Below are 277,260 nucleotides of genomic sequence, written 5' to 3'. Positions count from 1 at the left end.
TTTCATCAAATTCAAAAATCTAATGTACTATTAAATTAAACAAATTAATTCACCACGTTATTCCAATTCATCACATAAATCCATAAATGTAAACGAATAATTGGGCCAACTAATTAGAAAGTTCATTACCAATAAACGATTCATCGATTCATCAGGTATAATTTAGAATGGGAAATTTTGCAATATGTACATGCCTTTCAAAATTTAGGATTAAATTCACTGATTCTTTTTGAATTTAAGTTCGAGGCACGCAAATTTTTCTAAATAAGGATTTTTGGATTTTTTTATCTTCCAATATGCCTCCATCTCATTTTTCCCCCAACCGCTTCTGCTCGCCTCGATCTATTCTTCGATACCTTTCTGTAAAGATCATCGTCTTCTGCACTTTTCTTGTCCTGCACTGTGATCTCGATGATTATTAACCGATAAAATAATTATTTAGATATTTCAAATAGGGTTGATTGATTAAATAAAAAGATTAGTAACTGTGAAACGCCACTCCATAAGAGAGACGGAAATAAAGACTATGATAATTACAAATTCATTAATAAAAATCAAGTTAATTAATTTAAAATTTAAAATGGCAGTTTTATGAATAATTCCAAAGCTCCCCTCTTATGGATGTATAGATATAGAATTTAATGGTGTGATTTTCGATTAGATATGCCTTTTTTTTTAACTATCTATAGACGTTAAAGTTTTCAAAGTCAAAGCACTCGTGTTTCTTCTGCATTCTTGTAGTATTAAATCGTTCCATCGCGTGTCTCTATATTTCTTTTTCTCATTCATCACTACAAAAATAGATGCGACCAAAGTTTGCTGTGTGCTCGCAAATTATGAAAAATTTACCACCTACTTACAAATATATATATTTTTTGTTTTGTATTTTGATGATGGATTCTGACATACAAAACCATCTTAATCCATTTGTTTACAATGGGCCGATGCCCATTAATAACTTTACTCATTATTGCTATCATTCTTGCTCTCATTTTGGTCTTACACGCATTCATTTTTCATTAATATTTAAAACAAAAAAAATAATAATAACTTTTAATTTTTTTCAATTGAAATTTATCAAAAAAAATAGTCAAAAATAAAAATAAAAATTCAACGACAATATTTTAATTAGTTAATTACTTTTTGCCCTTCCTATTTTTGAATGCATTATCGATGCTCAGCTACTCAAAATTTCATCCTCCATTACTTTTTAGCATATTCCAACATAAAAGATCCATTTATATTTTTGATAAAAATAAATAAATAAATAAAATACTTGAAATTGTAAATATAGGTGAGTGCCATGTCATAACATAAAAAAAAGTTTTGAAGTTCAAGATTGCGCGTGAGAGGAAACCAGCATCCTTTAGAACATAAAGTCTTACACATGAAATTAAATAAAAGTTGGACACAATCACGAATGAAACCACTAATTAAAGCAACAACAAAGCAGACTTTGTTTATTATCTTCATACGCCATTAACGTCCTTCTTGGGATATCATCCTGCAAAAAAAATGTTTGGATTAGTTGATGTGGTGTGTGAGCTCGACCAAGACCTGGGGTGACCTGGTGACCTGTAACATGGGGGCACAGACATGTGGTCTTGGTCTGAGGGGAGGATTGTGTTAAATTGTGGTGAAGCAAACCATATCCACATCGGAGAATGGACAAGAGTTGTAAGCATATAAATGAGCTTCCCCAACTCCATTAGTCTGAGGCCTTTTGGGGAGTACCCCAAGAGCAAAACCATGAGGGCTTTGCCCAAAGCGGACAATATCATACTAATGTGGAGTTCGGGTGTGCACCACCGGGACCCAACAGTGGTATCAGGCCCTGGTTCAGGGGCTGGGCCTGTGTGGCTCGGGGTTCGGTGGGTTGCGCTTGCAAGTTCTCCGATGTGGTGTGAGAGCTCGACCAAGACCTGGGGTGACCTGTGTGACCTGTGTGTGATCTTGGTCCGGTGGCCTTGGGTTGGGCTTGTGACCTGTGTGAGATCTTGGTCTTGGTCTGGTGGTCTTGGTTTGAGGGGAGGATTGTGGTGAATTGCGGTGAAGCAAACCATAAGGTAAGCATATAAATGGGCTTCCCAACTCCATTAGCATGAGGTCGTGAGGACTTTTGCCCAAAGCGGACAATATCATACTAATGTGGAGTTCGGGTATGGTTTTGAGAAACCTATATTATCTATCTATGATCTATCGACAAATTCACAAAAAAATGAAGAGTTAGATATAAAGTTTAACTTACATCCAGCCATTTCATTTCTCCTCCACCTCCTCCTTATCCTTATCCTTTCCACCGTCTTCCCCCCATCCCATCAAGCGCAAGTGTTTTGCAAGTTCACTTTCCTCGTCTTCCTTGGGGAGGGGGCATTGGGGAAGTGGCTCGAGAGGGGGGCAGCGGGGAAGATGTCGTCGAGGTGGACATTAGGGTGACTAGGTGAATCAAACACCGGGCGATTAGGGTGCCAAGGTTGCGTGCCCGGGCGTGGGCTGCGCTGCTGCCGGAAGTGATCGGTTTGTCGCCTGGGTGTATCCCCACAACTCGGCAGACACGGTGGTGGCTGATCATAATCCGAGTATCCTTGCGATGCATGGTGAGGCGGTGGTTCCCAACTAGAGGGCCGCCATGACCGTGGTGGGTCGTAGGGCTGGAAGCTCGGTATTGGTCGGTTACCGGGAGGATCCCAACAGGAGGGCCGGTTGATGGGGGGTCCCACGATGTAGGTTGCCGGTACCACCGAAAGCCCCTATCAAACTCCCGAGTGTACCGATCGGGCTGCCTATCCCAACTAGAACGCTGCAGAGTGTCCTGGCGCGAGAGATAGGGGGCAGCCGCCGTGCCGAACTGCGGAAAACGGCCCCCTCGGCTGCTTATATCGTGGGCAGCTCCACGCCGGCGTCGGATATCCCCACCACGGTCATGCCGGCCGTGGTTGAAGGTCAAGGGAACATTCTCGTCGGCAGTCCACCCGTGGAGCTGGGAGCGCTGCCCGTCCAAGTCCGCGTCATCCGAGAAATAAGGTGGTTCTGGATCAATTATTCGCGGAGCCTCTAACTTATTGATTCTGAACTCCAATTGATCGAATCGTGCCATAATCTTGTCCAGCCCTGAGGAAGTAGGATCGAACGCCCCCGTAACATCGCGAGGTGGGCAGCTTGATTCAGGGTCGTCACGCCGCGCCCTCAGCTGTCCATCACCGCGGCGACCGCTCGCCATGAAACGCCGGGTCTGATCGCCCCCCAACTCCTGGGCGTTGCCTCCGGTTAGGAGGCCAGTCGGCGGCATGCAGATTTGAACCCTCCGTCCAACTCCGGGGTTCGTTCGAGGAGGCATGAGATCAAGATGAAAAAAGAAGGGTGTATAAATAGGAATTTTTTGGTGCTGCTGTTCGATGGTTTTTTCTTTTTTTTTTCTTTTTTGTTGAAGAGTTGTTGAAGAAGGGCTCTTCCTTGATTGGTGAGTTTACGAATGAAAGAAAAAATGGAGGGTTGATGAGATTTGTGGTGTCGGACAGAGGTGGTTGATAAGGGGATATGGATGAACGCAGAAGGAGGATGCTGAGCTCTGGATGAAAGCACCAGTTGTTAAGGACCTAAATCCTTAACGTCGATTTCCACACAAAATCAAGAAACGAGATGTCGTCGTTGTCGAGCGCCCAATCGTTGGGTCGTGACTTGGACGGCAAAAAGGGGCGGTTGAGCGCGAGATCAGCCTCGTCGGCAACCTTAGGAGATATTTCTTGTTTGCTACTCAATTGAGCCAAAAGAATGATAATTTCATATATTGATTGAATGAATAAAATGATAACAACCTATCCCTATCTGCCATTGTTGTGGAATGTGGGAGATGGTATACCTTATGCGACAACAAGTGATGCTTATAATGAAACTAAGAATGTACAACTATGGTTAAAATAAAATTATAGCAATATAACTATGGTTAAAACATAAATTGAAAATGATACCTGGTAGAATTGTTACCTCTCTTTCTATTTTGATGTCTATGATAGCAAAGATGAAATGAAATAGTATGCAAATATGGAATGAAATAGATGTGCGTCACTTCCCCTCCGTAAAAAAGCAATCTAAATTTAGTAGTATATGCTATTTACCCATCAATTTTAATAATAATTGTATCATTTTTATTGCACACTTGCAATTGCATTGTAATACTATCTTTTTAATAGTTTTACTTTCATTAACTTTGTAGTATCTTTTTTATTATTATGTACTCGAAATTTTATTTTTCTAATCAAATTCATTTTCTTATGTAGTACTCCAATGCTTATAATTTTCCATTACTAACAAAGAAATTTTAAGAAAGTAGCCGGTTTGCAACAAAGTAAAAAAAGAAGAAGAAGCATAGAGCTCTATAAGTTGACCATAGAAATCTAGGGCATTTCTTTAGAAAATCTATGTTTATGATTTTGGAAATTAACAAGTGAAATATACATAGAGGCACAAATCATTTAGAAAATTAAGAAACAAAGTATCTTGAGGCATAATTAAAATTTGAACACGGATATATAAAGAAGCCCACTTCACCGGTGGTTTGGGTTGGGTTAGGTCTGAATTTACACAAAGAAGCCCATTTCACCGGTCGTTTCAGAATGGGACGTTTTCTTTTCTTACGCATTGAAAATTATCAAGGAAATTCATAAAAAATAAAGTTTGATATAAAGTTTGCTAAGTCTGCTAATTCCATAAAACTTTTCGCCTTAACTTGCTTCAGAGCTTGCTCAAATCGGGATCAGCTTCTCCCTCGGAAAGCTAGGGTGGAAACTAGAACCCTTGTTGTCGGCCATTGTTGTGAAACGTGGGAGATTGTTATGCAACTGATGGTTATAATGAAATTAAGAATGTAACTGTGGTTAAAATGAAACTATAAAAATATAACTATGGTTAAAAGATAACTGAAAATGATACCTGATACCTGATAGTATCGCAATGAAAGATGAAATATTGTATAAATGAAATAGTTGTGCTTTACCAATCTAAATTTATAGAAGTATATGCTATTTACCCATCAATTTTAATCATCCATACTCATTTCGTACAAAAGTTACTGCCCACAAAAAGGTTACCTCCAAAAAAAATTAGGGCTGACAATTTTTGATCAGACACGAATCCGCACGAAGTTAACCCGACACGAACACGCATGTTTAGGATTTAGGTCCTTATACGGCCGACCCAATAAGACCCCGAAAATTTTGGGTTGGGTTGGGTTGGGTCGGATTTGGGTCGGGTGTTGAGTTATCCGTTAAGAAATAAAATAATTATTTTGATTAATTAAAATAATATATTAAAATTTAATTTCAATTAGTTTTATTAATTAAAAATATTATACTTTAATTCTATTAGTAAAAATATGATTAATACTATTATTAATTATTTTTTGTAATAAAAAATATTATTCCATACTTAAATTTTATTTAAAAATAATTATTTTAATTATTTTAACTTTATTATTTAGATTTAATTTCATATACTTTAATTAATTATTTGGATTTAAAAAATATTTTAATTATTTATTTTAATTTTGTAAAATCTTATTTTATCGTGTAATATCAAATTTTAATTATATAATATCATGTTTCGGTCATTATCGTGTAGCGTCTAGCTATATTGTATAGTAACTTACTATCATTTAAAGAGGACCGGTATTTTTTTGGACGACACGAAATCCGCACGAATCCGACACGAATCTGTTGGATTGGACCATATAAGAACACGATGATTTCGAGTTGGGTTGGGTTTGACCTTATTGGGTTGGGTTGATATTCGGTTGACCCGTGCCAACCCTAAAAAAAACTAATGCTAATAGTAATTTCATTTATTGTTTTTGTTTTGATGATATGGAGAAAAAGTAGGAAAAGTATGAGTGAGAAACTCTCCATTTTTATAAATTATACTATTTTTTATGGACATTCTAAAATGACAAAATGAGATTATTTGTTGTGGACAGAGAGAATATTAATAAATGAATAAAAATTTGCAAAAGTTGTGTCTTGGTGGCCTCGAATCCGAGACCTTTGTATGGTCCGGGCATTAACTACTCCTCCGCTTGGCCAATAGCCCAACACACACATACGCCACTCACTTCAATGCAAACGAGGCATATTAATTAGTACTATATTCGTTCTATTATAAGCTATTCGTTTAATTTTTTGCGACTTCTCATATTCCTTCCATCCACGAAAAATTGTCTCATTTTGTCATTTTGAAATATTCACAAAAATAGTATAATTTCTAAAAATAGAAAGTTTATCTCTCATACTTTACCTACTTTTTCTTTCTCATTCTTTCTTATTTTATCAAATTTTTCATTAAAACCCGTATCATCAGCTAATGGGACTATTTTTTTAACGGATGGAATATTAAAATAGACGAGGAAAATGGGATATACACATAAATAAATCTTTAGCTTTAATTTTAAACTTATCATCTTGATTTTACATAACAATAAATCTATGTGACCAAATTTTGTATAACCAAAAACTAGTTTATTTAAGAAAAAATAGATTTATTTATGTATTTAATTAAAATATACGGGCATACATGGAACGTGCATAATATTGTGATCAAATATAAGTAATGCATACTTTAATTTAAATTTGAAAAATAATATAGAGATAATTCAAATATAAAAAAATCTGAAAATGAGGCTAAAGACTAATCTAAGCCTTTTTAACTTATCCACTAACTACATTTATTATTTTAATATATAATTAATATATCAAATTACTAATAGTATAAACCTTTTTAGTTGTACAAAATTTGGTTATTTATCGTTACTCCTTACTTTAACGTATGCAATTAATCTCAAACACTGTATATCCTCAAATTCAAAACCGACCCTTACGCTACTAAAGCAAATTCAAAACTGAAGCTCATACAGCAACCATTAAATTGAAGTTTAATTCAACTAATTGCATCATTATATAAACACATCACCATTACTAGCAAAATCATAAGCCAAAAAATGGTTTCTTATCTGCAAAAGCTGCTCTTCATCGCTCTCACCATCGCGACCGCAGTTCCTTTCTCAACAAGCCACCGGAAAAGATCGAGAAAATCACACGGCTCCAATTCCGGCGACAACACTGAAAAATACCTGAGAGATCTCTGCTCCGAAACCGATAGATCGGACGTGTGCTGGAACATCCTCAGATCGGAGGTGCGCCGCTTCGATTCCGGCGGCGACAGAGACATCGCCGGCGGAGTGATCGATCTGGCGATAGCGAAATCAAAGGAGATTCACGGCAAGCTCAGGAAGTGGCACAAGGATTCCGACGACAAGAAGTTGAAGGAGAAGTACCATTTGTGCTCGGAGAATTACAACGATGTGTTTCGCGATCTGAAAGAGGCGGTGAAGAAGTTAGGTTCCGATGATTATCGTGAAATTTTGGATGAGATTGATGACGCGGAGGATGAATTGGATGAGTGCAGGCAGCTATTCGGGTCGGGCTCGTTTGATCCGGGTCATGTTGAGGACCGGAACGATGAGCTCGGGGTTTACTTGGACGTCGTTAGAGCTGCGGCCGACCGTTTGGGAGATCAATAAATATATATTGATTTGGTGAATTATTTGGAGAATTATGAATTGTAAAAATAATAAAATGTTTGGAAAATAAGCTAAGTAAATAGAGACATCGATCCATGCAAAATTACGAATTAAAATAATACAACTACTATATCTATGTATTTTAATACTACTATTGTAATTTATATAGAGAGAGGACGGACAGAAAAAAAATAGTTTTGGTTTGAAAAGCTAAATTGAAAATAATTTATGATAATGGATACTCAAAATCTCAAATATATATAAAAAAAATGCGATGAAATATTAGTAATGATTAATTAAGGTATGTAAAGGAAAAAATAATAATAATAATTAAGGTATGTAAAGGTTTTTTTTTGCAAACGAGAGGGTTCTGTATTTATGTGTATAAGGGAAGCAATTAACTGTTTTAGGTAATTATATGAATATTTTACAGCAAATTGGAATAGTTGGAATTCAAACACTAATACTGAAAGACTAAATACAAAAATCACGGCTAGTTAAGTAATTAAATACAAAACTTATTTATTAAAATGTATGCTGGTAAAAATAAAAAACAATTGAATTTAAAAACATACTGCATGTGATGACAAAATGTTACTCCGTCCGTTCCACCACAAGTGATGGATTTTTTTTGGGCACGAGATTTAAGAAAATGATATATGTTGAGTTAAAGTGGAGAGAGTAAAGTATGAGAGAGGAAAAAGTAAGAGAGATAAAGAGAGGATAAAGTAAGAAAGATGGAATAAAGTAAGGGAGAGTTAAAATTTAAATTCAAAATTAACTATAAACAAAATGAAATAGAAGTAAAAAAAAAATTCAAACCACCGCCTAATTAACAATAAGAGCATCCACAACCGTGCTCTTGCCAGCGGCACGGTTGTGGGTCCGGGCGGTACTATTCATGCCTACTCTCTGGCAAGAGCACAACACTCACAACTGTGCTCTTCCACAAGGACGAGCACAATTAATTTAAAATTCAATTAAACAATAACATTTTCATAATATTAAAATTCATTTAAAAACCACAATAAATATTACAAATGACAAATAAAATTAAACATTACATAATTAAAATCCTAAAAATGAAAAATTACATAATTAAAATCCTAAAAATTAAAAATTACATAATTAAAATCCTAAAAATTAAAAAAACCACTACTCGTTGCCGAATTTCGCCCACATGTGGTTGATTAGGTCTTCTTGTAGTTGATTGTGGATTCGAGTATCGCGCATTGTGTGTCTTGTCTCGATCCTCTGGTCAACCGTCGTATGCTCGCCTCGGCGTGGGGGAGACCTCGCTGTTGAGCTTCCGGCTTCGTCCTCGTCGTAGAAGCTAGCTGCCCTCGGCCCTTCGTCGGCTATAATCATGTTGTGTAATATAATACACGTGAACATGATGTCGGCGATGAATGAGAGATGAATTGATGTGATAAATGAGTGATGAATGTGTGTATTTATAGATGATTTTGGGAAAAAAAAATAAAAAGAATCAAAAAAATTCAGAAAAAACGGGGAAAAACGGCCATATTTTTGGAATTTGGAAAATATTTTTTTTTATTTTTTAGCATTATTTATATTTAAATACCGATTTTTTTAAAAAAATAAAAAATGTTTAAACACAACGGCTATGCCGTTGACGAATGGGAGCGCGCCACGTGTGCGTCCGCTGGCACGGACGTGCTCGATACATCGAGCAGCGCCGTGCCAGCGGCGCGGACGGCGGTGGCGACGGACGCCACCGCTGCGCATGCTCTAACATTATAACTTAAAGCAAACACACTTAATTATGAATTTGGAAACCGCACTAAATTTGACATGCCATTACTATCAAATTAATAACGCCTATTCAAATTAATAACAACCAAATAGTAATTCATAACATAAAATCCGAAAAAAATTAAAAAAAATGGCTTCCCATTCTCAAAAGATAATCTTACTCGCTCTAATCCTCGCGATCGCAGTTCCAATTTCAAAATGTGGCGAAGAAGAAAGTTCTAGAAGATTAGAAGACCTCTGCTCCGAAACCAACCGATCAAGCGATTGCCGGAATATCCTCAAATCCAATTGGAACCGATTCAACCTCTCCGACGACCGAGCCGTCGTTGAGCTAGCGATAGCGAAATCGAAAGAGATCTACGACGGAATCTACCGGCATCACTTGGATTCCGGCGACGAGAGGTTGAAATCGAAGTACCTTTCCTGCGCGATCAATTACTACGATGCTAATTGCAATCTCGAAATGGCGCGAAGGACTTTAGATTTTGATGAATTTCCGGATATTACCGGTGATGTTGACGACGTTGAGGAGAAGGTGATGAGTTGCTGGCGGGAGTTTAGGGAGGAATCGTTGGATCCGGGCCGGGCCAGGGACTCGGGCGAGGAGATCGGGCTTTACTTGGAAATGATTCGGGCCGCGGCGGGTCGTGTGCCACTGGAAGAAGTGGAAGCTTTGATATAGTTATACTACTAAAACCAATTTTTTAGGGATATAATTTAATTTGTTTTAGTTTCAAATGAAGAAGGAATTGAATTGGAAGGAGGGATTTGGTAAATTATAAATGGATAGAAATAATTAAATTAGTATAAAGAATTAAAACATAGAGTTAATTTTAGTGCACTTTATATAAGTTCAGATTAGATTGTCTGTCTTTTGAATTGCGATTTGAATTAAAAAAACTGATCCAATTATAACTATTTTTGTTTAAATCTACTTTGATTCACTACTGAGTCGGGCCTTGGTTGTATTGGACTAACTTAATTCGATCCACTTTACAAATCTAGACATGGCCGTGATTTAACTATAGCAACATTCAAGTGATTAAACGACAATCTCAATTAATGGCACTAACTCAAATTGAATAAAATCATACAATTGGACTAGAGACCCCTAAACTCACAAGTCACATGGATACATATATGTTAATTAAAATTTGAAAATAAGTGAAGAAGTTTTGCACCAATCATAAAAAAACGTCCATAATTTGACTTTTGCAATTCATGTCTTTCATATAGTTTAATTTTACCCTTTAGTTTATTGGACAACACATCATCTCGACATTCACAACACGAGATTTGCCACCGATTTCATAAAATTATATTCACCAACCATACATACTTCATACTTCATAAAATTAAAGAAACAGTTTAAATAACTTAGGATAAATGGAGTATTGATTACTGCATGCGTTACGTTGATATCCATCATAAAGCAATCTTTAAAAATTTATTATTCATCCACTAGTGTTTATTAATTATTTAGCCATGCTTCCAAGAATTTCCAAAGCATAAAGAGAGTGTGGGGACTATCATGTCTAGTGATATTTATTTGCAGTCTTTTTTTCTAAAAGAAATAAGGTAACAAAATTAATCTTAAAGCACAAGAATGTACTAGTGAAAGACAAAAAAGAAGGATTACTAATTGATGACTTTAATTTGATGGTGCTTTATCACTTCACTATGTAACCCTTTCGATTGCTAATTACTACTACTATTATATACTCGCGGAATCTGCTATAATTAAATATGTACTCCTATTATTGATTTGTTGTGAAAAAAAATTGAATTTAAGAGTGAATCTACAGCAATTAAAAGGGGATACGTATTGATAAGTAATTGAATTAATGTTTAATTTATTGGCATTTATTTATGTTCTAATAAGTGAGGTGTTTCAACTGCTCTAGCTAGAAGTAATTAAATTTTATCGTCACCTCTAAATAAATTAATTGCGAGCAGCTAAAAATTCATGTATTAGGTAAATAGGAAGTGGAAATTTTTAGCTTATTTTTAACATGTAGTTTCAACGTTGCGATTTCAACGTATCTTATCTTCATAGAAGATAAACTTTTTTAAAAGTGAATACATTTGTGTTTGTCTCTTTTTCTTTTTTGTTTGTTTTTTTATTTTGTATGCATTTTATAATGGAGAGTGGGTGATGAATAATGATGCAAGACTATATCAGATTTCAAATTTTGATACTATGAATATTTAGATAGGAATATGTAATCTATAATATATAGTGTTACGTAAGCATGTGACATACTATTAGCTAATTAAATGCTGTGATATATCTCAGTGTTTATACTACTCTGTAGACTACATAGTTGTTATAGTACTTTAATAGTGGCCTTTAAGTCTACATTGTGTTTATCTGTATTTGAATTTTTAATATATTAACTAACAAAAAAAATTACAGAAATCAGATTCTTTTATCACCACTTTAGATTAATTATAAGTATTAATTTATAAAAGTGATTGAAATCAATTATGGGGCACTGCAATTAGTCAATTCATTATAATCAAATTCTTTCCGGCAAGAGCTAGGCAGACATTCTGTCTACATCGTACAAAAAGAAAAATTAATCGAATAGACAGCTGAATATAATTTGCGAATCATAGACAACAAAATTTCCATGACATCACTAATACATTAACTAAATACAACTTTCATTTATATGCGTTTTAATTAATAATCAATTCGTGCACATTATTTCTAAATTATACCTGCACATTTGAGTGTGATGATTTAGCAATAAAATGTGGTAGATACTATAGGAATATAGAGCTTATTGATCAAATGTACACATGCCTTTGTTTATTCTATAAAGCAACCAAATATAGTATAATTAAGAATCAAGTTCAATAAGTAATCCCCAAATGTCAATTCTCAAACCTTTACTAGTTTGAGTTAGGTCAAATTTAGTGTTATTTATTTTACCAAAACAAAGCTACCACTTTGGCATTTAAGATGGATCAATAATCAATCGATCAAATATCTTTTAGACAGAATTGTTGAAATTGGTCACCTTTTCTACATTGTGGAATAATTGAAAAATTTAACCATCTTGAAAATGGACACATCATCTACCCATTATCACATTTTCTTAAAAAAAAAAACTATTTTAAGGCGTGCTTGTGTTAGCACACAAAGTTGAGATGTTTCTAAAACTTTCTTTTGCATGCCTAGGATCTATAACCCCCCAAAAGAAGTTAGTATTGATATTATCCAAATCAAGTTTGAAAATAAGTTATGTATCTCTAGTTATCTCATTTTGTGGATTTAAAATATTCAAGATAGAATGACTTTTTGAGGACTAGTATTAACACTCGTGCTGAATGATATGATTTTCACTTATTGAATATAAATTTGATATAAGCAAGAAGTAAGATCATTATTTTCATTTATTAGAAGCCAGTGCCTCAATTTTTCACCACACGCACTTCATTGATGAATGAATTGACATCAACATCTAATGCCTTTATGCAATATATTGGTTGCTTGATTTGTCTTAGTAGTATTTGTTATTTTTAGAGCTAAACATCTTGATTAGGAACTTTAGTGTTGCTATTTTGGTTAGTGGCTTTTGCTAATCATACTTTTGCTATCTACAAATATGAAGTTAAATGTGAATTTTATTTGGAAGACACTTTTATATCCCCCAATATGCTATGAATGTGATTTGATTTACTCCAACTATGTGCATTCAAATATAATCAAAACCAAAGTAAATAAAGGAGATGTGATGTTCAATGATTGATCTCTCTTATCCCCTCCCTATAAAAGAAAAGAAGACGAGAAAAAAAAGATATATGAACAAAGATGATACTCCTAGTATATAATATTATCAACCTCTAATTAATACTGATCCTATGCTACTTGTTCTTTCAATTATAGGAGTAACTTTTTCTACTAAGTTTCACATGCTCTCCACATACTCATAATGTCTATGAAAACAAACATATTATATCTCATATTTTCTTATTTTAAATCACACCTAACGTTTAAAAAGAAGTCCAACATTAGTTGCATTTAAATACCAACAAACTTAACGATCATTTTTACGTTGTAAAATCTGTCCAAAGACACACACACGTGCCATCAAATCGGCCTAAATCTTTTGAATAGACCCAATCATAAAATTATTCATTAACTTATTAGTAGTTGCACATGCCATGTAGCAAATTAAATTTAACAATTAAATATAACCAACCTCTCAATTATCATAGTTAATTAATCAAGAACTTCTGCAGACCTCTATTATTATATTAAAAGAAATCTCAACAAAAAATCGAAGTGGTGGAATTGGAATTCCACAAATTTGGCCCCACAAAATTGCAAGTCCCATTATAAAAAGTACTATCTCTGCCCCTTCAAATAAACCTACTCTCTTAATCTCTTTCCCACTTTCACAAATTCTTAATATTTTCCTTTTCTTCTTTAATCCCTTTTAGAGCATCTCCAATGGTCGGCGTCACCACCGGAGCGCCGATTTTTCGCCCACGCCGGTTTGACGCCGAACCATTGGAACCGGCGTGGGCGAAATCGGCGTCAAAATCGGCGTCGCCATGCCGATTCCCGCGCTGACGCCGGTTCCCACGCCGATCCTCACGGGCGCCATTGTGGCTCCCGGATCGGCGCCAAACCGGCGTCGGATTTAAATATTTTTTTTTTTTTTTTCGCAAAACACAATATATACGCGCGTTGAACCTCATTTTCATTCGCACCACTTGTTTTAACGAGTACTCTCTCTCTACCTTACTTTCTGTACAAGATCAATAACGAGCAATGGAGAACAACTACGAAGGTACTCCAGTTAATCCCGGGGGATGGTCTCAGACTCCCCCGGCTCCCGGTGTAGGGTCTCAGACGCCCCCGACTCCCGGGGCAGGGTCCCATACTTCCCCGGCTCCTGGGGGAGGTGGTTGGCCTCCAATGAGCGGGTACTACAACGTGTACCCGTGGCAGCAGATGATTCCGGGGTGGGCACCCGGCATGCAGCCCCCTATGCAGATGATGCCGGGGTGGGCACCCGGCATGCAGCCACCGGCGCAGCAGATGATGCCACCGGCGCAACATATGATTCCACAGTCGCAGGCGACGCACGGGGGGGACAACGCCTATCGGCCGACTTTTGATTTTTCCACCGGTTCTTCGCACACATCGACCCCAACGGATGCACAGTATTCGGAGACCTTCTCCTTAGCGGACTTGGGTTTTGATATTAACGACGTTTCTGAAACTCTCATTCAAAGCCAGGGAGTAGGGCGGGGTAAGAAGAAGGGCAAGGCGAAGAAGGTCGGCGAGTCGTCGCAGCCCCGCGCCGAAATCCGGGGCCGGAGGAAGTGGACGGACGCGGAGAACGTTGCGGTTGCCAAGGCGTGGGTGAGTGTTTGCGACGATCCTCTCGTTTCAAACAACCAGAGGATCGTCAACTTGTGGGCGAAGATAGCTGCAGCCTACAGGGCATTTTGCCCTGAAGGGAGACCGTGCACCGGGGAGGAGGTCCGGAAGTGCTGGGACCGAATCAGGGCTGGCGTCTCTCGATTTTCGGGTTTGTACGCCAACGCCCTCCGCATGCAGACCAGTGGCCAAACAGAGGAAGACTGCAGGAGGATTGCGGAAAGAGCCTACCCCGATCCGGATAAGAAGTACTATGAGTTCACCTACTGGAACTGCTACGTTGTGCTCAACGAGTCGGAGAAATTCCGGGCAGGCGTCGACGCTGGCTGGCCGAAGAGGCAGAGACTGAACTATACCGGAGATTATAGCGGCAGCAGCGGTGGTTCGTCAGACCTCCCCGAGACGGCCCAGGAGGTCCCGACTCCTCGGTCGTTCGGTCGCCGACCTCGCCCGGTTGGGCAAAGGCGGGCGCAGCAGGTTGCGAGGGGGGGCACACCGAGTTCCCAGGATGTCCATTCGGCATCCCCCCTCGGCAGGTCTACCGAGGAGCTCAAATTCTTCGCGCGCCAACAAACGCGCGCTCAAATGGTGAAGACCTTAGCCGACTTCCAAGCGGCGGTGGACCCCGAGGTGAAGGATTTTCTTCGCGTATTGCTCCAGAGCCAGCGTGAAGAACTGGAGGCGATGAGGAGGGACACCGGCGGGAATAGCCGCGGCGTAGGTGGCGACGGAGGCGGCGGCGACGGCAGTGAAGAAGCGTTGGGCGACGACGGAGACGAGGACGGCGGCGATGAGTGATTTTGTTTTACTTTTTTAAATTAATGTACTTTTTACTTTTTGTAATTTTTTTAAATTGTTGTACTTTTTTTTAAAAGTAATGTACTTTTTAAATTTTAATATTATTATTCGAATTTTCCGTATTTGTCTCGTAAATTAAATTATGTATGTTGATACAATTGTAAATTAAATTATATAATTGTTATTAGTGATGTGGATAGGTAGTGTGAAGGCTATTTGATGGCTATTTGATGTCCAGTTGATGTGGCAAGCTGATGTGGCAGGAGAATTGTAGTGCTGATGATGTGGCAGTGTGAAGGCTATTTGACGGCTATTTGACGGCTATTTGACGTCCGCCAGCATTGGAGATGCTCTTAGGTGAACGTTAACACCAACTATCTGTTTGTCTCAATTTCTCCATGTAGATTTATATTAAACCCAATTAGTGCTTTTAATCACACAACCAAACTTTTTCTTGATTGATTTTGATAGAAAAAAAATAAATTTGATCATGTAATTTGGAAAATAGATGGAAGTGAGCAGAAAACAAAATGCCTCCTCGCCGTGCGCCGCCTGCAAGCTCCTCCGCCGGAGGTGCTCGCGGGACTGCGTCTTCGCGCCATATTTCCCGGCCGAGGAGCCGGGGAAATTCGCCGGCGTGCACAAGGTGTTCGGAGCTAGCAACGTCAGCAAGATGCTGCAGGTAAGTTAGTTTGGAATTGATCAAATTTTTATTTGTTTCATCTTCTATATACTCATACTGGCCCGGCCCGGCCCGGCCCGCAGGAGTTGGCGGAGGAGCACCGAGGAGACGCCGTGAGCAGCATGGTGTACGAGGCGAATGCGAGGATGCGGGACCCGGTCTACGGCTGCGTAGGAGCCATATCCTATCTGCAGCAGCAGATAGACGGGCTTAGGCAGCAGCTCGCCCTGACTCAGGCCGAGATGCTGTACCTCAGGGTGCAGCAGGCCACGTCGGACCAAGCCACGAGCCCTAATTATAGCGGCTCGCAGCTCTCCTATACGTTCATGTCCCACTCCAAGCCGTCGAGTTACGACATGGAGGCGGGAGCGGTCGAACACTCGACCTTCAGAGAGTCCATGTGGTCATCCACTTAGATACCAGAGCTAGAAATGCTATTCATATTCATATATACAAAAATATTATGCTACACACCCGACATAGGTGCTATGAGAGCCTATGACTACTTTTTTTCAATCTGGGCTTGTTCATATTGTTATTAATTATGATTATCATTATCATTATATAGACTCACTGTATAGTGTAGTTTCATATTTATGCAAATTCAAATGTTGTGCCTTATCCATTTAAAAATATTTCATTTCGGATTGTCCCGTTTTAATTTTACGACAAAAAATTTCACACAATATATGCGACGAGACGCCACGTAATCATCCAATTAACCTTCACTTCTAGATAACACAAACAAATAAGCAAACACATTCCTCATGATTTCCTTGGTTAATTAATGATTCCAAATACAAGTCCAAATACACAACAAAGTTTACATGTATAAATACAAGACTTTCTCCACGCCACACAACCCCTTAACCTCAACCATCTTCACCTACAACAAAACAAACAATCAATAGCATTAGCCATTGCTCCAAAGCAAGATCAACCCAAACAAATCCAACAAAAAAAGTACCCGAAAACAGAGGTCTAAACGTTGGGATCGATGAGTTCTCCGGTCACGAACGCTCTGTAGGCAGCAACGGGCCAGATGAAGCCTCTCCAGGCGAGGCTGTTTGCCAAGGGAACGTCGATGATGATCTCCTTCATGGTCGGCTTCTTCTCGTCTCTGATGGCGATCAAGTAGCTTCGCCCCACCCACCCGATCCACCCGGCAATGTACAAGAAGAGGATGCCTGGGGTGATGAACTCACCCCAGTGCCTCTGGTCACCGCTCACGATCAAGTGGGGCAGCCCATCCGCGCCGCACAAGAGCCCTTGCTTCCCGTAGTTGTCGAACCTACGCCCACAACTCGAGCCGTTAATGATACAAACTATGATACAAAATATAATGTTTAAATACTAACGAATTAGTTTGTTTAAAATGTTTACTAGGATTGGAAAACCATTAGAAAAGAAAATTAATATACAAATAAAATTCCTTACTTTTTCATATTCATTTTCATGATTTATTAATACTAGATGATCAGTCAAAAAGTTATACTACTACATAAGAATATATTGACAGATGAGATCAAATTCATTGTCTTTTATTAAAACAAAGGTATACATTTGACACATCTAAGAGTGCACATGGAGTATAATATTAAGGAGGGTGCACTAAAAATAACAAATTATAGTACAATTATATTTGCAAATTAATTACTTCTAGTACTACTTTTTTACAAGATTATGGAGTAAAAAACTTATGATTGACTAACGTGCAACATCTATCTTATTTAAATCTCCAATATTTTTATTTATTACGGGAGGTTCTCAAACTCATTTCGCTTTTATTATTTTTGGTAAATGCAAATATATGTTTGTGATACACAAAATTAAGAACCACATTCTACAGCCTTCTTTTCATTCATTTTCTTTATGCTTTTTTAAAATTTGTGCCGGATCAAAGTGGGACGTCTAGTTTATAAATCAGTTTACCTGCGCTTGGTTTTCTCGATGGTGGCGTTGATGGCAAGAGCCGGGGCGCTGTCGGGGGCGTAGAGCTTGAGGGACGACTCGAGCTTCTTGATCTCGCTCTTCTCGCGCTTGGCGAACTGTTTGGATTCCTTGCAAGGGGTGAGTCCGGCGATGTCAGCGGAGGCGGGGAGCACCGGGGCGGAGAAGATCACGGAGGAGAGGGCCAGCGCGGCTGAGAACGCTTTGAGCTGAGACGCCGTGGTGGAGGAGTCTTCTTGGTTGGGGGCGTTAGCTTGGCATATTATGGCGGCGCTTCTCGGCTTTGAGGATCCCAATTTAGGGGTGGAGATGGATTTGGAGAGGGTGGTGGGGATTGTGAGTGACATTTTTTTTTCTAGATTAGAATTGAAAATGTGTGTGTGTGAGTTTGTGTTGCAGATTATGAAGGGAAGGAGATGAATTTTTAGATTTTGGGAGAAGTGGTTCGGAGAGGATAAGGTGGGTTAGATTGTGTTAGGAAGGGGATGCTGACATGGACAGTTGTGATTGGGTGTGGGAGTTGTGATTCCATCTATCCGAACTGGCGTCGTGCTGCCACCACAAGTTTAAAGATCCCAAAATCTGATGTAGGATTACTTACATCCAAGCATAGTATGTACTCCATAAAATTATACATTTAATCGAATTTATTCCATAAATCAATCTGCATTAGTTATTGACAAAAACAAAAGGAAGAAAAGAATTAAATGCTTGCAACAACAAGAGAATAAAATAATTGAATATGATCTTTTTCAGCTTAAGTAAGAAAATTTGCTAATTTTACAAGATTATATACAATCACCGACTATAACAAAAAAAAATCTAATAATGCAAATTTTAGTAGTAGTAAATTTTCAGCATTATTACTTTGAATCAACTCAAATGGAGTATTACACATGAAGAAGGACGAATACTTCATCCTTTTAACTAATTAATTGATTTCGAGCAGCAGATGGGGTGACGGCTAACACGATGAAGTCCCGAAGTCTGAGTGAGTGAAACTAACCGAGCAAGATAATGACTGAAAGATGAATGCGACTCATCTAGTTATTCAGCATTACATCGAGTGACCAGCCATCCGGGCTTGAGTAAGATATCACCTTGACGACGGTAGCACTGGCAAGAAAGGTGTCCATCAATTAGGAAACAAGGTAAAATCCAAATTGAAACATATATAATAGAAAGGAGGAAACAACAAACCTTGTAACAAACAACAGCATCATCTGGGTACGTTGCAAACAGCTTGGTACCAAGCCGAGCATGGCAAGAATCGCAAGTGGTTTCATCATTTATCTGCACAAGGCGGGACCTCCTACAAATGCCCAGAGTCATTCAGCAGTGCTTCTAGCTCCTCCTACACTGCCCATTGAATTCCCACGGTCATTGTTTAGGTAAGATGGTAACTTGAATTTATATAAATTTATGCATTATTAACACAAAGCATGATTAGTTGAATAACAAAACTTTGCAGCAATAGGAACTAGTTGCCATTCAAGCTTGCGGACACCAAACACTAAGCAGCCTTGATGATCAATCTTCCCTTATTATTTACCATATAAGGACATAACAAATCAGTCCATGATTGATATCTCATTCAACCGAGGGAGAATTAAAAGGTAATCATTACCACAGCAGTTCTCTGAAGAAGCAAGCCTTTTCATACTATCACCACAATTTCGAGCTCTATAAAGATACATCAGAAGAGTGTCAACCCCTTCCTTCACAGAAATGGCTAGATCTCTTTTGCGACATGTGTACAAATATCTGCAGCAAATCAGTGAAAGTTGGACAAACAAAATTAGCCAGATCTAGAGTAGCTCACAATACAATAAGAAACCAAAATATCTCATATACTCATAAACAGAACTCTGGCCCTCGAACGAAATTGCATATAGTGAACATCAAATAACAACTAACAGAAATTTAGATACACCTTATCATTTTCTCTATGGCAGACTCTAACAGATCAACTCTTGTGAGTGGATGTAGAAGAAACTCATCATCAACAGCAGAATCTGCACCGGCCTTCTTAAGAAAAGAGCTCTTTGAATAGCTTTCAATCCATCATCTATTACGTTTTCAAGATGTGTTGGAGGAGGATGCAAACCCCAATACCAGTTTCTTTGGGACCTGGATCCAAACAAATTATTATATGTAAAGTAATCACCGTCTCAAATAGCATGACAAACACAACAAAAGAAACAGATGTTTACATGGACACAAGTGGTAAGTTTTTGAGTAATACTAGGATCGAGGTATGACATTCAAACGGACAAAAAAGAAACATGTTGAGCTGTGCGATAAACACAAATAGAAAGAAATTTAGACATACCAGCAGGGTCCAGCGGTTTGAGTCTGGCATGATGAATGGAAAAAGTTCAGAAGGATGCATGTTTTATGAAAGCAAAAAATGATCTACTGCTTCCTTGAAATGCAAATCAAATAGCAACTCAAATCCCACCTGTGCATGGACAAACGAGAGCATCTCCTTTGTTATTTCACCATCATTCTCTAGATCTTCAACCAAGGAGATGGCTTCCTTGAAGCTTTTTCCTGAGCAGATCTTTGATTTGTTCTTCTCCAGAAACTCTCCAGTAGAAGATCAGCTTCAATACAAAAATAAGAAACAATACAACAAAATAAGCATCCGGAATAAAGCAATCGACAATCAATTGTCAGTTAAAATTGACAATCACGTGAAACTCGCTCCCAAATCCATCACTTTTCAACCGTCAGTAACAAATTACCTACAAGATCAAGCAATCTACTGTATACAGCTGATGCAATTATCTAAACGGAATAACATGATATGAAAAACAATAAACGTACAAACAAATCAAAATTGAGCATCGTCTATGATTCACAGTGGCATATTATGCATTCAACTCAAGGTTCAATCACTATTTCAAGCTTTAAATCTACCTTTAAGCTTGTTGTAACTGCAACAAGATTCCCGTTCTCGCTGTCCTCGTCTGCCAGCATGCACGGTCCTGCACCTCCATTCCCAAATGTAAGCCTCTGAACACAGAATCCCGTTTTCTTGTGATACACTTCCAACGTCAAATTCCTCACAGCAATCACATAACTTCCTAGTTCCTTAATCGAATTGGGAGCCTCCTTAAATACCAAGCTGCCTCCCACTGGCTGCCCCGCCACATCCACAACAATCCCTACATTTTCAACCATTAACATCACCCTTGAGTCCTTCACCAGCAACTTCAGTCTCGGCAAACTAGATGAATCCGGCAGTGAGAAGATCAACTCGCATCGCCCGTTTACAAGATCATACAACCAGTTTTAGTACCAACAAACACAGAATCGTCAATCCACAGCACAGTCGCAATAATCCATCAAACACCACTTGAATCTCCTTCAGTATCACCAGAGAGAACCACCCAAAATCAACTCTGCCAATACCCACTTTTTAACAATCCCAACCGCGAAAAAACTCTTCAGATCGTTTCTATCGCCATTTCTATGCACATAATTAGCTTGACCACTGCCATTACTATGAAGAGCCGAGTCATAGCTTCTACTTCGGAATTTCCGAGAAAACGCAGTGACTCCTTCGAAAAGAGCAATTCCCTTTCAAGGTTCGGCTAAATCAGAGTCAATCAGATACAAGTATCCATCAACGAGGACAATGACTTCACTGATGTGAACGAGCGGGAGGATCAAACTCAACAAGCCGGTGTCAGGCAGCGCGAGGCGTCTCACGAAAGCTATTTGCGTAGGGGAAGCCTGCGAAGTTCGCAGCGAGTAGAGTAACAGGACGCCGGAGATATTGCCGATGTAAATCAGAGTTAGGTCGTCGGATAGCTTGGAAAGGGCGGCGTTTTTTATCGGAGAGCTGCCGAAGTCGACGGTGGAGGGTGCGAGAATCGTGCGAGATTTGGGCTTTACAGCCATTGTTGATACTTAGGGTTTAGTGGATCGATAATTGTGAAATTGAATGTATAAGAAACAGAACTTTCGCATACGACGTCAGAAATCGGCCGCCGCCAGATCGGCTTTTGGTTGATCAGGCCGCCACCAACTGCCGTGTGTATGCTCTATGCTGTGTACCGAAGCTTGCTGAAGTAAAGTCGCACTTTAATGCGTTTCTTTGTGTTTATTACTACTATATTTTATTTTCTTTGGGTCGAAATCGGTGAATAATCTATTATGGTTGTAAGAATTATAGAGGCAAAATCACATTAATAGAATCGATACCCTGTTTCGGATTAACTATGCATCCCCAACATGGAGTGAATGTGCATTACAAAATTCCAATCTATATTCGTGTTTTTCGAATTATACTATGATAAGTTATAGTAGTATTTGTACAATATTATGAATTTATTTATGAACTGTGATTAAATAGAGGACTACATATCCATTTGAAGCCATTCAACGACAAATGTGATTATTTGAACAAACAATTATAAAAATAATATTTCATCATACAAGATGTACAAAAAAATTTAATTTCGCCACAAATCAACATATATGTATAGTACTACCAGTTTTTTCACACAGAAGAAAGCTCTCTCAAGTCTCGTCGCAGAAAAAAGTAGCACTAAACATTAGCAGATTTGTCGGGCTTGAAGATGGGTTGTAGTGGCTGATGAGGAGCTTTGTAATCGGCGGCGGCGACGCTTCCCGGCGGGGGAGCTGGTGCGGTGAAAATTTGTGCGGTGGCGTATGCTTCTTTCCTGCCCTTTGCTCTTCCGAAAAGATAACACCCAAATCCTAGAAGTAATGAAAACAGAATCAAAGGCAAAGACAACACTATCACCATCCCCATCGCAGAGAGAAAGAGAGAGAATGAATCGTGTGTGATTTATTGAGCTTGGATTATATATTTAGAAGAGAGTGTTTGAGCTGAACTGAACTATTTCATGGATATAAAGGGGAGTGGAAATTTCCAAAGCTCAACGTTCAGCTTTTAACGGTCACATTTTTATTACTATTGTTCATGGCAATTTGAGTGTGTTGTCACTTATGATTAACTGGCATTAATAGTTTTAAGTTACAAATGAAAAGTACACCACAAAATATAAAATTGCCAATAATAAGATTTCTGATTTTTGTGGGTTTGGAAGATAATTTAACCAAGTCACTCCATTTCATAGTTATCAAAATCACTCTCCACCACGAAAAATAATCATGATAGTAAATGATACTCGTGATATTAGGAGTAATACAAATCGGTAAAAACTAAAAAGAAATAGACAGAACAAAATGGTTAGAAGCACGATTTAGTGAAAAATATGATTCACTTATAAAAGAAACATACCCTACAAATAAATAGGGACTAATTATGATAAACTGACGAAAATGAAAAAAAAGACCATTTTACATAGTATAAACTAATGTCCTTTTATATTTTTATATGCATTAGCTACTTCATCTACATGGGTTTAATATTTGTAAGTATTCCAAATCAATATGTGAAGGTTTCATTCTATAGTGACATGTGAATTTTGGATTGATAAACTAAGCTAAAACAGAACATAAAAGAACCTCATAATGAAATTTAGGCCTGTAAATTTATTTAAGACCGACAATTCAAAGTAAAGAAAGTAAACCAATTTCCTGTAATAAATTAGGTGAGAGTAACATCACAGGATGGAATAATAGGAGAGGGATAGTGCACAGCACTTCTTCCAACTTCAAATCAAAGTCTACAGAGTTAAACTTAGCAAACTACAGATCTCAATACATAAAGCAAAAACCGATAACTCAGAGAAAAGGCCAGGGAAATAACACAATCCTACTCGAATTTCATCATCAACAACAGCCAGCATTCGCAGTGTTTTTTTAATCGGCCTCAGCATCAGGCGCTTCGCAGATGGCCTGCTCAGCTTCCTGAACCTCCTTCTCCGTCTTCCTGCCCTTCTTTGATTTATAGTACAGGCTCATGAAGGTGCCCACAGCTCTGTACTTCCTCCTGGCATGCTCGTAGAGGCCAGCATCGAACATTCTCCAGAAGTTCTTCTCGCTGAGCTCGGACACAGCATACTGTGGCTGGTAACCGTGGTTCTCAATCAACCAGCTCTCCATCCTGCGGACTGCCTCAGACCCGTCAAATTCCTCACCTCTCAGGACTGGCCCAGGGGCGTAATAGATTCCAACATCAGTGTACATTTGTGCATACTGGGTGTCACCCTGTCTGCGCTGTAGCTCGAATCCTGGCTCGGGATACACCATTGTTTTCACTGGGAGTTTGTACAGCCTGTGTGGGCAGAGCCAGATTGGATATACCTATACAGCATTCACTTGTTAGTATAAATACAAAACTAACAACATCGAAATTGTAAGACTAAGATAGGAAAAAACTAATATATATACCTCCATCTCTCTGTGGACCCATTCCAGAGCATCTCCCACCTTGTACAGTGGGACGAGCATATCCTGAATGACATGCATCTCGTGGTAATAGTTTCTAATAGCGTCACCCTGAGTAGCCTTGAGGAGAGAGACCTTAGGGGGCATCAACCAACCAAAGAGAAACCTGAACCACCACTGGTCAGCAAAGGGAAGAATGAGTTTCCCCTCCCAATACAAGCACCTAGTATGCCGGTGGTAGTATTCTCTCGTTGGGATATACTCGACAAATTCGCCTTTCTTCAATGCAGTCTGAGCATGCTGGTAGAACCACGGTTTGAACCACCAGCAAACACTGTTGGTCTTGTTTCCCTTCTTCTTGGCCTCTTCCTTTGAAGCATATCTACCCGTCATGAAGACAGCTTCAGTTGGAGAGTAGATCATGGTCTCAACAAAGTCTGGCACCTTGTCGGGATTGTCCTGATCCCCGTCCCTTGGTGCGAATGAATCAATATAACCTTGGGCGAGCTCCTTAAGATTACCCACTAAAGGCTTGTATGTTAGCTTCATATATTCCTTGATAGGGATGAGCTTAATCTCAGCTGCAACAAGGAGTCCTAGTGTCCCCTGAGACCATGGGATAGCATAGAAGAGGTCGGAGTATTCATTGTCTTTTGTTGCTCTAACCAACCGGCCGTCTGCCAAAACAATTTCATAAGCCACGACAGTATCGGAGAACAGGCCATAAATATGGGAGCTTCCTTCAATGCCATAGCCATTGATCAGACCTCCAACGGTAAGATCATCGAGCTCTGCAACAACTGCAAGAGACAGATTCATCGGGACAGTGACCCTCGAAATCTGACCCATATTGACCAAAGGCTCAACTCTGGCTACCATTCTCTCCTTGTCAATCTCCAGAACATTTCTGAAGGCAGAAAGATCGACCTCAAAATGGCGAGCACGCTTATAGTCCACATTGCGCATTCCAACAGCAATCCATGGCTTACGAGCTGTGCAGACTAGACCATCCTTCTTTGGGTTCCTCTCCTTGAGTCGCTTCACAACTCTCTCGACATTTTCGTCATGTTCCTGTTGACGCTTCTTGAACGATTTGGACTCAGACCACACATCCCCAAGATATGTGAGGAAGTATAGCGTGAATGAAATCGGAAGGACAACAAAGATCACTATTATCCATCGGAATTGGACAAAGTAGTCCACCCAAACCTTCTTCCGCTTGGGGCGTAGAGGGGCCTCTAGATCTGACATTGTGGTAAAGTAGAGGCCTACAGATATTCAAAAAAGTATTAGTGAGCAAAATGACAAACAATGCTGTAACAGGAAATGAACAAGCATAAGTTCCAATCCAGCATTTATAAAGATTTCATGACGCACATCAATCAGAATCAGAATATATCAATAGATTGTAAGCAGCAAAAAAATTGAGGTGTAAGATCAAGGAAATAAGGTCATTTATGTGGGATATAGATACACAGCTAAATTAACAGGAATATCTAATCCAATTTAGTTCAGTTCAAAGCCACAACAATTTTGTAAATAGTGAGTCTGAAAAAAGCCGAGTCATCCTAACAAAATCAAAGCATATTTTTAACAAAATCAAAGAAGTCAGGTTTGGATGCAGAAAGGTTCATCTCTTTAACAAAAAAAAAAGATTTTCCAAATTCAGCAGCTCGAGAAATGCACTTATTGTAACCATAATGTAAAATCATGCATTAACTCGCTTGATCTGCAAATGAAGTATAGATGCAGCTCAGTATTCGCAATCAAGCGCATAAACACAAGGAACACACCAAATCAACACCGTAAACCCCAAATTTGACAAGATTGCAATAGAGGAAAAGAATCAAATGCAGTTTCTAAAAAATATTCCAAACAATCACAACATTATTATTCTCTTAAGCACCATCGCAATTTCTCAGTGAAGCAAAGTTATTGAAATTGAAGCTCTAAACCTGCATTGACTAGAGAGAGAAAGTACCTCAGTAGTGAGATGAGAGTGTGGAGATTGAAATGAGTGGGTACTTAAATGTGAAATACTATAAGCTTTAAAACTGAAAATATAATGTATTGAAAGGGTATTTTAGGAAATGCAGTTAAATATTGTGCTGGCAAAAAATTAAAGGTGCACTAAGGCATTTTATAATGTAATTAACTGGTCCTATGACACCTTCTGCCCCGTTCAGGTGATTAATTCTTTTTTTAATGTTGTTTTGCAAAAACTATAAATAGTTAGAGTGAAAAAAAAATAAAGTGCGAGAGAAAATAGTATAAAAGAGAATTGTATTTATATTATTTTTTTATTTATTTTATTTTCTCTATACTATAATTATTTATTACCATTTTCTCGCATAGCTACTCAAAAATAATTAATCATTTTAGATGGAAAAGATAGATTATAAAAATAAAAAAATCAATAATAAATCAGGTTCTATAGTGTTTGAAATGATGATCGTGTATCGTGACAGACTGTTATTATGTGGTAAAAGAAGTAAAAATGATTATTTAAAAAAACAAACAAGCCATGTGTATTTAACGGCTACCTTGCTTATTTTTTATTTCTTCCACGGAAATCAATTTCAATTTCTTCCACAGCACCAATAATTCTTAATTTTATATGAATGAATTACAATTATTGTCAATTTTAAATTTTAAAGTAAATTACATCCATTTATGTGACAAATGAGCTGTAAAGATAGCACTGAAAATGAAACATTCCCCAATTTGTCTGGTGATAAGTTTTTCTAGCCATCTAGTTTCTTATGGTATATGCTTTAAATTATGCAATTTCTTTAGTATTATACTTGGCATTTATTTTTAAATTAGGTGAAGATGCCTATGCTGCTATGCACACTCACTAGCAATAATCACAATATAAAAAGGAGTAGCCATATGTATTATTTTTATACCACCACGATTGGAGCACTTTTGTTTAGTAGTGTATAGTGGCTAGCTGTGTCACAGACTTAAATACATAAATTAGCTAGCAATGCCGATCGATTCAATTAAATTATTAAATATATGATATTGTAAGATTATGGACAGTTTTACAATTAAATAATTTTAAAACACGACATATAATAATGATACAGGGAATAGACAAAATGAGGCGAAAATCTCGAAATTGGATCCCACCACGATTGGCGGATTGCTGGCGGTCACGTTCCGTTCAAGACGTATGCACGTGACCTTGATTCCAATTCGCCATGATTGATTAATTTTTTATTATCTCAGTTTATTTTTGTTTTATATATAATGGAGTTGTAAAGTTGCAAAGTACTACAGTATAATAATGGAATTAAAATACTGTAGATAGGTTTTTTTATCATTCGTTTTATAAAACTAGTCTATTTTTATTTTTAGTAAATTTTTCTTTCTTGTGAACCTTATTCAGCTAATAAATTACTACTACTATTAACTATGTTTTCTCTATCTACTTTACCAATATATAGGAAATAGAGAGATTATAATAATTTTCGGTGTTACCACTTACCACCGAAGGGGGCTTAGATTTTCACCCATTGGAAAAAAAAGGTATACTGCCGCCATGACTCAATTGTACTCCTACAAAATTATTTTAGTAATAAATATTTAAACAAATAATAATAATAATAAATTATTAATATAATCAATGTATAAATAATTTTAGTATATTTACTTTCTTCCATTAACTTTGAGTCTATCTGTATATGAATAGAGATTAATATTATGATTATTAATTTGTTTTTTCTTATTTTAAGAATTTGTAGTATATAATTTTGAAACATTATTCCAAACAGTTAAAATCTAAAATAATATGCTAGTAACTGTATAGCTGCAAAAACATTACTCCTTTAAAAAACAATGATCGAATACATTACTAATATGGAGTTGTGCATAAATTAAAGAAATTATACAAATCTATTACTCTTTGATTGTTTATAGAAAAATATGATTAAATTCAAAACTTATGTCGCAGTTGAAAATTAAAATTGACTCTCAGACAACTTATATGACAATATAAGTTGACTAACAAATTATACATTCGTACAAAAATTTGAAATATTGCATTCGATAAATTGACTAAATATCGGATTAACAACAAACATCACTTGTTTATGCGTGGCTTAAAACGTACTTAGTATAATTGATTTTGAACATATATGAGGAAAGTAGGTAATTCAGCGGTAGGTGTGTGAAGTACATAGATTCGATATCTGATGGATTTGTCATGTACATACATTACAAAGTATGATGTCTCACAATATTTATTTTATTTTCAAATAATTCACAATAATATTTGCCAATAAATCAAATCCTCACTATGTTCCACTAGAGTACGCACTCTTGGTTGGGACATGAGTTTTAATCCACAATTAAACTCTTGGTTGAGACATGAGTTTTAATTCATAATTGATAAAGTAAGATAAAAATAGAAAGAAAAAGTAATTGAAGTATTGTGGGTGAAGAATGGATCTTAACTTATTAGATTGAACTTTTAAAAAAAATTAGAAAGTACATATTCTCATGAGACGAATGGAATAATTTAGACGTAGACACCCGCCAATTCAGGAAATCAAAAGGTTTCATAACGACATTATTTACACTAACTAATTCTCTTATATCGAATTATTTCTAATATATCTAAGTACGAGTATTATTAATAGGTCTATTATGATACTTCGATTTATATGGATGTGATTAAATGCTAACTATCTTAATGTGTTATTTGCTAATCAAATCAAATAAAAATGTAATATCAACAAATTTGTGTTGACATATTATGAATACCGACAGATTTGTATTGGCATATATATTCAAGTTTTTGACATTTTTAATTGAAATATTGATTTAGTTAACAATGAAGTAGCACTTTAATTAGTTAGCAAACTAATACCACCTCAATTAGTCAATTTATATGTGCAAATAAAATGAAGTTAGGTTGTAATAGGGCCGAACAAAAGCCCATTTATCTCGGCCCGTTCAACCATCTATTCCACAAACATGATGATTTTTGTAGATGACCACCGAGACAGGTGTAAGATGTTTCCTCGTAGCCGTTACAATTTCAATATCTCCAAAATGTCCTCCCGCAATCATATCCATTGCAGCAGTCACCGGAAATTACCTAAGGGCACTTTTGTCATTCCCATCCCTTCTCCTTGCTCTGTAGAATTTCTCATTCGGTGCAAAAATATCACAGACCTCTCTTCTCACTATCCACACTCTAAATCTCTCTCCCCTCTCCAGCGATTACTAGCTAATTTCTCTCTCCCACCGCAACAAGGATCGCCGTGATCGTCATGGCTTCCTCCTCGTCGGAGCACGCCGCCAAGCCAGAGGAGACTGGCGGCGGAGAAAGCTCCGAAGCGCGCCCGCCGCCCGATCATCTTCTGCTTTACAGAGGTCTGAAGAAAGCGAAGAAGGAGAGAGGTTGCACGGCGAAAGAGCGAATCAGCAGAATGCCTCCTTGCACGGCCGGCAAACGCAGCTCCATATATCGAGGAGTCACAAGGTATTTATAATTCGTCGAACATGTGGTGTGCACTTAGCTTCGTTGCTTGTACTGGATGTTGTTGTGGTGGATTGAGTTAATTTGATGCATTTTCTGAAATTCGGCGAGTAGGAGAGTTGTTTATGATTGCTGTTTAGAGCGAGGTACAGGTTTTGAAGCTGATGAAGTGAAGCGTTAGTTATCTGCATTTTAATTCGTTGTTTTTTCGTTGATTCAGCTTTTGATTGCGGTTTTGCTTTTTAGTGTTATGAGATTAGGCATCGTTTGAAGCTGATGGCTAATGCATTTTCTTGCTTAAATTCTTGCATTTTTAATCATTATTTTGTCGTTGATTTAGATTTTGATTGCGGTTTTATTGTTACCAAATTAGGCATCGGTGGACTGGTCGTTATGAAGCACATCTATGGGATAAAAGTACCTGGAATCAAAACCAAAATAAGAAAGGAAAACAAGGTGAATTCATGCGTGTAAATTGATGTGTCTGTTTTTTGAACTGATAATCTTATCTGTTTGTTTTTGCTCTTTGCATCATTGCTGGGAAACTGAATGCTGTTGCATGGTTGATTGTGCAGTTTACTTGGGTAAGCAATCTGGTCATTTTTTGTATTGAAGCAGAAAAGTACTTAGACCTGTGTTGATATTTTCCATCCGAAACTGCTATAGGTGCATATGATGATGAGGAAGCTGCAGCAAGAGCTTATGATCTAGCTGCTCTTAAATACTGGGGCCCTGGAACGCTTATTAATTTTCCGGTAAGAACTTTCTGACTCAGGATATAATTTGGTATGGCAATGGAGTAGATGGTTTCGTTTATCACATGTAATAATGTTTATGGGTAGACGAACTACTAACTTTGTGGCAATTGCATTTTGTTTTCCTTAAAAACTGATGTGGCTGCACAGGTCACAGATTATACAAGGGACCTTGAGGAAATGCAAAACCTCTCTCGAGAGGATTATCTAGCATCACTTAGGAGGTCAATATTGGATTTTTGCTGTTTCCGTTCTTAAATGAATTCAGGTTCTTACATGCCAAATCTTTTGCAGGAAGAGTAGTGGTTTCTCCAGGGGTGTCTCCAAATATCGTCCCCTTTCCAGGTACATTTTACACGTTTTTGACAAGATTAGCTGGTATTGGGTCTATCTATCATTCTTTACTTTGTGATTCTTTTCTGTAAATTCTTTTCTCAGTAGTCGATGGGATTCACAATTTGGCCGCACTCCTGGAGCTGATTACAATAATGCACTTTATGGTGAGACTGGCTTTGAATAGGATACAATTGTCTTATTGCTGAGTTCAAATCCGAAATTATGCCTTAAGATGCTTTGTTTATTAATTTTCCAAATGATTTGTGTGCCGGTCTAAGTGTGCTGCTGTTAAAGGTGCAGGTGATGAGGCAGCCACAGGAAGTGAAAATGCAGGTGTTTATAGTGTTGAGAGGAAGATTGATTTAACAAATTACATCAAATGGTGGGGCACAAGTAAATCTAGTCTGACTGATTTCCAGTCAAAAGCAGTAGATGAGACAAATCCTGGGGGTTCCGATGCTGTCGCTAGTGAACTGAAAGCCCTAGAACAGTCTACCCAACCCACAGAACCCTATGAAATGCCACGACTTGGTGTCCCTCCAGAAAGATTGAACCATAAAAAGATATCTGCCATGAATAGCTTGTTGAACTCAGCAGCATACAAGAGCCTTCAGGAGAGAATCACAAAAAATAAAGGGAAAGAGGAGAATGATGAGAATGAAAACAAAAGCAATATTGATAAAATTGAACTTGGGAAAACTGTTGAGAAATCATGCCATGATGTTGGAAGTGAGAGACATGATGTTGCATATGGGATAGCCGGAGGATTACCTATTCACAGATATCAGCTGTCCCCTCTTCTGTCTGCTCCCCTTCTGACCAACTACAACAGTATCGACCCATTAACTGACCCCCTTCTCTGGAGCTCTCTTGTCCCAGTTCTTCCTGCTGGATCATCACGTATGAATGAGGTGTGATTTTCTTTTACTGAGCCTCTAATGTATATGTTCTCCTTTGAGAAGTTTTGTAAGTTGACAATCTTGGCTCGCAATGCCGTTGATATGCTTAAACACCATGTTTCTGGACTATATAGCTTAGCCTTCTTAATTAGGTAACTACAGAGTGCTCAGAGATACATATTATGTAGTTTATGTTTTGCTTCAGAGAATATCAGTTTAGATCACAATAAACCATTATGTAAAGAGTAACAATAGTAACACCATTTGGTCGTGCCTTTCAACTTATGGAACTGGTTAGTGGTTACTGAAGGTATAACACTACGTGCAGGTAACAAAAAACGAGTCTGGCTCGGGTTATACCTTCTTCCAGCAAGGAGAGTAACCACAACACTCGCGTCTATCCGGACTCAAGGTAGAATCTGATCCCTGACATGCATGTGCCATACAAGCAGCCCCTTGTCGTGTTACCCGTTGAGAAGCAGAAACTTGTATCAGCATATTATGGAGTTGTGTGTATTCCAAAGGTGTAAATTATTTAAGTTTTATACTTAAAAGCTTCGCCTATTTTGATGGCGACTTTGTTTGGCATGTATACAAAGGTAGGCAGAGAGTTATACAGGCCTGCTCAGTTTTCCTTTTTACTATAGTGCATTTTTGCACATTTCTTGGTTCTCCCTTACTTCTTGTAGACATCAGAGCAATCTACGTCGAACAATGTCATGTCGTGTGTATAGTTAAAGCAATATACCATCTTTCATGTCGATGGACGCTGTGTCAATCTTTCTTCGCTACTTCTGTGTTTATTAGTGTTATGCTTGGTCTCCGCAGCAAACGACGTCATTTTAGTGATGCAAGTCGGACTATGGCTTGACTGAGAGTGTTGTTATAATCGAAACGTTTTTAAAACCGTACTGTATGTAAACTGTAACTAAGCATAAATGCAAAAGCTGTGTTGTTTTGCAACAATGAACCGTAAAACCACATGATTATTCCATAAGGCATAAACCCAAGCACAGTAGAGGAAATAAAAATGAGAAGAGGATGATAATGTAAAAAGACTAGTATCAAGTTTCATTTATGTTAATCTCGATTAAAATTCAACTCAATTAATGAAATTAATTTCAAATACTAGAATTTTTGAATGAACTGCGATAATAATTTTGAAGGACAAAGAAAGGAATTAAAAAAATTATGGTAAGTTTTTGTGCTTTAAAGTGAACAACAGATAGGAGTATTAAGTAATAAAGCATCAATGCCAAATACAGATTTTCATGGCATGATCCATTGATGATCTTGTTGTGGATGCTTCTGCCTACTACTGTAACCAAGAACGAGATAGAGAGTTGTTTGTTTCAAGCTCGAATGAAAAATAAGATAGGCGTTTGGAATTTGACAAGCTACTATATTCCCACATCGAAAAGAAGAGAGTAGTAGTAGTATTGGTGAGAGGACTATAAAACGAGAAGGGCCTAAGCTTTAAAACTCATACCTTTCTCGGCCTTTTGGCTAAGATCAAGTGTAGTATCTGTTCTTATCAGTTTAATATCTGATATGTGGACTATTGGTCCACACGATATTAAATTTATTTTTTGAGGGGAAGGCTCATTAAAGTAGCTTGCTACTTGGGCTTTCGCGTGTCGCCCGTGCGTTGCACTACTGCTTGGGCCTGGCACACCCCACCAATTCCAGTTCAAGCTTTAATTCTTATTAAATTTGTGAGCTGTGAAAATTTTCTGTATTAATTTGTAGTAAATGTTAGTGTCGTGTTAATTGCTTGTGATTATCAGATTATGTCTACTGTATACAATTAAGTCACTTAGCAATTTTCAATTTTAATGAGGAGTTGAAATCATAAACAAGGGAGCTAATGGATCTTTTTAACTATAGAGCATCACTAATCATGAAATAACAACTCTTCTTCCAAACAACGAATCATAACCGCTTGGATGAGGACACGATTACCGATTACAGATTTTACTGCAACTGCGAAAATCTTCATCAAAACCTCATCTTTTAATCCATTAAAATTATTTCTTCTCCAAACCTCAGTGAATAAATATTGGCCAAGATTAGCTCACAATCTACATTGTCATGTCCAATTGAAGAAATCGAGATGCTTGGTGGTTTGTCAGTGTCTGAATCCGCCGCCGAAGTTCTTGTATTGGGCCGGAATTCGTTGCTCCCTTGTGGATTTCCGGCATTGCGGAGGCCTGTTTCTGTTGCTTCTCCGAGGAGGGAGAAGCAGAGAACAGTTTCGGCGAGAAGCGCTTTGAATGATGGCGTTGTTTTTGGTAAGGAATTTGAGTTCACGCCGTCGTTCAGCGAGTATTTAAAGGCGATGGAATTTCTCAAGAATGAGAAATACCAAACCCTGAAAGGAAGTGACGGTAGCAGTGTTGGTGATGATACACCGAGGGGAAAGAAGAGTGTGAAGAGAATTGTGCGGGAAGAGGATAAGAGCGGTGATGAGCTGACTGCAGCTGAAGAGAATTCGAGAAAGGGGAAGAAAGGGGCGTGGTATAAAGATGATACGAAAAGGGATGATAAGCAGAATATAGATAGGGATTTGAAGATTCGAAATAGGAAGATAAGTGATGGCAGTGAGAGTGAGTCCTTGAGTGTGGAACGAGATGCGTTTAAGCCGTTGGAATTGGGTGATGATGCTTTAGGGAAGCCAAGAGTGACAAGGGTAGACATGGAGGAGAGAATACAGAAGCTTGCTAAATGGTGAGGATAGTGAGTTTGATCAACTGGTTATGTACAAATATATATGCTTAGTGTCATTTCTTTTCTTATTGCTAGTCTTGCTTTGATTCTTTAGTAATTAGTTAGGTGTTTCTACTATGCTAGTTGTGAACCAGGTCTGTTTTTGATCTGTTGCTTTAGCGGGAGCTAGACAGAAATGTAGTATTGTTGCATAATTGGATGATGCTATGAAATTCTGCAGGGTGCCACTTATATGATAACTTTGTTCTGTTTATTGGTTTTCCTCAGGGAAGTGGTGGTTTATATGGAATCTATAGTTATGTAGCAGATGGTACCTTAAGGATTAAGAATATATATTGAGTCAATAGACTGTGAATTGTAACGACTAGGCACAACTTAGTTTTGGGAAGTAGAACTTGCAATTACTGTGTTTGCAGATGGCGCATGGTAAGAATTGTATGTTTAGGAACTTAGTGCCACCTTTGAAGACTTAGATCAGTGTGTGCTTAACATTCTATTCTGATTTTGTTTCTATGTGCTGGACCTTAGGGTAAGACATCATTTTGCAGTTAAGAGGTCTGCGTTCTCTCGAGTGTGCCAAATTGTGTTGAGTGTTGTATACCGGCAACTTTTGTTCCGCTCATAATAAAGTAGTTTACTTTTACAGTCTGAATGGTGCAGACATTGACATCCCCGAGTGGAAGTTCTCTGAAATGATGCGAAGTGCACAAATTTGATTCTCGGATCATTCTATTTTGAGGCTGGTTCAGATATTAGGTAAGTTGGGAAATTGGAAGCGGGTGCTCCAACTCATTGAATGGCTCCAATCTCGCGACCGCTTCAAATGTCACAGGCCAAGGTACTTTGTCCATGATCACAAGTTGTTGCACGTTCAATTTACAGCCCATTGTGATACAATCTTTTTCGTTGTTTGATGGATTCTTGGTTAACAAGTTGTATTCATGTAGATTTAACTAGATTGTGCCTAATATCATATCCATAGGAAATGCAACTATATTGAAGAAATTATTTTGTTCCTTTGTGGATATAAGATGGTTAAGAAAGAGAAGCCATTAGTGCTTCACTGAAGTCTAAAGGGAATACCTTGATCAACGTGATAGTGAGGTATCTTTTGGTATAGAGGAATTCCGTTTGAAATGCTTAATTCTAGCTTGTGATGTTTTCGAGAGAAACCAAATGCAATGCAGAAAACCAGTTTTAGTTGAATGAGATTCCGGAGTTACACTGTTTTGGTTTCGTATTGACATTTTCGTGGATCGTTTGTTATTTTGATTCTTCTAATGAAGTTCTTATTTTCTAGATATATTTGTACTGCTGCACTGGATGCTCTTGGAAAGGCAAGGAGGCCAGTAGAGGCTCTCAATCTCTTCTATAGGATGCAGGTAAAGATATTGTATTATGCATGCTTGTATCAGTACCTAATATATACGGATAGCTACATCGTCATCTGATTTCTATCTGATCACTGTGTAGGGGAAAATGGCTACCTATCCGGACATAGCAGCTTATCATTGTATAGCTGTCACTCTTGGACAAGCTGGGTATATGAAGGAACTATTTGACGTGATTGATACCATGAGGTTCCCTCCCACAAAGAAGTTCAAAACCGAATTGCTTGCAAAGTGGGATCCACGGCTTGAACCGGATGTCATTGTCTATAACGCTGTAAGGGGCATCTAGGAACTACGCGTCTTTATGCTCTCCATATTTGTTTATATTGCATCAAACGTGTTTTCTGTTTAATTTGTAGCATTGCTATTTTGTTATATAGGTACTTAATGCTTGTGTTCGGCGCCAGAAATGGGAAGGGGCTTTTTGGGTTCTGCAGCAACTAAGCGAACAGAACCAACAACCTTCAAGCACAACGTATGGAGTAGTTATGGAGGTAAGCCGGACATAGTTATTTCTGGCTTGGCTCTGCAGAGATGTTGCCTAAAAATGTCTACTTTTTTTTTCTCTTTTGCAATTAAAATGAAAATTCTAGGAAAATGCAAACATTCAATTCTGAGCTACTAAAATGCCTCTGTTGGAGCAGGTCATGTTGGCCTGCGGCAAGTATAACTTAGTTTATGATTTCTTCAAAAAGGTGCAGAAATCGTATATACCGAACGCTCTAATTTATAAAGGTAACTGACTGAAAAACCCTTACCGTGCACTGCTGCATCATATGTATCAGCTTGTAAACCTTTTCCCTGTTGTCTGTAGTTCTCGTAAATGCTCTATGGAAGGAAGGAAAAGTCGATGAGGCCATAATGGCTGTTGATGAAATGGAGAGAAGAGGGATAGTCGGTACCGCTGGTCTCTATTATGACCTTGCTCGCTGCCTTTGTAGTGCAGGAAGGTGTCGTGAAGCACTAAAACAAGTACGTATAACTTTGATTTGCAACTTGGTGAGTTTAGCACGAGCGATCATTTTACGCAATTATTCTGTGGGACATTTTCGTTTCATTTCTGCAGATTGACAAGATCTGCAGAATCGCAAATAAACCACTTGTGGTAACTTACACTGGTTTAATGCAAGCATGTGTGAGTCTGGCAACGTTGAAAACGCAGCATATATCTTCGATCATATGCAGAAGTTTTGTTCACCAAATTTAGTCACTTGCAACATAATGATCAAAGCCTTTCTTGATCATAGAAAGTTTGAAGATGCTAAAAAGTTGTTTCTAACACTATTGGACAACGACAACTTTATTCGCCGCGAAGAAGATTACAAAGTTAGGGTGATTCCCGATATTTACACGTTCAACACGATGCTAGACGCATGCGCCACAGAGAAAAGGTGGGAAGATCTTGAGTTTGTCTACGCGCAGATGCTGAGATACGGCCACCACTTCAACGCAAAACGCCACCTTCGACTAATATTGGAAGCACGCCGTGCTGGGAAGGTATTCACTACATCAGCCAAAGTGTATTTTATTTCACTGCTTATTTGATGTGAGACTGTATGATCTTTTCCAGGAATCGATTCTGGAGATGACGTGGAAGCGCCTGGTGGAAACCGGACGGCCTCCCCCTCGTCCGCTCGTCACAGAAATGTTCTGCACGAGGCTGGAGCAGGGCGACTACGCGGCTGCTCTGTCTTATGTTGTGAACTTCGCCTCCATCGAATCACAGGGTTTGTCCAGAAAGTCCTGGTCGAAACTCTTAATCGAGAACGCCCACCGGTTCCCGGACCGCGCCCTCCACGAGCTCGTCCGCGATGGAAGCATTCTTCTTCACCGGTCCGAAAACCCTGTTCTTGAACATCTGTTAGATTCTTGCAAAGATTTTTTAAGGAAACAAACATTAATAGATGTGAAGCAAATACAAGTAGGAACTAGGTTTCAAGATAATGCTGCTTTAGTATGCTAAATTTTGAAATACTCCATCCGTCTCATTGAAGATGACTCATTTTCCTTTTTAGTTTGTCCCAATCAAGACGACCTAATACTAAAAATGGAAACACATTTATCTCTATTTTATTCTCTCCACTTAACCCACAAAATAAAGTTGCATAAAATCTCGTGCCGCTCAAGAAAGTGGTCATCTTTTTTGGGACGGAGGGAGTACTATTTATTTTGTTTATTCATCTTATAATGTTGGATTTCGTCAATTTTTTAGGTCACGCTAATAAAGAAGAAGTGAATGTTACATGTAACTATTTATTTAGAATATAATTTAAAAAATGTACGATGTGTCAAAAGCTGTAACAAATGATTGCCCAAATTCTCTGCATTTTCTCTGCAGCCTGGCAATATTTTTAAAATTTTGATATTGAAATAAATAAATGTATTAGGTTAGGACTTAGGACCATCTCTTTATATTATTAGGGATAATTAACAACTGCTGACTTACGAAATGAATTGTATAAATAATTAATCGTGTAGGTTACTTGTACCCATAATTGAACTTGCATGTGCAAACTTGTTCCTTTTATTAAATTTTCTTCTTTTCTCCTTACAAATCATTATCTTTTAAAAATTATCAATATTTATGAATACAAGAATAAAATCAAAATTAAATACATAATAATAACAATAATAACATTGGCATGAAAATATCTTTTGAACATATTAATTTTATTTGAAAGTAGTAGTATATGATTTTGTGGATACTCAACAATAAAACCGTCATAGCTTTGGCAATTTTGTTTTTCAACGGTTGAATAGATGAATTATGTGTAGTATTAAATAAAAGAAGATGACATATATTATTATGTGGGTCAATAAATTTGAAATTTCTAATATAGTAGTATGAAAAAGAAAACAGTTGTTAGTGCTTCACAGTAAGACAAATAACTATTGACTCATTTCGTCCTATCTATTTAACTTGTTGCATTGATAATTGATTTGCTAATATATTTATTTTAAACAAGATTTGCTATTCTTTTCTTAATTGCCTTCAAAATGTTACACCTAATATTTGGCATATTATAATTAGGTGCAGAGCATCTTTTACGTGAGTTATACCACACAAATGAATTAATCGGACAATTTAATCCACGTAGTGTCATGAATAAAAAGAAGTAATAGTAATAAATTATTGGACGACATAAAAAAGATTATCATGGCTGTAATGAGGGTTTCATTAAGATTTAAGGGAGTAGCCTCATTTATTCGATAAAATTAATTAGTTTTACCTTGTTATTTTCTTTTAAAATTAATTATTGCTATTAAGTTTGTTGATTTATATTTTTTTAATTACCAAAGATATCCACCGACGAATTTAATGACTAATCTCCGCGCTAATTTTGCACTAATTTGTAAGCACTTTAATAAATGAGATAACTGATCCAAAGATTTAAAACTTATATCCTTTCATTAACTACGATTATGGAGTATGAAAATAGGGAGACTATTATTACAAGTATATAGGGAAACTCGTAATTGATGAATCTAAAATATTAGAGCACAATTCCTTAATAGAGTATATTATAATCATACATATAATATGATTGATCATTCAATTTTTTATTTTATTTTTCATGTAGCAAAACAGCCCTACAGTATCAAGGCCTAATGATTGTGTCTTTCATAGTAATAATGCAGCGGTCAACCTTTCTAAATATCGGTCCATATATTTCGTTTTCGAATAAGTTGTTGGACATTAAAAATCTGTATATTATTAAAAAAGTGGATGCTTTTTCATTATTATTATTATTGCATGAAAATTTAGAAAAAAGAAAAGCTCGGTATTATCGCTTTCAATGAAGTTTACCAATTACAATCATGGTTATCATAATCTCTCAGTCACAAAATCACATTACTAAGAGCATCCGCAGCGGTGGCGGTTGGCGCCACCGCCGTCCGTGCCAGCGGCAAGGCGAAGGACCGCCACCGCTGCAACCGCGCCGCTGGCACGGCGCTGCTCGATGTATCGAGCACGTCCGTGCCAGCGGACGCACACGTGGCGGTCTCCGATTCGCCAACGGCATAGCCGTTGGTTTCAAACATTTTTTTATTTTTTTTTAAAAAAAATCGGATTTTTATTAAAAAAATCGAAAAAAAATTAAAAAAAAAAATTTTCACTTCCCCAAAAAATTATATCCGTTTATAACCGTTTTTCCCCACTTTTTAATTTTTTTTTATTTTTTTTACCCCAAAAATACACACTTTCATCTATAAATACCCCCAATTTCACTCCAAAAAATTCACACTTTCACTACACAATTCTCATCATCAATCTCTCATATCCATTTTCATCTTCCTCTCACACCCTACAACACCACTATGTCCGGTAACGACGACAACCCAAGCGGCTCTCACGGTTGGAACCCCGAATGGTTCGGTTCGCAACCGTTTCATAGTCCGGAAACGGAATATTCGGCCCCTCCTCTCACCCAAGATTCGGGCGTTCCGAGTGGCTACCGGCCATACCCAATCGACGATCAAGGTGCCTCCGATGGGCGCTACGGGTGGACACCGGAGCCTAGGCCTCGCGCCCCTTCCCAAATGCCGAATCCTCCATCTCGCGCCGGTGTCCGCACACCGTACTCACCGGCGGAGATGGAAAGATTGTTCAAGGCGTACTTGGAAATCTCCGAAGATGCGGTGGTTGGAACGAACCAATCCGGCGATCACTTTTGGTGGCGCGTCTCTAGCCGGTACAATGCACACCGGCCGCCGGGAACGATCGAGCGCAACGAGAGTATGGTGCGCAACTGCATCGGCCGAGCCAACGAAGAAATTGGCAAGTTCAACGGCTATTTCATCCAGGAGTCCCGGAATGCCGGGAGCGGCCGAAGCGAGGTCGACATCATCACCGCCTCGCTGAGCACCTACCAATCCATGAACGGTAAGTCGTTCAAATATCTTAACGTTTGGCAGGAGACGCGGACGCACCCGAAGTATAAGGGAGGCATAACATCCTCCTCTAGCGGCTCCTCCAAACGCTCACGGTCGGCATCCCTATCCGACGCCGGCGAAGAAGTGGCTAGCCAACTCGCCGAAGCTAACTTGGGTAGCCCCGATGCCCAACCAAGCGGTTCCCGACGCCGACCGCAAGGTAGGAAGAAGGCGGCGGCCGAACGACGTCGCGCCGCGACTCCATCTGCCCCTGCTCCCGAACCCGCACCCTATGTTCCACCTCCACCCCCGAACAACTCGTTGTGGGCCCTTTTGGCCCAACTCAATATGGCCGATAGGTCAACTATGACCCCCACGCAACTTCAAACGCACGAGTCCATGATATTGGGTCTCCAAAAACAATTGGGGTTGGTGCCGCCGGATGCGTAGTCTTCCTCGGGTTATATTAGCCAATAATTATGTAATTTTTAATTTTTAGGAGTTTAATTATGTAATTTTTTATTTTTAGTATTTTAATTATGTAATTTTTAATTTTTAGGATTTTAATTATGTCTTTTTATTTTATTTGTAATTTGTTATTTTTATTGTGGTTTTTTTAATGAATTTTAGTATTATGAAAATGTTTTTGTGTAATTGAATTTTATATTAATTGTGCTCGTCCTTGCGGAAGAGCACAGTTGTGGGTGTTGTGCTCTTGCCAGAGAGCAGGCATGAATAGTACCGCCCGGGCCCACAACCGTGCCGCTGGCAAGAGCACGGTTGTGGATGCTCTAAACTCGCCCTAGAACACAACATAATAAACAAACTTGTCTAAATTACACCACAAAACAGGAAAACAATTTGTCAGACTTAAGACAAATAATAAACCATAATTAATATACACAAACGCAACCGAAGAAAATGGCCTAACTTGGTCGTATATTTAAATTTGAACACGAAATTAACTTCTTGTGTTTAATTTCGGACATGACTCACACACACACACACAAAATCATTATTGATACAATCATATTCACGCGGCCAAGACACGATAGATAAACACGTGATAACGACTCAAAACAATTTAGCCGTTTAGCAAAGAGATATGACTCAGGCTATAACGTGGTGATAGTAACAATAAGGCGGCACAGATTTGTTGAATTGTTCATGAAGACATGATATGGAATGAAATCCGTATATGAAATGTGAGAAAATAAAAATTTTAGTTTAATTATAATATTTTAATAAAAAAGTTAAAAGGAATATAAATAGTGGAGGAGTTATACTAATAATATTAATATGTATGATATGAACCCAATCATATCCAACGTTATATGCAATCATTTTTAATGCTCATATTTATTGAAATTGTTATATTCCAACACTTGGTCTATCCTCATTTGTTCATCGCCTCTTCCTAAATTTATTATATCTTGGGTCCACAAAATTGAAAGTTTTAAAACGTTTAGATCGAGACGCTAAATAATCGTGTGACGCTGTTTTTATCGTGAAATACCCCGTCCCAAATTAGAGTATTATTTAATTATGACACTATTTTTGAAAATATAAAGAAAACTAAGTTCAATAAGCTAATAGAATATGAATCTTATTTATATATAAATTAGTTTTATAATAAAATATGAGTAGAATAAGTTGATGAATATGGAGTCTATTTATTATTTATAGTAAAAATGAAATAAGACTCTTATTGTGTGATGGACTGAAATGACAAAACAAGATTCTTATTGTGGGATGGATGGAGTGCGTACTAGTACTAGTAACTAATTTACTACTTCCATCCTCTAAAAATAGAAATTTGTGAAATGATACAAGTTTTAAGTACAAAATTAGTAAAGTAAAAAAGAGATAAAAAGAAAAGTATGTTAGTAAAAAATAGATCTCACATTATTAAAGAGTTTTTTGTTAAATAGAAAGTTTCTATTTTCAAGACAAATAAGTGAAATGTTCATGTGAGACTTAAATGGAATACTACACGGAATATTCTTAATTTTGCCAATTGATAATCAGGAGAAAATGAAGAGTACTTAATGTTTTGGGATTGAGTTTTTATGTTTTAGTCATATTTGATTAGACACGACTAATTTGATAAACACATGGTACAAAATTCCGAATCAAATTGATAATTGCTAGAGTTTGAGAGCCCTGAAATAGAAAGTTTATTGAAAAAACTGCAAATACTTATCGTAATTAATTGAACAACAATATAGACAAATAAAGAAATACAATAAGTAATTTAGCATCAATTATTATCAAAAGGAGGAAAAAACAGAGCATATGCAACAAGGGAAACCATACACGATCGAAGTCATCTACTTTTAACTTCAAATGGAAAATTGGGGAGTGGCAGCAAATAGAAATAAAGTATAAAAATTATTTTTATATTTGTTTTTTGTATATTTATTTCCTTATTCATTTTTGGATTAAGGAAATATCTGATTTTTTGTCACAAATTGGACCACATTTTCTTACTTTGAACAAAATCACATATCTGATATTGAGCAATAATCCAAGTTAACTATCCAACGCCTTGAAAAGCTCATCCAGATTTTGTTGGAAAAAATTACAGTTTTTTTAGATTCGTTTCCATACATATAAAATTCATCTCAAACATGAGAATATATTATCAAAAATTAAATTACTCGAACTTAATAAAGACTTTTAAATGCTAGGAAAATTTTGGTGTAAATAATAAATGCAGATATGACTCGTGGGATAACGACAACGAAAGGAGTGGAAAACGGTAGTATTTCACCAAATTTAATTTTCAATCTTATTTGTATCCAATTTTAAATATTTGATGTATTTTTTTCAGAAATTTTTTTGGAGGAGGATATACATAAGAAAAAAAATTTAAATTCAATAAAAAGAAATTAATTAGGTCATATAATTTGGACTTTTTCCTCTCACGTCAAAATCAAAGTGGAGTTTTTTGATTTTTCTCTAGTCTTCCCCGCGTCACCTATTTTCTAACAGTAATTGATGCATATCACTCTTTATTGATTTCGATTAGTCAAATTTTGGTTAGTAATTAAATGCAGCTACTAATATTAGGCTATTTTCATTTGCCACCTTTGCTTATTATACATATAAAACAAACAATTTAAAAAATTCAAGTTAGAGAAGGTCAATGACATAGTGTATATAAATTAGAAAAAATAAATATTTTATTAAACAAATTGGATTGTATATTAGTATTTTATTATATTTCGATGGCTTTATAAGATTTATTTTTTCTCTTTGCAGCATTTCAAAACGTACACGCTCAGACCCAAGCAGGAACACCGCCACCTGCTCTCTCTGCTTTCTTGTATGCTACTCTCTTTCTCTCTCCATTTTATTTTTCTTCTTTCATTTGATAAGAAAATAAAATTCTGGGTTTCTTCGAAATCCGTGTTTCGCGTCGAGGGTGTGTGCCAAAATTTGATCTTGTTTACGATTTCTTGAGGGGTTTTCGATTGAATGCACATGAGTCGTCGTCGTTTGTGTCTTTTTCTGTTAATCGATTTTATTGATTATTCAGATCTTGTGATCACTCAGATACATGCATACATGTGCCGAGAGATTTGTGGGATGAATAAGTCAAAGTCTTCTCTCTGATCATTGCTGTTTTTACAACGCTTGGAATGCTAAATTGGGTCTTCACTTTCGTCGAATATAAGTTTGGGGATTCATATTTTTTAGGGTTTTATGCCATGGTTTTCATATTTATTTATTACTTGGTCTAAATCAGAAGTGTTTTTTCTCTCTTTTTTCTGGGATTTGGTAATTCAAGAATGCTCTGCTTGGTTTATTGGCTGCGAAGTTTCAGTTTTTATTCTAGTTTTTTGTCAGCTCAAGTTGGGAATTTTGATTGGAAGGGGATCTTGAGAGCTTTCAGTCCAGTTTTGGTGTTTGAATCCGAAATGCATGTTTTTATGTTTCTGATATTCCTAAGATGTTTTGCAATTCTTTTGTTCTATCACTCTCATCAATTGCTGGAAATTGCTAATTCAGATAGGTTTATGCGGTTTTCGTTTCGATTTGTTGGTTGAATTGTCCCTATTTGTGACTATCTCCATCCTTTTCAATAGGGCCCAGCTCAGTTTCAGTTCCTATTTCTTGTATCCAAACAAGATATATGATTTAACAGTGAGTTTCCATTTAAAATTATGGTGGTAACATTTTGAACTTTTATGCAGGACATCCGAGGATACGGTGTTTTGGTTGGTGATTGATGTGAATATTTGAATATAGAAAACATTATTTTTTACGAATAAAAGAAGAGATTTTTCAATGCTGAGTTTCAATAGGATCAGAGCTCAGCCGAGGTCCAATAGATCTATGTCTCTAGGAGGTGGAGTTCTCCATCTCTGAAGCGTCTTTGCTTGTCTTTCCCCGTCTCTCTAGTAGTTTCTGCATCGATTGTGTTCTTATTTCTTCTTTTTTGCAGGCATGGATTATGCGGATCCAAAGAAGAAGAACAATTTTTGTGGTAAAATCTTGATGGTTTCCACTCTTACAGCTTTGTGCATTCTTATGCTCAAGCACTCCCCAACTTTCAACACCCCAAGCCAAGTATTGATTCGATTTCCTGCCTGCCATTGCTTTATTTGCATGTTTACGAGTCTCTGAGGATTAAATGTGCAAACTTTTTTGTGAATTCATACAGTTCTCCAGTCATGAACCTGGTGTGACTCATGTATTGGTAACCGGAGGTGCTGGATACATTGGTTCACATGCAGCGTTGCGACTTCTGAAGGATTTTTACCGTGTAACCATAGTGGTATCTTTCTGATATTCATAGTTCTCTGCACTTCACAATTGCCACAATTGGTTCCTGTGACCGATCTGAGGTGCATTTTTTATTGACAGGACAATCTCTCACGAGGGAACCTTGGTGCCATTCATGTCCTCCAACAATTATTTCCTGAGCCGGGGAGGCTTCAGTTTATTTATGCTGATCTAGGAGATGCTAAATCGGTATCGTCACTGTACTATTTGTTTTATGATTCTTTTCTAGGTGATTGAGTTCACAAAGGTGTTTACCTTTGTTTATTCCTTGGTTAACTTACAGGTCCGGAAAATTTTCTCTGAGAATGCATTTGATGCAGTGATGCATTTTGCTGCCGTGGCATATGTTGGAGAGAGTACTATGGATCCTCTCAAGTGAGTATCTTTTGATATTGCTTCACAACGTCCATTAGATTATGTCCTCACTGTTGCGTAGAGCTTAGAAATGATTTTAGATAATCTGTAATTGGTTAGTGATCGTTGATAATTTTGTGTATAAGAAAATTGATAGGGTAACTGCTGGTCCAGACTTGCCAGAATAAACTAAAAAGAAGGCCTCGTCTTGAAATCCACTGTTCCAAAAGTTCGTATCTGTGTTTTGAACTTTTGAAATCTCAAACTTCATTGGGTGGCAAACTTGACTCTTTGTTAAATTCTTCTTCTGAATCCTGATGAAGCCAATTCTTTTAGTGTATCTTATATTAGTTCTCGTTGCGATTAAGAACAACGGAACCTAGCAATAGCAATATGTGCATTTCTTCCTTGTATAAATTCCTGACCTAACTATTTTTGCAAAACAGGTATTATCACAATATTACATCAAACACTCTTGTTGTATTAGAAGCCATGGCGGCTCATGAAGTGAAGACATTAATTTATTCTAGCACGTGTGCAACATACGGGGAACCTGACCAGATGCCAATTACAGAAGAAACCCCACAGGTTAGGACTTAGGAGGGTTGATGAAGTTTACACTTCTAGTCTAGTGCTTTTGCTTTGTTAGGTGAGATCTGTCGACTAAGAAGTCCATTTTTTTTTTGACATTTTGCAGGTTCCCATAAATCCATACGGAAAAGCCAAGAAAATGGCAGAGGATATCATTCTTGATTTTCATAAGAACTCTGATATGGCTGTCATGATTTTAAGGTAGAGTTTTTTTACTGTGAATACCTTCTAACATCAGATTGCAACAATAATCGAGCAAACTACTTGTACTATCCCAGTTTTATTCACCGAGTAGCTGAAACTCGTTTATGCTTGCATTTTGTACCTCAATTCTCTTACTTTGTTAATCTATCAGATACTTCAATGTGATTGGTTCGGATCCTGAGGGAAGGCTCGGTGAAGCTCCCCGGCCTGAACTACGTGAACATGGACGGATATCTGGTGCGTGTTTCGATGCTGCTCGTGGAATAATACCGGGTCTCAAGGTCAGTGTTGCTACTCGACTCAACACCAACCAAATGCCTTGAAAACTTCGAGAACTGTTCTTGTACACAAGCTGTCTCTTGCATACATCTTTCTTGTAAAAATATCGAATATCTTCCAAACACAGGTTCGTGGAACAGATTACAAGACTTCAGACGGCACCTGCATCCGGGACTACATTGATGTCACTGATCTAGTGGACGCTCATGCCAAAGCCCTCGAGAAAGCCAAGCCCGGGCATGTAGGCATCTACAACGTTGGTACAGGAAAAGGTAAAGCCACCTTTCGATGTTCACGCTTACAGGTTAAAACGTCAGGCTTGTAACTGAAACGGTTTGTTTCACCCCATCTCAGGCAGTTCAGTGAATGAGTTCGTGGCAGCCTGCAAGAAGGCGACGGGGGTGCCCATAAAAGTCGAATTCCTTCCCCGCAGGCCCGGTGATTATGCAGAAGTGTACAGCGACCCGTCCAAGATCAAGAATGAGCTGAACTGGACAGCGAGACACACCAACCTCGAAGAGAGCTTGCAGGTCGCGTGGAGATGGCAGAAGGCACACCAGAATGGGTACGGCGCTCCTCTGATGATGTCTGCGTAAATAGAAGCTCGAGATATTTGGATTCGGAGGACTAACATGAACGGAACCCCACGTCCGAGCCTTGGTTTCGGGAAGTTTTTCGTAGAGTTGGAGTGAGAAAGAGAGAGAGATGTATTCTTTTACATCTCTATTCAGATACATTTGATAGAATGGTAGGGATGACAATATATAATGATTATGATTTGGAGACATTTTTAGTTGAATAATAGTTTATGAGAGGTATAGATTATTCTTGTATTATAGCATAGCTTATAATTATTGTAGCAATTCTTGAATGAAAAATCCTTTGGTTATTCTTCAACAGGTTCTTGCCCCCTGGTAAAAGAAGATAATAAAAATAATAAATAAATGGTTAAAAAAGAATGGAAAAAATATATATAAAAATGTCAAAAAATGAAAATATTGAAAGGTAAAAGAAGTTAAAATTAAAAGAAAAAAGAAATGGAGATGCGGGGTATCGATCCCCGTACCTCTCGCATGCTAAGCGAGCGCTCTACCATCTGAGCTACATCCCCAATACAGTATATTATTCAGTAATAAAACTTTATTATTACCCATTTGCTCATTTAGCCATTTGTAGAAGACTGATTATTTTACTTGCAACTTTTGGTTGAATGAATAGTTGATCAAAGAGTTCAATTTTTAATAATTTCAGAATTCATGTATTAATTTGCTCATTTGAATAGAATGGATAAAATCTTGGGAAAACTACTTGAACGAGAAGAAGAAGGAGATGAAAAGTTCAACTCAAGAAACAAGAGATGTATCCCAGAAGTTTATAACAATAGTGTTTCTCTAGCAATAGAATTGTAAGCGTAGGCAACTCGAGGCTCAAATGTATCCGTCGTGATATCCAATATAGTGTACTTAGCCGAACGAACATCAAATAGTTATGTTGGACCTTTTCAAAATAAAAAAAGAAGCCATTCAACAAATGACGACATCCACACACAAATTTCTTTGCAAGGTGTTACGCCAAAAATATACTTTTGACGGACAGACTAATGCAATTGCATTGAAGCTGCTCCACTGCTCACGCGACTGTTTGGGCTGCTCTGTCGAAACCTTCTTCTGCTGCAGATGCACGTACGACGAGAGTGTGGTTTGGGTGTGACAGTTTCAATTGGCTACAAAGACACAAGGAAGACACAAAATATTGTCACAGGTCTTTACAGGCAAACTATGGGCAAACTAGAGAGAGAAAAAAATGCAGAGAGAATAGTTGCAAAGAAATCCAAAACAAACAACACTGACGGGTAGCACGATGAACCCTGATTAACTAAAGCAGCTCGCATTCATTTAATGAACCGTTATGTAAATTTCTAATCAGCACAGGATGGTAAGGATCCAGAGGCCCTTAGATTATGGTATAAAACTATAAATCAGACCTGAGGTAGCGCGATGATGATTTACCAAGGTGAAGACTACAAACAACCAGATTGGCAAGGGTCTCTGGATCCTTGGCATCCTGTGAAGACCAGAAAACTACAAGTTAGTATGTTCAATAGGCAAGAAATTACAGCATGTCTCTGACTAACTTAGTGTGCTACAAATCATTGGAGGATTTGGCACAGAAAAATAAGAGAGGAAAAGTAAATATGAAGCAAAAGGCACAAAGTACATACATAAGGGAAGGAAAATCTAATGGGAAAGCAGCTGTGCATGCTTCGTGTGAAATAGGTGTAGAGAAAATAGCAACTATTCGAATCTTCAAAATTACTCTCATGCTAGAGAAAAGCATTGGGGACATTAAGAAAATAAATGTCTAGCAAATCAAACTTACTCTGTTAAGGGCCTCAAGCAGGAGGGTCTCTGCCTCGTCAAATTCCCCCTTGTGCATGCAGCAAACAGCCTTCCCATTCAGGACCAAGCTAGTCATTGCGTACCTCTCTGAGAAATCTTGGAAAATAAGATATGCCTCCTGGATCTTTGAACCACCCTGATTCAAACAGCAATATATGTAAGTCGCCAGACGGGCAGACACAATTTGGAATTTACTGCATATATCTCATAAAACGGCCCTTACTTACCACAGCCAAGTTAAGCCATGCATTAGCAAGTTGGGTAAGTGGGTGGTCTTCATCTAATCCTTGCATGACTCGCAATTGTTTCTCAGCATAATCTGAACGGTGCATCTTAAGAAAAATTTGGACATTTAAAGCATGCCTGCAGAAGTATAATATAGTTACGCGTTAAGTAAATGTGTGCGCGTTGACTACACTCTCTCAAACAAGCACAGGGAAAACTCATAGCCAACTTAGTAAGATATAACTGATCAAAAAATTTGCAAGCAACACATGAATCTGCCTACCAAAAGTCTCACTGAATCAATTCATGAGATTATTGAGCGAAAATATCTATAGTACTCAGCACGAACTAAGGGGACTTACAACTCCATAGTTCCTCCCGCATGTGTATGCTTCAAAGCTTCATTATAATCTTGTTCGTGCATGAATATAGTCCCGGCAATAAGACGTAAGATGGGGTTGCTTCCAACTGCAGGATCGGCCAACCACTCATGGAGACTTGAAATTACTGTTTCCTACACATGTATGAACAGAAATTAGCTGGGACAAAAATCTGGGATAGGCAGTCAGCAAATGAATTACTAGTCCTCCAACAATGATCGTCAAACCACTTTTTGGCACAAAATTGCTAACCATCTATCAGATTAACCACTCAAGTCTGGAGGGGAACCCCCACCCACAAAATTCCTTCAGGTACAAACAACCCTAAGTAATATCTTCATTCAAATTGAGAGTAATGCAGATCAACAGCCAAAAACAATATTTCTTCATTACATAATTTACTGACAAACTCGAAAAAATGTCAGTAACTTTGCAAGCAGAATTCCACGTTACAAGATCAGGCCAATGACACATCAATTGCAACAGAAGGAAACAAACGCTTTCTCTTAGAGCTGCGGATATTATGTAGCTAAAAAACTCGGATTATGATTAGGACTGGACAAATATATAGAGCAAAAAAAATTACCTTGTTGTCAGGGCTGGAGAGATATAGAGCCAATAATTTCACCGCCTGAAGTGGTGTTGCCGCAGAGGAATCAATCTCACTTATCACCAACTACACATCATCATAAAATAAAAGCAGAAACCAACACAAAAATCAATCACTAATCTCGAGACAATAAAATCACCAACAAACTTAGAATCTGATCGATAGCGAATTCCAGCTCAAACACTGCTCAAATTCAAAGCAGATCCCCAAAGAGAATGCGTAATCCAACCGCACCTGATAACTTCCGAGAGCAATGTAAGATCGGTGGACGAGGCAGTCCCTCTCAACGGCGTCGTCGGGCGAGAGATTAGGGATTTCGCTGGTGTTGATTGCGCCTTGGTACGCCCCCAAGTAAAAGTTGTTCCTCAATCCGAACAACGGGTCGGGTCCTCCAACCGCCGCCATTTTCTGATTCTCTGAAGCTTGAATCTGGGGGGAGAAGATCAGATCTTGAGAAGGAAGGGAATTTCGATAGCGATCGAAAGAAACGCGCTAGATCAAATGCGATTGATTTTACACAGTTGAGAAATGAGAAGAAAGAGAAGCGTTGGTTACTTGTTAGCGATTTTTTACTTAACGTTTTCAGCTAAAGTCGCTGATTTCTGAATTTGAACTGAATTTTAGTGCGCCTCAAAATCGGGCCAGCACTTATTTTTTCAAGTTTTGAGCCCATTTATGTTGATAATATTATTAATTTTGAATGAAAGTCTAGAGGAAATTTGAGTGTTTTGGATGACACAAATATTTGAAAGACTTATGTATTCGTAAACTATACTCTTGTGTAGCCTTTGGAAATGTCACAAAACTCATGACATTTTACAACTTAATGGAGTAATATTTACTTACATTTAGGTGTCACATTAGTATATAGTTGTATATAATGTGAATACAGGTAAATTTTGTTACATCTTTGAGGTTGAGGTTGTAACACATATCTTGTACTACTAGTATACTTTATAAAATATCATCAATTATTGCTATTAGCGAGTGGAATCGTTGAAAGTTCTCATTTGTGACATCCATTGGACGTAGGATTGTAGCATTTATTTTATTTAAATAAAAATGACATTATTTGGTACCATTAAATAATTCTACACTATCAAACGCTATAGCAAGAAATAAATAAAACCATTAATATTATAGGTTAACTCGTGTGAATTTCGATTGCTTCTTTAGCATCTAGTCATAAAAGAGAAATTATTGGCCACATAATTTTTGCTAAAAAAGATTGGCTGTTTATGCAAGGGATTGGAAGAGAAAACTTTGAGACTTATTTACATATTTTATTTGTTTTTTAAAATTTTTAAATATTTTCTGTTTGAAAAAATTGAACAATTTGACTAATGATAGAAATATTCAGCGTATATGTATCTATTTACTGTGATCAACACTAACACAAAACTTGTATTCTATCTCTCATTGATATATCATATAGTATATGAGAAACATATTTACTCTTAATAATTAAATAAATAGGTATACGTAAACATAGTACTAAAATTAGAAAATGCATGTATACCTTTTTTATACAGCTTATAGAGTAATAATTTCTTTTCAGCAACACTCCTTGAAAATATGATTAAACTCTACTTTCTTCAATCTTGCGAATGTTATCAACAATTCGCAGCCCATCTTCGGCGGCGATGACTGCCGTGCATCTGCCATTTTCAGCTGGATCAATGCTATTAAATACTTATTGAAAAGAAAATGGATGTGGCAAATTATGACATGAATAAGCAAATTACAATATAGTAATAGAGAAAATATATACTCCTATCAGAATTGAGCAACAACACACAGAGAAGCAGAAAGAGGGAGGAACTGACGGGATTCGAGAGATGACACCATGCTCAACGACACCAGCTAGTTGGTCAAGACTATCGGCCACTTCAGCTGCATGAAATTGATGCAATTCCATTGAAAAATATTTTTTATAGATATAATTGATCAGACAAGATGAAGAGGTGTACCAAGGTTTTGAATTGGAGATGTAAAGATTACGTCTAGAACGTTATGCCCTTCTTTAGTGACAATCGGAAAGTCGCCTCCCAATGGACCTGCATACCCCACCGATGATCTTCTCCAGACCTTAACAGTATATTCTTAGGTTACAATGGTGAGTGGAAGTATTCATAATTGGAGTATTAAAGGAGTAATGCATTGAGGAGTACCTCAGCATCACCGAGAAATAGGTCATCTATTTCTTCAGCAGTCTCCAGCCAGTTGACCTAGCATGTAATATACATCAATTGTAAGGTTCGACAAAAATATTTATCAACGTCACTTGCACTTAAACCTTACAGATTCAATTAGGACTGGAATGGATCCATCGACAGCACCTTGATATTGCTTTGCTGTAACGATGAGGACCAGTTTCCCAGCCGTTTTCAGTATGGTCTGTAAAGCAGATTTAACCAATGTATCTGAACAAGAAATGCCAATGAGAAAAGGAAGCCATGCTTAAATATGATATGACCAAGATGGCACATCATAGCCATATCACAATGAGAGATGCGACAAAAGATCTATTACAAAGCACTGGATTTCATCAAGACCAAGCAAGACATATTGAAACAATGGCTAAAGCGATGATAGTTCGTATTAGTTCTTTCTCTTGCTCCCATAGATGACATTACAGAAGTAAGAATGAGTGTTTTTGACTGACCTTCTCCTCAATTATCGACTCACCACCCTGCATCTTCTGGCGTCCGATGACTGCAGCAAGAGACTCTTCTTCCATAACATCAGCATCATCGAACGCCAAATCAATCTACATGTAAGAATATAGTAGTATGATTTAACTATTGGACCTATTAAGTAGATACTCCACCATATAAACTAACTATGTATATATCCATTTCTACCTACAATCATGCATTTGCTCCCATAAAACAAAAGGATAGAAAAACTTGCTTACTTTGAAGCTGTCTCTGTACTGGTCCAAAGGGACTCCTGCTTTTGCTGCTTCACTTGCACTATCAACAGATCTGCATTGTACTTTGCCAATCATTCCTAGTGGAAAATAAGGAGGAAACAATAACTACTAGATAATTTATAACTAACATCCGAAGCTGAAAATGCCCTACTTGGTCCTTTTTTTCGTGGCATTGTTGTGTAGCTTCTAAGAAAAAGGAATCCAATTTCTCCATAACAATAGTAGTAGTATATTTTCATCATAAATGATGACCAAGAATAAAGTCCTCCTATCACTGGCTTCCATAACATCATTAATCCCCAAAATGTGCAGGCGATCACACACATATCCAATCAGGAAATTGAGATCACATCAACCAAGAGACCAAATTCAGCAACAACATTCAAAACTGCAACAATTTAACCCTAAAATCAAGTAGTCCTGCTTACGTAGGAACGCCAGTAATATGTTTAATGGCTCCGGACCGAATCTGCCTCCCCAAATACTGAATAGCGAAGCCCGAAGCTCGACCGGAACCCAGCCCTATCACCATCCCATTCTCCACAAACGAATCAACCTTTTCAACACACACAAAAACCAAATTTCATCTTTCCAATTATACAACTTTAAATTCCACTTCATCGCTCATGATAATGAATAGAAATGATGAATTCGAATACAGCAATCCAAAATTAGGGAAAAATTAAACACATTATTTCTAGAATCTTATAAAATTAGTAGAGAGAAATCACAGTGTATTTGGCAGCTTTAAGGAGGAGTGCGGAGTCGTCGGAGTAGCTCGAACGAACCACCATTGATAACGCATTACTGCTTCTATTTATTTTACTCGGATTGCGATTTGCTACGAAATTAGCGAATGGGAGAATTGGCGAAGGTGATGATAACGCCATTGTCGCCTTCAACTGTCGCTCTGTTTTCAACTGTAATTCAATGGAGATTTAAGTCCACATTTTTAGATAACGGAATTAGTTGTAGTGGGCTGAGATATAAGCCCAATCCATTTCTTTAAAGCTAGTTTAATTTTTTGGGCCCAATAGTAATCTGGGCCGATAAACCATTGACGATGAATTAAAAAAGTACACTAATTATACGCAATAATATGTTTGAGATAAACAATAATGTAGTAATGTGGTGTTAGCAAAAAAAACAGTCCAAAACTAACACAAAAGAAAAGTGAGCAATAAAACAAAAGGTTAAAGCAAGAGTGATGGCAGCCCACACCTCACCGTTAAATAGTGCTAGCAATGTGCCTTTTTAAAGTTCAAATTATCACTACAAAAGAAGAAGAAAACGTGAAAGTAATCATTTTAAGAATCGGATTCTCTTCTTTAATCTTTTCAAATGAAACCAAAATTAAAAAAAAAAATCAAACGTCTCTCGTAAAATTGGCCTTTTTACTTTAGATATTTTTAGTCATAATTGATAATCTAAATGACCCTTTTTATTGTGGGGAGGCATGAAGAGATGGAATCATTATAATCCACTTACTATTGGAACAATGCTAATATCGATTACACATGCATTAATTTATTTTTAATTAATCTCCAAATACTAGTATATAGCATAATCGTGTGATCGATACATAATTAATTCACCATTGATAATTGGTGAATTAATTGAAGTACGTGTCCATGTTCGATTCTTGACATTATAATTGATGGAAATAATTGGTTGATGAGAAAACACAATATATAAATAAATTAGGTATCTTTAACTTTTTGAGATCAAGAATTTGTTCTTTTATTTAATTATTATTTGGAATTACACGTGTTGTTGTCTCGTCGAATACCTCCAAAAGTGTAGAATTAATGCAATTATTTGTTGTCACTTAATTAATAAATAATTATATACGTGCATATACTTCATTGTGGTATCCTACCCATCCATTTTGACTTCATATTAATATATACCTTTAATTTGAGATTCTTCTTTTCCCTTTATATCTTTAATGGAGTATATTTTATTATACACAAGTACAAAAACAATCTAATAAATTTTCGAACTTATATAAATATGAGTTATCTTATGGAGTATAAATATACGAGTTGTAAAGTAGAGCATTATTTTAAGCAATAAATAAAATACTACTCCATAACTATAAAATGTTTTCTGGGGGAAATCGAAAGAAAATGAACATGCAATGCTAAATAAAAGCTGTGTGCATAATTTTATGATAAAAATGATTCCATTTGTAGTGCTACCCATTTGAGTGCCAGAAAATGAGGGTATGATATATGCTTTAATAATGGCCCCATTTTTTTTAATGCTGACCACATCTAAACTTTACAATTCACAATTACCAACCATGCAATACTCTTTTCACACTCTTATAATCTTATTCACTACAATTTAAGCTTATATACTTATTACCGTATTACTGTATTAGAAAAATAAAATTTATAGCCTATTATAGGAGTAGTTATTATTCTATTCCTCTAAACTAACAATATTTTTATCATTTTTTCTCTTTTCATTTTTTTTTGGATCTTGTTGAAACTTGAATGGCGTTTTAAAAGCATCTTCAGGAAAGAAATGTATATAAAAAATTGTATATCATCTATTTACATTCTTAAAAGAAAAATTATCTTTCTAAAAAGTAACAAACTCTAAAAGAAACAAAAAGTATAAGATAAATTATTTTCTAAACTAAAAAAATAGTAGAAAATGCATTCCAAAACATAAAAATATAATATCTTCTCAAATAACTTCACTTGAGAATGATTTTTATGATATAAAATTTTATCTCTCTATTAATGGATGGTAATGTACCTCTTTTAAATGGAAAAAAAATATAATACCTTCTCAAATAACTTCTTTTGAAGAGTGATTTTTTTTTTATTTTTCATGAAAAAAAGACAAATATGATAGTTATAATCATTTACCTCTTCATTTACCTCAAGTGCTCTAAGAACATCTCCAAGAGGAGAGGTAAATGGAGAGGTAAACTAATATAACTATCATAATTACCTTTTTTTATGAATAATTATTCTCCAATGGGAGAGGTATTTGAGAATGTATTATACATTTTCACATTTTGAAGATGTATCTTTACCTCCCCATCAATTGAATGGTAAAATCTTACAAATACCATATTTGACTTCTTTTTATGAAAAACACTTCTCCAAGGGAAAATGTATTTGAGAATGTATTACAATTTATATTTTTTAATGCATTTTGTATTACTATTTTATTTTTTAACTTTCTTCATACCTTTTTCCTTTGGACGTGTTACTTTTTAAAAGGGTATATTTCACTTTATAAGAAGGTAAATACATCATATATCTTTTTTATATACCTTATTCCCTCATAGATGCTCTAATAGTTCTCCTAGATGGATCCTTTAACCGTCAATAAGTAAAAACTAGAGTAGTAATTTCTTATCAAACATTTTGGCCGGTTTTCATCACAATCAAAGGGCAAGATTGAAGAAACAGACAAACAAAAACCTAGTTGAAAGGAAACAAATAACACCAAAAGATAAAAGATCCAATTTTTTTCAATATACCCGTTGATGATTCTTGTTTACTTACAAAAACGTTTATCTTCACGCCGCCCAAGTCTAGGTGGCAGATTAACTCCTGTCTTTATCTTTCTTAAATTACATTTATAAATTCACATCAAAGTAATAGAAGCAAAATAAGGATGGAAATAAATGCCACAATATTTATTACATTAATGAACAGAGACAGCAGTCAATAGCATCATACTCCTGCCTAACATTTGTGTGTACCTATTAAATTAATTTGATACTAATAAATGCAGATATTTAAGTTAGTAGTGGAGTGTGTGAAAAAGGGTTAATCTTTTCTTCTTCTTCTACTGTAAAAAGGAGAAGCTTGTGCTGGAAAACCATTACAGGGCTGTGAGTCTGCACATCTTGGAATTGGAGCAAGGGTTATACCTCTGCATTACAAGAAAGTGGGAAAGATTGAATCTTTGCGAAATGAGAGGTTGTACTTCTTGAAGAAAGCGACGTACCTTCCCACCTTCCCATTCAAGGAAGAATTCTGTGTTTCTTAGGTTTTGGGTCATTGCTAAAAAGGAGAAGCTTTTGCAATGCTGATAGAGGGCAGGTGGGGAGTTGGGTTTTTGGGTGTAATGCTGTGTTTGGCTGTGTTTGTGGGGTGCAGCTGTGCTCAGAGTGATGCAGATAATGTTACTGCTGTGTATATTGTCACTCTCAAACAAGTCCCAGCTTCTCATTACTATGATGAGCTTAGAGTTAAGAAGGGGCACCATGTTAAAGGCAATGGGTCTGAGGGAATGAGTAGATTTGATAAACCTGCAAGGTACAATTTTTATTGAGAATTTTGTTTTAATTGTTTTCAAGGCTATGGTGAGATTGAATTTTTTTCCCCTGATGTTCTGTGTTTTGTTTTGTATTTTTTTGAGTTATTTTTAGTTTTTCTTGAATCAAATGTTGTTTCTAATCTAGTGGCAAGTTTGAGTAATTTTGTCCGTTTTTGATGTTGTGGGGTTTTGTTTACTTTGGGAATCTAATTTGTACTATTTTATTGCACTTGAGATGCATTTGATTCTGGCATTCAGGCTCAATCAAGGAATTGTTTTGTTTCCTTTATTGGAAAACATTGTTATTAATGTCTATAAAGCTCTTATCTTTGTATGAAGCATTACTGTAGACTGTAGTGAATTAGCCTCTTGTAAGAAAATGTTAAGTAATTGATATTGTTCGAAATTGTCATTTGCATTTGGCTATTAGGGCTATAGATTTCCTATTTATTGACTGTGTTCTTATTATCACTGATAAAATCATGGTAGTTAATGTGCTTCAACTGTGGTGAAATCAGAAATATGTCAAGGACGGATAGGGGCCATAAGCCATACGTAGACCGTGTGCATGATTCTCTGTTAAAACGAGCATTGAGGGGTGAAAACTATCTAAAGCTCTACAGCTACCGTTACTTAATCAATGGATTTGCTGTGCTTGTCACTCAACAGCAGGTTAGTATTGTCCCGAGTTTGGTCATTGTCTCGTTGCCTAATACATCAAGCAGCAAGTGTGTGTGTGTGTGTGCTGTGCTTCCTGTGTTATGTTGTCTGTGCTCATTGTGTGTTTTGATGATGTTTTTGAAGGCTTACAAGCTGTCAACGAGGTGGGAGGTGTCGAATGTGGTGTTGGATTTCTCAGTCAGGACTGCTACTACTCATACACCGCAGTTTCTTGGTCTTCCTCAAGGAGCATGGGCACAAGAAGGAGGATTTGATACAGCGGGAGAAGGGATTGTTATCGGATTTATCGACACTGGGATAGATCCCACGCACCCTAGCTTCTCTGATAATACGCCTGACAAGCCATACCCCGTTCCACAGCACTTCTCAGGAATCTGTGAGGTCACACGAGACTTTTCATCCGGATCCTGCAACAGAAAGCTCGTTGGGGCTCGCCATTTTGCAGCCTCTGCGATCACTAGAGGGATTTTTAATGCCACACAGGACTATGCTTCGCCATTTGATGGTGATGGCCATGGGACGTACGTGTCCTCCCTCTTGGATATTAGCTCGGATATGGAAATTACTATTATTACATTTCTATATTCATTTTATACGGAAAATATTGCAGGCACACAGCTGCTATTGCAGCAGGAAATCATGGAATTGAAGTTGTGGTAGCTGGACATTCCTTTGGAAATGCCAGTGGAATGGCTCCTCGTTCGCAGTAAGAATCTTGCTTCGACTTTCTATTTGTTATCCGTATGCTGACTTATGAATTGACCTGATTCTGATATGTTACAGCGTTGCTGTTTATAAGGCGTTATACAAGAGCTTTGGAGGCTTCGCTGCAGATGTGGTTGCTGCCATAGATCAAGTAAGAGTGTCTTTCATATGTACCCATTCTTCATCAAAATTAGTCTTTCTTCTTCTTATGAGCGATTTTTGTTATTCGATATCGCATTGGATTTCCGTTATCATGTTTTTGCTTTCGTAGGCTGCACAGGATGGAGTGGACATAATAAGCTTGTCGATAACACCAAACAGGCGACCTCCCGGCATTGCCACTTTCTTTAATCCCATAGACATGGCTTTGCTATCGGCCGTCAAGGCAGGGATTTTTGTTGTGCAGGCAGCAGGAAACACGGGGCCGTCTCCCAAGAGCGTCTCTTCCTTTAGCCCTTGGATCTTCACCGTTGGGGCTGCAACTCACGACCGGACCTATAGTAACTCTATAGTCCTTGGCAACAACATCACAATCTCTGGAGTCGGACTCGCTCGTAAGCCTCATAGTTCAAATACTTGATCAACTGCTACATATGGTGTCGATTGAATAGCATGCGATTTACTCGTTTTTTTATCTGTGTTCTCCAGCTGGGACCGATGAAGGCTCAATGTACACGTTAGTTTCTGCTATCCACGCCTTAAACACAACAACAGCAGCCGCGAATGACTTGTATGTTAGCGAATGCCAAGACGCCAGCAACTTCAATCAGAGTGTTGTCAAAGGGAATCTTCTGATCTGCAGCTACTCTATTCGGTTTGTTCTCGGCCTCTCCACCATCAAACAAGCCCTAGAGACTGCAGACAACCTCAGCGCAGCTGGCGTCGTGTTCTACATGGATCCCTATGTTATCGGCTTCCAGCTCAACCCAGTTCCAATGAGGATCCCGGGTATTATAATCCCATCACCGGACGATTCAAAAGTGAGTATGCTTGCTTCCGACTTCCTAGCACAAAAATGATCGTTCCATAACGCGTATACACTGATATATTGATGCAGATCTTTCTACATTATTACAATTCTTCTTTGGAGAGAGATGATAGCTCAAAAAAAATAGTTAGATTTGGGGGATTAGCAAGTGTTTCTGGTGGAATAAAAGCAAATTTCAGCCACTCTGCTCCTAAGGTTATGTATTATTCTGCTAGGGGGCCAGATCCAGAAGACAATTCTCTTGATAACGCCGACATACTAAAACCAAACGTCGTTGCACCCGGGAACTTCATATGGTCTGCGTGGAGCTCGCGTGGCCAGGAGTCTATCGAGTTTCGAGGTATAACTTCGTTTAAGAGGATCAATTATAGTTGCACATTTAACCCGTGGCCAAGATAACTTTGCCAATTAAGTTGCGCTTCATCAGTGAGCTCACTGTTTTCTTGACTTGTGTAGGTGAGAGCTTTGCAATGATGTCTGGAACAAGCATGGCAGCTCCTCACATTGCTGGACTTGCAGCCTTGATCAAGCAGAAGTTCCCTTCTTTCTCTCCATCCGCGATCGGATCTGCCCTCTCGACAACGGCATCCCTCAACGACAAAAAGGGTGGACCGATCATGGCCCAGCGCGCCTACACCAACCCTGACCTGAACCAGTCTCCGGCCACTCCCTTCGACATGGGGAGCGGATTCGTCAATGCCACCGGAGCATTGGATCCCGGCCTCATTCTTGATTCGGGTACGTCCCCCTCTTTCGCTCTACGCCCATTAAATTACTAAACTACCCTTAGAAACTAAAGTACGTGGGTTACTGCACAGGCTATGATGATTACATCTCGTTCCTGTGCGGAATCAATGGCTCGTCTCCTGTAGTCCTGAACTACACAGGAGCGAGCTGCGGGGGTCCGACCTTGAACGCCACCGACCTCAACCTGCCCTCGATCACAGTATCGAAGCTGAACCAGTCCGTGACCGTGCAGCGAGTTGTGACCAACGTCGGTGGCAACGAGACATACAGCGTCGGGTGGACCGCGCCTTATGGAGCCTCGGTGAAGGTGACGCCGGCGCACTTCTCAATCGGCGGTGGAGAGAAGCAGGTGTTGAGTGTGTTCATTAGCGCCACCATGAACAGCTCAGTGGCAAGCTATGGGAGGATAGGGTTGTTTGGGAATCAAGGCCATTTGGTTAATATTCCTATCTCTGTTATTATAAAAATTTCATACAATAACACTGCTGGCTGATTACACCACCTTATGTAACTCTAAACAACATTTTGATTTTTTGATTGGTTACTCTGTAAATTCTTTGAGATGCAGAAATAGTAGTAGCCTGTTGACTGTCATCAGCCTTTGTTATTTTATTCTTCAAGTGTGCTACCAAAATCTTTCTTTTTTTAACCAAAGATTCTGCTTTAATAAAATGCCACAAACAGAAATATTACAAAAAAAAAGACATCATTCAACGATGGTTAATTCTTTAAGGAGTTCATTCTTTTTCTATTCCAAGATAGCAATGCAATTCCATAAGAAAAAACAAAAGACAAAGATGTTACAAAAGAAAAAGGCCAAATTCAAAGATAAAGAGAAAAACAATGGATGCAGCACCAATGGATGCGAGTATTCAAATCTATTACACGAAGATTGTGCAGAGATGGCGAGAGAGATACGACTTCCATTGCACGACCCTCGACACATACTCATATGAAAGAGTTGTTTTACGATGTCTGTCACTATCGTATGAAAGAGTTGTTTTACGCTTGTGGAAAGTGCAGCTTCAAAGTAGATATCGAGTGCACTTCTATGCCGGATACCATACATCACGCAGCTCACCCGCAACATCTCCTCGAGCATGTGTCTCCGTCGGATCTAAAAAGCGATGCCAACTCATGGCGCTTGCTGGTTGTAGCTACATCTAAGACGATTATGATTGTTACATGTGTTGCACCAACTCATGTGATTTCATTGTGCACGTTAGATGCGCTGTGTTGCCGCCGTCAGTCAGCAGCCGTAGATGGGACGAGCACCACATGTACTTCCATCCTAAAACGCCGTTGCGACATTTGTCACTTTCATAAATTTGAATGTGATGGATTTTACCGTGCATCGTGCAACTTCTTCATTTGTCTCGACGACTGCGGTGCAAAAATGTTCTGCAATGGAGACATGAAGGCCGTTGATTGATTGAGAGAAATTATTTATTTCAGATATCATTTGTTCAGTCCTGTCTAGAATGATGATACACATGTACTACTCATGTTGATGTTATTTACCTCTTTCCTCTTGTATTCCTTATGTCTATTCTCTGTGTAATTATTTCATTTGTTTTCCATTCAACATTGGAAAAAAAGGACATTTCAATGAAGTAGTAGTAATTTGTTTTGCAAGTCAATACATCTTCGAATGAGAACAATCTCCAGTAAATAAAAAGTCTCAAAGAGTATGCCCACATCTAATTTCCCAAGAATTTCAACTATTGCCTCTTTGTCCTAACAACCAGGACGTTATGCAGAATATATGATTAAATATAACAATACTCTCTTACTTATCACTAATCACCATCAAGAAAAGCTTAATAGAAACAACACAACATCCAAAATAACAGCACACCCAGAAATTTGAATGTTCATCCATTTGTCTATTTCTCAAATAGACTACTTCTTGATGTATTTTCACAACAAAAGAAATTGTAAGCCATATTTCAATGCTTTGTGATTTTGATAATAAAATCTATGTCTAGATTTGAACTAATTCAATCATAACATAATGTGAGAGTGAAGGAGTGTATAACGTAGTTATGACATAGTAGTACTATATTTGATTCTGGTGTAAATTGTTTGAAAATAATAAAAATTTTAATCTAATATTAGTTCGTTCCACAATTTAAAAAAAAGAAAAAAAAAAGACATAGTGAAATTGTATTTGATGTGACAAGAAAAAATTCTAACGTTGTTTGTTAAAACTATGAATAATATATTATTCGTAAGCTACTATAAATTTCCATTGTGAAATGATTAAGGATGAATCCAAATTTGTGATTTTTGACCACAATTTATTACTATTCTTTTGGCGATTACATAAAATTCTATTCAACTATCCGCATATACTACAAAAGAAATTTTCATGATTCTTTTGTCATTTTACCTGAAATTCTTATCCGACTATCCTCATATAAGTAAATGGATCAATTGAAAGGAAAAACAGATAATACGACAATTTTATTTACTACATTTAATAATATATCCGGATCTCTATTACGGGATTGGTGTAAGCATCAGCAATGGCGTCCGTCCCGGCGGAATTCCGACCGGCGTGCCGGAAGTCCGCGCAGGACGTCCGCCATTGTGCGAGGGAGGCACGGATGCGACATCCGCAGCGGACACCGGAGTTCCGCGTCGTTCTGCGGATATCCGTCGAGACGTCCGTGCGGACGTCCGCCATTGCGTTGACTCCCACGGACGTCCGCGCGGACGTCCCGATTATTGCATTAATTTTTTTTTATTGTGGGAAGTCCATCGGGATGTCCGCCATTGTGCAGTGAGATATCCGTATGACGTGGCATCCGCAATGGGACGTCGGTATGACGTGGCAGGATGTGTTTTTGGGATGTCCGCCGGGACATATGCACCACTGCTAATGCTCTAAATAAAAAAAGAAAAGAAAAGGGGGAAATCGTTAAAGAAACATGAACGCGTTCAAAACCACGATATTAATGCACTCGACAATAGTAATTAATTTAAGGCGTCGATATAGCTAAGTCGAACTCAATCATTTTCACACCCCACATTGGAAAAAATATCACGACTCTATTTATTACTGCATTATTGGTTGATACACATTCGCTCTATCCACTCATACAGAGGATACTGATTCATTCCGCAATTTCAGTACAAAAATGGTTGACTCAAAAATCAAAATCTCCCTTTTCGTCATTCTCGTCGCCTTCTTCAACCCGTCGCCATTTTCAGCTGCAGCAGAACCAGTCGGCTATGGCTACCGTCTCCGATCAGTAAAGGCTGATTCGTCGCAAAAATCTCTCGACGCACTTCTTCAGCTCATCAATCCCTCCGCCGTTTACGGCGCTGATATTCCGCTCCTCTCTCTCACCGCCAGGTAACAATCGTTATTCAATTCGAGGCGTTGTGAATTCTGCATTTGTTCGATTAATTTAGCATCCGTCGCTTTTTTTCCTTTTCAAAATCGTCTTAGTTTGCATAGGATTCACTTAATTTAATTGATTTTACTTCATTTTTTGTGTTAATTTAGTATTCGTCGTTAATTAAACGAGCCATTTTGTTAATACTTGTTTGATTAATTTAGAAGTCGCTGCTTAATCTACTTTTATCCGTTTATGTACTGTATCACTTTATTTTAGCTCTAATTCGAGGATAAATTTGTTTGAAATTATTGAGTAAAGGTCTTTGTGTAATTATATGAATCTCAAATTTTTAAAATTATTTTTACTAGTTAGAATTTACTCCATAACTTGAATAATATAGATTATTTGATAGGCAATAAATATTGTTTTTGTCAAATTGGAACATTTATTTGATTCATTTTAGCAGTATGGCTAATTTTCCGTGCAATTTTTCACAGCTTAGAAACAAAAGACCGTCTAAGAGTGACGATTACCGACGCCAACAAAACTCGTTGGGAAATCCCCAACGAAATCCTCCCCCGTCCCCCACGGCCGCACCTCATTTCCCGTTCTCTCCTCTCCTCCCCTCCCTCCGACCTCGTCTTCACTCTCCAAAACACCACCCCCTTCGGCTTCTCCGTCCGCCGCCGCGATGGCTCCACCCTCTTCAACACCGCCCCGATCCAAAACCAGCCCTCGACGTACCTCGTCTTCAAGGACCAATACCTCCAGCTCTCATCGTCGCTGCCGCGGCCCCCAAAGTCCAACCTCTACGGCATTGGAGAGCACACCAAGAGCTCGTTCAGGCTCCAGCCTCACCAGACGCTGACGCTGTGGAACGCCGACATCGGCAGCGCCAACATCGATTTGAACTTGTACGGATCGCACCCTTTTTACATGGATGTGCGGCCTAATGGGGTCACTCACGGCGTGCTGCTGCTCAATAGTAACGGCATGGATGTCGAGTATTCTGGCGACCGGATCACGTATAAGGTGATCGGAGGAGTTCTTGATGTGTACTTCTTCGCCGGGCCGACGCCGGAGCTTGTGATGGAGCAGTACACCGAACTCATCGGCCGCCCTGCTCCCATGCCTTACTGGTCTTTCGGTTAGGCCAAACTGAAATTTTACTACCAAATTTCATACTCCTTTTAATGACGAGTTAAGGCTTGATTTGTTTCTAACTATAGGGTTTCACCAGTGCAAGTATGGGTACAAAGATGTGTACGAGGTTGAGAATGTGGTGGCTAACTATGCAAAAGCTAAAATTCCATTAGAAGTGATGTGGACCGACATTGATTACATGGATGCTTACAAAGACTTCACTCTCGATCCTCTCAACTTCCCTGTTGATGAGATGAAGAAATTGGTTCATCAACTCCACAAAAACAGCCAAAAATACGTCGTCATTGTCGATCCCGGTAATGATCCTAACACACAAATCATTAATTACATCAAAAAATCCTAGCTTCGTCACTGATTATTCGCTGACTGTAGGCATCAGTGTCAACGAGTCCTACCCGACTTACAAGAGGGGAATGCAGGCCGACGTGTTCATCAAGCGCGACGGCGTGCCTTACCTCGGCGAAGTCTGGCCCGGAAAGACTTACTTCCCGGACTTTCTCAACCCGGCCACCGGAGAGTTCTGGACCAACGAGATCAAGATTTTCCGTGACATTCTTCCGGTGGATGGGCTCTGGATCGACATGAACGAGCTTTCGAACTTCATCAGCTCGCCCCCGACTCCGTCTTCCTCCCTGGACAACCCTCCGTACAAGATCAACAACTCCGGCACTAACCGCCCCATCAACGAGAGGACTGTGCCGGCGACGTCTCTGCATTATGGGAATCTAACGGAGTACAATGTGCATAATCTGTATGGTTTTTTGGAGGCCAGAGCTACTCATGCGGCTCTAGTTAAGTCTACTGGGAAACGACCGTTTGTTTTGAGCAGGTCTACTTTCGTCGGCTCCGGTAAGTACACGGCCCATTGGACAGGCGACAATGCCGCGACGTGGAAGGACTTGGCGTACACTATCCCGAGCGTGTTGAGTTCGGGATTGTTCGGGATTCCGATGGTTGGAGCGGATATATGTGGGTTTTCGCGTAACACGACAGAGGAACTCTGCCGGAGATGGATTCAGGTATGTCTGTTACTCTCTCTATGTCCATAAAAAACAGTCTCATCGATGGACGACATAAGTTTTAATTTTTAAATTGGTAAAGCACGAGAGAGAAGTAAATAAAGTGGAGAAAGTACGAGAGAGAAAAATAAAAAGTAAATACTAATAAATTGGGAGTAGCTTTCCATTTTTAATAGTAGTTTGTATGAGACTAATTTTGGTGGACGAACCGGTTGCAGTTGGGGGCATTCTATCCCTTTGCTAGAGACCACTCCGACAAAGGCAGCATCCCCCAGGAGCTGTACGTCTGGGAGTCCGTGGCTGCCTCGGCCCGCGAAGTCTTGGGACTTCGCTATAGGCTGTTGCCGTACATGTACACCCAGATGTACGAGGCGAGCACGAAGGGCGTGCCTATCGCTAGGCCGCTCTTCTTCTCCTTCCCGACCGACCCCAACACCTACGGAAACAGCATGCAGTTCCTCCTCGGGCGGAGCATCCTCGTCTCGCCCGTGCTTGAACAGGGCGCGGTCACGGTGAACGCCTACTTCCCGGCCGGAAACTGGTTCAACATGTTCAACCACTCGAGCGTGGTGAGCGCGAAGCAGGGGAGGTACGTGGAGCTAGACGCGCCGGCTGACAAGATCAACGTGCACGTGGCGGGCGGGAGCATTGTGGCCATGCAGGGCGAGGCTATGACGACGGGGGAGGCGAGGGCGACGGCTTTCCGCCTCGTTGTGGTGTTGGGGGACAGTGGGAATAGCTCAGGGGAAGTGTTCTTGGATGATGGGGAGGGTTTGGAGTTTGCAAGTGAAGGGGGGAAATGGAGCTTAGTGAAGTTTAACGGTGGTTTTGTGGAGGAGGGTGAAGTGGTTGTTGTTGAATCTAAGGTTTTGAATGGGGATTTTGCTTTGGGGAAGAAGTGGGTGATTGATGAGGTGACCGTTCTTGGGGTGAAGAGGGAGTTTACAAAGGTTTGTGGGATGGGATTGGGAGAGAGGAAGTTTGGTCTAAGAGTTGAAGATGACATGAATGGATTTCTTAGGGTGGAGTTGTCCAAATTGGGGTTATCTTTGGGGAAAGAGTTTAGGATGCAAATCTTACCGTGGAATGTGTCGATTGAGTGACAAAAATACTACTCATGTAATGGGAATAAAATTGTTGAAAACAAGAAAGAAATAAAGTTGCAACATGTACTAATATTAAAAAGTGTTGTTTTTGGATTTCACTATTGGAGTTATGGCACTTGAGATAAAATAAACGGATGATGGTTATAAGTTGGGTAAAAAAATTTGGTAAATTTTGAAATTGAAATATTAAATTATGAAATTTTATATTTATTTAATTGTCTCATTCGTACATAAATTGATTACGGATAAGTATTTTTTTGACAAAAACAAGAAAAATTGGCTAAATACTGATTTATGTTGGTGACTAACTAATGATTGTAACTACTCATATTGACTATTCAGGATTTCGCCTCATTTCATAATTCGATACTCTACTATAAATTTTGGATATAGGTCACACAAGTTTAGTAGAAAATTGAAGACTTCAAATTAAACTACAATAGAAATATATTTAAGTATACTAAATTTTGTATTCAAAATTCCAATCATCATTTTTAATTTTTTTCTATATGAATGAAGCTGTGTATAAATGAAATTTACTCATAATATCTAGATATTTTAGTAGAAAAATCTAGATACTGAATAATATTTAGATATTTTAGTAGAAAAATCTAGATACAGAATTTCCTAAACGCAGTAAAATAGAGAAAAACCTATATATAAAATATTAAATAATCTAATAGAGAATTCTAGAATATGAAAGGAATGACAATAAATATGAGATAGTTGTACCATTTTGTATGAATTGAGAAGTTTGAGAAATAAAGAGTTTCTTAGTTTCTCCAACGCCATCCGGCCAACAACAGCCCCTCGACTTACCTCGTCTTCAAGGATCAATACCTCCAGCTCTCGTCGTCGCTCCCGCCGCAAAATGGCTCGAACCTCTATGGCATCGGAGAGCACATGAAGGGCTCCTTCAAGCTCCCCGACCAGACGCTCACGCCCTGGAACACCGACATCGGTAGCGTGAACACCGACGTGAACTTGTACGGAGCCCACCCTTTCTACATGGACGTGAGGCCTAACGGCACCACTCACGGCGTTTCAAAGGCGTCGTTGCCGGCTACAAAAACACAAGCATTCCGTTAGAAGCAATCTGGATAGACATCGATTACATGGATAAATACAAAGATTTCACTATGGATCCAATCAATTTTCCCGGCGATTTGATAAAGAATTTCATCGATGAGCTTTACAAAAATAGTCAGAAATACAATGACTTAAAATTAAGTTTAATTGAATAAATCATGCTTCAGAATCGATGAATGCGAGCTGAAATTTCACTCAAATCTGCAGGAATTGGCATGAATCGCATGAGACTTACCAAAGAGGATTGAAAGCCGATATTTACATCAAGCGCGATGGCCTTCCATACGAAGGCCAGGTCTGGCCGGCGAAGACTTACTTCCCCGACTTCCTCAACTAGGCCGACGAAGAATTCTGGACTAACGAGATCAAAATTTTTCCGTGATCTTCTCCTTGTTGATGAACTCAGGATTGACATGAACGAGCTTTCAAACTTCATAACCTCATCCACTTCATATTCGAGTTTAGACAATCCGCCTTACAAGATCCACAACAGCGGCGGCCAGCGGCCCATCGGCAACCGGATGATTCCGGCGACCATGCTCCATTTCGGGAACGTGACCGAGTACAATGTGCTTATAATATGTATGGATTTCTCCAGTCGAAAGCGACGCATTCTGCCCTAGCGAACATGACCAGGAAGAGGCTGTTCGTGCTGACACGGACCTTTATGGGCACGGGCAAGTACGCTGCGCATTGGACTGGTGACAATGCCGCCAGCTGGAACGACTATACAATCCTGAGCATTTTGATTCTGATGGTCGGAGCTGATATTTGTGGCTTTATGAGAGACACAAATTAGGAACTCTACAGAAGATGGACTCAGGTACCCTTCCGCTTTAAACGAACATAATCTAATGCTTAGTAGTAATTTCATATATTGTGGGATGTTTTCTTATTGACAAATAAATATAAATTTTTTAAGGTAAATTTGTTCTCAAAAATTTTTTTATTGACAAATAAACATAAATTGTGTGTCTTATTATTGCAGTTGGGAGCATTCTATCCCTTTTCTAGGGACCACTTTGACAAAAACAGTAGCCGCCAAGAACTCTACCTCCGGGAGTTTGTGGCGGCCTCCGCCCTGCCGATGCCAACACCTACGGAAACAACGGGCAGTTCCTACTTGGGAGGAGCGTGCTCGTCTCCCCTGTACTAGAACAGGGAGCGGTCACGGTGAACGCCTACTTCCCAGCAGGGAACTGGTTCAACTTGTTCAACTACTCGAGCTCATTGAGCCTCAACCAAGGGGCGTACGTGCAGCTGGACGCGCCGGCTGAAACGATCGACGTGCACGTTAGCGGCGGGAGCATCATAGCAATGCAGGGCGAGGCTATGACGACGGAGGCGGCAAGGGCGACGGCATTCCATTTGCTTGTTGTGATTGGTGAGAGTGGGAATAGCTCTGGGCAAGTGTTCTTGGATGATGGTGGTGAGGATTTGGAGTTTGCAACTGAGGGAGGGAATTGGAGCAGCTTAGTGACATTTAATGGTGGTTTGGTGGGAATGAAGTGATTGTTGAATCAAAGGTTTTGAATGGGGATTTTGCTTTGTGTCAAAATTGGATAGTTGATAGTGCCACCATTCTTGGATTGAGGAAGAACAGCACACAAGGATGTGATCAGTTGCCTGCTGACAGCAAAGGAGTTTTAAAAGGTTAAGGGGTTAAGATTTGCTTATTTTTTGATTTATTCATTTCCAGATGGAATAAGCGGAATTGTACCTCTTATTTGTGAAGTTGGAGCTGTCCAATTTTGCTTATGTTTTACTCATGTGTGAAATAAAATCAAATACATGAAATTTCGCTTAAACCGAGTTTTGTATACTTTTATTCTATCATCCAAGGAAATAAATATGAAAATTTATTATTTGATGGAAATTTTTAATATATTGAGCCAGCCAATACATGTTCACTTAAATGTGTATGGTTATATAGTAAGCCCACAATTGAAGATCCACTAATGTTAAGTTATGGGCCTAAGAATATTAAAATAATTGCGAGTTAAAAAAATGTACTCCCTCCGTCCCACAAAGATTGTCTCACTTTGACCGGGCACGAGTTTTAAGAAATGTAAGGAAAAGTGGGTTGAGAAAGTTAATGGAATGTGCGTCCTACTTTTATGTATTAGTTTTATAATAAATGTGAGTAGTAATAAGTTAGTGGAATATGAGGTCCACTCCCAAAAATGGTAAAAAGTGAAATAAAACAAATTTTGTGGGACGGATGAAAATGGAAAAATTGGACAATCTTTATGGGACGAAGGGAGTAGATACTAAATGCTGATTTTCTATTGGTTGAGCGAACAAATTGAAAATAAAATGAACTCATCGGATGGATTCTAATAGTTGTAACTAATCGATTGGAAGGTCATACCCATTTTCACAATGATTGTAATGAATTCACATACACTTATAATTTAGGATAATCACATTACATATCTCGGTTACTACAGTAGAGAATATCTTGTTGTGAGAATGGAAACTAGTAGTAACATATATTAGTACTTATAATCATAGTAACATATAGTAATAGTACTACTTATCATGTAAAGTTGAGGGTAGGGACATAGTTGTTAGTTCACTAATATGTTAATTGCTGGATGTTTTGGATATTCAACCAAGATTTAAAGTATGATGATTATAATGAAATACATATTCAAGATCTCATACAAGAAAGCAATATAAAGTGCCCACAATATTTGAAAACTATGTGCCAATTCCCATTATTTGGATTTTATGCAAACAAAGTTATCTCGTACCTAGAATATCCAATAATTAAATTTACGCATGAAGAAAAATATGTTGCTGCTCTGTCCTATTGTAATAAATTTCATTAGTATCTCATCAAGTGTGATAGGGATGGGATCTCTTGCGGTGCAAAATGCCATAGCAGGGATGTTGTGGTGAATCTAACTATTAATTTTTTAAATAAAAAATAATAATACAAGTAGGGGAAATTAATTTGTGGTGTAGATCACCACAGTACCCTGCTGTGGCATTTTGCACATCACGGATCCCATCCTAGTGTGATATGAAGAGATAAGTTATAATATACTCAACTGCTAATCACATCTCTGATGTCACATCAAGTATAGAGTAATGAATGATTTTCATGAATTTGAAAATATCACAAGGCTTCATTTATACTAGATCTCTCTTAAACAAGCTTTATTAATTCAAATCATACGAAAACTAGACTTGAGATGAATCAAGTTATTAGTTTCGGATTACTAGCTCAAGCATTACCTGCAAGCCTTCAAATTCGAGATATAAGATAAGCATAAAAATATAAAGGTGCTTTAATTATTTGGGATCACTGCCTAATTTATGATTGTAAAGCATTTTAGTTGTGAAGTGAATCGATCTATTTTGCCTATAATCCACTAGCACAAAGCTTCTTAATTGCGAAGTAAGTTTAGTTTGCATAAATTAAGAGCAAAATAGCCCTTGAAGCCACAATATTATATTTAGCGACTTCATATCCGTCATAAAATAGTGTACACTAGGGGGCCGTTTGGTAGCTATGTTACGGCTAGATAAGGGGATTAATCCGGGTTTATTTGTGCATTTGGTAGCTATGTTAGTAAACTTAATAGCCCGTGTTTTGTATCCGGCCCGCACAAAGCCCATTGAAAAATCTATGTTTCAATGATATATGTAACCAACCATTTTGCCATGTTACATATCAAGAATACCTAGTTAATTTTACAAAATACATTTTTACCCATAATTTAAAATTTTCTAAACCTAATCCAAAATAAACGCCTCACTACACAAAAAATAATCCCCACTTCAAAAAAATTGGGACAAGAAGTTCTTCCACAATACTCTCATTCTGCCTCCCTCCATTTCTTCCGGCAACTCAAACATCCGGTGAATCCATTTCTTCCGGCGACTCTATTTCTGAATCAAGGTTAGGACTTTTGCAAGTATTCTTCAAGATTTACCTGAAATACCTTGAAAAGGTTATAAATAAATGAAGAAAGTATGAATAAAAGACAAGAATATATATTGGTACAACATTGACAAAGAAATAAGTGTGCATTAATTTGTGGATTCTCAAAACTAATGAATGTTTTTTGATAACTACCTTTGTATAATTCTCCATAGCAAAATAGATATCTTGATAAGCAGATTCAATAATATAGAGTTATACAAAGCCAAGTAGAGTATACAATATGAATTTTCCGTTCTACTAAAATTAATTGATTAATTAACACTTAATCATCCCTCAAAATATATATATATATATATAGAGGGATGTATTATATACCACTCACAATCATCTTAAACTCTACCCACAGAGAGAGATGATGAAGCTGCCATTTATTATACTCACACTTCTCCAAATGCATGAGATCACACAAACAAGGAGCAAACCCAAATCGAAACCGCATGCTCAAACACCCCCAATTTCGACCTCTGCGTCACCACGCTCCGCGATTTTCAGCTCAGCGCCACCGCCGACGTGGCGGGGCTCGGGCTGATTCTGGTCGACGCCGTCAAGTCCAAGGCGGAGGCGGCGATGTCGGCCGTCGAGGAGCTGAGGCGGCGCAGCGATCCGGAGATGAGGAAGGCGCTGGACCAGTGCTGGATCTCGTACAAGGCGGTGATCGCCGCGGACGTTCCCGAAGCCGTGGCGGCGCTGACGAAAGGCGTGCCGAAATTCGCCAAGTTCGGGATGAGCGACGCCGCGTGGGAGGCGGAGATTTGCGAGGGCAGCTTCGGGAATACGGCGGCGGCGTGAATAAGGAGGTTCATGACTTAGCTGAGGTGGCGGTTGGTGTTATTAGGTCATCCACAACGTTGTTCCGTTCCTAAACCGTTCCTTAAACTACTATTTGCAGGCCCACTGTACTTTTTTACTCCATTCCTTAACTAAGGAACGGAACCTGCAACCCTCCGTTCTTTAACTGTTCCTTAAATTGCTATTAATTCAATTTCATTTTTTTTTATTTCCAACTCAGTTCAATTAAAAAACACACTTTAATAAAAAACAAACACACTTTATTAAAAAACACACAACATTAAAACAAAGTTACAACTCAATCGTCGATTTTCTTGAAGTGATTGTTCCAATATTTGACGCATTTGTTCAAAAGTCCATTAGTTTGATTAAATTTGAGAGAAGAAAAACAGAGTTGATTTGAGATGAAAATTAGGGTGGAAATAGAGAGGATTTGAGAGGAATAGATGTGTGTTTGTGAGTGAAATGAATATGAAATAGGAGTATTTATAGAGTAAATAAATTAAAAAAAAAACAAAGCGGATAAAAAAACGGTCACAATACCGTTGCAAATTTTTTTTTTAAATTCGAATTAAAAAAATGAATTATTGCGTCACCGTGACGAAACCCACTCGCGGGGCAGCGAGTGGGCGTCACGCGTGCGCTGAGAGCCCGCCACGTTGCCTCGGCTCGTGGCGGAACGTGTCGTGCCGCGTGCCGCGGCAACGACACCCGGCACGGCATAAGCACGGAATGGCGACGACACGGCGGCTGCAACGCGTGCCGCCGCAGAACCGTCCCTCCGGAACGGCATAGGCACCCGCAACGCACAGCTCTTAGAATTTTGCTGAGAGTTTTTTTTTCTTTTGCTTTTTTTTTTAATCTATGTACATATGATAATGATAAATGTGTATTGTTTATAGTATTTTATATTATCAGATTATAAGGTATATGTTTATTTCAAATAATATGCCTGGGAGTATATGTTTTTGCTATTTATTTCTGCTCTGATAGTATATTGATATTAGCTTTTTTGTTTTTCCAAAATAACTATGGAAAATTATTCTTTCACCCCTCCAAAGTGTAACAATTCGCTATGACATTCAGAATAATAGTACTAATTACACCAATGGTTGTCTCATTTAAAGATTAATTGAAACTCTACAACAATTAATAAAACTTAGATACAGTTATTTAATATTCCCTACCTAAAAGACTTGACATATCATTTACTTAGGAAGATCGTCATTTTCTTTTGGATATCGACGTAAATGGATAAAATTGATTTTTATTGTGAGTTTATGATGAAATTAAAATCATCAAAATTAAGTTAGTCGCATTAGAACAGAGATTAAATCTTAAAATACATCATTTTGTTATTGTTTAGTGAAATTTATGTGCAATTTATAAATTAGCTGAAAAATTCTCCGTATAATAGGATAGGTTGATATTAATTTTCTTTTATTAAAATAGAAAAGGTTTGAATACTCTAATTGAGAGTTGTGAAATGATTAAAAAGTTTAGCTGTACATTTTTTTTGTAAAGAATTTCGATATATTTCGATAAAGTAAATGAAAGAAAAGATGATTAACAAGCGTATAATTACTTCATTAAGGTTTACACATAATCTACAGTAGTTAGATGCTTATCATGTAGATTATGTGTAAAAATAGTAGAATGAAGTAATTATACATTCTTAGTCACATATATGTCCAAAAATAAAATAAAATCGTATAATTATCAATTAAACTGTATCCTTCTAGATTACTAGAATGTGTAAATAATTATAATAATATTAATAAATAAATTAGTAAAATATCCCTATAAAATAATTTTCTTAGTCTTCTTCGGTTGGGGGAATTCGTCAGAAATTCCAGTTTCCCTAATTGTAAAATTTTCAACGGAGATTGGAGAAGAACAAAATTCTGTGTAATCTAATCCAATCTCGTGCGATTGACTGAATTTGTTTTTCGATTGCTGCAGTCAGATTCTCAGCGATTCCGAGTAATCATATCTCTAATTTGATAGAAATTCATCCAATTCTTTGCAGGTAAGCATACTTCTCATAACTTGATCTTCGGTTCTTCATTCAATTTTCGTATTATCAAACTTTGAAGCTTCGTTTTTTTGTTTACGTGAAATAGATTAATCATCTGTTGTGATCTAGTTTTCCTATTTATTCGATTATATTTTATCGATTTTGTTTCAAAACTATCATTTCGTGGATTTTTACTCACAAAATAAGACCATTAAGATCATCCGTGCAGTTTGTTTTCGTTTAGCTTATTGTGATCTTCGATAATTGAACTCTAAACTAATTAAGTTTTTTTTGCTGGAATTGAACTCATTTACTCATATCTGAAACTCTAGAGATGCCCGATAGCTAATTAAAGATTTCCGTTAGCTGTATATGCTATATTTCTTCTGCACCAAATACTAATTTTTTTTTGTTCTTTTGCCCCTTTTCGCAATTTAGGTTTCTGTAGAAATGCAGAGCCAAATAGTTTGCACCGGGTGTAGAACAGTGCTTCTTTACCCTCGAGGAGCTACTAATGTTTGCTGTGCAATATGTAATGTGATCACTGCTGTCCCGCCTGCTGGTAAATCTTAAGACTCATATATCTAGGAGTTATTCGATGCATATGTACTGCTTGCACTCCGTTGCAACTTCCTTGCTGTGCTGATTATTCAGCTGACATTTCCGATGGCTGTTTGCTTAGTCCTCTTAAGCTTGAAGAGTGATTCTAATATCACTTAGAAATGTTATGATTTATCGATTGCACGTGCCTCCCATTGTGTCTCCATGCTTTCAGTTAGTTACAATTTTACTGAAGTTTTGTTGCTATATGCAGGGATGGAAATGGCTCAACTAATATGTGGAGGCTGCCGAACATTACTTATGCACGCCCGAGGGGCTGCCAGTGTTAGGTGCTCTTGCTGCCACACAGTGAACCTTGTACCTGGTATGAAATTGATGGCTCATAACTTTGTATATGGTGCTTGGTCCTTTTATCATGTTGTCCTCGAACCATTTTCAGTAATGCTTAGATCCTTGGCATTTCCCTGATTTTATCTGATTGTTGCTCAATGATGAATTGGCAGGGCCAGCAGCAGCAGCACCACTACCAACAACACCTCCACCAGCTTCTAGTAATATCGCTCATGTCAACTGTGGAAACTGCCATACCATGCTCATGTATCCAGCTGGAGCTCCATCAGTTAAATGTGCCGTTTGCCATTTCATTACAAACGTTAATGTTAGTACTGTGCTTTTACACTCCCTCACATGCACCTCTGAACATTAAAATGTATTGCAAATATAGGACTGAGCCAAGTAGTTTTCTGCTAGTAGCCTTTGCCAACAACTTGGCGTGAAAAGAGGAAATATGCTATCTCTCTCTGTTCGTTTGATACATGCTTGCTTATTTATTAATACCAGGCTTAACTACCGCACAATCAAGGAAAAGATGCAAGAAATGTTAGAATACTTGAACTTCATAGGTTTCTTACTACCTGGTAGTGGTTATGATTTAATGACACCAAATATTTTTGATTATTTATTAGCCATTTATTAAAAGAATTAATACCAAGAGTGTGAGAGGGATTATACTGGGGGAATGAGGAGTCCCTTCTTTATCCCTCTTCTCTAGGCATGTATGCTTTGAGAAAATGATGAGGAAATGCCAATGGGGATAGTTAGAAGGATATATAATATCATTAAGGAATGGTATTCTTATCCTAGATGTGTATGAGTTTCTTTTGTGTACTACTTGTAACCCACTTGCACTTCTTATGGGTCGCAATATGTGTTTGTAAAAGTGATGCAAAATGTGGACGTGAGAAGGAGATGATTATTTATTAGTTACGATAATATATGGTAGTTTCTCTGATTAGTGGCTCCAGGAGGGTGCTTATACTGTGTATAATAAGGTGATCTCGAATCATGTAGTATGTCTTTTATTATACTTATGTGTCTCTTCTTATGCAGAATGGCGACGCAAGAGTCCCTATTCCTGTACATCGACCTGCAGGGATTGCAACATCTGCATCGCCGCCTACTTACTTGGTTAGTTAGTTCCTCATTTACCCCTCCCATTAAGAGAGTACATATTTTTCGCACATGGATAAAAGGTTATTCCTTGTGTTGCAGGCGCCATCCCAGTCTCATAACCAAACAGTCGTTGTTCATAATCCCATGACTGTTGATGAAAGCGGCAAGTTGGTGAGTTTTTCGACTCTAGTCATTCGAATCCTGTCACTTTCCCATTACAATAACAGATAAGACACTGATTTGACTTATCATCACAGGTGAACAACGTTGTTGTTGGTGTGACAACTTAAGAATGCAATGGAAATAGAACAGTTCATAACATGTTCTGATCTTCTGTTGTGAATGACTATTTCTGGTCCTTGTCTTCTTCAAGGGTATAGAGATATGATGTGTATATCCTGGCTGTAGTAATATGAATTATCTAGCATTGTTTGTATAGGACTAAGAAGAAAAGTATGACTTTTTTTTTTGTCATTTTTGTATAAGTTCTATTTTTGTCATTTTTTCTTGTTGATGTTATGCTACCTAATATATGTATTTACTGTAACTTAATGTCATGAAATATAGTTGGAAAGACAAAGTTACCTAATGCTTTCCTTTCATGAATTGGCTTTGTTATACACACACACACACACACACACACAAAGATACACACTGTGATTGCTTTATTGTGCAAGTTAGTGTAGTGTGTTGCCCTGTATGCTAATTTCCAATCAATATTTACCTACATTGCATCTATTTGAGATTACTTATGGATTTTTCCCAACTACTGAGACTAATTGCATGAGATTAGCTCTTAGTTAGACTAACCAAACACAATTACTATTTAAATGCTTCTCTTTGTCTCTGTATATATATAATACATGCGTTTGTCAATGAAAATTCACTACCTTCTCACCTTCACCCCATTCAACAATCCTCCACAATACCCCTGACCACCACTGCGGCCACAGCAATGGCTTCAGAAGGAAGAGAAAAGCCGGAGGTCGGCCACGACCAAGCTCCGGCAGTCTCCACGAAGGTCGACTCGATCATCAAGGTGCTTAGGGTGCTTGCATTTCTACTAACACTGGATGCTACGCTGGTTATGGCGCTCAACAAGCAGACGAAGACCTTCACCGTTGCGACGATCGGAACAGTGCCTCTTCGAGCCACCCTCAGTGCAAAGTTCCAACACACTCCGGCATTTGTGTATGTTCTTCTAGACTTTAAACCACATAAAAAAAATTATGCAACAAAAATTCACACACTTGACACAGAGTGGATGTGAAAACACAGGTTCTTTGTGGTTGCTAATGCCAATGCTGCTCTCCACAACTTGCTGATGCTGGCGGTCGCTTTTGCTGGATCCAAGCTCAGTCTCAAAGGGTTCGCTCCCTTGGTTGTTCCAGTCTTGGACTTGGTATGTTTTCGTTTCGATGTCCTCATACATATTATTTGGAGGAAAACGTCTTACCTACTAAGTTGTTCTTAGAGAATTCATCTTGCGTCGTTTTAGTATTGTTTAGGCCGGGGGTTGGGGGGGTTTGGATGAGATCCCCTGTCTAGAGTATATTGTGTCCCACTATTAATTTCACTATTTATAACGAGAATTATATTTAGTATTTATAGAATTTTATAAAATTATGTATATCCAAATTTTGGATTAATTAACTATAACAATCAATTATAAAATGGAAAATTTGAAAATAAATATTACTAAAAATAATCATAACTCCACTTAATTACCTTAAAATAGACTAACATATAACAAATCAAAATTGAATTAAAAAAATCGAAATTTATAAAAAAAATTGAAAGTAGGACATAATAATGGAACATAGGTATGTGTTTGGGGGAGCTTCAGCCCCCCAAACCAATTTGTATTTTTTTCACCCCTCCTTGGATTTTTTTTAACCTTTTAAAGTTATAGGTGAACGTAGCTATTGTCTCCGGTGGCGCAAGCGCGGCGGTGTTCATGGGGCAGCTAGGGAGGAACGGGAATTCCCACGCGCGGTGGAACAAAATATGCGACAAATTCGAGAGCTATTGCAACCGTGGTGGTGCCGCCATGATCTCTTCGCTCGTTGGGGTGTTGCTGATGATCATAATCTGCGCTGTTTCTATCGTTAGGATTCGTAATCACTATGCAGGTTATAATAAGCTTCCTCTCAACTCTTCTGTTCTTCCTTAAATTAGTAATCTTTCTTGTCTTGTGATTGTGGTTATATATTTGATGTTATAATATAATTGTGTTGTTTTCTTCTTTTTTTTGGAGGAAAACATATGATTAATTTGTAATGTTGTTTGATAGTAATATTTTGGTAATGTTTGTTTTGGAGTGATGGTAATTACTTTTTTTTTTACTCTTTTTGTCTATTATTAATAGTCTTATTAGTTGTGAGAATGAATTTTTATGTAAAATTGATGAAGTACTAGAGATAGAAAAAAAAGAAGCAAATCATAAAAAAAATATAAATTCGGTCAAATTGTAATTAAATTCCGTAACTTTAAAAAAATAGCCTGTTACTTAAATTTCAAATATGCATATCTTTGTCATGATACAATAATAGAGAGATAAAAACAATAAATAAATATTGGTGTCTCGGAATGGAGCTATATATAATTAGGATTTAGGAAGATCGTATGATGACAATTAAGTCCTTATAAAATATTTTTTATATTTAATGAATACTCGGTTAAAAGAGACCTTTGTTTAGGCGATCAATTAAACGTCTTTCCATAAATATAAGCTTTAATTAGGAATTAAATAACGTTTCATTTTATCTTTTTCTAAGTGTCACGTTTTAATTAGTAAGTAAATTAATGCTCGGAAGATTTTTGATCACTTCCCTAATAATATCATAATCATGAATAGTATATTATCACAATCTGCCTTTAAAACTCAAACTAACTTCACAACTTAACTCAAAACACTTTGTAAATCACTACAAACCGAAGAGTGTAAAATTTTTTACAGTATAATCTTGTATTGAGGTTAAATCTTCAAAAATTGAATGAAACCTGAATTATAGAAGTACGAAATTATTCATTCCAAAATAACCCTTTTTACACTTAGCAACATTAACTTAGATTTAGATTGCAAAATCTCAACTTAAAATTTTGAGTAAATAAAAAATTGCAAAAGTTTGAATTGCAAGCTCAACTTAAATTTCGGCCAACTTTTAATTAGACGATTATCTATAGAATCACTTTCGGCGCTCACACTATTCTTCAACCATACAGTTTGTACAGATTTGAATTTCAATCTCGACTTAAATTTCGGCCAACTTTTAACTAGACTATTACTCATAAAGATGCTTTTGGCGCTTTATGCTTATTTTCAACGCTAAATCAGCATCCATTCGAATTTTCTCTAAAATGAAAAAGGTATAAAACATTGAATTAGACCTTCCAAAATGACAATCTCGACAAAATTCGAACAACTTTTATCTGGATGATAATTATAAAATCACTTTCGGCGCTTCACATTATTTTAAACGCTAAATCATCGTCAAAGTCGTATTTCCCTACATCAAAGAGGCATGAAACATTGAATATGACCTTACAAAAGTGGCCATGGGATGAAGTAGAATATGAAGTGACTATTCATCATATTTGAACAATACATTTGGATTCATTTAACAAAATAATTTTTAATAAGCAAAACATTCCCCAAAAGAACAATTCTTTTTACCCATTAATCTTTTAAAATCCAACTAAAATAGCAGAAGAGGGGCCAATCAACAATAATTGGCTAATCTTTATGTATGTTTGAAACATGTTTTTTTCCCTAAAAAAAATTCAAGATTTTGATTGCATAATCACCATACAAAACATAATGTCATAATATATGTACTTTGTTTGTTCAGAGGCAATTTTGGACAAACACTGACACCTAAGCCCATAGATTTCTATTGAACCAAACAGTCTTTTTCATTCAGATTCCATTCTTTTCTTTATCTCAGTTACAAGTTTATTTTCTTAATTTTTAATTTTCATAGAATAATACTATAAAATCTAAAGAAGGTGGTGGGGTGGGGGTGGAGGGGCGTACCCAGGTTTTTCTAGGACATATTCAACTTGTTTGTAATACAATTCCTTTATCCCACACAAAATCAATTCTCTCTTCCCTTTTCATTTATCCCTTTATTATATTAAATTTTCCTTCTAAAGATTAGATTTTTATATATGGGATTGCAATGTTTTTGATGTATAATAAAAAAAACATAGTATAAATATAACAAGATTGGCTCACAATTGGTATTCGTCTTTAGGTAATTCTTGGGCTTCTCCTATTTCATAACACTTCTGTTTTAGTCAGGATTTCATGAAGCATAAAATAAAATAAAAATCAAATTCCTTTTTGGTTTATATTTTGCCTTCATGTTATGAGGAACTAATTTTTCTTTCGAGTTGGAGATTATTATTATTATTATTATTATTATTATTATTATTATTATAAGGTTTTTCATAGCTTCCTCTTTTCACTTTCCATTGAATAAATTAATAAAATTATGCTCTTTAGGTTTGGATTTTATTCACCCTACCTTTTGCAGTAAAGAATTTTTCAATAACTGTAATTTCTTGGAAATTGCTTGTAGTTTGAATGAGTTAATATAAATCGTTTTTCTTGATGTTGATTTGTTTCGCGGCAATATATCTTGAAGAATTTTGGTGCATTCAATTTGGGAATTGGGAATTGTTTCATATTTTTATCAGAGCACATTAGGTTGAAAGTTTGCTTCTGTTTCAATAGCTGAATTAGAAATTTTAAGATACTATTTTTAGGAGTGGAATCTGTGTTGATTGGTTGAGTTGTAGCTTCTGAAAGATTATGTAAAATTCATGGAATTTCATCTGATTTGCATTTGAAGATTACAGCTTCGTGTTCTAACCCCTTTCTAGGTCTAATTTTCTGGTAATTTTTTTGTATGCATAGTTTTTATGCATAGATCTGAATATCTTATCTATATGATTGTTATTCGTAATAAATAATCAGGTTTTCATCATTCCATTGTATTATGAGAAATTCTTGGATTTTATGGTGCCATTCTTTGCTATGTGAAATTTCTTGACAGATATATTCATCTATTTATTGAAGAATATCTGTGCTGTTGATGATTATATATTGATTGTTATTCACCAATTTTGTAGTCATAAAGTCATGAATTTTTGTCAATGTCATCTATGGAAACAAATTGGGGAGATTAGGTTTTCATAAATTTTCCTTTTCTGGATCAGAATTTCTGCTTATTGAGAACTGCTGCGCGGCGAGGCTCTGCTTTTGGGGAGGTTCGGAAATCGACCAGCAACTAATCGGCCGCACATATATGCTTCTTTCATAATCTGGAAATCATGAAACTGAAGGTTTGAATGTCTTTCCGTTTCCTTATGAATGTGTTGATTTTGATTTTTTTACAAGTTTTTTTAATTGTCACCGTTGTTTGGTAGAATCGAAATAGTCATATGGTTGTCGTATAATCTGCATAAGGTTTACTCATTTTGTTTTGTAATGACTTTTGCGAGGGGATGTAATGTTCAATCATCTTTAGAATATGTTAAAACTAAGATTTGTGAGGTTCTTTTATGTAGGATTATCCTTCCCGAAACACCCAGAAAAACGACGAGAGCCATGAGTCTCCTGGCAGTCCACGTCACAGAAAGGTAATAAGATGTGATGTACAACTAGCTTCATGTGATTGACTATCAATTTATCCACACCTTGATTTGTTTACCTTTTCGTTTCTCTCGTTTTTGTTAAATATCTTTTGGAGTAGGTCTTGGCAAGATGGGATCCGAATGGAGCCTGCAGGCCTGATATAGATGACGCTCCAATCTTTTATCCAACCGAGGAGGTATATACTTTTAACTTCGAATTATAAGTTTCGACTTTCAAGCATGTAAATTGTGTTGATGTGTGTTAACGTGGATGTTCTGCTTTAGGAGTTCCAAGACACTCTTGGTTATATAGCAAGCATTCGTCCGAGAGCTGAGGCTTACGGTATATGTAAAATAGTGCCGCCTCCATCTTGGAAGCCGCCTTGTCCGCTTAAAGAAAAGGAAGTGTGGGAAAGATCAAAATTCTCGACACGGATTCAGCATGTCGACCTCCTTCAAAACAGGGAGCCAATGAGGAAAAAGTCGCAAAGAAAGAGGAAAAGGCGGAGGCAGTTCAATACAAGGCCAAGGAGACGTGCTCGTTCTGAGAGTTCAGAGGCTAATGCGGCTGGTGAAAATGAAGAAAAGTTTGGCTTTAAGTCAGGATCCGACTTCACGCTTGATGAATTTGAAAGATATGCCGAAGAATTTAAAGAATCTTACTTCAGAGTGAAGGAAAGAACGCAAGAGTCCTCCGCAGGGATCGAGCAAGATAGTAAATGGCGGCCCACGGTTAATGATATCGAAGGAGAGTATTGGAGGATTATCGAGCAGCCTACAGACGAGGTTGAGGTGAGAGAAAATGAGATCTTAACCATTTTCCCATCTCTAACATTCATTCCATCACATTATGCAATTTTATGGAGTATTTTACTTTGTATGTGAGTGCAGGTGTATTACGGAGCTGATCTAGAAACGGGAACGCTAGGAAGTGGATTTCCTAAAGATTCTACGTTAATGGCAGATGAAGCTAAGATTTGTAAATATGTGACTTCAGGATGGAATCTGAACAACTTACCTCGTCTCCCGGTTTCTGTTTTGGGTTTCGAAGAATGCAACATATCTGGTGTAGTTGTACCATGGCTTTATATAGGCATGTGCTTCTCGTCGTTCTGTTGGGTAAGTTATAACTACATCTACTATTTATTTTTGTATGGAATATATATTGGACGCTACTTCACCATATCGGGGTGTGCTATTAACGAATTACTGATTTAATCAACCTGAAAAATAAATAAGAGTGCTGTTTTTTGTTCTATTTTACTATGCTTATTAAAATGACGTAAACGCCTTTGTTAGTGGAGGGGAAGATTGATGTATGTATGATTTTATTTTGTTTGTAAAAGCATGTCGAAGACCACCATCTCTACTCGCTGAACTATCATCACTGGGGAGATCCGAAAATGTGGTATGGAGTGCCAGGTAATCATGCTTCTTCATTGGAGCAAGCTATGAAGAAGCACTTGTCCGATCTCTTTGAAGAACAACCGGATTTACTAAACGAATTGGTAAGTCAACTTTGCACTAAAGCTGCACAAACTCTTTGTATCCTTGTTCTTTTTTGTGCAAATCAAGCATGAATCTTTAATTTGTTGTAACAGGTTACTCAGCTTTCGCCATCCGTTTTGAAATCGGAAGGGGTGCCAGTGTATCGTGTTGTCCAAAACTCCGGGGAGTTTGTTCTCACCTTCCCAAGGGCTTACCACGCGGGCTTCAACTGTGGCTTTAATTGTGCGGAGGCAGTAAATGTGGCCCCTGTTGATTGGCTACAACACGGTCAAAATGCAGTCGAGCTCTATAGCACGCAGCTTCACAAGACATCGATATCACATGATAAGCTGCTTTTGGCTGCTGCTAAGGAGGCCGTCCAGGCGCTATGGGAGATCTCTGTTCTAAAGAAAGAAAATCCCGACAATCTGAGATGGAAAAGCTTCTGCGGGGAGGATGGGATGCTTACCCGAGCAATTAAGGTAGCTTTTGTTTTTACATTGCACGTAAAATGCACGTAAACGTACACCTGATTTCCTGTATATCTTAATTTCCTTTTTCCCCCGAAATCGCAGACGAGGGTTGATTTAGAGGTGAAAAGAATCGAACGCCTCCAAGGGGCAGCACGCATCCAGAAGATGGAGAAGGATTTCGATGAGAATACAGAGAGAGAATGCATTTCTTGCTTTTACGACTTGCATCTCTCTGCTGCTTGTTGCAATTGTTCGCCGGATAGGTATACATGCCTCAAGCACGCAAATCTCGTCACTTGCTGTGATCCCGAGAACAGACTAGTCCTTCTCCGCCACACCATCGATGAGTTGAAGACATTGGTCGAGGCATTGGAAGGTAGCATGTTTCCACAGAGAGCATGGGTGTCAAACGATCACCGTGGTCGTTTAGGCCAGAAGAATCTGAGCGACAGTATTCTCGCCGCTCATAATAAGTTGTTCGGTGCTGATCTTTCACCTCCAATGAAATCTGAATACGTAGAAGACTCTACGTATAAAGTTTCAAGTGCTGATTCAGATCCCGAACAAAGGACCAACGTTTGCGTTGAACTCATAACTCTCGGATCTGTTGTTAACGGGAAACTGTGGAGCAACAAGGCGGCCATATTCCCCTTAGGTACGTCGTGCTTGTTAGATTTGTCTATCAATATAATCTTTAGCAGACAATATGTTTAGACGCCTAAAATCCCCCACTGAATCGTCTTTACAGGTTATAAAAGCCGCGTAATGTTCTATAATATCTGCAATCCACTGGTGAAGAGCAGATATACATCAGAAGTCATGGCTGGTGGGCTCCTAGGCCCGTTGTTCAAGGTAGTCGCTTTTTATCCATCTTGGCACGCACGAGACATGGGATTATCGCCCTTTTGTTTCGATGATTTTGAATGTAGATTTGTTAATTGATGCCTAGATTGGATTGACAATACATAGGATTGAGTGTTTGATATGTTATCACTCTTTTCTCCTCTCAACGGGACGTTGATGGACATAACTGATATTGCGTGCATTTTTTGTGCCCAACGGTGCACCTACAAGAAAACACGTTTCTTACACGAAACTTGATGCTATCAGGTTACCCTCGAGGAGCTTCCACAGGTGAGTTTCGTGCACATGTCAGCAGAGGAATGCTGGTCGAGCGTTTGCAAGAGACTGAATCAAGAAATACAGACACAGCTAAGCTTGGGGAAGGAAGGGCTCCCCCCCATGCAGCCTCCGGGTAGCATCAACGGGCTTGAAATGTTCGGTTTCAACACCCCCTCCGTCATGCAGGTAAAATCCCAACTCAACCTCCATTGTTTCATCCATCGCCTTAACAACAACAACTGCTAACCCGCCTCCCTTCATCCAGGCAATTGAGGCGCTCGACCCTCATCACAAAAGCGCGGAATACTGGGGAAACAAGGCCCTCAGCAACAAGTCGTTGTCGAGAACAGGCGATAGCTTAGCAGCTGAGAAGAATTCCTTGGAAACAAGGTCTGCTGGAGGGGAAATAACAGATAGTTTTGAGGCTACTACGGAGGAGACGAGGTCGGTTTTCGGGAGGCTGTTGAGGAAAGCTAACCGTGAGGAGATGGAGATGCTGCACAGGATATTGTGCAGAGGATCGACGAGTTCTTTGTGGAGAGTAGCTATTGAGACGCTGACAGAGGAGATTCAGAGGAATTCTAAATAAAACTTATTATTTTCAATAATTATTTTTTCTAGACTTCGGTAACCAATTTTTGCTATCTTTGTCGATTCTTTTTTGGCATCGGCATAAACAGGGAGAAAATTCATCCTGGTGTTGTTGCACGATGCATTTCTTAAGCAAATAAAGTTCAATTGTTTCATTGCTGCAAATTTAAGTTTGTGATCTTTCTCTCTGAATTAAGATCACATGGTAATGAAATTTACTAATCAAGAAAATGTGAAACGGGGTGATCAAATTGGATATAAAATGATGCAATTGATATGAAATGTGTATTGTGTGTGAGATCGTAGTATGTGTATTGTGTGTGTGAGATCGTGCGTGGGTGAATGTGTCCAATTTTATAACTATTTCCAATTATCTATTTTTGATACAAAATTCTAATTTGGAATTGGAGATTTCAATTCCAATTTCACATACCTAATTCTATTAGACCAAACGGAGCTTTATTGAATTAACACGGTACAAAACAAGACAACAAATCAAGACAATTTCGAATGTACATAAATTGTACAAATACATAATATCCTTTATTTTGAGATTTAATTGAATTTAATTAAAAATTAATTAATTAACACGGTACAAAACAAGACAACAAATCAAGACAATTTCGAATGTACATAAATTGTACACATACATAATATCCTTTATTTTGAGATTTAATTGAATTTAATTAAAAATTAATTTTGTTATTTGTTACATGTAGCCATAAGAAAGGAATGATATAGAAACTTTATGCCAAAATGTAATATGATTTCGAGCTTGATTTGAATTAATTATATAATATTTAGTTAAAGAATATTTTTGTTAAATATGCAAATATTTAAGTTAAAATTTCAATTTTTTAAAAATGTAAATTAGTATGTAATTTATTTTAAATCAATGAATATTTATAAATCGATTTTCAATGTAAAATCTTTAAAAAATTCGATTATATATGTAGAATTATATAAATGTTCATAACTAATCCAAAAATATTTGTTGGTGAGGGTGAGGGTGGTGGTGGTGGTGGTGCGAGGGTTGCGTGGGGAGGGGCTGGTCGGGCTTCTGCGGCGGCGGTGGGGAGGAGGGTGGCGGCGGCGGCGATGAGAGCTACTAGGAAGAGGCGGAGGGAGAAGAGAATTGCCATGTTTGTTGGCTTCAAAAAGTTTAGTAAGAGAGGGAGGAGATGTGGTCATTTATTTATAGTGCAACTAATTTAATAAAAGGAGGGTGGCGGCGGCGGCGATGAGAGCTACTCTCTCCGTCCCAGTTTAAAAGTTACATTTTGTCATTTAAATCCGTCTCAGTTTAAGAGTCACATTTAGAATTTACCATATTTGGACATAAAATTTAACCTCATTTTTTATGAAATTTACACTCAAATGCCATTACTTTCATAAAAATAAAACAAAACAAAATCCTAAACACACAAAAAATCAAAATGGTCTCACTTTCCACTACCTCACTTTAATTATTACACACTCCAACAACCACCACATCACTTCATTTATTACACACTCCACCAATTTCTTAAAACCCGTGCCATAACTAAATCTTACTCTTAAACTGGGAAAGAGGGAGTATTATTTTTATTGTTAGAAAGAAGAGAAGATTACGGAGTATCAAATCAAGATCGATCAAGAATATTATTAGGAATTTGTTACCATAGATACACACATTACCTTGTAAATCTTACTCTTAAACTGGGAAAGAGGGAGTATTATTTTTATTGTTAGAAAAAAGAGAAGATTACGGAGTATCAAATCAAGATCGATCAAGAATATTATTAGGAATTTGTTACCATAGATACACACATTACCTTGTAAAGCATACATGTAGCTTATTACCATTGATACACACACACATTGCCATAGAAAAGTTCAATTGTTTCACTGCTGCAAAATTTTGTTTTCGTAATCTTCATCTCTCTCTGTGAATTAAGATCACATAATAATGAAAAGTTGGTGATCTTGATGTATCAAAACACCGTAACTAGTCTAGAAAATGTGAAGTCATCTCAAACATAACTAATCAAGAAAATTTTATAGACGGAACATTTTTTTTTATCAGTGAACTTTGTCAAGGTATCAATCGTGATTATATCTCTGTCCAAAAACCTCTTGTAATATTTATTTAAATAAGTACCAAAATATACAAATGCTATTTTCTACAGATCAATTTTGTAGTAAAAAAAATCCCAAAATAATTCAAAAGTTTTTTAATAAGATAAGGGATTTGTTCATGAACTTTAGGTGCTAGTAATATTTTTCCTCGGGAATTGCAAATTTAAGAGCGACAAAATTGAAGGACTAAAATGTCAATATCAACTAACTTTCCTATAGTAACTAACTAACTTACAAATCATAACTGATACTCCCGCTTCACATCAAAATCCAATTTCAAGAATTTCGAATTATGATTTTAAGCTGCATTTCTTCTATAATTAATTTTCAAATACACATTTTTCTCAGTTCTTCAATACAAATATTGCAGCGCTTAATTACATCGTATGGATTTTTTTCTAAAATTTAGTTAAAATGAAAATTACAATCTAGTTAAATGGAATTAAACACGTCATAACTATTCAATTTTTGCTATCTTTGTCAATTCTTAGCACATAAAGTTCGATTGTTTCACTGAATCTATATATCTCTCTCAGAATTAAGATCACATAATGACAAGTTGATGATCTTGATATCTCAAAACAACACAACTAATCAAGAAAAAATTGAAATGGGGCTATCAAATTAACTGAATTAACTAACCATATCAATCTCTCCCACTCTCGCTTGATTTGAACTAAGATAACATAATGAAAAACAACACAACAAATCAAGAAAATGTGAAACGGGGGAATCAAATTCATTGTGAATCAAAGAAATGTTACAAAATCAAGAAATTCCAACCACCCACATTTCGCGCGCGAAATCTCAACGAATCATGAATCCGAAAAACACAAAAAAGCAAGAAATCACAACCGCCGGAATTCCACCGCACGGACGCCACGCGCCGGCCTTTAGACCCGGGGAAGTTACGTCCGGAATGTCCGGCACCCAGTCGCCTCCGTTCCCCGGCGGCGGCGGCGACCGCCTCCGCTTCGGCAGTCGTGGCCGGGGCCGCTGCCTTCCCTCGACAAGGTTGGCGCCGTCGTCGCTGCTCTCCGGCGCGAGCGAGAGGGGGCTGCTGCCGCCGTAAACGGAGTAGTTGAGCAGCCTATCGAGTCCGTGAACAGCGAAGGCGGAGTTGAGGAAGATGTCGGGTTGAGTGATGTGGGATCCGTCGACGGTGAAATTATCGGGCGAGTTTCCGGTGAGGAGGATGGAATTGGAGGGGAGGAGGGTGGGGAGGCGGGTGGGGATGGTGAGGTGGCGGAGCTGGGAGAAGGTGAGGCGCTGGGGGACAATGTGGTAGGCGACGAGGAGGGGGTCGAGGGTGGCGGCGGGGGCGGAGATGGCGTCGTTGGAGGGGACGAAGAGGGTGGCGGTGAGGGGTAGGTCGGAGGGGTTGGCGGAGGACAGGAGGTTGGCCCACCCGCCGTAGTCTCCGCTGCCAACCAGGGCGTCCAGGATGTTGCGGAGGTGCCTGTCTTGATTCGCCGCCACCGCGCTGGGTGGTGGCGACGGGGCTTCTGCTTCTACGGCTGCGGCGGTGGGTGTCGGTGAGGGTGGTGGTGCGAGGGGGGTTTTATGGGAATAGGTGGCGGCGGCGGAGGTGGTGGTGGTGGGGCGGTGGGGCATTTCTTGCTTCGCTGCCGCGGTGGGTTGCGGTGAGGGGGATGGTGGTGGTGCCAGGGGGGTTATATGGGGATAGGTGGGGGCGGCGGAGGTGGGGAGGTGGGTGGGGGCGGCGGAGGTGGGGAGGTGGGTGGGGGCGGCGGCGAGAGCTACGAGGAGGAGGGTGAGGGAGAAGAGGATTATCGCCATGTTAATTGGCTTCATGAAGAGATCGAGTGTTAATTCATTTATGGAGTAGTGATTGAATCGAATTGAACCGCAATATTTATATCATTAGTCATTAGTGATCACATTCATATTCGCACTCCCTGAAAAATATTACTACTGTCAACTGATATTTTTGCTATTTTTTCACTTTTGTTCTTCTAGAGGGTGTTTTGTTACATAAAAATGATACTAAACCCTAAGTTAAATAAAAATGATAGTAAATCATTCATGCCACTAAAGCATGCAAAGTTCTTTATTTTCTCTATTTCTCTACCTGAGGAAAAGAAATAAGAGAAGAAAAGCATTATGAATATGATTGAGAAGAATCCCCTTGGAAATCATGAATTTTGATATAGTAACTTTCAAATACGGTCGTAACTGACACTCCTGCTTAACATCAAAATTTAATTTCGAATTAGATTTAAACATCAAGATCCAATTTCAAGAATTTCGAATTATGATATAAAGCTCTATTTGTTCTAGAATTTCCAAATACAGTACTAAATTTTTGCTCAGCTCAGCCAATAGGCCCAGCCCAATACACATTTTGCAGCGCTTGTATCGAAATTCTTTTTGAAACACTTTAAAATTTAGTTAAATACGTACTATAAAATACGATCCAGTTAAATGAAACTAAACACGCCAAACAATAAATTAGAAAAAGATTATATGAATTCATTTGAATGGAATTAGGTGCTCTCACTGTACAAAAGTAGACAGCAATTTTCTTCACAAAAAGCTAAATCTTAAATGCCAAATGATATACAATTCACAGTTCTAAAGCATTTCAAAACATACTCAAACTAGACAGAGAATCATGATACATCTTTTTATCAGAACTGAACAATTCGCCATCAACTATGAATCTCCCAGTACTTCACGTTTCTTTACCCAGTAAGCTCGAAATCTTTGTCTAGCATACTCCACGTAGTCAAAATCGATATCATTGACATGCGCCTGTGATCATAACAGAAAAGCACGAAACAGGTGAGTTGTTCTATCTCAAGAATACTTGAGAAATATGATTATGATGTGAGATTGGTAAAACATACCGAGATTAATCCCCATAACCCCCAAACAAGATGGCTAGCAAGAGTATACTTCTCCACTTCTTGATTCAATTGCTTCACCTCCGAGTCACTAGGTTGTTTTCCTGCAGCAAGGTTCGGGCACTTCAGATAAACTAGTAAACTATACTCCACAATTATGCAGTATAATCATCCACAATTACAGCTTTTCTCTACTCATCTTACAGAAATTGAGACTCCTAAGGAACTTATCATCTCAATAGAGTGGAACTGATACAAGCAATTTACCAATCAGTAAATATTATGGAAATTTAATTAACTAACAACCTGAGGCAGCCAGATAGACACGCAAGAATCTGTCACGCTCCTGCAAATCTGGATGAGAAGACAAACTGAATTTTAATTTCCCGATTAATAAAGGAGGTTGAGAAGTATGAGACAATATTTGAAGGGAAGAGTAATCCTCTACTTGGATATTTATTGTAGTCCAAGACATGAGGGGTTTCAGTATGATAGTCAGCAGCCATCTCACAAAAATGATTTGCAATGTCAAAGGAGATAGGGTTGTAGCTAGCGTATTCATAATCCTGTGGACCAACACAAGATAACCGTGATCAGAAGAAAGTACACGTGAAATCAAAAGAACCATCTTCATTTCATTGAGCTGATCACAGAGTCATATGTGTATCTCACTACTCCATTTAAACATAACAAGATAGATCATCCGATCAAATAACCACCTTAGAAACCACGATGAATGCAAAATGCTATATCAGAATCCTAAATCTGTGGCTACAAAGAATAACTATATTCAGGTGTGTACTGTAATTCATATACTAAATGCAGCTTGACTTGGGCTACCAGTTAATGTAGTTAAGGACCGAGTTGCCTCTAGTTGAACCATGCATGTGGTGAATTGATAGACGTAGAGCTACACTTGCACCTGGAGCAAATTAAGCAATAGCTCCATAAGATCAAGTCCTACTGGATGAAAACATGTTCATTACTGACCTATGTCAACCAAAGTCCACTACGATACCTGTCGGCCCATCACCGTCCTATCAGTCACTCAACCACATAGTCATGTATAGAGAAGAGCACAACTCTCAAAGAATCCACAGCCAACTAAAAGCTTAATCAAGTTAACCTACAGGTTCCTGAACATTAACATCTTCCTATAACTAATTCTGCTTCACATATCTTCCTATAGCCTACGGAATTTACATCATTAGAAGAAGGAATTTAAGCATTTAAACATTATTTTAGATCGATCTCCACTAACGCCATAAAGGCATAGCTTAAAACTCACAATTATGGTTATCGATCTGGTTTCTTCATCCATCATTATGTTACCATATTGCAAATCATTGTGGCAGAATCCTATACGATCATTGGTATGGAGTTTCTTCTCCAGAGCCGATATTTCAGCTTCCAGGTCCCCTAAGCGAAATTCCTTGGCTTCTGGAGGCGATGAAACACGTTTGGCTTCCGTAACCCATTTTCTGAAACATTATCGCATAAACCTCATGCAAGCAATAGAATCACAAGTAGCAAATATGAGTTACGATGAAATATCACTCTTTATACAGAGAAAGAAATTGTTAGAGAGAAAAGGGCGCACCGCAGTCTATCCCAGAGGACAATCTTCTTAGACCCCGGCATATCCAGGTCATGAAATTCTTTCATTTTAGAAGCTATTATAGCAGATATTTCAGGATCACGCAAATCAGCAGAAGAAAGTGTCTGAAAATCCGGCAATCAAACGCAATATGTTAGACATCTAGGGAGATCGTTCATTTGCAATTCGATTAATTAAACGACAGATGCTAAATTCATAGAAACGGCAAGAAACTCAGCCAAATTCAAATTTCTGACTGAAATAAACATCTAAAGAGATCGTTCATTTGCTTGCGCAATTCGATTAATTCAACCAAAGATGCTAGGCTCTTTGAAATAGCAAGAAGACTCGATAATTTCATCCGGCATAAAAAGCTACTAAATTCAAAATTTGCAAACGTAAAAGAGCTCAGGATTCGCCTCTACAGCTTCAATTAGAGAGGAAAACAAATTGAATCAAAATTCAAATAGTTGCGATTAATTACCCGAGCGTGAATGAACTCCTCAACACGGCCATTAGCGAACCGTCCGAGCAGCCTAGGCCCCTGACCTTGCTTCGACATGAACTCAAACGTGCGTATCTCATTCTCACGATCGAAGAACACATCCACACCGTGGCCGTAAATCCTGACCAACACTTTCTTCGATCTCGGCAGCGGGTCCTCGTGGCTGGAATTCCTAATCCACTTGATTTGGTAGACCTCGTTCGTCATGGCTCCCTTGAGCGGGACCACCTGCAGCGCCTGCGGATCGACGATGTCGCGCCACTCCGCCGCCATGCGCACGAGAATCTTCCTGGCGTCATCGGGAATACGAGCGGATTTGTCGGGAGATCCCATGGGAGATTGAATCGGGGGAGAAATGGAGGAATGTGGAGGGATTTGAACAGTTGGGGGGAAATCGAGAATTCCGCCTCACCAAGAGGAAACAAGAGAGACGAAGGCCTTCGGAAACGGAATGAATGCTAACCGTTGCCATTTGGCGGTGCTTCAACGGGAAACGGTTCGCCCACGTGGACGGCACATGACGTGGCATCTCAATCCGCAAGCTCAGCTATTTTCCTCTACTAAGACCATCCACAATAGGAATAGCCCAGCAATAGCCCAGCCATAGCCCAGCCACTGCCACATCATCAGCACTAAAAATCCTCCTGCCACATCATAAATAGCTCAGCCATAGCCTAGCCACATCATAAATAGCCCAGCCACATCACTAATAACAATTATATAAAATGACATAATTAACAATCACACAATATACGGAATTTAATTTACGAGACATATACGGGAAAAGTTTAATAATACTATTAAAATTTTAAAAAGTACAATAAATTAAAAAAGTACATTAATTTAAAAAAAAATACATTAATAAAAAGAGTGACAATTCACTCCTCGTCTCCGTCGCCGTCGCCTCCGTCGCCACCATCGTCGTCGCCTCCGCCGCCTACGCCGCTGCCGCCGCCACCGGTCTCCCTCCGTATAGCCTCCAACTCGTCCTGCAGGCTCATGAGCAAGGTTTGAAGCACGCTCTTCTCCACGGGATCCGTCGCCACCCGCCATTCGGCCATCGTCTTGATCAACTGAGCGCGTGTTTGGGCGCGAGCGAAGAATTTGAGGTCCTGGGTGGATTGGCCAAGGGGGGATGCCGACTGGACCTCATGGGAAGCCCCGGCGTTACTTCTCGCCACCTGCTGAGCGCGTCTGCGCCCAATCGGGCGAGGTCGGCCACCGACCGAACGCGGCGTGGGGAACTCCTGCGTCGTCTCGGGGAGGTCGTGGGAACCTCTGCTGCTGCCGCTGTAATCGCCGGTGTAGTTCAGTCGTTGCTTCTTCGGCCAGCCAGAGTCGACACCTACTCGGAACTTCTCGGACTCGCTCAGTACAAGATAGCAGTTCCAGTAGGTGAAGTCCTTGTATAAACCCTTCACTGGGAAGGCTTTCTCCGCTATTCTCCTGCAGTCATCCTCCGTTTGGCCACTGCTCATCATGCGGAGTGCGTTGGAGTACAAACCCGAAAATCGGGAGACTGCCGCCCTGATTCGGTTCCAGCCCTTCCGGCAATCCTCCCCGTTGCGGGGCCTCCCCTCCGGGCAAAATCTCTGGTAGGCTACTGCTATCTTGCCCCACATGTTGACGATCCTTTGCTCGTTCGAAACGAGAGGATCGTCGCAAACACTCACCCACGCCTTGCTGAGAGCGACGTTCTCGTCGTTCGTCCACCTCCTCCGTACCTCCTCCTCACCCGGCTGCGACGACTCGCCGACCTTCTTCTTGCCCTTCTTCTTTGGGGCGCCACGCCCCGGCACTGCCCCCCCTGAACTAGAGTCTCCGGAGCTCCGAGAGTATCAAACTCCAACTCATCCAAGGAGAAACTATCAAACCCCAAGGGTGTTTGGGTCGATGTGTGCGAAGACCCAGTCGAAAAATCAAAACTAGGGCGATAGACATCCCCCGCCGTCGCCGGGGACCCCCCAGGAGTCCCCTGTGTAGCCGGTACGACCCCCGGAGTCCACTGTGTCGCCGGTACGACCCTCGGAGTCCACTGTGTCGCCGGTGCTCCCCCGGGCATCATCTGCATCCCGGGTACCCACCCTGGTATCGGCGGAAACCCCCCCGGCGGACTCCCCCCCATTGGGGCCCCGGGCATCATCTGCTGCCATGGGTACATGTTGTAGTACCCGGGCACCTGACCCCATCCACTTCCCACAGGGATCGACGGAGTTTGTGACCCGCTACTCCCGGAACTAGGCTCGTTGTTGAGATCAATTTCCCGTTGTTGATCTTGAACAGAAAGAAAGATAGAGAGAGTACTCGTTAAAACAAGTGGTGCGAATGAAAATGACGAGCAAAGCGCGTATATATAGTGTTTCGGAAAAAAAAAAATTAATTTTCGCGCTGGGCGGTGCGCTGGGCGATCCGGGAGCTGCAATAGCGCCGAAAGGACCGCCCAGCGCCACGCCACCGCCCAGCGCTACGCGGTTTCTCTCTCCAGTCAGCGGCTGGGCGGCTGCAATAGACCGCCCAGCGAACCGCCCAGCACCGACGCTCGGCTGGGCGGTCGCTGGGCGGTTATTGTGGATGGTCTAACAATCATATCATATGTAAATCATAATTTAATACTCCGTAGTCGAATTAATTTTTTTCCCCTTTTTTATTTTTAAATACTTATCTATTTTGGAGATAGTAATACTTGTTCTCATACATTTTTATGCATTTACAAGATTTTTCTTTAAAATATTGATGATAAAATCGTTTTTTTCTTCAAATGCCAATACCATCCTTATGCAAAGTTAGAAACCCAATCAAGACTCTAGAATTTTAAAAATGGATTGATTTTTAAATTAGTACTTATAGGCGTTCGGTTGCTATGACTAATATCATAAGACTATCCATCTAAGATTAAGTTGTGAGATTATTTTAGTTGGAGGGGGAATGCTATGACTAATTATCATGAGACTATCATCTAGGATTAAGTTGAAGGGTTCAATCTTATGAACCAAACATTATGCATATTTAATTATGAGATTTAATCTTGTCAACCGAACACTCCTATAATTGATTGCGTATTAAATTAATATAGCGATCGGCATCGCAGGTTATCGAACCATATTTGGACAAAGGAAACTACTACTACTAATAATAAAAACAAATATATCAAAGTACAAGAAAATGATGTAACAAACTAGATCAGAGGGTCCACGTTCCATTTCCAAAGGGGCACCCAAAAATATACTACCTGCATCCATAAACAATAGACTTAGTTTTGTATGACATGGATTTTAAGATGCAATTAATAAAGTAAGAGATAAATAATGTTCGTGAATTGTGGGTCCAAATTATTAATAGTCTTTTAATATTTAAAATTTTTTATTTTTAGAAATTGATCTAATTTTAGTGGATGGTCTAAAATGGTAAAACTAATCTATTTTTTGTTGACGGAGGTAGTACTGCGTAGGAGTAGTAATTTTTCTAATTTTATTGCTACTAACTTACTGTTATATTTGTGTAATAATATTAATATATACTCCTCCACGATTGTCATCTTGCCTCTAAAACACTTGTGGCCCAACAACTAAGTATATTATAAGCCCAATCCTTCTCGTTCTCTTAGTTGTAACCATTTGCCATAATTGACAAAGATAAATTATTGGGTTCTGTGTTTACATTTGATATTTTAATTTTTGTTAGTTCAAAATTCATTTCAAGATAAAATTCAAAGAGTATACATGAAACATGTTTGATCATTTGTGGATGTTTTCGTGTCTAATCTTGTGCTTTGAGTGTATATCATAATGTAAATTTTACTTATATAGTTATTTGTTGCAATTTTGCACCCATAAATAAAAAATTCTAGATACGTTACTGTTGCACCGCTTTCACCTTCTAATGCCAGCAAGGACATTTTCTGATATAGCCGAATTTAGAGTTTTGTTTTTTAGATCCACCATCAATATTGGTAATCTACTTCAAATTGGGTCCAAAAACAATGCTAGGTTCTAGTAGACATGTTGACATGTTTTTAGACGAGGAAAAATACAATTAATAGATTAACAAATATTTAGGGCATGGGCGATGCCGGCCGGCCTCTATCGTGCAGCTTGCTACTAATAATATCAATATATCATAGGCAATAGTGCACAAATTATATAGATCATGCTTCCCTAACGTGACAACGTTAATTAAAATGAATTTGTTTCTTTATATTTTATTGTTATAAAATATTACCTTTGCTTTCTCTGTGACTTCATTAAAATCCAAATAAAGGGGCGTGAGATCTCGTAATGAATCCCCAAAACTATGGAAAAGTTAGAGCAATATTTTTCTTGTAATGGAAGTAAAGTTGTCATTTAATTAGGCAAAAATTGAACTAGCTAGCTTATTAAGATAGTGGATATCAAAAGTTGGTTGTTAACTTAATTTTAAATTTTAATATTATATAACTAACTTTTCCTTTCTTTTCCATGCCAACTTTGCTTTTCTTCGATCAATGGCCCCCGAATGAACCGGAGAGTGTAGTCCATCGCCATTGCTGCCGTCTCTACATCACTGCTGATGATCATGAGTTGAATTGGCCAAATTTACTGAATTCAAACCATTTTTAGTTCAAGATTTAGAAATCATGAGTATTGAAAAGAGGATTAACATAAGGAAGATGATCGAAAATCTCATCGTCGGTCGTGATTTATTCACCACTAAATCAACGGTAGGATCACTACCTCATTAGGAATTTTAATTGATGAAATAATTTTATTTTGTTAAGCTTATATTCAATGCGTTTTTAATCTCTTCGTTTATACTGAATTGTTGGATTCTCCTTATCTTCTCGAGAGGATCAACATGTAGTTATAATATTATCTAGCCTTACTTCACCCACCTCGAAAAATGTAATTAATTAACCATTGGAAATTATTCACAATTATTAAAAAAGTGTATTCAACTAGAATTGCAAGTTGATCTATTAAATTAATTAACTGCTAACTGTTCCATTTATGCTTCACTGGAATGAAGTTATCAAAGGAAAATTCTTGAATTTGTCCAACAATGATTTTAAACTCACACCCGTTTTTATTATACTATTATAAATTAATAATCGATGTTTTTAGGTTTGAAGAAATGAGAAGTATATGATTCATCTTGATTTGAGATCCATAAATTTTATTGATTGCCAAATCCATTCTGTTCAGAATTATTTAAAAATTCTGCACATATCATCCAACCAATCAACACACTAATTAACAGCTTTCAAAACATATGATAAACAATTAAATAACATAAAGAAATAATCTTTTTAAATCACATAATACTATTTAGAGTTTTTTTAAACACGAATCTTGTGAGAACAAAAGCCATTGTTATTAAGAAAATTCACAATGATACCAAATAAAATCAGGGCCGTACACGTGTACGAAGCGAAAGATCGACGGTGATGAAGAAGGTGGCGGGTGACGTAAGACGGTGGCTGCCGGTGGAGCAAGTGTCTCGCGTGCCGATCGATCAACACCAAAAGAAAACTTTTGAAGACTCACTAATAATTAATTAAACACGACTTTGATCACAAATGTCTAATTAATTAAATCGGATGATAATCAAATATATAATGAGCCGTAAGCATCGAGGGGGGTAGAATTTGTCCTTATTAGGGGTGAGTCACGGCTTCAATTAATTTTTAAGTACAATTGATTAACAAATAGTAGGGATTAAATAATGATAGATTATCACATGGAAGGATGCTTCTACATAGGGGGTTTTGAGAAAATAAAAAATATTTAAGAGGACAAATTCCGTGTCAGAGAATCCCAGTCTGAAATTTGTTTTTTTTGTGGGTATTTTGTTTGATGCACGAACATGGGTTATGTGTTTTCTCTACCCAAAATTAAACAATGATTCGAAAACACTAAAAAAGAAGAACACTAGGGTGTTTTTGGGGATGGACCACCACAAATCTTTCAAATAAAGACCCTTTATAATTTTACTATCTCGTGAATTATTAAGTTTCGGTGTTTGTGATTAATGAATTGAAGAAACTGAAATACCTTAATTGCCCTCGACACCTAGAAAAATATTACAAATGTCTTTGTTGGATTCCTTAAATTTATCTTGTACGCCATTGTTTGTCACCGTTGATTCTTCACTAGGCTACCATTCCGAATTCTCGTTGGTCGCGATTAGTTTTTTGTCAGACCACTACATCAAGTCGGCTCTCAAATGTCTTCGTTGATTACAATTGTCTATTTTTTTACATGCCATTGACCCGAACTATTTAAACCCTTAATAAAAGCATCACGGTTACATACCAAATACGTGTAAGAAATTATCCAAAAAACTAAATTGTTAGAAAAAAGAAGTAGTCTAATTTATAAACTCTATATCAGTTGTCCATATATTAGAGTACATATAAAAGTTTAAAATTTTCACAAGATGTAAATCTACTAACTCTAGTAATTAATTGGCACTAGATTACAGATACAATTTACCCACCAATTGGAGCATTCTTAAATTCCCCACTCCATGTGCCGAAATTAATATTTGTTACAGAACGCCGTATCATAATCTTCACTTCCACATGACCTTGTCCATGTACGATCTATAAATAGCTATTCATCATTAATTATGAATTAAACAATCGAATATACTTAAGTAACTACTCACATTACATAATCCGACTCTGCTAATTTTTGAATTTGAACTAATTGTTGGATGCCAAATCTACTACACTTTCTTTACTAATTTTCATCAAAACGTGACGTTTTAACATTTCTTAGTGCGAAAACTTCTATTTTCGGTATTGAACCAAATTAAAATATTTAAATACATCCATGCTAAATACTCAAGCTACGTACTCAACTTTACCATGTACGGACTACCAAGAAATTTGTATAATTTTGAGAATAGGGTACGTATTAACATAACAAATTTTATAATTCTGAATAATTGACAATAATGAATAAATTGGGATATTAAATTGACCATTATTAAGTTGCTAAGTCATGTGAGAAAGTTTATTTCGATGGCGTCACATCAAAAATAAAGAGGCCGACGACGTGTTCGATTCCAATTGGCCGGTTAAATTTTTTCCAATTTTTGAAGCATACTCTAAATCAACAGCCACCTCTGCATGTGCCCACTTTTATTTTTCACTGTATATATACTCGTTCTCACTCACACACATATATACACCTTGAGTGCGTGTATACACCGGCTGATGTATGTGTATACGTATGCATTTATTCTATGTATAATTAATTAATTATTGCTAAACTATGAACTTTAATTCAATTCTAATTGGTCTTGTGTACTGCATAGAAAATGGTGAGCTATACATGATTTGACAATTAATTTTTATTTTTGTCCATATAGGTCTAGAAAATCAGAAAGAAAAATCGAAATATAATTTGGATTATTATTTAAAATTGAAAGGTTTTTATGGGACATTTTTAGAACATTGATGGGAGTTAAAAATGACTTACAATCAATGAACATGTAATTTTAATAATTAATTCCCTAAAGAATTATATTTCATGTTGTAGACAAATAAGAAGATGAATTAAACTAAAACAAATTTTCGGTTCTTTGTATTATTGAAATTTTATTTAATAGGTTATTGAAATTTTGTTCTGTCTTCTTTGTTCACATTAGTTCTGGTTCTTTTATTTCATCTTGTCATAGTGTGACCGAGTTTGTTAAATTATTGTTAAAAGTGACATATTAAACATAAAGTAGCCTTTAAAAATAAAATGTTGTATTTAACCTAAAGTGTGACCATTTATTTACAATAATAAGGAGTAGTATTATTTTCATAATGAAGCTGAAAACTTGAAATGCCAACATAGATAAAACGTATGACAAACTCGTTGTCATGTGGTGTGCATTTGACGCACTTGACTTGAGCAACTAGGGCTTCTACTCACTCTAGACACCTGAATGTTTGCATATGGAGCACCTGCTCACCCAGACCAGGCAGCTAGACCTAACACTCGAATTTGCACATTTGGTGCACATGCACACCCAAAATTTGCATCAAGACCTGTCATAATTTAATCATGATGCTAAATTGTTATTTATATGACTTATTAAATTTAAAGCACGGCATGATGCAGGAAAAATATTTTTCTATTTTTTTTACTAATTACAATTTGGTGAAGATGCATGTATCAAGTATCAACTGTGGTGAATACTTGAGTGGTGAAATCGGAAGAGAATAATTGGTTACAAAACCTTATTGAAACGTTCTCCGCGAATTGCGACTACTTGCCGCCTCCATATACTTTTCAATTACAAAAAAAATGACCTTTTCCACAACTCATTAATTTAATCGAATAATTTTTAAAACGCTTTTACACTTTGCAAAACAACAAAAGGCGTGGCCCAAGCTATGAAGATAATTAGATGGATAGAGATGGCAAGGATTCAACAACATAAACATATATTAATTAAATTAACAGAGCACAATTTTGACCCTTTTCATGTCTTCATTTCCACTAATTAAATAATCCAAACCTTCTTTAAAGTTAAAACACTCTAATTAAAATATTTCTTCCTTCTCCATCTCTCTTTCTTCAAGGTAGCGTATGGAATAGAGCTGTTTTATATACTGAAGTCAGCGACTTTCCTCTCTCTCTCTCTAAAGCTTAATCTCTCTTGTTTTGCCAACTTCCTAAATTAGGTTTTTCAGTTCTGCAACAACATCAAGCTTCAATCGGAAACTGCACGTTCTAATTTGCTGCGATTCAATCGAAGGAGTCAAATGAGACAGCAGCGATTATGTGCAGCCGCGACTTGCTAAAGAGGATGGAGAATTACAATCAAGGAGATCTAACCGACATAATCAGAGCCACCAGCGGCGCCAATCCGCCAGCTGAAACCCCTGCACTCGAGTGGCAGTTTCCGACCAAACCGATCGCCTTCTCCGCCGCCGATTTCGGCGATCCGTTCGTGCAACTCGGTGATCCGCTCATCCACGCGCCGCCTCCGCCTCAGCCGCTGCCAGGATTCTTCGACATGATCAAACCTAGCATCGACGCCGCTGGGATGAGATTTGGGGGAAATAGCAATCTAGGTCAAAAAATTAGCCTCGATGAGGAGATGAAGAGACCTCCGAATATCTTCTCGAGGATGCTCCAGATCTCCCCCACCGCGAAGCTGCCGATTCCACTGTCGCCGTGCGATTCTTCTCCGGCGGCGGCATCGGCTCCGATGTTAGTGGCGAATGATCATCATGGCTTAATCTCTCCGAGCAACAGCTCGAGAGGGAATTGCTTGATTGAGAGCAGCCTGCAGATCTCATCTCCGCGAAATGCGGGGATCAGGAGAAGGTGGGGAATTTTCTTTTCCTTGAAATGATGGCTTTCTTAATTAACATCCAAATCCAAAATTAGGGATTCATTAATTACGCAATTAATGAGAGCTCCAAAACACCATTGAAATCAGGAAGACTTTTCATTAATTTAAGTCTTTGTATTAATTTAGCTCACTCTATCACATGTTGAGGATCTCAAGATTATTAGCTTCTTTCTTTTTTTCATCAAAAGTTAGTGAATCTCTGCGAGTACCATGAACATCTGACTTTTTCTTCCATGCCACTGTGAGCCATATCCCACAAACACAGATTTTTTGTGTCAAGTCTTTCAAATTCTCCACCACTTTAGGCTTTTTTTAGTGAAAAGAAGAGATTCATAAAAAGGCCACTGATCATGTCTGGAAACTGCACACACAAAATCATATGTTACCACTTCAATCATTAAATATATTCATTTCATAATTTTGTGACAAAATCATCTGATTCTTTTTAATCAAATTGTTTTCATGCAATGAAAATGATCAGAAAAAGCCAGGCGAAGAAGGTGGTTTGTATACCAGCTCCGGCGCCTGCAAACAGCCGGCCCAGCGGGGAAATCGTGCCCTCGGATCTTTGGGCGTGGCGAAAATACGGGCAGAAACCTATCAAGGGCTCGCCCTATCCGAGGTATAATTAAGCTTCCTTTGTTTCCATACATAGAGAGAAAGAAACCCTTGTTTGAGTCCTTATATTAGATCTTTTGATAAATTGACATAAAACTAATCATTACATAATTATGAATTATGATCAAATTATGTGGTTGTATTGGATAAGCATTTTTTTAGTATTTTAAATTTTAAATTATCAACTGAGCTACTCTTCATCCATCGTCTTGGAAAATCTAGGGGTTACTACAGATGTAGTAGCTCGAAGGGATGTTTGGCGAGGAAGCAAGTGGAGCGGAGCCGAACCGACCCGAACATGCTGGTGATCACATACACGTCGGAGCACAACCACCCATGGCCCACTCAGAGAAACGCCCTGGCCGGCTCCACGCGATCTCAGCCGTCCAAAGCCGCCGCCGCCGCCAAAACCTCGCCGAAGCCGAAAGACGAGCAGAAGGAAACCAGCACGGAGGCCGCCGCCCCGTCGTCGACGAATTCCGCCGCCGTGAAGGAGGAGGTGGATCAAGAATTTGACAACAACAACAACAACAACCAAACAATGGCGGCGGCGGAGGAGGAGGCGGAATTCGACGACGGATTCTCGCAGCAGAGCTACAAGCCGGCGTTGCCGGAGTTCAATCAAAACGAAGACAGCTTCTTCGCCGGCCTCGGCGAGATCGAAGGCGATTCATTGGACTTGCTTTTCACACAGAGATTTGACTGCCGTGATCACGGCGGCAAGGATTTGGACCCGTTCGGCTTCTACGATTGGGGCGGAACCGCCGCCGCTGCCGCTTCCAGCGGCGGCGCAGGCGGAGAGGATGAGAGGGATTCGTGACAGGATGTTAAGCAACAGAAGCCCCCACTTAGTTCCATGCATGATTTATTGAGTGCGAGTTTTTTACACGTGGCCGTGGGGAGGGTTTTTTTTTCCAACTTATCTTTATTTTACATTAGTTTTTTTATTTTAATTTTAATTTTATAAGGTTTAATCTAGATTCAGCGATTATATGGTGAAAAAAGAGGGTTTTATTTGTATGATGATAATTAATTGAGACTGGTGGTTAATATGGGAGCAGTTTGGAATATTGGTGGATGGGACAGCACAGAAAGCTGAGGAACAGAAGGTTTGAACAGTGGGAAAAAGTACATTTATCAGACATGAAAGGATGGCTCAATGAAGGGATTATGATGTGGGATGGGACTCCAATTTTACAAGTGGGATTGATTAATTAATTACTCTCATATATACATATATTATTAATTATATGTGTATTGCATGTGTGCATAGTTTATAATGTAGGTGTAGCCATGAGATACTAAACTTTGGGTTCCTCCGCTTTCTGTTCTTTAATCTTCATTGTTGTACTAGTTAATATAAGTTTTTTTTTCTGATTTCTTGATTTAATTAATGCTTGTGGTTGAGGTGGAATCATTTCAATTGTTTCAACTTTCAAGACATAATTGTATTGTATACTTTGTGAATATACTACAGTAGGAAATGATTAAATCGGAAGTACAGTTTAGACATGCAAATAATTGAACTCTACTCTACACATGCAATGCAATTTACAGAGAAAATGGAGGTTTAATTATTGGGAAGCATCTGCATATTCATTCAGAGAAATTACACTATTTAGACATACAAATGGTTAATTTTGTTTTGATTACAATTTGAATTCCACGCCAATTATTTAGGTATGGCAATATGACTTATATAATAAAATTCAAGATTTGAAAATGAAGTAAGTACATTCTTGGAATGCCAATGCATCAAATTCGGTTGTATATGTTCCTAAATACTCCCTCCGTCTCTTAAATATTCTCACGGTTTGATCGGGCACGGTGACACGAGTTTTAAGAAATGTAATAGAAAGTGAGTTGAAAAGATTGATAGGATGTGAATCCTATTTTTAAAATATTAGTTTTATAATAAAATGTGAGTGAGAATAAGTTAATTGAATATGAGGTCCATTACTAAAATTGGTAAAAAGTGAAATGTGACAAATTTTGTGAAATGAACAGAATTGAAAAAATGTAACAAAATTTCACGGAGAAAGTATGATAATTGCAAAACCATAGTCTTCATCTATTTTTAACTTACACATAGGTCGGTCGGTAAACTAATTATTTTCCACAATCACTTCTATAATAGTGTTGGTGCAATTGGTAAGCGACGTGTCAAATCCATCCATCGATTAATAAGTGATGAGAGTATTTTTGGTACCCCAATGCAACTCAAGTCATTTCCTACAATGAAAAAAACAAGAAAAGTCTAAAGTTCATTGGATTTAATTAAATTTGTGTCAAGAGCATTTATAAGATATGTGTATTGGGGTGACTGTTTGAGGTGTGATGATTTTGATTGGATATATCGCACTATAGTCCATAATTAAAATCATTACAATGGCCATGCAATGATTTTACTTAAAGTCGTGCTTATAAAACATCTTATCGCGCTTTTCTCCTAATTTTTAGTCGAATTTCGCATCATTAGTGTTCCACTTCACCCAAATTTAACGTTATCCTCCGCCTAACCAAGTTTGCTAATCAATTTCACAACATAGGACTATATATATATATATATATAAAATTAAATATAATATTTTTTTTCCTGGAGATTGACTGAAAAATGGAAAATTACATATAAACTTTACGAATTTGAATAATAATTGCAATTTTTTTTACTTTGCATCTTCAACATTGCAATTTTATGAAAATATAAATAATTTAATTAAACTAAAATAAAATATAAATAAAAAACTAAATTATTACCCCGAACTTTTGGCATAGAAGATACAAAACCAAAAAAATAATTTAAAGTATTGTGAATAGACGATTCGAACAGGTCACACTTATCTGGGTGTTATTAGCGACTAATAGATGATTAAACAACTAAACATTATTTAATAGTTAAGCTTAGTCCCACATATCTCAGTTATTGCTTAGAGAATCCATCTTTCGTTTTCTCATGAGAGTACTATTTTTTTTCCTCATTTCGGCATAAGTAATTCTTGTTTGAACCTGTTGTAATTGACCGCACACGTAGTCATTAAATAATTATATTTATTAAGTGTTTCGCCATTTTCTTTCTTTTTTTTATCGCAATCATATACATAAAAAAATCCACCTCACTGCTATTTATATTAACTAACATAAATTAAATACTATAATAAAATAAGTTTCATTTTAATTTCTACTCATAAAATAAATTAAAATTTGTATCACATTCACACCTAGGTGTGCATACTTTTCTAAGAGAGAACAAAAATATTACTAGTATTTTACATTTAATTAGACCAATGAATGATTCAAAGCAATAAACAACACCAATCAACACGTGAAATTCTATGTGTAAGTGAATAAACTAATCCAATAGTAGCCTCCCTAACAAAAAAAGAAAAGCTATATATACTTGTTTTATTTTTAAGTATATATCCCAAACATATAAACAGATTTTTGTAAAAAAAATATATATATAAAATTTAATCTCATTTACTAATATAGTACTACTCCTCATGAGTCCCAAAAAATTTTTTACAATTTTTTTTATAATTCTCTTAATTCTTTATTAGCTCTTTGGCATTAAATCACTGTCAGAAAATAAGTTTTAGCATACTACAAAGTTTATTGTATAATTTTCTTTTCGAATAATTCTGTTAATTAGTATAAATATTTCAATCAATTTGTATAAATTGACTATAATATCCAGGAAAGCGCACTCATAATATCTTTATTTTCCAGATTATGTTCAAGTCAAGTCATAAAATTACTTTAGGAAAAAAAACTAATGTGATTATGGCGAATACTTTAGTAAAAACTATAAAGCGCACTTATAATACCATGCGGATATAAAGTTTAGATCATGTTTAAATTTTAGTTAAAATCGCATTCACTAAACACGATTACTGATCCACTACTTCGACGTGGCGATTTTGTAACCACCCGGAAGTTCATGGCAGTTAATTCAGCGACGTCGTTTTAACCTTGGCCGGGAATCCTCTCCATTAGCAAACATTCCGGTTCTCTCCACTTTCATCATGAATCGCACTAAATTGAAAGCTCAATCCTCCGTATCTATGTACAGTTGGTGTAGATAAGGAAGAAAATGGCAACTATTGTAACTCATTTTCCAATCAAATCAAATACGATAATGAAGCTGAATTTAGTCGGCCAATGGGTTTTAATGGGGAGGCGACGCCTGAATCCGTTTTCCGGCGGCCGCGCATTTTCCTCTGTGGTTAATCAATGGGACGGCGGTGTTTCGATGGTTCAAGGTGCGTCCAGAGGCATCGGCCTTGAATTCGTGAGTTCTCACTACTTTTTTTTCGCACTATGATGTAATGTAGATGTAGATTTTTTAATTAAAATGCGAGATTTTTGTTTTGACAGCCTAATTTGATTTCGTGGAGTGGTGTTCTTCTCTATTTCATATGATTTCAGCTTCTGCTTAGGATGTGATCTAGGTTTCGATAGTGACATTGCTTTAGTTTGATTGATTATGGTATAAGCTATGGTGAATATGCCTAAATTTATTGGTTTCTGATTTAGGTGTGGGTGAAGATTGATGATTAGGAAATCAGATACACTGTTTCACTGGATAGTAAATAGTGGTTGAATAATGAAGTTAGGTTTGTGTGAATTATTAGTGATTAGTATTTAATCCTCTTGATTAGTTTTAGAATGAACTTTATTTGGTGTTGCTTTAGGTTAAACAATTGTTAGAGAAAAGCAACAAAGGGCATGTTGTGGCAACATGCCGGAACCCCAGTAAGGCGACGGAGCTTCATGAGTTGAAGAATAAGTTTGCTGAGCGCTTGGATATTCATCAGCTAGATCTCACAATAGATAGCACAATTGAGGTATCAACCCCATGATAGCCTTATGATGTTTTTTGTAGCAATTTTAAGTTCTGTTGTTCAAATTTTTGCACTCAATATGTCAAATAGAATGAAATGTGTCATCAGATATCCTTATACCATACATGGATTTCCAGGAAACAGCTAAGTCTGTGAGAGATAAGTACGGTTATCTGAACCTCCTCGTAAATGCATCTGGAATTTGAACAGTGCCAAATGTTATGCAGCCAGGTAGAGATGTCGCCTCGTTTGTGTTTGGGTTTAGGCAGATAAAAGTAGATTCTGATGATGTTTAAATTTGAGATAATCATTGTGAGTTTTCACTGTATTGAGTAGCTGTTTTTAAGTTATGTTTCAGTACAGAGACCACATTGAACAAGGTGGAGAGAGCTTCCTTACTTCTCGCCTATGAGGTCAATGCCGTTGGCCCTATCTTGGTCATCAAGGTATGATCAGTTACACACATAATAGTTAACGAGTTTCCGGGCAAAAACACAACTGTGCTCACGATAGTCATGAACAGCATATGTGGCCTCTGCTCAAGGCTGGAGGCGGCACTGGAACTGAACGAGACGCTGCAGTTGTCGCCAGTATAAGTGCCAGAGTGGGTTCAATCGGAGATAACCGCCTAGGAGGGTGGCATTCATACCGAGCTTCTAAGTCTGGACTTAATCAGTGTAAGAAACATGTTGGTTTAGAATCTTGAAATGACACTAGTGGTTTTTAAACATGACAAACTCATTCCTGAATTTGGCAGTGACTAGGACTGTGTCAGTCGAATTCACACGGAAAAAAGATCCAATTATATGCATTCTGTTGCATCCTGGAACAGTAGATACAGATCTATCAAGACCATTTCAGAGGAATGTTGCAGAAGGCAAGCTTTTCACCAAAGAGTTTTCTGTCCAAAAATTGCTGGCCATCATTAACAGTGTGAAAGCATCTGATAATGGTAAGTTTTTTGCCTGGGATGGTAAAGAGATTCCTTGGTGATATGAACAAGTGTGAACATGTGCGGTACTAGATTATAGGATGAAATAATGTATCACACCATCTTTGTCTTTCTTTTGGTGGAGAAGAGTGATTCACTACGTACTCAAATACTTGATTTTTTTTGTTGTGTTATTACTATGTGTTAAAACTCATTGAATCTTTATTTTATGAGTTTATTGTTCGTAAATAAAGCTCGATACCTGTCCTCTGTTTGAAAAAACAAATCTCAATTCCATTGATAAGACATACATATATAATCGTAGTCAATGTAACTAAAATGTGTAGTAAATAAATGTCAAGCTTGTTTTTTCTACTATTTTAGTGTTTAAAACATCAAAGGAATTATACACTCATTAGAAATAAAGTACTTACAAAAACCCAATCCTTTACTATAGTTTTTCATTTGGACACGCATTCTGCTTCATGTGTGTATATGATATTATTAGGTTAATCTAGATTTTAAAAAAGGTTAGACTTTGATCTTGCACATGCAAAACAACACTAAAATAAAATTTAAAAGAAAAAAGAATAGAGGATAAGCTTGATGTGGAAGTAACGGTTAATAAATACAGTAGCGTACATGTGTACATTTATCTTTTCTCTAATTTTGTTAATAACCCCAATACCCATTAGTATCATCCAAATAATTAGGAGGCTGGTTAACCGTTATAAAATCCCATCAAATAACCTCCACTCCCACGTCCCTAATATCGAAAAGAAAATACTTACAATTTTGTTTAGTAATTTATGAATAAAAAACTTGTTTTAGAATGAGTTAGTTTTAGTAAGAGTGCCTAAAAAAACAGACAACATGAAAAAACTAATCATTTTCTTGAAATCCTAGCTAGATTGTGATTAATATTCCTTGTATGAATCTTTGCTAACATGATCTAATCTCCTAGAAGGTCAACGAAGAAGCATGATTTCAAGGTGAAGAAGAAGAAGAGTTACAGAATCTTCTAGAATCTCCATTGATTCAAGAACTGAAAATGTTGTGGAACATCAAATACTCAAATCCAATCCACATTTACTAGAAAAAAGGGATCATTGATTTTAGCAAGCAAGCCGTTATAATTAACCGTTTCATTGCTAATTGTTTTAGTTTAGCCTAATCTTATTGATGTTGTTTTTGTTTTAAGGCAACCTCTTCCGTCCTTACAAATTAGGATGTTAGTTTATTAGGATCTTTACTTCAGGAGAAAATATTGTTTTTTATTTCCTAGTGTAAGTTACCTGATCCTAACATTGCTATATGCAATGAGCATTTATTTAGTAATTATTGATTAATTAACTCCAAGTGCGATTGATTGTGCATTTACTTAGTGTGTTTGCTTAAATTAATTCGTCATAAATAAAATCTTAAACCCGCAATTAAAAAAGATGCGCCGTTTATCTATTATTAATCACTCGGCTCACGAATTATCCCATATTATTTCAAGACATATTCTACAACTTTTTAACTGTCAATCGGAAAATTTGCACAAAGCATTCTTCAACTTTTGCATGACACGGTTATTTGACATAGTCAAATTAACTTCAGCAGTTGGTTTTGGAGAGAGTAATTGTAGGAAACTCTGTTACAATACTTCTTGGTGGCTAATTTTACCAATTAATTTCTTTTATCACACGAACAATACATGGAATTAAAACAATCAAATGTGAATAGAAACCTGATGTAAAATAACGGTTAATCAAAAGAGAATTGCAGCATTTGATAACCCTAATTTTTCCAAATTATTAGGAGAGTAGTTATTAACCGTTATAAAATCCCATCCCATAACCTCCACTCCCCACTATCTCCCTCCTTTTCTCTCTCTGACACACACTGACACAGAGAGCTAAAAATAAGCCAACAGTATTTGTTAAGGTTAATTTCTACTGACATTCAAAGCTAGTAGAGTGGTAGTTAAAAGACAATCTTTCCTCAGATAGTCATTGTCTCTCTCTTTTAACTCACTCACAGCAACTTCAATTTTCCCTTCATATTTTCAACTGTATTCATCTCTTACGGTTTCGATTCTTGGCAGATTATCCAATTAATGGCGTTGAGCTACTACAACTCCAACTGGGACTCCTTTGCGCCGGCGGAATTAGGTGTTGATCTCTTCAACCCCGACGATTACTTGGTGGACCCCATCGACGCCTTCTGCAACTCTCTCCTCTCCGACGACTTACCTTTCGCCGATGATGGAATTCCCTTCGATTTCGATCATCTCAACTCCAACTACTTCCAATATAACAATGAGCCCTTTCCCCATTTCCCCAAACGCCAAAAGCTCTGCGATTCCCACCCATTCTACCAAGATTACTCCATCCCGGAATTTGTGCTTCCTCCGCCGCCGCCGCTACCAGCATTTCCGGCGGCGGGTTTCAGCATGGGGAGCTGCGAGAGCGTGAGGGTCAACAAAGAGGAGAGCTTGTCCGCGCAGACCGTCGCGGCGAGGCAGAGGCGGCGGAGGATCACGGCGAAGACGCAGGAGCTCGGGAAGCTGGTTCCCGGCGGCCAGAAGATGAACACGGCGGAGATGCTGCAATCCGCCTACAAATACATCAAATTCTTGCAGGCCCAAGTTGGACTACTCGAATTCCTCAAGGTACTATTTTAAATGGATAAAACTAAAATCATTTTGTTTAATTCCTAAGACTAACATGATCCATTCTTCTAGAAGGTCAACGAAGAAGAAGCATCGTCTGAAGGTGAAGAAGTGTTCCAGAAGCTTCTAGAATCTCCGTTGATTCAAGAGAAACTATACTCCACTGAGCATTGCTTGATTCCACAGAAGCTGTTGGAAAAGCATCCAATCGACATTTGCTGGAAAAGGGATCATTGATTTTAGCAAGCGGTTATGATTAACCGTTTCATTTCTAATTGTTTGAGTTTAGGCTAATCTTGATTAATGCTGTTTTTGTTTTAAGGCAACCTCTTCTTGCCTTCTGTTGATTAATTGCTTACAAATTAGGATGTTAGGCTAATTAGGCTCTTTACTTAAGGAAAAAAATGTTGTAATTTTTTTCTTAGTGTTAAGTTCTCCGGATCCTAACGTTATTGATTGATAAACAATGAGCATTGATTTATTTGATTATTGAGTAATCCCAAATGCAATTGATTGTGCATTTAGTTTTTTTATGTGTTTGTTTAAATCGTCTTAAATAAAATCTTAAAACCGCATTGAAATGGAATGCGCCGTTTATTATCACTTGGTTCACGATTTATTGCAGATTTCTTTTTTCCTATATAGAGGATTTTTATTAAATTCTAATTTTTCATCGGAAATTTGATATTTACTTATTTTGTTAATAATAGTAGACGGTTAGTTGGCATAGAAAAAGGAATTTAGGCAGTTTTTTTTGGAGTGATTATAGGGGACTCTGTTTCAATATTTCTTGGTGGTTAATTAATTCCATCAATTTCTTTCACGGACAATTTTATTTTTTATTTCCACAGTGTATTGATATTAGATTTATCAAATTGCATGATCCGTACTTCTATGTAAATCGGAAGAGTTAGAATAATGTATCCAGCTAGTTGCATCTTTTTTAAATAATATTTACTAGCAAGTTTGCAAATAATAATTTTAGTAAAATTAACCTTTACTTGATACTACAATACCATAATTTTAGCAAGTTGTATAATAATTTTATACTATGAGTTTTAGTTTTACAACTACCAAAATTTTACTTAGACATCACTAAAATTACCAACTCCATAGAAGTAAAATCTATTATGATCTCAGTGAAGCCTGCAAAACCATACATTAAGAATTTAGAAACCAATTAATGTAGAATGGCTGCAGAAGCTGAAAATGAATGAAGAATAAATCATTTCAATGATCAGTGATTACTTTCTCCATTCAGTGCTGATTGAAAAATGTGAGGTTTGTTTGATTTTTTTGGAAGAGAAATTATTGTTTGGCGTGTTTAATTTCCTTTAACTTGATTGTAATTTACATTTAACTAAATTTTAAAGTTTTTTCAAAAAGAATTTCGATACAAGCGCTGCAAAATGTGTATTGGGCTGGGCCTATTGGCTGAGCTGAGAAAAATTTAGTGTGTTTAAATCATAATTCGAAAATCTTGAAATTGGATTTTGATATTTAAATCTAATTCGAAATTAGATGCGTGAGTGTCATTACTACATACGAAATTGAAATTTTAGTCCCTCAATTTTGTCTCTGTAATATTTACAAGCCCTAACGTAAAATATTAGCACTAAAAGTTTATGAACTAAGTCCTAATATTCAAATAGTATTATCGAAAAAACTTTTGCAAATTTTAGAATACTTGTGTCATTTTTATATGTTCTTCTTCCTTCTCATTTCTTTCTTTTGTATAATGAAATATTATGGCTACCTACTACTAGATGGCATGGCTGAATTATGTGGTAAGTGTATTATGAAAAATACTAGTAAAAAAGTTTAAAATAGATGACATGGCTTATACAAACTAAGTAATTACGTGATTTCTGCCGCTAACAAATAGGTGATTGATTCATGATTGTTTGTTGTGAAAAACAATTCCACAGTTGTGTTGATCGAAAAGAACAAACAAATAGCAACAAGCCAAGAAGAGGAACGCAAGCAATTACGTGGTTCGGCGTAAGCCTACATCCACGGGCAGAATCTGGTGTGTTTCTTTATTGATCACTCAAGAACTTACAATTACAAGAACACTCAATGCTCTCAAGAATTACAAGATGAGAAACTCTCAACTCGCCCGAAAACTTCTTGCTTCGAGAGCGAACAACGCACAGCTGAGATATATCACTCTCTCTCTCTCGAATTCTCTTTTAATCGCTCTTGATTTCTGATGATGATTTGTCGTGAAGTCATCGCAGCTCTATTTGTACCGTTGAGCTCAATCAATTGAGCTCGAAGAACCGCCAACAAGCTTCTTCCAAAATCAGTTATAACTGTCCCCAACGGCTAGTTCCGGTTTTAGCTTCCAACGGCTATTTTCAAATTAGTACTTTCATGATCTTAATCTGGTCTTGATGAGCTCAAACACTAACAAATCCTCCACCTTGAGCGATTCAAGATCGACCACATCCAGTTCCACTTTTCTCCCGTACTCACAAATTTCGAACAACCCCAACCAAATCCAAGCAATGTCGAAACTTGGATCTTGGTAAGGCTTTAGTAAGTGCATCAGCTGCATTGTGCTCAGTGCTCACCTTTTCAATTCTGACTGCCCCCTTTTCAACTTCATCTCGAATAAAATGCAACCTCACGTCGATATGTTTGCTGCGTTCGTGATAAGTTTGATGCTTCGAGAGACAAATTGCGCTATTACTGTCACACTTAATCACAACACTTTCTTGCTTTACTCCAAAATCACCAACCATACCCTTAAGCCAGAAGCTTTCCTTCACCGCTTCAGCGAGTGCTATATACTCTGCTTCCGTCGTCGACAGAGCCACCACGGATTGGAGATTGGATTTCCAGCTCACCGCAGAGCCGAACAAGGTAAATATGTATCCAGATTGTGAGCGTCTATTATCAAGATTAGCTGCATAATCTGAATCACAAAACCCAACAATGCTATCCTTATTTCCTTCGTTTTCTGACTTGAACATTATTCCCAGATCACTACTTCCCTTGAGATACTTGAGAATCCCTTTCAAAGCCAACCAATGCTCTCTTCCTGGACAAGACATGTACCTGCTGACTACACTCACCGCATGAGAGATATCAGGCCTTGTGCATATCATCATATACATCACACTGCCAACTATGTTGGAGTAAGGTATCTGGCTCATCTCTTTCTCTTCTTGCTGATTTCTGGGACATTGTGATTTGGATAGCTTTGTCTGCTGTGATAATGGAGTTGATGTTGTTCTGCTTTTATCAATCTGATATTTTTGTAATACTTTCTGAATATACCCTCCTTGTGACAGCCATAACACCCTCTTATCATCATTTCTGCATATATCCATTCCCAAAATTCTGCTAGCACTTCCCAGATCTTTGATCTCAAATCCTTCTTTCAATAAGCTCTTTACTCTGTCCAACTCTTGTCTATCTGGCCCAGCAAGTAGTATGTCATCTACATACAATAGTAAATACACAGCTGGTCCCTCAGAGTTTGATTTAAAGTAGACACAACTGTCATACCTGGAACTTATGAATCCCATATTCTGCACATGCTCATCAAACTTAATGTGCCATTGTCTATTTGCTTGCTTCAAACCGTATAGGCTCCTTTTTAGTAAACAAACCTTATCCTCACTTCCATGCATCACAAATCCCTCTGGTTGATTCATGTATATGGTCTCCTCAAGATCTCCATGAAGAAAGGCAGTCTTCACATCAAGTTGGTCCAAAAACTAATTTCTTTGAGCAACTATAGCTAGCAAAATTCTGATTGAGGCATGCTTTACCACGGGAGAAAACACTTCATTATAGTCTATTCCCTCCTCTTGTGTGAAGCCCCGAGCCACCAGCCTAGCCTTGAACCTAATCTTGTTCCCAACCTCCACCTTTTTCTTGTATATCCATTTACAGCTCACTGGTTTCTGTGTGGTAGGTCTTTTCACAAGCACCCAGGTTTTGTTCTTGAGTAGAGATTGTATCTCCTCTATCATAGCTTCCATCCATTGTTTGCTTTCCTTAGATCTCATGGCTTCCTTGAAGGTTGCAGGCTCTGCATATTCTATGTTTTCTGCAACACATAATGCATATAACAAGTACTCTTCTTCACTGTATCTAGTTGATGGCTTAGGGGCTCTTCTGACTCTGTCTCTAGCCAGCATATACTCACTTAAGTCCTGCTGATCTCCCTCAGTATCCAAACCACCACCATCTGCTCCTTCTGGTTCATCAAGATTTTCTACCTGCTGATCTGATTCAGTCGCTCTACTGGCCCCAGAAACCTCCACCCGAACTGATCCCTCAGTCTCTTCAGGCTCTGAAATTTCTACTTCCATGAATCTCTCAGATTCTGGCTCCTTTCCAGACTGAGATGACCTATCTTGAGCCTTCTCCAGAAATGGCATTCTACTTTCTTCAAATTGCACATCTCTAGAAATCATGACCTTTTGATTGCCTGGCTCTATGCACCACAGCCGGTAGCCCTTCACTCCCTTTTGGTACCCAATCATCACACATCTCAAGGCTCTTGGCTCTAATTTACTTTGCCTGATGTGTGCATATGACATGCAGCCAAATATCCTCATATTCGAATAATCCATCACTCTCCCATGCCATCTCTGATCAGGAGTATCAAAACCTATAGCTGAAGAAGGACTTCTATTGATGAGAACTGCTGCCATACTCACAGCCTCACCCCAGAATCTTTTAGGCATTCCAGAGCTGAAAAGCATGCATCTAACACGCTCTAGGATGGTCCTATTCATACGTTCAGCAACCCCATTTTGTTGGGGATTACATGGAGCTGTTCTATGCCTCTTCACACCTCTCTGCTTGCAAAAAGAATCAAACTCACCACTCAAGAATTCCAGCCCGTTATCTGTTCTTAAACATTTCAAAGAACACCCTTTCTCCACTTCCACTTCTCTACACCACTCCTTGAATTTCATGAACGTCTCAGATTTTTCTTTCAAGATAAACACCCACAACTTCCTAGAAAAATCATCAATAATGGATAGGAAATACCTTCCCCCACCCAATGTAGTTGGTGTAGCTGGCCCCCACAAGTCACTGTGGGCATAGTCTAGTGGTGAAGTTGAGCTGTGGATTCCTCTTCCATAGGGGAGCTTCTTACTCTTGCCGAGCACACACTGTTCACACAACCCCAACTGCTCATTGGGATTTTCCAGTTTAATCAGCCCTCTCTTGGCCAATTCTTTGACTCCCACCTCTCCTAGGTGTCCAAGCCTGAGATGCCATGTTCTCAGATTCAGCACTTGTACCAAGTTTATTGATCCAGCAACCACACTAGCCTTTAGGTAATATAGACTTCTTCTTCTCTCAGCTATCATGACAACATCACCATTCTTGACAATATTCATCACTCCACCAGATAATATGCTGCTGTATCCAGCAGCATCCAAGACTCCAATAGAGATTAGATTCCTCTTGATCTCTGGAATGAACCTCACACCAGTGAGTAGTCTGACAGATCCATCATGAAGCTTGAGTCTTATGGTCCCTATCCCTCTGATTCTACATATCTGATCATTTCCTAACAAAACTGATCCAGTAGCCTCTCTGATCTCATCAAAATGGCCTTTGGTTGGGCACATGTGGAAGCTGCACCCTGAATCCATGATCCATGGAAGCTCCTCCATATTCTCAGCCACACACAAAGCCTCTGGGACTGCCAACTCTTCTGCAATATCAGCATTATTCTTGACATTCTCTTCCTCGGTCTGCTTCTTCTTCCAGGACCAACAATTTTTCTTTATGTGCCCCGGTTTCTTGCAGTAGTGGCATGACCTGCTCTCCTTCCATTCACCTGTCTTGTTCTTCCATGGCTTCTTTTGTGATCTCTTCTTTACATTCTTCTTATGATCAGTGACATTCAGACTCTCAGACACCATTTCAGTGGATTTAAGATTGGTTTTCTGGATCTCCTTGAGTCTCAAAGCAGAATATACCTCTTCATATCCAATCTTGGACTCCCTACCAAGAAGTATAGCATCCTTGAAGTGTTCATAGCTGGGAGGCAGAGAATTTAGCAACATCAGCGCCTTATCTTCATCTTTAATTTCTTCATCAATGTTCTCAAGATCATCGATGCACTTCCCAAATTCTTCAAGTTGTTCCAACACACCCTTTCCATCACCAATCTTGAATGTGAGAAGTTTATGTTTCAGATGCAGCCGATTTGCCAAGGACTTGGCCATGTACAATGACTCCAACTTGGACCAAACTCCAGCCGCTGTCTCTTCCTTCGAAACTTCTCTGAGGACTCTGTCATTGAGGTTGAGTATCAAGGTGCTATATGCCTTGTACTCTCTGTCTTGAGCCTTCGCCTTTTCTTTCTCATCAGGTTCAGGCTTTTCTCCTCAGTACTACCTCCACCATTTAGGATTTCCCACAAACCCTGTTGCATCAAGATTGCTTTCATCTTTAGCCTCCATAGGCCAAAATCATTTCGGCCTGTGAACTTCTCCACATCGAACCTTGCTGCAGCCATCATTCAAACTGATTGAACTCTTTCTTGAATCGCGAAGCACCAAGAAAAGAATTTTCCCAAACCTCACGCTTTCTCGATCAATTTCCAGAAGTAGTTCCCACAGACGGCGCCACGTTGTGAAAAACAATTCCATAGTTGTGTTGATCGAAAAGAACAAACAAATAGCAACAAGCCAAGAAGAGGAACGCAAGCAATTACGTGGTTCGGCGTAAGCCTACATCCACGGGCAGAATCTGGTGTGTTTCTTTATTGATCACTCAAGAACTTACAATTACAAGAACACTCAATGCTCTCAAGAATTACAAGATGAGAAACTCTCAACTCGCCCGAAAACTTCTTGCTTCGAGAGCGAACAACGCACAGCTGAGATATATCACTCTCTCTCTCTCGAATTCTCTTTTAATCGCTCTTGATTTCTGATGATGATTTGTCGTGAAGTCATCGCAGCTCTATTTGTACCGTTGAGCTCAATCAATTGAGCTCGAAGAACCGCCAACAAGCTTCTTCCAAAATCAGTTATAACTGTCCCCAACGGCTAGTTCCGGTTTTAGCTTCCAACGGCTATTTTCAAATTAGTACTTTCATGATCTTAATCTGGTCTTGATGAGCTCAAACACTAACATTTGTGAAATTTGTTTTTATCTGATTATTATGAATCTGTTTTTGGGCGGTGGTTTCAAACGAAGCTGAACGTTGATGATGTAGAAAATAGTTTTTGGTTAGGTATTTCGAATTATTACTTTAAAATGATAAATTGGTTGTTTTTAGATGGCTGTGTATTTAGAATTGGTGACTGATCCATGAGAGAACAAAGGAGCTGAAAGCTCAATGTCCCAGGTTTGTTAGTGATCGATACCCCTGGGCACGAATGTTTCAACAAATTGCACTCTAGAGTGATCTATCTTGCCGTTTTAGTTGTTAATATGATGCATGATGGGTTGGAACCACAGACAATCTTTTGAAAAGGGGAAATACAGACTTTGTAATTGCCTTGAACCAAGTGAGTCAGCTTGTATCGCTTCGTACTACCTATGCTGTTCCGCTGTTTGTTTTCATTGTGTATTTTCTGTTTGGCAATTGAAACCTCAATTAGAGCATTGCTAATGCCCCACTCCATTGGGGAGATCAGAGTCAAGGTGAAACTTCATACTCTATTATTGCTAAGCTACCTATTTTTGCATGCAAGTATTCCCATTCCCATTATTTCTTTACAGGGAAAGTATTTGCATCACAAAGAAACCAAGGCTGCTGCACAGGTAACTGTGATGTGATTGATTTGTTTCTTCTGTTGCATTGGCTAATACTTCTCTCCCTTTCTTTCTCCAGAGACTTGAGCATGCTAGTGCAGGAGCTGGTCTGTATGTTGTAGGCCCTAATGAGAGTATCAAAAAATCTGCTATGGAGTATGTAAATGAGGATATCAAAAAGTGGTAAAGGGGTTTTTCTTCACTTGGGTCTTTAGAAGCATTGCTGGACTTTTTGGAGACTCCGGCAGTTAACATACCCGCCAGCGCTATAAGTAATGGTCCAGTACACATGAAGGATGTGAAGAAGGTGATTGCCATGCGTGATAAGAAAAAGGAATATGGGACTATACTAGCTTTTGATGTTAAAGTAACAACAGAGGCTCGGGAACAACATGGTGTAAAAATTTTCAGCGCTGACATTATATACCACCTTTTCGATCAATTCAAGACTTACATAGACAATCTTAAGGAGGAAAAGAAGAGGGAAGCTGCGGAGGAAGCAGTTTTCCCTTGTGTTTGTACATACTCTCTACTAGAAAATCAGTTGAGGCACTCCGAGAAAACTACTTGGTTTGTACATACTCTCTACTAGATTTCCATCAACGCTAAACCTCACTCACTGCTATCCTATCCATTGATGTTCAGGACCAATTGTCTGCTCAAGATAATAGACTACTTACCAACTTAGACAAACTCTTCCAGGAGATACTGCCATCAGTCGTCGTCTATAATGGTGTTGAATGATATCCATTAGTTCAGTAAACTTTTCAAGTTTTCTTATGTCTTCTGCACATGTTTTGGGGATCCAACATTCTCATGTGAAAAGATTTTGATTCTTGAGGATTTTTTTTTAACTTAAAGATGGATGTTCATTCTTTATTTCTTTGTATTAATTCATCAGTCACTATTTGGATTTTGATTCATTGTGTTGTTCTTCTTGAGCTTGTTTTGCTTATTGAATAAAAATTATTTATTGTTCACTTATCATCAATTAAGTAAGCCAGCAAGATTTTCCCATAACTTCTTAATAGTATAAAAATTTTATCAAGTGAATCAGAGAAAGACTTTTGTTAACGTTAATAATAGCTATCATTCCAACTTATTAGTTACTTTAAACATAATTTTTGGAATTCAACTTAAAATTCAAACATTTTTGTGACCGGTGGTAGTACCCAATGATTTTCAACTTTATTGTAGTACTTTCAAAGTGATTAATGCAAACTTTGCCTTTTACAAATACATATTCGGTTTTAAAAACTTAATTCTTTCAACCTAGGCAGAAATTATGAACACAGATTTCCATTCTCCTTCGAGTTTCTTCAAAACAGAATACTATGAGCTGGAGATGTAGATAATATGAGTGAAGCACACACAAAATTAATGGGGTTTTACATAGAAATATCTTGTTCAGCAATGGATTATCATCTTCCTCATTCCTTCACTCTTATCTGATGATGCCAGGTCTGTTGACATGTTTCTTTGATTTCGAATTAATAGTTTGCTTCGGCAGATCAGTCGTTAATGCATACATCTTTACAGCAAACAATTGACCGGGGAATCCCTTTTGATCCTGATAGCAAATGTACGAACGAAACTCCAATGAATTCATGTTTGTGAATTCAGAAATATTGCATAGATGCTAGACTAGAATTCAGATGTACCTTCATTTTGAGAATGTTTAGACCACATTTTTTAAAGAGCTGCTTGAAGTACGAGTCGGATCTTGTAATGCTCTTGTCTTGGTTATCCAACACGAAGCCTGCCGAACGAGAATTGGCATCAGATTCACTGTAGAAACAGCGATGAAACTAGCTGTTTCATATGTTAAGATCATAAGCGTGTATCCGCGAAGCAGGAAATTGATAGATCGTATCCTTACCACTCCTTGCAATGTTCTCCTTCAAAATAAATAGGCCACCCTGTTTAAGACCACCCTGTACATTCCATTGATAAAACATCAGATAATGATTTACGAAAATCAAATAATAGGCTACAGATACATGAAATTTTTTATAACTAATCATGTTTTAGACATTAACTTGTATTCTCGGCTAAGATAATCTGCATAATATGAAATAATTCTTCCAATTTTGCCTGGAGATAAATTTCAAGCTCTGAAAATATTAAGATGCATGCTCGTATATGTAAGCACACTAGGTTAAAAGACAAAGCTACTTAGCCTAGAAGATTCAAGAAAAATAGGAATGGGTTGGTAAATCTGAATGGTCATTGCCAGTATAGATGAGCGTGGGAGACCTTTTAAAACGGACAGATTAGATGATTACTTATACTCACTTACGACAGAAATAGTTTAGCACTAGGAAGACCAATTAATACTATTGTCAAATGAGAGGGGAACAATTAGTCTATTACCTTAGCTCTGTCGAAGAATGACATAAGGTCATCATCTGAAAGATGCCCAATACACCATTGGATCCATATAATGTCGTACCTTTCTGCCTCGGGAGTAAATTCCTAAAATAAGACTTGGAAAAAGCTCAGCAAACAAAGAATGTACATAAGTTGAGAAAAAGAAACAAGGTTATATTGATTGTCTATCAACCGAGAAAAGTTTACATCATAAAGTAAAACAAGGGCATCCAAAACTATATAAAGGAGACCAAAAAATACATAGAGAGAGTATTAGAGTTTCCGACAATTATTGCAATATGTATAACTAATCACAATAAGCTAATAAGTTTAACAACCATGGCATTTCCATTTTCCACCGGATTATACGTTTTGTCTCCACTCTCCATGTAAATCATGCATATCTAAACTGAAGATTAACTAAACAATATGAAAACCAAAAGCAAACTACATCTTGCCTGAAGAGAAACACAGAAGAAGTTCACAGCCTTATGATCATCTGTGACCATCAAGTTTTCTGGGGCCAAATTTTCCCGAGCGGTATCTAGAAAATGAGAAACAGGCTCGAGAAGGTCAACCTGGATTGAAACATACCATTTTCACAACAATGTCAAGACATCACAGATTTTAGCTTTCAGTATGTGTTATATACAACTACAACTGAGAAAGGAACAAAGTGACGAGGAGAAGAGAAGATGCGAGTACGAGTGGAAAGATCACCTCATTAAAATATCTAATAAGAAGATTCTTGGTGATCCTGCCAATCCCGGAGCCACAATCTGCAGGTACAAAATAAAAAATCAAACCTCCAACAAACTCAAGCAATCTTCACAACAAAATCTTTGGGAGAATACAAATCATAGAATTTCTAGCTGCTTCCGTTAAAACACATAATCCAAGCTAATTACCAATATACTTGGATGGATCAATAGCCGTCTGTGTAACTAACTACTAACAACTTTGCAACGCATTCATAAAAATTCAAGCTTTTTTCACTCTAGCTACTATTCTTGGAAGAGGGCAGAAAAAATACCAAGAGTAACAAGACGTCTTCCTTTGCCAGCATCAGGAAATCGTTCCGCCAAAATCGAGTTCAAAAATGCCTCACTACATTTTATATCAGGTTTATTCACATGTCCGTACCCTCCCAGCACTCCATCCACCGTCGCCTCCACACCCTTCTCTTCCAAAAAAAAAAATCAAACAAAGCTCACATTTTTCATCAACTAAACAAAATAATTGCAAAAGTAGCCTTCCATTTTTCTTCTATCTCAAACATAAACCCTAACAAGCACAGCTCACTGACCTGCCAGTAGCCGACCCCTTCCGAATACCACTGCGATTTCTTGAGGGGGTCGCCGTCCCCCACAGCTTCCCGCCACATCTCCTCCGCGCTAGTGAATGCGCGGCCGTCCGAGTCCACTCCACCGCCGTCCATCTGGATACAGTTCAGATTACTAATTCCAACTCTCGTCAAATTGGATTTGTGCGGTGACGATGATGGGGGGATTTGGGGGATTAGGATTCTGTGCAGTAGGTGATGGTACATCCTGGTTTTATGGCTTCATTCTGTTGTACCATTAGAAAATTGGATGGACAATATTGGGCTTATTTTACGGCCCAAATAAGGCCCAAGCCAATTTTTCAATTTAAAAATGATGATTAAATGGAATTCCGCCAATTTGTTAGAAATGCAAAGCAGAAATGCCTCAGTTTCGTTAGCGAATTTGCTGCAAAATTGCATAGATAATAAAGCTTACAAGGCAGGAAAAACCATCCAAGCTCAGATTTTTCGCACCTACCAATTTTCAAATACTTTTCTGGTGAATCGCCTGATTGAGCTATACTCAAAATGCGGCCACACCCAGGCCGGCCGCCGCCTGTTCGACGAAATGCCTCACAGAAACATATTCTCCTATCACGCTATTTTAGATTCTTACTGCAAATTAAATGATGTCGGTAATGCATTTGAAGTGTTTGATCAAATGCCGGAGAGGAACGCAGTTTCTTGGAACTTGATTATTAGTATGCTGTCAAGAAATGGTCTTGAGGATAAGGCCTTGGCGGGTTACTACGCGATGAGGTTGAATTATTTCGTGCCCACCCGCTTCACATTGGCCAGTGTATTGAGTGCTTGTGGGGGTTTGGGCAAATTGGAGTGTGGGAGGGAGTGCCATGGACTTGCTACGAAGCTCGGACTAAACGCGAATTTGTATGTCGGGAATGCTTTGTTGGGAATGTATATGAAGTGTGTTTCTATAGAAGATGCGGTTATGGTGTTTGGGGACTTGCCGGAGCATAATGAGGTGTCGTTCACTGCAATGATGGAGGGGTTGGTAGGAGCTGATCGCGTGGATGAAGCGTTTGATATGTTTGGATTGATGCATCGAAAGAGGATCATAGATTGTGTGTCTCTTTCAAGTGTGTTGAGTGTTTGTTCCAAATGTGAATTTGGTGTAGATGATGATGGCAACGAAGGGAAAAGGCATGTGATGCATGGAGCACAGGTACACGGGCTTCTTGTTAAAGTTGGTTTCTTGGGAGATTTGCACTTGAACAACTCGTTGCTTAACATGTATGCAAAGCTTGGATGTATGGACTGTGCAGAGATGTTGTTCAACAGTATGTCTCAAGTCAGTGTTGTTTCGTGGAATGTTATGATCGCAGGATATGCCAAGGGATACCATTTGCAGAGGGCGATCGAGTGTATGGAGAGAATGCAGAGCTGTGGGGTTGAGCCTGATGAGGTGACATGTGTTAATATGCTTGCTGCGTGCTTGAGAAGTGGTGATGTTGAAACGGGGCTTCGAATTTTCAATGGTATGTCGGTGCCAAGTTTGGCCTCGTGGAATGCTATGTTATCGGGCTATTCCCAGAACGAATACCACAGGGAGGCGGTGATGCTCTTTAGAGAGATGCAGTTTAGAAAAGTGAGGCCTGATCGAACTACGTTTGCTATAATTCTCAGTTCTTGTGCTTCCATGGGACTTTTAGAGAGTGGGAAGCAGATTCATGCTGCCTTGTGGAAAGCTGAGCTTTCGATGGACTTGTATGTTACGAGTGGACTGATTGCTGTTTACTCAAAATGTAGTAAAATAGAAGTTGCAAAAGCTATCTTCAACATGGCTCCCAAATATGATATAGTGTGTTGGAATTCAGTGTTGTCAGGTTTATCCCTTAATTCAATGGATGCAGAGGGTTTTAACTTTTTCAGGCGAATGGTACGTGAAGGCATGCTACCGACTGAGTTTTCTTATGCTAGCACACTGAATTGTTGTTCGTCTTTGTCATCTCTCTCACAAGGGAGGCAGATTCATGGTCTGATAGTGAAAGAAGGACACTCAAATAATGTTTATGTCGGAACTGCTCTGGTTGACATGTACAGCAAATGTGGCGACGTGGATGGGGCCAGACGGTTCTTTAATATGATGGTCTGTCAAGATTTAGTCACGTGGAATGAGATGATACATGGTTATGCTCAGAATGGGCGCGGAGAAGATGCTGTTGATCTATTTAGGGACATGATCATAGCTAGTATTGAACCTGATCACATAACTTTTGTTGCTGTCTTAACTGCCTGCAGTCATTCTGGATTAGTAGATACTGGTTTAAAGGTGTTCAAATCAATGCAGCAAGAATATGATGTGGAGCCGCTTAGTGATCACTACACTTGCATAGTCGACACCTTGGGCCGTGCTGGCCGGTTCAATGAAGTTGAAGAAATCATAGAAAAGATGCCATACAAAGATGATCTCATTGTTTGGGAGGTATTACTGAGCTCTTGCAGGGTTCATGGCAATGTGAACTTGGCAAGAAGGGCTGCAGACGAGCTTTTCCGTTTGGACAGTGGTAACTCTGCCCCGTATTCCCTCCTAGCCAATATGTATTCCTCATTAGATAGATGGGATGATGTTAAAGATGTCAGAGATATAATGGGAAGGCAGCAGGTCTCCAAAGAACCAGGCTACAGTTGGGTTTGAAACTGGCAGCTGTTGTTCGGGAACGATGATGCCCAGACATCTGTTGAAGGAGATGCAAGATCAAAGATTGGCTCCCAGTTTCAATCAACACTGAATGGAGAAAATAATCATTGATCATTGAAATGGTTTATTCTTCATTCATTTTCAGCTTTTGCAGCCATTTCCATTGGTTTCTAAATTCTTGATGTTTGCTTTGCAGGCTTCACTGAGATCATAATAGATTTACTTCTATGGAGTTGGTAATTTTAGTGGTGTCAAAGTGAAATTATGATCTCAAATAAACTATTTTTTTCATTATTCAATGTATTGTAGTTGTAATTGTAATACCAAGTGAGGGTTGTACTATTATTTGCAAACTTGTTAGTAAATATTAATGTAACTCCTCCGATCTACATGGAAGTACGGATCATGCAATTTGATAAATCAAAATATCAAGACATAGTGGAACTAAAAAATTATAAAATAAATTAGTTCGTGTGGAGGAAAAATTTGGTTAAATTAATTATGCACCAAGAAATATTAAAACAGAGTGTCCTACAATCACTCAAAAAATTAACTGCTTAGTTTCCTTTGACTATGCCAAATACGTATGTTGTTTTTTGAAGAACCAACTACCAAGAAAACTTGCTAATTTCCGATGAATGATTATAAATTATTAGGAAACCCTACGTCTTGAAATAAAATTAATCTAAAATAAATTGCGAGCCGAGTGATTATAAACGGTGCATTCCTTTCATTGCGGTCTCAAGATTTTATTTATGACGAATTTAAACAGACACACTAAATTCTAGTAGTAAATGCACAATCAATTGCATTTGGGATTACTCAATAATCAAATAAATCAATGCTTGTTTATCAATCAATAAGGTTAGGATCAGGAGAACTTACAGTAAGAAAAAAAATACAGCATTTTTTCCTGAAGTAAAGAGCCTAATTAGCCTAACATCCTACTCCAATTTGTAAAGAACTAAACAACATAAGGCAGGCAAGAAGAGGTTGCCTTAAAACAATAAAAACATTTAATCAAGAATAGCCTAAACTAAAACAATTAAAAATGAAACGGTTAATCATAACCGCTTGCTTGCTTGCTTGGTAAAATCAATGATTTGGATAGTTTTCCACCAGCTTATGTGGAATCAGGCAATGCTCAATAGAGTAGAGCTTCTCTTGAATCAATGGAGATTCTAGAAGATTCTGGAACACTTCTTCACCTTCACCTTCACCTTCACCTTCACCTTCACCTTCACATGATGCTTCCTCTTCGTTGACCTTCTAGAAGAATGGACCATGTTAGCAAAGATTCATACAGATGAATATTCTTAGGAATTGAAGAAAATGATTAGTTTTGTCCATTTAAAATAGTACCTTGAGGAATTCGAGTAGTCCAACTTGGGCCTGCAAGAATTTGATGTATTTGTAGGCGGATTGCAGCATCTCCGCCGTGTTCATCTTCTGGCCGCCGGGAACCAGCTTCCCTAGCTCCTGCGTCTTCGCCGTGATCCTCCGCCGCCTCTGCCTCGCCGCGACGGTCTGCGCAGACAAGCTCTCCTCTTTGTTGACCCTCACGCTCTCGCAGCTCCTCATGTTGAAACCCACCGCTGGAAATGCTGGCAACGGCGGCGGCGGCGGAGGAAGAACAAATTCCGGGATGGAGTAATCTTGGTAGAATGGGTGGGAATCGCAGAGCTTTTGGCGTTTGGGGAAATGGGGAAAGGGATCATTGTTATATTGGAAATAGTTGGAGTTGAGATGATCGAAGTCGAAGGGAATTCCATCATCGGCAAAAGGTAAGTCGTCGGAGAGGAGAGAGTTGCAGAAGGCGTCGATGGGGTCCACCAAGTAATCGTCGGGGTTGAAGAGATCAACACCTAATTCCGCCGGCGCAAAGGAGTCCCAGTTGGAGTTGTAGTAGCTCAACGCCATTAATTGGAATTGGATACTATATTAATCTGCCAAGAATCGAAACCGTAAGAGATGAATATAGTTGGAGGGAAAATTGAAGTGTGAGTTAAAACTTAAAAGAGAGAGACAATGACTACCTGAGGAAAGATTGTGTCTTTTAACTACTACTCCTACTTCTACTAGCTTTGAATGTCAGTAGAAATAAACCTAAACAAAAATAGGCTTATGTTTAGCTCTGTGTTGTGTGTATGTCACAGAGAGAGATAGTGAGGGGGAGAGATAATGGAGAGTGGAGGTTATGGGATGGGATTTTTATAACTGCTAACAACCACCGTGTAATTAGGAAATATAATTAGCAATAATTGACTGCATTCTACATTGAGTAACCTTTTTTTACATCAGCTTCTTTTATTCTCCTTTATTTTATTATCTTTTTTAAGTATTTTAATGAATGAAAAACATCTGATAAGTAAAAAAGAAAAGAAAAAGAATAGTAGTACTGTGCTAGCCAAATTAATTGTGCGAAAAAAATAGATTACTGAAGTTTTATCCTCTTCCATTGTGTTTCAGCAAGCTGCATGCTCAATTCACCATTGTCGAAGGCGGAAGCTTGAGATGCCTCCTACGGCGCTCCTCCACCGGCCACCACCTCCGCCGCCGTGCCTCGTTGCTTCCAACACTTGGCTAAATTTGCTATCTTTGAAATGCCCCAGCGCTTTCTTGCCCTACTCTGCTGAATTTGTCTCAGGAATTGCGTTAAAAAGTAATGGGTTTCGATGTTTTTCTCACCCCCCTTTATCCAAGCCAACAGGTATTCTTCACTCACTTTATATTCTCCTCTCTTTCTTTCTTAATTGTAATTTCTTGGCTTTTCTATCGGTTGAATTAGCAGTCGATATGGATGTGGAGAAAACCGAATCAGCTAAATTGAAGCAAAAAATTGAGGCCCTCGGAGTAAAGTTCGAATCTTGCACACCTGGCCAGTTTGATCTCTTGTATTGTCCTAAGGTATTTTTACTTATACTTTTGGAAAAATAAATCTCTATTGCTGGATAAGTTACTGTGTTCTATTATAATTCATCGATTTCTCTTAGTTGTTTAGATGATCCCGTGATCACTCTAAAATTGATTGAGAATGTCTTAGGCTTGTACCACTTTTTTTTTATCAAAAAGATGTGTAGTTGGTCTCATAGTGTAAGATATGATTTTCACCATTTCCAGAACTCTGCCTATGACTGTCTTGTTATCTGTTAATGTTGATGGATTCTTCCTTTGCATCAGTGCAAAGGGGGGCAGTCGATTCAGAGGACGCTGTCGTTTCACATCAGCCAAAGTTGGTGAGTTGCATTTTGGATGGTTATGGTAAATTAGTTGATTTTTTGGAACATTTGCTGATATATACGAAAACAGGAGTTATGCGATTTGGAGGTGTTTTGATCTTCAATGTGGATGGGCCGGCCAGGTTTCGTGATATATGGTTTAGATTACTTCTCCTTAACTACTCTTTTTGAGCCGTGCTCCCGTTTGCGGATGGTAACCTTGGTTCCAGGTCTTTGCAGACAACAATAAAGAAAATCCTCATGTCAGCTGGGAAAATCTGAGGCTTGAGCCTTTGGATGATAAGGTATGACAGTCATTTTTTGCTGCACAGCTTTGCTATTTGAAAAATGTGGAGATTAGGCTCTCTGTAGCTTTAATTAACACGGGCACGATTATTGATGATACGTTTCCTTTTGGTATGGTGCAGTTGCTTGGATACTTTGCTGAAAGAATGATATCAAAGGAAACACTGCAGAGGAATAATGTCATGCAAGTTGTTGGTGGAAAGGTAAGAAACCATTTTTACAATTAACTCATTCCATCGTATATTACTAAATCGAGTGAAACTTATAAACTTCCTGGTCTCAATTTCAACTATCTTGGTGATGGAGATTCTTATATCTTGTTTGATGATGTCGATAACAATCTCTTTGCATTTTTATTGAGGCAATTCGATGTGTTAAGGAATACTAAGTTTGTTCTCTTCAATGCAGAAAATCATTGCTTTTCCTTATAGACGAAATGGACAGCATGTTGGCTGCAAATACCGCACTCTTGATAAAAAGTTCTGGCAGGTATTCCCATTTAATTCCAAGGCCCTAACTTCTTGCTTTCTGGAATGAACGATACATGGTCAGTTATAGTACTTTTCTTGATATTTGCCATGAATTTTCAGGGGAGAAATACGGAGAAGATGTTATATGGGATCGATGACATTGTGGATGCAGATGAGATCATTATTGTATGCACTTGATTACTTAAAGTTCTCTATTGTTATCTCCTTATTTTCACTACTCTGACCTCTCCCTTCCGTTCAGGTTGAAGGCGAAATAGACAAGCTATCAATCGAAGAAGCTGGTTATTGCAATTGTGTCAGTGTTCCTGACGGTGCACCACAGACAGTTTCAGTCAATAAAATACCATCAAAAGAAAAGGTTACTATCAATGTTGAAATTATTATTTTTTAACGGTTGCCTTTTTAGTAAATTCACTTGTATCGTTGTGTTTTCATTTCATCAGGACACTGCCTTTCAATACTTGTGGAACTGCATAGACTACTTCAAAAAGGTTTGAGATATTCTAGAACAACGAGAGTAACAATAATAGCATACTTAAATTTGCATGAACATGAGATTCTTGCATTTCTTGATCTTTCTTTCAGGCGTCTCGTATAATCCTGGCAACTGATGGCGATGCACCTGGCCAAGCTTTAGCTGAAGAGCTCGCCCGTCGTCTTGGGAAAGAAAGGTTATATTAGGGCATGATCTTGCCTCATCAAACGTTGTATTTCCTTGCATCGTGTCACGTTTAAAAAACATTAAAAAAGGCTATCCTTTTCGCTGATTTCTACGTTTCTTTTGCTTTCCATTAGATGCTGGCGTGTGCATTTGCCAAGGAAAGATGAGAGCAGCTCGTTCAAAGATGCAAACGAGGTTTGATTACTAGTGTTTTAAACGATCTTTCGTTTCCAGAGTCCCGTTTTTAGTAATGATTGACCTCTTTCTTCGGTATAAAAAGTCCTCAAATTATGTTATCTTGTTATGCAGGTTCTAAAGAGTCTTGGTGCAGATGCTCTAAGAGCTGCAATTGACAAAGCAGAGTTATATTAGATGCTTAATTTAGAGTAATCAGGTGTAGCTGTTTGACGAACTTGTGTAAGCTAGATTTTGATTATTTTTAAGGGGATCTAGATTTTGATTGTGTGAGGATGATTTGATCTAAAAAATATTCAATTGGTAATTCAATTTGACTACATTGGCAACTGATGCAGCAACAGCCTTACTGCCCGTGCTCTGTCACTGCGATTATGCGACCCCTTTGCCTTAAGTTGCGAGGCTATTTTGTCTAGTTCCGTAGAGAGAGTTGTCTCGCGCATCTATATATTTTCTAGAAACACATGTACAAGGAGTACTTTTTTTATTTATTTAAATGTATGTACGAGAGTTTACTCTTGACCTTCCGGCAACTCTTGCCAATGCCGGAAGGTCAAGGCAGTTGGTGACCTGTTGATGACAAGAGAACTGACCACTAAAGCCATGGTGAACTACGGTTATAACTATAACAGTTCTAACGTAGCGAAATTCCTTGTCGTGTATGTTCTGCCTAGCATGAAACGCAGTGAAATCCCCTTGATTTGATAGGATTCCAGATATAGATAAGTAACACCAAAAAACAATCATCCCATAATATTTATCTAAATGGGCCGTTGAAGATATCAATCAAATTGGGTTAGGCCTATTTTATTTTCCATAAAATATTTGTCCCATAGTATTTATCTAAGTGGGCTGTTGAAAACATCAATCAAATTAGTGCAGGCCCATTTAGTTTCTTCTTTCTAATAATGATAAACAAGATTTTTTAAATTTATTATTTTTATTTATCGGAAAATGGCGTTTGCTCCTTAAACCCTTCCTGCTTCACTCCCGCCTTCTATGGCAGCTGAAAACCTCTCTTCTCTGTCTTGCTAACAACGACTCTCTCGCGAGAGAAGCTATGCTTTTCACACCGCCTCGAAAACTTTTGCTGAGTCCGTATTCGAAGAGTGGTAGAATTATTGTTATGGGTTCAAAGAATTTTCTGCTTCTGAAATCGCCGGCTGCTCCAGCTACTTACGCCTGCTTACACTCGCTCCATGATTCTTTATCATCTTCTTCTACTCTGAGAACATTTATTTTTGACTCGTACACTCGGAAATGCTCAAGGCTTTTTGCCTCTCCGAAGCAATTGCAGCTGAGTTATCAGAGGGCTAATGGCTACAGTTTTACGCCCTATGCCGCCATGCCTATTCCGAGACCTAGTGAGTGTTTGTTATGTTTTGTTTTATTTGATTTTTTCTGCCAATATTTCGAGCTTTTTTGGTTTACTGAATGAATTGCTTTTATTGAATGGGTTTTTTTAGTTAACCTCCTTCGTTTTGTTGGTTAATCGAATAAATTGGAAGAGTCTGTGGATGGCTAACAAAGAATTGGCATGTACTTTGATTTGATTGTGTAGTCTCTGTCTCTGATGTTGAGTCTCTGGAGAATCAATTCGTTGATGATAAGAAGCTGATGATATTAAAGCAGAAGTTGCAGGAAATTGGAATTGATGGCAGTTCATGCATGCCGGGCCAATACAATGGTTTAGTTTGTCCAAGTGTATGTGATTTTTACAGGCTTACTGGAAAATTCTGTAGGTTTTTACATGTATAAGAGAAACATTTGTGATTTTAGTTCGACATTCTATAGAGTAAAACTATAGAGATGCCATGGGAGTTAGATGAGCTAATGTTGATATCATTCTTATCATCAGTTGCATACTTGCATTTCCTTTATGTTGATTTACTGCATTTTGTAGTGTAAAGGCGGAGAATCGAACGAGAAAAGCCTTTCGCTTCATGTCGATGAAGATGGGTAATTCCAGTATTCTACCTATATAATATGACCTTCTTGTTTTACTTTCAATAGCTGTTACTGATATATTCCTGTATGTCATAGCGGTGCAGCAGTGTGGACCTGCTTTCGTGCTAAATGTGGGTGGAAGGGCGCTACCCGTGTAAGCTTTTGAATTAAGCTAAGCTAAGCACATCTACTGATTCTTTCTCATTTGCTCTTGTGCTTTCAGGCCTTTGCAGGTGTAAACTCAACTTATTCAACAATGAATAAAACCAAAACAAAGCAACCAATAAGAACAATCACAGAGGAGAGTTTAGGACTGGAACCTTTGTGCAGTGAGGTAATTATTGTACTACCATTACAATCTTGGTACTCTCCTGCTCTACCTGTTGTTGACTATACTTTTACTTATGAGCCTGGAATCTTTTTCAAGTACTCTCTGATTGATGTCAAGTAAAATGATCTGTCGGTCTGCAAGGAACTTTATAGGCTTCTCAGTTACTTTATAGGCTGCTATTATATGTGATTGGGTGTATAATTTTCTCTCTGTTGTACCATTTATTTGGTCTGATGTACAATAGAAGTACTAGCGTATCATAAAACTGATGCATTATGTGGGTTGAATTGTTCTTCCAGCTACTTGCATATTTTGCTGAGCGCATGATCTCTGGAGAAACCCTGCAGAGAAATGCTGTTATGCAGAAAAGGACAGGAGATCAGGTGCATGATTCATATTTTTAATTGAGAATGCTGCAATTTTATGTGGCAAAACATGATAAAAAAATTCATCTTGATTACGTACTGTTCAGTCATCAAGAGTAATTAAGACTATGTTATAACCTGGCTCCAAAGTTTGAAGAGCTTTGCCCATGACAGGATTGTCTTATTGGGCCTCCATGAGGACTATTTGCATCTAAGTCTTTTTAAATTATCATTATTTTACTGTGAACTTGTTATGTTGGAATTTATTGACTAACTTTTGGTGATTATTTTGGGTAGATTGCTATTGCTTTCACTTACCAAAGAAACGGAGAGCTTGTAAGCTGCAAGTATCGTGATATTAACAAAAAGTTTTGGCAGGTATCTAAATATGTTCTTGGTTTATCGCTATTTAAGTTATTCCTCATTGATCTTCTGAAACAAAATGTGGTGCCCATCATTGCTAGCATTTTCTTGATTTACAGTTCTATAAGTTTACGTTCCAACTGTGTCATCTGACTTATCTCATAATGCTCTACTGTTAATGCAGGAAGCAAATACTGAAAAAGTATTTTATGGGCTAGATGATATAAAGGAAGCAAGTGACGTCATAATTGTAATTAACATTCTTCTACTGGGTATATTCAGTTAAGCGTAACTGGCTGAGAATTATTTTTTTGTGATCTTATATAAGGTTGAGGGTGAAATGGACAAGCTTGCTATGGAAGAAGCAGGCTTCAAGAATTGTGTGAGTGTTCCTGATGGTGCGCCTCCAAAAGTATCGGCAAAGGAAGTGCCTGCAGAAGAAAAGGTAGTCTTTTCTATCTTATTTTTCAATCCCCCACCCCCAGGAAAAAAAAGATATATTGACATTGAGTCATGGGTTTGGAATCCTTTCAGTCCAAGTGGTTAGTAATGGATGTGCTATTTTGGTTTCATATTCATTTTGAACTTTCTGCTTGAGCTCTCTCATCTTATGTCCTTTGCATCAAATTATGTGCTGCATACAAGGGGGTCAGTTTGTTGCTAAGTGTAATGTGTAAGACATCTTTGTTCTCGTACCATCTGTGAGTTGCACCTTTTCACATGTACGCGCTGCTCCAGATAGTTACTTCTTTCCTCAGGTGCCATGCCCTGTGTAATAAGTTTAGATCAATGGCAGTGGATGTAAATGCAGTATTATGTGTTAAAGAGTCTAAATAAATTTTGTATTTGACCGATCCTAATCTCTCTCTGTATGTATTCTTTGAAGCTAGGACACGAAGTATCAATATCTATGGAATTGCAAGGCATATACTGAAAAGGTTCATTACGTCACCATTTTGTTATTTTTCTTAATTATGCATGGAAGTGTGAAGTGGCAGAATATGACACCTTAGTTCTGATTTCAAGGCATCTCGCATTATTCTTGCAACTGATGCTGATCCTCCTGGTCAAGCCTTGGCCGAAGAACTTGCACGGCGCCTTGGAAGAGAAAGGTAGTTCATAGTTAATCCCTTGTACTCCATGTGCTATCATGCTTATGGTCTCTTCTGAAAAGCAAATAAAATCATGGTTTGTTTGGTGAATCAGGTGCTGGAGAATCAAGTGGCCAAAAAAGAATGATACTGAATATTTTAAAGATGCAAATGAGGTTAGAAATACTGCTTTGTACTTATAAAATCCAGCTCTGTTATATTACTCATCTATAATTAAAGCTGAAGATTTCTGGATCCGTAGTTTATAAACTCTTTGAAGTCCTGCATCTTTAGGAACTGCTTTGTTGTTTAACTCGTTTTACTGGATACAGATCCCATCTCCAGCATATATGCAATAATGGGACATAACGTTATGGTCTTAAAACCGTGTTCTGAAGGGGTTATTTGGTTCTTATTATGCATTATAGTTGAAGCTTAGCTTAAGGCACATAAAAATAATTCTGCAAGTTTTTGGTTCATTCTGAAATATCTTGTATTTATGAATATGATGATATGGTTGCATTTTGGGTTTCCTCTTTAATTTCTTCTTTTGTAAATATAGGTGCTTATGTATATGGGCCCTGATGCACTGAAGGAAGTTATTGAAAATGCTGAGCTTTATCCAATAAGAGGGTTGTTCAATTTTAGAGATTACTTTGACGAGATCAACGACTATTATCATCAGTCTCTTGGTTTTGAGCTTGGTGTTTCAACAGGATGGAGGGCCCTCAATGAATTGTACAATGTAAGTATGACAATTGACTGCTTATTGAGTTTACAAATTATAAGGCGGTTTATGTTTGTCTGCCACCTTGTCTGTTTCTGTTTATTTTCTAAATGCCTTCTTTGAGACAGGTTGTACCTGGGGAATTGACAATTGTCACCGGAGTTCCAAATTCAGGCAAGAGTGAATGGATTGACGCTCTATTAGTCAATCTCAATCATAGTGTAGGCTGGAAATTCGCACTTTGTTCGATGGAAAATAGGGTAACCTTTTACATGATTTTTTTGGGTTTCTGTCAAGTTATAAGTATCATTCTCCTCATATGAAATTTTTGGTTGTTGTAATGTTTTACTATAATTTAAAGGCAAGTATTATTTCTTAAGAAATGTAGACACAGAGATACACATGCATACAAGAGAGGGGGACCTCTACCTTTTTCTTTTGTAGCTTCATACATGTAACCTTAATATCTATCTATCTCACTCGTGATTCCATGGATTTCTAGGTTAGGGAGCATGGAAGAAAACTGTTGGAGAAACATATAAAAAAGCCTTTCTTCGATGTTAGGTATGTGAATGAGCTGTCCAAACTTTTCTATCTTTAATATAAACTGGAAATCTCAATCCCTCCTTTCCTGTCTTTGTACACTTTACACTGAACTTTCGTTTGTTTTGTGTGGAATATACATATTATATCATATTACATCAGCATGCAACAACTTTTTCAGTTCCTTTATTGTGTATTCTCATTTGCTCCCTGCCTGTTTTTCTTTTGTTTCTGTTTTTTCTGATAAACAGGTATGGGGAACGTGTTGAGAGGATTAGCACCGAGGAACTGGAGCAAGGAAAGAAATGGCTCAGCGATTCATTTTCTCTAATAAGGTTACTTCCTTAGGTCATATGCATGTGTTGCTCTACTGCTCAAACACCTGTATAAACACGTAGATGCATATAATATTAACATTACACCTATCAGGAACATTCTTGAGGAGATGCAACTTCTGTATGCTGATTCTTATTTTTTGCATGCACATAATTGGGAAAAACACCAGGAAATCAATCAACTAATTAATTGGATATTTCCATAGTATTAGCTTCATTTGGGTCAGAACTATTGGCTGAATTAGTTATTTGCGAGGAAATGGAAAAGGAAAGAGATGAAGAGGATATAGTTAAGTTGTTATTTGTGTAGCAAGTGAAACATGTCATGGATATGTAGTTTCTTGGTAAAGTGTTTCATGCCTATATTTTCATTTTCTGTAGTGGAAGGTCTGATCATAGCTTTTATGTTATGGGTGATGAAACAGGTGTGAGAACGATTGCCTTCCAAGCATAAGTTGGGTTCTTGAACTTGCAAGAATAGCAGTTCTGCGCCATGGGGTTAATGGGCTCGTAATTGACCCATACAATGAACTGGATCATCAACGCCCTCCTAATCAGTAAGTCATCTTGTTTTCACCCCAGAGAATTCGTGCTTGCATGTTACTGTAATAAATAAATTGAATTACAGCTAATATATAATCTACCTTTAAACCATATTTTCTTCGACAAGACAGTGAGAGCATTTACGGGTGAAAAATTTGTAAAACAAGTAGGATAGTGAAAAACTGCTGAACTGGTGAAAGGGATGTTGATGTCATTTCCGATGCATATTTTCTAATGCATCATGATATGGAACAGGACCGAGACTGAATATGTGAGTCAGATGCTGACCAAAGTGAAGCGGTTTGCTCAGCATCATTCATGTCATGTTTGGTTTGTTGCTCATCCAAGACAGGTTAGAACTTGCAAAACCTCATCGAGACGACAAAACTTGGTTCTGGTATTTTTCTTGTAATAACCTTTTAGCTTAATGTGCTAGTTGCATAATTGGATTGGAGGCCCTCCGAATATGTACGACATCAGTGGGAGTGCACACTTCATAAACAAATGTGACAACGGGATTGTTATCCATCGTAACAGGGACCCGGATGCTGGCCCTATGGACTTAGTTCAGGTCTGCACAATTATGATATTATAACTGTTGACACTAGCAGACATTTGTTGCCAATTCCTTAACAAATGGTTACTATTTCAGGTTTGTGTGCGGAAAGTACGTAATAAAGTTATAGGAACAATTGGCGATGCATATCTGTCATATAATAGGTACAACCTCCTTCTCTGTGACTGGCTTATCTCGACTAACTGAATGGCGAAAATCGTCTATTGTGATTATGTATTGCTGATGGTTTGACGACATCCTATCAGGGTCACTGGTGAGTACTCGGACATTGATGTGGCGGGCTTGCTTTCTAAGCGCAAGCGTGGTCCGTAAGGCTTGAGGTTCGTGGTCTGCTAGGAGCTCGAAGTTTGCTCTCTCTCGCTCTGTATGTTTGTCCAGGTTTGCTAGCCAATTTTGTGTCTCGTAGTCGTAGGCCTGGCTGAATCATTGATTTCTGTAAATACAAATATCATTATTGGCTGAATCAAGGCTGTATATTTATTTGAACTTGTATTTTCCATGTTTTCGAGTTTTCTATTAAGTTCAATTAATTGCACTTCTAAGTTGAAAATACAAATAAAGTTCAAAATGAACTAATGGGTTACCACCGGCCACAAAAATGTCTGAATTTTAAATTACAATTTTTGTTTGAATTCCAAAATTTTTGTTTAAATTAATTAATAAGTTGGAATGATGGTTATTACTATTAAAGTTAACAAAAGTCTTCTCTGATTCACTTGATAAATTTTTTATACTATCAAGAAGTTATGGAAAAATATTGCTGTCTTACTAAATTTTGAGATCTAATTGTTATGGTCTTATAGAGGAGTATCAAGTTATGCGAAAATCTTGCTGGCTTACTAAATTGATGATAAAGTGAACAATAAATAATTTTTATTCAATAAGCAAAAACAAAGCTCAAGAAGAACAACACAATGAATCAAAATCCAAATAGTGATTGATGAATTAATACAAAGAAGAATAATTTTCCACCACGAAATTACAAACAAATCAATCAAATAAAGAATCAACATCAACTTTAAGTTAAAAAAAATCCTCAAGAATCAAAATCCATGTCTCAACCAGCATCAATCAAAAGCAGCCTTCTTGATCTTGTATCTGTAGAACAACTTCTTCTTCTTCCCAGATGAATTGTGCACAGTTATGACGATCTTCCCCGCCTCGTTGTTCTTGAACGTATTACGAACCGCTTCCTCATCCGTCCCCATCTTCTTACACTTATGCACAATCATAGTGTATGAATTCTCATCTGCTGGCACAAACTCCTCTGTGTAGCTCACCTCCCATCCAAGAACTGTCACATCCCAGATAAATGTAGTCCCAGCCTGCAAATCACAACAAGCCCTTTAATTATTCACCATCCAATTCCACCCCCAAAAACAATTACATAAAAAATCAATCTTGCATCACCTCTGGAGTTGGGATTTCAATGGTTTCAGTGGCTCCAGCCTTGATCACCACTGCTGTAGCCTCACCATCAGCATTGGAGAACTCAAAGTCATTCTCCCTTTTCATCCCTCCATACTGAATCGGAATTTCTTGGATCGGAATGTACCTAATTCAAGAAATCAAGAAGCCATATGAGAGAGTGATAATAAAGAATCCATTTTTAGAAGCCATATGAGAGATTGAGAAGAAGTAAAATGACTCACTTGAGAAGAGTTTCAGTGACCTTAGAAGGCCGAGCAAAGACCAATTTGCTCCTAGTTCTTTGCGTCAAGAAAGGAGACATCAATGAATGAAAAGCATAATACCAAAACGGAACATTGATGAAAATCTGCAAAACAAAAAACCAAATCCAACAATCAGCATAACACAACACAACCATTTTCAAAACCAATATCTCAAAAAAAGCAAAAAAAGCTCACATTTTTAGCAACAAATTCAGGGTAATTATCTTGAAGAACCGCCACCGCCTTATCCACGGCGACGCGGACCTCCTTCTTTGAAGCTCCGGGAGAGTTTTTCAGATCATTGATCTGCAGCAGCGAGCTGACCCCACCAGCCTTAAAATCCAGCTTCTGCACACCCTTCTCCATGAGCTGCACTCTCCACCTCAAGAAACGCTCCCTCTTCTCCTCCGTCGCCACCGTCTTCTCGTCCACCACCCCGAAGATGTTGTAGCAGATGGGGTGGCCCTCGCCGTCCACGCCACTCATGTAGGCCGCGCCGCCCAGCTCGGGCTCAAACTCCTCCTCCAGAAGAGCGTCGGCTCTGAAATCCTTCCGCCATTGGAGAGTCTTCTTCAGCATCTCGAACGCCTCGTTCACCTTAAATTCGCGAGCTCGGAGGAATTTCAAGAGCACCACGTTCGTGCTCTCGTTGCCTTTGCTCGGCAAAAGTGGAATTCCCCAAATCGAGATGTCTTCATCAATTGCTTCTTCCGCTTCGGGCTCCTCGCATTTCTCTGTTTCTTCCTCGCAAACTTCTGATTCCTCTTTCTTTTCACATGTTTCTTCTGAGGGTTTCTCCTCCGGCGCCGCCGCAGCAGCAGTCTCCTTTTTGGGGGATTCTTTCTTGGTGAAAATAGAGTTTTCGAGGATGGCTGCTTCGAGCTTGGTTTTGAGCTCGTTCAAAGCCTTCTTCTCGCGATCTTTGAGATCGGAGAGGAAATTGCTCTCTTCTCTGTAGGAAGAGCTTTTCTCCACAATCTTAGGCTTCAATTCTTCCTTCTCGCACTTCACCTCCTCCTCCGCCGCCGCCGTCTTCACATCCTCCACGGCCACCGGCGCCGCCTCAGCTCTACATTCAACCTCAACAGTCATCTTCTCTGATTAATCGATTGGCTTCCTTCAAAATTAGACACAAAAAAGCGCAATTCAGTTAGTAAATCGATGGAAAAAAACTTGAATTTGTTAACGAAATTTGTGAAATCGAAATTGAGATAGCAAGAATTACTCACTTTGTTGTTGAGATTTGTGAAAGGAGAGGAGATGAGAAATGAGGAGTGGAGGCAACGGTTATTTATATTTTGTCTGAAAGGAGAAATGGGAGGGGCCCACAACGGTCATTTCTTTGGTGTCGTACCACGTTAGAGCCGTTAGTTAAGATTCCTAATCCTAATTATAGTTTTTTTTTAAATTATAAATTGTGCTAGACTGGACTCCAGCAAATATTTGTTTGTCAGAATCAATTTCGGACCCGCTGACTGCGATTAATCATTGATTGCGCTGCTTACTATTAATCCACCACTAATCTTTCAATTAATCATCATTGGGGTTGATCCAAAATAGAGTATAGTAATTCATACCGTATTCTTGTTGTTTATGTCATTAAATAATAGGGCTCAAATAAGATTAAATCACCAACTCATAACCCAGACTGAGATCCAAATTGTCTACTAAATTATTGAAAAATCTCAGATATTACATAGTCATAAAAAATAGCAAAAATATATACTCACTCCAATCTATCATCCATAATTTTAATAATAGATGACGTTATAAAATTGATAATACACGAGAAAAAAAAGGATCAGAATATTACTTGGTGAAGGTTGATTAATACTAGAAGGAAGAGAAAAAAAAAGGAATGAAGAGTCATTGGTGGGTTGTATTACTAAAAATGACTAATTTGTATGAAGAATCAATATGGATAAAGAAATTTTTAATTGTGGACAATGTAGGATATTATTGGATTTTTATAAGTATTTGCTATTCACAAATCTATTTATGGCAAAGATGATTTATTATTGGATATCATTCCCAAATCAAATTGGAATTAATGTGTTAATTATAATATAAAAAAAATTAAATCAAACCTTTTTTTACTAGGAGTCTGTTGTGTAGACACGATTCATACACGCACATCTTAATTCATTATTAGTAGCTAATTTTCTCTAACATGTATCCAAAATATGAACTGTCACTTGGACAAGGTGTCAAACGAATAATATGTACGTCGTTGGTCAATGAAAATAAATTAATGACGTTTTTAGGTGGCATGAAATGGGGATTAGTTGGACCTAATGAAATACTAGTAGCGATCATAAGCTGTCTGAATAACTACCTCATTGGGCTGTAAAGTAAGAATAAGTTTGGGCCTAGTAATTAAATAGTTTTCAATTATTTTTAATTTTTTGGGCTTGAGTTGGTAGAGATGGATTTGAGAGTTTAAACTTGTGACACAGCAATATTTTCACACCCGAAAAATAATAAACTTAGAAATAGTAGTAATCACTCTATTCCTGAAAAATATAAATATTTGGTTCGACATAATTTTTAATGTATTATTGGTAAAGTAAGAGAGAAATAGGTAAATGGTAGTGTAAGTGGAGAGTGTGCTCCATATAATTAGTACTGTAGTATAATTGTATATATTATAAATAAAATGATGTGTAGGAATAATGTGCTGTTTAACTATTTTAAAATTACAAAGTTCATACTTTTCAGGAACGGATTAATAAGGAAATAGTTCATACTTTTCCGGGATGGAGGAAGTAGTATTATGTTTTGCTTTTTGTTGGAATTATATTTCTTAGTAAATTGATATATTGATGAAGGGAAAATGATAAATGAACATTGTTTTTATGTGATAAAGATATTTATAAAAGTTTCTTAGATAAAAACATTTTGTAAGTTTCGAGATAATTATTAGGTAAATGCATTAAATATACATATGCATGTATTTGACCTATCAATCAAATAACCTAATTTTCAATAGTCATAATTCAAGACTTATAATGCATGCAAAGATGCAAACTTTCAGCTGTAGATTTTTCTATGAAAGAAAAATAAACGTTTTATCTTCTTCAAATAGGAATACTATTCTTTGCATAACTCCAATTTTCTTATCCTTTATCCAAATATAATTCATCTCCTAATTTCAATCGCTCACGCATGAAATCCTTCTATATAAAGATATTAAGATTTCGACCACCATCAGCAACATAAATAGCAATTTAAGAAATGAAGTCTCCTCATCTCATTACACTCCTTTCATTACTAGCAAACATTTTACTCATCGCCACTTCTTCGTCTTCTTCTTCACCCAATCAAAACTACGACGATTTCCTCGAATGCCTAACCGATCAATTCCAACGCTCAAATTCCGCCACCGACGTAATCTACACCCCTCAAAACGCCACATACGCTTCCCTCTTACTAGCGCAAAATCTCCGCCCCGCCGCCACCGCGCCGGAGAGGCCGGAGCTCATCATCACGCCGCGCCAAGAATCCGAAATCCAAGCAGCCATCCACTGCTCCAAGAAGCTCAATCTTCCCATCAGAACCAAAAGCGGCGGCCATGACTTCGAAGGCCTCTCCTACACTTCCCAAACCCCCTTCGTCGTCGTAGACATGAGAAACTTCCGGTCAGTCACCATCTCCGGCGACGGCAAAACCGCGTGGGTCCAAACCGGCGCCACCATCGGCCAGCTCTACCACACGCTGGCCCTCCGAAGCCGGACTCTCGCCTTTCCAGCGGGGGTCTGCCCCACCGTTGGCGTAGGCGGCCACTTCAGCGGCGGCGGGTTCGGCATGATGTCCCGGAAATACGCCCTCGCCGCGGACCACATCGTCGACGCAAGAATAGTCAACGCGGACGGTGAGATCGTTGACCGGAGAAACATGGGCGAGGATCTATTCTGGGCTATTAGAGGCGGCGGAGGTACCAGCTTCGGGATTGTTCTGGAATTTAAGGTGACGTTGGTAACCGTCCCAGAGATAGTGACGGTTTTCAACGTCACCAGACGCTTGGAGGAAAATGCGACGGAGCTAGTCCATCGCTGGCAGTTCGTCGCCGACAAAATCGCCGACGAACTGCTAATCAGGATTTTCCTGCATCCCGACGTCTCACCGACGACCGGAAATAGAACGGTCGCCGCTTCCTTCACCTCCTTGTTTCTCGGCCGGGCTCGGGATCTTCTGCAGATAATGCAGAGGGAATTTCCCGAGCTCGGACTTAAGGAACAAGACTGTCAAGAGATGAGCTGGATTGACTCGGAGCTCTTTTTCTCCGAGCTCCGGGATCAACCACTTGATGTTTTACTAGACAGAGTTCCACGTGGCTCCACATATTTCAAAGGGAAGTCGGATTACGTCAGCACTCCGTTCCCGTTAGAAGCGCTGAGAGGGATATGGAGATTCCTTATCGAAGAAGACGGTTCGGAGCTACAGTTTAGCCCCTATGGCGGGGCATTCAATGCTTTCTCCGAGGCGGAAACTCCGTTTCCGCATCGGAGGGGCACCATTTTCATGATTGAATATATTGTGGGGTGGGCCAATCTTAACCAATCAGACGCCCATCTCGATTGGTTAAGGAGATTGTATGATTACATGGAAAGTTATGTGACAAAGTCTCCTAGGGCTGCCTACGTCAACTACAGAGATCTTGATATTGGGAGGAACAATATCGAGGGTGAGACGAGCTACGAACAAGCTAGTGTTTGGGGGCTTCGATATTTCAACAATAATTTTCGGAGATTGGTTCGTGTGAAGACCAAAGTTGATCCAGACAACTTCTTTAGAAACGAACAAAGTATTCCACCTATATCCTCGTAAATAAAAACCTAAAGACATCTCAGTCAAACATATGTATTGGCTGATATTCGTAATTAATGAATAAGAATGCTACATGTATTATGAATAAAGGGATTTAGGATTTTATGTGTGTATTATGGCATAGTGAGTTTTAGTTTTGTTTGTAATTATGTTCGTTGTATTTTATGTACGATATGATGGTTAGTAATGAATATAATGCAGCATCTATTTTGTGTGTTAATATGAGTTATTTTCAAGCCTGGTAGAATCAATACAAATTTTGATCATGTTTATTTATAATCTTTAATTTTGGTGAAAAAAATCTATTATTACCCAACAAGTACATATTCATAATTTGATATATATGAATTTATTCAAGTTCATCATCAAATCCCAAATTAAATACGATTTTGATGAAAATACTTTTATCCTATCATCATAAAGGAGGATTTAATTAAGCATAAAGTTAATTATGTAGAATTAATGATTCAATGTAAAGAATGTGGCTGTGTTTACCTCAAGAAATAAATATCCTCGATTGTTTCTTTAACAAGAGTTTTTGGGCTAAGACCCAAGCTTCTTACCTCTAAAAAATTAACTTTCATTCTCTTATTAGGTAACTTAATTAGGTTGCTCATAGATATAATTATTTAAATCAAACCTTTTTTTATTGATATCATTAAAATATAATTGGAAAATTTACTATGAGTCTGTTGCGTAGACACGATTCATACACGCACATCTTAATTATTGTGAATATTGAGAACAACTGTATTAGTAGATAATTTTCTCTAACATGTACCCAAAATATGAACTGTCACATGGACGAGGTGTCAAACGAATAATATGTACGTCGTTGGTAGAGATGGACTTGAGAGTTTTAACTTGTCACGCAGCAATATTTTCACACCCGAAAACTGATAAACTTAGAAATAGTAGTAATCCCTCTATTCCTGAAAAATATAAATATTTGGTTCGACATAATTTTTAATGTATTATTGGTAAAGTAAAAGAGATAGGTAAATGATAGTGTAAGTGGAGAGTGTGCTCCATATCATTAGTACTGTAGTATAATGGTATAAATTGTAAATAAAATAATGTGTAAGAATAATGTGTTGTTTAACTATTCCAAAATTACAAATTTCATACTTTTTTGTGAAAGACTAATAAGGAAATAATTCATATTTTCAAGGATTGAAGAAGTATTATGCTTTGCTTTTTGTTGGAATTATATTTCTTAGTAATTTGATATATTGATGAAGGGAAAATGATAAATGACATTGTTTTTATGTGATAAAGATATTACTAGTATAAAAGTTTCTCGGTAAAAACATTTTGTAAGTTTCGAGATAATTATTAGGTAAATACATTATAATTTTAGTTATAAATTTACACACATGCATGTATTTGACCTATCAATCAAATAATTTTAAATAGTCATAATTCGAGACTTATAATGCATGCAATAATGCAAACTTCAGCTGTAGATTTTTCTATGAAAGAAAAAAAAAACGTTTATCTTCTTCAAATAGGAATACTTTTCTTTGCATAACTCCAATTTCTTATCCTTTATCCAAATAATTCATCTCCTATTGTGTTTGTAATTATGTTCATTGTGTTTTATGTACGATATGATGGTTAGTAATGAATATAATGCAGCATCTATTTTGTGTGTTAATATGAGTTATTTTCGAGCCTGGTAGAATCAATACAAGTTTTGATCATGTTTATTCGTAATCTTTAATTTTGGTTTAAAAATCTATTCTTACCCAACAAGTACATATTAATAATTTGATATATATGAATTTATTCAAGTTCATCATCAAATCCCAAATTAAATACTGATGAAAATACTTTTATCCTATTATCATAAAGGAGGATTTGATTAAGCTTCAAGTTGATTATGTAGAATTAATGATTCCATGTAAAAATGGGGCTGTGTTTACCTCAAGAAATATATATCCTCGATTGTTTCTTTAACAAGAGTTTTTGGGCTAAGGCGCAAGCTTCTTACCTCTAAAAAAGTTAACTTTCATTTCTCTTATTAGACGACTTAGGATATAACTAATTCGGAAAATAAAATAAAATAAAATAAGTTCCCGTATTAAATATATTCTTCAAACATAGGAGATGTTAAAAAGTTATAATCATAAAAGTTGTTAGTTGATATTAAAACATCACTCCACCACATAGCTTGAAACGTTTTTCATGATTTTGGATCATAAAGTCTTTCAAATTTTCGATTATATCACTGATCAGCCAATGGACCTAACTAATAAAACTGACGAAATTTCTTATAAGATAATTTAAAGAATTATAGACATCTATAATATAGTCTATAAAATCAAACTCGTGACATATTTTATTCTGAAATATGATCCTGTCATTTTTAATATTGGGTATTTTTCAATGATTCCAAGAACAAGCCTTGAAAATCAACAATTTGCACCTAGATATAAATTTGGGCAACTTCGTTCATAGAAGTTATCTATTCTTATACGTTCTTGAACTGGACATTTCGATTAATTCCAAATATAACAAAATAAAGTTTGATGTAAATGCACCTGTAATTAACATATCAAAACTCGAATGCGTTGAACTCAATTCGAATACAAATTCTTAAATTTTGGCGAGTAAGTAACAAAACAAGATTATTTAATAATATGATTAGAAAGGTGCATGAATTGGTTACTTATTAATGGTGCGTTCCCTTTAACAGAAAATAACAAAATAAAAATTGGCAAACTTTGAAATAGATAAAACAAAGTCGTTGACTATTGATAATAATAAGTTGGTCTACTTCATACAAGAGAGAAACTTACTAACAATTAAAGTTGGACTAATTTTGTGGATGAACCAAGATATAAAACCAAAACTATTGATTTTGGGTGGATGCATTTTTCACTATATTGAGGATATATGCTTTCACCGTAGAAAAAATGGTGTGATAAAATCTTTCCATCTATTTTTTTAAGTGAGTTAAGTAAAGGAAGAATAAAATATGAAATGAAAAAGATAGAGAGAATAAAGTAAGAGAGAGTAAGTGACAAAAAATATATTGATTTTATTAAAAATAAAAATGACCCAATACAATGGAACGTATCAAAATGACAAAATAACGCAAATACTATAGAATGGAGCAGTACTTAAATATGAATTTCACTTAATGCAAAATGCTTTGGGGAGTGGGGACATATATGTGCTTATAATACAAGCTTGAAATGAAATGAGGTTCTAGAATAATTAATGTGAAATTGAAGGAAAAGTATTTTTAAATTTCAATGGCATGTAGGAATGCAAGAAAAACAAGATAAGCAAAATCAATAATTTGAGTGGCTAAATAACGAACTTATATTTGTCAAAGACGTGAATGGAAAACTTTACTGGTAGACGTTTTGAAAACCGCTATTGCAAACTTGCACGTTTTATTCATATTTATTTACAAATATTTTATCCATTGCAACATTTGACAATTATTCCGATTTTAGTTGAGATATAACAAAAACTTATATAAATGTCAAAACTTTTACTATTCATTTTTGAAGTACTATTTCATAGTATGATAGTATGATATGTGCATATGAACTTAAAAAGTGGGTAATCATGAAAAATTGAGAGAAAAAGTAAGCAAGTATTAGAGAGAAATGTAATATTTTTTAAAATAAGACTATTTTTTATGGATAATTCAAATGGTAAAATTGGACTATTTTTTTGGACAGGGAGAATATAACTTTTTTGTATTGCATGAATATGTTTCTGAACTCTGAATTATATTCCTTCTGTCCTACCACAAGTGATCAACTTTTCATTTGAATTGTTCCACCACAAGTAATCAATTTTCTTTTTTAGCTAAAAACAAAACTTCAACATCTCTTACTTTTTTCTCTCTCTTACTTTATTCTGTCTTTCTTACTTTATCATCTCTTTATCTCTCTTACTTTTTTCCACTCTCCACTTTAACTTAATATATATCATTTTCTTAAATCTCGCCTTCAAAAGAAATTCATCACTTGTAGTGGGATTGGAGGGAGTAGTATATCATTGACAATAAATCGTTTAATTAGAAGAACACCTGAACAGTGTTGAATAGTGTGTGTGAGTTGGTTACACGGTAGAGAGGTTTATGATTGAGGCCAAAGGCCAGGTTCGAGTCCTTGGTGGCGCGGAGTGCAAAAATCTTCCAAGAGAGCGAGAGGAATAAAAGACATTTTTATGTGAAAAACACACAAGGGAGGCAGGAATTATCTTAGATTGATTGTTCATTATTTTGTGTCCATTTCACCGCTTCTTCTATGGTCAACTTTACATTAATACTACTATTACTACTCTATTTTATTTAGAGGCAAATGTATATTCTTCCCACGGCATTTATATATATTCTTCAACGACGCATTATTGATTGGCTGGAGCAGTATCTGTAAATTAGTATCTCCGAAAAATCTGATTGATAACTTAACTTGGATAATTTATTCAACTCTGAACTCATTTTTCTATTAATGGTTGGAGAGAGACTAGTCCACTCTTCTTATCTTAAATAAACTAGTAGTACTCCTACTACTATTACTTACACATCTCATATCAAATAAAATATCATTTTGATTACAAATCCATTTTTAAAAATTATGAGAAAATTAATATTTTTGAAAAAGTCATGAAAGGTGAATTTCACTAATTTATAATACTAGTAAAGTGTAACTAAAATAAATTAGTGCAATACATACGCAAAACTTATTTAACCAAAATAGTAAAAGTCAAAATGAGTGTTTATTTCGGGGGCAAATAGAGCAATATGAACACGAGTTTGGAGACGCAACATACATTTCAACACCTAAATCTCGAGGCATTTCTATAAATAGAAGACCAACAAACAAAACTAACAACCACAAAATGGCGTCTCTTCACACTCTCACATTTCTTCTCTTCTTAATTTCCACAAACCTCCATCTCTTCGGAGCCTCCTCTTCCAACAACCATGGGTACGACGATTTCCTCGAATGCCTAACCGATCAATTCCAACGCTCAAACTCCGCTACCGACACAATCTACACCCCTCAAAACGCAACCTACGCCTCTCTCCTACTCTCACAAAATCTCCGCCCAGCCTCCGCCCTCCCGCGGCGGCCGGACCTCATCGTCACCCCACACCGCGTGTCGGAAATCCAAGCCTCCATCCACTGCTCCCGTGTTCTCAACCTCCAGATCAGAGTCAAGAGCGGCGGCCACGACTACGAAGGCCTCTCCTATGCCTCCGCGTCGGCTCCCTTCGTCATCGTCGACATGAGAAACTTCCGATCGGTTTCAATCGACGAGAAGGCGAAAACCGCGCGCGTGGAGGTCGGCGCAACCATCGGCCAGCTCTACTACACGATCTCCCGGAGAAGCAAAACCCTCGCTTTCCCCGCCGGCGTCTGCCCCACCGTCGGAATCGGCGGCCACTTCAGCGGCGGCGGCTACGGCATGATCTCACGGAAACACTCCATCGCCGCCGACCACATAATCGACGCTACCCTCATCAACGCAGATGGCCAAATCCTAAACAAAAAAAGCATGGGAGAGGATCTGTTCTGGGCAATCAGAGGCGGCGGAGGCACGAGCTTCGGGATCGTGTTAGATTTCACGGTGACGTTAGTCACCGTGCCGGAAACCGTCACCGTCTTCAACGTGACACGGACGCTGGAGGAAAACGCGACGGAGCTAGTCGATAAATGGCAACACATTGCCGACAAGGTCGACGAGAATCTCCTCCTCAGACTCTTCCTAAACCCTACCAACTCTCCGTCGACCGGAAACCTAACAGTCGCCGCCTCATTCACGTCGCTGTACCTCGGTGGGGCCCGCAACCTTCTTCATATAATGGAAGAGCAGTTTCCCGAGCTCGGATTGACCGAAGATGATTGCATGGAGATGAGTTGGGTGGAATCTCTTCTCTTCTTTGCTAATGTAGACGATCAAACCCTAGACGTATTGTTGGACCGGACGCCGGCGGGCGGGTTCGGATCCTCGTATTTCAAAGGGAAATCAGACTACGTGAGCGCTCCGATCCCTGTCACCGGTCTTAGGGAGATATGGAACTTCCTTCTACAAGAAGAAGGTTCTGGCCTGCAGTTTAGTCCCTACGGGGGAGTTCTGAACACCTACTCTGATGAGGAAACTCCGTTTCCTCATCGGAGAGGAAATATATTCATGATCCACTATGCAGTGGGGTGGTCAAACCTCAATGAATCGGAAGCGAGTATTGGTTGGATTAGGGGGCTCTACGGCTACATGGCACGCCACGTCACCAAGAATCCGCGGGCAGCTTACTTCAACTACAGGGATCTTGATATTGGGAGAAACAACATAGGGAATACAAGTTACGATCAAGCTAGTGTTTGGGGGCTCAGATATTTTAAGAATAATTTTAGGAGATTAGTTCGTGTGAAGACGAAAATTGACCCCTCGAACTTTTTCAGAAACGAGCAAAGTATTCCGTTGTTGGGATCGTAGTTCGATGGTATAGTCAAATTAATGGTGAATAAAATTGTTGTGAATTTGAATAATGTCTGTATTAGGGAAATAAAACAACGTACTTGCTTCGATTATATATACATGTATTTGGACGTGCCATGTTACCCTAGTTTATGATTGTTGATTGATTGTGACCACACGCTTGCTAAGTACTCATCCCTCCGTTCCTTCGATCGTATTGTTTTTTAGATCGTCTCACTTTTCTGAGTCATTTCTTCTTTTTAACAAATATCAACCCATCCAAAAAAAATTGCATCTACTAGAGGGACTGAGGGAATAATGCTTATGGAATTAAGCAGAATTTTACTAAGTCTATATGATTTCACACGATCAAATATTAGTGTTTTTTAAATACTTTTCTTATATTTCAATCTAAATACTGTGGTAAAGAAAAATTATAGCTATATACAGTATATGATTATAAAACCTACGATGTATAGTCAATTTTCGTGTAAATATTCAAATGCTTTGTATTTAATGCATTTATTAGTTCTATTCATTCTTAATCTCAACTTGAGTTTTATTGCTCGCGTTGTATATAATTACCGATTTCATCACAATTAAAACACTAAATTCGACTGACTATTTCATTTGGATTCAAATCTGCCATTATTTTGCCTTCTTGTCGATATACCTCTTTCTTTTTTGTTCAGTTCTAACATTGTAGTAGATCTGGATTTTCCAAAACTGAACTTAAACTGTATCACTATTTCTGACACGAAAAGAAAACAATAATTAAGGGAAGTACCTCATCATCAAACTCGATTTCTAATGCCCAGTAGTCACGTGGAGTAATATTTTTACAAGACACATGCAACTACTCCCACCGGCCCAATAAATGTGAAACATTTGATTTTGTTTTGTAAGTTAATGAGTAAAGAGTAGAGTAAGAAAGAAAAAAAGTAAAGATAATGTTGTTTCTATTTTAGGAAATATTTCATCTTTAATGGAATAGATGAAGTATTTTAATTCGACGAATCATCATGCCTTGAGATCATCGAAGAATAGTCTTATTTTTAAAAAAATTGAAAATTCTCTCTTTTTGTACACAATTAAGAAGATATCATTCACACAATCATCTCGGGTTCTATATCGCAAATCTATGTTAATATTTCATTATAGAAAATAATCTCTCGATAGAAAATGATAAAAAATTGGTAAATTTTGAAATAGATAGAAAAAAAATCACTGAAGCATTGATATTGATGATGATGATTGATAATAATAATAATAATAATAATAATAATAATAAGATGATCGATCTAATACGAGAGAGAAACTTACCAAGCATTGAAGTTGACTAATTTGTGGATGAACCAAAAGTAAAACTAAAACTATTGATTAGGATATGGATCCTCTGCTGTGCAATTTTGCACAGCAGGAGGTGCTGTGTCTCACATGGTAATAAAAAAATCAAATAAATTAAATAAATAAAATAAAATAAATATATATTATTTTATTTGTGTATTAGAAACAGCACCTCCTGCCCTATTGATTATGGGCGGATGCAGTCTATTTTTCACTATCTTGAGAATATATTTGTTTTCACCCTCGAAAAAATTGTGTGATAAAATCTTCCCATCCTTTTTTTATTGTTAAATGAAGCCGTGTCCAAGATGATTTAACTTGAGCATTAACCACCCTACCACTAACCCAATATACGTACATTATTTCTGTAATTTCTTATCTAATTAGTTATGTTCCATACTCCCATTGATTACCACAAGCAATCGAGCATTGCATTACGATAAAGTTGACGGATATGCTTAATAGTTTAGCAGTCATTATTACAATTTACATGTAGATTTCCTAAATAATGACAAAGCAGTACTTATATTTAATTTAAAATAATACGAATTTTACTTTATGCATGTAGAATGCTTTGGGGACATATATGTGCTTTTATTACAAGCTTGAAGAAAAATGAGTTTCTAGAATAATTAATGTAAAATTGAAGGAAACGTATTTTCAATGGCATGTAATCTAAGTGGCCAAATAACGAACTTATAAATTGTCAATGACCTGATATGGAAAACTTTACTAATAGCTAGTATAGACAGTTTGAAAATCGCTATTGCAAACTTGCACCTTTAATTCACTAGTATCACAGCCGTGCGATGCACGACTAAATTTAAGTTCATTATATTATAATCAATTTTTGGGAAATTTCTAGTTGAATGATTGCCTGATTGGTCCGGGCTGGGTGCATTAGGGGAGGCGTGAATTATCTTAGATTTATAGTCCATTAATTTTGTTTCCGTTGCGCTCGCTCCTCCCCCACACAATTCAATACGTGCAAATTATCCGCATTCTAGGTTTCCATGGTCAACTTTACTTTAATACTAGAACTACTCTATTTTATATAGAAGCGATTTACATATTATACCCTCCGTTCCCAATTAATTAACATCAATTTCCTTTTTCGCCCGTCACTATTTCACACCTTTACTTTTTACTATTTTTGGTAATAGACTCAACATTTCATTCACATTTTATTATAAAATTAATGTATAAATATGATCCATATTTCACTAACTTTTTCAACCAATTTTTCACTACATTTCTTAAAACTCGTGCCAAGTTAAACAATGTCATCTAATGAGGGACGGAGGGAACATTCTGCAGTGACACATTATTGACTGGCTGGCTGGAGCAATATCTGTAAATTATCTCCGAAAAATCTGATTGGCAACTCAACTAGAGATAATTTATTCAACTCTCAACTCACTTTTTCTGTATTTAGTACTTCCTCCGTCACATATTAATAGAGTCATTTTTTTATTTTGGAAAGTTCTAAGATAACTGAGTCATTTCTATTTTTGGCAAAAACTAACTCTCTCTTTTACTTTATTCTCTCTTTATATCTCTTACTTAACTCACTCTAACTTTATTCATCATTCATTTAACATACTATTCTTAAACTCAGTACTAAAAAAAATGCCTCTATAAACAGGAAAATTACAATCTTCTTATCCTAAATAATAGGAGTAGTACCACTAGTACTTATATTAAATTTCAATATTCTTATCCTAAATAATAGGAATAGTACCTAGTACTTATAATCTAGCAATTAATGGTTGAAGAGAGACAAACAAGTCCAATCTTCTTATCCTAAATAATAGGAGTAGTACCATACTTCCTCGTCTCATCTATCAAATAAAATCTCATTTTGATTTCAAGTCCATTTTTAAAAAGTACTGCGTATGAGAAAATATTTTTGAAAAAGTCATGAAAGGTAAATTCCGATTATTTATAATAAAATGTAAGAAAAATAAGTTAGTAAAATACAATATGCAACTTTATTTCTACATGCAGTTAAAGCAATATGAACACGAGTTTGGACATGAGCATACATTTCTACATTTAAATCCCCAGACATTTCTATATATAAATAGAAGACATTTCTCTTCTTAATTTCCACAAACCTCCATCTCTTCGGAGCTTCTTCATCCTACAGCAATGGATACAACGATTTCCTCGAATGCCTAACCGGCCAACGATATCAAGTTCGAGTCTTTCATGGCATGGAGTGCAAAAATCGTCAAAGAGAGAAGACGGGAAGAAAACACATTTTTGTGTGAAAAACATAAATCTGTTACCGCTGCACAGTCCACGATCAACTCACAATCGTATGGACAAACCTTCTCCGATCGGGCTGATTATCGGTTACATATCCCCTAGCATTGGTCGATAGGGTGGGTAGAAGTTGTATTCTCATTATCTTGTTATAGTGGAAGTTGTTCGGAGATGGTCCCATGGGATTTTTCCCCACATTGGTGTTTTCGACGTAAATATCAGGGTCATTTTTCTTTCTATTTTTGGGTATTTTCTACTTGCATGATTGGTCCGGGTTGGATGGACCAGAGGAGGCCTGAATTATACTCCCTCCGTCCCAACTAAGTTGAGTCGTATTCCGTTTCAGGATGTCCCAACAAAATTGAGTCGTTTCCCATTTTGACTATCAAAACATCCAATCACTCCTAATTTATTTCATCATCTATTTTACTCTCTTCTTTATTTCTCCTATTTTTTTCTCTCTCCTAATTTATTTCAACGCCGACGGAGAAATCCTGGACCGGAAAAGCATGGGAGAGGATATGTTCTGGGCAATCAGAGGCGGCAGAGGGACCAGCTTCAGGATTGTTCTAGAATTCACGGTGACGCTAGTCTCCGCCCCGGAAACTGTCACTATCTTCAGAGTGACACGAACGTTGGAGGAAAACGCGACAGAGCTAGTGTACAAATGGCAATACATCGCCCACAAAATCGACGAGAATCTTCTCATCAGACTTTTCCTGGATCCAGGAAACCGTACGTTCATGGCGTCGTTTGTCACGCTCTACCTCGGTGGGACCCGAGATCTTCTGGCCATAATGGAAGAACAGTTTCCAGAACTCGGATTAAGTACATCATACTTCATCGAGATGAGCTGGATAGAATCAGCTCTTTTCTTCTTGAGAATTGAGAATCGGACGGTGGAAGTTTTGCTTGACCGGACGCCGTCGAGCGGTTTCGGCTCCGGCTACTACAAAGGAAAATCCGACTACGTGAGCTCTCCGATGCCAGTGAGCTGCCCGAGAGAGATGTGGAGGTTTCTTCTAGAAGAAGAAGGATATGGCGAATTAAGAGTTTAATTACCATGTTGTTTAATTAAGAGTTTCTCATTTTATAAATTCTATAAAATAATTTGAACTGTAAATTTGATATATGGCGAATTGATGCATATTTGTGGTATTTTATGGAGTATAAGTAAATTTCTTTACATTTATCTCTCTTAGCATGTATTTTAAAATAAATACCAATTCTAGACATTCTTATAAATTTATGATAATCTTGAAAATATTTGTGTTTATTCAAATGTTTGATATCATAACACTAAAGTTTTGTATGGATACTACAATTTTTAATTGTTTATAATTAGAAAAGTTACTAATTCTTTTTACTCCGCATTAAATAATTAAATTTATATATTTCTAAAATATAAATAGAATAAAAAATGAATTTATTTTTTAATCATCAGTTAAATATCAATTAAACATAAAACATAAGTCAAATGCATAAAATTCGGTTACTAATTAAAATAAATGAAATGAAAAGAGAGAAATAGGAAAAGAGAGAGATGAAAATAAACAAAAAGGGTTAAATTTAAAAAATGAAAAATGTCTCAAATAAATTACTACTAAAATCTTTGTCGAGAGTGCACTTTTGCAATTTATACTAAATTTGCAAATCGCGTTGTATAATGCTAAGATACTCTCTCCGCCCGCGAATAGGAGTCTATTTTTTCCATTTCGGTCCTCCACAAATTGAAGTCCCAGTTCATTTTTATCCTAAATGGTAATAAACCATACATTCCACTAACTCATTCCACTCACATTTCATTTAAAACTAATATATACATGTAGAATCCATATACCACTAACTTTTTTCCATATACCGCTAACTTTTTTCCACCCATTTTTTTTTAACATTTCTTAAAACCAGTGGCAAAAAGAAATGAGATTCCTATTCGTGGTGGAGGTAGGGAGTACAATTTTATTATATGAATCGTGTGTATATATACATACATTCGGTAAAGAATAAAACCATATATATACTAAAATTGTTAATTATGGAGAGAAAATAGAATTTACTCGGCTTGCTCGAAGCCTGCAAAAAAATGGCTCTTTTTCGTGTCATGGAATATTGGAATCACACACACACACAAAAAAAAAAGTGCAACTAATTGCCTTGATTTTTTGAGCCTCATTGAGCTCTTGTGAATTTATCACCCCCTCCTTAAATCTCTATCAATCCCCACACGAAAACTACCCCCTCTCGGCTCTCTCCCTCCGCACATATCTATCTCTCTTATTTAGCCCAATTATAAGTATGTCTTTTTTTCTCGTAGCTGTGTGGAATACTAATCCACCCGTCTTATAAATATTGATATTTTGATGAAATAGAAAGAAAGAGTGATTGAAGTAAGTATTATTAGTAGAAAATAAAGTTGGTTACTCATTATAAAGAAAAAAGTTACCCAAAATAGAAGTGAATTATTTTTATGGAATAAACCAAAATGAAAAATAATGTCCATATGTAATGAATATTTATTACCCTCTCTGTCCCACCTCAAGTGATTGATTTCTTTTTGGCCGTTGTTTTGCGAAAATGATAATAAATGGTTAAAGTGGAGAGAAAGTAAAGTAAGAGAGAGAATAATATAGAAGAGAGTCGTATCTACAATTTTCTCTTACTTACTTTACTTTCTCTCCACTTTAACTATTTATTATCATTTTCCCCAAACACGTACCGAAAAGCGAAAAGCAGTCAATCACCTGATATGAGACGGATGGAGTATAATTTATACGGGGTGAGAAATATCACTTAGGTTAATTAAAAGCATGTAATGGATTTTTTTTATTACTAATAGTACGTGTTTAACTTTTATAGTACGTATTTGTTTTGTAACATGGTTCAGCTCTTGGTGTATTGACAGTTGACACACACACATGACACATTGTCAAAATTAATGATCAGGTGAATCAGCTGCTGAAATTAGGCATAAATAAACACAAGATGTGATAACTGATGAACAATAGTTTAAATTGCAGTTTTTTTAGTAAATACTCCATCCGTTCTGTGGTAGTGGAGACATTTCTTTTCGGGACGTGATTTAAGAAAAATTGTGTTAATTGAGTTAAATAAATGGAGAATAAAGTAGGAAATGAAAAATGTAGGAAAATGAAAAGATAATAATAAAGTAACAGAGAGTAAAGTAAGTGAAAAGAAATGTGTTGATTATTACTAAAAGGTAAATGACTCAACTACTATGTAACGTACCAAAATAGCAAAATGACTCTACTACTATTGAACGAAGGGAGTCGTATTCCATATTTGAGCTTCGAATATTAGGCCTATTAATTGAAGAGAAATGAACTGGGCTTTAAGGTGTTGGGCTTCGAATCTATCTGTACAATTGGGGTTTTCCAGCGATAAATTTGAATTAATGGAGAATATTGTTGTGATACTGCGTATATATTCAACAAAAGGGGATTTTGGATTTCTTTTTTATTTTCTAAACATTTTTTATAAATGAACAGTTATTTTCTTAGAAAAGAAAATGAAATGATAGAACACAACAATGGACTACGCCATTTAAAATTAATTTACTACTATATCATTGTAAAACAAAGATCGTGTATCATTTTTGTGCGAAAGTGAAAGATCAGATACTATTTATGTAGTTAACTTTAAATAAAAATAGGTATTATTATCCATCAATAAAAAAATAGGTAATTTAATACGCAAACCAAATTTTGTTATATAAGGCTCTTTTGATGAGTACATAATATATTGAATTATTATTTGTAAAGAAAAATATTTTCATATGTAAAACTTCTCTATAGTAATAATAACTTTTCCAGTCCCCATAATATGACTGCATGGCGTTTTTACTGTTTATTTATTTTAATAATTTATCCCAATTTAGAAAGTCTTTTATTAGCCTAAAAGACTTTACATTTGTTGTCTTTTTCCCTTATAATAAATGCGAAGAAGATACTAAACGCCGGCATTGAAAACGGATAATTCTTTGATGCTAAGCTAACATATCCATCTTCTGGAATTTCAACTCTAATTTGTGCCTTGTGATTACGATCATAACTCCTGACCTAGTAATAATTAATACTACTTTAATGATTGATGGACTATACGGATAATTTAATATCTCGAGAAGAAGTTGCCGCATTAAATTATTTATTTTGCCACGTTAATTCCTACTGTTTGACTTTTGGTAGGCGGTTCAAAATAAATTTGATTGGATGTAGTATTACATTAAAATTAAATAATCGTCAATTATGATAGTTTTTCTAGTCTAAGTTTCTTATTAATAAGTGTTAATTATATTTATTAAATTCTAATTTATATCAAAATCCTATATGGAGTCTAATTATATAGTAGTATGAGATAAAACCATGAAAAAAAACACATGGTGCTGATGGCATGCATTTGTGATTAGTCAAAGATTAGCACATATGATTTTAACTAATTATTCCGTTGAAATTTCTTGGAATGCGATGATTAATTTAACATATATATATATATAGAGTGTCTCATTATTCACAAATCCACTCTTAAAGACCGAACCATACCAAATTAGGGTTTTTAGATCTAGTTTTTTATGGATGAGAGACACAAATTTATCAATTATTTACGCCTTCATCACGAGCCTATTTTAATCCATCCGAAGGTAAATAAGTCATACTAACATGTTACGAAGATTTAACTTCATTCCAGTAGGTTTTTACTTCATTCCAGTAGGATTATTACTTCATTCCAGTACGTAAATGCGGTTTCGCCGTCGCGTGCCGTTCTTTCTCTCTACAATATCTATCACCACCGCCACAACGCTGATATGGTGTAATAAACACATAGAATGATGTAATAAATTATTGGAATGAAATATGTGTAGAAGCATTTGAAGTCCTACTGGAATGAAGTAAAAACCTTATCCAATGAAGTAATAATGTTTCTGAATGAAGTAATAAACGTACTTGAATAAATTGCATTTTTTAATGTAAATATAGTAAGAACTCCGGTCAATGAATTCAAATGAAACATATGTTGAATCATTTCAAAACCTACTGGAAGAAAGTAAAAACATGTTGTAGTTTCAAGGTAATTACGTACGGAATGAAGTAATAAACCTATACAATGAAGTAAAATGAGCTTATAATGAAGACCGAAAAATTTACACAGCAGCACATCTCATCAAAAAAACTAGATCTAATGGCCTAGATTTGGTCTCTAGTTCGGTCTTTAAAATTATATATATATATATATATATATATATATATATATATATATATATATAAAATACTCTACTAAACATACACTTATCCTTGCCAATTGTGTTAATTAGACTTTTGATTAACGTTTTTTTTCTCTCGCATTCAAGCTGAATCAGTGAACAAATCAAAAGATAATGTCAAACGATGTATCTTTCTTTCTCCCTTACTAGAAACTTTCAACTTTGAAGAACTAATGCAAAAGGAGGACATTCACACTAAATTAATGTGGCCTTGATTAATCTACAAAGTGAACAATACTTCAAAATCTAACGTATTGAATTCACACTTTCGCATACTATTTTTTTCCTATAAATACATTAAGATGGATACTCCCAAAATCACAAATTCACCATAATCTCTCAATGATGAATATTCCAAACATATTCACTCTTCTTCTCCTAATTATCTCATTATCCTCACTCGCAGCTTCAGCTGATCAAGATTTTGTTGAATGTCTAACCCAACAATTCAACAACTATTCTTCGATTTCAAGCAACGTTTACACCCCTACCAACTCATCCTACTCTTCAATCCTTAGATTCTCCATCCAAAGTCTAAGATTCGCCTTAGATTCCACTCCAAAGCCCCTTGTAATAATCCAACCGGAATACGAATCACAAATCCCTCCGGTCATCTACTGCGCTAAGGCTACCGGCTTGCAGATCAGAACCCGAAGCGGTGGCCATGACTACGAGGGACTATCGTACGTCGCCCAAGTCCCGTTCGTCATCCTTGATTTGATCAATCTCAGTGAAATCACAGTCGACGAAGTTGAGAAAACTGCGTGGGTTGGGTCCGGTTCAACCACCGGTTCTCTTTACTACGCAGTCGCGCAGAAAAGCCCGGTTTTAGGGTTTCCTGCAGGCGTTTGCACGACGATAGGCATCGGTGGGCACTTCAGTGGAGGAGGCTATGGGACATTGATGCGAAAATATGGCCTGTCCTCGGACCAGGTCATCGATGCGAGAATAATCGACGTTAACGGCAGAATCCTCGACAGGGAATCAATGGGCGAGGATCTGTTCTGGGCCATCAGAGGTGGCGGAGGCGCCAGTTTCGGCGTGATCACTTCCTGGAAGGTACAACTGGTGGACGTTCCAGAAAAGGTCACCTTTTTCAACATCGGCCGAACCCTCGAGCAAAACGCAACTCAACTAGTCCACAGATGGCAATCCATTGCACCCGAATTCGACAAAGATTTGTTCATGAGAATCATCCTTGTCCCGGAGAATGTGAGCTCCGGTGCACAAGGAAGGAACAAGACGATTCGAGCTACATTCAACTCACTCTTCCTCGGAGAAATCGAAAAATTGCTTCCGTTGATGCAAGAGAGCTTCCCTGAATTAGGGTTAGTGAGAGAAGACTGCACCGAGATGAGCTGGATCCAATCCATCTTAACCTTCGCCGGTTTCCCAATCGATGCACCGGAGATTCTACTCAACAGAACTCAACCAGCAGTGAGATACTACAAGGCGAAATCCGACTACGTGGAGAAGCCTATACCCGAATCCGGGCTCGAAGGTGTGTGGAGGCGGATGTACGAGGCGGAGGCCGACCAGTCGGTTCTCATCTTCAGCCCTTACGGCGGAAGGATGGACGAGATTCCGGCCTCCGCCACGCCGTTTCCTCACAGGGTTGGAAACTTGTACAAAATCCAGCATTTGGTGTATTGGGACGAAAGCGAGAATCAAGATTCCGGAAGCTACTTAGATTGGATGAGGAGATTATATAGTTACTTTGCTCCATATGTTTCGAGTTCTCCGAGAGCTGCGTACCTCAACTACAGAGATCTCGACATCGGAGTTAATAACCCTAATGGGAGGACGAGCTATGCGCAAGCGAGCGTTTGGGGTAAGAAGTATTTCAAGGATAATTTCGATCGTCTTGTTCGGGTGAAGACAGTGGTTGATCCGCAGAATTTCTTCAAGAATGAACAGAGCATTCCGTCGTTGTTCTATCTAGGATAAATGAATCAGGATCTGTTTACAAGTTTGATTGCATGCTCGTCTCTTTATATGTGTTATTGTCTGATTATAAATAAGATGTATTTATAACTGTTTGATGCCATGCATATTGTAGTAAAGAAGATTTGTTTTAGGTTTTTGTAATATCAATGAATAAGATTTATTGTGTTGAAAGTGTTGTGAAAAGATGAAATGTTGTGAATGATGATGAGACGATTTTGACAACTAGGAGAATATAGTACTCCATGTAAGAATGAATATGGCAAAACAGCCCACTAAGATAATTTGTGAACTTTAATCTAAAATACAATTCAACCTTAAAAACAGCCCAATAAGCAATCCTCACAAAAGTGAGTTGTACGAAATTATACAAAACCCTAAACCCTTAACCTTCATCATCATGTCTAGTTATGCTACTCCCTCTGTTCCGCAGCAGTGGATGTGTTTCTTTTCGGCACGAAATTTAAGAAAAATTGTGTTAAGTGAGTTACGTAAAAAAAGAATAAAGTAGGAAATGAAAAAGGTAGAGAGATGAATAGAGAATAAAGTAAGAGAGAGTAAAGAAAGCGAGAAAAATGTGTTGACTTTTACTAAAAAAAGAAATGACCCCACTACTATTGAACGGTTTACAGATGGAGTATTATTCAAAGACAAATATATACTCCTTCAGTCCCACCCTAAGTGGAACATTTATTTTTCAACACGAGATTTTATATAGTGTTGTTTTATAAGTTAAGTGTGGAGAAGATAAAGTAAGAGTGAGAAAAATGTATATATATAGAGAGGGATGTTTATGGGTCGGGACGGAGGGAATATTAGTTTGAAATGACTATATAATCAATTTAAAATGAGGTCTATTTGATTAAAAAAACTTATCAAAAATAAAAAATGAACTAATATTGTGGATATACCAAAATAAAAAAAATAAAATTAATCTTGAAAAGAATACAAACCACTTATAGCTTATTAATTAGCTTAGTACACTTCTTGACTTACAGAAAAATAGCTATGCCTCGTGACCAAAATTATAAAAGATCAAAGTCGATAGCCTAGTTAGCAAATATCTAGCTAGGTCAATGGTCAAGATTCTAGAATTGCAACACGGAAATATCTAACTCTCGTTTATCTAAAGTTTCCAATAGTCTGCAATGAATCTTTGATTAATATTAAACACGAGGAATTTGACATATCAATAGTTGGAATTTAACTTGGAATTGGGCTATGCTAAAATCTTTTTCTCAATAGCACATTTATTGAAGCTGACCGACATGATGTGATTCCTTTCAAAATGTCAACTCTTTAGAAAATAGTACTCCCTCCGTTCCGGACTACTCACACATTTCCTTTTCGGCACGGAGATTAAGGAATGAGTGTATAGCAAAGTCAACAATTGCGGCTGTAGGTGATAATTTTTACTAAAAATGGAAAGAGTGCAAATAACTTGGGACGCCCAGAAAGGAAATAAGTGCAAATAGTCCGGGACGGAGGGAGTATCACATAGGATAGTTGGCCGGACTACACATGGTAGGGGTTTATTATTAATTTTGTAGGATTTATTAATATATTAGGCATATTCCAATTGTGGATATTTATAAAAAGAGGTTAATTGCGAGAAGAATTACTCAAATCATTTTAAAACCTAAACTATTTAGTTTTCTTTTCAATTGTTGAAATCATGAAATCTTCCACTACATTTACTACATTGATTCTTCTTACCATCACTTCGTTCTCACGAGCATCGTCATCATCTACAGAAAATTTTCTTGAATGTTTGTCCAAACAATTCATCAAATACTCTTCCATTTCCAACGATGTCCACACCCCAATCAACTCTTCTTACTCATCTATCTTGAAATTCTCTATCCAGAATCTGAGATTCGCAACAAATTCTACTCCGAAACCGCAAGTGATCATCACACCAGAGCACGAATCCCAAATCCCGCCCGTCATATACTGTGCTAAAAAGAATGATTTACAAATCAGAACTCGAAGCGGCGGCCATGACTTCGAGGGACTATCTTATGTCTCACAAGTCCCGTTCGTGATCATTGATTTGTTCAAACTCAGTGATACCCGAGTTGATGTCGCGATAAAAACTGCGTGGGTTGGAGCCGGTGCAACCATCGGTTCTTTATATTACAGGATCGCTGAAAAAAGCCCGGTTCTAGGGTTTCCCAGTGGGAACTGCGCAACCGTTGGCCTTGGCGGGCAAATCAGCGGAGGTGGCATCGGCCTAATGCCGAGAAAATACGGGCTCGCTGTAGATACCGTCGTCGATGCAAGAATAGTCGATGTGAACAGTAGAATCCTCGACAGAAAATCAATGGGCGAAGACCTGTTCTGGGCCATTAGAAGCGGCGGGTTTTGGCGTAATCACTGCATGGAAGGTGCAACTGGTGGATGTTCCGAAAACAGTCACTGTTTTCAATATTGACATAACAATAGAATAGAACGCGACTCAACTGGTTCACCGCTGGCAGTACATTGCTCCAGAAGTGAGCAGAGATTTGCTCATCGGCCTCGTCGAAACAAGGCAGGGTTCCACAGTTAGGGTTTCATTCTATTCATTGTTTCTTGGCGGAATCGAGAGATTATTGTTGATCATGAAAGAGAGTTTCCCTGAGTTAGGGTTAGTGAAAGAAGACTGCACCGAGACGAGCTGGATAAAGGCGGTATTGTCCATCGGAGCCGGTTATCCTATTGAAACTCCGACACAAGTTCTTCTCAACAGAACTAATATCTACAAAGGATACTTCAAAGCTGTTAGAATAATATCCCTTAGAATCAGGCATGAATGTGTAATTGATCTAGAGAATATCTTGCCAAGAATAGAGGGACATTTATTGTAAATTAGGTTTACCTTGTATAGGATGAAATTAGCCTATAAAGGCATGTCTCTGTAATACTCTTCAGTGAATATAATAGAATGAAATTACCCATTACTGATTTCTACATGGCCTCAGAGCAGGAAGAACGATCCTAGGCTCAGAAAAATTTCATCATAGCCATTACCAAATTCTCGACCTTTCCAACCAAAAATCAAGTCCAGAAACCATAACCTGCATCGAAACATGTCAGACACGGAGGAGGAGAAACCCAATCCAGATCAGACAAAGAGTCTACGAAACTGCAAAAGTATTACCGTGGCATTCAAATTGAATGGAAAGAATTACCCTCTATGGTCTCGACTAATGAAAGTCAAGATTGGGGGAAGAGGAGCTTACTCCTACATTAGGAACGAACCTCCGGAAGCGGGCAGCAAGGGGTTCGACGAGTGGGAGGAGAACGACCTTGTGGTGTTCTCGTGGATCGTCGACAATATTGAGAACGAAATTGTCGCTGATTTCGCGCACCATCTGACATCAAAGGCTTTGTGGGACAGCCTCGCGGTCACGTTCGAAAACAAGGCAGACCGCTATCTCATCTATGATCTAGAAGAAAAAGCAATCAATATCAAACAAGGCGATCTCGATCTAGAAACATACTATCGAAGGATTCATGGGCTATGGATCAATATAGATCGCTGTCAGAAACAACCTATCAACTGCTGTGACAAGGGGATCGATCAATTTCGAACCCATTCGAACTCAAAACGACTGATCAAGTTCTTAACCGGATTGAATCAAGAGTATGACTCGATCCGGAGGGACATCCTCAAAGAAGACCCAGCCCCATCAGTAGAAGCGGCATATAGATGGGTGAAGACGGAGGCGGCTCGACGTCGCATCATGCCACCGACGTCGTCCTCACCCACCGACGCCAACGGTGGAAACACCGATTCATCACTTGGGAGAGAAATTGGCCACGGTTTCGCCGCACAGAGCAACCGCCCATCACACCGCAACAGCCAGCCACCACCACGCTTCGCAGCCACCGGCCGACCGACGGGAAATCGCCCAGATACCTCGAAGCTATGGTGCTCCCACTGTGGGAGGCAAAAACATACATGGGAGACATGCTTTAAGCGATTAGGCTACCCGGAATGGTGGGAGGATAGGCAGAAGGCTAGGGCTACCCAAACTCAGGCGAAGATGGCCGTCGGGGTGAACGGTGACGGAGCACCGCGACGAATTGAAACCGACAACCATGGGGAAAAGACTGGACCGGGGTCCGGGAAGCATCAGGCGAGTCCGCCGGCCGGCGGCAACGTACGGGGCACCGGCAATTTCGCGGAATGGACAGAGCCGACTGGCGGCGGGAGAGGAGGTAACGGTTTTGGTGTTATGCCAAACCATACACACTCTTGTCAATTTAAGAATAAAGCCTTAAGTTACTTGAAATTAAAAAAGGAACCCCATCTTTTTCAAGTCAAGCCACCCAACTTCCTGAAATTCGAAAATAGACCCCCAGATACCCAGAAATTGCATAACTGCCCTAATTTTGTGCATGTTAATCAGTTTGCACCCCTACGAAATATTTCCGCTGCGTTTCATGTTTCTAGTAATACAAATGCTACTGGTTGGATATTTGATTGCAGGGCAACTGACACTATGACACCCTATCGGAGTGATTTTGTTGAACTACATGATGTTACTAAATCTTATATTAAGACTGCGAGTGGGGAGTTTATCACCGTTATGGGGGCGGGTACTATTGAAATATCACCTACTCTCCGGCTCACAAATTGTTTATATGTTCCCACATTATCCCAGAGATTGATGTCTATTAGTCATGTGACTAAAGAACTGAATTGCACACTTCTAATGCAACCGGACTTTTGCATCTTGCAGGATATTCTGACGAGGAGGATTCTTGGGCGTGGCACTGAGAAACATGGACTCTACTATGTGGACGAGATAGCTCAAACTGGCAGTGCAATGTTGGCTCACGGATCCACGAAACAGGAAACTTGGCTCTGGCACCGAAGACTAGGACATCCATCTCCTGGTTACTTTAAATTACTTTATCCGAACTTTTCAATTCCTTCTGATTTTCCTTGCGAAACTTGTGTTTTGGCCAAGAGCCACCGACAGTCCTTTAAACCTACAAACACTCGTATGAAATCCATGTTTTCTTTAGTACATTCTGATGTTTGGGGTCCCGCACCAATTATTGGTGGGAATGGTTTTCGATACTTTGTGATTTTTATTGACGACTGCACTAGAATGACATGGATATATTTCTTGAAAAACAAATCTGATGTGTTTGATAGATTTAACTCCTTTTTCAACTTAGTCCATACACAATTCCAAACCACTATTAAAACCCTTAGGTCAGATAATGGGAGGGAATTCGTTAACAATGATATGACCCAGTTTTGCAAAGAAAAAGACATAATTCACCAGACCTCTTGTGCCTATACATCAGAACAAAATGGGGTGGCGGAGCGGAAAAATAGGACAATCCTAGAAATGACCCGAGCTATAATGATTGACTCTAAAGTCCCCACATATTTCTGGCCTGAAGCAATTGCTACATCCGTCTACCTCATTAACCGTCTCCCTACCAAGATCCTGAACATGAAAACCCCTCTTGATGCACTATCCAAACAAGCTAAGATACCCGAACACTTGAACCTCCAACCCAGAGTCTTTGGCTGTTCCGTCTATACCCATATCCCTAAACATGAGAGAACCAAATTGTCTCCCTGTGCAACCAAATGTGTCTTAGTAGGGTATGGGGTGAACCAAAAAGGGTACAGATGCTTCGATCCTCACACTCGAAAAATCACTACCACTATGAACTGTAACTTCCTTGAAACCGAATTTTTCTATGACACCCACCTTAGTAGTCAGGGGGAGAATGGTCTAGATAACTCTAATTCCGAGGACTATCTAAGTTGGGTTGTGCCATTGTCAAGCTCCTCGATTGGGGGTCCACAAGACCCAGTGACAGTCGCTGCTACCGAGCAAGTCTCACCACAAGAGCCATCTCATCCGCCCCCTAGCAATCCTTCACCGACGATATCCGAGGTAATTTCTGAGCCTTGTGCTATTGAGAGGAAGATAACACTGTGGATGGAGATACCGGGAGATATGTGCTCCTCATAGAAGTACAAGGGGAGTTCCGCCGAAGAAGTATTCCCCTGAAAAGATAGGGAAGAAGAGTCGTTATGGGGTGGCGAACTTTGCTCAGGGAAACTTAACAAAAATGGCACGGGCATTTGAAGCTGCACTATACGAAGAAGAGGAAATCCCACAGACAGCAGAAGAAGCAATGAAGCATAAGAAGTGGAGGGAAGCAATGCTTGTTGAAATGAAAGCGTTGATGAAGAATAGTACATGGGTTAAGGAAAAATTGCCCGAAGGAGCTAGACCCGTCGGATGCAGATGGGTGTTCACGATCAAACAAAGACCAGATGGGACTATCGAGAGGTATAAGGCACGACTCGTGGCGAAGGGATACACCCAGACATACGGCGTGGACTATGCTGAAACATTCTCACCAGTTGCCAAGATTAATACCGTGAGAGTATTGTTCTCCATCGCAGCCAACAAGGACTGGCCTCTTCACCAGTTCGACGTGACAAATGCGTTCCTACACGGTGAGTTGACGAAACCAGTATACATGGAACCACCGCCGGGGTTCACGGGAGAGTTTTCTGATGGGGAAGTCTGTCAGCTTAAGAAGACGTTGTACGGACTGAAACAGTCTCCACGAGCATGGTTTGGGAGATTACAGAAGTAATGAAGAAGTATGAGTATAGGCAGAGTAACTCAGATCATACTCTGTTTCTCAAGAAAAGGAAATGGAAGATCACGTGCTTAATCATATATGTAGACGACATGATCATTACTGGAGATGACGAGGAGGAGATAGCCGAACTAAGGAAGAATTTGTTTTAGGAGTTCGAGATGAAAGACCTAGGCCCTCTCAAGTACTTCTTGGGAATAGAGGTACTAAGGTCAAAAAGGGGAATCTTTATAAATCAGAGGAAGTATATACTAGATCTACTAGCAGAAGTAGGAATGATTGACTGCAAGCCCGCAGATACTCCAATGGTACAGAACCATGGATTACAGATAAGGGAAGGAGCAAACTTGGCCGATAGGGGGAGATATCAGAGGTTAGTTGGGAAACTCATTTATTTATCCCATACTAGACCAGACATTGCGTATGCAGTTGGAGTAGTCAGCCAATTTATGCACGCACCGCAAGAGGAACATTGGGAAGCAGTTTTGAGAATTGTTCGGTATCTGAAGGGAACAACTGAGCATGGACTTCTATTTGGAAAACGCGGACATTTGGAGATACATGGTTTCACTGATGCAGATTGGGCAGGAAATCCGAATGATCGGAAGTCGACTGCAGGGTATTTTACCTTTGTAGGAGGTAACCTTGTCACATGGAGAAGCAAGAAGCAAAAGGTTGTAGCACTCTCAAGTGCAGAGGCGGAATTCAGAGGAATCAAGAGTGGATTAACAGAGGTTCTATGGTTACGACGACTCATGACAGAATTGGACCTTCGGTCGGTCCATCCTTGCAAATTGTTCTGTGATAACAAGGCATCGATAAGTATCTCTGAAAACCCAGTTCAACATGATAGAACGAAACATGTGGAGGTAGATCGACACTTCATAAAGGAGAATCTTGAAGCAAAAATTGTGGAGATGCCATATGTGAAATCCAAAGATCAACTGACCGACATCTTGACGAAAGCGGTGGACTCGAAGTTTTTTCGAGAAGTACTGTACAAGCTAAGTATCGGAAACTCCGTTACTTAGCTTGAGGGGGAGTGTTAGAATAATATCCCTTAGAATCAAGCATGAATGTGTAATTGATCTAGAGAATATCTTGCCAAGAATAGAGAGACATTTATTGTAAATTAGGTTTACCTTGTATAGGATGAAATTAGCCTATAAAGGCATGTCTCTGTAATACTCTTTAGTGAATATAATAGAATGAAATTACCCATTAGTGATTTCTACAAAAGCCAAGTCTGATTTTGTGCAAGAACCAATTCCTGAATCCGGATTCGAAGGTGTGCGGAGGCTGTTGCTCGAGCCAGAAGGCGCTCAAGCTCGCCTAGAGATGGTTCCGTATGGAGGAAGAATGGCGAAGATTTCTGACTCCGCGATTCCGTTTCCTTATAGAGCTGGCAACTTGTATGAAATCTTGCTGCTGGCGAACTGGAGAGAAGACGAGAATCGAGATTCTGGCAAGTACATAAGCTGGATTAGAAGGCTCGAGAGTTACTTGATGCCTTATGTTTCGAGGAATCCGAGGGAGGCGTATATAAATGCTAGAGATCTCGACCTCGGAGCCAACAACGTTCAAGGGAAGACGAGCTACGCGCAAGCCAGCGTTTGGGGGAAGAAATATTTCAAGAGCAATTTCGATCGTCTTGTTAGGGTTAAAGCAGTGGTTGATCTGAAGAATTTCTCCAGGAACGAGCAAAGTATCCCACCGTTTCTCTTACATTGAGAATTAAATGTGTTTGATTCCGCCATAATATGCCATGACATAATAAATAAAGTAAAAATATGTTTTCGTTTGTACTATTTGATGTGTTGCTGCAATTTGGATTTGGTAGTGGAAAAATGATTTTAGTAATTATTTTATGGCAATCTGTTGTAACAATGCAGGATTTGTTCATGGAAATAACTACCCCCAATTCCATAAAAATATGCACACATTTGTGGGCTTGAATTTTAAAATCACTGGATTTGGCGATGGACGACAATCGATTGTGGAGGGTATTTAAAAAAGAACCAATAATAATCTAAAGAAAATACAAGGGCTGGGCCTAGTTCTGGATGCTCTTATTATTTGAAGCCCATCGGATACGGCCTTGTTCTTAGGCCCATATAATCAGATCACTTCTTTTTATTTTTTTTGTTTCTTGTGTTTCGATAGTAAATTTTCAATTATAAATTAGGGTTCATTATTTTTTTTTTTAAATTAACTTCATATAAATTAGGGTTCATTATATATAGTAACTTTTCAGCATTTAGTTCAGATATGCATCAGCGTGTACGCCGTGCTCCAATAAAATATCCATCGGTTGATAAGTCAATTTGTGTTATCCTTAACTTAATCGGTCGTAGTACACGTCTTGACTTAACACAAAAATAGCTATTCCTCGTTGCCAAAATTATAAAAGATCAAAGTCGACAGCCTAGTTAGCAAATACTCCCTAAGTCTGCAAAATGTTGTCCATATTTGACTCAACATGGATTTTAAGAAATGCGAAGAAAAGTAAGTGGAAAAAAGTAATGGAATATATGTCCCACATTTATATATTAGTTTTAAAATAAAATGTGTGTGTAATGTGATGTGTAATTTTAGGTCTTTTTAAATCAGAATAGATATGCACTCAAGTTCACAAAATTATCCCTAATATTACCACTTCACTGCAAGAGTACAGCTTCGTGTGTAGTAATTTAAGGTGTCGATCCACAGGGAAGGTAAGTTCGTTGAACTCCAAATAAATAAAAATAACAGTAAAGATGAATGTGTTTGTTTGAAGTTTGTTTTCTGAAAATAATGAAAAATAAAGTTGAATTCAAATTAACACAAGTGAGACAATTGTTACTCCAAACACTTGTAAACAAAACACGGATTTAACCTATGCATTCAATTCTATCTCATACGTTCGGGACAATTTAAAATTATTCACCCTGCAAGCACTAAACATGCTAAGCATCAATTAGTCAAAGAATAACTAAACACTTACTCTTTAAACCAAATTCAATAATCCTAAGAACCCTACGGAAGCGCGAGATTCAAAGTACAATTGCAATTAAGATCAAAATCCATTATCAAGTTGTCATCTAAACAATTCCAATTGATAATTCATTACCACCACAATCCATCCCAATTCAAGCTAAAGAGGCATTAAATCAAGTCTATAGAATTATCACTAAAGATGCACCTAAAGTAATAAATTCATTCAATTAAATAAGTAGTAATAACTAACATGAGATAAAAACGAGCATAGAATAAATCACGAAATCAAAATGTCATACTACGTGTTTGGAGTAACACAAGATTCTTAGCCTAACATAATTAAACCAAGAACAATGATAAATGGAGATAAAACCCTAGAAACCATGGAGTAAATTTGGAGTAGATGATTGCTGGAATTTTCTCCCTTCTCTTCTCTCTTCGTTTTCTCACGATGAATTCGTCTAGAATCGTCCCCTTTTTCTCGATTGCTCAATGGAGTATCTCAATTTCTTCTCTCTGTCTCCTCCCGGTCAAAAGTGGCGTCTCCCCCTTTTTATATTTTGATTTACTACTCTTCCAAATAGGTCACGCCTACTTCATGTAAATTGGGCCTCTTTTATTATTTTTTTAATAAAGTTGATAGTCCCACTTGTATACTTTGCTGCCAAAACAAATTAAAATCAAATTAGTCATCCAAAATTTGCTATACACCCACACGTAAATCACTCTACATGAAAATATACCAATTAATATATAATAAGTAAACTTCAATAATTTATTGATAGATGATTTTCATATAAAAATCAGATGAAATCTTTGAGTAGAATTAGCATTATTTGATTTACATCATAATGAGTTGGTGGAAATTGGAGATCATTTACCAAAAAATGGAAAATAAGCAAAGTAGACAACAATATTTTGCGGACGGGCTGAAATGGCAAAACTGGACAACATTTCACGGACAGATTGAATATCTAGCTATGTCAATGGTCAAGATTTTGAATTGCAACACGGAAATATCTACTCTCGTTTATCTAAAGTTTCCAATAGTCTGCGATAAATCTTTGATTAATACTCTCTCCGTCTGCAATAAATTGGCACCATTTAATCCAATGTGGATTTTAAAAAATGTAATAGAAAGTGGGTTGAAAAAGTTAGTGGTATGTGGGTCATACTTATATATATTAGTTTTATATTAAAATATGAGTAAGAATGGATAAATGGGATATGAGATTCACTACTAAAAATGGCAAAATTGAATGGTGATAAATTTTTAGGGACGAACGAAAATTAAATTAAGTGATAAATTTTTAGATGCGGATTGTAATATTAAAAAGAAGGAATTTGACTTATCAATTGTTGGAATTTAACTTGGAATTGGGCTATGGTAAATTCTTTTTCAATAGCACATATTTTAAAGCTGACCGAAATGATGTGATTTCTTGCAAAATGTCAATTCTTTAGAAAACACTATCATGTAGGATAGTTGGCCGGACTACACAATATCAGTGTTTTAAAAACCGGACCGGACTGGCCGGTTCGACCGGTTCAACCGCGAACCGGCAGGTAGTCCGGTCCGGTTCACCCCTAAAAATCACTAGCACATTGAATCGCCGCGAACCGGTGGAACCGGCCGGTCCGACCGTGAACCGGAAACCGGTTTTTCACTTTTTCAAAATATTTTTTTAAGATTTGTTGTTACTAAGACTTGAACACATGACCTCATCTCTAAATACCTACTCCTTTACCACTCTACCACATGGTCGTTTTGAAATATTATGAACATTAATTATCCTTATACATTATATCTGAAATTCTTTTTCCACCGAAACTAATAATTCATTTTAATTTTATATTCTTTTAAGAAATTGTTAATTATAATATATTTCTTATAATAATTATACTTTTACAATCACTAATATTTTACAATATAGGAGTTTATAATTATACATAGAGTTTAATACTAGTTTTTAATATTGTGTATTATAATTTATTATTGTATTTAAACTTAACATCATTAAATATTCTAATATACTAGTACCAGACTTGTTTTCTATAATAATAATATTAAATGTATAATACTATAATATTTATTGATAAAACATTTAATTAAATTTTATTATTTACTACTAAATAAATAAATATATATATATATATATATATATATAAACAGTATTCCGGTTCAACCAATGGTTCGACCAGTGAACCGGTTGAACCAGTGAACAGCGGCGGATGGAGGTGGGGTCGAGTGGGGTCGGCCGACCCCACCGCCATCCCTGGTGAACTGCTGGTATACTCCTCCCAACCGCCCCCGACCCCACGGCGTTCGGAACTCTGCCCCATGATTCATCTTCAAGCTGCGCGCATCTTTTGCACCTCCATTGTTGTTTCATCTACTGCTACATCTTTTATGCGTGGGTTTAGGTTTGAGCCTTTTCATTTATTTTAATTAAAACATGCAGGGAATACTTTCTTCATAAATAATTTATCTCTATTATAATGGTTAATACTTTCTTTACAAATTACAACTAAGATTGCTCGGTATCTAAATTAATTTTAATTCAAATTAAGGGTTTGAGGCATAGAGCATAGGCTGTGCAAAAAAAGATTTGGTGCATTATATTATAGGAGTATAGTTTATTGAACATCTTGTATTTATGTTTTATTAATTAATTTATTTTATTATCGTAGTAACCGATAAATTTTAACCTAATTTTAATAGATATTCCTTCCGTCCGATAAAAATATGAATATTTGGAATGAAACGGAAATTAATGTACAATTGTTAAAATAAGAGAGAAATGGAAAGAAAAATTAATTATAGTATTGTTAGTGGAGAATGTGACTCATCTACTAGAAAAGGAAGTTACGAAATACTATAAAAGGAGATAATTTTATGTGACATTCCAAAATGAAAATGTATATATTTTTATGGGACGGATGGAGTAATATCTATCTTTTACTTTTAGTTATTGATTTTAGTTACCTTCTATTTTAGATTAATAGATACTCCATTCGTCCCACAATAAAAGTCATATTTTGTCATTTCGGTCCGTCCTACAATAAGAGTCACATTTCACTTTTATCATAAATGGTAAATAGGTCTCACATTCCACTAACTCACTTCACTCATATTTTATTATAAAAAAATCAATATAAAAAAATGGGCATCATGTTCCACTTACTTTTCCTACCCACTATTCTTTACATTTCTTAAAACTCATGTCTACATCAAATGTGACTCATATTATGGGACGGATAGAGGATTCATTTTTAAAAAAATCTCGAGTTTCCATCAACTCTTCTAATGCTAATGGCGAACAAAAACAACAGCAATTAGAAGATATTTTCGCAACTAATTTTGACAGTATCATAATATCGTAGAAGTACATATAAAATAGAGATATTTAATTTATAATGTATCTTTATAAGTATATATATTAGTATATTTTATTATTTCTTTCGACCCCACGGTATTTTATTCCTGGATCCGCCATTGCCAGTGAACCAGTAAGAGCATCCGCAACGGTGGCGACGGTCGCCACCGCCGTCCGCGCCGCTGGCAAGGCGAAGCACCGCCGTCGTTGCGCTCGCGCCACGCCAGCAAGCAGCTGACGTGGCGGCACGGGATTGGGCAACGGCATAGCCGTTGCCTTCAAAAAAAAATTTTTTTTATTTAAAATCGATTTTTAATTAAAAAACTGATAAAAAAATTCACTTCCCAAAAAAATTATAACCGTTTATTACCGTTTTTTACACTTTTTTTATTATTTTTTTATTTTTTTCCCCTCAAAAATACATACTTTCATCTATAAATACCCCCACTTTCACACCCAAAAATTCACATCAAACTACACAATTCTCATCTTCATTCTCCAATATCAATTCTCATCTTCATTCTCCCATATCCATTTTCATCTTCATTCTCTCATACCCTAACAATGTCCGGCCAAGGCGATGACAACCCGCCCTCTCACGGTTGGAACCCCCAATGGTTCGGGGGACAACCGTTTCCTAGTCCGGAAATGGAATATTCGGCCCCTCCTCTCACCCAAGATTCGGCCGTTCCGGGTGGCTACCGGCCATACCCAATCGACGACCAAGGTGTCTCCGAAGGGCGATACGGGTGGACACCGGAGCCTAGGTCGACCGCCCCTTCCCAAACCCCGACTCCTCCTACTCGCGCCGGTGTCCGCACACCGTACACTCCGGCGGAGATGGATAAATTGTTCAAGGCGTACTTCGAAATCTCCGAAGATGCGGCGGTTGGCACGAACCAATCCGGCGATCACTTTTGGTGGCGCGTCTCTCGCCGGTACAATGCAAACCGGCCGCCGGGAACGATCGAGCGCAACGAGAGTATGGTGCGCAACTGCATCGGCCGAGCCAACGAAGAAATTGGCAAGTTCAATGGCTATTTCCTCCAGGTGTCGCGGAATGCCGGGAGCGGCCGGAGCGAGGTCGACATCATCACTGCCGCGCTGAGCACCTACCAATCCTTGAACGGTAAGTCGTTCAAGTACCTCAACGTTTGGCAGGAAACGCGGTTCCACCCGAGGTATATGGGAGGCGTAACATCCTCCTCTAGCGGCTTCTCCAAACGGTCAAGGTCGCTATCCCTATCCGACTCCGGCTCCGAAGAAGTGGCTAGCCAACTCGCCGGAGCTAACTTGGGTAGCCCCGACGTCGGACCAAGCGGTTCCCAACGCCGACCGCAAGGAAGGAAGAAGGCGGCGGCCGACCGCCGGCGCTCCGCGACTCCATCGGCCCCCGCCCCCGAACCCGCACCCTATGTTCCACCTCCACCCCCGAACAACTCGTTGTGGGCCCTTTTGGCCCAATTCAATATGGCCGATAGGTCAACTATGACCCCCACGCAATTTCAAACGCACGAGGACATGATATTGGGTCTCAAAAAACAATTGGGGTTGGTGCCGTCGGATGCATAGTCTTCCTCGGGTAATATTAGCCAATAATCATGTAATTTTTTATTTTTAGGAGTTTAATTATGTAATTTTTAATTTTTAGGATTTTAATTATGTAATTTTTAATTTTTAGGATTTTAATTATGTCTTTTTTATTTTATTTATAATTTGTAATATTTATTGTGGTTTTTTAATGAATTTTAGTATTATGGAAATGTTTTTGTGTAATTGAATTTAAAATTAATTGTGCTCGTCCTTGCGGAAGAGCACAGCTGTAGGTGTTGTGCTCTTGCCAGAGAGCAGACAGAAAAAGTGGGGTCGGGCCCACAACCGTGCCGCTGGTAAGAGCACGGTTGTGGATGCTCTAACGACGCCGGTTCGCTTGCCGGTCCGGTTTTTAAAACATTGCTACACATGGTAGGGGTTTATTATTAAATTTATTTTCTTTATTTTAGTTTATTAAGTATCATTCTAATTTTAATAAATTTCTCTCCATATATCTACTTACTTACAGTTTAAACGAATTTGTCCCACTATTTTTATTCTCCCTTTAATACATTTTCTTTTTTTCTAATTTATTTATTTATTTCAACTAACAATATTTTAATCCGACAACACAATCTCAACTAAACCTATTAAAATGTTTTGATATCTCATGGTTTCATTGCTAAATATTTATAGGCCCACTTTTCAATAAGTCGTCGCCACTACGTGGATATATAAGGGATGTTCGGTTGCCAAGATTAAATCTCATGATTAAATATGTATCATGTTTGGTTAATAAGATTGAATCCTACAGCTTAATCCTAGATAAATAGTCTCATGATAATTAGTCATAGCCTCTCCCTCCATCTAAAATAATCTCACAACTTAATCCTAGATGAATAGTCTCATGATATTAGTCATGGCAACCGAACGCCACCATAGTGGACTAAATAAGTAAATATATACTACTCCTACGTTACATTGTTACTCACTATTATTTCCACAAGCACTAATCATGAAAGTTTCGAGCATTCTAACTCTCAATTTCATGCTTCTTGCCCTCATTTCATGCTCACAAGCTTCATCTTCTACTAATAATTTTCTCAAATGTCTATCCAAAAAATTCAACAACTACCCTTCCATTTCCAACAACATCTACACCCCAATCAACTCTACATATTCCTCTATCCTGCAAATAACAATCCAAAATCCAAGATTCGCCACAAATTCCACCTCAAAACCGATCGCAATCATCACTCCTCAACACGAATCACAAATCCCACCACTCATCCACTGCGCCAAACATAGCGGCCTTCAGATCAGAACTCGAAGCGGGGGCCACGACTTCGAGGGACTATCTTACGTGTCCCGAGCCCCGTTCGTGATCGTTGATTTGATCAAATTTAGCCAAGTAACGGTCGATGTCGACCACAAAACCGTTTGGGTCGGAGTAGGCGCGACCATCGGTTCTTTATACTACGCGATCTCAGAGAAAAGTCCGGTTCTGGGCTTCCCGGCCGGACTTTGCCCGACCGTGGGGATCGGCGGGCACTTCAGCGGCGGAGGCTACGGGCCAATGATGAGAAAACACGGCATCGCCGCTGACCACGTGATAGATGCGAGAATAGTCGACGTCAACGGCAGAATCCTGGATAGAAAATCAATGGGCGAGGATCTGTTCTGGGCAATCAGAGGCGGCGGTGGGGCCAGCTTCGGCATAATCGTTGACTGGAAGGTGGAATTAGTTGACTTTCCAGAAACAGTCACTGTTTTCAGAGTGAGCAGAACGCTTGAACAGAACGCGACTGGACTCATTCATCGCTGGCAACACGTGGCTCCGAAGCTGGAAAAAGATCTGTTAATCGGGATCATGTTATCCCGAACGAACTCCAATCAATCCAAAAACGGGATGACGGTTGTTGCTTCGTTTTACTCGTTGTTTCTTGGCCCGATCGAAAGGTTGCTCGTAATCATGGAACAGAGCTTCCCAGAGTTAGGGTTAGTGAGAGAAGACTGCAGAGAAACGAGCTGGATACAAGCGATGGTGTTTATATCTGGTGTTCCCATTGAAACTCCGAAGGAAGTTCTGCTCAACAGAACTGATCCCAACACGAGAAGGCCCTTCAAAGGAAAATCAAATTATGTGAAACAACCGATTCCTGAATCTGGCTTGGAAGGGCTATGGAGGCATTTCTTCGAACAAGAAGCTGAATCTGTGCTTTTCTCGATGAATCCTTACGGTGGAAGAATGGCGGAGATCTCTGAATCCGCCATTCCGTTTCCCCATAGAGCTGGCAACTTGTACAAGATGCTGCAGGTGGTTTTCTGGGGAGAGGACGAGAATCGAGATTCTGACAAGTACGTGAAGTGGAGTCGGAGAGTTGACAAGTATTTGACTCCTTATGTTTCGCGGAATCCGAGGGAAGCGTATCTCAACTACAGAGATCTGGATCTCGGAGTCAACGAAGTTGAAGGGGTGACTAGTTATGAAAAGGCTAGTGTTTGGGGGAAGAGATATTTCAAGAACAATTTTGATCGTCTTGTTCGGATTAAGACTCGGGTTGATCCTAAGAATTTCTTTAGGAACGAACAGAGCATTCCGCCTTTGAACTAAATGTAGGGATGATAAGATTCACAAATAAAACAACACATGCTCTCTCGCAAATATGATGTCGTATTATTTGGTGTCCAACACCATGTCAGATTTGATTTGGGTATATTTTAATTTTCTGTATTCCTTTGTCCAAAAAAAGTAATCTGATTTTTAATTTTTGGTCCACTAATACTAGTCACGTTTTTATTTATAGAAACTTTCTCACTACTTTTTTCTCTTTTCTCTTCTATTGTATCAATTACACATCAAAACGCACATAGTCCTAGATTTTTTTTCAATAGTTGATAGAGGGAGTAAAATTTTTTGTTGGTGAATCAAAATTATAAAAAAAAGATCGTGTAAAATGTCAAACAAAGAACAAAAATAAATTTTTTTACAATGCCAAATTTGTCCTTTATTAATCTGTTAAAGGCCCCATTATTACTTTCATCATGGAGTATAATAATGCAACTGGCCCATCATTACTTTGGTGATTCACTAATGTTGTGATTTCCATCTCGGCCTGTCTCCGGCCCGCGTCAAAAAACATATGAAAAATATTTTTCGATTTTGTGTAATAATCGCGAAAATATCATGCGATTTTACATTATTACGCATGAAACTAAGGCTAGCTCAAATCATATCACAACAACCAGTGTTGTTGGAAGAAGACGCGAACATGGATTGCGAGCCAACGAGATCAAAGAGCTTCTTGCATCGTAAGGGTGTAGCATAAATATAAGCTCCTTTAATTATTCAATTAATGATTTCTAATAAATCAACATTGCATCATACGCAAATAAATTCCAGGAAGAATTAATTTAAGACCCAAACCACCGTATTGAGTCATTGACACAATAGCAAATTCATCATCAATAATTTTTACAAAGATGTGTACTTTTATATTGTGGTTTGTAAATTAGGATATGTTGATTTCAACAGTGGCAAATGATTTTGATTGAAATCCATGGGTTCATAATCAATTGTCCCATGGGTTCATAATCAATTGGACAATCGGCCCAATTTTTTTTCGACCCAGATATACTGCTGAGTCAGTTAAATTTGACCCACAGTCGGCAACATGGCTCTGATACCATGATAGAAATCCATGGGTTCCATCCTAAAACCAATTGGTTATAGGATGAGGGCCCATAAGACTTATATACTAGTTTCAGTTTTCTCTTGACACCGATGTGAGACAGTTATATGTTATATTTTTAGTTTCAATTGCCAACAGATTTCAGTAATTAAGGACCTAGAATAGTTGATTCCTAATAACTTTAATTCTTGGGATTAATCTCTAAAAGGTATATAGAAGTAAAATTTTGATATATGCCTACTACCATTGTCGAAATTATTGGTGGTTGATACCAATAATTTTGCACTAAACCATGACCAAAAATGCACACAACAACTAAGTGGCATCTGTCTAATAGAAGGCGGATGTAATGGTAACGCAGAGGCAAAAACTCCACTACCAAGTTTCAATTTTCAAAGTTGGCATAAGTCTCTGCAAAATTCTATCGTGATTTAGAAAATTATTTAATTAGTGGTTTTGTAGTTGCATATAAAATGATTTGGACAAGAGGATAAAATTGATAAGTTGAAAAATTAGAATAAATTTGATACAATTACAAAATGTCAGGATACAATTAGGACTCACTATTTCAAATTCAAATGACCATTTTTTCTGAATAACATTAGAGTTTAGGTGGAATTGAAAAAAAAGTACTTCCTCCGACTCACCATAGCTGATTTTAGGTGGAATAAAGTGGAGAAAATAAAGTAGAGAATTGAGAAAAAGAATAATTATATTATATTTTATCAAAAATAGAAATTACTTAGCTTAAATGAAATATTCAAAATAGAATATAAGTGACCTATAATGAAAAGACGGGTTTATTAGTTAAACATTTTAATTAATGACAGAAGAGAATACTTTTTTTACTACTAAATAAAGATAGTTGGACATTTTAGTAATGATTGAAGAGACAATTTTGACATTTTAATTATGATAGAAGAGACAATTTTTTTACTAAATAAAGAAAATCGACATGTGGATATTCGGAATTTTACTTAACAATTTTTCAGAATCCATTATAACAAGTGTGTTACGCTAATTTATTTTACTACACAATTCTTGATATCATGAAATCTCAGACTATTTTTACTACTACATTCGTTCTTCTTACGATCGCCTCGTTATCACAAGCTTCATCATCTACTGAAAACTTTCTTGAATGTTTGTCCAAACAATTCATCAACTACTCTTCCATTTCCAACGATGTCTACACCCCAATCAACTCTTCTTACTCATCTATCTTGAAATTCTCCATCCAGAATCTGAGATTTGCATCAGATTCTACTCCAAAACCACAAGTGATCATCACACCAGAGCACGAATCCCAAATCCCGCCAGTCATTTACTGTGCCAAAAAGACTGACATACACATCAGAACTCGAAGCGGCGGCCATGACTTCGAGGGACTATCTTACGTATCACCAGTCCCCTTCGTGATCATTGATTTGTTCAAACTCCGTGACATCGCAGTCGACGTCGCGGCAAAAACTGCGTGGGTTGGCACCGGTGCAACCATCGGTTCTTTATATTACAGGATCGCCGAGAAAAGCCCGGTTCTAGGGTTTCCCAGTGGGAACTGCGCAACCGTTGGCCTTGGCGGGCAAATCAGCGGAGGTGGCATCGGCCTAATGCCGAGAAAATACGGGCTCGCTGCAGATAACGTCGTCGATGCAAGAATAGTCGACGTGAACGGAAGAATCCTCCACAAAAAATCAATGGGTGAAGACCTGTTCTGGGCCATTAGAGGCGGCGGGGGCGCCAGTTTTGGCGTAATCACTGCATGGAAGGTGCAACTGGTGGATGTTCCGAAAACAGTCACAATTTTCAATATTGACAGAACGCTAGAACAGAATGCGACTCAACTGGTTCACCGCTGGCAGTACATTGCTCCAGAAGTGAGCAGAGATTTGCTCATCGGCCTCGTCGAAACAAGGCAGGGTTCCACAGTTAGGGTTTCATTCTATTCATTGTTTCTTGGCGGAATCGAGAGATTATTGTTGATCATGAAAGAGAGTTTCCCTGAGTTAGGGTTAGTGAGAGAAGACTGCACCGAGACGAGCTGGATAAAGGCGGTATTGTCCATCGGAGCCGGTTATCCTATTGAAACTCCGACACAAGTTCTTCCTAACAGAACTAATATCTACAAAGGATACTTCAAAGCCAAGTCTAATTTTGTGCAAGCACCAATTCCTGAATCCGGATTCGAAGGTGTATGGAGGCTGTTGCTCGAGCCAGAAGGGGCTCAAGCTCGCCTCGAGATGGTTCCATATGGAGGAAGAATGGCGGAGATTTCCGACTCCGCGATTCCGTGTCCTCATAGAGCTGGCAACTTGTATGAAATATTGCAGATGGCGAACTGGAGAGAAGACGAGAACCGAGATGCCGGAAAGTACATAAGCTGGATCAGAAGGCTCGAGAGCTACTTGACTCCTTATGTTTCGAGGAATCCGAGGGAGGCGTATATCAATGCTAGAGATCTCGACCTTGGAGTCAACAACGTTCAAGGGAAGACGAGCTACGCGCAAGCCAGCGTTTGGGGGAAGAGATATTTCAAGAGCAATTTCGATCGTCTTGTTAGGGTTAAAACCGTGGTTGATCCGAATAATTTCTTCAGGAACGAGCAAAGTATTCCTCCATTTCATTTACATTGAGAATTAAATGTGTTTGATGCCGCCATAATATGCCATGATTTACTTGTATGCAAACTTCATGTCGTCTTAAATAAAAATTCACTGTTGTACGTGGTTTGTGTATATGATTGCGTTGCTGCAATTTGGTAGTTGAATATAGTAATTTTATGACAATCTGTCATTCTGTTGTAACAAAGGGATTTATTTATGAAAGTAGGGCAATCGGCACCACAAGTGATTTTATTAAAATTTTAAAAATTAGCTAATACAATAAAATTAAATTAAATAAGTAGTTATTTATTTTACTTACTACATTGAATAATTTTGCTGAATATGATTAAAAGTTTAAAATTAATTATTCAGTTGCTCTCTTTCTGTAATTACTTAAACGGCTAGAATTTAGCTTTAAACGGCTAGAATTTAGCTTTAAACGGCTAGAATTTAGCCCTGGCGCACTGCAATCACTTGTGCAACACGCGCCAATTTGAATGGCTGAGGAGGGTGCTTGAATTGCACCGCAAGTGGCATACACCTACGTAGTCAAACCTTGTGCATTGATAGATACTTATCAATACAATAACCAAAGGTTAATTGTGGAAATATGAAGAAAATTGAGACTAATTCTTTATATCTACATTCTCAATTCATTAATATTTTATTATAAAATTTAATATTAAAGTAAGATTAATATTTCATCAACTCCTGACTTAATAGTATTTTCTTAAAACTCAAATTGAATAAAAATGAGACAAATATTCGCAGACGAAGGGAGTACTTGAAGTCAAGATAACGAGCACGGCCGCATGCACGCACCAATGCACGCCACGCCGCAATAAGAGTATTTTCTTGTGGTATCCTCTATTTTTATTCTATTTCTTATCTTAAAATTAATGTTACACCATTGATTAATGATCTATGCATTAATCACAATCGTCGTACATATTAGCACAACCCTTGATTAAAATTGTATCACATCGGTTCCACTAAATTGGTGAAATGAACTCTCATGTAAGTATAGACTAAGTAACCGATAATTTCCAGAAATTAACATGTTTTAAACGTCTTGATTTCATTGAAAATTCTACCATGAAATTTCCTCATGTTAAATAGAACTTGAACGCTAGCTAGCTTCCTCCCACAAACAAATCATTTCTCAACTATGATCACTCCAATACGCATTTTCAGTCTTACTTTGATTCTTCTCACCACCATTTCATGTTCACAACCATTATCTTATGCACATAGTAATTTTCTTGAATGTCTATCCAAAGAATTCAACAACTACTCTTCCATTTCCAACAACATTTACACCCCAATCAACTCTTCCTATTCCTACATCCTCCAATTTACCATCCAGAATCCGAGGTTCGCCTCGGATACTACTTCATCACCACTAGTAATAATCACTCCGCAACACGAATCACAGATCCCGCCTTTAATCCGTTGTGCCAGAGACACCGGCATGCAGATCAGAACTCGAAGCGGAGGCCATGACTTCGAGGGACTATCTTACAGAGCAATACAACAAGTCCCGTTCGTGCTCATTGATTTGATCAATCTTAGTGAAATAACAATTGATGTTGTCAGGAAAACGGCCTGGACCGGAGTAGGCGCAACCACTGGTTTGTTATATTACACGATCGCGGAGACAAGTCCGGTTCTAGGGTTTCCTGGCGGCACATGCCCAACCAATGGCCTTGGAGGGTTCATAAGCGGAGGAGGCTATGGCACAATGGTGAGAAAACATGGCCTGGCTGCGGACAACGTCATCGATGCAAGAATAATAGACGCTAGTGGCAGAATTCTCAACAGAAAATCAATGAGCGAGGATCTGTTCTGGGCCATTAGAGGAGGCGGCGGCACCAGCTTTGGCGTGATCACTGCCTGGAAGGTACAACTGGTCGATGTTCCAAAAACAGTCACCGTTTTCAGAACTGGCAGGACATTGGAACAGAACGCAACTCAACTCGTCCACCGCTGGCAATACATAGCTCCGAACTTGGACAAAGATTTGTTCATCGGAGTCATGTTAAACAGAACGAATTCCACCATGAAAGCGACGATTAATGCTACTTTTCACTCGTTGTTTCTTGGCGGGATCGAAAGGTTGCTCTCCATCATGAAAAAGAGTTTCCCTGAGTTAGGGTTAGTGAGAGAAGACTGCGCGGAAGTGAGCTGGATGCAAGCAATGGTGTTTGAAGCTGGTTTCCCCATTGAAACTCCTCCACAAGTCTTACTAAACAGAACTGTGCCCAACACAAGAAGGCCCTTTGAAGGAAAATCAAACTTTGTGCAGGAAGCCATTCCTGAATACGGGCTTGAAGGGCTATGGAGACTGTTTTACGAAGATGAAGCCGAAGAGGCAATAATACTGATGAGTCCTTACGGTGGAAGAATGGCGGAGATCTGCAACTCCGCCACTCCCTTTCCTCACAGAGCTGGTAACTTGTACATAATGTTACAAGCGACGTACTGGGACGAAGGCAAAAATCGGGAATCAGAAAAGTATGTAGAGTGGAGTAGGAGGGTTGACAAATACCTGACTCCTTTTGTTTCGAGGAATCCGAGAGCAGCGTATGTCAACTACAGAGATCTCGACCTCGGAGTGAATAACATTCATGGGGAGACGAGTTATGAACAAGCCAGTGTTTGGGGGAAGAGATATTTCAAGAACAATTTCGATCGTCTTGTTTGGGTTAAGACTATGGTTGATCCGAAAAATTTCTTCAAGAACGAACAGAGCATTCCGCCGATCCAGACACTAAAACATAGTCCTTAAAAATTTAAATAGTACTACTATACTAATTAGTATAATTGCATTAACTACTGCCATAATTTCAGTATGTATGTTAAACTAGATTATAAAGAATAACATATCTAGTTATTATTAGCATTATCTTATATGAATATATTATGTATATTTGTGGATGGTCAAGTTAAATAAACTTCGAGGAAATACCCAATGTGGAGTCGATACAGAACAGGGGAACGGTGAAATTTGATCCCTAGACCTCCCCGACTTATGCAGAAGGTTTTCTCCACACTTGTGATGGAACATAAAAATGATAATAGTATCAAGCACTGCCAAAAACCAACTAAGCTATCCCAATAAAGATTATTTTTTTAATTCTCTGTCTCCATTGTGGACGTGACTTGCGAAGATCAATAGCTCCATTGTTCCAAAAAAATGTTAAACAAAAGTGGGTGAGTCAGAGTCAAAGAATAACAGGCGGATGTTAACTTGTTTTTTTTTCAAAAATAAATATGTATCAACACGACGACGTTTTAATATTAACTACCTGTATAGCATATATATTAATAAGAGTAAAGGCCAAAATTGATCCTGAACATATAGTCATTTTACGATTTTGGTCCTAAACATTATCTTTTGTATTTTTTGGTCCTGCACATATGGACATTTGATCATTTTGGTCCTCCGTCAATATTTCCGTTAAAAACTAACGGTCAACATTATCTTTTGGATTTTTTGGTCCTGCACATATGGACATTTGATCATTTTGGTCCTGCACATATGGAATTTTGATCATTTTGGTCCTCCGTCAATATTTTCGTTAAAAACTAACGGTCAACGGCCGATTTTTGACTAAAACAATGGGTTGGGTCGGGTCGTGTTTGGGTTACACGTTAAGAAAAAAATAATATTTTCTTAAAATCTAAGCATAATATTTTCGTTAAAATCTAAGCATAATATTCTTAAAAAATTAATTAATATTTTTTAATTAATAAAATTAAAGTATAGTATTTTTTAATTAATTTTTTCATGAATTTGAAGAAAATATTATGCTTAGATTTTATTAAAAATAATTTTTTAATTATTTAATTTTATTATATAGATTTAATATTAGTATACTTTAATTTTATTGTTTTGATTAAAAAATGATTATTTTAATTTGGTAATTTTTTATTTTATCGTGTAATATCATGTTTAAATCGTATAATAACATCATGTTTTAGTCGTTATAATATTTTTAATCAACAAAAATAACTAAAAATTAAAGTTTTATAATTTTTTAATTAATAAAAAATAATTATTTTTTTTCTTAACGTGTAACCCAAACCCGACCCAAACACGACCCGACCCAACCCATTGTTTTAGTCAAAAATCGGCCGTTGACCGTTAGTTTTTAACGAAAATGTTGACGGAGGACCAAAATGATCAAAATTCCATATGTGCAGGACCAAAATGATCAAATATCCATATGTGCAGGACCAAAAAATCCAAAAGATAATGTTGACCGTTAGTTTTTAACGAAAATGTTGACGGAAGACCAAAATGATCAAATTTCCATATGTGCAGGACCAAAATGATCAAATGTCCATATGTGCAGGACCAAAAAATCCAAAAGATAATGTTTAGGACCAAAATCGTAAAATGACTATATGTTCAGGACCAATTTTGGCCTTTACTCTATTAATAATGATATCTATATGGAGTAGCATATAATACATCCATACACCTTTTGACAAAATCGAATATATGGTTTGCCGGCTAGTCAATATAGTGATCTTCTAGAAATTCCAACTTTTTATAAAATTATTAATTAGTACTAGTAATTGTTAATAGTGTTAACAGGGAATTCAAATATGAAATCTTAGTCAAACAAGTGTATGTCACCAAATGACCAAATGTATTATTTTGTCTCAATAATATGGAAGTACGCAACCAGCATGTAGTTAACACTATTACTGTTTGTTAAAAATATTAGACAAGATATTATAAATAAATGAATATACATAAATTATACATGTATGTATATCCTTCAATTTTAAATTAAATTAAATGAAATTACATTACAAATTAGTTCTATTATTATACAGCAATAAAAAAGAAATAATAGTATAAAATATTTTTGATAATTTTTGTATAATTTTGAGATTTATTCGAAATAATTATACTATAATATTTGAATTATTTTTAACAATTTGTCGATATTTAATTTATTGTTAAATTATTACAGAATAATTAGTAGAGTACATAATTTATTTTAAGTTAACTGTATTTATAAATTGATTTTCAATATAAAATATCTAAAAAAGGTCAACTATGTACTTACTTACATTTATCTCTTCCAATTGTATTATCTAAATAATATTACAAACGTGAATATTCAATTTTGTCAAACATCAATGATACATTTATTAGGTTCGATCTCTAAAATTGTCAAATAACTTATTACGCACCAAAAAGCCGTTGACATCGATTATGGCGCCACAATAATTTTAGCTTCCTTAGTAAAAATGATGGGTGTATTTGAAATATTATTACTCAATAAATCACGCTTTACGAACCTGCATAAGGGCATCAGCAAGACAGCAACTAATAAAGACTAAGGAGCATTTCACACATACTCCTATTTACCTATTTGTAATTTATAATTATATTAATCATAACTGTAGTCTCCCTTAGGAAGACTAATTCAAGGTATGAAGATATATATACTCCTTCCATATATTTTAAAATTGTCATATGGCCATAACCTTTTGTCAACTCAGGCATACAAAATATATAATGTCAATCAAAATCAGAATATTTGGAAAATTCAGATAATCTAGATAGTTTACCCTCCTATTAAACTCAAATAATTTATTCTGTTTGACTTGTTGCTCAGGCATATGCCACTGTCGACAGACTGGTACCGTTTCAAACATTGCCTCCTTATTCAAACTTGATGTCTTTTTTAAAAAAAAAAAAAAAAAACTTGATGTCTTCTTTTTAATTTCAAGCTTTATTAGAAAACTCTTTCTAAAATATCCTATAAATAGAATACAACTAAGAGCTTCTCCAATTACACAGTCGTCATATCTAAATCATGAAGATTGTTACAATTATTCCCACTCTGTCATTCATCCTTCTTCTCATATTCTCAAGCTCAAGTGCATATGAACACCAAGATTTTCTTCAATGTCTCTCCCAACAATTCAACAACTACTCTTCCATTTCAAACATTGTTTACACTCCAAACAACTCATCCTACACTCCCATCCTAAGATTCCTAGGCCAAAACCTTAGATTCCTGACGGAATCCACGCCTAAACCGCAAGTGATCATAACACCAGAACACGAATCTCAAATCCCGCCTCTCATCCAGTGCGCTAAGCAGAGCGGTCTAGAGATCAGAACGCGAAGCGGGGGCCATGACTTCGAGGGGCTATCTTACACGGCGCAAGTCCCCTTCGTGATCATCGATTTGTTCAAACTCAGTGAAATCAAAGTCGATGTGGGAACCAAAACCGCGTGGGTCGGAGGCGGGGCGAGCCTCGGATCCATCTACTACAGGGTAGCAGAGAAAAGCCCGGTCCTGGGATTCCCGGCCGGTCTTTGCCCAACGGTCGGGGTCGGCGGCCACTTCAGCGGAGGAGGCTACGGCACATTGCTGAGAAAGTACGGAATGGCAGGGGACAACATCATCGACGCAAGAATAGTCGACGTCAACGGAAGAATCCTAGACAGGAAATCAATGGGCGAGGATCTGTTCTGGGCCATCAGAGGCGGCGGAGGCGCCAGTTTCAGCGTGGTCGTTGCCTGGAAATTACAACTGGTGGACGTTCCAGAAACTGTCACTGTTTTCACAATTGACAGGACGTTGGAACAGAACGCGACTGAACTTGTCCACCGCTGGCAATACATCGCGCATAAATTCGACAAAGATTTGCTCGTGAGAGTCCTTGTAAGAAGAGTCAATTCCACCGATAACAAAAGGAACATGACGATCCAAGCTTCGTTTAGCTCAATCTACTTCGGTAACATCGAAAAATTGATTCCATTGATGCAAAAAAGCTTCCCAGAATTAGGCCTGAAAAGAGAAGACTGCACTGAGGTGAGCTGGATCCAATCCACCGTCTACTTCGCCGGATTCCCAATCGCGACGCCGATCGAAATTCTGCTCAACAGAACTGTGCCGCAGCAGATATTCTTCAAAGGAAAATCCGATTACGTGCAGAAACCGATCCCAAAACACGGCCTAAGAGGCATATGGAGGCTTTTCTACGAAGCAGAGGCGGCGATGGCGCAGTTCGCCTTCACCCCCTATGGCGGGAGGATGGCGGAGATTTCAAGCTCCGCCATTCCGTACCCTCACAGAGGGGAGAATTTGTTCAGCGTGGTGTACTGGCAAATTTACGACGGCCGGAATCCGGGGAGGTACATTGGTTGGCTTCGGCGGCTTTATGATTACATGGCTCCTTATGTTTCAAAGAATCCAAGGGCGGCGTATGTCAACTACAGAGATCTTGATATCGGAGTCAACAACGTTGTAGGAGAGACGAGCTATAAACAAGCGAGTGTTTGGGGGAAGAAATATTTTGGTGGGAATTTTGATCGGCTTGTTCGGGTGAAGACAGCTGTTGATCCGCAGAATTTCTTCAGAAACGAACAGAGCATTCCCGTGGCTAAAATATAAAAAAAAATAAGAGCATCCACAGCTTAGATATATATGTATCAATTCACTCTATATCTGCTCTAGTCTAATTTGAATTTCATCATATTATTAGGGTAGTATTTAGTCATTTGATGTTTCTTACAAATAATAACATTATTTGATGTTAAATTGCAGATATAGTTAATGGAGTACTATTTATTTACAGTATTATTATTATTATTCTTATAGTATTTTATTACTCCATATGTTAAAGAAGCAATTAGCTAGTATTAGTGAGGGCAAATTAAATTATAAGACAATTGATTCAAATGCCCTATAATATTTAAGATTGCCTCCAAAGTCATTATCCATGCATATATAGTTTGTTAATTTTCAGTTATCACAACAGCTACAATTGAAGAGGATAGACTACTTTATGAAATCACGGTTATTGATTGAGTAGATATACCTTACATTTGCAAGTATAGAAAAGCTCTTTGGCCAATTATTTGCAAGTCAACACATAGATAAAATAATTTAACTAAATTAGGACGTCAATTATTCGTATCTCCATATTAAATGTGGACAATGCATTCATCCCTTCAAATGCATAGATGAAATTTAAAACAGAAACAATAATGAGAGAGCATGCATTATTGAAGTAAAGATAGATTATTGTACATTGGCAACCCTAGTCTACAATCGGAAATATTTGGATACCCCTACGTGTGTTTTTAATTGAAGTGAAGATAAGCTTTTACTACACATTAATTGAAATAGAAACGTCTCACTAATTAATATGCGCTTCATCGAATGAATTTGGTTGTGAATAAAGAGAAACGTCTCACTAATTATGATAACTTGATGGATTGCTTTCAAAGGCCAAAGTTGGAGTCAAATAATTTTTGTTTCACATAGATGGGCAGTTGACCATTCTAGTTTCTAGATAAAGTGCTTACGCATTTATAAGCTCATTTGGCTCGTTTTGCGATTTTTAGTATTCTTTCGTTTGTCACATTAAATTATTTGATTTGACTTGTGGATATATGACGATTGACATTGACTTTTCAATTTAAGTGTGCACGTCTTATCTAGTCATCTATACTCATTCAAATTATTTTAGCGTATACACGCTTAATTCTTTGTTATAATAACAAAGTTACACTTTATACTTATACTTTATATTGTTATTAGTACTACTTCTAATATTTATTGTAAGTCTATGATTAGTTTCATTTTATTATACGAAATAATTCTTCTAAGTAAATATTATTCAAGGGGTACATTATATTACTAACCTTTTAAGTTGCTAACTCTGCTAACTCATCAACGCAGTGTATTAAAAATGTCAATACAATGACATTAAAATATCAACACATAATGTCAACACAGTATATTGAAATGTCAACGAAATTATGTGTTGAATACACTGTGTTGATGAGTTAGCAGATAACATTATTAATACACTGTATTAATGAGTTAACAGAGTTAACAACTTAAGAAAGTTAATAATTGATAACACACCTATTATTCAAATTTAGAATATTGTATAGTTCTTGAAGATAACTTCGATAAATAAAATAAGCAAGTGGAGTGAGTTATTGATATTATATTAGGCCATTCAATGTATCTGAACAAGCTGGCTAAGAAAATGATTACTGTTGCATGTGTTATGCTATAGTATTTAATTTATGGCGAATTATTAATTTCAAATAGCAAATAAGCGTGTCTGCTTGAGAAAAATTGAATTAGGTTGATCTGATAAGTTTCACTTCCACGAACTTTCGAGTGGTCAAAGCAGTCTAAAATTGAATTACATTTTCAAAACAATCAGTATAAATAGGGCTAAATGCATTCCTCTCAAACATCACAAACACAAACACAAACACCAACAAAACTCATCTCAATATATCATCAACCATGAAAACTCCTTCTGTCTCATATTTTCTTGAATGTTTCTCTCAAGAATGTGAGAACCACTCTTCAATTACCAATGTTATCTACACTCCTTCAAATCCTTCTTACACTTCCGTCCTTGAATCCACCATCCGAAACACAAGATTCTTATCCGAATCCACTCCAAAACCGCAAGTCATCATAACCCCAGAACATGAATCCCAGATCACGCCTATCGTACGTTGTGCCAAAAAAACCGGTCTAGAAATCCGAACCCGAAGCGGAGGCCATGACATGGAGGGACTATCGTACGTGTCACAAGTCCCTTTCGTGATCATTGACTTGGTCAACTTCACCGAAGTCACGGTCAACGTTGAGGAGAAAACTGCCTGGATCGAAGCAGGTGCAACAACCGGTGTCGTATACTACAGGATCGCGGAAAAGAGCTCCACTCTCGGATTCCCTGGGGCCATTTGCACAACGGTCGGCGTCGGCGGGCACTACAGTGGAGGCGGCTACGGCACACTGCTGAGAAAATATGGCCTTGCAGGAGATAACGTAATCGACGCCAAAATTGTCGACGTGAAAGGAAACATTCTCAACAGAGAATCAATGGGCGAGGATCTGTTCTGGGCTATCAGAGGTGGCGGAGCTGCCAGCTTTGGTGTGGTCACTGCCTGGAAGGTACAACTGGTCGATGTTCCAGAAACAGTCACTGTTTTCTCCATCAACAGGAATGTGGAAGAACAGAATGGCGCTGAACTGTGGCACCGCTGGCAATACGTGGCTCCTCAAGCCGACAAAGATCTGTTCGTCGGAGTCATCGTGTTCAGGGTGGACACGACCGTCCAAGTTAACTTCTTCTCAGCTTTCCAAGGCGGCGCCGACAGATTAGTTTCATACATGCAAGAAATCTTCCCCGAGTTAGGGCTAGTGAGAGAAGACTGCACGGAAATGAGCTGGGTCCAATCCACCTTATTTAGCAACCAAATGCCGATTGATCCACTAGACGCTCTGCTCAACCGGATTCAGCCCGGTCTCAGACAGCTCAAAGCCAAGTCCGATTATGTCCGCGAACCAGTTCCTTTGAACGCGATCGAAGGGATGGTGAGTATGCTACGTGAACCCGAAGCGGACGAGACTATTTACTACATGGTGCCATATGGTGGAAAAATGGACGAAATATCAGAATCAGAGACTCCATTTCCTCACAGAGCTGGTGCTCTCTACAAGCTTGCCGGTTTGACTTACTGGCAAGACTCGGAGGCTGCGGATGCGGACCGTTACATAAGCTGGAGCCGTAAGTATTATGAGTACATGACTCCGTATGTGTCAAGCTCGCCCAGGGAAGCGTATTTCAACTACAGAGATCTCGACATTGGAGTCAATAATGTTGTTGGGGAGACGAGTTACGAACAGGCTAGCATTTGGGGGAAGCCGTATTACAAGGATAATTTCGAGCGTCTTGTTAAGGTGAAAACTGCCGTAGATCCGGACAATTTCTTCAGGAATGAACAGAGCATCCCACCGTTGCCGTCTGCAGCCGCGGATGTTTGAGTATGGGGATTTTGATATTTTATACACTTAACATTGTTTCTATTCATTTTGTTATGAATTAGGCTCATTATTGAACCATATATTTGTACGAGTGACATTTCTATATTATTTGTATTGAAATATTTTTTTTCCGTTATTGAATCTATATTATTTTTTAAAATTTATCTACAGCTTCAAACCTGAGAAGATATTCGAACTTAATTGAGATATAAACGCATTTTGAACAGAAAAATATTATCCCATTCATCTCCAAAAGGTAGTCTCTTTTGTCAATTTTTTAATTCCTAATTAATCTATTTTTATTATTTAAAATAATTCACCACTCATTACGCTACAGCAGTAAGACCATGAGCAACTTTTTTGACTTTTCAAAGCAAATTAATCTTGATATTTCAAACCTAAAAATGACAAATGCGAAAATTTGTTTTCCTTTACTAAAAATGGGATAAGATCTAGTGGATTTTATTGAAGAATTATTTATTTAGTTAATTAAAAAGGAGTATTATCCGTACGGAAGAGACTTCCAAGAAAATTATGTACTCCTAGATCCTAAGTTTCTAACAAATGTTCGAGAAACAATGCATGTACTATTTCTACAATATTTTGTTTGGGAAAAACTCTATTATGAGATATACTACAATTGTTTGAGGTCTTCTGACGTGAAAAAAAAAATACAATTGTTTGAGGAAATGTCCAAATCATTAAGGAGGTGTGGTTGTATGTGAACATGTTTTAAGAGAAAGGGTAATAGCGTATATATACAAGATTGGTATTAGATTTTGGCCCTAAATTCAAATTGTAATTTAGATAGGAGTATCATTTTTTTCACTACTAATCACAATGTCAAATTGAGTAAAACTGAAGTATCCATCTGATTAATCGTCCATACCTATAATCATGATGAGTGATGGAAAATAAGGGAGTTGGATCCTTGAGCAAGTTAGTGATATTTTATTCTGATGGATCATTCGATATGATGTTTTTGACGAATCTAAGATACTAATCATACTACCAACTACTAATATACGGTGTAAATAAGAGTATGATTGTCCCATTAAAAAATAGGAATTAAACTGAAAGCTAATGAATAACAAAAAATGATTATGATCTCACTAAAAAGATAAGAAAATAAATTTGATGAATCAATACATCTTTATAATCCTTATAAGTACTTTCCTCTCAAACACAAACACAAATTAATCTTTTCAATTATACATATCATGAAAACTGCTTCACTCTTTGTTGTTTTAATCTTGTCAAGCTCATGGGCAGCTTCTGCCGATGAACAAGACGATTTCCTCCATTGTCTCTCTCAAACATGCCATAACTACTCCTCCATTTCCAACGTTGTCTACACCCCTTCAAACTCTTCCTACACTTCCATCCTCGAATCCTCCATCCGAATCCACTCCGAAACCGCAAGTGATCATAACTCCGGACCACGAGACACAGATCCCGCCCGTCATACTCTGTGCCAAGCAGAGCGGTCTGGAGATCAGAACACGAAGCGGTGGCCATGACATGGAGGGACTGTCTTACGTCTCACATGTCCCGTTCGCGATCGTTGACTTGGTCTACCTCAGCGAAGTCACGGTCGACGTGGACGAGAAAACGGCCTGGATCGGAGCAGCGCATCCACCGGTGTCGCATACTATAGGATAACAGAAAAGAGCCCCACTCTGGCATTTCCCGGGTCTATCTGCACCAGGGTCGGTGTCGGTGGGCACTACAGCGGAGGAGGCTATGGCGGGCTGCTGAGAAAATACGGCCTCGCTGCGGACAATGTCATCGACGCGAGAATAGTCGACGTCAACGGAAATATCCTGGACAAGGAATCAATGGCGAGGATCTGTTCTGGGCCACCAGAGGCGGCGGAGGTGCTAGTTTTGGAGTGATCACTTCCTGAAAGGTATAACTGGTGGATGTTCCAGAAACCGTCACTGTTTTCTCAATCACGAGAAGCGTGGAAGAACAGAACGGTGCTGAACTGCGGCAGCGCTGGCAGGGACGGAGATACCGGCGGCCAAGCCACCGCTCCAGCGGGGGCTTGGCCGGAACCGGACCCATACCCCCACTATGCAGTCGTGCCCCGCCGGATTTCCGCCCCGGCTTCGGTTGGCCTGAATTCTTATGTATAACGTGCCTGCGAGTCTGCGATGGCGAAACTGGAAGAGGAAGAGGCGAAGAGCAGATGAAACTGCAGATCCCCAATTTGAAGAAGACGAAACTGCAGACCCCGCAGATCCTCAATTTGAAGAAGATGGCACATTGATGAAATTGGGCTTCTAAGCGGATCATTAATGATTTGTATTGGACTAAAAAGACTTGGGCCTTTAATATATAATAATAATAATAATACAAGAACAATAGTAGCACTTGAACATGCCCAATTATATCTCCTACACAAAAGATTACAGCAGCAGCCGCATAAAACACAATTACAGCAGCAGCAAATTACAGCCTCTACTTCAGAAAATTTAGAGCCTCTACGTGTTTAGCCTCTACTTGCAAAAAATTTAGAGGTTTGATTCTTTAATTGTGATTTAACTTTTGATTTTAAATTAATAGCATGAAATTTGAAATTATTTATTTATGATTTTAACCATGTTGCTTGAATAGGAAAAACCTAATTAACTTTTTGAGAATTGAGATAATAAATGTTTTGGAATCTTGCAAAGATTTTGGTCGCTACCACAAGAGATAAGGTTTTTCCCTTGATATACCGTTTGATTGAGTTGACTCTGATCCTCCCTGTTGCGACCGCTTCTGTTGAGAGAGTATTTTCTTCTGTTGAGAATTGAGATAATAAATGTTTTGATGAATGATATCTTAGTTGTATACATTGAGAGGGAAATTTTTAACAAAATTAAAAATGAGGTCATTCTTCGACGGTTTCAAGAAATGACGTCACATCGAAAACAATTATCATCTAGAGCCTCATAAAAATTGTAAAGACGTTATATTTGAATTATTATTATTATTATTATTATTATAATATTATTATTATTATTTTTTAAGATTTGAGCACCGGCTTATTTGAAAGTCTAGTTCCATCCCTGAGCGCTGGCAATATGTGGCGCCTCAAGCCGACAAAGATTTGTTTGTCGGGGTCATTGTTCTTAGAGTGAACACGACCGTCCTGGTAAACTTCTTCTCAGTTTACCAGGGCGGCGCGGACGCATTAGTTTCATATATGTAAGAAATCTTCCCCGAGCTAGGGATAGTGAGAGAAGACTGCATCGAAATGAGCTAGATCCAATCCACCTTATTTAGCAACCAAAAGCCGATAGATCAACTAGATGCTCTGCTCAACCGGACTCAGCCCGGTCTCAGACAGCTCAAAGCCAAGTCGGATTATGTTCGGATGCCCCTTCCCTTGAACGTGATCGAGACAAACTACATGGTTCGGACGTGATCGAGACAGCCCGGTCTCAGACAGCTCAAAGCCAAGTCGGATTATGTTCGGACTCCCCTTCCCTTGAACGTGATCGAGACATGGTGAGTATGCTACGTGAACCGGAAGCAGACGAGACAAACTACTACATGGTTCCATATGGTGGAATCATGGAAGAGATATCAGAGTCAGAGACTCCGTTTCCTCACAGAGCAGGTGCGCTTTACAAACTTGCCGGCTTGACTTACTGGCAAGACTCTGAGGCGGCGGATACGGACCGTTACATAAGCTGGAGTCGAAGGTATTACGAATACATGACTCCGTATGTGTCAAGCTCGCCTAGGGAAGAATACATGACTCCGTATGTGTCAAGCTCGCCTAGGGAAGCGTATTTCAACTACAGAGATCTTGACCTCGGAGTCAATAATGTTGTTGGTGACACGAGTTATGAACAAGATAGTATTTGGGGGAAGCCGTATTACAAGGACAATTTCGATCGTCTTGTTAGGGTGAAAATCGTGGTTGATCTGGAAAATTTCTTCAAGAATGAACAGAGCATTCGGCCTTTGTCGTCTGTCTCGGATATTTAAGTATGGATTAATTAGTTTTATTTAGATACAGTATGTTTTCCATGCCCAACATGTTGAATTTAGCGGATAAGGGGTTGTTATAAGGTGTATTTTTCGTAATTTTCTTGATTGTCCTGAAATACTTAATTTCAGGAAACTTAAGATTTATATGTGAAAATATTATTTTTATTAATCAAACTATCACTGTTTTAACTATTGTATTGAAACGGAAATTTACAAATTAAAATTGGATGTACTTGCGCCTTAGAGCATCCGCAATGGCGGACGTCCACGCGGAATTCCCACCGGCGTGCGGGAATTCCGTGGCGGACGTCCGCCATTGCGCGTCCCAGGCACGGATACGGAAGTCCGCGAAGGAATTCGCAGTTCCGCGGCGTTCCGTGGAATTCCGTGCGGACGTCCGTCATTGCGTTGACGCTCGCAGAATTCCGCACGGAATTCCCGTTTAATGCATTAAATATTTTTTTTTCGGTTCCTATATATACATCACGTTGAACTTCATTTCATTCGCACAATTTGTATGTTTTTATTTTTATGTACTTTTTTTAGTAATTATGTACTTTTTTTAATGAAGTATGTTTTTTTAAAAAAATAAAGTGGTTGCATTTTCTCCGTATTCGCGTCGAAATTTTAATTACGCAAATTGTTTACTTCCGTAAATTGTCTAATTTGTGAATTTGTGAATTTTTTAATTGTGGGAATTCCTTCGGGAATTCTCCGCCACTGGGAATTCCTTATGACATGACAGTGCAGTGAGAATTCCTTATGACGTGACCGGAGGTGTTTTTGGGAATTTCGCGGGGAATTCTGCCGGGAATTCCGCCCCACTGTAGATGCTCTTAGACCGACCGTTGGGTGTCTATATTAGGGCGGCTGCTCTGTCAATTAATTGTTACTTTTATTAATTGTGTTAGATTTAATTGTATCAATCTTAATTTGATGTAATTTAGACTGTAGATTGATCACCCGAGTAACTTTTAACTTAACCTTAGTTTTTAACTTTATATTCGAGAATTCGTCTTATTTTCTAGATCATGGGAGGCTGCTCTGTCGATTGTTATTTTATTATTTGTGTTGGATTTAATTGTATCGACGATCTAAACCTATGATACGACTTTTAGTTTAATCTTAGTTTTCATATATGTTATCCCAAGATTAAATATATAGTGTGTTTGGTTTATAAGATTCCTAGATGGATAATTATGATATAATTAATTATAACTAAACCCTTATTACTAAAATAATTTATAAACTCAATCCTAAATTAATATTGGTATTTTTTTTATCCAGAAGCCCAATGTATTACTATAATACATAAAAAATGTTTATGAAATATGGTTTGAACTGCAACTCGAGCTGTCACACGTGAGTCTTGCCGTCGGCGACACAACACCCGTCTCGCTGGCGGCCCGTCACTCGATGATGGAATTCCGATAAAGATGGTCTATAATAACAACCGCCTATTTTTATTCATATTATACTTTCATCTTCTATATCTAATGAAAAAAGATTTTAAATATCCTACATTTTGAAGTTTTGAGCTTATAAGATTTTAATCGAAATCTTGATTGCGTGATTAATTTAAATGATTATATGAAAGTATTATTCCATTTTTCTGTCTTCAGTTATTTTGAATCTTCTTTCCAATATTTTAACAATATTGCCATTATACAACATATTTTATTATACACTTGTAATAGTTCATTTCTTTCTATTTTTAAATATGGAGTATACTAAATATTTCAATTGTGATTTTGTAAACAGCCACCTTTATTTGGATGATCACTAAAAAACACTTAATTTTTAAGGACATAAAAAATTAAGACGCAATCACTTGCGTTTAAAAATTCTCCATTTAAAAATAACAACAATTTAGAAGGCAAAAGAAAGTGTTCCTAAATTTACAAGAAAAAAATTAACTTAATCTTTTTCCTTTTTATGACGTTTTCATTTGTGTTCTCTAATTTTAGTTGAGACTCCAACAAATAAGGATATTTTTTGAAGCGTTGGTAGAAACATAAATGAGAATCCTTAATTGCATTAAAAATGTCTTCATGGTTTGTTTTTTTTCTATGGATCCAGTAGTATTCTACTCAGTATCATATTTTAAATGGACAAGTTATTTTTCAGCTGATGGTTTCTGTAAATATTCTATATCAAATGATTATATCATTATTAATTAGAGCAATGTAATTTTATCACGAAATAAGACATAAATATTAAATTCAATGACTTAGTACTAATAAAAATACTTTTGAAATAAAAATTGTTTACGCCAAATAAATTGCCAAATTAGATAACTTAAAATATTATCAATTAATCTGGATTGTTAAGATTATCATCACACATGAAAATTAAAAACCAACGGCTAGGAACTTTCTTCTAGATTTCGATGCAATTCCATTGGCCCATTCAATTAATGTACATGTGGAATTATGGTATAGTAAAACAAAGACATTAAATGTGTTTGTTTTAACTTTCTTCAGAAACTATAGTCAAAGTTGAATTAGGCACGCCGTTGGAATATTGAATTTAATATCATGTGACACATACGAGGATAAGAATGACTTTTCAAGAACTTTGTACATATAAATAGGTCACATTATTTCATGAAGTATACATACCCATCTAGTTTAAAATCATCAATCATGAAAACTCCTTCCATCTCATCTCTCACATTCATTCTTCTTCTAATCATCTCATGCTCTTGGGCAGCTTCCGCCGATGATCATGACGATTTTCTCGAATGCCTGACCGAGCAATTCCGCAACTACTCCTCCATTTCGAACGATGTTTACACCCCAATCAACTCATCATACACTTCCGTCCTTCAATTCTCCATCCGAAACCTAAGGTTCGTGTCAGGTTCCACTCCTAAACCACAGGTGATCATAACCCCAGAGCACGAATCCCAGATCCCGCCTGTCATATACTGTGCTGAGGAAAATGACATGGAAATCAGAACTCGAAGTGGTGGCCATGACCTAGAGGGACTATCTTATGTGTCACGAGTCCCTTTCGTGATCATAGATTTGATCAATCTCAGTGAAATCACAGTGGATACCCAGGCAAAAACTGCTTGGGTCGAAGCAGGCGCGACCATTGGTTCTTTATACTACAGGATTGCAGAAAAGAGTCCAGTGCTCGGGTTCCCGGCCGGCGTATGCCCAACTGTCGGCGTCGGTGGGCACTTCAGTGGAGGGGGTTGGGGCCCGATGCTGAGGAAATACGGTCTAGCCGCTGACAACGTCATCGATGCAAGAATAGTCGATGCCAAGGGAAGAATCCTGGACAGAACATCCATGGGCGAGGATCTGTTTTGGGCCATCAGAGGTGGCGGAGGCGCCAGCTTCGGCGTGATCACTGCCTGGAAGGTACAATTGGTGGACGTTCCAGAAACAGTCACTGCTTTCTCAGTCCGCAGGACTTTAGAACAGAACGCAACTCAACTCGTCCACCGCTGGCAAAATGTGGCTCCGAATCTCGACAAAGATTTGTTCGTCTCCGTCGTTTTATCAAGGGTGAATTCCAGCCAAGGTGGACGGAACGCCACCATCGAGGCCAACTTCTGGTCACTTTTCCTCGGCGGAGCCGACAGATTACTTCCGATGATGCAAGAAAGCTTCCCTGAGTTAGGTTTAATGAGAGAAGACTGCTTCGAAATGAGCTGGATCCAATCTGTCATATATTTTTCAGAAGCCCCCATAATACCACCTTCTCAGCAACAGCCACTCGAATTTCTACTTAACCGAACTCAACCAAACCTAGGAAACCTCAAAGTGAAATCAGATTATGTCCAAAAACCTATTCCTGAATTAGGGTTACAAGGAATTGAGAGACTACTATACGAACCAGAAATTGCAGCTTTTGTCGTAATGATCCCATATGGTGGAAGAATGTCTGAAATTTCTGAATCAGAAACTCCATTTCCTCACAGGGCTGGTAACTTGTTCAAGATTGCTGGCAATGTGGCTTGGGCAGACAACAAGGCTCGAGATTCGGAGAGGAACATAGGTTGGAGCAGAAGGTACTACAGTTACATGGCTCCTTTTGTTTCGAGTAATCCCAGAGAAGCGTACCTCAACTACAGAGATCTTGACATTGGAGTCAATAACGTTGGAGAAGAGACGAGTTATGCACAGGCCAGCATTTGGGGTATGAAATATTTTAAGAATAATTTCGATCGTCTTGTTCGGGTGAAGACCGTGGTTGATCCCGATAATTTCTTCAAGAATGAACAAAGCTTTCCGCCGTTGGATGATTGAGATATATCTTCATCTCAGACCCCTCCATGCTGAATTAAAGGTTCTTATATTTATTTGATGTAATTTCTTACAATAAAATGCTGTTGTTTTGATTTGAATAAAGGATTATTATATTATTTGATGTAATTTCTTACAATAAAATGCTATAGTTTTGATTTGAATAAAGGTTTCTTATATTTGTTTGATGTAATTAATTTCTAGCAATAAAACCTTAATTTAAGAAAAGGTATATTATTTGATGCAATTTTTTACAATAAAATGTTATACATCATTTTATTTTTCCATTTTGTGATCCTGTTACATGCATCATTATTTTTAATATTAAATTCTTCATTTTGTTATACTATTATTTTGATTCCGAATTGCCAATAAAAGGCATATTAGTAGTTAAACAATATTTAATGTACGTAGCACACAATTAAGACGAGAAAAATTAAAACATCAAACTGACCATCCAAAACTACTTTTAGTCGTTCAATAGACAGACAAACATTCGAGCCCATTGTAACGCAATCTTTAAATTTAAACTTATGGTTGATAATGCTCATTAATTAGTTCTGATCTTTCAAACCACAAAGGTGAATGCCTAGAAGCTCGACGCTCATAAGTCAGACGTGGTTTTTTCTTGAGCTACAAATAATGCTACATTCTTAATTACAAGGTCGATATGAGATTATGCTCATACGACATATACTACTCCACACGGTCCGTCAAAATTATACTACTTCTAAAAATGAGAAGTTTTAAACCTATACTAACCATACACATTGTTCTAATGTGGACCCCACATTCCATTAACACTACTTCCACCACATTTTCCCTTCATCTCTCTTACTTTACCAATTATGCATTAAAACGTGTGTCATTTACAACTTTATCTATTTTTTGGATGGAGGGAGTATGATTTTAGATTATTGCTTATGCTTTAATTCATAGAATAAAGTACATTTTCTTTATACAAATAGATGCAACATATCATTGATCCTCCATCATATATTCCATGTGAACTTGAAATACATTTTGTTTTCTTATTTTTTGTAAAATCTTTAACCTCATATTTTGTTTAATTGTTGTACTGATCTAGCAATTCCGTTTATTGCGCGACATTTATAGTACTTATGTTATTAGTATATTTATTTATTTGCAATAGACATGTTCTATTTTCAATTTTCACCCTTTTTTGAATCTTGTATAATTGTAATATCAGTAAAGTCCTCTTTTTCATAGGGTACGCATGTTCTTTTATTTAAAAAATACTACTAGTAAATTGAAGGATTTGGTCTCGGTATCAAAATACTTCACCAATAAAAACTGTTTACGCAAGATAATTGTCAAATTGGGTAACTTCAAAATATTAGTTAATCTAGATGGTTAAGACTATCAGTCTATCATCACATATTAAAATTGATAGGATGTTTCTCTAAGATTTCGATCAAATTCCGTTGGCCATCCAATTTATTCTATATGTGGTAATAATCAAACAAAAATATAAAAAAATGTGACTTTTCTTCTCACAAACTAGTAAAAATTCAAATAAGCGCGCCGTTGGAAATATTCAAAATAGTCTCATGTCATATGGTACATCAAATAATAAAAATTCAAAAATTATTTTATTTTCATCAACTTTGTTCCATCTTTTACCATGACAATTAAGCCTTATAAATAGAACACATTCTCAAACAGTAGCATATATTGTATTTGTAGTTCAAAGCATTGCTGTTCTAATAAATTGAATAATTTTTTGATGTCCTAATAAATTGATTAATTTATGTAAGTGCTGTATTTTTATGGTTGCATATCTTTGAATTTCCTTTTCTTTATACTTCCTTTGTTCACAATATAAAGGCTCATTCTGATTCGGTGCAAATGTTAAGAAATGCGGAAGAAAATAAGTGGAAAAAAGTTAGTAAGTCTTATTTTTATATATTAATTATAATTAAATATAAGTGGAATAATGTGAAATGAGACTTTTTTTTTTGTGGAAGTTAGTTTACGGAAAAATAGTTATGCAATATTTTTACATAAAATCCAAGCCTAATCATTAATTATTAGCCCAACCAATTCTCCTCTTCAACCCAACTAACTATTTTCCCTCATCACCCCACACGCCATATAACATGGCGGTCTTATACATTTGAAATGGTTGGGCTTTTAACTGGGCTGAAACATTACATATTTTGGGCTCATAACTTGTATTTTAGTTTTAAAAAACCTACTGGTATGGTTGCCCCACATATTTCCAAAGCTTAATTTCTAACTAGCTCAAATCCAAAATAAAACAAGCACAGCTGAGATCACTTTTTTAAAATTACAATTTCGAATTTTATTGGGAGCTAGAAAAAAGAGACTAATCCAGCGCCATTCATCTCGAACTTGAGATATCCATTTTTATAATGGGATAATCTTTTTTACTCCCTCCGCCCAAGTTATTTGACTCGCATTCCATTTTGGATTGTCCCAAGTTACTTTGGCTAAAAATAAAACACTTAATCATACCTACTTTATTCTTTCTTTTAGTTTACTCTCTCTTCTCTCATCTACTTTATTTAACTTACTAAATACAACTTTCTTAAATCTCGTGACGAAAAGAAAACGCCTCAAGTAACGTGGGACGGAGGGAGCATAAGATACGTTCTTAGATATCCATGTTTCTATTTTTATGTTATTATCAATTTGAGATATTATATTATGTTAATAGTAAGAAAACTTGTTCCCTTCAAACTTTTTCTTATGATCAAGAAAGAAGGCTAAAAAATTAAATAGAAAACTTCATTAAACAAGAGTGAGAATAAGAATTCAACGAAAGATTAATGTCAATAGTGCCAACTATGAAAGTTAAAATAAAACCACGAATCATGACTGTGATGTATAATATTCAACAAACTTAAATAAACCATCATATTTGACAAGGAGACGAATCTTTGACTATAAAGAGTTAATAAGTGACCATAATCATCAAAATCACTGCATTACTTTATAAACAGTTACCTTTAAAGATGATACGTTTTCCTTTTAGTTTGTCCCAACTAAGATGATATATTTTCTTTTTTGGAAACATTCTCTCTCCAATTAATACATTCAACCACTTTTTTCACTCTTATTAAATATTCATCTTTCTTTCTCACTCTATTTTACTCCCTCTGTCCGTGAGTAGGAGTCTCGTTTTTCCGTTTTAGTTCGTCCGCGAATAGGAGTCCCGGTTCACTTTTACTATTATTATGGTCTCACCTTCCACTAACTCACTCCACTCACATTTCATTTAAAACTAATATATATAAGTGGGACCCTATTCTACTAACCTTTTTCCACCCACTTTTCTTAACATTTCTTAAAACTCGTGTCACTCATAAACGAGACTCCTAATGATGGACGGAGGGAGTAATACTTACACCCACCTTTTCTCTCTCCAATTAAATACTTTAACCAAGAACTCCTAAAATCTCGTACCGGCTAAGAAATGTGTCATCTTAGCCGGGACAGAGGGAGTAGTATATATGCATGCCACGATTAAAATTATGATATTCAAGCATTTTTATTAAGACCGATTTGTCATTTTCAATATTCACTGCGTTACTTTATAAACAATTGCTTTTATAATACAGTTCCATTTAATCAAACACACTACATTTTTAATCCCTAGATACAAATCGTGCAAACCAAATAGTCTCTAACTGTATACTGAGTATTACTCCATCCGTCCCATAATAATTGTCACACTTCATTTTTACCATAAATGATAAGTAGGTCCCGCATTCTACTAAGTCACTTCACTCACATTTTATTATAAAATTAATATAAAATTAGTCATATATTCCACTAATTTTTTTAATTAATTTTTTTTATATATTTTTTAAAATTTGTGCCCACGATAAGAGTGACAATTATTGTGGAAGTATTATTAAAATAATTGTACTACCAAAGTGGTCTTTCATTTTGGTAGTCTCCATCACATACATGTGTTTCGAGTTGGACTTATTAAGCTACCAGGAGTCAGGACAGACTAGAAAAGCGTACACTAGATGAAATAATTGAACTTTGTTGAATATGGTGAACATCTATTGTCTTATAGCTAGTTAAAAAATATTTTAAAATTTAAAATAATAAACTAATGAGCCACCCAATTTGAAAGGATGCCACCATACTTACTTAGTTACTGCATAACTTCGACAAATTGATAATAGTAGTATTTTTAAAATATAGAGGAAAGGTAACCCATCTTATTACTCATTAAATCCGGCATCTCATCAACATAACTATAACATATTCATGTTTTTTAATGTTAATCAAAGTCCCCGAAGAAACGACATGAGATTTATTCATCTTACAGTACTTCTTTTTACTAAACCCTACATCTTACATTAAACTATTGAGATTAGACACTAATTTTCTAGCTTCCAAATAAGTTCATAAATCAACATTAAATGTATTTTTCAAGAAAGAAAGGAACTCACATTATATTTTATTTTTTTAAAAATCAAAGAAGTGCCGCCAATAGAGACGAGGGCGACGAAAAATCCCATTCACCACAAATTCCTTACTCTCATTAAACATTATAAATAGAACACATTTAACTTAATCTTAAAACACAAGTAGAAATAGAATCTCACTCAACCATGAAGATTCCTTCCTTCTCCACTCTCACTCTCACTCTCATCATCTTCTTCATCTCCACCTTCTCACCGGCGGCCACCGCCGATGGCCACAACCATTTCCTCGAATGTCTGTCGGAATATTCCGACAACCACGCCTCGATTTCCAACCTTGTCTACACCAAAGCCAACTCCTCCTACACTTCAATCCTGCAAGCCGCCATCTGGAACCTAAGATTCACCACAGAATCTACTCCCAAGCCGCAGGTGATCATAGCCCCCAACCACGAATCCCAAATCCCACCAATCATACGCTGCGCCAAGCAAACCGGCCTCGAAATCCGAACCCGAAGCGGCGGCCACGACATGGAGGGCTTATCCTACCGATCGCAGGTCCCGTTTGTGGTCATCGATTTGTTCAATCTCGGCGAAGTAGCCGTCGACGCCGAGGCGAAAACCGCCTGGCTCGGCGCCGGCGCGACCCTCGGCGCGCTGTACTACCACATCTCTCAAAAGAGCTTGCTCCTCGGCTTCCCGGCCGGATTCTGCCCCACCGTCGGCTCCGGCGGCCACTTCAGCGGCGGCGGCGACGGCACGCTGGTGCGGAAATACGGCATGGCGGCGGATAACATCATCGACGCGAGAATTGTCGACGCCAGAGGGAAAATTCTGGACAGGGAGTCAATGGGCGAGGATCTGTTCTGGGCCATCAGAGGCGGCGGAGGCGCCAGTTTTGGCGTTATTGTTGCATGGAAGGTGCAGCTGGTGGATGTTCCAGAAACTGTCACTGTTTTCCAAGTCAGCAAGACTTTGGAGCAGAACGCGACGGAACTTGTCCAGAAATGGCAGTCTGTCGCGCCCTACGCCGACAAAGATCTTTTCGTCGGTATCCTGTTGAACAGAGTCGGTTCGACGGTTTCAGCTAACTTCTTTTCCCTTTTCCTTGGACGAGCCGACAGATTAGTCGCGCTCGTCCAAGAAACATTCCCCGAGCTGGGTTTGGTAAGAGAAGACTGCGCGGAGATGAGCTGGATCGATTCCGTCGTCAGCTTCGGCAGATTCACCTCAGCATTGCCGTTGGATCTCCAAACGCCGGCGGATTTGCTGATCAGGAAGGATCCGAATTTGAGATTTTTGAAAATGAAGTCGGATTTTGTAGAGAAGCCTCTTCCGGAGGAAGGAGTCAGGGGGTTGTTGAATCTTCTCTTCGCGCCGGAGGCGGTGGCGGGGCTGATCGCCTTCATCCCGCACGGCGGGAGGACGGCGGAGATTTCGGAATCGGCGCTTCCGTTCCCGCACAGGGCGGGAAACTTGTTTAAAGTGGAGACTATTGTGTACTGGCAAGATAATGAGAATGCGCAGAGGTATGTGGATTGGATGAAGAGGTATTACGATTACATGACTCCTTATGTTTCCAGCAATCCGAGGTCTGCGTATGTCAACTACAGAGATCTCGACTTTGGAGTCAACAACGTTGAGGGGAGGACGAGCTATGCGAAGGCGAGCGTTTGGGGGAAGAGGTACTACAAGAACAATTTTGATCGTCTTGTTCTGGTGAAGACCATGGTTGATCCCGAGAATTTCTTCAGATTCGAACAGAGCATTCCGCCCATTCACTCGTGGTCGAGCGACCAAGGCGTGTGTCCGATTTGATTTGCATGATTCAGTTTACACGATTTGAATAAGGAATTTTTACATCGTATTTGGTTTTCATGTTTAGGCAGTAGTTGTATGGTTCTTCTATTCACATGCTTTTTCTAATATTTTGGTTTGTCCACGTTATAGAACAATTTACTTTATTCCACTTATTATACGAACCCCACATTTTATTAGTTTTTTTTACATTCAGAGTCCATTATAATACTAATATTATAAATGAATCTCATATTTCACTCATTTTCTCTCTTTATTTTTCTTTATAAAATCAAACAATTTTCTAAAAGTAATGTTGAGTTAAAAATGTTTTTTAAATGGGAAATGGATGGAGTATTAGATATAGTAATGATGGGATTTGAAAGGAGAAGTTGGACTAATATTTGTAGAGTTGGTGGGATTATGGATAATATTGCAGAAGAAATACGTGGGCTCAATCCATAGGCCCAAATTGCAGTGTAGATTAGCCAAGGAATAAAATACTATTCCTACTAAAATTTAATGGGAATTTATTTGACCAAGCTGATGTGGCGCCACGAATAGCGCGAACCTCAACGGTCAAAACTTCGCTATCGCAACTAACTTACATGAAAGTACGATACTGCCCTTAGCATTTGTGTTGGACCATCCAAATCCATTGTACTATTCTATTAACTATTGATTTTATATTTTAGTTATGGATCCAAATTTCCCATATTTGCAATTAATTGTTTAAAAATTAATCGTAATAAGATCAGCTTGAACATACATACTTATATTATTTGTTTAGTAAATATTATAATAGTAAATTTACAGTTGATTTTTTTATTATAAATAACACAACCCACTAATTCAACGATTATAAAATATTACTAATTTGTACATAGAACTCTCACTCCAATCGCTACCTTGAATTAGTCGCGACGAAATTTATAAGTTATGAAGTAGTAACAAGCAACCTAATTAAGTACTACCACTAATAGATACAGTTCATATTTCTTAAGTTGAACAGCGTAGTCTTATCGCAAATTTGCAATTTAAATCGACTTTTCTTCTCTTACCAGAGTTGCAAGATTATTTCCTCGAACTTCATTTTAAATTTACACTGTGATTGACTTATGCAATTGTGGGAATAAATTAATGGGTATTAGATATATGAATTTCTTTATTTTAACCGAGCGATAAAGATATTTAGCGGAAGATGGTTAGTTAAAACATATTCCCTCGATCCCATAAAAATATGGGCATATGATATGGTACAAGAATTATAACAAAATTGATAAAGTAAGAGAGAAGGAAAATAACAGTTAAAGTTATATTAGTGGATAACGAGATCATATTATTATTAGTGTTTTAATGGTGGTATAAATTGTAAATAACTTGATGTATAAATGTAACAAATTGGGATAACTTTTTATAAATGAAAATGCACGTATTTTTATTGAATGGAGGGAATAACCAATACATACTCTGTCTTACTATAAAAATAGAACACTTTGGAGTGACACAAGTTTTAATGCGCAATTAAAAAAGTAAGAAAGGTAATAAAAGAAAATAATTATAATATTATTACGATAGAATTGTTTCAGCTCTTTAGAGAGAATTATTTTTTAAATAGAAGTTGCTATTTTTTGTTATGACATTCTTATGTGAGAATAATTTTATTTTTATCCTATCTACTTATGATTATAGGTTTCTTCAATCATTTTGGTTCTCTTTTTCTTGTCTGACAATCCAAATTTTCCGTGTACAGTTCAATTGTTAAAAATTATCGTTTTTTTTATTAAAAAAAATCTTACGTGATATAACTCAAGATTTTGTATAATGTAGCAAGTAAATAGACAAAATGTATTGACAATTTTTTACAACCAAAAAAAGCTCAAAGCCTCAAACCAAAGCCAACCAGTCAAATGTATCCAAAACACAAAAAGAAAATTAGCAGCATCCAATTAAATCAGTAACGTTTTTCAAAATAGAAATGTGACATTTTTTTAAGATAAATAAGTACTCCTACTACAATTTTTTTTTGAATAGAGAGTATTTTTCATGTTCTAATTGCTTTCCTATTCCTCACTAATTTTTTAATTTATTACTGTACATTAATATTCCTTTGATGTGGTATTTAATCACACAATTCATGCCTAACATTCAGTGGTCAACTTATTTGTCCAAGATACAAATTGCCAAAATATTTTTATTCTGGCATTAGTGGTCAAATTGTAGTAATTTTTTATTGTCCCATGAAACAACTTGCCAAAAGGTCTAACACTTTTAATTTAGAAAACAATCTATTTAATACTCTATTCGTCTCAACTAAGTTGAGTCGTATTTCTTTTATAGACGTTCTAATAAAGTTGAGTCATTTCTCTTTTTTAGTAAACAAAATATTTAATCATTTTTAATTTATTTCACACCTACTTCACTCTCTCTTATCTATTTTATTTATTCAATACAATTTCTTAATTTCTGTGTCCAAAAATTTTCCACTAATTTAATTGAGACCGGGGAGTATTATTAATCTTTAATAAAGTATCTTATATAAACGTGGATATTTAATTATCAAATAGAGGGTATAGTTGTGCTAAAAGGCTGACTATTCATCATGACAGCAACTAAAATTGAATCATTCACCTATATGTTTCTTACACGCTAGGTGTCTATTTTTAAAATCAAAACTTTTTGGCAAATTTATGCATGTTCTATCTATAAAACTACAAGCTCAACATCACTCACAAATAAACTAAAAATCATGAAAACTCCATCTATCTATTCTCTTACTTTTGTAACACTTGCTGTCATATTGTTATGCCCATCGACAACCTTTGCCGATAAACATAATGATTTTCTAAAATGCCTCAAACACGAATTCCACAACTACTCCTCAATTTCCAACCTTGTTTACACTCAAACTAACTCATCTTTCACTACAATCCTACAATCATCCATAAAAAACCTAAGATTCTCAACACCAACCACACCTAAACCGCAAGTGATTATAACCCCGGACCACGAGTCCCAAATCCCGCCTCTCATATACTGTGCCAAACAGAGCGGATTAGAGATCAGAACCCGAAGTGGGGGCCACGACTATGAAGGCTTATCATACGTGTCACAAGTCCCGTTCGTGATCATTGATTTGATCAATCTCAGCGAAATAACAGTCGACGTCGAGAATAAAACCGCATGGGTGGGGGGTGGCGCAACACTCGGTTCTTTATACTACAGGATCGCAGAGAAAAGCCCGGTCCTCGGGTTTCCCTCCGGCCTTTGCTCGTCCGTAGGAGTCGGTGGGCACATCAGCGGAGGAGGCTACGGCCAACTGCTGAGGAAATACGGCCTCGCAGGAGATAACGTCATCGATGCAAGAATAGTCAACGCCAACGGCAGAATTCTCGACAGGGAGTCAATGGGCGAGGATCTGTTCTGGGCTATCCGAGGAGGCGGAGCTGCTAGCTTCGGCGTTGTCGTCGCCTGGAAGGTACAGCTGGTGGATGTTCCAGAAACAGTCACTATCTTCAGAAAAAGGTGGACTCTGGAACAGAACGCGACTCAAATCCTCCACCGCTGGCAATACGTGGCGCCAGTGGTGGACCGGGATTTGTTCATCGGAGTCACCGCAAACAGGGTGAACACCACCGTTGTTGCCTCCTTCTTTTCTCTGTTTCTCGGCGGCGCCGACAGGCTAATTTCCCTGATGCAAGAGCAATTCCCGGAGCTCGGGCTAGCGAGAGAAGACTGCGTCGAGACGAGATGGATCCAAGCCGCCGTCAGCTTCGCCGGTTACCCCGTCAACACGCCGCCGGAAGTTCTGCTAAACAGAAGCCAAGTTGCCACTGTGGAATACCACAAAATGAAATCAAACTACGTTCAGACACCTGTCCCCGAATCCGGCTTCGAAGGCGTGTGGAGATATCTGTACGAAGCGGAGCCGGTCGGGAAGGGATACATCATCTTGATTCCATACGGCGGAAAAATGGCGGAGATTTCCGAATCCGCCACTCCTTTTCCTCACAGAGCTGGAAACCTCTACTCATTCAGTCACTATATCTCTTGGGGAGAAGGCGAGAATTCGGATTCGGAAAGCTACATAAGCTGGTCGAGGAGCCTTTACGACTACCTGACCCCTTATGTGTCGAGTTCCCCGAGGTCTTCGTATCTCAACTACAGAGATCTCGACCTCGGGGTCAACAACGTTGTCGGTGAGACGAGCTATGCGCAAGCGAGTGTTTGGGGGAAGAAATATTTCAAGGATAATTTCGATCGTCTTGTTAAGGTGAAAACGATGGTGGATCCGCGTAATTTCTTCAGAAACGAGCAGAGCATTATCCCTAACAAGTCTAAGAGAAATGGTCGCCTATTTCATGTTGACAAGTAGTGATTGTGATTGTTATTTTATTTTCTTTTCTTGCAAAAAATAATGATGTTGATTGTATTTGTATGTTCTTAATGTTTTAATAAACGGAACGGGCTTCGTATAGCATGTTTGTTTCGGGCTCAATATATATAATTTCATATGCAATTTGAGTTTATTGCAGATTGTAATGAAGGGATTGACTAGTTTTTAGATGGTAATTTAATTTTTCGATGTTTAATAATGTTGCTAAGATACCTATTTCCATAGCAATAAAATATCTACCCAAGCTAGCAAGGCATTATTAATTGGAGCAGTGTTAAATGGTCGTAATGTGGCTGGCCATAAAAATAAAATATTGTTACCTTTAATGCTTATTTACTTGGATTTAGTTTATCTTAAAAGTAAAAATTATGTAAGACTAATTTACCCTTTGTCCTGAAATAATACACATAAAAGACTAAGTCGTCAAATCATCTTGGAACTTTGAATATGTAGCTCATTTTTGTTTCTTATGTTAGATATCCACTTAGTTTTTTTAAACTTTAATTTATTATTTTATATTTTATAATTTAATTGTTTAATATCTATAACTACTTTTAAATCAGAATATATGAATATCTTTATGATTTTATTAATTTATTAATTGTTTGGTATGTATATTGACCAAAATATCCTATTATGGCCAGCCATAATGTGGCCACGTAGCATTTCCCTGTTAATTGGGGTTAGATTGACTATGCTCTATTTAAGAAAATCAAGTATTCACACACTTCTTATGTGTTTCATTTTTTTTAATAAGTATACGAGGTTAGTAATATCTAAACCTGTATCTAATTAAAAAATATTGTTAGTGTCGTATTTGTTTGGTGAAAGAAGTATTATAAGAACAATTTCGATCGTACAGGTGAAAACGATGGCCGGTCCATGTAATTTTTTCAGAAATGAGCAGTATTATCCCTAACAAGTCCAAGATATTAGTAATGCTGTATTTTTGTTGACAACAAATTGTGGTTGTTACTTGATTTTCTACTTTTTTTTATTTTATTTGATTTTCTATTATTGAACGCGATAATGATGTATGAAAAGCTATGGCAGTCTGTTTATGTTTTGTTAAATGCATATATATAAGATTTCTATTTATGGAAAATGATTGTTTTTTTCAGATGACTCTTTTATGGCCCATAAACCAATTACCAATATATATAGGGATATTGGCCCCTAATATGATATAACATTCAAAAAGTTGGGTATTTCCCACGAACTTTGAAATTGACAAATAATATCACGAACTTTACCCCGAGTTTGTTATTTCCCACCAATGAAAAAATTTCGGCTATATTAATAGATTGAAGAACAAATTTGGAGGGTGTGCTTTAAGAAAAACTATTCTCAAAGATTGAAAATATTGAAACTCTCGAAGTTGTTGTCGAGAAATTACGAAAAAAATGATATTATTTGCCGGAATTTTTTCATTGGTGGAAAATAACAAACTCAAGGTAAAGTTCGTGATATTATTTGTCAATTTCAAAGTTCATGGGAAAAACCCAACTTTTTGAAAGTACCATGATATTAGGTGTCAATATCCCATATATATATTAGGTGTCAGTATCTACAATAGATTTCCATTACAATTACATGCTATTTTATCGAAAATCAAAGCCTTAATAAACACTTTAATTGATTTTAGATCCGTCCTTCAAGCATATATATGAGTATTAAATTTGAAATTATATGCTCAAGTATGGTTTTTTGGAGGGCAACTACGACTTTCTCTTAATAAATTACAAGCCCATTACAATTGATTATATCGGGCCTCGTAAGGCACCTTCGTTTTGCGCTAAATATTAATTAATTCTATATCCAATTTGGGCTTATTGCATATTTTAATGACGGATTGACTAGTTTTTGGAGGTCAATTTCAACGTTCTGTCTAAATAATCTAATTAAGGTACCAATTAAATTCCGTAGCAATAAAATATTAGCAAGCCATTAGTATATGGGGTAGATAAGACACTACCTAATACCTATGGATTAACTCTTATTATAATTCCAATCCAAACAAAATCACCACATAGTCACACTTCATACACATACAAATCGATTACGATGAGTTATATAATAATTCCAATCCAACTATCCAAGCCCTTTACAATTATAATAGTATCGGGCCGGGTTTCGTATGATATTTCCATGTTGGGCTTATCAATTCCATATTTTAATTAAGGGATTGACTAGTTTTTGGAGGACAATTTTGGCGTTCTATGGATTTAATACACTTAAGTCTTATAATACACTATTTAATAAGATCATAATACACTATTTAATGAGAAAATTTTGGATTTAATTCATTTAAGTCAGATATTAATTAATTATAACCCAAACAAATCTTCAAACCGCATATTCACACTTCTTAGAAGTTACTATCTTCGTCCCTAAAAGTTTGTCCCATTTTTCCATTTCCGTCCATCCCCAAAGTTTGTCCCATTTCACTTTTTATCATTTTTTTAGTGGACCTCATATTCCACTAACTCATTTCTATTCACATTTTATTATAAAACTAATATATAAAAGTAGGACCCACAATCCACTATTTTTTTCAACTCACTTTCCATTACATTTCTTAAAACTCGTGCCGGGTCAAAGCGAGATAATATTTGAGGGACAGAGGTAGTATTTTTTAATTAGTCAATGAAGTTAATTTCTAAAAAATATTGTTAAATTTTATATCTTTAATAAATGTTGATACGAAGTAGCTCTACAAATGTTTGAGTTATCTTACATAATGACTGTAGCAACGCTTCAAAAAGTTGAGTCACATAGATGTTTACTACTAATATTTATTGATCCACGAGGCACTGTGACATCCATTACTTAAATATAGGGAGAAAGTTGCTCGATTTTCACACTAATAATGATTCGAACTATCACATGGACATATATTTTTTCATATAATTTATGTTTACACGCGGCACAATAAATAAAAGAAACTACACAAATATCTTAAGTCAATCTTGGATGGCAAACTACGATGAAAACTCTAGCTCAGCCCATTTTATAATAGTAGTATTATCATCAATCCAATTTGGGCTTTTAACCTAAATAGCTCAGCCCATTTTATATTTAAATGATGGGCTTAAATATTCGCCTTATTTTGAGCTTCAGTTAACTTAAATCTGTTAACGGTTACTGATATTATGTCATCCACAACGTTGAAACTTAACATCTTAAGTGAGTCATTTTTACTTTTAACTAAATAGAGTATTATTATATTTCATATGTTCATGAAAAATAGTCTCATTTTATCTTTTTAGGATATCCATGAAAAATAGTCCAATTTCTAAAAATAGAAAATCTCTATCATATGTTACCTATTTTTTTTATTTTTCTCCTACTTTATCTATTTTTTCTGCTCTTTTCTATACTTCACCTACTTTTCTCCTTCTTTCTTGTTTTATCAAATTTCTCATTAAAACTCGTGTCGTCAACAAATGAGATTGTTTTTTATGGATAGAGGGAGTAAATAGCTAAGCTCTTTGAATGAATGAACTAAAATACTCCTTCCGTGACACTATAAGCAAGTCATTTTTTTACCAAAAATAATACATTTTCTCTCTTCTACGTTTTTTTTTCTCTCTATTACTTTATTCTCTCTTTACTATTATATTTTTTTCTCTCTCACACTTTATTCTCTCTTCACTTAACTCTTTAATTAATACTACTACTTATCAATTTTTTAAATCTCATGCTCAAAAAAGTGCTTCGCTTACAGTGGAACGGAGTGAGTATTATTACTAATTCTATAATTTTCAAATTATATACACGTTGTAGAGTAATACAGTCATGAGTAATAAAGAAATTAAATGAACACAACACGTTTCTGCACTTTCCAGACAACAATGTATCCAAATAGAATTTGGATACATTACTAAATCAAACTTACAGTACTCAAATATCGGTATCGTAATTATGTAATGTCGTATCGATTATAATCTTCTATACTGATCCCCTAATAATAATTTACAAAATATTACCATTAAAATGTCTCGAATTCCGTGCAAGTCATCGATTCTAGACTTTGTTGTTTAATTAAGTTTTCACTTCATTAATATAAGCGTGCAAGAAAGTTCGATCAAGTACTAACATTGAAATTAAAATTATTAAATAAGTTAAATACTTATTACTTAACAATAAACTGAAGCAGACGTTACTTTCTTGAAATGATATTATATTATATTTTTGTTGAAATAGATACATATATAAGTAAAATAAATATATTAAGAACAATTACTCAGAATAAATAAACATTATAAAAGGAACTGTTGAAGTAAAATATATCATCTCAGCGAACAAATCCATAGATCATATTACATTGTGTATTTGTGTTAGTATTGTTTTTTGTGGGATGACTTTATATTTTTTCAACGATCTCTTTCATAACCCTTCTTTCTATTAAATATAATTTCAATTATTGGTGTATCTACGCCAGCAGTATAATTGACAATTACATTAGTCAACCAAGAATTTCATCTATTGTTTTTTAAAATGAGAACCATCTCTATTAGTGGGAAAGTTAGGCACCAGGCGCCGTAGAATTTTACTTCACATATTTTCTTTTAATTTTCACCAACCATATCCATAATACGTAGATGAAATAGTTTTGGGTCATGCATAATTCTAGTTCTAGAAATAATCATAAATTGTACGAAAACTGCAATAATATCACAAGTTTAATCATCCAATGTTCTCTTCGATGAAAAAAAATGAAAACATATATTTTCACCTCTTACCAAAGTAAGAGAGAATTTTTTTTCGGAGCAACTCTTGTTCCCTCTAATTTATGATAATACTATATAACATATTAATATGATAATATGTTTCCATTTTTAATGTCTAAGTCCAATGTTAAAGGTGTCTAGTTCGAGTCCACTGTAACGCAAGCTTAAACAAAAAGAGCGTGAATTGATGAAATATATTATATTCATCTTTTCTTATACTTTATTTTCTTATGATAAATTTAGATGAAAAAAAAACACAACATATTAATCCTCTCCATAAAAAGTGGGATCTTATTACATTTGCAAGTTGGATCCCCTGCCATGAAGAGAAGCACAATTGAAAATATTGTTCATCACAATCAAATATTTTATTAAAAAAACTACAAATAGTAGTCAAGAAGATAAAGTAATCATTTTCAAACCCAAAATAGCAGCTAATTTAGACATTTATCATAAGTTGATCAATATCTTATTCGATATTTTCCTTATATGCTGAAATCTATTAACATTTGTATACGTAAAAATGAGGATTATGTGTATGAAGCAAACAAACAATCAAGCAGATTGTCAGAGGTCGAGTACGTTACCTTCTTTGAATATTTCAAGACCAAATTATGCATTTATCTAATTATTATCCGATTTGCATCAAACGTGTCTCCCCACGTACTCCCTCCGTCCATGAAATATTGTCCAAGTTTGACTTGGCGCGGGTTTTAAGAAATATGAAGAATAGTGAGTTGAAAAAGTTATTAGAATGAGAGTCGCACATTTATATATTAGTTTTATAATAAAATGTGAGTGTAAAGAGTTAGTGGAAAGTTGAGTCCATTTTAAAAAAAAGCAAAGTGGACAACTTTTCACATACGGACCAAAATGACAAAACTGGATAACATTTCATGGACGGAGGGAGTACATCAAATTTTCCCTATATAATCCGATCACAAACCCCTCATTACAACATCACATTTTCAGACAATGAGTAATTCAAGAATCACAATATCATTCTCTCTCCTCTTCTCCCTCTTTTCCCTCTCATGTTCGAGCTCCAACTCCTCTTCCCACCATGCATTCATCCAATGCCTTGAACACCATTCCGATCCATCCATTTCTTCACTCATTTACACTCGAAACAACTCTTCATACTCATCTGTTCTTCAAAACTACATAAGAAACCTCCGCTTCAACGAATCCTTCACACCCAAACCCCAAATCATCATCACCGCAAACCAAATCTCCCACATTCAATCCGCCGTTTTCTGCGGCAAAGCTCACGGAATGCAGATGAAGATCCGCAGTGGCGGCCACGACTACGAGGGAGTGTCGTATTGGTCCGACGACCCCAGTTTCTTCGTCTTAGACATGTTCAATTTCCGGTCCGTCAACGTCTCCGTCGAAGACGAGTCGGCCTGGGTCGAGGTCGGGGCGATTCTCGGCGAAGTCTTCTACAGAATCGCCGAGAAAAGCCCGGTCCACGGCTTCCCCGCCGGAGTCTGCCCCACCGTTGGCGTCGGTGGCCACTTCAGCGGCGGAGGCTACGGCAACATGATGCGGAAGTACGGCCTCTCGGTCGACAACATCGTCGACGCGACGATGGTCGACGTCCACGGCCGCCTCCTCGACCGGAGGGCCATGGGGGAGGATCTCTTCTGGGCCATCACCGGTGGCGGGGGCTCCAGCTTCGGCGTCGTGGTGTTGTACAAAATCAAGATCGTACACGTCCCGGAAACCATGACGGTTTTCCGGGTCGTGAGGGATTACAACGAAAATTTCGTCAACCTCGTCCACCGCTATCAGGAGATAGCGGCAGACGAGTTTCCCAAGGAACTGTTCCTTAGGCTGACACTTAGTGTAGTTAATGGAACCAACAGGGCTACTTTCCGCGCGATGTACCTTGGGAACTCGCGTGATTTAGTTGCCCTAATCAACAACAGCTTTCCTGAAATGGGACTGTTGTTGTCAGATTGTCTAGAAATGAGCTGGGTCCAGTCAGTACTTTTCTGGACAGACTTCTCCTTAGGAACTCCTATTGCAGAGCTCCTGAGTAGGGTTCCGCAGTCTCTAACGTACCTAAAGAGAAAATCGGACTACTTGAAGAAACCCATTCCGAAACAAGCACTACACCTCCTATTCAAGAAAATGGTCGAGTTGCGGACGCCACAACTGACGTTCAATCCGTACGGCGGAAGAATGGCCGAGATTCCCGCATCAGAGAGGCCGTTCCCCCACAGGGCCGGCAACATTGCGAAACTGCAATACGCGACGAATTGGAACGAGGAAGGCGCAGAGGCTGCGGACCGGTACTTGACACAAACTAGGGAGTTGTATGAGTTTATGACTCCGTACGTCTCCATGGCACCGAGGGAAGCTTTCTTGAACTACAGAGATCTCGACATCGGAATAAATCACAATGGGAGGAATAGCTACATGGAAGGGCTAGTGTACGGCGCGAGCTACTTCAAGGAGAATTTCAATAGGTTGGTGAAGGTGAAAACCAAAATTGATAAGCATAATTTCTTTAGAAACGAACAGAGTATTCCGGTTTTCCCATGGAAAAAGTGATCAAATATAGTAGTAGTATGCATGTGTGATTCGAATGAACTAGTATAGCTAGCTAGATTTGTGACTATGGAATTTGAAGAATGTGTATCATTTTTATTTTTATTGATTACTATATTTTATTTGTATAGTAAGTATTAAAATTAAGTGCGAATTTGTTACCATAATTATCATAAAGAAGTCTTAGCTGAGAGAAAATTTTATTAAAATTTTCCATTTGAATATCGTAATTACTTATCCTTTCTAATCAATGTCTAATATGTGGAAATTTTTGTAGATAGTGAGATTGGGACATTTATGTGATCACATCATATTATTATAGAGTGTAGAATATTGAAAATAATGGAAGAATTGAAGTCGTCTTTTTTAACCGAACTGAAGTTGATACTTTATATAGTATGCTGTCACTTTAAAATAAACCAGAATTTTCGGTTTTAAGTAGTTATGTTAGAATTAGGATGATCGATTTCATCTGTTCACTTTGTTTCATCAGCCATACCCAAATAATGTCTACTACCATAATGCCATTGACCCTGTATTTTAATTATTTATATCCTAGTTATAATATTTCTATGTATTTATATTTTTTTCTAATCTTCCCATCTTTCAATTTAACTTTCTCAAAAATAATTTCAATAAAATAAAGGCGTGCATATAATTTATTTATTTAATTAAAAAATAATAATAAAGAATTTTATGTACTTCTAAAAGACTAAAACCATGTTGAATTACAATTACACAAAAATAGCTTACAAATAACTTGAAACCGTCTAATTATCACAATATTTATTTTAAAAATAAATTCAAAATTACATAAGAAATGTGAGAAATGCATGAAAAAAACAAGATTATTTTCTGTATTGGCCGGTCCTCAGAAGTTGACCCGGCTGAGGCAGACCTGTGTTGGGTTAGGCGGGCCCAGCCCATTCACTAATGACTCACGAACAATTAATAATGGGCCTTGGCCATATTGTAAGGAAGTCTTCCACCGGCCCATGATGTTTGTTTGATGCTATTGTTATTGTCCACTTGCTTTTGTTCTCATTCATTAATGTTCATTAATATTTAAATCTAACCATAGATACCGTGTAAGAAATGTCACATGTGAAGTTTGACATACCACATCATCATCTTATCTAAGCTATATTTGTCACTACACGAGTGAATTTTCGTAAATGTGAGTGTTTTTTTGCAATTATACTTACATTAGGATTAGGACATAGTATATATTATCATTAACAAACATAAATTTATAATACCGTAATAGCAATTTATTATGTAGACCAACTGACTGCGACAACTTTAGTTCTGAAGAAATATGTATAAACATTTATTAATAACAAAAAAAATGTCAATGTTACGTAATAGGGTGAATGTCATTACTCATTAGCGACTTTTCTTCGTTTAGTGCATTTCATTTTCATAATACTTTTCCTTCTATGAGACATTTCATCTTCAAAATTTATGACAAAATATCAAATTATACCTACTAAGCTTCAATTTAATTAATTGCATTGCCGGTATACAATAATTGATTTTTTTCGAATAACCTTTCATAAACTCCAAAATTTAATTTGCGGCGATGACATTTGGCAAGTGTAAATTTTGTTTAAGATTACGCAATAAGATACAGCACACAGCAACCATGCATCCAGCAACCACAGATTTGGCAATACTTACAAATGTTGGTTTGACTTTGGAAATTTTTTTCCTGAGTCAATGCCTAATTAACTCCATTATATCTCATTAAATAATTTATTTTTTCCTTTCATATTAAAATGTTAAATTGTCAAAAAAAATTGAATTTAATCAAATTTTAAATTTTAAAATAGCCAATATATACGATTTGTTCGCAACCATCTCACGGTGAAAAAAGTTACATCCAATTTTTTGACTGCCAAATCAGATATAATTTCATCAAAAATTTTATCATGTGATGGTTACGAACAAATTCAAATTCCATTAAAATTTTCAGCAATTTGTCCTTATATTAATAACTGTAACTAGTCTATTATTTCAGTGAATTGCTCGAAATGCAAATTACTAGACATAATATGAGTCTTTTCCCCAATAGATTATTGGAAAAGTAAACGTACGTGAGTTTTCATTACTTGAGTCTTGGATAGTAGTACTAAGTATTATACTTGAAGACCTAAATTATTCGGTTTGTAACAGTTAATATCTTATTTTCCTATAAACATCTGCAAAAGCCACTATTATTCTCTACCCACAGCAGAGGCAAGAATATTTCACTGTATATTTAATATTCATAACACATTATCCATATTTATTTCTATTTTTAAATCAAAGTGTAATTAAACGGCATAATATTTATCCGTACATAATAATATCGCCAAAACCTCACATGCACAATTAATAATTGGGTCCACTTTCTTATTTCTGCCTCCAATCATGCAATTAATCACCATATAATTAATCTCCATAATTATCCAATTACAAAAAGGCAAACATCTGAATTTAACATTTCAAATTATATTTTACCCAAATCATATTCTCGTAACCACCAAATATAAACACAATCACAAAATTAAGTTACATAAAATTGTACAACTACTAACAAAATATAGTAGACGCTTTCATTGCCAAAATTAATTCTTGCATATGGTTATATATATATGAGCACAATGCCAGAGTTCGTACAACATCAAAACCATCTCTCTCTAAAATGATGCGATTTTTCTTCTTCCTTAATTTTATTTTCGTCTGCACTTCCGCTCAAAATGTCTACGACCCGTTTGTCAAGTGCCTCTCCGACGCCAAAATCCCAAAAGCGGAAATCGAAAAAATAGCATACTCCCCAAACAACCCCTCCTTCACAACAGTCCTCCAAGCCTACATCAGAAACCGCCGCTTCAACGTCTCCACCACCCGCAAACCGAGCATCATCGTCACTCCAACCACGGAGCCCCAAATCAGCGCCGCCGTCGTCTGCGCCAAGAAGCTCTCCATCCAGATCAAAATCCGCAGCGGCGGCCACGACTACGAGGGCATCTCCTACGTCTCCGCCGCCGCCTCGCCATTCCTCATCCTCGACATGTTCAGCTTCCGCTCCATTGCCGTCGACGTCTCCGACGAGTCCGCCTGGGTCGGCTCCGGCGCCTACCTCGGCGAGCTCTACTACCGAATCTCCGAAAAGAGCAAACTCCACGCCTTCCCCGCCGGCATCTGCCCCACCGTCGGCGTCGGCGGCCACATCAGCGGCGCCGGCTACGGCAACCTGCTGAGGAAGCACGGCCTCACCGTCGACCACGTGGTCGACGCGAGGATCGCCGTCGCCGACGGCAGAATCCTCGATAGGAAATCAATGGGCGAGGATCTGTTCTGGGCCATCCGCGGCGGGGGCGGGGCCAGCTTCGGAGTAATTATATCTTACAAAATTAAACTGGTCCCCGTCCCCGCCGTGGTAACTGTTTTCCGTCTCGAGAAATACGAGACGGATAACAGAACCGATTCTGTTTATCAATACCAACAAATTGCCGACAAAATCGACGACCGTCTTTTCATCAGAGTTCTCGTCCAGCCGATCACACGAAACAAAAAGAGAAGCGTCCGCGCCACCTTCATCGGGCTTTTCCTCGGCGGCGCCGATCAACTCCTCCCCATCACAAATTCCCAATTCCCGAAATTAGGGCTCAAAAAATCCGATTGCAAAGAAATGTCGTGGATTGAATCAGTCCTATTTTGGGGAAATTTCGACAACAAAACATCTCCGTCGGTGCTGCTGAATAGAAATCCGGAAAAAATCAACTTCTTGAAGCGGAAATCCGATTACGTGAAAACGCCGATTTCCGTTTCCGGTCTAGAGGCGATCTTCGAGAAAATGGTGGAAATCGGGAAAGTGGGTCTCGTGTTCAACTCCTACGGCGGGAGAATGGCGGAGATTCCGGCATCGGAAACGCCGTTTCCTCACCGCGCCGGGAATTTGTTCAAGATTCAGTATTCGGTGAGCTGGGAGGATGAGGGAAAGGCGGCGGACAAGGAGTACATCGAGCAGATAAGAGCGCTGTACAGTTTCATGACGCCGTACGTTTCGAATAATCCGAGGGAGGCTTATTTGAACTACAGAGATTTGGACATTGGAACCACCGACAACGGTAAGAACAGTTACAGTGACGGAAAAGTCTACGGCGTGAAGTATTTCAAGGGGAATTTTGATAGGCTGGTGAAAGTGAAGACGGCGGTTGACCCAGACAACTTTTTCAGGAATGAGCAGAGTATTCCGGTTTTGCCCTCCAGTGGAGGGAGGAAATCCGGGAAATAGAGGGGTTAAATTGGAAGAGCCCGTTATACAGTTATTGGTGTTTTACTATTTTACAGTTGATATGGTGCAATTCGTTATAGATTTTTTTGGTACTTTCTATACATTGTACTTTGAAAGTTTATTAAATGAAATGAAATGAAATGAAATGAAATGAAATTAAATTAAATAAGACGGATATATATGGTGATGTTTTGAAGCAATTATGTGGAACATAAGTTGTCCACGCCTTACGAGGTAAGCATCTTTAATTTGAAGATGAGACACTTGATCTAAGGATGGATGATTAAAGTCTACTCGTTGAAGAAATTCACATGTGAATTTATTACTTTTTTTTCATTCATAATTTGTTATTTTTAAATGTTTATAAAAAATAGTCTCATTTCTTAATAAAAAAGTTTTCTACTTATACTTTTCACTTTTTCTCCTCTCTCTTATACTTTACCCACTTTTTTCCTTTTCTCTCTTACTTTATCAATTTCTCACTAAAACTCGTGCTGTCCACGGATGAGACTATTTTTATGGACAGATGGAGTATTTCAGTTGATCATTCTAGTCTTATTTAGTTTATTTAAAAAATAATTAGTACTAGTAGTGATTTTCGTCGATGTGTTGATCCAGTCAAACGTAAGTGATATTATTGGTGATATTATTGATCTCATTAATCAATGATATTATATACAATCAGTTTTAGCTAATGGGGGATTCACTCAAATTAGTCAGAATTAACTAAGTTGGCTTGCAAATCCCCTCTCCAAAAAAGTTAGATTAAAAATCCATGTGATTTTAGGATCATAAAATCCTAATCTAGACTTTAAATAACAAAATTTTATATTTTTCTGAAAAAAAAAGTTTGGACTTTGTGATGCATGGCTATGAGAAAAAAAGTTTGAACTTTGTGATGCAGGGCTAGATATAATTAGTTCACCTAGTGGGGTTAATTGACTGGATTTAATTAATTATACCAAATTTTCTCGAGAACGTGATTAGTCTTATCAAATATCTTAAAACAAGTTAATTATTCAATATACAAGGGACGTTATAGACTTAATGGTAGCTAAGAAGAAATTAAGAAAGTTGACAGTTTATTATAATGCCAAATTGCTAATAGTGTATTACGTACTCAATAATAAATTGGTTAGCAAAATTCTTTTTGTTAATCTGTGATCCGTGATCTTGATTATTAATTAGGTTAATCTTATTTATTAGCACTTGTCCTTTTTCAAATGGTATCATGGAATAAACTCTTTACATGTTTTTCAAATGTATAAGGGCCTACATAAATCACGAATCATTCTCATCATGTGAACTATATAAACAACAAGAAAATTTCAATGCTTCTAGTTCTGCGCAACAAGAAAACCTTCAATTATTGTGACACCATTAAAAGAATCTCACTAGTGCATTGATATAGAATTTAACTAGGGTTTCATTGGTATCCTCTTCCTGTATTAAGCACGATTCAATGAATGAAACTGTATCTAGCCAAGTAAAATGTGAAAATTAACGCGTGCTTCCTACAGGGTTGGGTCCAACCATGTTTAGGGCTGGGCCACATAAATGTGTGTGGTTTGGAGTACTAAAAAAATGCTATACATATTTGGTCCAATTTATAGTTGACTACTTGACTACATGTATGATCAATGTAAGTTAAGAATATTGATGCAAAGGGCAAAAACTTCATGGACATTAAAGCAACTGCGATCTAAGGAGGCGTCGCTGCAAGTTCCGGCTTCAATCCTCCGGGTGTGACAGTGCTTGGCATTGTGGAAACTCTAGAAGTGATCCACAGAAGTGAAACTATACTTTCTTGGTGAAGTAAATTATGTGCATTTACAAATTCCCAAATAATGGAACTTGGCTCACAGAAGAATATACAAGGAATATATTGAGCAATAACATAAAATCAAACTTCGATCTTCCTATTGTGAGGAATGAGATTTCCATTTTTTAACTAAATGTAATCAGATTTTGAAGAGAAAGTTGGTATACGAGGACAAGACTCTCGTGGTATAAATCTTTTTTTTTCTAGATATTATCACTCATATAAGACCTGCTTGGCATAACAATTAATTCAACAAATTCCCTTTTTTGTAAGGGTAGAGTTTGAGCCTCTATAACCATGAATTATTTAGGTAGTATGCATGAGCAATGTTCTTAAACGTGTGTATCATTTTTTATATGTGCATTTACAATTTTACGAGCATTATTCTATTAAATCAATAGTATTAGTACATTATACGCAAATAAATTAAGCCTACACAGCATTATCCAATATGGCCATTAATAAGCCCATTTTCAGTAAAAAAAAATCAGAAGGATCCATTAAAGATTAATGTTTCATGGACTCATATATACTAGGCCTGTAAGGCATAACCAAGATACCTTTATGAGTTCAACACTTCAACTAATTTATTTAAATACTTCTACCACGTTACAACACCAAAGCCCAACCCACCATATTGTCATGATAATTAATGGCAAATGATATTCACCAAAATGACAATAAATTGCGATTTGGAGGTTCGAGTAGAGATGTCAAGTGGGCTGGGCCGGCCTGGCCCTGCCCAGACCCGCCGAGGCTTGCCTATATTTTGGCACAGCCCGGCCCGACCCAGGCCCATGTCTGAAACGGGCTGGCTTGGGCCTGGCTTTTATTAATTTTGCTAAGCACTACCCAGCCCAAGCCCACTTGGCAAGTGGGTCGGGCTGGGCCGGACTGGGCTTTATTTGATTTTTATTTATTTATGTAGATTAAATCACAATGGGACCTACGGGTCAAATAATATTCGGACATTCGAGTCAAATCATATCGGGACCTTCAGTTTAAATCATATTGACATATTGGAAATCTCAGGCAGATACCAGATTTGATTTGTCACAGAATAATAAACTGGACAGAGAGGCATATGCATATGGATGTGAAATTGTTTATTATATTTAATGCTTATGGTTATAGGGGTGTGATCAATTGTTAACTCACCCCTTAATTGCTAACTACAACTAATTTAACACCATAAGATTTGAAAGATCTAATTGTCTATAAATTGCCACATGTAAATTCGTTTTTTATTTTTTTAATATTAAAAACTCTAAATTTAGGGGTTCAGATCAAAATGTCAACACAGTGAATTGAATATATCACCACCATGTTTTGAATATGTCAACACAGTTTCATATTGACATTTTACATGTATTAAGTTGACATATTTTGTTAGTTATATTGACATCATCTGCTTGACAAAAAATACGAAAATTCATATAAAAAATTTCAGATTTTGATCTCGAAACATATGCAATTGAGATCTCGTTGGAATCCTGATTAAATTATCTTTAATTTGATATATGTTGTGTGAAAAAATAATTTAAATTGAGATAGTTATAATCATTTAAAGTTTAGAGATATGTTTCAAAAGTTAGTTACAACTAATTTTTTTAAAATTGACCTTAATACCCTTATTGACGTTTTTTATTGATCGTATTGACATTCTGTGGTTGATGATTTAGGCTCTTGATTTGAATATCTAATGACTATTATTTAATTGTAGTTAGTATTTAATTATTGAGTTAGTAATATAACACTCTGGTTATATGTATTGGTTAGAGAATATGTTTGATAATTGTAATGTGAAATTTATATATACAATGAGTTGTGGCTCATATAAACCACTAGTGTTTTATTTTTCAGGAGTAAGATATCAGTGATATAGATAGATGTTGGTTTTTGAATGTAGAATGTATCTGATATAGGTGTTTTATTTGACACGTGTGTTAATAGTTTTAATTTTCTAGGTTAATTTATTATAAGATATACGTCAGAGGGGTTGGGTGTGACAGTTTAAGTGGTATAAGAGTAGGGATATGATCTCATAGGGATAGTATATATTTGTGAGTTGTATAAAACATTTTGGTCATAAGTTGCATTTGCATTTTACAATTGGAATATAGACATCTATGAGCATGTATTATCAAGTAAAGAAGGATCAGCCGCCGCCCTACAACATTGTTAAGTTATATAAGTGTTTTATATATCTATGATATCACATGGAAATAATTACTTGGTGAAACAAAATGAACATGTACCAATGTAATGTACGGTTGATAAAGAATTATTAAAGTCAAAAGATTGATATTTTATAGGAAAGTGTTTCCGTTTTTAAAAATAAACTTCACAATCATCATTTAGACAAAAATAAATATAAGAAAATAATTGTATACAGTCAAGATGGAATATTGTATTCATGTGGATTTAGTTGAGAACTTGGGTATATATTAAATCTATTCGGTAAAATCTAATAAAATTGAAACAATACAAAGAATATAAATCGGGAAATATATTATTAATAATAATTAATTACATCTAAAATATTAATTATATAAGGTGGGCAAGTTCTGGGCATGGACCTGGCCTCAAATGGTTCTGGGCCTAGCCTGGGCCGGGCCTCAGATGGTCCTAGATCTGGGCCGGGCCTGAGTTTACAAAATGGCCCAAATGGAGCCCACTTCAATTATTGAGCCCAGCCCAGGCCCGCTCCATTTCATTGATGGGCCAGGCTGGGTCCCAGTTGACAACTATAGGTTCGAGCTATCACAAAGATAAAAATAAGAACAACAATCATTTCATTAATTAGGGACCTAAAATAGTTTATTACTAATAATTTTAATTCTTGGGACTAATCTCTGAAAAAGTACTACTAAGTAGAAGTAATTTTTTACATATGGCTACCATTATCGTAATTGGCGAAACTTTTTTATATGACTAATTTGGTTGACACCACTATTTTGCACTAAACTATGACAAGAAATGCATACAACTAAGTGGGATTTGTCTGATAAAAGTGGGCATGATAATGCAGAGGCAAACACTCCATTGCCAAGGTTCAATTTTCAAAGTGGGCATAAGTTTCTGAAAAAATCTATTGAGATTTAAAAATATTATTCAGTCGTTTGTAGTGGCAAATAAAATGATTTAGACAAGCTAGAAAATTGAGGATACAATGGGAAAATGAGGATAAAATTGGGAAAATTTCTAACTTAACTTATCTTATCTTATCTTATGCGCATTTATCCATTTTATCCTCAATTTTCCTGAAATAAGGCCAGCAGCCTTTATATTGTGAATCAAGAAAAGTAGTCTCGTCTAAGAGGCACCCTTGAAGCAACAAATGGACGATGAATCAAATTGCTTCTCTTCTTACTCAATAAATTGGAGGTTCAAATTATCATGGAAATAATTTGAAAAAGACGTAAAAACACTCGAAGCAACAAATGAGCAGCAATTAGAAGGCATGGCATGACACACATACCTAAAACAAACCTCAAATCTCAAAGCTCATTGTGGCCAACAAATTCTTGCAACTAGACCATAAATGTCCTAATCTTGTAAATGACGCAGTCATTAGGTCACAACCATCAAGCATAGAGACCATCAAAATCCATATATATATATATAGTCTCCCTCTTTCTTTTATAACAAAACCAAGCAAACATGAGATCTCCTAATTCATTCCTTCTCACACTAACCCTAGCAATTCTTGCACCATCTCTGCCTGCATCCTCCCAAACCATCCAAGACAAATTCTTCCAATGCATCACTCTCAATTCCGAGCTCTCCATCCCATTCTCTGCCGCCTTCTCTGCCCCCGGCAACGCCTCGTTCACCCCTCTCTTACAATCCTCCGCGCAGAATTTCCGATGCCTGGTCTCCACCGTGCCCAAACCTAAGCTCATCTTCACCCCCTACACCGAGAACCACGTCCAAGTCGGTGTCACTTGTGCCAAGGACCTCGGCATCCTTCTCCGGGTCCGTAGCGGGGGCCACGACTACGAGTGCCTCTCCTACATCTCCACCACGGCGGACGAGCCCTTCATCGTCCTCGACCTCTCGAAGCTCCGCTCCATCACCGTCGACCTTACGAGCAACAGCGCGTGGGCCCAGGCCGGCGCCACCGTGGGGGAACTCTACTACAGGATCTCCCAGAGGAGCAAGACCCACGGCTACGCGGCGGGCCTGTGCACTAGCCTCGGTATCGGCGGCCACATCACCGGCGGCGCCTACGGCACCATGATGCGGAAATACGGCCTCGGAGCCGACAACGTGGTCGACGCAAGAATAGTTGACGCCAGTGGTAGAATCCTCAACCGCGCGTCTATGGGCGAGGACCTCTTCTGGGCCATCCGAGGTGGTGGAGGCGCCAGTTACGGCATCATCCTCGCCTGGAAGGTCAAACTCGTCCTGGTCCCGGAAACCGTCACGGTCTTCTCTGTTCCCAAGACACTCGAGCAAGGCGCCACCAAGATTCTCTACAAATGGCAGCAAATCGCAGACAAAGTCGACGAAGATCTCTTCGTTAGAGTCATCATACGGAAGGTGCAGAGTGCCGGGAAAGACGACCGCACGGTCCAAACTCTCTACAACGCCGTCTTCCTCGGAAGATCCGACAGATTGCTCCAGGTGATGAAACAGAGCTTCCCGGAATTGGGACTGACCGAGAAAGACTGCACGGAAATGAGCTGGATTCAATCCGTGCTCTACATTGGCGGCTTTCCGAGAAACGCGCAACCAGAGATTCTCCTACAGGGGATCTCTCTCTCAAAAAGCTACTTCAAAGCCAAGTCAGACTTCATCAGAACTCCCATACCTGAAGATGGGCTGCAAGGGCTGTGGAAGAAGATGCTTGAAGAAGATATCCCATTTATAATCTTCAACCCTTACGGAGGGATGATGGCCAAGATTCCGGAATCCGAGATTCCATTCCCGCACAGGAAGGGCGTGATATTCATGATCCAGTACATGAGCATCTGGACAGACGATAAGCCAGAGACGGCAGCGAAGCATGTGGATTGGATCAGGAGGCTGTACAACTACATGGCCTCGTACGCCTCCACGTTCCCCAGAGAGGCGTACGTCAACTACAGAGATCTTGACCTGGGAATGAACAAGAACAGATCGAGTTTCATACAGGCAAACTCGTGGGGCACGAGGTATTTCAAGGACAATTTCAACAGACTTGTGAAGGTGAAGACTAAAGTTGATCCTGGTAATTTCTTCAGACATGAGCAGAGCATTCCAACTCTGCCATTGATGAACAAAGGTGGGGAGAACAGCATGATGCACTAACAAATTTCTATGCTTAGTAATGTAAACAAGATATGCTATGTTTATTATATAAGTGATGTGTTTCAGATTTCACTTTGCAAATAAAACTTCAAATTGAATAGATTGAAAATAAATGTACATATTAATAATACCAGTTCCTAAACAAGTTAGCTAAGAAAGGGGGAACTCCATCTAAACACATAATCCATAACAATTTATACAGTTGGACACACAAGTTGCTAAGGAGACACGACATACATTTTGAAGCTGGACGAACCAAATTGTGGATGCAAAAAGCTCTTAGAAGGCGTTTTTGGTAGCTAATACGACTAAAGAAAAAATCTAAAACAAAAAATTATCTACTCTTCCCTTCGACTTTTGATGGGAGTAGAGTTCCAAAGACCTTGTCCCAGAACGAGGAAGTAATGCCGTAACCCTTATCCTGGATGCGGAAGTGGTGGTTTAGATGATATTTCTGCACAAGGAGAAAGGAGAGTGGCGTTACTGTCTCTCTTTGGAAAAACGGCCTATTTGGTCGAAACAGAGATATTACAATTATTCTTTCCTATGTTTACAAGAACAAGGATGAGGACAGCCAAAATTATGCCATAAATTAGTATTGAATGGCATTACAGGAATGAAGCAAAACGGAACTCTAACAGATAAGCATTACTGCTATTTACCTTGAGGTTTTTCGGATAATCACTGGTGGGCTGCCCGTGGTGCACGTAGTAATGAGTTACATCATACATCACGTATCCCAGAAGTCCACCAGCAAATAAAGCAGGAGCAGTGGAGGGAGTAGCCAACAATTTAATTAAGTTCCATAGCTGCAATTGGTGTTGGTAACGGGTTGAAAATTAGAACTCGAGGCTTTCATAATTTGCAAGAGAAAGTAGCAATATCAGCAAGAAAGACACGATCATAAGTAGAGAAGCATTGGCTGGAAAAAATAGAGTGTATCATTCTTTAAAGGAAAAAAAATGCAAGAGAGGCATTAATAAGAAACATACTGGATATAAAAGAACTGCAGTGGCAGCAGGTGGGAAAACGAGGCGTAGACCATCCATCGGGTGCTTATGATGACAGCCGTGCAGAAGATAATGAAGTGTGTTACCCCTGCAAGTTATTAAAATTTTGTACGAGTTTGGTAAAGACAAGATTATACAAATTGAGATGCACAAAGACTGTTCGAACACACAGAGACTAAAATGATTAGTTGGAAAAAGGTGTGAGGAAACTCACAAATAACTCTTCGTCTCAATGTGGAAAAGGAATCGATGTAGCGAATATTCCATCAATGTCCAGGTAAAAATGCCAAGTGCTACCAATAATGCCACATCAAGAATTGTACGACCCATATAAATGGACCTTGAGAGAAACCAACCGACAACCGGGAGCCAAATAACAGGAATGTACCACCATTTATTCTTTGTCAAAAACTGTTCAACGAAAAGAGTAACTGATGTAGCCCAGAGATGACTCCCCAAGAAACTATTGAAAACAATTTTGTAGCTATAACTTTATTTTTCTAAGTGATTGGCTGCACATCAATACCTCCACGACGTCATTCCCGAAAAAGCGAGGGCTTTCTTTGCATACAATTGGCTGGTGAATCCACTCCTGATAATCTTCACCAAGATGGCCGACCTATGAAAGTTCAGACAAATAGATTAGAAACAAGAAGAATGAGATGGCTGAATGAGTTATGAGACTAGGTTGATGGAAGAGAAAAATAAGAAAGGCACTATGCTTTATGCAAAAAGTGCATAAATTTCATTTTCCAGTAACACGAATAAAACCAGCGCATTTTACCTGGAAAACAAGGGGTTTGTTTAAGTCAACAATAAATCCTTGTGCCACCATCTCCGTTCACGTAAACTTAAGTCTGTGACTCTGTGCAGAGTAGATTATAAGAATAAACTTGGTTGAAATTAAAATTTCCACTAAAGCAAGCCATATGAACACTTTATATAACAGGTATTGATACTGAGTCATTCTCCATAAACTACAAGAATGCTCACAAGATATCAAAAGAACATATTTTCAGTTAGAACATCATATAAACTCCCGAATACAGCTAAATTTATCACCGAAATCCACAAATCTCGTGATGGGAAGCTACTCACATACACAGAATTCAAGAGCTACAAGTTAACAACTTAAATCATTATATTGAAGCACATTCAAGATTACTAACCTGTCTACTGTGCAACTTCCAGAAAAGCAAAAGAAAATGTGGAAAAAAAACTATCCAAAAGATATTTTCCACAACTTATGAATATACAAATTCAACTAATTAATGACAATTAATAAGCTACACGCCTAATACATATAGCCAATTAAAATTGATCAAACAAGGCAGCTGCACCCAAGTGTTAAAGTCGATTATCTTACCCTATTGATTTCACCCTTTCACAATGAAGAAGAATCTTTTGGCATTGTGGTTAAAGCAAAAATTAAAGAGAGGGTCCAAATTTTCAAGAGCTATTACTCATCAAAAGAAGACCTAAGATGTAAGATATAAAAAATTCAAACTTAATTAGCATCGAAATCCTGCTTCTTGAGAGGGATACCTAACCCAAGATATTAAATTTATATTTATTGAAAATTCAAACTGAACCATCGCCATCAAGTATAATCCAGAAACAGAAAACCCAAAACAGCAGCAATTGTTCAGCAAAAAAAATAAAATCAAAGATCCATATCCAAAAAAGAAACAAACTTTACCACGAAATTCGTGAAAGAGACACGAATGGAGAACAATGGGAGGTCAAAATCGTGAGGTTTAAGCGGAGAGTTTAAACCCACACTCTCCTCGCCGCCTGCAGCAGTGTCGCAGTTGAACTGCGAATAAAGCGTGAAGTGGATGAAGGAAAGAGTGACGGGACTGGGAATTGTATTCTTGATAAATACTACTTAAATGAATAAAATTAGTAAATAAAATGGGGAGCAAAGATCGTGGCCGCAGATATTCCGACAGCCTGTGATGCTGACTCTTTAATTTCTTAATTAAGTAAAAAATCTTAATATTTAATTTTATTATTTTACTGTATTTGGTAAAAGTTTATGATCATGACCCCAACGGGCAACAGTCGTTGTCTTTAATTAATTAATTTATTTATTTACAATTTTCACTAAACTGCCATTCATGTAATCGCTAATGCTAATTAATTGAAATAATTAGTTCAATATATATTTTCCATATGAAAATATTCCAATAAAAATCTTTCTTATTTAAAAATTAGGAAATAATTTTCCCTGCGAATATGATTACTTTATAGTAGAACATTTTGCTTTCAAGTTCTCACAATAACAAAAGTTCAATTTTAACACACTAATATTGTTGTACGTAGAGACGCCCACGGTTCCGGAACCGCCGGTTCCGGTTTTGGAAATTGTTGAACCGGAACCGAACCGCGAGGGTGTTTCGCGGTTACGGTTCCGGTTCCAAAACCGGCGGTTACAGTTACGGTTACGGTTCGGAACCACCGATTTTCCGACGGTTTTTTACGGTTTTTCAACGTTCCGAATCGCCGGTTTCCGCCGGTTTTTGGCAGTTTTGGCTCGGTTTCACGGTTTTTCGGCAATTTTTTACGGTTTTTCACGTTTCCAAACCGCCGATTTCCGACGGTTTTTGGCAGTTTCGGCTCAAAGTATAGTTTCAATTATCTAAATGAGCTACTCTAGAACATGTGGACATGTACAAGAATAAAAATCTACTACAAAACTACACAATACCATGCAAAATTAGTGATGAAATTATAAATCGGGATGACAATCAGGTCCCAATTTATTCATTTTCAGAATATTTCAGAATATAATCCAACAAATATTTCATGTTCCAGTCTCATATCATAACTTTATTCACCATTTTACACGTGTTAAACCATCGACCATTTCACAACAATGATCTTCAGACAGAGATTACAAGACTCATTTCACAAATTATGAGGCGACTTTGGCTTCAACATCTTGCAAACCACAAACCATGTTGGCAGGGACGGCCATGTCTATCATTTTGGGATATGACAAGTTCAAATCTGCAAAATATAAATTGAGTTTATCAGCAGTTCTTGAAACTGACTGATATGATGAATTTGAGTTTATCAGCAATACTTACTTGCCATTATGTTTTTGAATGTTTCCTGAACAAGACCAGAAATCAAATGTATTAGTGAATAAACTAATGTTATGCAATGGAGTGGTGATTTTATTCGAAATAACCTTATCTTTCGTGAGGCGGGCATTATACTGCATCTCCTCTCCGACAGTGCTTGCCTAGTAGAACACAAGCACGTATGTCAGCAACTATGCATCGAGAAAAGGTAACATATGTTGGATGTATACTTTACTGAGAATCCCTTGTAGTCATGAGCAGGATACACAAATGTATCTTCAGGCAATGTAAAGATCTATAATGACCAAGTTGGAGAGCATCAGAAAACAAAATCTCAATTATGTTTTCGAGTTGTTCAGTATTCTTACCTGAGAATGAACTGAGTCGTAAAGCTGATCAGAACTCCCACCCTGGGCACAAAATGGGGATATTGGTGTCAGCTTGAGGGATCAGCTTGGTGTACATGCTTATGGGGGAGAAAAAGGTACCTGAAAATCTGTCCTGCCGCATCCACGAATTAATAAGGCATCACCGGTAAAGGCCATTCTTGGCTGCGGCTGATCAGGCCCATCACCTGTGACGTAAGTAACGCAACCCTGCGTATGACCTGGGGTTGCACGTACCTGCAAATGACAATATTATAGAAGGGTGATGCAAAAAATCAAGCAAGACATTTTAAAACTACAAAGGAGACTCTAACACCAGCTCTCTCTCACACACACCGAGTTCAACACTTCAATTACATTTTAATACCAGAAAAAGGATTCAGGAATTGAGGTGAAGAAGAGCCAACATAGCAGCAACTTCATCAACCAATAGGTGCTTCTTGACAAAGTATATTTGAATATCTAGAGCTATGCTTCTTGCAAAGTTAAAGATACAAACACAGTATATCATGTGATTACGAAAGTCAACTGGCACGAGATACCAAATGACCAACTCCCTTACATTTGAACAAACTGCATGCTACTTCATCAATAGCATATATCCTGGTTTACATCACATTATGTAGCTTGCGGTTAATACAAATATATGGAATATCATATACCTCCAGAAAGAGATCACCAAAACAGATTTTGTCGCCAGGTTCAACAAAAAGGTCAGCTTTCGCTTGGCTTGCCTTTGAAATGATAGATTTCACACCCGGAGCCTTACTCTGCAGGACATAACCACGTCAAATGGAAGTAAAAAAAATGATGAAGCCACAAAATACTTAGAACTCCATCACATTTAAGATTTTGAAAAAAGAAAGAGAAACACAAAAGTGTAAATTTTTGGCATTTGGAGAATACAAACGTTTAGGACTAAACTAACCTTCAGCAAGCCAGTGCCAGTGACATGATCTGCATGTACATGAGTGTTGATTGCATAAATAAGCTTCAAACCCAGCTCTTTCACAAGAGACACATCCCTATCCACGGTCTTGTCCACGGGGTCTACCAACTGCACGAATATTACGAAACACAAGTACTTAAGTCAAGAGTTCAACTAAAAAATGTAAGAAAGCCAGAAAGCTCTATATACTAGTATAAAGGAAACTCTGATCGTATGTATCACATTCTTTTGCATTACCAACAACAAAAATAGACCTTAATCTTCATAATCCAGAATCCTAACATACACAATTACACACAACACCACACACTACAATCAATTTCTAGTAAGATAAGAGCAAAATTTGCATAAAGCCATTGCTTTTTTGCCGGGAAAGGAACAGAAAATCAGAAGCTGTAAAAGTAAGGTAAAGAAAAACAAGCTATAGTCACTTTTTAAGCCATCGATTTCCTCAAAGTGGTCCAGTAGGGTAGTATAATACAATTATTGAAGGAGAAAACAGTGTAATTTCAACTAAAATAAATAGAGAGACCAATTAACACAAACACAAAAAAATTCAATCAATTAAGTCAAATAAGAAGCGAACCAGAGCCGGTTTATCCGGGTGAGAAACATCGGCGAGAAGGTAGGTGTAGGTGGAAGACTCCTTCTCAAAAAGCTGCCGAAAAAGCAACTTAGACGACGTCGTATAGGAAGCCGACCCCATCAGCGATCCGAGTTTCGCCCTGAACGTAACAATCTGGTGGAAAGAAGACCTCTTTGGAGGTGTAGGGGCAAAAAATGTGGCTGATATTTTCAAGAATTGGAATTTGGACAGCATTTCTTGATAGGTAGATGGGGGTTTCGATTTAAATACCAAATTGTGGGGCGATTACATCGATCAAGCTTTGTCAGCTTCCAATATTGTATGAAGGAATCCTATCTGCACTCGAAGTGCGTGGTGATGGCGCGTGACTAGATAAATCAATACTATATTACCAGTTTGACAAAGAATGGATAAATTAAAATTAGGGCTTGCAATGATTTGGCGAATTGGGAATTTGGAGTGGTTGCTTGGGATTACTCCATTGGTTGAAGAGTGAGGAATGCAGAAAGAGCCAAATCCCCCAATGCAGGGATGCTGTCGGTTTTAGAATCGTTGTCAAATACTCCTACAATGGCAGTTTCCATGTACAACACAGAATTCACCCAAATTTTTGCGCGGATTTTTATCAATCCTAGTTCATTTTTAGACGATTTTTGGAGATGTCAAACAAATGATTAACCGCAGGTAATGATTCCAATTTATTTTGGAATTGGATCTCGATCGATAGGTAAATCAACAGACTATTTTGTTTTAGATTGTTCTATTTATCAATTTTCGCCCCATTTATGAGATAATCTAAAATTTGGTGACAATTTTATTTTTATTTTTATACAAGCAATGGGTCCAAATAAGATCGTGGGCTTTTTATAGCCTATTAAATTTTAATAGCAAATGCTCAGCCCAAACACGTCCTTGCAAATATCTTACGTAAGGTTTAAATATGACATGGTTAATGGTTATCCAATATCGTAATCATCATTAGCATGAAAAACATACTTCCATAGATAATAAATGTAGTATTTTGAAAATCATACTTCCATAGATAAATGTAGTATTTTGAAAATCTGAACACTATTTAATTGATACAAATTACAATTCGGAATGTATCTAAGTGTGTGGTGTATACGTCCTTATTAATTAATTGTCATTGAAAAAATTATCAAAGATTAATTTCTTATTAAAATCAAAAAGTTCTGATTGAGATTGATGAACTCTAATTGTACATAACATGTTAGGTCGTTTCAGTGGTTATTTTCCAATGAACTAAAACTTGAAAAGAAATTACAATTTTGGCCAATTTTCATTACTACTAAATAATTTCCTTTTGCATTATAAGGTATTCTATGTTCGTATACTTCAATAGTGTTTATTTTATTTATTTATTTATTTATTGGACCAGAAGATTAGATGGGATTAGTCGAGTAAGCCAGTTTTCCACGATTACGAATTACGATACCGTCCAATTAAGAAAACGGCGAATAAATAAATAATTACATAATATTGACCGCCTAATGATGCAAATTATTAATTAATTCATATGTTGATTCTGCTCAACAAATGTTGTAAATGCAACTGCTCCATTAATTCTTGTCAAGTAGTACAATATCGTGGTAATTAATAATTTAAGGTTTCAATAGGTACCCCATTAATTGTGCTTTGACATAATTACCAATGACCATGTCACTGAAGAGAAAATAGGGTTTATTATTTTTAAAATAAATGTAAACTGTATGATGACACAGTTACGGAATATCTAGAAAAAAGTAAGAATGTATTCTTCACTGTACATAATAATAATAATAATAATAATAATAATAATAGTAATAATAATAATAATAATAATAATATCCTTTTATTTAGCTTACTTGCATAGACCATAGTTACAACTTACAAGGTTCGCCGAATTTCATTACACTTAATTATTTATCTTTAATTTTTGTTAAGTCAAACTCAACCCATGTTCTTGCATTTTTGGGCTTCTCATCAGGCAATTATTATACCTCACGTTGCCATGTGGCATGATACATCACTAAAAACAGCATACTAGAAAAATATTTTCTAAATCACATAGTTCAATTGAATTAAATAAATTAGTTTTTAAAATGATTACAAGAGTACTTAGTATTCTTTAACACAAAATTACTAGTTTTATTTTTTATTTTTAGGACTATTTTTTACCTTAACAACACGTCAACATCAAACTAAATAAATATTTTGACATATTATATATATCCCGTAGATTATTTTTTTCATCACAATATGTTTACGCACGCAAAGATGTACGTTGAATATGAATTGGATATGCACAAGTTTAGGTATATATGGTACATGAAATACTAGTACATAAGATATGTATGTATCGTACATGAAATATAAATAGAAATTGATTAAATAAGAAATTGAATGTGAATTAAACATTCAATTTAAATTATGACAATAGCGCTAATTAAGAATAAACCGACCACTCAAGAACAACAAATAAATATACATTAGTCTTTAATAGTAATAAGGATTCGTTCTCTCTTTGTCACAATATTTTCTTTACATATATTCTCTAAAGGAAAAAAATATGAGAAAATATTGTTACACTAATACTTTAAAATTATATTATCATAAATTATATCGAAGAGAAGGAAAAATAGTCACTCGGAAAATTTTGTCTTCTTAGGAAAATGTTGCAACCTACATAACATGTGAACATATGGAAAACACTTAGAATATAAATTCCTTTTTACCATTTTTTTATCATCAAAAAGACTTTCACCAAAGTGAACGTATAGTAAATTAATTTTTCTAATTTCTATAATGATAAGAATAATCTAGTTATTCTGCCAAAGTTCAAATGTTCAATATTCTACATAAACCTAGAAGGAAAGTCCTCCGGCAAATAAAATAAAATGAAATAAATAGTTGGTAGTGACGAATAGATTTTGATTTATTATGGAATCGTCAAAGCCACATAAAACATTATTCGTTGAAAGCTAAGTTAGGCAGTTTCATGCTAATTGGTTATTTGCAAAATACCTCATTATTGGTTAATTTGGTCATATGAACCCAAAATTATATTAATGTTTAATAAAAACTTTTTGGCAGTTGTGTTAATAGGAAAATGATATTTCACCTTTTTTGTAGAGTATGTAATTTTCAAAAGCTGTGAGAATAGGTGAATTATTAACATCTAGCATGGTGTTAATTTCACTTATTTTCAACTCAACCGTGATTTTGAAGTGGAAAACAAAATTGATGTTTATTTTTAAATAAAGTTATTTGAAATCCTCGCACCTTTATAGAAAGTAAAAAGAATTAACTGGTCATAGTAATATATAATTTAAATTGCTGACTTTGAATTCTTCAATATTCAGCTTTGTCGGACTTCGAACAAAATATTAGTACTCAATTCTCAAAGATATTTATTTATATAATCATGCATATACCAACTACACAAATTTTCTGATCATGCTTTTCATTTCTTCACTAGCACGCACTCTTTTATTTCACATTAAAAGAAAAAGTTTCCCTGTAAGAGTATTGACTTGTCCAAACAACTTTTGTTACTAATTAGTGCAATTTTATGAAACTAAATCTTATTATATCATGTACATATAAATAAGATGGTCCTATTATATATACATGCATGTGAAATTATGATGATTCAATGTCAAATATCTACATTTTATTCTTGTCAGAAAATCATATGCAATATGCATTTTAAATTTAAGATCCTAATATCATACGTATTTTTTTTCATTTGATATAAAAATATTTCAAATAAATAAATTGTGTATTTATTATTTTAAAGTTGATAATGGTGACTTATATTTCTTTTTAGACGGCCACTCACTGGTCACATTAACATATATTATTTTTAAAGAGATACTCCATCCGTCCCGGCTAAGATGACACATTTCTTGGCCGGCACGAGATTTTAAGAATTATTGGTTGGTGTTTAATTGGAGAGAGAAAAAGTTGGTGTAAGTATTAAAATAGAGAGCGAAAGAAAGATGAATATTTTAATATGAGTGAAAAAAATGGTTGGGTGTATTAATCGGAGAGAGAAAGTTTTTAAAAAATGAAATGTGTCATATTAGTTGGGACAAATTAAAAAGAAAAACGTGTCATCTTAAGCGGGACGGAGGGAGTAATAATTTTTAGAGTATTTATCTTTATGATGACTCAAAGTTCCATTTATTGATTATAAATGACATGTTTTATTAATTCAACTGCGTTGCATTAACCTTGTCACGTTTGTATTTGACTTGTTTACATTTAAAAAACATAATTATATTTCTAACTCATAAATGCCCATGTCAAAATCCATCAAAACATATTCAATCATAAAATATTTGTTATACTTGGAAACTATACATACACATTTATTCCATTATATGTCTCTATATATAGTCCCATTCCAGAGAAGTCTTCTTTTAAAGTTTATACTAGTTCTTTACAATTTTCACATAGAATATCACATATGCATTAAATCTCCATTTCAGTTATAGATTATGCTGAATGAATTATACATAACTACAATGGATTAATTTATCTATCATCAAGGTGCAATATTGTCCATTTCAGTTATAGATTAGGCTCAATGAACTACAAATAACTAATACTACTATGGATTAATTTATTTATCATCAAGGTGCAATATCTTATCCGTTTTACCCAGTTTCGTTACTAGTATTAATATGACTCATTGCTACAAATTTATCACTTTGATTTAAAAACACTATCACAATATATTAATCATATAATTTGATTTACAAATTTAAAATATATTAAGAATAATTCATAATGTAACTTATATTAGACTTTGAATTTATCAATCCATTTATTTACAATGCACTACTCAAAATCTAATGCACATATATTAAATATAAATCGACTAAAATTAAATCCTCTAAATTTAGTAATTAGTCAGGTCAGTCCACAGATTTTGAGAATCACCAAACATATAAATCATCGTTTTTTTTACTCCCTCGGTCCCAAGCTACTCGCACTTATTTCCTTTTTGGGCGTCCCAAGTTACTTGCACTCTTTCCATTTTTAGTAAAAAATTTCACCTACAGCTAGGGATGTCAATTTAGCCCGCAACCCGTGGGCTGACCCGAATAGCCCGCCAAATTTATAGGGTTAGGGCTGAAAATTTCCAGCCCGATAAAATTACAGCCCGATTAGCCCGCACCCGATTAACCCGCAACCCGTTAGGGCCAGACCCGAAAACCCGATGGGCTGGCCCGGAAACCCGATAAAATTTTTATTGTTCTATTTGTTTGACTCTAATTCGACACTTCATTGATTATTTTATAATACAGATTACTGAAAAAATAACTTTCCATTTTATATATTAAATATATAAATTATATATTAAGTTTTTATTAATATAATAATAGATAAATGAATTAGAAACTTCAAATTCACTAAAAAAATATATTTAAATTTCTAAACATGCTTTAAAATTTCTTGATGTTTATGTTTTATGTTGCATAAATCTCAAATATTAGTATTTGATCATGTTAATATTTGAGTTTACGCATATATCTCAAATTTATTATAATTAAATATTTTACATTTTATAAATATAACTAATTTTTACCATTATTTATTGGATTGATCGCATGTTAATTTTATCGGTAGCAACCCGATTAACCCGATGGGCTAGCCCGAAACCCGAGCTTTTAGGGTTAGGGCTGAACTTTTATAACCCGAAAAAATAACAACCCGATTAGCCCGCACCCGATTGACCCGCAACCCGAATAGGGTTGGCCCGAAACCCGGTGGGCTGGCCCGATTGACATCCCTACCTACAGCCGTCATTTTTGACTTTCCTATACACTCATTCCTTAATCTCCGCGCCGAAAAGGAAAGGAGCGAGTAGCCCGGGACGGAGGGAGTATTATTTTAACTTTCAAGATTTACGTATTACTATTAATTTTATGAAAATGAATTTATATTAAAAGCGTGTATGACTCCACATTTGTATATTTTTTGAGAAGCATAACGGAAACCGAGAAATCAAACCTCCCTCTGCAACTGCATTCGCACACGCAGTCTTCTCTCATAAATCTCTGCAGCAATCAATCCATATCTCAATCAAGCAAATTCCATATTGTAATCAAGTTTTCGGCGCCGCTTTCTCATACGACGCCGTCACGCCGGAGGAAGAAAATTTCGCCGCCGTTTATTACGCCGCATCTGCAGTTGACTCATTGCGTCGATTGATCGTGTATTTGGAGTCGGCGGTGGGCCTTACCTACATGAACGATGGAGCGGAGGAGTTTGATGGATTTTTTGTTCGTTAATTTAGTGTGTGAGATTTCTGTATTGGTTTGAGTTTTAATCGAGAGAGGGAGAGATTATGGGTAGTGTTCTCGACTCGACGCTGTTGCATCATGTGTGCATTGTGCTGATTGTGCTCTGGTTTCTGAATTCATTCAACTGGTGCCATCCAATTGCGTATTTCCTCTCTCTGATATACCTTTATTTGGTAAGGTTTTTCGTCTCTCCCTCTCTAGTGTTTATTTTCAGCTTTGTGCGATCTTCGTGCCGCGTTGAGATAGGCGGTGATAAATTTTTGGTTTATTTTTAAGGTTCATGAATTATATGTGATGAAATTGAGAAAGAAAATCCAGTTTGAGGAGAAGAGAGAGTCCGATCAGAGACGGGTAATTTCCAGTTCCTATTCAATGATAACATCTTTCCTTTTCATTTTCTGCTTTTGAGTTTTTCTTCCTTTTCAATTTTGGTATAAACACGCTTTTTGTAGTTTTGGTCTATGAGGTTGACTTGACCTCAAAGAGAAAGAGTCTAAGAGATGCTCTTGATGATATTTCTCTCTAGCGAGGGACCAGGAATAATTTTTCCTAATTATTTTATCCCTTTTTTTGGTTCCTTTCCCCTTGATTTATAGGAGTGAGTTATGGTATTGAAAATCTATGATATATATTGTAGTATAAAGTTTGTTTTCTGTGACTGCGTAGCTGCTTACAGATTCTGAGTCTCTTAGATGGTTGAATCATGCTATTGAGAAGATATGGTCCGTCTGCATGGAAGAGATTGTTTCTCAGAAAATTCTTCTTCCTATTTTCCCGTGGTTCTTGAAAAAGTACAAGCCTTGGACAGTGGTATGACTTGAAATAACCCCCATTTTATAGCATGATCATAGTTTCTTTACTTGAATCATAATTTTGAGCCGTGCGTGTTCTGGATGGTGTGGTGCTTGCTAATGATAGTTCTGGTTTGCCTACATTCAGAAAGATATCGAGCTTCAGCATCTTTACTTGGGAAGATCCCCTCCAAGGTTTACTGAAATCAGGGTTCTTCACCAATCCAATGGTGATGACCACTTGGTAAGTGAGACTGACTACCGATGAGAAACACAAATAGGTTGGGTTATGTTCCTGAGAAGGTGGTATTTGTGTTAATTTTCTGCAGGTTCTTGAACTGGGTATGAATTTCCGTACTGCGGATGATATGAGCGCTATACTTGGTGTGAAACTAAGGAAGAGATTGGGTTTTGGAATGCATACTAAATTGCATATGTTAGGAATGCATGTTGAAGGAAAGGTAAGATGAGGTCATTTGATGTTGTGACCATCCTATCTCTTCTGAACTAAAGAAGTAATCAAGATGTTTCGTGCAGGTATTGGTTGGAGTTAAGTTCCGGCGTGGATGGCCTTTTATTAGTCGCTTGCGTGTGTGCTTTTCTGCACCACCATATTTTCAGATGACTGTGAAGCCTCTATTCACTCATGGTCTTGATGTTACAGAACTTCCTGGGATAGCTGGCTGGATAGTAAGTACATAGCAAAGTTATCAGTTCATAACTCTCTCTCACTCACTGAGAAACACACACAGACAGGCATGCATGCTTGCATGGAGCTTCATATGCTAATATCCTTTTTCTGTGCAAGGATAATCTTTTGGCCCTCGTCTTTGAACAAACTCTAGTGGAGGTGAGATGATGTTCCTTTATGCTTTGTGCTGCTGAAAAGTATTCTATTATAAGCATTGTTTAACTTCTCTCTCGTTTAGGCCACATGCACGCTTGAATAGCATATTTTTTTGTTTCTTTCCTCTGTAAGTATTAGTGAGTTTAGGATGCCTATTGATTTGCTATCTTTACTGTAATTTTTGCAGCCTAATATGCTGGTGGTTGATGTTGAAAAATTCGCGTCACCTAAACCAGGTATTTATGTCCTTATATAGCCATTGAACTCATTTTCTTGGGTAGTTGGGTTTTAGTTACCTACATGCTATTATTATAAATCTCATATGAGCTCAAGTGACTGGTTTATCTCCTTATTTTGATCTTAAAGCTTTAATTAGTGCATGGAACCCACCTAGAATACAGTAAAGTTTTTGTAGATGTTTCATCAGGAGAATCCTTTGTTGTCAAGCATGATATCTTTTTTTGAGTAGAAAAGCAAGAACTGGTGCATATTATGCAGTCATCATATTGAAAATAGACCCTATCCTCGAACTGACTTGAAGTGTAGACTGGTGGAATTATTCCGTAAAATCTAGTTAATGGAGTATGTTTTTGCTTCGAGTTTGAAGATGAAGATTGCCTACTGAAATTTGGTAAAAACGATTCCGAATTCCTGGTTTCCATTCTCGCTCTGCAATAACCTGCCACTACTAATAAAAAGTGTGTGATGGTACATTTTCTGGATTGAGTGCATTGATTTTGTGATAGTTTTTATGTAACTTATCTTGTATCTTCTGAGTTCAATAATTCAATAATCTTTTCTTTTGCATGTTAGAAAATTGGTTCTCTGTTGACGCAAAGGAACCTGTAGCGTTTGTTACCGTGGCAATTCTTGAAGCCACTGAAATGATCCCATCGGACTTAAACGGTTAGTTTTGATTGTTTCTTCTAGTATTTTCGCAAGATATACTGGTTCAAACTTAGGTTGATTTCCAGGATTGGCTGATCCATATGTTAAAGGACAGTTGGGACCTTATAAATTTCGAACTAGGACTCGGAAGAAAACTGTGTCACCAAAATGGCATGAGGAATTCAAGATTCCTATCTTCACATGGGAATCAGATAACATGCTTCATATTGAAGTTCGTGATAAGGACCACATAGTTGATGACATGATGGGGTGTGTTCTCTTCCAACTTTCTTCCTTGATTATGTGTATGCTACATCTTTTAGATCGTTTGTTTCAGGAGATTTAGTTTTCTTGATGTTTGAGGGTTATTCTGTTGCTTTCTTTATCTGATTATTTATTTTTGTAGCCATGCATATTTCATATTTTCCTTTTCTTTGAATTTACGCCCCACTAAAAATCGCACCTGGTTGCTCTTCATGTTGCATGCATGATGATTCAATTTATAGCTTTCAGTTTTATAAAATGGTCTTGCAATTGTTGCAGAGATTGTTGCGCAAACATCAATGAATATCGGGATGGCCAGAGGTATGACTTGTGGTTACCCCTCAAGAATATAAAGAGAGGAAGATTGCGTCTTGCTATAGCCGTGAACAATTTAACTGGAAAGGTATTCCTTCAATGATTAACCACACATGAAATATACCTTAAAATCAAGATTCTATTTAGTAAACTTGAGGGTTTATAGTCTGAGAAAATGTATTGTTTTGGGTAATGTGGGAGCATTGTTTCTTGACTAATGTGCCAACTTTTACTTGGTTAACTCAATAATATCCTACTTTGTCCTTTGTAATGTAAAAGAAAAAAAAGTATAACAGGAACCGTTGTGCTAAGGGATTATGTCTGAAAGTGAAAATGGGGCTATTTTGTGGACACGCATAAATTGGAAACGGAGTTGCAGTTCAACTGTGAGTGTCTAAGTCGAATCACTTGAAACGTGATTGCATATTCTATTTAGTTCTGCTGCAGAAAAACTAGGCCATGGATTCGTAATATTGGAATGTAGTTTGATCTTTCGAGTTGGTATGCATGAATGGTTTTAATCCGTTGACAAGGAACTGCTAGTATAGCGTTATTCAATTTTTACTGCAATAGTCGATGTCATATATCATTTCGAGCTGCTGAACGCACTGATTACTAAAACAGGTTGCAGAGTCTTCACCCGATGAAGAAGATGTTGGTGGTGATAAAGGGAAAGATGATGCCTGTGGTGACAAAAGGAGAGCCTCCTTCGCGGATGACTCATCTCACAGAGGATCGTTCTCATCTACAATATCAGACAAATCCCCAAAAGTCGCAGATAGGTTTGACCCAATTGACGTTGAAGGGCAGTTGGAGACTGGGATTTGGATCCACCATCCAGGCAGAGAGGTCACACAAGTCTGGGAGCCGAGGAAGGGGAAGAAGAGCAAACATCGTGAAATCAGCAGACAAATTCAAGGAGAGGGTGGTGATTCAGTCGGTGGAAGGATTTCTGGTCAGAACGAGAGCAGCAGCACTGATGAGAGCTCGGATTCTAACAAGTCGCGTTCAGGTAATCCAGTTAAGAGGGGTTTAAAAAAGATCGGTTCAGTATTCAGACGGAGAGATTCTGACAAGATGAGCTCGCCTAGAGAATCCGAACACCCCTCCCAAGATAATTTCAACATCAGGGCATCTAACCTCAAGAAAGGGGGCGTCAAGTTGATAATAGACAACTTCCTCGTGTCCCCACCTTCCACGACTCCGAAAGGTGATGAGAAAGAGGTGCAGCCTCCGTCATCCAAGACTCCGAAAGGCGATGGCAGAGAGTCGCTTGAAGAAATCCTACCAGAGAGCCCCAGCCATAGGAACGGCAAGGACATGGCTAAGAGCATTTTAAAACACGCTGGAAGATCTGCTCGCGAGTTGAAGCACTCATTGTCTAGGAAAATAAGAAAGCCGAAGGGCGATATGCCAGTAGAGTCGGATTCCACAGATGATGAGTCGCTTTCATCATCCGTAGATTCTGCAGTTACAGATGCTGGTTTGGTCGTTTCAAGTCCAGCCATTTCGCCTCCAGCGCCGGCCTCAGATGATCACTCGTTGAAGTTGAAGAACAATGATCAGACAGAAAACCTGCCCGGTGGAAACTATTCCCAGACCGGTGATAGAGCAGTTTCGGCCGGTGACATGGTTTTGTAATGTTTGTTTGAAACCTGCAGAGAGAGACACCATCCAGGTGTCTGAGAGCATGCTTGAAAATGCAGAGACAGGATTCTTGTAGATCTGTTATACTGTACAATGTTGTTTTGATAAAAACCAAATACAGAAATGTTTGGGTGTTTCATCCACACAACTTTGCATTTGAAAGTGTTTGTATGAATACAAAATTTTCAACTAGAAGACTTGTCTATTTTATATACTAGTATTCTTTTGTGTTGCAGCTCAGATTTTCAAGTAGAAGACTAGTACTAGTATAAATGAATTTAATTTTCAACTTTCTCAGTTTGTCTATTTTATCCAAACAAAATAATCACTTTAATAAACTATACTATTCGTCCATCATTAAATGGATGTTGGCTTATAAATACTTACAATTTTATTATTTTTGATAAATGAGATTGACATTAACTAATTTTACTCACGAATTCAACCACTTTTTCTGCGTGTGAGACTTCGAAGTTCGAAGCGCACCATTTTCATGTTGGCTTTGAAGAAACCAACTTGTAATCATCTAGTATATCTGTGTAAATCTCTCCGCAACATTCATTTCCCTGTTCGACCATACTCCCAAATCACCAAAACTAACACTAATCTAGTCAGCTGCAACTCTCAAATAACAAAGTATGGCCGAATCGGAGACATTGCGGCGGCCGAGTCTTTGTTCCGCCGCATGCCGGAGAAAAGCGTTGTCACCTACACCGCAATGCTCTCTGCTTACGCGGCCAACGGTGAAATCGCAGCCGCCCGGAAAGTGTTCGACGAAATGTCTCAACGAACTGTAGCGACGTGGAATGCGATGATCACTGCTTACGTGAAAAATATGAATAGATTGGATGGTGTGGGAGAGGCTTTTAGATTGTTCCTGAGGATGCCGGAGCGAAATGCCGTGTCTTTCTCGGTGATGGTGACAGGATTGGTCAATGCGGGTAGGTTTGATCATGCCGAGAAGCTGTACAACACCACGCCGGTGAGGTGGAGGGATCCGTTTTGCTCGAACTTGCTGATGAATGGGTATTTGAAGATTGGGAGATTGGATGAGGCTGTCGGGATTTTCGACCGCATGAGTGAGAAAAATGTTGTTTCTTGGAGCTTAATGGTGGAGGGATTTTGCAAGAGAGGGAGAGTTGATGAGGCTAGGGAGTTTTTTGATTTGATGGAAGAGAGGAAGAATGAGTTCACTTGGTGTTGTATGGTTGATGGATACATGAAAAAGGGTCGCTTCGAGGATGGTTTTCGCTTGTTCTTGCGAATGAGAAGGGAAGGCGAGGTGGGAATCGAGCCCACCATTCTCACTGTGGTTTTCGAGTCATGTGGTAGAATTGGTAGGTTTAGAGAAGGCTGGCAAGTGCACGGCCTTTTGTCTCGTTTGGGATTCGAGTATGATTTGTTTTTGGGTAATTCAGTCATTGCAATGTACTCAAAGTTTGGCTTTGTCAATGAAGCAAGAAGTCTGTTTGATATGATGAGTGAGAAAGATTTAGTTTCTTGGAATTCCCTTCTTTATGGATATATTCAAGCTGGAATGCTTGAAGAGGCGAACGAGCTTTTCAATAAGATGGATTCCAAAGATCCAGTCTCGTGGACCACCTTGATCACCGGCTTCTCCAGCCGAGGCATGACCGGAGAATGCAGTGCTTTGTTTAGTAAAATGCCTAAACCAGATGATGTTGCTTGGACAGCTCTTATTTCAGCATTTGTGAATAATGAAGAACACGAAGAAGCTTTTTGTCGTTTCAGTCAGATGATCTGTGATGGAATTAGGCCAAACCCTCTCACATTAAGTAGCCTGCTTAGTGCTTCTTCAAATTTGGCATCTTTAAACCTTGGCCTTCAAATACATGATTTTGCTATCAAATTGGTGATGGAGCATGATTTATCCATCCAAAACGCCCTCGTATCGATGTATTCAAAATGTGGATCTGTAGAGGATGCTTACAAGATATTCAAATCCATCACCAACCCACCCCAACATTGTCTCATTCAATTCTATGATCATGGGATTTGCTCATAATGGATATGGAGAAGAAGCACTTGGTCTATTTACCCAATTGGTTGATGGAGGACATAATCCCACCGAGGTTACCCTTCTTGGCGTTCTCTCTGCTTGCACCCACGCAGGGCTTGTTGAAGAGGGACGACGTCACTTCAAATCCATGAGGGATTTGTTTAAACTCGACCCTGGTCCTGATCATTATGCTTGTATGGTTGATTTGCTCGGCAGGGCTGGCCTTCTCGACGAAGCCCTGAATTTGATCAAGACAATGCCAGTCAAGCCTCATGCTGGAGTTTGGGGCGCTCTTCTTGGTGCAAGCCGGGTTCACATGCGTCTTGATCTTGCAAACCTTGCAGCTCAAACAATCATCCAACTCGAACCGGATAATGCTACTCCATATGTGGTGTTGTCGGATACATATGGCATCGCAGGGAAGAGGAGAGACGAAGAAGAAATAAGACTGTCGAAAAGATTGAGAGGCGTAAAAAAGAGCCCCGGGTGCAGTTGGATTACAGTGAAGGACAAGGTCAGATTGTTCCTCTCAGGAGATAAATCTCATGTAAACTTTGAAGAGATCAAAATTATTTTAGGGACTATTATTCATGATATGAAACATATAGGTTTAATTGACCTTGATTGTCAACCGCATTGAGAAATTAGCTTTTAGTCAAGATTATGAAGCATGGATTCAAAATATGGATTTTAAATTTTTTGTTCATTTTAAACTTGAATACACGTTGTTGTAGAACTATTGCGAAGCAAATCCAAAAGAGGTTTTTGAAATATTGCTAGCATGTTTCTCAAATAATGTAATTAGACCATATTTATCAGCAATCATCCAACTCAATCCAACACTTGATCCTAAGTCCCTGCACACGACGGAGAAAAGATTTGTGATAAGCAGTTTAGAACTCAAACAGACTCAACCTTAATTTTAGATAATTTGGAAGAAAACAGAATCAGAATCAACGACATTTTTTTTTAGTACACAATGCAGCATTTTCTTCCACATTCCCATCTTAGGCACAAATCCATGTCCCGCCATCTCCCTCAAAGCCCACTCCACATCTCCACCACCCTCCTCCCCAATAAACCCTTCTATCACCATCTTATACGACTCGAAGCTTGGACTCATCCCTTTCTCCGTCATCGTCTCCATCATCTTCTTCGCCTCGTTAAACCTCTTCCCATCCAGCAAGCAATACAGCACCTCCTGATACGTCCCCGGATTCGGATCACACCCTTTCCTCCTCATCCTCTCCATCAGCCCCACCCCTTCCCCCGCCCTCCCCTGCCTCCTCAGCCCCGCGATCAGCACGTTGAACACCACCGCGTCCGCCTCCACCCCCTCCGCCCCCATCCTCTCCAGCAGCCCGAACGCCTCCCCCACGCGCCCCCGCCCGCACAGCGCGTGCATTATGGTCGAAAACGTCCGCACCGTGGGGACGCATTTCTGTTGGGGAAATTCGTCGAGCACTTGGAGTGCAGCTTCGATGTCTCCGCTGCTGCAGAGTCCTTTCACCATTATGTTCAGGCAGCAGGCGTCGATCTCCACTCCCAGCTTCGCCGCCCCCGTGTAGACCTCGTGCACCACCTCGAATTGCTTCGTGGTGACTAGCAGATTGAGGACGGTGTTGAACGTGGCGACGCTCGGCCAGCATTTGTAATCCGGCATGGCGAAGAGGGTTTCGACGGCGGCGTTGATCCGGCCGGCGGAGTGGCCGTAGAGCTTGATCAGATCGCGGAAGAAGGCGTCGGAGAGGCGGCACTTGCGCTCAATTTTGATTCGCTGCATTAGGGATTCGATGGCGTCGAAGTTCTTCGCGACGGCGAGCTTGTGGATGACCGTGGCGTAGAGGGATTCGTTGGGGTTGTAGTCGCGGCGGGTGGAGAACTGGGCGAGGAGAGGGAGGGCGAAATTGGGGTCTTTTAGGGTTTGGAAGATTCGAATTACCTGCGGAGGGCTGAGCCAGTCTTTGTGGTGGAGGAGGTCGGGGCAACCGCCGCTGTCGAGAGGGGGATTTGGGCGGGTTTTGGAGGGGACGAATTGGTGGAAGGAGAGAGAGAGATGGAGAATTGGGGGAAAGAGGGGAGATTGGGAGATCGGCCGCCGGAGGAGATGCGACGGCGACATTATTGTTCCATTTCGCAGTTTCGACGGTTTAACTGAATTTAATCAGAAAATGCAATTTAAAATTGAGAAACAGAGAGGAGAGGTGAGAGAAAATAAATTTTGAAATTTGAAATTAGGTTTAATTATTTGAAAAAATCATATTTTTGGTTCGTAACCCAATTTAAAAAATCAGCCTATACAAGTTTGCTTTTATTTTATTCCCGTGTAATGTATATTCTGATATTTTGAATTAAACAACACTATTTTCTTTATGAATAGACAATGTCGTTTAATTTATTATAGGTAACATCGATGCATGATTTTACATCGGCCATATTCGATGCAACTTTACACTAATGCCAAAATCAAATAGAAATGGAGTTGAAGATTTTTCACTATGAACTTATGTAGATGAAAAAAAATCATCAATGAATTAAGTTATTGAACTTGTTTCTCTATCTTGTATAAAGAAAAAAAGGATGACCTAAACTAAGTTGATATACATCCACAAATATTGTGTGTTTGTGTATTTACATTCATTTGAATGAATGGTGCAGACTCATGACTGATGCTTCTTCTTCCCAGCCAGAATGTGCTGGATCTGCAGCCTCCGGCTGAACGCCTCGTTGAACAGGAAACGCGTCTGGAAAGCTGATATAATCGGCAGCCAAGCCAGGACTGAGAGGGGCGCGATGAGGATCACGCCCATCCCATAGTCGTAGGCCCGAGCAAACACCCTCACGAAGTGCCACAAGCCCGTGCCCTCGATCGTCGGCCTCACTATTTGCGCAACCTGATCAACCAATCATCAAACAACCAATCAAGAAACAATGCAAGTTAACAGTATCTCTTTGATACGAGCGTAAACTATGTTCGTCTCACCAGTATCATGCCCCATCCAGTAGGCAGAAAGGCTAAGCAGCAAACAATGAGATCCCTCATGGATAGATGGCAGATGAGAGAGAGAGTGACAATTGTTGCCACCACTCCCATGAAAATGAAGGCCTTGAACAGCCTAAATGCAAGGTGGTGATCAGCACTCAGATACTTCTTCCCCACATTGATAACCTGCATATGTATTCTAGATGAGAGAGAGCATTGCAAAGGAGAGAAAGACTAGAGAGATAGAGAGGATATAATCACCTTGAGAAGGAGGAAAATGATGACAAAGACAATCCAAGAAAGGACATACACAACAAAGTTCTTGTTCTGCCCTGATATGTCAAGGTGATACACCAATCCATATTGGTAGAGGAAGAATCTGATGGAGAGGATGAACTCAATGAGGCGAGACGCGATCCCACAGTGCAGGAGATGAGCCTGCTCTTCGATCCACCACGACTGCCAGCTCTTGTCCTGAGGAATCCCAATCCCACCCTGCTGCTTGATCCACTTGTTCCAGTCCTTCCAGTCATCCACAATCTTGCCCCAGTCGAATCCGGATGGATTGAACAGAAAGGGCGCGAACAGCCATGTCAGCGACATGAACCAGATTGCGTAGGTGATCAGTGCATAGGCCATGCTGCTCTGATACGACCGCCTAAACAGATCATACACAATCAGCAAAATAAGAAGCTCGAACCCCTTCACAAAGTGGCTCCGTGAGTATAGCCTGTAGTTCTCAGTGAAGCTCGAGTGGAAGACCACCACCTTGCGCCCGGTTGGCCTATATTTGGCGCCCCCGTGCAGGATGGTTCTGCCATAGTAATGAGCCTTTGTTCCATAAGAGAAGGTGAAGAAAACAGAAGCTAACTGAAGCTGCATCAGTACGAAATCTTTGAGGGCGTTGAGGAAACCTCTCTCCAAACCTAACTCTATCACCATTGGCAAACCGGTTAACAACCCGAGCTGTATGAATGATTGAGACGCCAACGCTGTTTCCAGAGACTTGATGTTCTTCACCTTTGCCTCGAAAAGCAGAGCTCTCTGTAAGCCACTGAGGACGAGGTAAAGCTGTCCGTAGAGGAACACATACACTCCAATCACAGATATCTGCGACAAACACCTATACATATCAGCAAAATTCAAGACAGACAAAAAAAGTGTTGAAGAGATTACCAAGCTGTTGAAGTAGAAGCCAACGGTTGTGTAGTAAACGGAAAGCATCCTAAAGAAGTCAAAGCGTCTCCCAAGGTGGTATATGTCACGGCTAAGAGTTTGCTCACTGTTTCCATTAGCCACTTTGGCTTCAAACTTTGAGATTTGGTTGAGTCCAACGTCACGGCCCTTGCCAACTTGCATGTACTCGTGGTACGTTACATGTCCACGACGTAGCGTGGTGTTGAATCCTAAAAAGGTACAAAAACTCACTTCACCTTCCAAACATAGATGAAACACACCAGTTTCAATTGTTTTGAATAAATACCTGCAAACACATCTTCACTCAAGTTTATGGTCTTTGATGCCTTGCTTATGCCGCCTCTAGTCAAGTGAAATATCCTGTCGAATAAATCTGGATGTCCGTAATGGAATCTTACTCTGCATTACGCGCCAACAAAGTTAGAAACCTTGTTCGATTAGTTTAGCTGTGAAGATGATTGATAGATTACCTAAGTGGATTTGCTAGAAGTCTTTGGCCTATTGTTACAAAGCTGGTTTCTTGATATGACATAAACCATCCCAAAGAAGAAACACTGCAGAAAAATTAAATAAAATCAGATTCCATCTCTTGTATTTCATTCTTCATTCTTTTGACATATCAAGTATTATATGATTGTCTAACCTTCCGGTAAATATGTGCTCTCTCATGCCAATGATAGTCGGAGGGCTCCTTCTTTGAGGCCGTAGAAACTCTTGCAATAAATTCCTCATCTTGAGAGCTTCTTCAAGATAGTTATCCTGTCAAAAACAACCTCATCACAATGATATCACAAAGGAGAAGAAAGGCGAAGGCAAAGAAGAAGAAGAAGCTAAGGCTTACTTGGTTCATATCAATGGCTTGAAGAGCTTCACCGCGTGTGAAAATGATAGCATGGTTTTGATTCTCAGGTTTCCCTTCCCCAATGTTTGGAGGTCCTGGCAGCTTTATCCGGTAGATTTCCTATACGACAGCTCAATTAGGACAAGGTAGAAGAAATCACACATAATGAAGGTGTGAGTGTAAACCGTACCTGATCAAAACCATTAACAGCTTTGACAAGGATAGAAGAATAGACTTTGGGAGGCCCATCCACCTCAAAGTTTTCCTTCTCCTCGACATAAGCCACGCGCAACGAGGGATGCCTACAACCATTTCATGCTCATTACATCATTTTTAGGAAGTTTTATATACTAATCCAAAGATTTCCTAGAATCTAACTGACCTTATCAACAGCTCAAGTATGTCTTGAGCCTGAGGGTCACCCGAGGCCTTTTGTGCTCCAAACATTTGACATGAAACAACGTGACTGAATTTCACGTCTACTAATGCATCAAGCTGCGCTGATAAAGTGTCGTTCGCCCTATCAATCGCTTCATAGCTTTGAAGAATATCTGGACGTATATAATTTCCCATAAATGTAGCTCACAGATAGTTACAAAGTAGTCAGAAATAATAGTCCAAGAAACAAACCCTCGTGCTCAGACATCTCAAGAAAAGCTTGTAACTTCAGTGCTTTTCTGTAATACATCATTCCTCGGACTGTAAGAAAAAGAACATTAGAATCAGTCGGCAGCACGAATTCTTAACCAAAAACAGTAGTTCAATCTTGGAAGTTACTCACCGGTCCTACTTAGAGTCTGGCCTCGAAACGAAGCCCAGTCTCTTAGTTCTTCCTCATTCACATCCTCACTCATGTCATCTTCATTTTCAATTCCCATGCGCTCCAGAAAATTTTCCCACTCGTCTGAGTGAAAAATCGGAAAGCAGAGATGTTGAGACTAGAAAGAACCTTTTCTTCTTCATTTAAAAAAATTTTTTTTTTACAAAAGGTAACCTGGAAATATCTTTTGCATATAAAATCCAATGGAAACTCCTTCTTTGCTGGAGTGAAGCTCTCTACTCGAAAACTTAACTTGTTCCATAAAATATGGAGTCAAAACACTGCCTTTGCAAAAACTTTCATTAGCACAAATTGATGGTCTACTGGAAATACCGAGTAGAAAGAAATGGCACCTGAATGACAACATATTACGAACTTTTGGAGCTCTAGGCATATTCATAAACAGAGAAGTAGCAAAAAATGATATTCGCCTTCGAGCTTCCAGGTTTGAAGGTATGTACATTGCTGTATCTTTGACAGTAAGCAGCAAACGAAAGCGCTTAACCTGTCATCCAATGTTTTCAGTTAGTTAGATGAATGTCCCGCGATCTTGTTCACTAGTTAAGACGAGTTCAAATTACCTTTGCCATTAAAGGGCCAGAATCTGGTAAAGGGAAATGGATAGCATGCAATGAAGCAAATAATTCTGGATCGGGAGGATCGAAGAATTCAGTTCTGACTCCCTCTTGCTGCTGTTCTTGTTTAAACAATTCCATTGTTCTAATGCATAAAGAATGAATGTAAAATTTCAAATCATGAGTGAAAAACAGAAGGAAATGGTAACAAGAAATTTAGAGTAAGATTTTAGTTTAGCAACCTGGAGCCATTTATGAACAAATCATTTGTTACAAGCTCAAGAATGTCTTGGAGCGTCTTCACAACTCTGTAACGATGATCTTCTTCGCCTTCAACCTAAATTGACGCGCTAAAATTTCCATGAAGGTGCACAAAATGAAGCAAAGTACTTGATCAGAGATATATTCGGCTTAGAACTCACCAGTAGCTTGATCAATTTAGTGCAAAGAGCAAGCAAAGTCGGCAACTCACTCATGCGGAGGTCCTCAAGAAGTGATCTTTTTCCAATGCTCTCTTCTATTTCATCAATCACACCAAATACCACTCTGAAAGACATATAGTTGACTGAAGTATAATGATGGATTTCAAGAAATAACATAGTTTTGAAAATGAGGCGTGATTCAAAACTTATAGTCTACCTTCTCTCCATGTCGCCTACCACGAGGATATCTAAGATCTCTTTAAGTGATTCGTAGCATTCAACTACAACCATGTGCATGTATTTGTCCCTTTTGATCTTTTTCAGGAGACTGCTGTATGTTCCCACGAAATCTCTAGCAATGCTCAGAGCCGTTGAGAACTGAAAACGAAAACAGCTTTGTCAAAGTTTTGATCAACACATCAGATCAAGAAAGGAGTTCGAATCTCACACTCGAATCACCTTATTTGCTAAGAGGAAAACAGGCCAACGGACATTATTGTTTTCATTAAGCAATTCTGATGAAAGAGGTATTTTCATCAAATCCATTTCCCTGCATCCAGTGATATATGATGCTGTTGTTACACATAGTTGTTACTACTTACCATGATAAGCCAAACTATCAAAAACGAAAAACGTAAGAAAAGACCTGGTGAGCCATATTCAACCTGTTACTAATCAGGTCCTCCTCCCGGAAGCTACTAATGATTTGGTTCCACACAAGAGCAAACTTGAGAACTCCTCCCTTCTTTTTCTCTAAACCCTGAAACGAGCCGGTTAGATAGCAGCATATACGAAGTTTTTTCATTTTTAGAAAAACGAGGAAAGTACCTTTAGAAATCCTGGCTGGCAGAGCCACATTCTGATTCCGTCTTTGTTGTCTTTAGCCGGGGGCGGTAGAAGCCAGTCATTGAATGCCAAGTGCAAATTATCGAATTTACTCCTCAGCATTCCTTGTGTACGAATCTGTTTGCGTTAAAAATGCCTCAGAAGCTTAGCATTATGCCTACATGATCAAAGAAATGACAGTAGATGAAGAGATCAACTTACTTCACCAAGATGGTGGAGAATTCCGAAAACTCCACCAAAGGCAGAGCAGTAAACAGAATACCATATTTGTATATCCATGAAATACACCTGCGCACATTGGCCATACATAGTAGACAACATTAAAGATTTAGTATTCATCGTGATGAACTGAAGCACTGGTGTTTCTGCAGATGCTTACGAGGATAATAGGCGACCAGATAGCTGCTATGGCGCCAGCGTTGCTCTTCACTAATATCAGCAAAAACAAAAGTATGAACATTGAACTTATCTTGCTTCTTTCTGTAAGGTGCATGGAAAGCATTGTTTACCTTTAGGAAAAAGCTCGTGCCAATCATAGTTCTTAACCCCGATCCTCATGATCTGCCTCGTTGGTTGTATGAGAGGTTTTATCTGCACAATGGAAAATTTTATATTGGAGGTAGAAGCATTACAAGCAACAGATAAAAGGATCTTCGGTAAAAATGGCCTAAGGCCGATGAGAAGTAAGACGGGGATGATTAGATTATTACCTCAAATGTGTAGCTGAATGTGAATTTGCTTAGTAGTAACAGCATCCAAAAAAAAGTGTACCTAAACCAACAAAAAAACTCAATAAAAAATCACAAAAGAACACATTAGCCAAAACAAAATCAGAGAAAATATTTGAGAAAGTACTTAAGCACGGATACTTGGCTCTCTTGCATTCCTCTTCCGATGTATAGTCTAGGCTACAAGAGACAGATCATTCAAAAATGTCACCGGGATTATATATTTTCAGACAATAGGATATTACAAAGAAAACATATCGACATATTTTAGTATGAAGAAGAGAATCAGGAGTCTTTCTATGGATGAAAATTTCCGAAAGTCTTACCTGCGCCAGCCAGGAGAAAACTGTGCATATTCGAGTATTCGAGGTCTCAATATATCTTCCCACTGCAGGCACAAGAAAGAGGACCATGTTGACTCCATTGGTAATCAGATAGAATGCAACTGCTACCATGTAGGAAGAGTAGCACCAATCACCGAGCCAGCTCCCTTCTTGAGTAGAAAAACATGTATATTTTTTCCTAGACGTCGAATAGTATATAGGGAGAATAATTGTCCATATCATTGCCCCTAGTATCTTCAGCAAATCTTTACGATGGCGATTATGATCCATCGTGCATCTAGCTTTCCATGTGAAGACAACGTCAAGGATGGCGTGGATGAATTTAAGGACTGCTGATGTGATGAAGATGCTCATAACGTCCTCAAGCACGGATGCTTCAAAAAATTCTAAAGGAGATTCTAGATCATGGGATGCCACTATGATCATTGCCTAAACAGAATTTTACAGTGAACAAAAAGATTAAGAAATGTAGATTTTTTTTTCAGGAAACGAAAAAAGATGCTGGTTGATTCAGAACTACCTGAAGGGATAAAATAAGGAAGCTCCACATTCTGTCAAAGCTTCTAAAAATCTGCCACAACGAACGGATTTCAACAAAATTCGTCTTCCCTAACCACTGTGGCTCCTTCACTTCTTCTACAGGTTCCTGAGGATCACCAATAACATGAATGTGGAGAAGTCGGTATAGTAACAAATCTAATAGCACTATGTGTAAATTTAGAAGCCGGCTTACTCCCATCTCTTCGTCTTCATCAATGTTGATTCTCTCTTCTTCAGGAGTCTTGTCTGGTGTTCGGAGTTTCTTCTTCTTTTTTCTACTATTTGAAGGGTTAGTGTAAAAGAAATCATGATCCAGACGCATCGGCCAACCTATCTCGAAGCAATCTGGAGACCTGAAATTTAATCAGCGAAGTTTTCACATGAACAAGATGGTGAATGAGTAGCATCAACCATGTATTTTCTTACCAGAAAAATTCATTCAAGTCATCATAGTTCCTCCATGTCGAGTGATCTGTCATCCCGTTTCTGTTTTTCATAGCTTCCTTCAGTAAATTGGTGGAAAATTAGAAATACGGGGATACGTGGATGTACTAGTTAAACGAGTCTAGGATTCAAAATACCTCCCATATAACCGTGTAGATTGGTGAAACAACGTGTCTAAGGAAAGACTCGTGTCCTTCTCCATACACGGGCTTCACTAGTTCTCCCGTTTCTATACTCACTGCACCACTCAACATACCATGCAACTCACTTGCCATCTGCCAGAGAGTGCAAGTTAAATTAAGCTATCCATCTTCAGCCATCAACGGGGGAGCAAGTGACAGATAGAATTAGGCGATCAACTTACATGGTGAAATAAGTAACAGAGACATTCCGGCATGAACCTTAAGTTTGCTGCTTCTCCCCATATCAAGCAATAAAGCGCAACGTACAAAAGTTTATACTGTTGGGCTTGCTGTTTCAAGTATGGCAACCTGAATAAGGAAATGTTTTAAGAAATGGTGTCGCTAACAAAGAAAAAATATTATGTTCTATGCTCACCTGATGTTACTTTTTCGGTTAAGAAACTTGCACCACTCTGTGTAGTTTTTGAAGAATTTCTTCATTAGTTCATCCACTGCTCCTTCCCCTAACTATTAACCAAAATTAAGTCATTTCTCATAGATTGGAGAAGAGAAAAAAGAAAGTTGTTCCAAAATAAAATGCTAGATCAAAGGAACACCTTTGGTGCTTGTTTATGAGAGTGACGAACATGGGCATTAGCAAGTAGAAGGATCAAATGCTCCCTCTGGTTGGCTATGTTTCCGTTCTAATGAAAGTCACAACAAGGACAAGTTATAACGAGAAAAGGCAAAACTGCTTCATAGTTTCTTGGACAGCATCACATAAACTCAAAGTGGCACCTGAAATGAGAAGCAAAACTGAAGCCAGTCGAGCATATCCATATCCGGCATGCGCCTCTGAAACTCATCCAAGAAAGGCAAGCCATGGACGTTTCGTACAGCAGCTATCGCATATTTGATCTGTGGAATTCTGTATTCTGTCAAAACTCGCCATAGGAACTAGGCAATCGAGCTACATCTAAGTGGTCGTCAAAACAACTTATCATTCCTCATGGACTGAAATTGGAATCTAACCTCAGGAAGTTGCCTTATAGGTTGATGAGCGCCTCCTTGATCAAGAGGGAGAATATTATAAGGCACGTAGAATTCAGATCTCGAATGATCAGTCTCAGCAAGTGCCTAGTCACGAAGAAATATACTATTAGTATGCATTGAGACCATACAAAGGCATTAAATCATCGAGTGAATGGAAAGGGAAAAGATGGCGAACGCAAGAAAACCTGGGTGCCTGCTGCTGAAGTAACTGTGCTCAGCACTTCAAATAGAACAGATGCAATCGCACGAGCTTTCTGCAACTTTTCCCTGACACAAGGAACGATACCAATACACGTGCTGTGAGTATATATGAATGATTCTGTCGATGAACGTTAGGATGTCTACAAGAGCTGTGTCATCACCTAATTTCCAAAGTATATTCTCCGGCACCATGCTTGATGATGTAGTCTTTGTACTGTCTATATACACGTCGTAGTTCTCTTAGATCACTCTTATCCTTCCTTTTCCTAATTGTGACTTCTTCATCCTGAGAAATGAAGATTGATGCAACTTTCACACAAAAGGCTCATTTAAGCAGTCATACGAAACCGAAACAGAGGAGTTCAACCAAGACTTGACAAATTGAAAAGAAATCATAAGAATCTGCCCACTTAAGTATCCTTTTTCAGCTTCAGTGTACCTGCTCAAGCCGCTGAAGAAGAGAAGTTTTGAATTGCCGAACCCCCCGCCCACTTGAGTTCCTGTCCAAGTTATGCGCGACTTCAAAGGCGTGAAAACGGCCTGGACAAAACCTCAATCAGTCACTTTCATCACACACACACACACACACCCCTAAAATCTAACTCAATGAAGAGAGGTTTGTCTTTTCTTCATTTCTAGGATTAATGTGGCAGAAAATATACAAATATCCTTGCATTGTCTTTCCCCTGCCTTTTGCCAGAACTTGATCATTGCAAAATGTTGTCACGTCATATATAATTATATATGTATCACTGATCTTCTAAATTATGAAAATAAGAAACACTAGTATTCAATCAGCCAAAAAACTCACAAAAATACCAAGTCATAGTTCATTAATGCTAACTCAAAAACAACATAAAACCCAAAAAAAAAAAGACTCATGACTCAATCTTCTGAAACTACGCATACGAAAACTCAACTCACATAAATAAGCAACCCGAGGCTCGTCAACCTCAATCAAGTTAGCGACGCGAAGAAATCTTTGGATCTCAGAAACCAAAGTGACAGGCAACTTCTCACTGTCAAAGGGCTCAGTGACATGATCACGCCCCATAGTGAGGGATCTCGTGAAGGGACGCGAATCATCTCTAGTGTAGCCTCTTCTGCTTGTGCTGGTGCTGCTGCTAGCTTGATTTCGATCATCGTTTATGGGGTCTACAGCAATAATCTCTGACATTTTGAGGGTGAGAAGAAGAAGAGTGAGGCTGCATGGAGCAGAAAAGTATATATCATGGAATCTTAAGTGTATATGCATGATTTGCCTTGTTTATTATATTTTCTATTTGTTTTTTTGGCTTTCTCCACCATATTGCTTTATAGGGTGTGATCTTTTTCACTTTTGCTTTGCTGAATTCAGGAAATTGCTGTGTGTGTTTGGGTTGGACTTGAAACAAAATTTGGGATGAAATTCTTTTGAACCTGTAAAATATAAAATGTAGTCAAATAGAAAAAGTAACAAAAAGTTTAAGCTAAATAGTACTAACACAATAGGCTGATTAAACCAATTTTGTAGGTTAGTTTTGTTAAGGTAAATATTTTTAGGACATGCATGCACTAAATAACTAATATAGATCTTAGATCTTACAGCATGGTAAGAAATATAAATTATTGTCAAAAAGCTACTTTTTTTTATAATAATACTTCTGAAAAGTAAGAATGATTGTGGTTTTCCAGCTGATTAATTAGGATTATTGAATGACAGAAGAAGCAAAATTCACCAAACCAAACCTGTGGTGAAAGCTTTTAATTATCTTTTTGGGTCATTGAAGCACTTTTCTTTATCTTGATGAACATATACAATTTTTTTATTGTAATAAGTGAGTAATAGGAAGGCAGCTTCATGGTTGTTATACAATTGATGAGTGGTTTGTGGGTCTATCAAGTATCAACTTTAGTTTGCAAAAGTTAAAATGGGACTCAAAATTATTGGTTTCTTTAAACCTTGAAATACAAAAGGTTATACCTTGTCAAAAGCAAAGCAGCATATACATGGAGAAAAAGTTGGCACACTCTTTTTAGCAAATTTTCTTCCTTGGCCTCTAAGATTAACATATCAAAGACTCACAGGTTAAGTTTCTCCATGGTTGGCCTAACAATTAAGAAAATATCCCTTTCTCTCTCTCTCTCTCTCTCACACACACACACACACATAGTAATTAATTACTACTACTATTAGTCTGTGGTTTATACTTTAAAACAATTTTCGTGTAACATGATTAAAATACTCTACCTTTGTATATTAGTATAAGGTTTCCAGGCTTGTTTCGTTGATAATTTCATAGAACATAAAAAATCTAAGTTTCACTAGATTAAGTTCTAATACATTCAAAATAAAAATATTGATCAAACAGAAGGAGATACATTTTATTGTTCAAGGTTAGCTTATGTAACTAAGATTTTATCTATTTTTGTGTTGCTTTTCCTCACATTAAGATTCTTCTTCTCTATGTATATCAAACAGGTGAACTTAAAAACAACTAATAATATGTTTTTCACATTGTTTGAGTTTCTATTCACCAAGATTTACATTAAATAAACATTCTAAAAAGAAGACAAAGCTTCATTACTTGTTATAAAGTTCAAGGGCAACTAAGTAATTCCATATACAGTATACTTTTAGATTTAATTTATTTTGATATAAAATTAGTTTCATTGTGAAACTAATATACATGAATTTATTACTTAAATCTATAACTTTTTAGAGAAAAAGAAACTCCACAAAGGCACACCAATCATGCAGAAAAATATTCTGCTTCTGATCTTTGTTACTGATTAGTTGAGATTTCTAAAGATGCCATCTTGATTTTGCTTTTATCAGCACCCATGTGAATACTCATCTCTTTTCATAATGCAAATGAATGATTGAATTAACAACTCATTTATTATATACAATTCAGATGAGTATTTAAGAAAACTGAGCACAAGCTTATAAAGTGAAAAATGCTCACAGAAGAGAATTAGGCTATGAAAGTCCTTCACTACTGAGATACTATCATTCAATTTCATCTTTGATCCAAATACAAATAAAGAAGAAAAATTATCATTTTGTGCATTTTTTTCCAACTAAAACATAGAAAACTATACATGCCTATTGCCACAAACCAATGTAGCCATCCTCTTCCATAGTCATCCCATCACAAACTTGTGAGTAATCCTCTAAGCCACTATGCTCAACCATGTTTCGACTGACAAAATATCCGGTGATCTCGTAGCTGGGACAAGAGTAGTCCATCTCCATATCCATCCATTCAAAATCTTGATTATGATGATGAGATATGGAGCTGCAGCACTCCAGCTGATCATCCACTTCTTCAGAGAGACACTCCTCTGAAGAGCCTTCGTCCGAGAAGTATGTCTCGGAACACGAATCCTGATTTGTGATCTCGGGCTCAAGAGACTCAATCATGGCTCTCAGAACCTGATCATCTCCTTCTTCCACTAGTGAGTCTTCAAGAAAAGACATAACAAGTGAGGTGTTGATGTTTATTAACTCATCAAGATTGAAATCATCACAGCCCTGATCAAGGAAGCAGGATTCAGCATTGGCCATATTGTGGAAAAGGGATTTTTAATCAAGGATATATTGAAAGATTTAAAGATAGAGAGGGTGATTAGAAATGTCACACTTAGTTTGTTTCTTTCTCAATGTTGAGTAAGCTATTTATAGGGTAATTTTATGTGACAACTAGCCCACTACCATTGGCTTTGCATGTGCAATTGTTTCAACTAAAAATCATGATTTAGATGCTTATTATTGAGACTGAATCAATTATGAATCTTGAATGATTTGAGTTGAAGCATTGCCATGTGGAGGTGATCCTACCATTCATGTACCTATGCAGTAGAAATTAATGATTTGGTGTTGTATGTATGGTTATTGAAGATTTCATTAATTATAAATGGTCACATTGTCATGAAATTTCCCAACATTGTGCTCATTATTGCCGTAGACAATCTGATTTAGAGGGCGGTGTCGGCAGCCGAGATCAAGATTAACATAATTAATCATGTCATTAGTTAATTAAGCCCAGATTCTTTGTATAACAAGATTAAAAAATAAATATAGTGATTCTTTCCACGTATGATCCTAGATACATTTGGAGATTGGAGATGAGTCATCAACTTGCACTTGGCACATTCATGCATGATTTTTTAAAAAAAATCAAGATCTCAACATTGAAAAAAAAAAATTAATTGGACGAATATAGAATAAGTAGAAAACTAAGAAAAAACATAATTTTGAAATCGGAAATTATTTATAACATCATATTTAATAAATTTTTGCAATTACATAATCTCAATTTAATCGTCACTAATATGATTACTTGTTTTTAAGTGCTTCAAAAAAATATGTTTCTTTATTTAGGCGGTAATGGACATAATTTTATGATTAATTATTTCTAAAAATTAATTAATTAGGGATGTTGTGCCTGCAAAAAAGATAAATAAATGATGGTATAATTACATCGTTCTGTAATTTAAAATTTATTTATTTATTTTGATTTCTTTATTTTTCTTAATTTCTTTAGTTTGTTTCCATTTTGATTTATTTCTTTTTATTTATTCTGTCATATTATTTCTTTTGATTTACTCACTTGTTTCCTTGGATATATACATTCTCATATACTAGTATAGTTTTAATCTTTACACAATCAAACATAAGAATAAAGATAATAACTATTCATTGTAGCAATTTCTCTAGGGATATATATGTTTTCAATAAATATTATATATACAGATCAAATGTATACTCCCTTCGTCCAATGTTACTCGCAGTTTTCATTTTATGTCGTAAATTTGAGATTGATTTTTTAGTGTAATTAAATTAGTATTTTAGGGTAATAAAAATCAGAAACACTTAATTAACTCTAATATACTTTAAATAGAAATAGTATAAGTAGTTTGGGACGAACTGAAATAGAAAAGTGCGAGTAATATTATATGTTAATGTTAATAAAAAAAATCAAACGAAGTACTAGTATAATTTTTAAGTTTGGTAATCAAGGGAGAATTTTTTTTTACAATGGGCTTTCAATAACATTAAAACACAATGAATTTCTGCAGTTTTTTCAACCAAAACATACAAAACAAAACTATCTATGCCTATTGACTATTGCCACAAACCAATGTAGCCATCCTCTTCAATGTCCATCCCATTACAAACTTGTGAATAATCATCCAATCCTCCAACATCAACCATGTCTCCTGTGATACAACTGATAAAATACCCGGTCGCCTCGTAGCTTGGACAAGAATAATCCATCTCCACATCAATCCATTCAAAATCTTGTTGATGAAGATGATGATGAGATGAGGAGGTGCAGCACTCAAGCTGATCGTCGACTTCTTCAGAGAAGCGACACTCCTCTGAAGAGCCGTTGTCTGAGAAGTACGTCTCCATATCTCTCAACACTTGATCATCATCTCCTTCCTCTACTTGTGAGTCTTCAAGAAAAGACATAACAAGTGAGCTATCCATGTTTAGTAGCTCATCAAGGTTAAAATCATCATAGCTCTGATCAGCATTATTGGCCATATTGTAGAAGCAAGGATTATTGAAAAGATTTAAAAGATGGAGAGGGATGAAGTAGTTTAAATTGTCACACTTTTTTCTCAATATTGAATGCACTATATATAGGAATAATTAATCATGCTACCAAGTCTTTGCATGTGAAGTTGTTTCTGTCAAAACAAATCCCATGGAATATTCCCACCGAGAATAAGTAATTGATTGAGTAGAATAAGTAATTGATTCAATTGTATATAGTCAGGAAATAGATTGATTACACATTTACACTTTACCATAGATAGGAATGATGTTATCCTATATAATGTAGAATGTGTACATCGATCAAAGACACTGCAATACAAAACTATTCTACTCTCAAATAACCTATCTCTTCCCTTTGCCAATATGAGTATCACCTCTCTCGATTACCATCGTTAAGATGGTATCAGAGCGGGTCACCGATTGTGGGCTAAAATTGACTGACCCAGCAGTATAACTGGGCTGAAACTGAAAAAATGACTGACCCATCAGTATAACTGGGCTGAAAATTTGGGCCAGTGGTCCAACCGATGGAACAAATTTGGGCCGATTGTCCAATTGATCATAAAAAAGTCCAACCCCTCCAAGATTCACCTTGAAGGGTTTGAGAGAGGGTGTTGGCAATTGAAACATAAAATGAACATAAAAAATATCCCACATCGGTGTACACAAAGAGCTTAATCCACTATATAAGTCTCATGGGCCTCTCCTCCTATCACCAATTGGTTTTAGGATGGAACCCATGGATTTCTATCATGGTATCAGAGCAGGCTAAATCGGGATTGAGACTCAGAACGATATCATCATAGTCTCGTATACCTTTCCCGGCCTTTCGTAACCTGCAAAAGAAACCAACCAAGAAGATGTCAGAATCTGATTCCAAACCACCCCAAAACACAAACCAACCCGTGATTCTTTCTGCCGAACAATTCGCAGAACTAATGAGACTCAGTATGTCTCAAAACTCCCAAAAATCGCAACCCAGAACCGATCACCAACCAGAGTCGTTGGGTGAGGTTCATGTTCAAACCAAGCTTAATGGGGAGAACTATCCCTTGTGGGCGAAACTGATGCAAAAGGCCATCGGAGGGAAAGGCCTGATATCTCACATCTCTGGAGTGTCAGAGCCTCCCGCTCCGAAGGATCCAGAATACACACGATGGATCCAGCGAGACCACTGCTGTTTCAATTGGATTATCAACCACATCGAAGCCAGCCTGGTGAACGAGGTATCACAATACGAGACGGCTCAAGATCTGTGGGAGAACTTGGCCATCACGTATGGAAGCGGTACCGATCCGTTCCAAATCTCAGACCTGCACAGGCAAACATACGGGATGAGACAAGGAAACATGACTCTAGAAAACTTATGGCAGAAGTTCCAAGACTTATGGATTTCAATCGATAGCCGAGACCCGAATCCAATGGACACACCGTCCACCATCGAGAAGTACAACCAGATCGTTCAACGACACCGGTTATACCAATTCATATGGGCACTCGACGACAGATACGACAAAATCAAGCGAGAGATCCTAAATATGGATCCCCTCCCAACGGCCAGAAAAGCCTATGGAATGGTCAGACGTGAAGCTGTCAATGAGAAACTAATGAACTCCGAAACCAAGGACTCCGAAGTAGGAATTGGACTAGCCACTGTCGACCGAAGCCGAACGTTTTCCACCCAGAACCAGCCGCCGTCATCGAAACCCTATCGACGGGATGAGGACAAAAGCAAGCTTGTGTGTTCTCATTGTGGGGGGAAGAAGCACACAAAGGAAACGTGCTTTCACCTCCACGGGTTCCCGGATTGGTGGGACGAGATGAAGAAGGCTCGACAACAAAGGAATCGGAATAATGGCGGAGGAGGTGGAAGAGCAGCGGCAGCCGTAACAATCGACCGGGCCACCTACGCCGACGTATCGACGGGCGGCATCGGTCCAATTGCGGCCAATGGAAGGAACAACCGAGATCAGTCGACGACAGAGGAGGGAGCAGTTGCATCAGCAACGGTTGCTAGAGTATGGTCGGAAGGTAAAGAAATCGGGATGGGCCTCACCGGCGACAGGGAGATGGCGGCGGCTGGGATCCCCACTGGAGAGGATGCAACGGCGGGGGCTAGGGTTTCGGAGTCGGCTCCGGAAGAAAGGAAGGAGGATCGAGCCCTAAAGGCCCAATTAAACCCAAAATCGCACCCTAAGCCCCAAGCCGAAAATACCTCTCAAATTACTCCCCCATACTCTCCTAAATCGCACCCTGGCCCCCGAATCCAAAAAACCTCCCAGATTCTACCCCAAAAATCCCATAAATTACCAAATAACCCCAGAAAAGTCAAACCACCAGATATTAGCCCCCTCAATTATCCAAAATCTCAATCTGAACCCCACACAGGAAAACCCTTACAGAATACACCCCAAAATTCTGAGAAATTCGAAAATTTGCCCTCCATACCATGTAAAAATTCCTTTGATGCCTTAGCTTGTTCCATATCCCAAACAGGCCCTAAAAATACCCACTGGATTTTTGATTGCGGAGCAACGGACACAATGTCTTTCGACGAGTCTGATTTTCTGACCATCTCAAAATCCACGAAGTCCTACGTCCAAACAGCCAGTGGGGATCTAGCCCGGGTCCAAGGGGCCGGCACAATCACTATCTCGCCCACTTTACGCCTTTCTAATTGTCTTTTTGTCCCTTCATTATCGCACAAGCTCCTATCAATTAGTCATGTCACTAAAGAGCTTCATTGTAAATTACTAATGCAGCCAAAATCTTGCATGTTACAGGATATCAAGACGGGGACGATAGTTGGGCGTGGCACTGAGCGACGAGGCATGTACTATGTGGACGAGATAGCCCAACAGAGTGCCGCGATGCTGACTCACGGACCGACAGACAGACAGGCTTGGCTTTGGCATCGTCGGCTAGGACATCCGTCCATAGGATATCTTCGCATGCTTTATCCTAAGTTAGTTAATTCTATGAACTCCTTTCATTGTGAAACTTGTTTGTTAGCCAAAAGCCACAGGCACACATTTAAATTGAACAATACGAGAATGAAAAAACCTTTTGCTTTAATACATTCTGATGTGTGGGGTCCTGCACCTATTATTGGGGGTCAAGGCTTTCGATATTTTGTGTTATTCATTGATGATTATTCCCGTATGACTTGGATATATTTCTTAAAAAATAAGTCTGACGTTTTTGACAAATTTACCCAGTTCTATACCCTAGTCCAAACTCAGTATAACCAAACGATCCAAATCTTAAGATCAGATAACGGGGGGGAATTTGTCAACACAAAAATGCAAGACTTTTTCCGGGAAAAGGGATTAGTTCACCAGACATCGTGTGCCTACACTCCAGAACAAAATGGGGTAGCCGAAAGGAAAAATAGGTATATTCTTGAAATCACCAGAGCCCTTTTAATAGAATCCAAAATACCCAAATCCTTTTGGCCTGAAGCCGTTGCGACTGCAGTCTACCTTATGAACCGATTACCAACAGGGATTCTAGAATTCAAGTCACCACTAGACCTTTTTTCCCAACATTTCGAGCTACCGTCGTCCCTGTCTCTGGAACCTAGGGTGTTTGGGTGTACTGTCTTCGTACATATCCCTAAGCAAGACCGTACCAAATTTTCCCCCTGTGCCCTCAAGTGTGTCTTCCTAGGCTACGGAAAAAACCAAAAGGGATATAGATGTTACGACCCAAACACTAAGACTGTGCATACCACTTTGAATTGTGATTTTGTAGAGGGGGAATATTTCTACAGCCAATCTAGTAGTCAGGGGGAGACTCAACCTTCAGATAATCATCCGAACAGTGACCTACTAAATTGGCTGCCTACACCCATGACTATCACTAGCCCAAGGGAAATCCAATCAGGGGGAGAACCACAACCACTGTCAAGTCCTGTCACAGACGTTGGTCCAACAGAGGAGGTTAGCGACACCGCCGGGCCGTCACGTCCTGTAGTTCAGAACGAGGAACAAAGTGGCATCAACCAAACATCAACCCCGTCATCGATTCCTGAGGTAACTGGTCCAGATAATAATAGTGCATCTCCGAGAAACACTAATCTTGACAGGAACAGTGGAGCTGAATGTGAAACTATTGAAGGGTGCACTGATCAAGTGACTTACGAGCTACCTGCTAGAAGTACAAGAGGAGTTGCACCTCGAAGATACTCACCGGAATGGAAAGGAAGAAAAGCTAGGTATGCAGTAGCAAATATTGCCCAACGACAGCTGTCAGAAATGGCCCGAGCATTCGAAGCTGCCTTATATGAGGAGGAAGAAATCCCACAGTCTTTCGAAGAGGCGTCAAAACATAAACATTGGAGAGAAGCCATGAAGAAGGAGATAGATGCCCTCGTCACAAACGGAACATGGGAGAAGTGCACTCTACCTGATGGGAAGAAACCGGTTGGATGTCGATGGATCTTCACTATTAAAAGAAAAGCGGATGGTTCAATCGAGAGGTATAAGGCGAGACTCGTGGCAAAAGGATACACTCAAGTATATGGCATAGATTATGAAGAGACCTTCTCCCCTGTTGCAAAGTTGAACACTGTCCGAGCTTTGCTATCTATAGCTGCGTGTAAAGACTGGCCCTTGCATCAGTTCGACGTCACCAATGCCTTCCTCCATGGAGAATTGGAAGAAAATAAGGAAGTCTATATGGAAGTTCCTCCTGGTTTTTCGGCAGAATTTGGAACAGGCCAAGTGTGTCGACTGAGGAAAACACTATACGGACTAAAGCAATCACCAAGAGTCTGGTTTGGAAGGTTTTGCCAGGCCATGGTTAAACAAGGGTTCAAACAGAGTCAGTCAGATCACACGCTCTTCACGAAGAAACGGGGAGACAAGATAACCTGCCTAATTATCTATGTGGACGACATGATAATCACGGGAGATGACAGCGAAGAGATTCAAAGCCTGAGAGAGAACCTATTCAAGGAGTTTGCAATGAAAGATCTCGGAGCGTTGAAATATTTCCTTGGAATCGAAGTATTAAGATCAAGACACGGGATATTCCTGAGGCAGAAAAAATATGTCCTAGATCTGTTAGCGGAAACCGGCTTATTGGAGTGCAAATCGGCAGAAACTCCCATGATCACTAATCACGGGTTGAAGATAGTAGAAGGAGCCGACCTTGCAGATCGAGAACGATATCAACGACTGGTAGGAAAACTTATCTACTTGTCACACACCCGGCCAGACATCACTTATGCAGTCGGCATAGTCAGTCAGTTCATGCACCGACCACAAACCGACCACATGGAAGCAGCCTTAAGAATCGTTCGATACCTAAAAGGGACGGTGGGCTATGGAGTTTTCTTAGCCAAAAACGAAGACCTCGAGATTGACGGATACACCGACGCTGATTGGGCAAGTAACCCCGTCGATAGAAAGTCCACAGGAGGCTACTTCACCTTTGTTAGAGGAAATCTTGTTACGTGGAGGAGCAAGAAGCAGAAAGTTGTAGCCTTATCAAGTGCCGAGGCAGAGTTCAGAGGGATTAGGAGTGGACTTATGGAGATCCTATGGTTAAGGAGGCTATTAACAGAAATTGGCTACCCACCTACACGGAAAAGCCAATTATTCTGCGACAATAAGGCAGCGATCAGTATCTCAGAGAATCCGGTGCAACACGATAGAACAAAACATGTAGAAGTCGATCGGCATTTCATCAAAGAAAATCTCGAGGCCGGCACCATTGAGTTCCCATTTGTACGATCTGAAGAACAGCTGGCAGACATCTTGACCAAAGCAGTACATCCAAAGGCCTTCAAGGAGATTTTGGGCAAGTTGAGTATCGGGGATACCGTTTCTCAACTTGAGGGGGAGTGTCAAAACAAATCCCATGGAATATTCCCACCGAGAATAAGTAATTGATTGAGTAGAATAAGTAATTGATTCAATTGTATATAGTCAGGAAATAGATTGATTACACATTTACACTTTACCATAGATAGGAATGATGTTATCCTATATAATGTAGAATGTGTACATCGATCAAAGACACTGCAATACAAAACTATTCTACTCTCAAATAACCTATATCTTCCCTTTGCCAATATGAGTATCACCTCTCTCGATTACCATCGTTAAGAGTTTCAACTAAAGATTGATCTGATTATAATTCAAATTTTGAATAATTTGAGTTGAAAGCATTGCCTATGTGGACAGCTAACCTTGGTGATCCTACCATTCATGTACCTCTATACTAATGATTTGGTGTTGCATTATTAATAATAATACTAATAATAATTAGAGATCTCAAACAATTTTAAATTGTCACATTGTCATGAAATTTCCCAACATATTGCTGCAGATAATCTAATTGAATACCATACTTTTTATGCAATAAAGTTCAATAATATAAAACTGCTTCCTAGATACAGTTGATGCTCCTATGATTATAAGTTTGACAATTAATTATTTTTATGAAAAAAAATCGAATATATTTAGCGTATTGTCACATGATAAACAGATCAAATAAAAGCTAGCTAGGCTGGTATATTTGGAAAGTGGTGATGAACATATATCATCTTGCACTTGGCACATTCACGTGTATAAATTTTAAATGATGAATCACACAAAGTTTAATTAATGTGCATTTATTAGCATAAAATAAATAATTAAAATTGGAAGTGTGACAATTTTACAAATTGAATTATGAAAGGGCCAATTGCAAAACGACGAGCAAACTTTCGGCGGTGGTGACAGCGACAGGGGAGTAGTATTAATGGATGCAAATTAATTAAATAAGTTGAATGTGGCAAAATAAACCAAATTTGTTCAATAAATACCTATTAAATTATTAATGTACATCCAATTTAGAAGGTGCATTGTAAATTCCATGGTGAGGTGTAGACATGCCCACGGTTCGTAAACCGGCGGTTCCGGTTCGGAACCGTCGGTTCCGGTTTCGAGAAATGTGGAATCGGAACCGAACCGTGAGGCTATTTCACGGTTCCGGTTTCGGTTCGAAAATCGGCGGTTTCAGTTTCTGTTCTGAACCGCCGGTTTTCCGGCAGTTTTTCACAGTTTCAAACCGCCGGTTTCCAGCGTTTTTTGCGGTTCCGGCTAGAGATGCCCAAGGTTTTCGGTTCCGGCGGTTAACCGCGGAACCGTGACTTTTTTCTTGAACCGGAACCGCCATATTTTGAACTGCGGGCCGGTTCCGGTTCCAAATTTTACGAACCGAAACCGTGCCGGAACCGCCGGTTCTGGACTGTTCCAAACCGGAACCGTGAAAAACAGTCGAAAACCCGTGAAATCTAGCCGGAACTGCGAAAAACCGCCGGAAACTGGCGGTTCGGAACCGTAAAAAACCAGCGAAAAAACGGCGGTTTCGAAACCGGAACCGCCGGTTTTCGAACCGAAACCGTAACCATGAAATAGCCTCACGGTCCGATTCCGGTTCCACATTTCTCGAAACCGGAACCGTCCGTTTACGAACCGTGGGCATGTCTAGTTCCGGCTAGATTTCACGGTTTTCCGACGGTTTTTCACGGTTCCGGCATGGTTTCGGTTCGTAAAATTTGGAACTGGAATCGGCCCGCGGTTCAAAATATGGCGGTTTCGGTTCAAAAAAAGTCACGATTACGGTTCCGCGGTTAACTGCCGGAACCGAAAAACTTAGGCTGAGGTGCACCATAATTGCATACCATCCACCACGGGCCTGACACGTGATTTTGAGAATTCTGTCTGAAAAGAAAATAAATAGACCATCAAACTACTTTGCTAGTACTAAATTGCACACTATTTATTTATACTTGATTGTCATCAAACGCCAAATTACACATATTAAGAAAACGAGAGATTTTTCCTTGTGATTTTATTAAATATCATGATAAACGTATCCATATACACCAATTGATTACCAAATTTTAAAATACTTATTAAATAGAGATAAAATTAGAAGAATGTCATTATATTCTCAATTTTTGAAATGAGACATTTTAGTAAATGACAAAGAAATTTTTTCAAAATAAAGATGAAGAATATGTGCAACAACTTGGTAAGTAACTAATTAATTAATGAATTAAAACCATGAAATTTCTCACAAGGCATATTTGCCCATGTGGACAGCAAAACTTGGTGAACCTACCATTCATGCACATTCAATTACTCTATTCGATAATAGTGATTAATTAGTTAGTTTTGCATGATTCTAGAATTAATAATTCAAATAGTTGATGGTCAAATTGGCATGAGATTTGCCAACATTATGCTCATCATTGCAAAACACAGTCGTTATGGTGTATGTCGTTAGCCATAACAAACATATCAAGATTAGCACATTCAATTTGCTGTCCAAAATGTATTATTGAAGAAACAAATTAATGTATTATGTCAGTGCAAAAATAACTATTGGTCCATACTATTTTGATATGGGTCAGTATTTAGATATTTGGTCCACAAATCAAGTAGTTTCTCTATAGTGGAGATGAGTGCCAACTTGCATTAATTTAACTCATTTATTCATGTCGACAAAATTTATGTGTATATAACAATATTGGAAAAACAATGGCAGACACCAGACAAGAGGTAATGAATGTGTGGATATTGTGATTTGTGATTTTAGGTCAAGACTCAAGTGTGATATACTTGTGCATAATCTTGACTAGTCAAAATAATGCATGTTTGATGTATCATTTGCATTATTAGGAACAATTGTTTACTAATATTTTTCCATGTTAGTAGGCAGTTAATACTATGACCATTAGTCATTGAAATTTTTTTAAGGTAGTCGCTTTAAAATTTTAATTTTTTTAAAAAAAAAGTATTTAATAATTTGAATTTGAAAATCAGAAATTTGTTATATGCTGATATTTCAATATTCCCATGACCAATTCATCTCTCCATTATTTCGAGGAATTATAACAAAACTATGATTTTTTGAGATTTATTTAATTTCTAGAAGTTGAGTTTAATTTTTATTCAGATTCGCCTCTCCTACTGACTATGACCTTGGTCCTTAGTTATGTGGGATGTTAAGCTCTTAAACTCTGGTTAACAAATCATATCATACGAGTTGTTGGGACGATGAAACATAGTTTAATTAATCGTAAAATGTTTCTCCTTCATCTTATAAATGAATTCGAGTTATCACAAAAATAAATACTCCTAGAAAATTATTATTGTTTTTTTCAGAAAAGCAATACAAGTTGTCTGGTACATTGGGTCAAGGTTTCATAATGTATGAGTTTATTAAGTACGGATCACGTCTCTATAAATGAAATGAGTTAATGAGGTCATTTCGAAAAAAACAAATAGTAAAATAGGGTTAACTTAGCCTCAAAATAAACAATATGATTACATTAGTGCATGTCGAGAGGGTTGGCGACTTTTAAGTGTAAAAGCCAAATCTTATCATCGACATTTTCAGTAATTTAGAATAAATTGGTCACGTCAAGTTGGGGTGAAATTCAAAAGTTAGGTATAATATAAATATGCCGCACGAAATAGATGTTAAATAATGCCTAAGTTTGTGATGAATACACCGAATTAGTATATGAGATATATAGGTGAAACACGAATCTGAATTAGAAGAGCAAACAAAAAGGGTAATATAGAAAAATAAATTACAAAAAATCATCTTTCATTAAATCAAATTTAATGCCAAAAAAATTGGCGCAACATTTAAATTTATTGTAGCAAATTCGTCCCTACTAATGGAATTGAGATCGATTCCATATATACATCCAAGAGTGAAATTCGAAAATGACAAAGGGCTTCTCAAATTTATTGTTTAGAGGTCATCAATAATTTTAATTTCGGATGTAAATTGACAAAATTGATAATATCAAAGATGATTCATAATAGAATTCGAAAATCCTCAATCAATTTCAACTATCAATTCCGATAGATGTCTAAATCTCACCTCGAAAATATATGTAAACATTTAGGAGGGAGCAATTGGTACAAATTGAAAGATTGCGACGTTTTAGAAGTTGAATTTAATTTTAATTTGGAAAAAATGCAAAAGGTTGTGATCAAAATTTGGCTAGCTAGTAAGATATGATGTACAAACTACAAATATAGTTGAACAATTAAATAGATCAATAATCTCAAATTAAAAATTGTTCAAGACCATTACAATATAAGTAATGAAACCTAACTATTGCCACAAACCAATATAATCATCCTCCTCCTCCATTGCCATTGGCATATTATCATACCAAACTCGTGAATAATCCTCCAAGCCTTCGTACTCCGCCGTGAAACGACCGATGAAATTGTACCCCGTGATCTC

At 37.7% G+C, this 277,260-nt stretch overlaps 45 protein-coding genes, 2 non-coding genes and 6 pseudogenes across 68 annotated transcripts; 38 read left to right on the top strand and 15 right to left on the bottom strand.

Annotated features, from left to right (window-relative positions):
- Positions 1 to 6,847: 6,847 nt before the first annotated feature.
- Positions 6,848 to 7,707, top strand: LOC121768027 (pectinesterase inhibitor-like). Its single transcript, XM_042164369.1, has one exon. The coding sequence runs from the start codon at positions 6,986 to 6,988 to the stop codon at positions 7,565 to 7,567; it is 582 nt and encodes a 193-aa protein (XP_042020303.1). The 5' UTR covers positions 6,848 to 6,985; the 3' UTR covers positions 7,568 to 7,707.
- Positions 7,708 to 15,874: 8,167 nt separating this feature from the next.
- On the top strand, positions 15,875 to 16,827 carry LOC121768369 (LOB domain-containing protein 4-like). The gene is made up of 2 exons (XM_042164850.1): positions 15,875 to 16,224; positions 16,308 to 16,827. Exons 1-2 carry the CDS (start codon positions 16,051 to 16,053, stop codon positions 16,638 to 16,640), a joined length of 507 nt encoding a protein of 168 aa, XP_042020784.1. The 5' UTR covers positions 15,875 to 16,050; the 3' UTR covers positions 16,641 to 16,827.
- A 146-nt stretch (positions 16,828 to 16,973) lies between these two features.
- Positions 16,974 to 18,598, bottom strand: LOC121768368 (photosystem I reaction center subunit III, chloroplastic-like). The gene is made up of 3 exons (XM_042164849.1): positions 18,157 to 18,598; positions 17,192 to 17,515; positions 16,974 to 17,110 (listed from the first exon to the last, which is right to left on the bottom strand). The coding sequence occupies exons 1-2, from the start codon at positions 18,519 to 18,521 to the stop codon at positions 17,206 to 17,208; spliced, it is 675 nt and encodes a 224-aa protein (XP_042020783.1). The 5' UTR covers positions 18,522 to 18,598; the 3' UTR covers positions 16,974 to 17,110; positions 17,192 to 17,205.
- A 304-nt stretch (positions 18,599 to 18,902) lies between these two features.
- LOC121768367 lies at positions 18,903 to 22,297 on the bottom strand (annotated as a pseudogene).
- A 1,433-nt stretch (positions 22,298 to 23,730) lies between these two features.
- On the bottom strand, positions 23,731 to 26,605 carry LOC121769555 (delta(24)-sterol reductase-like). Its single transcript, XM_042166402.1, has 3 exons — positions 26,486 to 26,605; positions 24,508 to 25,772; positions 23,731 to 24,420 (listed from the first exon to the last, which is right to left on the bottom strand). Exons 2-3 carry the CDS (start codon positions 25,753 to 25,755, stop codon positions 23,977 to 23,979), a joined length of 1,692 nt encoding a protein of 563 aa, XP_042022336.1. The 5' UTR covers positions 25,756 to 25,772; positions 26,486 to 26,605; the 3' UTR covers positions 23,731 to 23,976.
- A 3,073-nt stretch (positions 26,606 to 29,678) lies between these two features.
- LOC121766374 (AP2-like ethylene-responsive transcription factor At2g41710) lies at positions 29,679 to 32,748 on the top strand. Of its 4 annotated transcripts, none has more exons than XM_042162665.1 (9): positions 29,679 to 29,998; positions 30,369 to 30,451; positions 30,571 to 30,579; positions 30,662 to 30,750; positions 30,901 to 30,974; positions 31,045 to 31,095; positions 31,192 to 31,250; positions 31,387 to 31,997; positions 32,314 to 32,748. In XM_042162665.1, exons 1-9 carry the CDS (start codon positions 29,787 to 29,789, stop codon positions 32,365 to 32,367), a joined length of 1,242 nt encoding a protein of 413 aa, XP_042018599.1. In that variant the 5' UTR covers positions 29,679 to 29,786; the 3' UTR covers positions 32,368 to 32,748. The 4 variants fall into 4 exon arrangements, with proteins under 4 accessions (XP_042018599.1, XP_042018597.1, XP_042018598.1 ...); XM_042162663.1 differs by having other exon boundaries at positions 31,381 to 31,997; XM_042162664.1 differs by having other exon boundaries at positions 29,680 to 29,998; positions 31,189 to 31,250.
- A 722-nt stretch (positions 32,749 to 33,470) lies between these two features.
- On the top strand, positions 33,471 to 33,665 carry LOC121769595. Its single transcript, XR_006043624.1, has one exon. It is a non-coding gene; the product is annotated as a U2 spliceosomal RNA (small nuclear RNA).
- LOC121767567 lies at positions 33,491 to 38,117 on the top strand (annotated as a pseudogene).
- A 6,125-nt stretch (positions 38,118 to 44,242) lies between these two features.
- On the top strand, positions 44,243 to 48,094 carry LOC121766338 (UDP-arabinose 4-epimerase 1). The gene is made up of 11 exons (XM_042162604.1): positions 44,243 to 44,306; positions 45,178 to 45,332; positions 45,429 to 45,553; positions 45,648 to 45,761; positions 45,851 to 45,958; positions 46,053 to 46,144; positions 46,570 to 46,711; positions 46,821 to 46,915; positions 47,070 to 47,199; positions 47,325 to 47,469; positions 47,552 to 48,094. The coding sequence occupies exons 2-11, from the start codon at positions 45,272 to 45,274 to the stop codon at positions 47,791 to 47,793; spliced, it is 1,254 nt and encodes a 417-aa protein (XP_042018538.1). The 5' UTR covers positions 44,243 to 44,306; positions 45,178 to 45,271; the 3' UTR covers positions 47,794 to 48,094.
- Positions 48,095 to 48,235: 141 nt separating this feature from the next.
- Positions 48,236 to 48,308, bottom strand: TRNAA-AGC. Its single transcript has one exon. It is a non-coding gene; the product is annotated as a tRNA-Ala (tRNA).
- A 226-nt stretch (positions 48,309 to 48,534) lies between these two features.
- Positions 48,535 to 51,347, bottom strand: LOC121769421 (coatomer subunit epsilon-1-like). The gene is made up of 7 exons (XM_042166223.1): positions 51,046 to 51,347; positions 50,788 to 50,877; positions 50,184 to 50,335; positions 49,824 to 49,959; positions 49,577 to 49,732; positions 49,182 to 49,261; positions 48,535 to 48,920 (listed from the first exon to the last, which is right to left on the bottom strand). The coding sequence occupies exons 1-7, from the start codon at positions 51,214 to 51,216 to the stop codon at positions 48,827 to 48,829; spliced, it is 879 nt and encodes a 292-aa protein (XP_042022157.1). The 5' UTR covers positions 51,217 to 51,347; the 3' UTR covers positions 48,535 to 48,826.
- A 943-nt stretch (positions 51,348 to 52,290) lies between these two features.
- On the bottom strand, positions 52,291 to 54,657 carry LOC121767224 (probable ribose-5-phosphate isomerase 4, chloroplastic). Of its 2 annotated transcripts, XM_042163449.1 has the most exons (9): positions 54,478 to 54,657; positions 54,175 to 54,302; positions 53,729 to 53,798; positions 53,477 to 53,581; positions 53,113 to 53,208; positions 52,983 to 53,039; positions 52,782 to 52,899; positions 52,638 to 52,704; positions 52,291 to 52,469 (listed from the first exon to the last, which is right to left on the bottom strand). In XM_042163449.1, exons 1-9 carry the CDS (start codon positions 54,634 to 54,636, stop codon positions 52,391 to 52,393), a joined length of 879 nt encoding a protein of 292 aa, XP_042019383.1. In that variant the 5' UTR covers positions 54,637 to 54,657; the 3' UTR covers positions 52,291 to 52,390. The 2 variants fall into 2 exon arrangements, with proteins under 2 accessions (XP_042019383.1, XP_042019382.1); XM_042163448.1 differs by lacking the exon at positions 52,291 to 52,469 and having other exon boundaries at positions 52,476 to 52,704.
- Positions 54,658 to 57,413: 2,756 nt separating this feature from the next.
- On the top strand, positions 57,414 to 61,754 carry LOC121767579 (subtilisin-like protease SBT2.3). Its single transcript, XM_042163881.1, has 10 exons — positions 57,414 to 58,035; positions 58,555 to 58,708; positions 58,841 to 59,238; positions 59,328 to 59,423; positions 59,501 to 59,573; positions 59,694 to 59,976; positions 60,071 to 60,402; positions 60,480 to 60,750; positions 60,867 to 61,148; positions 61,229 to 61,754. Exons 1-10 carry the CDS (start codon positions 57,803 to 57,805, stop codon positions 61,648 to 61,650), a joined length of 2,544 nt encoding a protein of 847 aa, XP_042019815.1. The 5' UTR covers positions 57,414 to 57,802; the 3' UTR covers positions 61,651 to 61,754.
- Positions 61,755 to 64,184: 2,430 nt separating this feature from the next.
- On the top strand, positions 64,185 to 67,872 carry LOC121768881 (alpha-glucosidase). The gene is made up of 5 exons (XM_042165480.1): positions 64,185 to 64,518; positions 65,002 to 65,651; positions 65,734 to 65,964; positions 66,041 to 66,687; positions 66,906 to 67,872. The coding sequence occupies exons 1-5, from the start codon at positions 64,301 to 64,303 to the stop codon at positions 67,788 to 67,790; spliced, it is 2,631 nt and encodes an 876-aa protein (XP_042021414.1). The 5' UTR covers positions 64,185 to 64,300; the 3' UTR covers positions 67,791 to 67,872.
- Positions 67,873 to 68,696: 824 nt separating this feature from the next.
- LOC121768646 lies at positions 68,697 to 70,574 on the top strand (annotated as a pseudogene).
- A 2,618-nt stretch (positions 70,575 to 73,192) lies between these two features.
- LOC121768645 lies at positions 73,193 to 75,613 on the top strand (annotated as a pseudogene).
- LOC121767562 (protein LOL2-like) lies at positions 75,452 to 78,262 on the top strand. The gene is made up of 7 exons (XM_042163861.1): positions 75,452 to 75,655; positions 76,082 to 76,205; positions 76,458 to 76,568; positions 76,708 to 76,862; positions 77,594 to 77,671; positions 77,756 to 77,827; positions 77,914 to 78,262. Exons 2-7 carry the CDS (start codon positions 76,094 to 76,096, stop codon positions 77,944 to 77,946), a joined length of 561 nt encoding a protein of 186 aa, XP_042019795.1. The 5' UTR covers positions 75,452 to 75,655; positions 76,082 to 76,093; the 3' UTR covers positions 77,947 to 78,262.
- A 112-nt stretch (positions 78,263 to 78,374) lies between these two features.
- LOC121767561 (CASP-like protein 1B2) lies at positions 78,375 to 79,967 on the top strand. The gene is made up of 3 exons (XM_042163860.1): positions 78,375 to 78,847; positions 78,935 to 79,058; positions 79,569 to 79,967. The coding sequence occupies exons 1-3, from the start codon at positions 78,612 to 78,614 to the stop codon at positions 79,827 to 79,829; spliced, it is 621 nt and encodes a 206-aa protein (XP_042019794.1). The 5' UTR covers positions 78,375 to 78,611; the 3' UTR covers positions 79,830 to 79,967.
- A 1,805-nt stretch (positions 79,968 to 81,772) lies between these two features.
- On the top strand, positions 81,773 to 87,125 carry LOC121767343 (lysine-specific demethylase JMJ18-like). Of its 5 annotated transcripts, none has more exons than XM_042163593.1 (12): positions 81,773 to 81,912; positions 82,880 to 83,005; positions 83,231 to 83,302; positions 83,416 to 83,493; positions 83,582 to 84,088; positions 84,188 to 84,415; positions 84,643 to 84,804; positions 84,898 to 85,266; positions 85,360 to 85,912; positions 86,006 to 86,109; positions 86,368 to 86,565; positions 86,645 to 87,125. In XM_042163593.1, the coding sequence occupies exons 2-12, from the start codon at positions 82,994 to 82,996 to the stop codon at positions 86,966 to 86,968; spliced, it is 2,607 nt and encodes an 868-aa protein (XP_042019527.1). In that variant the 5' UTR covers positions 81,773 to 81,912; positions 82,880 to 82,993; the 3' UTR covers positions 86,969 to 87,125. The 5 variants fall into 5 exon arrangements, with proteins under 5 accessions (XP_042019527.1, XP_042019525.1, XP_042019528.1 ...); XM_042163591.1 differs by lacking the exon at positions 81,773 to 81,912 and adding an exon at positions 82,136 to 82,163; XM_042163594.1 differs by lacking the exon at positions 81,773 to 81,912 and adding an exon at positions 82,197 to 82,214.
- A 2,686-nt stretch (positions 87,126 to 89,811) lies between these two features.
- On the bottom strand, positions 89,812 to 90,761 carry LOC121767967 (FAS1 domain-containing protein SELMODRAFT_448915-like). The gene has a single exon (XM_042164307.1). It carries the CDS (start codon positions 90,700 to 90,702, stop codon positions 89,896 to 89,898), a length of 807 nt encoding a protein of 268 aa, XP_042020241.1. The 5' UTR covers positions 90,703 to 90,761; the 3' UTR covers positions 89,812 to 89,895.
- A 799-nt stretch (positions 90,762 to 91,560) lies between these two features.
- Positions 91,561 to 94,494, bottom strand: LOC121766592 (probable choline kinase 2). Its single transcript, XM_042162872.1, has 7 exons — positions 94,037 to 94,494; positions 93,556 to 93,677; positions 93,244 to 93,436; positions 92,404 to 92,521; positions 92,262 to 92,309; positions 91,959 to 92,059; positions 91,561 to 91,863 (listed from the first exon to the last, which is right to left on the bottom strand). The coding sequence occupies exons 1-7, from the start codon at positions 94,388 to 94,390 to the stop codon at positions 91,765 to 91,767; spliced, it is 1,035 nt and encodes a 344-aa protein (XP_042018806.1). The 5' UTR covers positions 94,391 to 94,494; the 3' UTR covers positions 91,561 to 91,764.
- An 8,040-nt stretch (positions 94,495 to 102,534) lies between these two features.
- On the top strand, positions 102,535 to 105,398 carry LOC121769463 (probable WRKY transcription factor 35). 2 transcript variants are annotated; one of them, XM_042166267.1, is made up of 4 exons: positions 102,535 to 102,611; positions 102,714 to 103,362; positions 103,872 to 104,012; positions 104,231 to 105,398. In XM_042166267.1, the coding sequence occupies exons 2-4, from the start codon at positions 102,812 to 102,814 to the stop codon at positions 104,826 to 104,828; spliced, it is 1,290 nt and encodes a 429-aa protein (XP_042022201.1). In that variant the 5' UTR covers positions 102,535 to 102,611; positions 102,714 to 102,811; the 3' UTR covers positions 104,829 to 105,398. The 2 variants fall into 2 exon arrangements, with proteins under 2 accessions (XP_042022201.1, XP_042022200.1); XM_042166266.1 differs by lacking the exon at positions 102,535 to 102,611 and having other exon boundaries at positions 102,618 to 103,362.
- A 2,617-nt stretch (positions 105,399 to 108,015) lies between these two features.
- On the top strand, positions 108,016 to 109,974 carry LOC121767674 (annotated as a pseudogene).
- A 1,752-nt stretch (positions 109,975 to 111,726) lies between these two features.
- LOC121768643 (transcription factor bHLH52-like) lies at positions 111,727 to 112,673 on the top strand. Its single transcript, XM_042165176.1, has 2 exons — positions 111,727 to 112,436; positions 112,509 to 112,673. Exons 1-2 carry the CDS (start codon positions 111,882 to 111,884, stop codon positions 112,671 to 112,673), a joined length of 720 nt encoding a protein of 239 aa, XP_042021110.1. The 5' UTR covers positions 111,727 to 111,881.
- Positions 112,674 to 121,351: 8,678 nt separating this feature from the next.
- Positions 121,352 to 124,104, bottom strand: LOC121769412 (alpha N-terminal protein methyltransferase 1-like). Its single transcript, XM_042166213.1, has 8 exons — positions 123,862 to 124,104; positions 123,589 to 123,733; positions 123,276 to 123,334; positions 123,014 to 123,133; positions 122,559 to 122,660; positions 122,065 to 122,119; positions 121,847 to 121,944; positions 121,352 to 121,755 (listed from the first exon to the last, which is right to left on the bottom strand). Exons 1-8 carry the CDS (start codon positions 124,102 to 124,104, stop codon positions 121,630 to 121,632), a joined length of 948 nt encoding a protein of 315 aa, XP_042022147.1. The 3' UTR covers positions 121,352 to 121,629.
- Positions 124,105 to 124,246: 142 nt separating this feature from the next.
- On the top strand, positions 124,247 to 126,915 carry LOC121766310 (pentatricopeptide repeat-containing protein At4g20770). Its single transcript, XM_042162563.1, has 2 exons — positions 124,247 to 126,660; positions 126,735 to 126,915. The coding sequence occupies exon 1, from the start codon at positions 124,247 to 124,249 to the stop codon at positions 126,533 to 126,535; it is 2,289 nt and encodes a 762-aa protein (XP_042018497.1). The 3' UTR covers positions 126,536 to 126,660; positions 126,735 to 126,915.
- Positions 126,916 to 127,418: 503 nt separating this feature from the next.
- Positions 127,419 to 128,681, bottom strand: LOC121769534 (transcription factor bHLH53-like). 2 transcript variants are annotated; one of them, XM_042166370.1, is made up of 3 exons: positions 128,575 to 128,681; positions 127,901 to 128,484; positions 127,419 to 127,807 (listed from the first exon to the last, which is right to left on the bottom strand). In XM_042166370.1, exons 2-3 carry the CDS (start codon positions 128,456 to 128,458, stop codon positions 127,634 to 127,636), a joined length of 732 nt encoding a protein of 243 aa, XP_042022304.1. In that variant the 5' UTR covers positions 128,459 to 128,484; positions 128,575 to 128,681; the 3' UTR covers positions 127,419 to 127,633. The 2 variants fall into 2 exon arrangements, with proteins under 2 accessions (XP_042022304.1, XP_042022306.1); XM_042166372.1 differs by having other exon boundaries at positions 127,419 to 127,804.
- Positions 128,682 to 129,038: 357 nt separating this feature from the next.
- On the top strand, positions 129,039 to 131,729 carry LOC121769533 (primase homolog protein-like). 2 transcript variants are annotated; one of them, XM_042166369.1, is made up of 13 exons: positions 129,039 to 129,248; positions 129,330 to 129,445; positions 129,719 to 129,774; positions 129,848 to 129,899; positions 129,987 to 130,061; positions 130,185 to 130,265; positions 130,471 to 130,551; positions 130,653 to 130,718; positions 130,795 to 130,911; positions 130,997 to 131,044; positions 131,139 to 131,224; positions 131,349 to 131,409; positions 131,524 to 131,729. In XM_042166369.1, exons 1-13 carry the CDS (start codon positions 129,053 to 129,055, stop codon positions 131,584 to 131,586), a joined length of 1,098 nt encoding a protein of 365 aa, XP_042022303.1. In that variant the 5' UTR covers positions 129,039 to 129,052; the 3' UTR covers positions 131,587 to 131,729. The 2 variants fall into 2 exon arrangements, with proteins under 2 accessions (XP_042022303.1, XP_042022302.1); XM_042166368.1 differs by having other exon boundaries at positions 129,327 to 129,445.
- A 642-nt stretch (positions 131,730 to 132,371) lies between these two features.
- On the top strand, positions 132,372 to 138,730 carry LOC121768142 (twinkle homolog protein, chloroplastic/mitochondrial-like). 3 transcript variants are annotated; one of them, XM_042164518.1, is made up of 21 exons: positions 132,372 to 132,773; positions 132,971 to 133,113; positions 133,313 to 133,368; positions 133,453 to 133,510; positions 133,580 to 133,690; positions 133,987 to 134,070; positions 134,350 to 134,430; positions 134,600 to 134,665; positions 134,744 to 134,860; positions 135,306 to 135,353; positions 135,442 to 135,527; positions 135,622 to 135,682; positions 136,069 to 136,251; positions 136,362 to 136,493; positions 136,736 to 136,797; positions 137,028 to 137,111; positions 137,537 to 137,668; positions 137,910 to 138,006; positions 138,091 to 138,225; positions 138,307 to 138,374; positions 138,477 to 138,730. In XM_042164518.1, the coding sequence occupies exons 1-21, from the start codon at positions 132,470 to 132,472 to the stop codon at positions 138,541 to 138,543; spliced, it is 2,175 nt and encodes a 724-aa protein (XP_042020452.1). In that variant the 5' UTR covers positions 132,372 to 132,469; the 3' UTR covers positions 138,544 to 138,730. The 3 variants fall into 3 exon arrangements, with proteins under 3 accessions (XP_042020452.1, XP_042020453.1, XP_042020454.1); XM_042164519.1 differs by having other exon boundaries at positions 132,586 to 132,773; positions 133,042 to 133,113; XM_042164520.1 differs by lacking the exon at positions 132,971 to 133,113 and having other exon boundaries at positions 132,586 to 132,773.
- Positions 138,731 to 139,087: 357 nt separating this feature from the next.
- Positions 139,088 to 141,185, bottom strand: LOC121768144 (patellin-4-like). The gene is made up of 5 exons (XM_042164523.1): positions 141,134 to 141,185; positions 140,100 to 141,021; positions 139,884 to 140,008; positions 139,642 to 139,786; positions 139,088 to 139,556 (listed from the first exon to the last, which is right to left on the bottom strand). Exons 2-5 carry the CDS (start codon positions 140,994 to 140,996, stop codon positions 139,299 to 139,301), a joined length of 1,425 nt encoding a protein of 474 aa, XP_042020457.1. The 5' UTR covers positions 140,997 to 141,021; positions 141,134 to 141,185; the 3' UTR covers positions 139,088 to 139,298.
- Positions 141,186 to 143,077: 1,892 nt separating this feature from the next.
- Positions 143,078 to 144,951, top strand: LOC121768143 (berberine bridge enzyme-like 18). Of its 2 annotated transcripts, XM_042164522.1 has the most exons (2): positions 143,078 to 144,079; positions 144,131 to 144,951. In XM_042164522.1, exons 1-2 carry the CDS (start codon positions 143,139 to 143,141, stop codon positions 144,729 to 144,731), a joined length of 1,542 nt encoding a protein of 513 aa, XP_042020456.1. In that variant the 5' UTR covers positions 143,078 to 143,138; the 3' UTR covers positions 144,732 to 144,951. The 2 variants fall into 2 exon arrangements, with proteins under 2 accessions (XP_042020456.1, XP_042020455.1); XM_042164521.1 differs by having other exon boundaries at positions 143,081 to 144,951.
- Positions 144,952 to 149,597: 4,646 nt separating this feature from the next.
- Positions 149,598 to 151,373, top strand: LOC121768641 (berberine bridge enzyme-like 18). The gene has a single exon (XM_042165173.1). The coding sequence runs from the start codon at positions 149,598 to 149,600 to the stop codon at positions 151,194 to 151,196; it is 1,599 nt and encodes a 532-aa protein (XP_042021107.1). The 3' UTR covers positions 151,197 to 151,373.
- A 3,929-nt stretch (positions 151,374 to 155,302) lies between these two features.
- Positions 155,303 to 155,851, top strand: LOC121768640 (berberine bridge enzyme-like 18). Its single transcript, XM_042165172.1, has one exon. The coding sequence runs from the start codon at positions 155,303 to 155,305 to the stop codon at positions 155,849 to 155,851; it is 549 nt and encodes a 182-aa protein (XP_042021106.1).
- Positions 155,852 to 160,371: 4,520 nt separating this feature from the next.
- On the top strand, positions 160,372 to 162,177 carry LOC121767378 (berberine bridge enzyme-like 18). The gene has a single exon (XM_042163632.1). The coding sequence runs from the start codon at positions 160,411 to 160,413 to the stop codon at positions 162,013 to 162,015; it is 1,605 nt and encodes a 534-aa protein (XP_042019566.1). The 5' UTR covers positions 160,372 to 160,410; the 3' UTR covers positions 162,016 to 162,177.
- Positions 162,178 to 163,687: 1,510 nt separating this feature from the next.
- Positions 163,688 to 164,446, top strand: LOC121768639 (tetrahydrocannabinolic acid synthase-like). The gene has a single exon (XM_042165171.1). It carries the CDS (start codon positions 163,688 to 163,690, stop codon positions 164,444 to 164,446), a length of 759 nt encoding a protein of 252 aa, XP_042021105.1.
- Positions 164,447 to 177,511: 13,065 nt separating this feature from the next.
- Positions 177,512 to 179,314, top strand: LOC121767152 (berberine bridge enzyme-like 8). Its single transcript, XM_042163356.1, has one exon. It carries the CDS (start codon positions 177,547 to 177,549, stop codon positions 179,143 to 179,145), a length of 1,599 nt encoding a protein of 532 aa, XP_042019290.1. The 5' UTR covers positions 177,512 to 177,546; the 3' UTR covers positions 179,146 to 179,314.
- A 1,958-nt stretch (positions 179,315 to 181,272) lies between these two features.
- Positions 181,273 to 182,856, top strand: LOC121768638 (berberine bridge enzyme-like 18). The gene has a single exon (XM_042165169.1). The coding sequence runs from the start codon at positions 181,273 to 181,275 to the stop codon at positions 182,854 to 182,856; it is 1,584 nt and encodes a 527-aa protein (XP_042021103.1).
- Positions 182,857 to 183,994: 1,138 nt separating this feature from the next.
- On the top strand, positions 183,995 to 185,614 carry LOC121768637 (berberine bridge enzyme-like 18). The gene has a single exon (XM_042165168.1). The coding sequence runs from the start codon at positions 183,995 to 183,997 to the stop codon at positions 185,612 to 185,614; it is 1,620 nt and encodes a 539-aa protein (XP_042021102.1).
- Positions 185,615 to 188,632: 3,018 nt separating this feature from the next.
- Positions 188,633 to 190,439, top strand: LOC121769403 (berberine bridge enzyme-like 18). Its single transcript, XM_042166200.1, has one exon. It carries the CDS (start codon positions 188,667 to 188,669, stop codon positions 190,254 to 190,256), a length of 1,590 nt encoding a protein of 529 aa, XP_042022134.1. The 5' UTR covers positions 188,633 to 188,666; the 3' UTR covers positions 190,257 to 190,439.
- A 1,965-nt stretch (positions 190,440 to 192,404) lies between these two features.
- LOC121768635 (tetrahydrocannabinolic acid synthase-like) lies at positions 192,405 to 193,667 on the top strand. Its single transcript, XM_042165167.1, has one exon. The coding sequence runs from the start codon at positions 192,405 to 192,407 to the stop codon at positions 193,665 to 193,667; it is 1,263 nt and encodes a 420-aa protein (XP_042021101.1).
- A 1,087-nt stretch (positions 193,668 to 194,754) lies between these two features.
- LOC121768634 lies at positions 194,755 to 197,651 on the top strand (annotated as a pseudogene).
- Positions 197,652 to 200,288: 2,637 nt separating this feature from the next.
- LOC121767097 (cannabidiolic acid synthase-like) lies at positions 200,289 to 202,106 on the top strand. The gene has a single exon (XM_042163291.1). The coding sequence runs from the start codon at positions 200,300 to 200,302 to the stop codon at positions 201,914 to 201,916; it is 1,617 nt and encodes a 538-aa protein (XP_042019225.1). The 5' UTR covers positions 200,289 to 200,299; the 3' UTR covers positions 201,917 to 202,106.
- A 4,423-nt stretch (positions 202,107 to 206,529) lies between these two features.
- Positions 206,530 to 208,158, top strand: LOC121768633 (cannabidiolic acid synthase-like). The gene has a single exon (XM_042165166.1). The coding sequence runs from the start codon at positions 206,530 to 206,532 to the stop codon at positions 208,156 to 208,158; it is 1,629 nt and encodes a 542-aa protein (XP_042021100.1).
- Positions 208,159 to 210,860: 2,702 nt separating this feature from the next.
- Positions 210,861 to 212,614, top strand: LOC121766309 (berberine bridge enzyme-like 8). The gene has a single exon (XM_042162562.1). The coding sequence runs from the start codon at positions 210,887 to 210,889 to the stop codon at positions 212,510 to 212,512; it is 1,626 nt and encodes a 541-aa protein (XP_042018496.1). The 5' UTR covers positions 210,861 to 210,886; the 3' UTR covers positions 212,513 to 212,614.
- Positions 212,615 to 218,241: 5,627 nt separating this feature from the next.
- Positions 218,242 to 219,989, top strand: LOC121767625 (berberine bridge enzyme-like 8). Its single transcript, XM_042163951.1, has one exon. It carries the CDS (start codon positions 218,242 to 218,244, stop codon positions 219,823 to 219,825), a length of 1,584 nt encoding a protein of 527 aa, XP_042019885.1. The 3' UTR covers positions 219,826 to 219,989.
- A 2,435-nt stretch (positions 219,990 to 222,424) lies between these two features.
- Positions 222,425 to 224,270, top strand: LOC121768566 (berberine bridge enzyme-like 21). The gene has a single exon (XM_042165101.1). It carries the CDS (start codon positions 222,509 to 222,511, stop codon positions 224,102 to 224,104), a length of 1,596 nt encoding a protein of 531 aa, XP_042021035.1. The 5' UTR covers positions 222,425 to 222,508; the 3' UTR covers positions 224,105 to 224,270.
- A 5,282-nt stretch (positions 224,271 to 229,552) lies between these two features.
- Positions 229,553 to 231,330, top strand: LOC121767524 (berberine bridge enzyme-like 15). The gene has a single exon (XM_042163808.1). The coding sequence runs from the start codon at positions 229,590 to 229,592 to the stop codon at positions 231,219 to 231,221; it is 1,632 nt and encodes a 543-aa protein (XP_042019742.1). The 5' UTR covers positions 229,553 to 229,589; the 3' UTR covers positions 231,222 to 231,330.
- LOC121767526 (dihydroceramide fatty acyl 2-hydroxylase FAH1-like) lies at positions 231,320 to 234,102 on the bottom strand. Its single transcript, XM_042163809.1, has 7 exons — positions 233,931 to 234,102; positions 233,016 to 233,096; positions 232,758 to 232,850; positions 232,446 to 232,642; positions 232,214 to 232,319; positions 231,884 to 232,030; positions 231,320 to 231,675 (listed from the first exon to the last, which is right to left on the bottom strand). The coding sequence occupies exons 2-7, from the start codon at positions 233,064 to 233,066 to the stop codon at positions 231,556 to 231,558; spliced, it is 714 nt and encodes a 237-aa protein (XP_042019743.1). The 5' UTR covers positions 233,067 to 233,096; positions 233,931 to 234,102; the 3' UTR covers positions 231,320 to 231,555.
- Positions 234,103 to 234,957: 855 nt separating this feature from the next.
- On the bottom strand, positions 234,958 to 237,935 carry LOC121769448 (persulfide dioxygenase ETHE1 homolog, mitochondrial-like). 3 transcript variants are annotated; one of them, XM_042166254.1, is made up of 9 exons: positions 237,242 to 237,935; positions 236,635 to 236,763; positions 236,369 to 236,476; positions 235,809 to 235,943; positions 235,689 to 235,730; positions 235,556 to 235,615; positions 235,428 to 235,481; positions 235,324 to 235,348; positions 234,958 to 235,243 (listed from the first exon to the last, which is right to left on the bottom strand). In XM_042166254.1, the coding sequence occupies exons 1-9, from the start codon at positions 237,473 to 237,475 to the stop codon at positions 235,149 to 235,151; spliced, it is 882 nt and encodes a 293-aa protein (XP_042022188.1). In that variant the 5' UTR covers positions 237,476 to 237,935; the 3' UTR covers positions 234,958 to 235,148. The 3 variants fall into 3 exon arrangements, with proteins under 3 accessions (XP_042022188.1, XP_042022190.1, XP_042022189.1); XM_042166256.1 differs by having other exon boundaries at positions 235,551 to 235,615; positions 237,242 to 237,933; XM_042166255.1 differs by lacking the exon at positions 235,556 to 235,615 and having other exon boundaries at positions 237,242 to 237,931.
- Positions 237,936 to 243,248: 5,313 nt separating this feature from the next.
- Positions 243,249 to 248,499, top strand: LOC121768827 (C2 domain-containing protein At1g53590-like). 2 transcript variants are annotated; one of them, XM_042165394.1, is made up of 12 exons: positions 243,249 to 243,728; positions 243,832 to 243,906; positions 244,222 to 244,365; positions 244,495 to 244,590; positions 244,676 to 244,807; positions 244,884 to 245,036; positions 245,155 to 245,196; positions 245,381 to 245,429; positions 246,007 to 246,099; positions 246,168 to 246,351; positions 246,625 to 246,748; positions 247,285 to 248,499. In XM_042165394.1, the coding sequence occupies exons 1-12, from the start codon at positions 243,600 to 243,602 to the stop codon at positions 248,299 to 248,301; spliced, it is 2,238 nt and encodes a 745-aa protein (XP_042021328.1). In that variant the 5' UTR covers positions 243,249 to 243,599; the 3' UTR covers positions 248,302 to 248,499. The 2 variants fall into 2 exon arrangements, with proteins under 2 accessions (XP_042021328.1, XP_042021326.1); XM_042165392.1 differs by having other exon boundaries at positions 244,474 to 244,590.
- A 119-nt stretch (positions 248,500 to 248,618) lies between these two features.
- On the top strand, positions 248,619 to 251,066 carry LOC121768828 (pentatricopeptide repeat-containing protein At1g53600, mitochondrial-like). The gene is given in 2 exon segments (XM_042165395.1): positions 248,619 to 250,279; positions 250,281 to 251,066. Coding segments are annotated over 2 exon segments (2,166 nt in total). The 5' UTR covers positions 248,619 to 248,800; the 3' UTR covers positions 250,968 to 251,066.
- Positions 251,067 to 251,111: 45 nt separating this feature from the next.
- Positions 251,112 to 252,519, bottom strand: LOC121768829 (pentatricopeptide repeat-containing protein At3g14580, mitochondrial-like). Its single transcript, XM_042165396.1, has one exon. It carries the CDS (start codon positions 252,447 to 252,449, stop codon positions 251,250 to 251,252), a length of 1,200 nt encoding a protein of 399 aa, XP_042021330.1. The 5' UTR covers positions 252,450 to 252,519; the 3' UTR covers positions 251,112 to 251,249.
- A 285-nt stretch (positions 252,520 to 252,804) lies between these two features.
- LOC121768169 (putative callose synthase 8) lies at positions 252,805 to 262,730 on the bottom strand. Of its 5 annotated transcripts, XM_042164549.1 has the most exons (40): positions 262,368 to 262,730; positions 261,883 to 261,983; positions 261,605 to 261,729; positions 261,428 to 261,509; positions 261,222 to 261,326; positions 260,988 to 261,107; positions 260,807 to 260,893; positions 260,626 to 260,717; positions 260,432 to 260,558; positions 260,205 to 260,342; positions 260,050 to 260,126; positions 259,817 to 259,976; positions 259,604 to 259,729; positions 259,066 to 259,512; positions 258,867 to 258,919; positions 258,722 to 258,782; positions 258,521 to 258,602; positions 258,391 to 258,440; positions 258,213 to 258,299; positions 257,994 to 258,128; positions 257,831 to 257,925; positions 257,625 to 257,715; positions 257,383 to 257,543; positions 257,166 to 257,289; positions 256,986 to 257,080; positions 256,750 to 256,888; positions 256,522 to 256,673; positions 256,343 to 256,449; positions 256,130 to 256,252; positions 255,979 to 256,047; positions 255,731 to 255,899; positions 255,539 to 255,650; positions 255,349 to 255,468; positions 255,151 to 255,266; positions 254,978 to 255,061; positions 254,794 to 254,906; positions 254,487 to 254,716; positions 253,572 to 254,420; positions 253,311 to 253,496; positions 252,805 to 253,221 (listed from the first exon to the last, which is right to left on the bottom strand). In XM_042164549.1, the coding sequence occupies exons 1-40, from the start codon at positions 262,696 to 262,698 to the stop codon at positions 252,988 to 252,990; spliced, it is 5,955 nt and encodes a 1,984-aa protein (XP_042020483.1). In that variant the 5' UTR covers positions 262,699 to 262,730; the 3' UTR covers positions 252,805 to 252,987. The 5 variants fall into 5 exon arrangements, with proteins under 5 accessions (XP_042020483.1, XP_042020484.1, XP_042020485.1 ...); XM_042164550.1 differs by lacking the exons at positions 261,605 to 261,729; positions 261,883 to 261,983; positions 262,368 to 262,730 and having other exon boundaries at positions 261,222 to 261,345; positions 261,428 to 261,502; XM_042164551.1 differs by lacking the exons at positions 260,807 to 260,893; positions 260,988 to 261,107; positions 261,222 to 261,326; ... (2 more) ...; positions 261,883 to 261,983; positions 262,368 to 262,730 and having other exon boundaries at positions 260,432 to 260,539; positions 260,626 to 260,715.
- Positions 262,731 to 277,260: the final 14,530 nt, after the last annotated feature.

The sequence above is a fragment of the Salvia splendens genome, chromosome 15 (assembly GCF_004379255.2).
Source record: "Salvia splendens isolate huo1 chromosome 15, SspV2, whole genome shotgun sequence".
NCBI classification, from domain to species: Eukaryota; Viridiplantae; Streptophyta; class Magnoliopsida; order Lamiales; family Lamiaceae; genus Salvia; species Salvia splendens.
Note: the sequence above shows the minus strand (reverse complement) of the source record. Positions and strands in the feature narration are given on the sequence as shown.

Coding starts and splice junctions, on each gene's coding strand:
- LOC121768027 (XM_042164369.1), top strand. CDS start 6,986: ATGGTTTCTTATCTGCAAAAGCTGCTCTTCATCGCTCTCACCATCGCG.
- LOC121768369 (XM_042164850.1), top strand. CDS start 16,051: ATGGAAGTGAGCAGAAAACAAAATGCCTCCTCGCCGTGCGCCGCCTGC. Junction 16,225..16,307: donor ACGTCAGCAAGATGCTGCAG/GTAAGTTAGTTT, acceptor CCCGGCCCGCAG/GAGTTGGCGGAGGAGCACCG.
- LOC121768368 (XM_042164849.1), bottom strand. CDS start 18,521: ATGTCACTCACAATCCCCACCACCCTCTCCAAATCCATCTCCACCCCT. Junction 17,516..18,156: donor ATCGAGAAAACCAAGCGCAG/GTAAACTGATTT, acceptor TTGTGGGCGTAG/GTTCGACAACTACGGGAAGC.
- LOC121769555 (XM_042166402.1), bottom strand. CDS start 25,755: ATGTCAGATCTAGAGGCCCCTCTACGCCCCAAGCGGAAGAAGGTTTGG. Junction 24,421..24,507: donor GGGTCCACAGAGAGATGGAG/GTATATATATTA, acceptor AATGCTGTATAG/GTATATCCAATCTGGCTCTG.
- LOC121766374 (XM_042162661.1), top strand. CDS start 29,787: ATGGCTTCCTCCTCGTCGGAGCACGCCGCCAAGCCAGAGGAGACTGGC. Junction 30,751..30,900: donor GAACGCTTATTAATTTTCCG/GTAAGAACTTTC, acceptor GTGGCTGCACAG/GTCACAGATTATACAAGGGA. Junction 31,096..31,188: donor AAATATCGTCCCCTTTCCAG/GTACATTTTACA, acceptor TTCTTTTCTCAG/TAGTCGATGGGATTCACAAT.
- LOC121766338 (XM_042162604.1), top strand. CDS start 45,272: ATGCTGAGTTTCAATAGGATCAGAGCTCAGCCGAGGTCCAATAGATCT. Junction 45,333..45,428: donor TAGATCTATGTCTCTAGGAG/GTGGAGTTCTCC, acceptor TCTTTTTTGCAG/GCATGGATTATGCGGATCCA. Junction 46,916..47,069: donor ATGGCTGTCATGATTTTAAG/GTAGAGTTTTTT, acceptor TTAATCTATCAG/ATACTTCAATGTGATTGGTT.
- LOC121769421 (XM_042166223.1), bottom strand. CDS start 51,216: ATGGCGGCGGTTGGAGGACCCGACCCGTTGTTCGGATTGAGGAACAAC. Junction 49,960..50,183: donor GCGGGAGGAACTATGGAGTT/GTAAGTCCCCTT, acceptor ATACTTCTGCAG/GCATGCTTTAAATGTCCAAA. Junction 48,921..49,181: donor TCATCATCGCGCTACCTCAG/GTCTGATTTATA, acceptor GTGTCTTTGTAG/CCAATTGAAACTGTCACACC.
- LOC121767224 (XM_042163448.1), bottom strand. CDS start 54,636: ATGGCGTTATCATCACCTTCGCCAATTCTCCCATTCGCTAATTTCGTA. Junction 54,303..54,477: donor TTAAAGCTGCCAAATACACT/GTGATTTCTCTC, acceptor TGTGTTGAAAAG/GTTGATTCGTTTGTGGAGAA. Junction 53,799..54,174: donor CATATTACTGGCGTTCCTAC/GTAAGCAGGACT, acceptor AGTACAATGCAG/ATCTGTTGATAGTGCAAGTG.
- LOC121767579 (XM_042163881.1), top strand. CDS start 57,803: ATGCTGATAGAGGGCAGGTGGGGAGTTGGGTTTTTGGGTGTAATGCTG. Junction 59,239..59,327: donor GATGGTGATGGCCATGGGAC/GTACGTGTCCTC, acceptor AAAATATTGCAG/GCACACAGCTGCTATTGCAG. Junction 60,403..60,479: donor CATCACCGGACGATTCAAAA/GTGAGTATGCTT, acceptor ATATTGATGCAG/ATCTTTCTACATTATTACAA.
- LOC121768881 (XM_042165480.1), top strand. CDS start 64,301: ATGGTTGACTCAAAAATCAAAATCTCCCTTTTCGTCATTCTCGTCGCC. Junction 65,965..66,040: donor CGTCGTCATTGTCGATCCCG/GTAATGATCCTA, acceptor CGCTGACTGTAG/GCATCAGTGTCAACGAGTCC. Junction 66,688..66,905: donor TCTGCCGGAGATGGATTCAG/GTATGTCTGTTA, acceptor AACCGGTTGCAG/TTGGGGGCATTCTATCCCTT.
- LOC121767562 (XM_042163861.1), top strand. CDS start 76,094: ATGCAGAGCCAAATAGTTTGCACCGGGTGTAGAACAGTGCTTCTTTAC. Junction 76,569..76,707: donor CACAGTGAACCTTGTACCTG/GTATGAAATTGA, acceptor ATGAATTGGCAG/GGCCAGCAGCAGCAGCACCA. Junction 77,828..77,913: donor TTGATGAAAGCGGCAAGTTG/GTGAGTTTTTCG, acceptor TTATCATCACAG/GTGAACAACGTTGTTGTTGG.
- LOC121767561 (XM_042163860.1), top strand. CDS start 78,612: ATGGCTTCAGAAGGAAGAGAAAAGCCGGAGGTCGGCCACGACCAAGCT. Junction 78,848..78,934: donor CAACACACTCCGGCATTTGT/GTATGTTCTTCT, acceptor GTGAAAACACAG/GTTCTTTGTGGTTGCTAATG. Junction 79,059..79,568: donor TTGTTCCAGTCTTGGACTTG/GTATGTTTTCGT, acceptor TTAAAGTTATAG/GTGAACGTAGCTATTGTCTC.
- LOC121767343 (XM_042163593.1), top strand. Junction 83,303..83,415: donor GCAGTCCACGTCACAGAAAG/GTAATAAGATGT, acceptor CTTTTGGAGTAG/GTCTTGGCAAGATGGGATCC. Junction 85,267..85,359: donor TGCTTACCCGAGCAATTAAG/GTAGCTTTTGTT, acceptor CCGAAATCGCAG/ACGAGGGTTGATTTAGAGGT.
- LOC121767967 (XM_042164307.1), bottom strand. CDS start 90,702: ATGCCCCACCGCCCCACCACCACCACCTCCGCCGCCGCCACCTATTCC.
- LOC121766592 (XM_042162872.1), bottom strand. CDS start 94,390: ATGGGATCTCCCGACAAATCCGCTCGTATTCCCGATGACGCCAGGAAG. Junction 93,678..94,036: donor AGGAGTTCATTCACGCTCGG/GTAATTAATCGC, acceptor CCGGATTTTCAG/ACACTTTCTTCTGCTGATTT. Junction 92,060..92,261: donor TGTCTATCTGGCTGCCTCAG/GTTGTTAGTTAA, acceptor ACCTTGCTGCAG/GAAAACAACCTAGTGACTCG.
- LOC121769463 (XM_042166267.1), top strand. CDS start 102,812: ATGTGCAGCCGCGACTTGCTAAAGAGGATGGAGAATTACAATCAAGGA. Junction 103,363..103,871: donor AATGCGGGGATCAGGAGAAG/GTGGGGAATTTT, acceptor GAAAATGATCAG/AAAAAGCCAGGCGAAGAAGG. Junction 104,013..104,230: donor AAGGGCTCGCCCTATCCGAG/GTATAATTAAGC, acceptor TGGAAAATCTAG/GGGTTACTACAGATGTAGTA.
- LOC121768643 (XM_042165176.1), top strand. CDS start 111,882: ATGGCGTTGAGCTACTACAACTCCAACTGGGACTCCTTTGCGCCGGCG. Junction 112,437..112,508: donor GACTACTCGAATTCCTCAAG/GTACTATTTTAA, acceptor CCATTCTTCTAG/AAGGTCAACGAAGAAGAAGC.
- LOC121769412 (XM_042166213.1), bottom strand. CDS start 124,104: ATGTACCATCACCTACTGCACAGAATCCTAATCCCCCAAATCCCCCCA. Junction 123,134..123,275: donor TTATTAGATATTTTAATGAG/GTGATCTTTCCA, acceptor GTTTCAATCCAG/GTTGACCTTCTCGAGCCTGT. Junction 121,945..122,064: donor GGAGAACATTGCAAGGAGTG/GTAAGGATACGA, acceptor CTCGTTCGGCAG/GCTTCGTGTTGGATAACCAA.
- LOC121766310 (XM_042162563.1), top strand. CDS start 124,247: ATGCAAAGCAGAAATGCCTCAGTTTCGTTAGCGAATTTGCTGCAAAAT.
- LOC121769534 (XM_042166370.1), bottom strand. CDS start 128,458: ATGGCGTTGAGCTACTACAACTCCAACTGGGACTCCTTTGCGCCGGCG. Junction 127,808..127,900: donor GACTACTCGAATTCCTCAAG/GTACTATTTTAA, acceptor CCATTCTTCTAG/AAGGTCAACGAAGAGGAAGC.
- LOC121769533 (XM_042166368.1), top strand. CDS start 129,053: ATGCCTCCTACGGCGCTCCTCCACCGGCCACCACCTCCGCCGCCGTGC. Junction 130,266..130,470: donor TGCAAGTTGTTGGTGGAAAG/GTAAGAAACCAT, acceptor TCTTCAATGCAG/AAAATCATTGCTTTTCCTTA. Junction 130,719..130,794: donor ATGCAGATGAGATCATTATT/GTATGCACTTGA, acceptor CCTTCCGTTCAG/GTTGAAGGCGAAATAGACAA.
- LOC121768142 (XM_042164518.1), top strand. CDS start 132,470: ATGCTTTTCACACCGCCTCGAAAACTTTTGCTGAGTCCGTATTCGAAG. Junction 135,354..135,441: donor GCAAGGCATATACTGAAAAG/GTTCATTACGTC, acceptor TCTGATTTCAAG/GCATCTCGCATTATTCTTGC. Junction 135,528..135,621: donor CGGCGCCTTGGAAGAGAAAG/GTAGTTCATAGT, acceptor TTGGTGAATCAG/GTGCTGGAGAATCAAGTGGC.
- LOC121768144 (XM_042164523.1), bottom strand. CDS start 140,996: ATGACTGTTGAGGTTGAATGTAGAGCTGAGGCGGCGCCGGTGGCCGTG. Junction 140,009..140,099: donor CTGAATTTGTTGCTAAAAAT/GTGAGCTTTTTT, acceptor TTTGTTTTGCAG/ATTTTCATCAATGTTCCGTT. Junction 139,557..139,641: donor TTGAAATCCCAACTCCAGAG/GTGATGCAAGAT, acceptor TGTGATTTGCAG/GCTGGGACTACATTTATCTG.
- LOC121768143 (XM_042164521.1), top strand. CDS start 143,139: ATGAAGTCTCCTCATCTCATTACACTCCTTTCATTACTAGCAAACATT.
- LOC121768641 (XM_042165173.1), top strand. CDS start 149,598: ATGGCGTCTCTTCACACTCTCACATTTCTTCTCTTCTTAATTTCCACA.
- LOC121768640 (XM_042165172.1), top strand. CDS start 155,303: ATGGGAGAGGATATGTTCTGGGCAATCAGAGGCGGCAGAGGGACCAGC.
- LOC121767378 (XM_042163632.1), top strand. CDS start 160,411: ATGATGAATATTCCAAACATATTCACTCTTCTTCTCCTAATTATCTCA.
- LOC121768639 (XM_042165171.1), top strand. CDS start 163,688: ATGAAATCTTCCACTACATTTACTACATTGATTCTTCTTACCATCACT.
- LOC121767152 (XM_042163356.1), top strand. CDS start 177,547: ATGAAAGTTTCGAGCATTCTAACTCTCAATTTCATGCTTCTTGCCCTC.
- LOC121768638 (XM_042165169.1), top strand. CDS start 181,273: ATGAAATCTCAGACTATTTTTACTACTACATTCGTTCTTCTTACGATC.
- LOC121768637 (XM_042165168.1), top strand. CDS start 183,995: ATGATCACTCCAATACGCATTTTCAGTCTTACTTTGATTCTTCTCACC.
- LOC121769403 (XM_042166200.1), top strand. CDS start 188,667: ATGAAGATTGTTACAATTATTCCCACTCTGTCATTCATCCTTCTTCTC.
- LOC121768635 (XM_042165167.1), top strand. CDS start 192,405: ATGGAGGGACTATCGTACGTGTCACAAGTCCCTTTCGTGATCATTGAC.
- LOC121767097 (XM_042163291.1), top strand. CDS start 200,300: ATGAAAACTCCTTCCATCTCATCTCTCACATTCATTCTTCTTCTAATC.
- LOC121768633 (XM_042165166.1), top strand. CDS start 206,530: ATGAAGATTCCTTCCTTCTCCACTCTCACTCTCACTCTCATCATCTTC.
- LOC121766309 (XM_042162562.1), top strand. CDS start 210,887: ATGAAAACTCCATCTATCTATTCTCTTACTTTTGTAACACTTGCTGTC.
- LOC121767625 (XM_042163951.1), top strand. CDS start 218,242: ATGAGTAATTCAAGAATCACAATATCATTCTCTCTCCTCTTCTCCCTC.
- LOC121768566 (XM_042165101.1), top strand. CDS start 222,509: ATGATGCGATTTTTCTTCTTCCTTAATTTTATTTTCGTCTGCACTTCC.
- LOC121767524 (XM_042163808.1), top strand. CDS start 229,590: ATGAGATCTCCTAATTCATTCCTTCTCACACTAACCCTAGCAATTCTT.
- LOC121767526 (XM_042163809.1), bottom strand. CDS start 233,066: ATGGTGGCACAAGGATTTATTGTTGACTTAAACAAACCCCTTGTTTTC. Junction 232,643..232,757: donor TCGGGAATGACGTCGTGGAG/GTATTGATGTGC, acceptor TTCGTTGAACAG/TTTTTGACAAAGAATAAATG. Junction 232,320..232,445: donor ATTGAGACGAAGAGTTATTT/GTGAGTTTCCTC, acceptor AATAACTTGCAG/GGGTAACACACTTCATTATC.
- LOC121769448 (XM_042166254.1), bottom strand. CDS start 237,475: ATGCTGTCCAAATTCCAATTCTTGAAAATATCAGCCACATTTTTTGCC. Junction 235,944..236,368: donor TTGGTGATCTCTTTCTGGAG/GTATATGATATT, acceptor TGTCATTTGCAG/GTACGTGCAACCCCAGGTCA. Junction 235,244..235,323: donor ATTCAAAAACATAATGGCAA/GTAAGTATTGCT, acceptor TATATTTTGCAG/ATTTGAACTTGTCATATCCC.
- LOC121768827 (XM_042165392.1), top strand. CDS start 243,600: ATGGGTAGTGTTCTCGACTCGACGCTGTTGCATCATGTGTGCATTGTG. Junction 245,197..245,380: donor TTGAACAAACTCTAGTGGAG/GTGAGATGATGT, acceptor TAATTTTTGCAG/CCTAATATGCTGGTGGTTGA. Junction 245,430..246,006: donor ATTCGCGTCACCTAAACCAG/GTATTTATGTCC, acceptor TTTGCATGTTAG/AAAATTGGTTCTCTGTTGAC.
- LOC121768829 (XM_042165396.1), bottom strand. CDS start 252,449: ATGTCGCCGTCGCATCTCCTCCGGCGGCCGATCTCCCAATCTCCCCTC.
- LOC121768169 (XM_042164549.1), bottom strand. CDS start 262,698: ATGCATATACACTTAAGATTCCATGATATATACTTTTCTGCTCCATGC. Junction 255,900..255,978: donor TGAGATGTCTGAGCACGAGG/GTTTGTTTCTTG, acceptor ATATACGTCCAG/ATATTCTTCAAAGCTATGAA. Junction 253,222..253,310: donor CTGGATGGGGCATGATACTG/GTGAGACGAACA, acceptor TTGGTTGATCAG/GTTGCGCAAATAGTGAGGCC.